Here is a 288,358-nt window from a genome sequence, read left to right on the forward strand (position 1 = left end):
AAGAATGAACATAATAACAACTAAGAGCCTTTTATTTCCATTGTTCCTTACTTTTCCTTAAGGATGTCTTGTCTTAGAATCTTCTAAAAGCTTATTCAAGTCAACACTAGTTGTCAACAAGACCAGCAGCAAAGTTTTCATTCTGAAAGCAACCAACATTGCCATTGATTTTTTTTTTCTATACTCTCCATTGGATTTTCTTTCTTCTTTCCTTTCTATTGGATTTCTTATTTCCTCTATCACCTGTATTTTCTTTTCTTAGGTAACCCCATTGTTTTATTAGAGTATATCACTCATTATTCACTGTTAGTTAGGCTGTAAAAATATTTCAGCAGAAAACACAACACAGGTTTATTTTTCACTCATATTAATGCTGGTGTGGATTAGGTGACTCATCAGGGCAGCAGTGACTTAGTGAATTGGGCTAATTTATTCTTGTGACTGTGTCCTCCCTTGTCACTTTGGAGGTAAAGTGGAAAGTGCAGAAATTCCCCATCAACTCTTCAATTCTTAGTCCACAAAGTGGTCCATGTTATTTCCACTCAGCTCAGAAAACTAGGTTCAGAATCTGTATGTTATCTATGCAACTGCAAGGAGGTAAAAAGTATAGTCCATCTAGGTTCCCAGTAAAAACAAGGGAATCTAACGTTGGTAGACAACTTAAATGTTTACAGCAAAAAAAATTTTGAAATTTTTGTATATCTGAAAACAACTTTATTCTACCATCTGTTTTTATTGGTAGTTGATGTTGATATTAAATTCTATGAAATTAATTTAACCAAAATATTGAATAAGTTTTTCATTGATTTATTTTTTCCAGTTGATGCTCTTGATAAATCTAATATCATCATGATTCTTGGACCCTTGAATTCTATAATTGTGTAGCAACATATCTCATGATAGACATTAAAGATGGCATAAAATATCACCCTGGAGATCAATTTCCTTCCATTCCAGAGATTTTTATTTCTTTGGATATTGTTCACAATTTTGTATTATTTCTGTAAATCTTAGTATTTATATTAGAGCAATAGATTGAGACCCTATACTAATTAATCAAAATATTTTAAATTTCTGAAAGCCTTTACTGTATCCCTGCCCTAAATATTTCATGTCTGACTGCTATTTAAAAAAGAAATGAAAGATAAAATAAATGTCTTAAATATTACTTGTCTCGCAGTTGATCAAACATCCTATCTATTTTTCTCCTCTCTCTGAGGCATAAACATCACTTCTGTCCAAATCTAATTACCTCACTCAACAATTTTGTTTCCATCTTCTAACTCTTTTACATGCTTGTTCCTCCATAAGATGAATTTTGAACTCTACCCCACCTTCCTAAGAAGCTGTATATTTGTTTTTTTTATTGAGGTACAATACACATAACATAAAATTAACCATGTTAATATAAACAATTTGGTAGTGTTTAGTATATTTACAATATTGTACAATCACCATTATCTGTCTAGTTCCAAAACATTTTTATCACATATCCCCCAAATTCATACATATAAATATTCATTCCCCATCCTCCACTCCCCCACTGTCCCTTCAGTCCCTGGAAACAAACTGCATTCTCTCTGTATGTATTTATTTAAATACTTTCTATAAATGTAATCATGTAATGGTAATAATCATGCAACTATAAAAATGACCTTTTATGTTTGGTTTATTTTACGAAGCATGTTTTTGAGGTTTATCTATGTTATAGCAAGCTTCAGTCCTTCATTATTTTATGGCTGAATATTATTATATCATATGGATATACCACATCTTGTTTGCCCATTTGTCGGTTGATAAACTTAGGTTGTTTCCACCTTTTGGCTATTGTGAATAGTGCTGCTGTTAACATCCATGTACAAGTTTTTGCTTGAGTATCTGTTTTTAATTTTTTTGGTAAATACCTACGAGGAGAATCCTGGGTCATATAATACTTTCAGATTTAATTTTTTGAGGTACTGACAAACTTTTTCCCACAATGGCTGAATAAATTACATTCCTTTCAGCAAGGTTTAAGAGTGTCTCCTTGTATCTTCACTAACACTTGTTATTTTCTGTTTTTTTGCTTATTTTTGCTTTGTGTGTAGTTATAGCCATTCTAATGGATATAAGATGGTATCTTATTGTGGTTTTGATTTGCATTAGTTACTATGGTGACTAACGATGTTGAGCAACTTTTCATGTACTTCTTGGGCATTTGTATATCTTTTGCTCATACTTAAATTGGTTTATTTCACTTTTTGTTGTTGCGTGGTGAGAATTATTTATATATTCTGCATATATCACCTTTATCTTATATGTGATTTTCAAATATTCACTCCCATTTTATAGGTTGTATTTTAACTTTCTTGATAATGCCTTTGAAGCAGAAAAGTATTTCATTTTAATGGGGTTTAATTTATCTGCTTGTTTTAGATTTTGTTACTTGCATTTTTGGTGTCATGTCTAAGAATCCATTGTCAAATTCAAGGTAATAAAGTTGTAATCATTTTCTTCTAAAAGCTTTATAGTATTAGCTCTTACATTTAGGTTATTTGATTGAGTTAATTTTTGTAAATAGTGTAAGGTAGGAGTCCAACATCAGTCTTTTACTCGGGGATACCAAGTGATCTCAATAGCATTTGTTGAAGACAATTTCCTTTCCACGTTGTGTATTCTTTCCACTCTTGTCAGGGATCAGGTCAAAACAACTGTCCATCAACAGATGAGTAGATTAAAAATGTGACAAATAAATACAATGGATCATCATTTTGCCTTAGAAAAAGAGAAGAATCCTGCCATTTGTAACATGGATGAAGTTGGAGGACATTATGCTAAGTAAAAGAAACTAGTCATAAACGGACAAATACTTCATAGTTCCACTTATATGAGATATTCATAATAGTCAAACTCATAGAAGCAGAGAATATTGATTGCCATGGGCTGGGAAATACGGGATATGGGAAATTGCCAAGCGTTACGATAGATGAATAACAGATCTTCTGTGCAACATAGTACCTATATTTAATATGGTATTGTGCACTTCAAAATCTGTTTAAAAAGGATATCTTGTGTTGTGTTCATATGCTCTCTACAAAAAAATGGACACAAGGAAACTTTAGGAGATATTGGACATGTCTATTATCTTGTTTGTGGTGATGTTCATATATGTGCAAATTCATGAAAGTGGACACATTAAATATGAGCAGGTTTTCTATATCAATAATACCTCAAAAAGCTGTTAAAATTGTGTGACATATAAGAATAATGAAGATATTAATTTAAATGTCATAGAATACTATCGGTGTATCAGTGTATTAAATAGCTCTAAATGCTCATAGTAACTAGAACAACGCCTACCACACAATCGACACTAAATCATTATCAATTTTCTTCTTTTTCTCTCCTTTTATGTTTTAGTTGGTCAATTTTAAAAACATGCATTAAAGAAGATTGACAGTTATTGTCATAATTATATTTTCTTTCAATTTTGTTGTGAAGTTAAATGTAGAGGATTTATATTTCCTTCCACATTAAGAAGAAGATAATCTATTATTAGTTGTCACTGTCATATAAGTACATATTCTTTATTTTTCACAGAATACTGAATCTTGTTCTAGTTAAGTATTTGAACACTTTTAATTCATGTGACTATATGATTATACTTCATATGTTAACTCATGTGACAGAATGAAAAAAATATTATTTCAACTTTTTAAAAAATTTTTTTCTTACAATAGTTTGCAATTATTGAGAAAAAATGAATATATTATTGTTATATATAAGGACACTGTCCTAGAAACTGACCACCATGCACATTAAAATAAATTATTAAAGAAAATAATCAACCTCATCACTATCACCTAACATTTATATTGTGCTTATTATACATGATACACTGTTCAAGTCCTTAAGATTTATTGTTATTCAATTCTCTCAACATTGTTATATTAAGTATTTTTCTTTTATAGATGCAAAAGCCTGAGGCACAAAAAGCTTTTAAAATCTTGCCCAATATTACAGAACTTGGAAGCGTTAGAACTTACAGCTCAACTCAGACAGTCTTCATTGTTTCTGCTCCTAATCACTTGACTGATAGGTATTTTTCAATTTGTGTCATTATTTAAGTTAATGTATTTTACTGATTCCTGAGTGGAATAAAATTTAAATGAGTACATGATTTTTCTAAACTTGTACTAATTTTATATTAAAATATACGTTCATTTGTTATAAATTCATGCAGTTCTGGATTCTGTGAATTACTAATTGTTTCTGGACAAAATTAACAGAGAGAAAATTGTTCTTATATTTTCTAAGGAACAGTTTTATCAGCAGTTTTTTATTTATTTATTTTTATTTATTTATTTTTTCCTGATTGCTTAAGTGTCATTTTGAGGAATAAACTAGATAATGACTTTAAGGAAAAAGTGAAACATTGAATTTCCTCTTAAATATTAACAAGTTTAATATGTAAATAAAATAGCATAAAATATTATATTCCAGAGGTAATTAAAAACGACAATACCATTAAAAGTGCCGTCTTCAAGTGAGATTTTTATATTTTTATTTTTTGTTGCATTTTATGTTTTATCTTTCCAATAGTGAATGAATAGTAAAATACCGTGACTAGTGATAGTAGTGTTCTGTTTATGTTATGTGGATTTCGACATCAAATATCTAGAGAGTGACAAAAAGTGGTGATTTTTAAGAGTATACTACAAAAACCAAATTTGCTAAAGGTTAAATGGTGCTAACAAAGAAATATTAACTGCAAAGAAAATGACATTTTTAAACCTGTCCTAGAATGCACTTTATATTAATATTTGTAAATTTATACATTATACATTGGTTCCTAAAAGGAGATCAGGGGCTATTTTATTTACATAAAATAAAGCAAACTATTACTATTGATATTACTATTTCTAAGTCCTACTTTGATATAGAAAGTGATCATATAAAGTCTGGAAATTATACTTCTTAAATATCACCAGATATTATCAGCTGGGATAATCTTTACCTGTTCCTTCTTTTGGAGGGCAAATTAGGACATGATTGGGGTTCACATAGTATGCGATTAACGTCTCTGAGTAATCAGGACTTCCAGTACCCTGATTGTGCCTATCTGATTCTTCCTGAAAAAAAATTACCAGGAATGATAAAGAGGTGATCACGTATATGGTTAATTATTTTTAAATGTCCATTTATTTATTTAATCTAATGGAGAAGTCAATATTAAAATTCTTGAAATTGTCCAGTTGGCAATAAGTAATATAAAATGCTTTTCTGTCTTAAACTACAGTTTCCAAATACTTCTGTGATGTGAATTCCACTACCTCTAAGCAGAGAAATTTGAGAAAAATACTTTGCAATATAAAAAATATTAACATTATTCACTAATATTTTCAACTTATAAATTTGAACTACATCTGCAATTATACTGAGTATTTTTATAGTGAATATAATTTCTATATATATGTTTGATCATTTTTGCTCTTATGAAAACACAATATACGTTTAGTTTGTATTGTAGAGACATGGAATTTAGTGAAAAATATGCTTCCTTCTATTCCTAACTAGATATTACCACTTGTGGTTTCAATAGGAACCTCACACTTACTGAAGCCATTTTCCAGAGAAGCCAAACCAATAGGATAAATATAGTTATACAATAAGTCCTCACTTAACTTTGTTGATAGGTTCTTTAAGCAAAACAATGTACAGCAGGTCTTCAAATAAGGTTGTTTCCTGTTTCTTTCAATGTTGGTTGTTTCATTATAATGTTGATGAGAAGAAAAACATTGGCTTTGTTATACATATTTTTGCTTAAGCTCATATTTTCCAAGAATTTACTAATGATATTAAATGAGAATTTACTGTAGATAAGAGAAGATATATTATGATAATTGAGTCATGCAATTATGGGGGCTGAGAAGTCCCACAACGTGCTGTCTGCAAGCTGGAGGCTCAGAAAACTTGATAGTATAATTCAGTCTGAGTCCAAAAGCCTGAGAACCAGGGAAGCTAATGATGCCTCTCCCAGTTTAAGGCCAAAGGCCTGAGAACCAGAAAGTGGGAGCAGGCACTGGTGTCCCCAAGTCTGAAGGCTGAAGGACCAGGTGCTCTGATGTCCAAGAGCAGAAGATGGATGTCCCAGCACAAGAAAACAGATGAAGCACTAGCCCTTTCTCTTTTTGTTCTATCCAAATTATTAGTGGATTGGGTGATGCCCACCAACATTGGTGAGAGCAGATCTTCTTTACTGAGTGTACTGATTCAAATACTAGTTTATTCCAAAACCATACTCACAGACACACCCAGAAATGTTTTTCCAGCTGTCTGGCATCCCTTAACCCAGTCACGTTGATAAAAAAGTCAGATATCACAATTATTATTTATATAATCTTCATCAAATTGTTCTCTCTCAAAATATGTTTTTACTTAGTATTCACAATATCATGGTAATATTCTTTCCTAACTAGTGATGCCAAACATCTGCGAATCAAATTACATGAATCTATTTTCCTAATATCCTCCTTCACATCTTAATATTAATGCAATCTTTTTTCCTTTTTTTTTTTTTTGAGACGGATTCTAGCTCTGTCGTCTAGACCAGAGTGCAGTGGTGCAATCTTGGCTCACTGCAACCTCCGCCTCCTGGGTTCCAGCTATTCTCCTGCCTCAGTCTTTTGAGTAACTGGGATTATAGGTGCACACCACCACCCCCAGCTAATTTTTTGTATTTTTAGTAGAGATAGGATTTCACCAAGTTGGCCAGGCTGGTCTTGAACTCCTGACCTCAAGTGATCCACCCACCTCAGTCTCCCAAAGTGCTGGGATTACAGGAGTGAGCCACCATGCCTGACCTTGTTTCCTTTTTTTGACTTTATTTGCAATAATTTATCTTTAGTGATATACTTTTTAAACACAGATTATCTCCAGCTCTTGTTTTTCAACTTTTATCTCTTTTTCATTTTCACATTAGGACAAGAGTGTTTTCTTTTTCTAAAATGCAAAACCAAAGTCATCTTTCAAGAAAAAAATTTTTCAAAAATTTCCTGTTGCATATAGACAAAAGATCAAAATTTTCTAGCCTAGGATGTAAGACCCACAGGCACAACATTCTGGCCTGGTCTACTAGCCTCTTTCACTTTATGTTAAAAATGTAATGAATTGTATCAGTTTCTTAGTCATGTCAAGTACTTTCATACTTTTTCCTAGGCTAAAGGAGAAGGCCATGTGGCTCTCTAGAAGAGACCTAGATAGATTTTGAAAACAACAACTTTGTGGCCTGGGTTAGGTCCTTGATACTGAAACCTAATTACGGGGACTGACAATCACTTTGTTTCTGGTAATTTCCTAAATACAGTTGGATGATGGGTTTTTATAAGAATCTTAAATCCTACCTCACAACCATTATCACATGAGTTGATCCAACAATTTATCCTATAACAAAAGGAACAGGACAGAACAACTTTAATCTAATCACAGTTAACATTTTCCATTTTCTGATCAATAGAATTCAGCAATAACACAAACCTGAATCACCAGATTGATATACTCTGCCCTTCCATAAAATGGGGCTGATTGCAAAAGAGAAAAAATTAATTAAAATAAATGTCCCTGGGAGCAGTTATTAACTAGGTTATAGTATTCTCTACTGGAAAATGCTCAAGAAAAATTAGACGAGGTCATTTTGTGACTGTGGTGGAACAAGATAAATGAAAGACCATTTTGTAATCATGCCCAAATATTATAGAAAAGAAGGACTCTATACCACCGTAAAATGATCAAACCATTTCTTCTTCTGGCTGAAATGAATTACTGCTTTTTCATTACCAATGAGAAACCTGGCTGCAAGTACTTACACCCACCTCTTAGACATAAATTATTTGGAGATCCAGTCATCAAATTGCCCTCACTTTCTGTCAGCACTGAATTCTTGAACTCTCTTCCAATCAGCTAATTAACACACTGTAATTTTTTCTTACCAAGAAGACCCTTTGTATGTAATTCCTCTTGGTGTAGATAATTAATATAGTTAACTCTGCTTAAACACAGTCAATATATTTGTGGCACTCTTTGCACATTGGAATTAAACAAATCTTCATTCCTTTTTCTTCTTTACTCCTATACCCAATCAATCATAGTTTCTTTCAATTGTTCTTAAATTTCAGATATTTCAGTTTTCCATCTCCATTAACTCATTGTAACCACCTGATTCATCCCATATCCATTTTTTTCTGATTTATTAATCCCTAAAAGATCTCCCTAAACTTGAGGTTTGACCCCTCTGCAATGCAGTGAAAATGAGTGTGATAGCTATTTTTTGTGTGTGTGTCAACTTTACCAGGATACTGAAAGAACTGGTAAAATCATTATTTCTGGCTGTGTCTGTGAGAATATTTCTGGAAAAGATGAATGTTTGAATCAGGAGACTGAGTACAGAACATCTTCCCTCATCAATATGGGCAGGCATCATCCAATCTGTTGAGGACAAAAAAAAAAAAACAAAAAAATTTGGAGGAAGTCTGAATTTGAAGTAGGAGATGGGACTCAACTCCAAAGGTGGGGCTTGAACATGGGACCAAATTGAGGACTAGCTAAAACAGGTCAGGAGTGGAAACAGCTTTCCTAAACACACGCCTACCAGTATGCCATGAGAGTTTACCATTGCCATGGCAACACCCAGAAGTTACCACCCCTTTCCATGACAATGACCCAACAATCTGGAAGTTACCACCCTTTTCCCAGAAATTTCTGTATAAACTGCCCCCTAATTTGCATATAATTAAAATTGGATATAAATACTGCAGAACTGCCTCTGTGCTGCTACTCTGGCCACACTGCCTACGGGGTATCCCTGCTCCACAAGGAGCAGTGCTTCTGCTGCTGCTTCAGTACACTGCTGCTTCAATAAAAGTTGCTTTTTAATACCACTGGCTTGCCCTTGAATTCTTTCCTGGGTTAAACCAAGAACTCTTCTGGGCTTAGCTGTCATTTTGGGGCTTGCCTGTCCTGCAGCAAATTCATTGTCTCTCCTTAAGCTGGAACATTCATCTTCTCTTGCCTTCACCCATGGGCAGTTCTTGATTATTAGGAGTTCAGCCTTAGACAGGGAGTTACGCCACTGACTCCTGTGATTCTCAGACCTTCAGACTTAGACTGAATTATGCCACTAGCTTTCCTGGGTCTCCAGCTTGCAGATGGCATATCATGGGGATTCTCAAGCCTCCATAATCACATGAGCCGATACAATCATGAATGGCTTAACAGCAAGGATACATTGTTAGGGAATTTCATCATTGTGGAAACATTACCAAATGTACTTACATAAACCTAGGTGGTATAGCATACTACACAGCAATAGATTCAGCCTATTGCTCCCAGGCTACAAATCTACACAGCACGTTACTGTACTGAATACTGTAAGCAATTGTAACACAAAGGTATTTGTGTATCTAAACAGACACAAACATAGAAAAGGTACAATAAAAATACAATATAAAAGTGAAAATGGGCCGGGCGCTGTGGCTCACGCTTGTAATCCCAGCACTTTGGGAGGCAGAGGCGGGCGGATCAAGAGGTCAGGAGATCGATACCATCCTGGCTAACACGGTGAAACCCCGTCTCTACTAAAAATACAAAAAATTAGCGGGGCATAGTGGCAGGTGCCTGTAGTCCCAGCTACTCGGGAGTACTCGGGAGGCTGAGGCAGGAGAATGGCGTGAACCCGGGAGGCGGAGCTTGCAGTGAGCCCAGATCGCGCCACTGCACTCCAGCCTGGGCGACAGAGCGAGACTCCGTCTCAAAAAAAAAAAAAAGTTAAAATGGTACACTTGTATAGCGCACTTACCATGAAGGGAGCTTGCAGGAATGCTTCTGAGTAAGGCAGTGAGTGGTGAAATGAATGTGAAGGCCTAGGACATAACTGTACATTATTGACACAACAGTAGACTTTATAAACACTGTATACTTAGTCTACACTAAATTTATTTTAAAAATTTTCTTTCATCTATAATAAGTTAACCTTAGCTTACTGTCATGTTTTTACATTAAAACCTCTTTATGTAACTTTTTTGACTCTTTGGTAGTAACATGTAGCTTAAAACACAAATACATTGTATAGTTGTAGAAAATATTTTCTTTATGTTGTTATTCTATATGCTTTTTTGTTTTTTTTAGTTTTTTTATTCTTTGTAAAATTTTTTGTTGAAACTAAGACACAAACATACACATGAGCCTGGACCTACGCAGGATCAGGGTTATTAACATTACTGCCTTCCATCTCCACATCTTGTCTTACTGAAGGTTTGTAGTGGCAAAACCATGTCTGGCGCTGTTGTCTCCTATGATAACAATGCCTTCTGTAAAACCTCCTGAAGGACCTGCCTAAGGCTCTTCTTAAGGAGGTGTCACACTTTTCAAAAATATGTCCATGGTGGTTTGCTTGGTTTCTTTGTTTCATGATATATTTACTTCTTGGCACAAAATGTACCATTTTTCTCTATTAATTACAACCTTTTGCTGTTGAAGTCCATGTTTTTAAACTTTTCAAGGAGATTGCTGAGGTCTAAGAAAAATTCTGCTAAACCATTCACTATGAATTTGGGGGGACTATCCTTTTACTTTTTCTTTTTCTTCTCTTGCAGTTTTCTTTTCTTTTGTCTATTCTTCAGCTATCCATTCCTGTTCCAGTTCCAACAACTCCTCATTAGTCAGTTTCTCAAGAACCACCTCTAAGAGCTCCTCAATTCATCCTCACCCACACCCAAGTTAAATTTGTCTGCCATCTCAATCATAGCCTTATTTCTTTTTGCAACCTCATCATCCTTGACAAATCCTTTGAAGTCATGAACAAACTTCTTGTGTGTCTTCTTCCACATGCCATTAATGCGATCTTTGGTGACGTCATCCTAAACCCAAGCAAGGTTCTCAGTCATAGATGTCCTTCCACAATTGCATTAGTGTCTTCTCAGTGTCTTCCTTAGTTGCAGCAATAGCCTGGTTAAAAATCTTCCTCAGGTAGTAATCTTTAAAAGCTGCTATAGCTTATTAATTCATTGGTTGGATCAAAGTGGTTTCTGCCTCCAAACACCATTTCGATGTTGGGATGAAGATTACCAATACAAGGAGGATATTCAGGAGCATTATCAACAATAAGCAAAATATTGAAAGCTATGTTATTCTCCAAAGAATACTTTTCCATTTTGCTGGCATAGCAATTCAAGAGGGCATCTTAGAAGAGGAGCTGACTCCCCTATGTCTTCTTATTGCTCCTGTGGTAAACTGGCAGTGAGTGCCTACTGATATGCTGGAAGGCCTGTTTTGTTTTTTTTCTTTTCTTTTCTTTTCTTTTTTTTTTTTTTTTTACTGTGCCAAATCATAAAGGGCTTCAATTTACAGCCAGCATCATTGCTCCCCAAATAAGACGTTATTTTGTCCTTAAAAGCCCTGAAACCTGGCATTGATTTGGTCTTCTTATAAATGAAAGTCTTTTCAGTCATCCACTTCCAGAACAGAGAATTTTCATTCTCATTGAAGATCTGGCAGGTAATTTTCCTCCACAATCAGTTTATCTAGTTTCCAAACATTCCTTACCTGCCTTCACATTTGAACTCACAGACTCACCACTCACTTTCAAATTATGTAATTAATAACAATTCTTGAATTGTTTAAGCCACCCAGAGCTAAGAATAAATTCAATATCATAGGTGGGTTCAGCTTTTTCTTTCAACATCGCAAAGAACCTTTCTGCTTTGGCTGTGATTGTAATCGTGCTGAGAGAGATACACTTCTATGTCTAGTCTTCAATCCAGGTGATTAGAAGTTTCTCCATATCTGATATAGGCCGTTCTCAAATTGTTGTTACTCTCATTGCCTTCAATAAAACAGATCCTTTAACAGCTTCTGTCATTTTGTTCTTGCTCTTCAAGATTATAGCCATTGTGGAAAGGGATGTGCCTGACTTGTGTGTAATAATCATCACTGATTTTTTTCACCTTTGTAGTTCTTAATCACCTTTTATTTTCAGGTCAATCACTCAATTGGGCCTCTTACTGGCAACATTAGCAGTGAGTTTTGCATGCTGGGAGGCCATGATAAACAAAACTACATGAGATTAAATCAAGCACAAGAGGAAATGATGCAATCAAGAGACACAGAAAACAAGATATGTATGAAGCCACTGCCAATGTAACATGGCATACTCTTTCTCAGTGAACTTGTTTTAATAAGAAAAAGGAGTGTACTCTAAAATAACAATAAAAAGTATAGTATAGTAAATATGTAAACCAGTAACATAGCTATTTATTATCCTTATCATTATCAAGCATTATGTATTTTACATAACAATATATGCTTATATTTTCATATAACTGGCAGTACAGTAGATTTATTTACACGAGTATCACCGCAAACACATTAGTAATGCATTGAGCTATGACATTGAACTACCACGTCATCGGAAGATAGGAGTTTTTTTAGCTTCATTATAATCTTATGGGACCACCACTATATATGCAGTATTTTATTGAACAAAATGTTATTATGCAGTGCATGACTGTATATATTCTACTGATTCTAACTCCAGAGAATCCTAATACAGTGCATTTCTATTCAAAATCCTCCTTAAAGCATATTCATGGTTTCCCCCTCCCCTCCAAATCTGATTTACAAAAAATGTTAAGATCTGGGCTGTAATCACTTCTCCAACCTTTTTACTGGGCATCCTACCTTTGCTCTGTATACTCTAATCTTACTGATTATTTATAATTCCCTGTTTTCCTCATGGTGTTGTTTACCTGTGGTCTATCTCTAAACTGTCCTCTCTCCATACCTTTCCTACCTATTTTTTAGATCTCAGTGTGTATATTACTGTCTTTAGAAAGATGTTCCAGAGTATATATGGATCCCTCAAAATAATTGCTATATATCTATACATTATGTTACAAGCTTCTTCCCCAACTCCCCTTTTCCTCAACTCTTGCAATTCTATGAGGGCAAAACTCTTGCTTTTCTTGATCACTTCAATGTTTACATCTGAAAGGATTCTTCTTTTAATGCTTCTAAGTCCTTTGGAAAATGAATTCCACATTTTATTATATGTAATGTTAGTTAAAGTGATTAACAAACCTTTGTGTGAAAATAACTGGGTAAATATCTGGGACGTCACTTACTTATGGTGTAAAATTTCACAAGTCATATAAATGTTGTAGGATTCTATTTACTTATCAAAAGAGATGAAAATATCTATCCCAGAGATATCATTTGAAATATTTAATTTAATATGTTAATTTTTGTACATGTATAATATAAAAATTTACAGTATATGTAAATATATGTATGCAGAAATATAAAAGTGAGCTAGCTTAATCCTTTATTTTTTCTTATTGATATTCACATGCACTTTTTTCCTTTTAGACAATTTGTATATTTTAGATTAATAACTCCTAAATATCTCTTTTCATCCCTGAAATATTTTCAATGAAACTCCTCAATTCTCAAACTTTTTCTTTAAAAGATCCTTCTATTTTCATGAATATTATTGAGGACCGTAAAAGTATTTCGGGGTATGAGGAGAGAAATAACTAATGGGTATTGGGCTTAATACCTAGGTGATGAAATAATCTGTACAACAAACCCCCATGACACAAGTTTACCTATGTAACAAACCTGCATTTGTGCCCCTGCACTTAAAATAAAAGTCAAAGAAGTATTTCATTTGTGTGGCCTATATTTATTAATATGTAGTGCATTGGAAATATATATTAAACAGTTTAAAAGTATTTACTAATAGTTCATTCAAAAACTAGACTTACCCTTGAACCATATGTGTATGTAAATAACATTTTAAGAAAATAACTACCATGTGAAAAATAAAGAGGGGCTTTTTAATATTTTGAAAACTTTTTAAATATCTGGAATTGTGGAACAAAGCTGGAATTTCTATCTGCTCTGCATTCAACCTTTTGCAAATGCATCATTTCATTTAAAATATATCAAGAAAAACAGCCTTTAACAGATAGATAGTAGGGTTAAAGATGAGTATTTTCAATAGACTTTTCAGATTATGTGGATATAATTCTTTGATACTGTTCCAAAATTAACAAGCAGTGACTTCTTTGAGAGGCATGTTAAATATGATATCCATATCCATATTAATATTACATTAAAATCCATTGATCTGTCTTACAATTTGAATGGCCCCTTTTCTCATGCATGGTTTTGAAACATTATGCACTGGTCACTTGGGAAATATTGGTTCACTGAATAATAAAAATTTTCCAATTATTAACATATTTTATTACACAAGGTAAAACATTACATTCATTAATATCACTACTATTCCCTTCAGTAAAGTCTCTTTAAGTACTGGGAAACTGTGAATGCCATAGTAGTGAATATGTTTTCCAAAATTTTAATTTTAGCTTAAAAGCTTACAGTTTATCATTGGCAAAACAGCTTCATTTTTTAAATGACAGTCTCACTTCATGTGTGTTTGAGATCTAAATAACCATGACTTTCCAAGTAAAAATGGTGTTCTTAAAAAAAACTTGTTTAGCTCATAACTCAACAATCAAATACATTCTTCTCCTAGAGAAAACTACCATAGTTCTATATGAAGAAGCTGGCTTCATTTATATCTTTCACTTTGTCTTTTAGACTATTAGAAAGATCTGTACTCAAGGATCAGTATTTAATAAAATCAATTACTTTTATTGCTTTATCTAGAATGTTCTTAAGTAACAGTGACATTTTAAAAATTGCTATGATGTGATAGCAAAAAATACAATAATTATTAACAACTAGGATGTACAGAGCTTTTCACTTAACTGAAATTGTAGTAGGACTACTGCTGAATTTACAGGCAAATTTGAGCCAGTCTACAGTACTGTACTTAACAGCATAATAGTTGGCAAAGTGTGTTAAGTAGAAAGCCCATGGAAGAAGATAAATTAAGAATCAGATAAAATACTTGAAAAAGTGTCAACACAAAGAGAGGCAATAAGACAGAAAAAACCCAAATATTCAAAGCAATTGATCAATAATTATAGGTAGCATACTAATGTTGGAAGGCCATTTGAAAGTAGAACTGAAGAGATTCTCTATGTTACTAGCTAGAAGCAAGCAGCCACTTATGAAGCAGAGAAGGAATCAATGTTAGTTGCATTGGTTCCAGTTTGCTGACACAAAGCAAGTGTGTGGAGATACAAAAGATTTAGAATGTTGAGCATGCTGGCAAGAATGTGTTAACAGTGTTGCACCCTGGAATGTAGACTGCATAAACTAAAAATAAAGCAATAAGAAGACTGGTGGATGGAGTTAGAAGCACTGGTTTAATGAGAAAAAAATCCTATATCAAGGTTTATTAACTTTTATAAATTCAGTAAATAACCACATTAATAGGAGTGGAGGAATGAAGCAACATAAAGGGATAGTCTACAGGAGGTTTGCAGGGTGAATAAATGTTGTGGCTGAGCTGCTGGACAGGTAGGTCACTTACATAAATGTTACACTTTTCCAAAATTAAAACTTTACTTGGATTAGAGAGAAAAGCTATCAACTTAGTTCCAAAGCTATTCAATGCTGGTAAACATGGAGGGCAGAAAGCAAGCAGATAATATTAAAAAAATAAAGACAAAGATATAAACAAACATAAGTATAAAACAAAGAGAAGTTTTTATATTTATATTAGAGGAATGCGAAGAGTTTGAAACCCATAGTGGGAAATAAGGAGTGTGCAGATACTTGTTCTGTAGCCTAGGAACTGGGGTCAGTGAACAAGATCTACATGAGCATATTTATGAGAAAATGCTGTTCTGGGAGAGCCAGGTTCGTTATGGGAAGAAAGACTATATATAAGAGTGTATATATATATATATATATAGAGAGAGAGAGAGAGAGGGAGAGAGAGAGAGAGACTATCGGAATATATATAACAATGAAAGTTGCTTTGTGAAGAAATTATTTATAGAGGTATTAACTTACAGAAGGCACAAAAAATGAAATGTCATCTACAGACGAAGAAAGGGGGCATGTAGGAGAATATAGGAGCATACATAAAATTATGTGATAATATTGACTGGAATTGACTGGAGCAGTTTACATTTTGGAAAGTGGTTGATGTTTACAAGGATGAGTACGATCATGAATTTACCTGGCCCCAAGATGCATGCAGAGCCCAGGAAGGCAGGTGAGAATAATGAGTGTTCCAACTGCAATACTGGTGAAAAATTTTTTGGAAGCTCTTGAAGAAAACAATTATAGTGTGAAGTGACAAGGATAAACCTGTTCTTATATCATTTTTCTAGGTGTTTGTCAGATGAAATATACTAGTTCCAAGGAAACTCACTGTCCAGGGAATTAGTCACTTAAGTTCATAAGCAATAATAAACTCATGATAAAAAATTACTCAGATGCATTCTTGGTTCTGTTTTTAATTTCCTGGTCTCATTTATCTGGCTGTTGAGTATGATTTCATATTCAAGTGATAGTTTGGACTATCACTACAAAGATGGTGTTAAAATGAGACTAGGGCATTAGCACATACATGTTAAAATGTATTGACTAGTGATTAGTAAGCATAAATTACTGATTAATTCACAAATGGGCACACAGTTGGAATACTGGAAGAAGGAATCCATCAAAAGTGAGACAAAATTATCATTTCGGGGCTTAAAAATAATGTACTATTTTTAATCACCTTAATAAAACAAAAAATTCCACTGAGTTAAATAATGAAGTTAAATCTTTGGCCAAGTTAATAAAGTGACCTATAATAGTAGTTATATAATATGACTGTTACCCAATAAATTATTAACTAAATATTTATCTGTAAATTTCAGAAATGCAGTATCAGTATCTAACAGTTTTGTTTTAACACGAGTGCTTTCAGTGCTAAGTATATATTTCCCCCTTGCTTATAGAACTATTGATATATAAAAATTTTTAGATGAATCTCTCCTCCAGGAATTATAAAATAATATTAGCATAGCATATGAAAGGTCTTACAGCATTTTCCTCTATAGTCCTAAAAAATTTCTTGATTTCTTTTCTGTGCACTTCAAGCCTTTGCCTATTGATAAATTAAGAGTTTATAATAAAAATTAAAATATGTATCTGTAAAAAATTCCCATGGAGTTTACATTTTCATTAACTATAACATAACATCATTTCTAAGGGACCTCAATAACACTAAATTTGACCACAAGCTTTCATAAGGAGAAGAAATAATTTTTGATGTAATGTTTCTTTTTATTTGAAACCCATTTAGTTATTGCTCAGAGTGAGAAACTAAGTCCTTATCACTAGGAAATTGGTTTCCATAATCAGAATATGAATCAACAACATGGATTACATATTTATTATATAGTCTGAGAGAATAATTTAGTACTTAATTTATGCCCAGATGTCAGAATACTGTAAAATGTAAGAATGTAAATAATTTTTTAAAGTCAGCCTTTATTGTTATACATTCCACTTATTTCATTGTTCTTATGCCAGTTCCAGAACATGACATTTGACTCCTGGAGGGAGGACACATTATGAAATCAATGTGTTTTCTGAACAGTCACCATTTAACTTTCTCAGAATATATTATTTTTACTATCACTATAGGCAATCAAAATTAAATTTCCCGTGGGTATTTTTAACTGCCATATTAGAATATACAAGAGTAGTTTTCTGACAAGAGAGATTACAATAATGATATCTGAATTTCATTTTGATTATGACAGATGTTTCTGAGACAAAAGAGGAATGCTAAATGAGTCTTTGGATATTATCATTATAATTTCACCTATTGCAATATTTGAAGTGTCTGTAGTGCAGATACAGAAAGAGAGAATACATATTCACTACAAATATCTACATAGCATATTATTGTACTATCTTCCTAAAATGTACTTTACCCCTTGCTGGCTTGATTAAGCTTCCTAGCTGGCAATAACAATAAAATAGCATGGGTAAATACACATTAACATTTTCTTGTCAATTATTTATCAATCAATGTGAACTTATTTATTAATCAATATGGACTTATTAAATCCAATGCAAACAGTTATGCTGTTTTTAATCAAGACATGGCTTTTAATCTATGATTTGGTGCAAATTTAGAAAGGCAACGACTTGGCTTTTACATTTCTCTGAAGTATTATACAGTAACCCCCCCGCCGTTATCTGAGGTTTTGCTTTCCACTGTTTCAGTTACCTGCATTCAACTGTTGTCCAAAAATAGGTAAGTTTAGTACAATAAGATATTTTGAGAGAGACAAAAACCACATTTACATAACTTTTATTACAGTACATTGTATAATTGTTCCATTTTATTAATATTGTTTTTAATATCTTAATGTGTCTAATTTATAATTTAAACTTTATTATAGGTATATATGCACAGGAAAAAAGAAAACATATTATATATATCGTTCAGCACTATCAATGGTTCCAGGCATCCACTGAGAGTCTTGGAACATATCTCTTGTAGATAAGGGGGACTGCTATATTACAAAACTTGGCACTTTCTAAACGAAGTAGGTCTCAGATTTGGTTTAGTGTGAATTGTTTATCTCTCTTTCATCAAGAGTGCCTCTAATATAGTAATGTTCCAAATTTTCAAAGTTATAGTCTATTAAAATACATTTTTAACATGATTCTAATTACATGAATCACCTTTGAAAACAGGTTCCAAGGTGTTTTAGGCCACAATAAAAAAATTGTAGATAAATCTGAAAAACAGCTGAAATTTTTATCCTTTTACCTCTATTACTGCTGTTGCTTTAATTTGATTTTTTTTAGGAGGAATTATTCAGATGTTGCAGCCACAAATAAGACAGATGGCACAAAAATTGGTTTAAACAATAAATACAATGATGACTTAGTTTAAATGTAATACGTGTTGGTTATTCATCAAATTCTATTTAAAAAGTACCTGGGTTACAAAAGCATTATCTTTCTAGAACATGTAATAATAGGTATAGTATGACTAATACATTCATATGCAATTATTATAGAGTACAATTTTTACATTTAAACTGCTCCCAGATATAATAGCATACTTTTGTTACAGGCAAAATACTATTCATTCAAATGGTGTAATTCAACAATTCCCGAGGACCATCTAGACAACATGGCCCTATGCCTTAACAGCTTTCAATTTCCAGTGAAGATCTAAAATATACTGCTAATTTCCATAGATGTAAACCATTAACAACACACATGAAATAAAACAAAGTTAGATTTATTCATTTGCTGCAGGATGAGAGAATACCTAGCCATGAAACTGGATGGTGCCTCTGCAAGGAGCTAAGATGGTCTTGTTACAGGATGTGGCTTTAGCTGAGTGATTCTCGGGAGACATTCTCTGGAGAGATTCGCTGGAGTCTGTTGTGAATTGGGTGCTATTAGGAAGGGGAACAGTCTTCACAGTTTCCCTAAGCAGAAGCATGCTCCTCTTAATAAACCCAAACCTCTAAACTCTCACGATGTAAAAGTGCACAGACAGCATGCATTAAATTTCACACATTGGTGGTGTGGCTAAGGGTGATAGTGAGAGTTCCAATCCTATTTCTATCATCGACTACAAATCCTGTGCATTGTAACTATATGGTGCCTAGCCCTGTTTATATCAACTATAGGTTTAGTACATATACTACATTCTGGAAGACAGTACCCACAGGCTGTCATTCCTGAGCTGGCCACTTAGCCAAGGCCCTATTATTATACTATGTGGCTAGCTGCATCTGAATGATTCACTGTATGGAAATAGCCGTGGGTTGTTTGTTCATATGCCTATTGTCACACCTTCTTTGCAATGAAACCAGACATCTCACTGAAGGATGTCATACTGGTTTAGAGGCCATCTGTTAGCCTTCAGACAGTGGTACTGGCAGAATCACTCTAGGAAGAAGACAAAACTATGTCTGAAATATTTATCAGTTTCAGTAAGGATAAATTGCAGCCCCATTAGGGTGGAAGGAGATCAAATATAGTCAAACTTCCACCCAATGGCTGGCTAGTTCAGAAAATTTCATTGTTCTAACCAATTTTTTAGTGTACAAGTGTTTTTTTAATATCAAATTCAATCTCTAGATAAATCATTATAATTTCCCTTAAATTATAGACAACTTGATTGTATAAAAGTTTTTGCTTGTTTGTTCATTTTATAAATCCTCGTATTATGACTTATACAGACAATGCTTGACATGCTTGGACTTTCTGTTTTGTCCTGAACATCCCTCTTTATTAAATAACGAGTCATTTTATTCAAGGACAAAATTTACCATACAAGATTCTTTCTCATAGAATATTATTTATCTTTAAGCTTTCTTACCAAAAAATACCTCTTTATTTCTATAACTTTCTTTACATCTCTCTTATTTCCTGTTTCCTTTTACCTTGTTTTATGCATAACTTTTAAATAAGCTTTGAATTAGAAAAAAAAAATTCACTTTTTTAAAAGAACACTTTTTTTAGAAAGAATGTTTTCTTACAATATGTTTTTATTAAAAAATACCCAAATAATGAAGTATCAATTATTTAATTTAATATAACTTTAGATTCTAAATATGACAAGTTTCTCTACAAGTATTTATCCCATTATATTTACCTAATTATTTTATTTTAATTGTTTACCTAGATTTATGAAAACTGTGATAGTCATAATTTAAAGTTATGAAGCTGCCATAACAGAGACAGTGAAAAATATCTGACCTAACTGACTCCATCTTGCTTCTAACTTCCAAGCTGCCCTTTTTCATTCCTGGGAGTTGGCCCAACTAACTTTGGGAGGAACTTAGTTTATAGTTTACCTCTGAAACAAAGATGATAACAGTCCTTTCCCAAAACAAACCTCCTTCCTGCCTATGGACTAGACTGCTTAAAGCCACAAGATTAGAAGTTATGGTAATTTTACTAATTCAAGATGTAGCTATTGTCAGTAAACCAGTATCAATGTCTTATATGTTTAAAATTACACAAGCAAATATCATTCTGTTTTGGGCTGGGTTTATAGTTTTATAACCCCTATGCCAGATTTTGACACCTTATAGTATTTGGCGGGGATAAGTGTAAAATTTCTTGATAAATAAATGCAAACTAAAATGTATGTTGGCAATTCTTAAGACATTTCTAATATTACTTTACCAATAATTTTAAAGCTACCTTATTTAATAAAGATTTTACTTAAGACACATAGACTTAAAAAAGCATTTGACTAGTCTCCTTTTTTTCTGATAAAGTATTTAAGTGCTTTTATTTTTCTTTAAGCAAATTAAGTAGAGCTCTTTTATATATTTTTAGTAGTTGTGTATACAACACATAAATACATAGACGTATTAGGCATCCCGATAGAAGTACATCTTATAGATTTCTAAGATCCCCTTGTTTTTATTTTTCCTATCTTAGACTTGCAAACTCTTGATAACCTGTTTCATTACCCTGACAGTTGTCAGCTAAATAGCTCTAAATCTGCATATCGAAGGAAACAACTCTTAGATGAAAAATCAGGTAGCAAAATATACATCTCAAGGTATGGAGAGAAAAAGTCAGGTGGTGCTAGAGGGAGATTAAAGGTGGATACAAAATAAAACATAAAATTATAGAAACCTATTATAAGATTGAATAAGGAGGCCAATTTTATTTAGATAGGGACTACCAATCTTTTAACTGGATCTCTGAGGTCTGGGCAGAGACCACCCTGAATCCTGAGTCTTCAAAAGGGGAGAATTATTATGAGGCTAAATCACATGATGCTTTTACAGTGCACTTAAATTTTTATTTTTAAACAAAGACATTTCTAAATGTCTAAACTATACTCTTCCTTAAAAACCCAAGAGTAGCCTCTTTTGCAATAGCTATTTTAGTCAAAAATTCAGGTAACACAGTACAAAAGGAAGCACTTTAAGAGCTGAGACAAATTTGTCTGTTTACACTGTTGGGATTCCATAAGGAAAGACAGAGGTTTCTCCCCAAAAGGGAGCCTGGCGCCTTCTCCATTTTCTTTAAGGAACCTCAGGCTGTCATAAACTATTTGAGGTCCCTCATGCAGCAGAGGGTGCAAGAGAAAGGAGAGCCAGCAGAAGTAAATGAAGAAAACAGAATTCATTTAACTGGAAGAAAAAAAACTTTTGCTCAAAAAAAGACAAGGTCCTAGGAGAGAAAAAACAACAAACAACAACAAAAACATGAAGGCCTTTTAAATACAAACACACACAGGCATACATACAAACACACACACACACACACACACACACACATCTTGGATGTTAGCTTTTAATTAAGCTGACTTTTAACCATTGATCTCCTTTAACAAAAAATCTTTTAAAATTTCATTACCATATTTAAGCTAGGAAAAATTGCTGCTACTTCAGAAGTGTCAAGTATCAAACCATAAAGGACTTGACTTAGGAACTAAACCCAGGCTGTCATGGTGGAAAAAATGAAGGCAGAACCTTAGCTATGGAACTGCAGCATGGGGAGACTGCCATTGCTCTTTCAGTTTGGCCTGGCTAGCAGAAAGGTAGCCTTGTTATGTAAATAAAATAAAGCCCTTAAGGAGTCAAAATAAAAAAATATTTTCTTTTTTTTTGGCAATTTATCCACTTCAGAGGTCTTGTTTCCATAATTTGGAACTTTCCTTCATAATTGTTCAAATCAGATAAAGTTGGTCAAACCAGATGGGAAAAAGACCAAAAGAACAATAAAAACAGAAACAAAGGAACAACAACAACAAAAAGACCAGTTAAGCAAAACAAACAAATAATCACATAACTTATAGGATTATTGAACTCTCTAATGCTAAGGAGAACTTAATACCAGCTGATTATTAATCTTCACTTTAGCCAAGATAAACTCCAATTCAGTAACTTACCTACGGATGGGTCTCAGGCTGAAGTCTGCTCTCTACCATCCTAGAAGCAGGGAAAAACTTCAAACTGTCTTCCCTGTTGGGAGTGAGTTCAAACTCCTTAAAGAAGTTACCTGCCTTCCATCATCAGGAAAGCAGGAAAAACTTGCCTTCCTTGTGTTGGAAGCAAGTAAAACTCCAAAAAAAACAGAGTTGCACAGCAAAATAAACTTTAGATTTGGGCCAAATTTTGGGAGATCAGGGATTCTCTGGAAGGGTTGTGTCTAGGCCTCAGCAAATTGTCCTATTGGTTTGAGCCATAAAGACAGCTGAAGCTGGTACTAGCACCTATAGAAGATTTGTCAAAGGTTAGCACCTCCACTCAGAATCCCTTCATAGTTACGGAAATGTGAACCCCAAATATCTGAGACGTATCTCAGTTAACTTAGAAAGATTATGTTGCGAAAGCTGAGGACTCATGCCTGTGACACAGCCTTAGGAAGTCCTGACGACATGTGCCAAAGGTGGTTGGGGCCCAGCTTTGTTTTATACATTTTAGGGAGGCATGAGATATCAATCAATATATGTAAGATGTACATTGGTTCTGCCCAGAAAGGTGGGTCAATTTGAAGCAGGGAGGAGGCTTCTAGGTAGGCGAGAGACAAACAGTTGCATTCTTTTGAGTTTCTGATTAGCCCTTCCAAAGGAGACAATCATATATGCATTTATCTCAGTGAGCAGGGGGATAACTTTGAATAGAATGGGAGGCAGGTTTGCCCTAAGCAGTTCCCAGCTTGATTTTCCCGTTATCTTAGTGATTTTGGGTCCCCAAGATGTATTTTCCTTTCAAAGTATTTATCTTACATCTATTTCTCCTTCTCTAACAGGGATGGTAAAGCAAACATATTTTTGTTTTGATAGCATTTGATATCTATTCAACTTTTCCTTATTAGTAGTTTTGCAACTCTATCAACATAATTTAGTTATATATAATTTATTTTTTCTAGGTGTGAATAGATAGAACATATTTAATATAAAGTCTTAATATGAGTTCATATTTAAATGAATTTCTAAATTACCTGATTTAGAAAAATTGTTCAATGGAAACTATCTCCTTTTATTGCATTCTTTCTAATAACTCAGAGTGATAGCAAGTGAAAACGTGCTTTCATTCCTGTTTATTTTCATTCAAAAAAATCACAGGGGTATTATTCACAGATTTGCATTTTATTTTCTGATATAAATCTCAAATATGCACCTGGTATGTTTATATAACTGTGTTTTTTTATGTGGGGCATTAAAATTTACTCTAAACTTGGCATTTACTTCTAGCTTTTTCTCTGGCATGTTGTTTTAAAAATTAATAAATAAGATAGAAAATTTGAGAAATGGTAAAATTTGGGGCTAAGAAACAGAAGGGAGTAGAACAAATGGGATTTTTAAAATCAGAGGGGACGATTTGAACAGCACGCTAAAATGCATAGAAGTAAGCAAAATTTCAGTGCTTGAATAGAGGGACAAAATGGTAATAATTCTAGGGAAATACTATGTTAAGAAGTGGTTACCACTAACTCTCCAAAATGCATAAATAAAAAGGCTGAATATGAAAAACTCAGAAAAGCAAAGAATAAAGTGTAAACTTGCTATGATTGTTTCAAACCATAATGAAGGGATAGCCGATACTGCCATGTTAGCAATACTGTTGCAGAGAAGATGATCAGGCCTGTAGTTTTGAAATATCATCTATATGCTTCAGTCCAGACCCCTTGTCTGAATTTCAATTTCCTGTTGTCAACTTTCTACTCTACATCCTCAGCTGTATGTCTATTAGTATAGTTACAAATCAAACTCAGTATGTCTAAAAGTTAAATATACTCTAAACATTTACCATCTATGTGATGGTGTAATTTCATTTTTTAGTAGCTCTGGCCAGTAGCTAGATATTATTCTTAATTTCTGTATTTCTTTTACATCTTATATGAGATGATCACAAGATGCATTGATTTTAGCTAAACATATACTCAAAGATCCTATTACTTCTTCCCACCTTCAAAACTATCAGCTTGCTCAGCCACCATCACCCCTTACTTGGAATAAAAACATAGCATCTTAACATTCTTCCCTATGCTGTATTTGCTCCTATAGCATTGTATTTTAACAGAAAATAATTTTAAAATATGCCATTTCAATCCCTGCTTCACTTCAGTATAGCCCAAATCATTGCCATCTTCTAGATGATATAACCCCCTCCTCAGTCCCTTGATATAGCACACTCTCACATTCTCTATACTATCCATATTGCTGTTTGAGTACACCAGATATACTACAGCATATGTGATTTAGCTTTAGTGGTTTTCCATTGTCTGCAGCATCCCAGCTTCATATATTTGCACAGAAGTCCTTTACTTTTAATTACAGTTTCTCAATAGTCACCATCTCAAAAAGTTCTATTCTTATCCCAATAGATAATGCTATACCCTGCACTATCTCATTCCACACACTCACAATCCTATTTCCCTGATATCTTGCTTACTTTCTTTCACAAGACTTATCAATCACCTTATAACATGTGAGCTTATTATCTTTACTTTTTATTATATGCCTCTTCTTGTTAACCTTTAAGCTCCAGAAATGCAATAGTTTTTATTTGAATTATTCATTAGTGTATCCTAAGTGACTAAAAGAGTGCCTGGCACATATAGTATGTACTCAACCAATATTTGTTTTTTTCTCTAATAATCCCTTTTTTTTCTTTTTAAATTATTATTATACTTTAAGTTCTAGCATATGTGTGCACAACGTGCAGGTTTGTAACATAGGTATACATGTGCCACGTTGGTTTGCTGCACCCATCACCTCATCATTTACATTACATATTTCTTCTAATGCTACTCCTCCCACAGAGCCCCACCCCTCAACAGGCCCTGGTGTGTGACGTTCCCCTCCCTGTGTCCATGTGTTCTCCTTGTTCAATTCCCACTTATGAGTGAGAACATGCGGTGTTTGGTTTTCTGTCCTTGTGATAGTTTGCTCAGAATGATGGTTTCCAGCTTCATCCATGTCCCTACAAAGGACATGAACTCATCATTTTTTATGGCTGCATAGTATTCCATGGGTATATGTGCCACATTTTCTCAATACAGTCTATCACTGATGGACATTTGGGTTGGTTCAAAGTCTTTGCTATTGTGAATAGTGCTGCAATAAACATACATGTGCATGTATCTTTATAGTAGCATGATTTATAATCTGTTGGGTATATACCTAGTAATGGGATGGCTGGGTCAAATGGTATTTCTAGTTCTAGATCCTTGAGGAATCGCCACACTGCCTTCCACAATGGTTGAACTAGTTTACACTCCCACCAACAATGTAAAAGCGTTCCTATTTCTCCACATCCTCTCCAGCATCTGTTGTTTCCCGACTTTTTAATGATCGCCATTCTAACTGGCATGAGATGGTATCTCCTTGTGGTTTTGATTTGCATTTCTCTGATGACCAGGGATGATGAGCATTTTTTCATATGTCTGTTGGCTGCATAAATGTCCTCTTTTGAAAAGTGTCTGTTCATACCCTTTGCCCAATTTTGATGGGATTGTTTTTTTCCTGTAAATTTGTTTAAGTTATTTGTAGATTCTGGATATTAGCCTTTGTCAGATGGATAGATTGCAAAAATTTTCTCCCATTCTGTAGGTTGCCTGTTCACTCTGATGGTAGTTTCTTTTGCTGTGCAGAAGCTCTTTCGTTTAATTAGATCCCATTTGTCAATTTTGGCTTTTGTTGCCATTGCTTTTGGTGCTTTAGTCATAATGTCTTTGCCCATGCCTGTGTCCTGAAGAGTATTGCCTAGGTTTTCTTCTAGGGTTTTTATTGTTTTAGGTCTTTCATTTAAGTGTTTAATCCATCTTGAGTTAGTTTTTGTATATGGTATATGGAAGGGATCCAGTTTCAGCTTTCTGCATATGGCTAGCCAGTTTTCCCAGCACCATTTATTAAATAGGGAATCCTTTCTCCATTGCTTGTTTTTGTCAGGTTTGTCAAATATTAGATAGTTGTAGATGTGTTCTGAGGCCTCTGTTCTGTTCCATTTATATATCTGTTTTGGTACCAGTACCATGCTGTTTTGGTTACTATAGTCCTGTGGTATAGTTTGAAGTCAGGTAGCATGATGCCTCCAGCTTTGTTCTTTTTGGTTAGGATTGTCTTGGCTATGTGAGCTCTTTTTTGGTTCCATTAGAATTTAAAGTAGTTTTTTTCAATTCTGTGAAGAAAGTCAGTGGTAGCTTGATGGGGGTAGCATTGAATCTATAAATTACCTTGGGCAGTATGGCCATTTTCACGATATTGATTTTTCCTATTCATGAGCACAGAATGTTCTTCCATTTGTTTGTGTCCTCTTTTATTTCATTGAGCAGTGGTTTGTAGTTCTCCTTGAAGAGGTCCTTCGCATCCCTTTTAAGTTGGATTTCTATGTATTTTATTCTCTCTATAGTAATTGTGAATGGGAGTTCACTCATGATTTGGCTCTCTGTCTGTTCTTGATGTATAGGAACGCTTGTGATTTTTGCACATTGATTTTGTATCCTGAGACTGCTGAAGTTGCTTATCAGCGTGAGAAGATTTTGGACTGAGATGATGGGGTTTTCTAAATATAAAATCATGTCATCTGCAAACAGAGACAATTTGAATTCCTGTCTTCCTAATTGAATACTCTTTATTTCTTTATCTTGTCTGATTGCGCTGGCCAGAACTTACAATACTGTGTTGAATAGGAGTTGTGAGAGAGGGCATCCTTGTCTTTTGCCAGTTTTCAATGAGAATGCTTCCAGTTTTTGCCCATTCAGTATGATATTGGCTATGGGTTTGTCATAAATACCTCTTATTATTTTGAGATATATTCCATCAATACCTAGTTTATTGAGAGTTTTTAGCATGAAAGGCTGTTGGATTTTGTTGAAGGTCTTTTCAGCTTCTATCGAGATAATCATGTGGTTTTTGTCATTGGTTCTGTTTATGTGATGGATTACATTTATTGATTTGTGCATGTTGAACCAGCCTTGCATCCCAGGGATGAAGACGTCTTGATCATAGTGAATAAGCTTTTTGATGTGCTGCTGGATTCAGTTTGCCAGTGTTTTATTGAGGATTTTCACATTGATGTTCATCAGGGATATTTGCTTAAAATTCTCTTTTTGTTGTTGTGTCTCTGCTAGTCTTGGTATCAGGATGATGCTGGCCTCACAAAATGAGTTAGGGAGGATTCCCTCTTTTTTTATTGATTGGAATAGTTTCAGAAGGAATGGTACCAGCTCCTCTTTGTACCTCTGGTAGAATTCATCTGTAAATCCATCCGGTCCTGGACTTATTTTGGTTGGTAGGCTATTAATTATTGCCACAATTTCAGAGCGTGTTATTTGTCTATTCAAAGATTCAAATAATTCCTGGTTTAGACTTGGGAGGGTGTATGTGTCTAGGAATTTATCCATTTCTTCTAGATTTTCTAGTTTATTTGTGTAGAGGTGTTTATAGTATTCTCTGATGGTAGTTTGTATTTCAGTGGGATCTGTGGTGATATCCCCTTTATTATTGTTTACTACGTCTATTTGATTCTTCTCTCTTTTTTTCTTTATTAGTCTTGCTAGTGGTCTATCTCTTTTGTTGGTCTTTTAAAAAAAACAACTCCTGGATTCATTGATTTTTTGAAGGGTTTTTTTGTATGTGTGTCTCCTTCAGTTCTGCTCTGATCTTAGTTATTTCTTGTCTTCTGCTAGCTTTTGAATTTGTTTGCTCTTGCTTCTCTAGTTCTTTTAATTGTGATGTTAGGGTGTTGATTTTAGATCTTTCCTGCTTTCTCTTGTGGGCATTTAGTGCTATAAATTTCCCTCTACACATTGCTTTAAATATGTCCCAGAGATTCTTGTACGTTGTGTCTTTGTTCTCATTGGTTTCAAAAACATCTTTATTTCTGCCTTCGTTTCATTACTTACCCAGGTGTCATTCAGGAGCAGGTTGTTCAGTATCCATGTAGTTGTGCAGTTCTGAGCGAGTTTCTTAATCTTGAGTTCTAATTTGATTGCACTGCAGTCTGAGCGACAGTTTGTTGTGATTTCTGTACTTTTACATTTGCTAAGGAGTGTTTTACTTCCAATTATGTGGTCAATTTTAGAATAAGTGCAATGTGGTGCTAAGAAGAATGTATATTCTGTTGATTTGGAATGGAGAGTTCTGTAGATATCTATTAGGCCCGTTTGGTCCAGAGCTGAGTTCAAGTCCTGGATATCCTTGTTAATTTTCTGTCTCATTGACCTGTCTAATATTGACAGTGGGGTGTTAAAGTCTCCCATTATTATTGTGTGGGAGTCTAAGTCTCTTTGTAGGTCTCTAAGAACTTGCTTTATGAATCTGGGTGCTCCTGTATTGGGTACATATGTATTTAGGATGCCTAGCTCTTCTTGTTGAATTGATTCATTTACCACTATTAAATGGCCTTCTTTGTCTCTTTTGATCTTTGTTGGTGTAAAGTCTGTTTTATCAGAGACCAGGATTGCAATCCCTGCTTTTTTTTTTTTGCTTTCCATTTGCTTGGTAGGTCTTCCTCCATCTCTTTATTTTGAACCTATGTGTATCTTTGCACATGAAATGGGTTTCCTGAATACAGCACACCGATGTTTCTAGACTCTTTATCCAATTTGCCAGTCTGTGTCTTTTAATTGGGGCATTTAGCCCATTTACATTTAAGGTTAATATTGTTATGTGTGAATTTGATCCTGTCATTATGATGCTAGCTGGATATTTTGCCCGTTAATTGATGCAGTTTCTTCATAGCATCGATGGTCTTTACCATTTGGAATGTTTTTGCAGTGTCTGGTACTGGCTGTTCCTTTGAATGTTTAGTGCTTCCTTCAGGAGCTCTTGTAAGGTGGGCCTGGTGGTGACAATATCTCTCAGCATTTGCTTTTCTGTAAAGGATTTTATTTCTCCTTCACTCATGAGGCTTACTTTGGCTAGATAAGAAATTCTGGGTTGAAAACTCTTTTTTTAAGAATGCTGAATATTGGCCTCCACTCTCTTCTGGCTTGTAGGGCTTCTTCCGAGAGATCCACTCTTCGTCTGATGGGCTTCCTTTTGTGGGTAACCCGACCTTTCTCTCTGGCTGCCCTTAACATTTTTTCCTTCATTTCAACCTTGGTGAATCTGACAGTTATGTGTCTTGGAGTTGCTCTTCTCAAGGAATATCTGTGTAGTGTTCTCTGTATTTCCTGAATTTGAATGTTGGCCTGCCTTGCTAGATTGGGGAAGGAAGTTCTCCTGGATAGTACCTTGAAGAGTGTGTTCTAACTTGGTTCCATTCTCCTCGTCACTTTCAGGTACACCAATCAAATGTAGATTTGGTCTTTTCACATAGTCCCATATTTCTGGGAGGTTTTGTTCATTTCTTTTCACTCTTTTTTCTCTAATCTTGTCTTCTCGCTTTATTTCATTAATTTGATCATCAATCACTGATATCCTTTCTTCCACTTGATTGAATTGGCTACTGAAGCTTGTGCATGCTTCACAAAGTTGTCATACTGTGGTTTTCAGCTCTATCAGGTAATTTAAGGTCTTCTCTACACTGTTTATTTTACTTAGCCATTCATCTAACCTTTTTTCAAGGTTTTTAGCTTCCTTGCAATGGTTTAGAACATGCTTCTTTAGCTCGGAGAAGTTTGTTATTACCGACCTTCTGAAGGCTACTTCTGTCAACTTGTCAAACTCATTCTCCACCCAGTTTTGTTCACTTGCTGGCAAGGAGTTGTGTTCCTTTGGAGGAAAAGAGGCATTCTGGTTTTTGGAATTTTCAGCATTTCTTCTCTGGTTTCTCCCCATCTTCATGGTTTTATCTACCTTTGGTCTTTGATGTTGGTGACCTACAGATGGAGTTTTGGTGTGGATGTCCTTTTTGTTGATGTTGATGCTATTCTTTTCTGTTTGTTACTTTTCCTTCTAACAGTCAGGCCCCTCAGCTCCAGGTATGTTGGAGTTTGCTGGAGGTCCACTCCAGACCCTGTTTGCCTGGGTATCACCAGTGGAGGCTGCAGAACAGCAAACATTGCTGCCTGATCCTTCCTCTGGAAGCTTTGTCCCAGAGGGGTACCCACCTGTATGAGGTGTCTGTCAGCCCTTACTGGGAGGTGTCTCCCAGTCAGACTACACGGGGGTCAGGGACACACTTGAGGAGGCAGTCTGACCATTATCAGAGCTCGAACACCATGCTGGGAGAACCACTGCTCTCTTAGAGCTGTCAGGCAGGGATGTTTAAGTCTGCAGAAGCTGTCTGCTGCCTTTTGTTCAGATATGCCCTGCCCCCAGAGGTGGAATCTAGAGAGGCAGTAGGCCTTGCTGAGCTGCAGGGTACTCTGCCCAGTTCAAGTTTCCCTACCACTTTGTTTACACCGTGAGCATAGAACTGCCTACTCAAGCCTCAGCAGTGGCAGATGCCTCTCCCCCACCAAGCTCCAGCATCCCAGGTCGATCTCAGACTGCTGTGCTAGCAGCGAGCAAGGCTCCAGGGGCATGGGACCTGCGGAGCCAGCCGTGGGAGGGAATGTCCTGGTCTGCTGGTTGTGAAGACCATGGGAAAAGTGTAGTATTTGGGCAGTAGTGTACCGTTCCTCCAGTTACAGTCTTTCACAGCTTCCCTTGGTTAGGAAAGGGAAATTCACTGACACCTTGCACTTCCTAGGTGAGGCGATGCCCTGCCCTTCTTTGGCTTGCCTCCGGTTGCACCCACTGTCCAACCAGTCCCAATGAGACGCACCAGGTGCCTCAGTTGGAAATGCAGAAATCACCTGTCTTCTGTGTCAGTCTTGGTGGGAGCTGTTTGTTTACCATAAGCAATCAGTCCATAGGCAGTTAGACTAAAAACATTCCCTAAAAAAGAATTCTTCCAATAACAAAAATAATCAATTTTCCAAGTAATTGTTTATCAACATGTATATAAGAATATTAGACTGGGTTATCTGTCTTTTTCCCTTCCAAGGAACACACCCTCCCCTTAGCACAGGAGAGAAATAGTTTGCAAGCCATCTGCTTCATTCCTTCATTTTTAGTCTAATTCTTTAAATTTACATATATTATTTTTTTCACTATCATATGTTGACCACTTACCTTTTCTGTTCATTGAGTTAATATTTTAAGAAATAAATATAAATTACTATTCTATTCATTTTGATACATAAGAGAATTTTTCCACTTTATTTTACAATATTCTCTCAAAGTAAATAAACTTTTTTTTCCTCAGAATTTACTCCAAGAAGTGACAAAATTCTAGGAAACAAATTTGTTTTTTACCTTATGAACACTATTATGCTTTTAAGTTTCTATTTCCATGTTGCTGTGCTTTACATATCTGATAAAGTATTCAGTGTAATAATCCCAACTTGGCTTTAAATTGCCTTCTAACTTTCACTAGATTTTTCCAGATTCTCATAGAACTTATTTTTATTAGTTTAAAAAATTCTCACTGTTTCTAGGTATCCAATAACTATGAACAGTTCTCAACTAAGAGGTAACAAGAAAATAGGAACCTAAATCATATGGTCACAAGGAAATAAATCTTGCCAACAGGAGAGCTTGGAGGGGGATCTTGAGCTTCAGATACATTATAGTCCTGGCTCACATATTTGATTTCAGTCTGGTAAATTCCTAAGCAGAGGAATCAGCAAAATTGTATCTGGAGTGACCCTAAACATGTGTTAAGTGCTAGGTTTGTAGTAAGTTGTTACACAGAAATAAGAAAACTAATGCAAATTTTGGTGCTAAAAGTGGGATGGTGTTCTAGCAAATACCTAAAAATGTTGCAGTGGCTTTGAACTGGCAGTGGGTAGGAGCTGAAAGAATTTTGAGTAGTGTGATAGAAAACACCTAAATTGGCTTTAAAACCCTGTTAAAAATGTTGCTGGTAAGAACTAGAAGGAAGTGAAGAATGTGCTACGGGAAACTGGAGAAAGGGGGATACTTGTCATGTAGTGACAGTAAGCATAGTAAAATTGTGTCCTGCAATTACGTGCAAAGCAGAACTTGTAAGGAACAAATTTGATATATAGTTTAGGAGATTTTCAAGAAAACTGTTGAAGAAGCTGATTTTTTTCTTGCTGCTTATTATAACATGTGAGAGGAGAGAGATACATCGAGGAAAAATTTGTTGAACAAAACAGGGACCAAGACTAGGTGATTTTGAAATATGCAGCCCCTCTAGCTGGTAACAGATGCCAAAAGTCAGAAATGACTCCTGAACATGTGGCAAGGAGAAATGACAGAGAAACAACAAAATATACTATTTTGTTGAAATCCTAGGAAGATCAAAAGGTCATATATTCGGTATAGAAAACATTTTTAAGAAATAATGTGACTCATGGATTGCAACCAAACCAAAGAATTTCTAAAGCTTAAGGAAACTGACTCCCAGTCCTCTCTGCAGAAGGCTGTTATAGTAACGGCATTGCCTTTCAAAGATCTGTGGCTGTAACCTTTGCCTAGTGGAATAAATACCAGTGAAGTCTAAGAAGGTTCCCAAAATTCTTTAGAAAATTGTTTATACGGAGACACTCCCAACTTGTATCAAAGAAACAGGGAATGTATAAAATGGAAAGAGGCTGTCAGACCATCAAAATCTACTGGAGGGAAGTAAGTTGATAAAACTCAACTGCAAACATGTACTGACCTTTATGACAAAGGATGACTCAGAGAGCAAAACCAAGAACAAAGAAAGTAGAATGGAGAGCCAAGGAAAATTATTCTCAGACCTTAGAAGTCTAAAAAATGGAGTCCACACATTTGCCTAGCTTGATTTCAGAACTGCTGTGCACCAGTGACTCTTTTGTGTTTCCATTTGCCTCCCTCTTTGATGTGTTTGAATCAGTGTCTAAAGTTGTTTATTTTATGTCTGTCTTACAATGTACATTGGTAGTGTTGTTAAGTTTCACAGTCCCACAGATGGCTAAGAACTGTGTCTAGGAGTTGAATTTAGTAGCTTACACTTAGAAACCTCACTCACACCTAACTTACATTATTTAAATGATGCGATAGTAGATTTTGAGTTGATGCTATTATATAATAGTGTTAAACTCTTGGGTTTTGGGGAGGGTGTATGCTGCATGTGGGAGAAAGACAAATTTTTTAGGGCCATAAAAAAGGCTGTGCTAGGCAAAATTTTAAGAGATTCGGTTGAATTTTTATTCAATTTTTAAAATCAAATCTAATAATTTGTTCTTGATAAATAATTCTACCTCATTTACATGCATTTTCTAATTAACATTAAATTAAATTTTATTATCTATTGTTTGTTTATTATTACAGGATTCCTATATGAGCTTATAAGCCATGTTATTAAAAAATGCAATGCTCTTACTTATTATTTGTTTCTTTGAGCTAGAGAGTGCTAAGAGTAGTGTGTTAAAATCTCCAGTAATTGCTTATTTTTATATTTCTCCCTGTGGTTTTGTCAATTATTTTTAAGTGTTATATTTTTCACTTCACATATTTTCAAAATCATAACATTTTTAAAATTATGGATTATTTTACCAATATTCTCCACATTTCTTAGGATAATATATAGACAAATACTTTTAGATACTTATTAAGATTGCTACACCAGCTATGTTCTACCTCAGTTTTTATGGTTTTTAACAGCATTGAGGTTTTCTACATAATCATGTCATTCATTTTTTATGTATCTTTTATATAGCATGTATTATTTGATTTTTAAAATTGAATCTAATAATTTGTTCTTGATAAATAATTCTACCTCATTTACATGCATTTTCTAGTTAACATTAAATTGAATTTTATTATCTACTGTTTGTTTATTATTACAATGCCCACTAGAGAATCTTTACAGGCTTAACTAAACATTCAAACTCACAGTATTAAAAAGGTCACATTTGGCATCAGATTTGGTTAAAAGGATGTAGGAAAGAAAGTATCAGGTATTCTTTACCTTAGAAGTGGTCTTTGAGGCTGTTTACATAGCTATTCAGAATCTATTCTCCGATCTCTCAAGTAAGCTCAAGAGAAAAAAGACCAGAATTACACCCATGATGTGAGATTAATTTGGGTTTGGAAAGCCCTTACTATACATGAGCCAATATCTCCTGTGGCAACCAGAAGAATAGTTATTAGAAAGGCACGAGCTGCATCATCAGGAAAACACAAAATTCTGGCTACGTCATGATACTTGTAGTTTTCATAAGTTCAGTTGCAATTTACTAACCAGTGGCCAATTTTACTGTAAGTAATGCTGCCTTCTGATAGAGTTCCTATTCCAATTTTATCACGTTGACTGAGAGTAAAAGGTAGAAACTTAATAAGTTAAATTTCTTCTAAAGAATAGAAAGATTTCTTAAGCTTAACTAAAACCACATTTTCTTTTTCCCCTGCTTTCTCCTTTTCTCCCTCAAGTGCTTATGTCAAAATATTTATATAATATTTTTCTGGTTTGAAAAATTCTATATTATTATTTTGTGCTGATTACTCCTAATATAACCCATATTAAGTTATTTTTGCCTATTTATTTCCTAAGCTTAGCAATATTAACATTTCATCCAGAAACTAGAGAAGCATCCTTTCATTGCTTCTCTCTGCCCATTCTTTAGCACTATATCACTAAAACATTTTAGCTAGGAAAGATGTAGATATTTTATTCTCTTTCTTAATGTCATTGCTTATCTATCAATAAGCTCTGCTTATTGAATTACTTACTTTTTCTTCTCGTAATTCTATTGTTCTCCATGATTTATTTCTTCCTTTGCCATAATACTTACTCCAAGAATGTTTTCCTAGAGGACCTTCATGTAATAAATATTGTGAGGTTGTTTATGCCAGAGACTACTTTCATTTCTTCTGTTCATTTAATTAGCAGTTTACCTGGATGTACACATGATAGTCATATGTTTTCTTGAATAAGTGTTATACAAAGAATTCTAGAATGGTCTCCAATATTCCTGTTCCTTGGAGCACATAACCTGTGTAATTTCCTAACCTTGAGTGTGAGCAGTGCCTGTGAATGTGATAAGACATTACTTCTGTAATTAGGTTATATTACGTGTCAAAAGTAAAGACATGATTAGGTCTCCAGTCAATTCACTTAAGCTAATCAAAAAGAAAATTGTCTTGAGTGGTCCTGAGCTAATGAGGTGGCCATTTTCCAAGATGACTTGAAGGTCAGAAATTGGAAGAAGACAGAAAAATGTTTATGTTGGCCTTGAAGAAATAAGCTGCCATGTTGTAAGAGGGGCCAAATGGTAAAGATGAAGAGTGGCCTCTAGAGCTGCAAGCAATTCCTGGCCAGCAAGGAAATGGAGATCTTAGTTATGCAACTGCAAAGAACTTAATTCTACCAACAGGCTGAATGAGCTTGGAATAGAACTCTGAGCTTCAGGTGAAAAGACAGCCTGAATGACAACTTGATTTTAGCTTTGGGAGATCGTGAGCAGAAGGTCCAACCTACTCCTACACAGACCCCTGATCCATGAAAATTGCAAGATAATAAATTTGTGTTATTTTTTAAAGAAGATAGTCAGTGGTATGGATTGGATTTGGTCTTCCCAAAATATGTATTAAGTCCCACCTGCCAGTAGCTAGTATCTGTGAATATGACCTTATTTGGAAATAGGGCCTTTGCAGATGTAATCAAGTTAAGATAAGGTCACTAGGGTGAACCCTTTACCAATATGACTGGTGTCCTTGTAGGAGGAAAATTTGTACACAGACACTCATGGAAAGGAGGATGTCACGTGAGAAGACACTATGTGATGGTGGAAGCAAAGAACATTGAGGGTTGCTAGTATAGTAAGTCAGCAGAAGCTAGGAAGAGGCAAAGAAGGATTTTCCCCTACAGATTTCAAAGAGATAGCCCTATTAACACCTAGATTTCATATTTCTAGCTTTCAGAACTATGAGAAAATAAACTTATGTTGTTTTAAGCTACCCAGTTTGTGGTACTTTGTTAATCAGTGCTAGAAAACCAATACGGTAAGTTTGTGGCAATTCGACAAACAGCAGTAGAAAACAAGTACAGCAGATTTTGTGGAGTAGTCTGATGTCAAGTTCATTATTTTTTTATTACTTTTCTGAACATTTTAGAGTATCCTCACTTATATGTGGAATCCTTGGTATTTTTAACTTTAAAATATTGTTTCTCATTTGTTAACTTAATCATGTGTGACATTTGCAATTATTTTCAACAAAAGACTTTCTTTAATTCTTGGAAATGTTTGCTCATTATTTCTGTGAAATTGTGTGTATTTATTCTTTCACTGTGTATTTATGAAACATACAGACTTCTATTCATTATATATCACATTTCTGAAATTATATATTTTTATTTTGTTTATTTATTTATTTGAGATGGAATCTCGGTCTGTCACCCAGGCAGGAGTGCAGTGGTGTGTGCGATTTTGGCTCACTGCAACCTCTGTCTCTCAGGTTCTGCCTCAGCCTCCGGAGTAGCTGGGAGTACAGGCACATGCTACCATGCCCCGCTAATTTTTTGTATTTTTAGTAGAGACGGGGTTTCATCGTGTTAACCAGGATGGTCTTGATCTCCTGATCTGGTGATCCACCCACCTCGGCCTCCCAAAGTGCTGGGATTACAGGTGTGAGCCACCATGATACTGTATATCTGTGTGTGACTTGTGTGTGAATTTGTGTGTATGTGCGTAATTTATATCATGACAATAATATTAATAGTAAGATATTTATCTAACACCCAGTTTAAGATTTAGAATGCTAACAGCCTTAAAATAGCCTGTGTGCCCTTCCATAAATATTCATTCTATAGACTATCCAATGTTGATTATTTGAGAGGACACCTTTTGTACAAATACGCCATTTGTCAACAACTAGAGGTCCCCTATTTAATTTCATGGATTAATTTAAGCAATATATTTTCTCATTTAAAGATAGAATCCCTAATTAAATCTTGGCTGCTTCATATTCTAATTACTAGGGCTTCCCTCTAGGGTTGAAATGTTTGACTGGTTGAAATTAAAAAAAAAAGGAGGTACATTTTCTCTTCTCTATTTTTGTTTTTTTCTAATCTATTAAAAATCTTTTTAATGACAGTCTGAAATTATCTAAAGCTCTTACCTCATTGGCTTAAAATATCACCCCAGTACTCCATTTCAATAAAACATTTTCCTCGTTTTGACTGTCAATGGTTGCAAACTATTGACGAGGACCGAATTCAAACAATTAAAACTATAGATGGAATTTGTTTACTATGCATAAGAAGTTTAAAAATTAGGTTTGAATACCTTTATATACACATGAAACACAATCTCTAACAAACCTTGTCTCTTCCAATGCCCACTGTAGTCACTTGAATAATATGCTTTATTCATGAATATAATAAAATATATACTTTTTGGATTAGATAGCAATCTTGGAGGCTCAGTTTAGGATCAGCAAAGGCCTGGGGAAAAGCCAAGGTCTCTTAAGCCTTTATTGTGTATTTTGGTCATTTGATATAAATCATCATTTATATTATTCTCAAACCAATTAAGAATTAGATGGAATAAAAATCAGCAAGTGAACAAAACCTATACTATTCCTTTAAAATTCCATTTTGGTCTATATTTACACTCCCCTTTTTTATCCCTCTATACCTTTCATCCAGTGCAGACCTAGATACAACTAGTATTGTTTCTAATTGTATATAACTTATATATAATTATATATAATACATATAATCTTATGTATAATTTTTTATTTATAAACTATTTGAAAGATTTATCCATGTACTTCTGTGTCCATCGAATCCATTGTTTCTATTTGGGGCGTAGACTCCATGTGGTAGTTATTTCACACTCTCACCCAGTTATAACACTAATATTGTCTCCAGCTCCTTTGCACTAATGCTTAAACATTGTTATGCATGTCCCTTATAGGCCTATGTGAGAAGTTTGGTGCGAGAGAAAGATGGAATATATATACCCAGGAGCATAATAGGGAGGAAACAGAGTACCATTATAATTAATTGCACTGACTAGTGCCAGACTGTTCTCCAGAATGGAAGTGCCATTCTACATTCCCTAAGGGAGAGTATTGTTTTATATATTTTCACATCCCAGAACACTTGGTTAAGTTCTATATAAATGCTCTTATCCTCCTGCACCTGTGTCTCCTGAGTAAAAGGTCTGTGTATCAATAGGAGATAACTGGACAAAAGGTAAAGTTATAATTACTCTAATGCATGCAGATTCTGTGGATATATAGCAAAAGCAACAATCTGACAATGGAGAAGTGAAACCTTAAACCCTGAGATGAATCTAGGAGACAGAAACATCAATGGTTCTTTGCATTTTAGAACTGTCCCTGCAGCCTTCCACATAAAGGGAAATGCTGTGATGTGGCTCTCCTAATCTGCACTTCCAAACTGTTACAAGCATCATAAATTTAACTGACTGCTGGGTCTGCAGTACTTCTTTAGAGAGCTCTGCCGTGAATTGCTTGCAATTTCTTTTAACCTCACTGAGAGGTCTATCAAAAAATGCAAGGGATACCCCCAGTTTCTATGTCTCTCTGGCAAAACATTCCCAGATATCTTCCATATCTCCATTCTCAGTTATTCCACGGGAATGGGAGGAAGGCCATCTAACTGGGGTCATGGGTAGACGGGAAACATTAGATAAATTGTCCTCAAGCAGTCAGCCAAAACCAAAAATTAGACTCAATTATTTAAACTGAACTAGGTACCCTACAGTTTACCAGCCAGCTGCAAGGCTAATAAGAGACAATTTCCAGCAGTGACTCTATTTCATATAAGTCAGAAATCTCATATTAGTTAGATTAATCAGAGTGGCCAATAGAGTGGCTTACACGTGGGAAGACTTGCCAGGGGCCAAAAGAGTGTAGAACAGAAAGGTAGCTGTTATTGAGAGACATTTCTCTAGAAGTGTCTTGCATTTCTATATGGATTGTGAGCAGAGGCACTGACGGTTTTTGTTCAAACTATCTTTTCAATGATGTTTATATAGCAAACTACCTTGAAACATAGAGACTATATTGGTTAATTTTATGTATCAACTTGTCTGGGCTAAGGATATCCAGATAGCTGGTAAAACATTACAGTTGACCCTTGAACAACGAAGGTTAGAATTATATGGGCCCATTTACACACAGGTGTTTTTAAACCAAACCTGCATCAAAAATACAGTATTTGCAGGATGTACAACCTGCTATATGGAGGGACAAATTTTTCTCTATGTAGGTTCTGAGAGGACAAGCTGCAAGACTTGAGTAAGTACAGATTTTGGTGCACACAGGAATCCTAGAACAAATCCCCTTCATATACGGGGGACAACTGTATTTCTGGGTGTGTTACTCTGGTTCAATGGAGTCACCTAAGCTACTACTTTTGAGTGGAGCCCAGAACTAGAGAAGGCTCTGCAACAGGTTTAGGCTTCTCTGCAACAGGTTTAGGCTGCTAATTATTAGGCCATATGCTTTAGCAGATCTATGGTGCTTGAAGTGTCAGTGGCAGATAGGGATGTTGTTTGGGCCTGTGGAAGGTCCCTTCAGGTAAAATGCAATGTAGGCTTTTAGGATTTTGGAGAAAGGCCCTGCCATTATCCACAGATATCTACTGTCCTTTTAAAAGATAGTATTGGCCTGTTACTAGGCCTAAGTAGAAACTGAATGCTTGACCTTAGGCCGCCAAATTACCATGAGACCTGAGCTTCCCATCATTAATTTGTTGGGCATCCACAGCAACATTCCACCATCAAATGGAAGTTGTGCATGGGTGACTGGGCCTAAGCCCGTTGGTCTTTTATATAACTTGTCTTGAAGACACAAGTAAGTTATATAAAAGAGTGGCCTAAATGTCAGTGGAACCCACTTCTGCTACACTGCATTCTGTCTCCCAGCCTACATCTAAGGTCCTATGGGAAGTTACCTATAATCAATTGACAGAGAAAGAGAAGAATTGGGCCTATTTTACAGATGGTTTTATACTATATGCAGGCAGAACTCAAAAGTGGACAGCTCTCTCTGGGATACTTCTAAAGGACAGTAGTGAAAGGTAATTTTTGGTGGGAAAAACTTTAGGTAGTGCACATGATTGTAAACTTTGCTTGGAAAGAGAAATGACCAGATATGTGACTATATACTGATGCATGGTCTATAGCAAATAATTTGGCTAAATTGTCAGAAACTTCAAAGAAACCTGATTAAAAAATTAATGACAGAAACATCGGTGAAAAGATATGTGGATAGACCTGTATAAACGGGCAAAGAATGTGAAAACATTTGTGTCCCATGTGAATGCTCACCAAGAGGTGACCTGAGCAGAAAAGGATTTTAATTATCAAGTGGATAGAACAACCCGTTTTATGGATATTAATCAGCCTATTTTCCCAACCACTCCATCATTGCCCGTGGGGTCATAAATAAAGTGGCCATAGTGGCAACCATGGAGGTTATTCGTAGGTTCAGCAATGTGAAATTTCACTCACTATGGTCAACCTATTGAACTTCAACTCACCACTGCTTAGTGTCCAAAATGCCAGGACCAGAGACCAACATTGATACCTAACACAGCATGACTCCTAGGGGTCATTAGTGAGCTGCCTGGTGTCAGTTTGGTTACACTGGATCTCTACCATCATGGAACAGACCAGTTGTTGTCCTTATAGGAATAGATACTAACCCTGGATACGGATTTTCCTGTTGTACATGCAATACTGCTGCGAAAACTACTATCCATGGGTTTACAGCATGTCTTCTCCAATGTCATGATATTCCACACTGCATTGCTTCTGATCAAGGAACTCACTTCACAGGAAAGGAATTTCAACAACAAGCCCATGTTTATGAAATTAATTGGCCATGCCATGCCCTCCATTATCTTGTAGCAGCTGGCTTAATAGAATGGTGGAATTGCCTTTTGAAAATTCAGTTACAGTGCCAGGTAGATGGAAAACCTTGGGCTGTGGTAAGATTCTGTAGAAGGCTGTATATGCTCTGAATCAGTGTACAATATATGGTGATTTTTCTCCCATAGCCAGGATTCAGAGGTTCAGTGATTAAGGGATGGAAATGGGAGTGCACCACTCACTATTATTCCTAGTGACCCACAAGCAGAAATTTTGCTTCCTGTTTCAGCAACTTTATGCTCTGCTTGCCTAGAGGTCTCTGACCTAGAGGACAGAGGAAGAAGTGTTTCCAGCAGGAGATGCAATGATTATTCCATTGAACTGGAAGTTAAGACCGCCACCAGACCACTTTGGGCTCCTCGTGCCTCTTAATCAACAGGCTAAGAAAGGAGTTAATGTTTTCGCTGGGGCAACTGATCTGGAAGACCAAATGGAAATTGAACTACCACTTCACAATGAAGGCAAGAAAGAATGTGTTTCAACTAGAGATATTTATTGGAGCACCTCTTAGTATTACCATGCTCTGTGATTAAGGTCAATGGAAAACAGAAAGAACACCATCCAGGCAGGACTACTAATGGCCAGACTTTCAGGAATGAAGGTTTGACCAGGTAAAGAATCACAACCAGCTTTGGTTTATGCTGAAGGCAAAAAGAATACAGAATAGAATACAGAATAGGTGACAGTAGAAGGCAGTTACAAATACCAACCACAGAAACAAAGACGTTGTCACAAATATTTATTCCTTATATTTTATGAATACATTTGTGTGTATATATACATATATTAAGCAAATATCCTTGTTTTATCTACTGTCTTATTCCCATATTATAAAATATAAACTGTATTGACTTTATATCAGTACTATTTAAGTATTGTTAATTTTACATCATCATATTTAGGTAATATGATATTAAGAGAAGAGTAAGCAGCACTGAAGAAATTTACTTCCTGTGATGGGAAAGAAAATAGTGTGCTTTTGGTTGTATATAATATAGTCATATCATGATATGTGGAATTATGATTTTGTTATTGTCTTTTAGAGATTAAGTATGGTTTAAGGAGATCCATATGGGTGCCCAGTTGACAAAGGGTGGACTTGTGATGATTAATTTTGATGTGTCAACTTGACCGGGCTAAGGAATGCACAAATAGCTAGTAAAACATTATTTCTGTGTATGTCTATGGGGGCATTTCTGGAAGAAATTATTGTTTGAATCTGTAGACCGAGTAAAGAAGATTGCCCTCACCAGTATGGGTAACCATCATCCAATCTGTTGAGGGCACAATCAAACAAAAAGGTTAAGGAAGAGCAAATTTGCTTTATTTCAGCTGGAACAATCATCTTCTCATGCTCTCAGACATGGATGATCCTGGCTCTCAGGCCTTCAGACACAGACTGAATTATATCACTGCTTTTCCTGGTTTTCCAGCTTGCAGATAGCAGATTATAGGGTGTTGCAGCCCCGATAATTCCATGAGCCAAATCCCATAATAAATCTCCTCATAACCATACATACACATAAATATATAAAATATGTATGTATGTATATATATATATATACACATATATATATTTGTGTTTGTACATTTGAGGTAGGTGTGTGTGTGTGTGTGTCTGTATACATGTATATAATTGGTTCTGTTTCTCTGGAAAACCCTGACAAATATAGAGAGTATCACCTTCTTTAGTAAATGGTAGACTTGTTTCCTCACCAGTATACTGAAGAGAACATCTTTCTCCAAGGTAAAGTTAAGTAGGTTTGCTTGCAAGCCCTTATAGTAAATTTGGGTTTCCTAAGTTCAAGATTACTCAGTTGTAATGAAAACCTGCTGTGTACTCAGCATCTGCTTGTGTCCTCTTCTGCTTCATTTGGGGGATTGGGGGCCTGGGTAAACCAATACAAGCATAAAACTCACTGTCTTCTCTGCTGTGGTAATAAATCCTTTGTTACTGTAGAGACTTAAGCCATGTTTTAGCATCCATAAAGCTAAATTGTTAAGTTGCAAGTAGGGTAAACATTGCTATAGATTTAACAGATGCTCATGAAGAAATAATGCTTCCGTATCTATCCTTCTCACCTCTAGTATAGGATCTAGTTCATTTTTAAGTATAACCTGCATTGACAATCTCACAGAAGTACCTTGTATCTAATAATATCCAATCTAATATCAAATGATGCAACTCTCTGCATCAATATGGCTTTACCCTATTGGAAAGGTACATTCATGTACTACATTACAAAAATTAAAAAAAAGCTCTGATGTTTACGTTTTGCAAAACAGAGTATTATATTTTTACAATTATTTAATTGTATTTATTTCAATCTGCACTATGAATTTTACCAGTTTAATTAAATATTTTAGAAATAAGGTAGATGAAAGTTGATCATATTAATTAGGGCATTCTTGTCATACCCAACTAAAACAGAGTTGAGAGGCCAGTGGGGAAAAAAAACTCAGGATATATAACAGTACTCCAAGAATGTAATTCTCTGCCACCTTGCTGTTGAAACTGCCTGTTGTAACCTGAAACCAGTTTCATCTAATAGCCGCTGAAACAACTGACTGCCACTCAAAGACTGGTTCTACCCACTGCCATCGCTTATCATTCAGAGCCTGCCAGCCCCCCAAAACTTTAATAGTGCCAACGGACTTTCTTTTAAAACAGTATATGTAACTTTTCCCCTTTCTATAAATCCTCGAATCTTCTCTTTGTTTTATGGACATATCAAAGGCTACCTGGTTTGTATGTGTGCCCCAAATTGCAATTCTTGCTTCCCAAATAAAATGTTTTAAATTTAAAGATTAGTCTTTATATTTTATTTGTCGTCAACAGATACAAAAGCTATTGCAGGGATCTTGTAAGAACAGTAGAAAAAATACAACTTGGACTCAACGTTACAAAGTTTTATATTCTATATCAATTTATAGAATTGCTAAATATCCAACACACTCAGAATTATTACAAATATTACATTTTTTAGTCAATAAACAGTGATATCTGAGACAGAAGAGTGTTTTTTTCTGTGCTCATTTGCATATATTTTCTCGATTAATATTAAATTAACACAATATAGCTAATTTAGAGCTGTGCAAATGAACGGTATGTTTAAAGAATGATGATAGCCCACTTTTTAAAAAATCTTGTTATTTCTTACGTTCTTCTTTATGTCATTTTAGAAATTATTTAAAATTATGTTGAATAAGATGGCTGTCACACCACTTTGCTTGGTTGATATCTTGATAGATTGAACAGATTGAAACTAGTTGTCTTAAATACAGACAATGTTTTAGTTTTGAATTACAAATCATTCTATAAATATAGTCACATCATTCATTAGAGATGTCAGCACCCACACTTCAGAATACACAGTTGGAGTAACTTTGACCTTTCTCAAAGTGTAGTGATAGAAAGAAAACCAGTATTACCTTTTCTTATTACTCCAAGTTGATTATTAGCAAGCAATTATGTCTAAGCATAAAAACACTACATATATTCATTCTGGTGGCAGGCGCCTGTAGTCCCAGCTACTTGGGAGGCTGAAGCAGGAGAATCGCTTGAACCTGGGAGGCAGAGGTTGCAGTGAGCTGAGATCATGCCACTGCACTCCAGCCTGGGCGACAGAGCGAGACTCTATCTCGAAAACAAAAATAAAAACACTACATATATTCATTCTATAAATTTTTCATATTTATTTCTCAATTCAATTTTATTTTGTTAGACAAAGCTTAGATCAACCAAAACACAGGAAAAAAGTCTTATATACTATAAATGTGGAAAATGATTTAAGGCCAGTGATCTCTTTCTATCTGCCAATGAATGCAATAATTATTGCTCTCCTGTAAGGCAATGCCTGATGAACTTCTGGGCTAATTAGATCAATTAAAACATGTTTGAGATACACAGTCATGTTTACTAGATTTCATTAATTAGCAAATAGTAAACAGCTATTTTAAGCTTTTTAAGACAAAAACGATTTAATGGAGAAAAAATGAAAGATTAGCTCTGAAAGACAGTACAGCACATATATCTGTATTACTTTAGACTCTCTTCCATATCAAATAAATTATATAGAGCATGACAGTTTTTATATTTTCAATTTAGAATCTCTCTATATAGCTTCTGCTACTATGAGAAATGACTGTAAACAATGTAATAATCTTGAACTTAGAGGTTTAAAATGATTCATTATAAACATAATATGGCGTGCGAAAAATCAGAAAATTGTCTGTGATTTATTTTGCTCAGCTGTGTTCATACCACGTTTTAAAAAGATGGAAAATAGGAATAAAAATATAGTTTAAAATGATCTCACTCTAAATTTTAGGAAGAGTTATTCATTGTGAATTAAGAGAAAGACAACTGAGTCTCATAAACATCAAATTGTTTTAAGAAGGATGGATGGTTACAAACTTATCTATATTTCTAGTGTATTAAAAAAAGTGAAAGCAATGATAAAGGAAGTTTCCTGAATCTAATAATGCCTGCACTGGTAACTATGGGTTCCATCATAATTTTCTTTTTTTTTTCTGTTTGTGCTTGTGTAGAAACTGATGATAATCTTGTAAGAAACAATTTCAAACGTTGAATAGGACTATGAATTAATAGAAGTGTCACATTTAGATATGTATGACATCTTTTCAATTCTGTACAATATTTGTAAGGCCTATAGTAAACACATAACCTTAATTATCATTACAACTTCATCAATACCACTTTATTGATAGTGCTACAGGAACACAGCAAACCAGAGAGCCATTCAAAGGGACATCTACCCTTTAAATCCTATCCCTTAATAAAAAGATGAAGCTAACAAGGCAAAATATTATTTGTTAATTCTGGGTGGCAGATATTTGATGTTTTAATGCTTAAATATGTTAATAACTAAATTTTTTTTGTAAAATATTTAACACGTATTTTATTTTAAAAATCAAACAATATACCAATAAATACAACCTTTGCTTTCATGGAGAAAGCATTGTTCGAGAGTTCTATTTATACATGTAAACATGTATGAAAATTGATAGTAGATGACAGATGAAAAGATAGAATAAAACATTAATGTCAAGTCATATTGTGGGTGGCATTATATTAAATGCATTATATTGAACTTATTAGAATTTAAGAGAATAAAAACTGAAAAGAAAACAAGCTAATGAATTTTAAGTAATTATTTCTTTACAGAAGATATTTATTAAATAGTACTTCAGTGTTACTTTTATGTTTGAAGAATAATTAAGTTTGTAGAGTTTAAGCTTCCTTTTAATTACAGTTTTTATTTCAGAAAGTAAAGCAGATTTCTTCCTTTTTATAAGAAGTAACTATCTCATCTAGATACCTCTTACCTCACACTATATATTTTCTTTGTTGCAATAGTATATTTACTTTTTAAAGTTTTCTTAACAAAGTAACAACCATAATTACTAAATATATTTAGTTAAAATCCACTAGTTAATTGTATTTACATTTCACTAATGTTACCTTTATCAGTTATTTCAATTCCTTAGTTTTATGCTGAAACTTTTCTAACTTGGATAAATTTTTTGAACAAGTTTTTTTTGTCTTCAAGAAGGAATCATAACACTTCCCTGAGTTCCTGTATATTTAAGAATGTCTGCCTTTTGCCATTATCAGAAACGATATTATGACTAGATATAATTATCTTGGTTCACATTTATTTTGCCCCATTCCTTTGTAGACACTGCCTCACTATCTTCTGGTAATTATGGAAATATAGATAATTATTTCTCCCCCAAGTTGTGTATCGGCTATAGTTGCTCTACACCAATTTTTCTTGGAATGTGTTCTCCTTTGTTGTACAGCATAATTTATACCCTAATTTCATGGGAATTCTGTTACATCTTGATATATTCTTCTCCTGTTCAATTTTATTTTTTTGTCAATTTATTTGCTTATCTCTGTAGTATCACTTGGCCTTTGAGTTCTTAATTTATATTCAATTCAAAATCCACAGCAAAGTAATACAGCAAGTCAAGGAAAATATTAATCTATTCTTTTTTTCTCCAAAGTTTATTTTAGATAGTAGGATACATGTGCAGATTTGTTACATGGGTATATTGCACCCAGGTAATGAGCAGAGTCTCCAATAGGTAGTTTTTCATTGAGACTTCCTTCCTTTCCTCTCCACTCCAGTATGCCACAGTGTCTATTGTTCCCATGTTTATATCCATTTGTACTCAATGTTTAGCTTCCACTTATAAGTGAAAATATGTGCTATTTGGCATTGTGTTCCTGCATTAATCTGGTTAAAATAATGGCCTCTAGCTCCATCCATGTTGCTGTGAAAGGCATGATTTCATTCTTTTTATGGCTGCGTAGTATTCCAAGGAATGTATGTAGCAAATATTTTTTATTCAATTCGCCACTGATGGTCACCTAGGTTGAATACATGTCTTTGCTATTGTGAATACCATGGTGATGAGTACGTGTCTTTTTAATATAATGACCTGTTTTCCTATATAGACAGTATATAGACAGTAGTGAGATTGCTGGTCGAATGGTGGTTGTTTTAGTTCTTTGAGAAATCTCCAAACTTCTTTCCACGGTGGTTGAATGAATTTACATTAGTGCTCCCTTTTTGTCTGCAGTCTCACCAGCATCTGTTCTTTATTGACTTTCTAATAATTACCATTCTGACTGGTGTGAGACAGTATCCCATTGCAGGTTTTATTTGTATTTCTCTGATGATTAGTGATGATGACCATTTTTCATATGCTCGTTAGTTGCTTGTATATCTGCTTTTGACAAGTGTCTATTCATGTCCTTTGCCCATTTTATAATGGGGTTATTTGGTTTTTGCTTGTTGATCTGGATATTAGACCATTTTCAGATGCATAGTTTGTGAATATTTTCTTTCATTCTGTAAAATGTCTCTTTACTCTGTTGATACTTTCTTTTGCTGTGCACAAGGTTTTTAGTTTAATTAGGTTCCACTTATCCATTTTTTGGTTTTGTTGCAATTACTTTTGGGAACTTGGCCAGAAATTCTTTGCAATGGTCATTGCCAAGAAGGGTATTTCCTAGGGTTTCTTCTAGAGTTTTTATAGTTTTAGGTGTTACATTTAAGTCTTGAATCCACCTTGAGTTAATTTTTGTATATGGTTAACCAGTTATTGCAGCACCATTTATTGAATAGGAATTCTTTTCCCCATTGCTTGTTTTTGTTGGCCTTGTCAAAAATCAGATTGAAGGTGTGTGACTTTATTTCTTGGCTCTCTATTAAGTTCCATTGGTCTATATGTCTGTTTCTGAACCAACACTATGCTGTTTTGGTTACTGTAGCCTTTTAGTGTACTTTAAAGTTGGATAGTGTGATGCCTATGGTTTTGTTCTTTTTGCTTAAGATTGCCTTGGCTACTTGGGCTCCTTCTTCTTTCCATATGAATTTTTGCATAGTTTTTTTTTCCAGTTCTGTGAACATTATCACTGGTAATTTGACAGAAATAGCATTGTCTCTGTAAATTGCTTTAGGCAGTATGACCATTTTATTGATATTGACTTTTCCAATCTGTGAGCATGGAGTATTTTTCTATATATTTGTGTCATCTCTGATTTCTTTCAGCAGTGTTTTGTAGTTTTCCTTGAAGAGATATTTCACCTCCTTGGTTAGCTGTATTCCTAAGTATTTCATTTTATTTGTGGCTATTGTAAATGAGATTGTGTTCTTGATTTGACTCTCAGCCTAAGTGCAATTGATGTATGGTAATGCTACTGGTTTTTATACATTGATTTTGTATCCTAAAACCTTGCTAAAATCATTTATCAGCTCTAGTAGCCTTTTAGCAAAGTCCCTAGGGTTTTCTAAGTCCAGAATCTTAGTACCAGGGATGAGAGATATTTTGACTTCTTCTTTTTCTATTTGGATGCCTTTTATAGCAACAAAAATTAAAATGGACAATGAAGGGCATTGCATAATGACAAAAATTCCCAACAAACAAGAAGACTTAAGTATCCAAAATATATATGCACCTAGCATTGGAGCATCCAGATTCATAAAACCAGTTCCTCTTGACCTACAAAAAGACTTACACAACTAGACAATAATTGTGGGAGTCTTCAACACCTCACCAACAGCATTAAAGAGATCATCAAGTCAGAAAACTACAAAGAACTCGGGACTTAAACGTAACACTTGACCAGTAAGATCTAATAGACATCTACAAAACACCCCACCCAAAACGCACAACAATATACATTATTCTCATCTGCACATAAAACATGTGCTAAGATTGACCACTTGCTTGGTATAAAGCAAGTCTCAATTAATTAATAAATATTGAAATTATATCAAGTCCACTCGGACCACAGTGTAATAAAAATAGAAACCAACATCAAAAAAATCTCTCAAAACTACACAAATCCATGAATATTAAACAACTTAGTGCTGAATAACTTCTCGAAGAATATCAAAACTAAGGCAGAAATAAAAAAATTCTCTGAATTAATGAAACTAGGGATACCACTGACCAAAATGTTTAGAATGCAGTTAAAGCAGTGTTAAAAGGAGAGTTTATATCCCTTAATGCCTTCTGCAAAAAGTTAGAAATATCTCAAATTAATAATCTAACTTTGCATCTAAAGGAAATAGAAAAAAATTAACAAACCACACCAAAGCTATCAGAATTAAAGAAATAAATTAGAGTGGAACTTGATGAAATTAAGATGCAAAAATTCATACAAAAGATCAATGAAACCAAGAGCTCGTTCTTCAAAAAATAAAAGCAAGATTGGTAGACCACTAGCTAAATCAGCACAGACAAAAGATCCAAGTAAATACAATCAGAAATGACAAAGATGACATTACAACTGATCCATCAGAAATACAAAACATCCTCAGAGAATACTGTGAAAAACTGTATGCTCACCAATTAGAAAATCTAGCGGAAATGGGTGAATTCCTGGAAACGCACAATCTCCCAAGATTGAATAAGAAAGAGGATGAAACACTGAACAGATCAATATTCACCGCTGAAATTGAAACAGTAATAAAAACCCTGCCAACCAACAAAACCCCTGGACCAGAAGGATTCACAGCTAAATTCTATCAGATGTATAAAAAGAACTGATACCAATCCTACTGAAATATTTCACAAAAAATCGAGGAGTTGGGGCCCCTCCCTAATTCATTCTATGAAGCCAGCGTCAGCCTAATACCAAAAATGTGGCAGAGACCTGGTGAAAAAATAAAACTTCAGATCATTATCCTTCGTGAACATAGATGCAAAAATCCTCAACAAAATACTAGCAAACAGAGTCCAGAAGCACATCAAATTAATTCACATGATCAAGTAGGCATTATTCCTGGGATGCAAGATTGGTTCAACATATGCAAATCATAAATGTAATTCACTATATAAACAGAATTAAAAACAAAAGGCATATGATCATCTCAATAGACACAGAGAAAGCTTTTGATAAACTCCATTATCCCTTCATGATAAAACCCCTCAACAAACTAGGCATCAAGGAACATACCTCAAAATGAAAAGAGCTGTCTATAACAAACTGCAGCCAGTATTATGCTGAATGGGCAAGAGTTGTCAAAATTTTCCGTGAAAACTGAAATAAGACAAGGATGCCCACTCTCATCACTCATTCAACCTAGTACTGGAAGTCCTAGCTGAAGCAATCAGGCAAGAGAAAGAAATAACAGGCATCTATTTTCTCAGGATAACTTTTCTTCCACATAGAAGAAAAATGGAGTGAGGTTTTTATCTTTGTGAATAAGTGATTCTGGGGGAATAGAAAAGATCTTTAGAGAGATATTGTTGATTCATTCTGATGAGCTAATAGCTGCAGGCATCAAGATGCAATCCACCAGATGAAAGATCCATCTGAGTCTAAGATATTAACAACTAACAATATTCCCAGCTGATTTTTAGGCACACTAAAGTAGCACTGACTTGAGGATATGATCCAATAAAAACAAAAAAATTCTACCTCAGGTAGGTTATCTTAAACTGACTTCAGGAAGAGAGTGATTATTACACTTGATTCACAATCAGCTCTTAATTATTTCATCTTTAATCCTGAAATAAGAATACATTGAGTATCCTCACTTGTAAAAAGGCAAAAACATATTTTCTTCCACATAAATATTTAATAGAGAAATTGTTTCATAAACTTATTTTATTTCAAAAGTGTTTTTTATTTTACTTTATTTTATTATTTTATTTTGAGAGGGAGTCTCACTCTGTCGCCCAGGCTGGAGTGCAAGTGGTGCGATCTCGGCTCACAGCAAGCTCCACCTCCCCGGTTCACGTGATTCTTCTGCCTCAGCCTCCTGAGTAGCTGGGACTACAGGCGCCCGCCACCACGCCCGGCTAATTTTTTGTATTTTTAGTAGAGACGGGGTTTCACCGTGTTAGCCAGGATGGTCTCGATCTCCTGACCTCTTGATCTGCCAGCCTCGGCCTCCCAAAGTGCTGGGATTACAGGCGTGAGCCACTGCGCTGGGACATTTTATTTTTTAAATAACACAAGTAAGTTGGTTTCATATTTTAAAACATGGTAGTTTCTAAAAATTTAGTATTGAAATAAAATATACTTCATAATCAAATGCAGATATTTTATATCTGTAGACGATGGAAACATTGGTTTTAATGTACTTGCAGATACATTCTTTTCTCCTAGGAACTCTTTAATGGGCCTAAAAATATTGTTGTCCATGAAAGAGGTTTGATTATCAATTGCTTAAATAAGTCAACTTAAGTGATTAGTTACATTCTGAATCTAAGAGATTTTGATAGTTAAATAATTTGTAATAAATACTTATTAATTGCCTTCTACACATAAGTTACTGAATAACACAGACACTCTCTGTGGCTCATTAAATTTATCAGCCAACATGGGATTCTTGGACTTGGTTAAAATGAGGGGTTGGGGAACGAAAATTCACTCTTGTATTCTTTAGTATTAAGGTAGAAAATTATTATTGAAAATTGAATTATTTTGGAGTACATGAACCTATTTATCTTCTGAAGACACTTTGAATTTTGGTCATAGATGCTTAGAGCACATCTGGCATAAAAGATAAGTGAAATGATAAATCATTAGACAAACTGCAAAGGGTCACAATGGAGCATGTGCCCATGGATGAATTTGAGGACTGTACCCTGGGGAGTGTGGAGACATGTTTGGCCTGCTGCTTTAATTTGTCTGTACATGATTTGATAAGAAAACAAAAGGATATGGGAAGCTTGCTTGTCTAAGTGTGCCAAGGCTGCAATCAAGCCCTTCACCCATTCTTTCAAGCTGCCACCTTTGTGACAGCTGCAGATGCAGAAGAGCTGGCTGCTGTGCCAAGGTAAAAAGGGCACAGCAGCCAGAAAAAAAATATGAACTACAAGAATGTAAACCACAGATGCTGGGTTGGAAGAATACACAGAGATGCAAAAAAGAGAAACAAAAAACAAACAAAAGCACAAAATATTCCTAGAAAGCAAAAATTAAAACTCACCCTCTTACATATCTAGATAAGCAATGCTTATGACTTAAAATATACTACTGGTGGTTAATACAAATATTACTGTGAATTGTATGCTAATGATATAGAAACCCAAATATGATGGAAATTGAATTTAGAGGAGAAAAGTCTGTCACTTGTGAGGCAAAATAGTTTCCCAAGGCACATAATAAATTTGAAGCAGGGCTGAAATTATAACCTGCATTTTGTAATTCTTAGTTAATTATATTTTCACTGAAACATGCTGCCTTTCTCCCATCATCATAACATTTGTCTATATCAACAATATGACTCATATTAGTATCATTAAGAAAATGCTGCTGTTAGGTGTGTTGTTTAATAAATTTAAATTTTTACTTGATATTTCTTTTTTTTTAACATCAAAGCATACAAATTTTAATATAAAGAAGATAAGTAACCAATTAGGACATCTGAATTATTCATGAATCACCCCCCAACTCAGCTATAAAGTTTTCTTTTTTTTTTAAATTATACTTTAAGTTCTAGGGTACATGTGCACAACGTGCAGGTTTGTTACATAATATATGAAATAAACATGTAAAACTTTGTTAAATTTCTTATTTTATTGAACAAATAATAATAATATTAAAATATTTAAGTAATAATGTATATTATTATTTTTCCTGGAACAATATTCTTTCTATTTCTCAACCCTTTAGTTGTTTTTGGTCTTGTTTTTTAGTTTCTTAACAATCTGGTTATGATATATTCTTAATCCTTTTAAAGAATATTAATTGCATTTTATTCTTTGCATTATTTCCATATGCTTTAGGATCTGTGCTTTAGTTTTTATAGCCTGTTCTTTCTCTGGCTGCTACTGGTCCTCCTCAAACATCTGTTAGTCCTTGACTAGTATTCCATATTTATAAATGAAGGACTATGTTGGTTAGTATTGGCATTGGCATTGTATTCTTTTGCAATGTTGGGAGATTGTAAAACACTTAGTTTTCTCTGCATTATTGTGAGAGCTTTAGATGGATTATGTGCAGAATTAATCTAGATTTATCCTGAGTGTTTAGAGCGGCAGATAAATTATGTGCAGAATGAAAAAGTGGGCAGGTTCTAAGGAGACGAGGCAGGCTTCTATTTAAGGTATGTGATTAGGGAGATGTTTAAGACTCAAAATCTCTGTAATAATAACGATGCTACCCTGGGATTGGCAGATTAAGTGCAAGTGGCATACTTTCATGTTGAATGGCACTGAATTCTTTTTAAAAATGTCTTGTTAAATTTGGAAATTGAAATTATCTTAACCTCTGCTCTCCAATTTCCACAATAGGACACATCTGTAGAATGGTTATTCAGAAAGTATTTCTTGGGTTTATCTTAGGGAGAAATGCTACAGCCAGTTGCTGTTTGTACACAGAACATATAAATTGTCAGACAGTTCTTTAATTCATTACCATGATCTCTTCTCTAACAGCCTGTCACTGAACTCTATCTTTATTGCTATTTCTTCTGTGCAAAATGAGAGTTACACATTCTTCTTCTTAGGTATCTAAGTCAATACATCATCTGCTCTTTCTTCTCCAGAAATTTGTCAATGTTTCTATTCTGCTGATAGCACTACTTCTTATTATGGACTTATTATTTTGTTATTAATATTTTAATATATTTTGCATATATTAACTTTCTCTTCAGTTCTATTTTGTGAAGGAGAAAGGTAAATTTATGTGCTCTGCCATCTTGAAACAGATGTTTATTTGCTTTTTACAGTTATTTTTGATTGTTTGTTTTGACCACACAATTGTAAAAATTATGTAAATCTGCAACCATCTTTTGTTTTAGTTTCTGTGTTTATATTATTAAGAATATTTTAACCTCTCTAAAGCCATACAGTGTTTTTTTGTTATTAATTTTAGTTATTCCAAGGTTTTATCAAATTTTTGTCTTCCTACATGACAATGAGAAACACAATGGGCAAAAGACATACACAATAATTATGGGCATCAAGTTGTGATTTCATTGGCTCCACTTGGAGGAAGAATTAGGGTGGAGTTCTGGAGGATATTGTGTAAATTAACAAAAGATGAACCAAGATAGTGTGGACTTGGGTTTTAAATAGATTATACTATAAGGGGAATGCAATTAAATTATTTATGGGACATTAGAACCCTATTGTTCTCCTAATTGGTATTCATTATAATCAGTGTAAACAAATTGAATATATTAAAATCTATATGTTTAACATGCTGTATTCGGGAGAACTATTTCCTGGAAGAAACATGAATGGTGCTTATTTCCTGACTTCATCTGTGATCCAGCTTGGGCTATTATCATCTTGCTACCATCTTCCATTTTCTGATTTTTACCAAAATAGATCAAATAAATTCAAAAGGAGAATTACTAAATAGGATATATAGGATTTTTGCCTTACATTCTGACTCTGGACTTTGGGAGTCTGTTTAATATTTTTGTGGAAATATATTAAATATGTTCATTTAAACATATTTGCAACATGAATTTTTATTTGTCCAATACTGTGACTCCTTGAAATTGTCCTTCCATAAGTCTAGTTTTGAAAAATAAATTTTTAGTTTAACATTGTCTATGCATGACACATAAAAATTGCATGTTGTAGTTATTTTTTTAAAGCCTCCCTGAGAATTCTTATCCTTTCTCACCAGGGAATCTTCACTCAATTACATATGTAATGAGTGCTATATTTAGAATTGACATCTTGATTCATTGTTACTGTTTTTGGACTTTCATTCTTTTTGTCTTTATATATATATTTTTTATTACACTTTAAGTTCTAGGGTACATGTGCACAACCTGCAGGTTTGTTACATATGTATACATGTGCCATGTTGGTTTAAGAAAATATGGCAAATATACACCATGGAATACTATGCAGCCATAAAAAATGATGAGTTCATGTCCTTTGTAGGGACATGGATGAAGCTGGAAACCATCATTCTCAGCAAACTATTGCAAGGACAAAAAACCAAACACCGCATGTTCTCACTCATAGGTGGGAATTGAACAATGAGAGCACTTGGACACAGGAAGGGGAACATCACACACTGGGGCCTGTTGTGGGGTGGGGGGAGGGGGGAGGGATAGCATTAGGAGATATACCTAATGTAAATGACGAGTTAATGGGTGCATTCTTTTTGTCTTTATATGTTTCTATTTATAAACTATGTATCATTTTTGCAAAACACAGATTGTCTTTAAAACTTTACTAAATTCAAAAAAGCCTTTAGATTACTTAAGCCTATTTTAAAACTAAATTATACTAATAATTGATATCATAAATAAAACAAAATGTATAGACCAGTCATGCAAATAATCCCCTACTGCTTTCTGGAGTTTTATTATTTAATCTGAAATACTTATTACTAATGAATAGCAGTAAAATACTTCAGCTTACACTGTAAATTTTCTTTATCAAAAACAATAGCTTCTTTTGCTTGCCATTGATAATCTACAGTTGCAGAGACATTTAAATCTTCATTTTCCTTCAACTATTGTCAAAGTACATCATTTATATATTCTTCACTCTTCCCTCATTAACTTCTAACGAATGCTTTATCACAAATACTCTTCCTCTGCAGTCAACTCTTTCATGATCTCACCTACTAATCAGCTGTGTGAGCCAGAAATATGGAAACTATTTTTGAGTCCTTAGTTTTCCTAATTTTCAATATTTAATTAATTAATAGCCAACAGTTTCTATTATCCCCATGTTATCTCCATGTGTACTTGAGGTTTAGATCCCACATATAAGTGAGGAATTGTGATATGTGGTTTTCTTTTCCTGTGTTAATTTGCTTAGCATAATGGTCTCCAGTTACATCCATGTTGCTGCAAAGGACATGATTTCATTTTTTATGGCTGTGTAGTATTCCATGGTGTATGCGTACCACATTTTCTTTATCCAATCCATGAGTGATAGACACCTCGGTTGATTCTGTGTCTTTGCTATTGTAAATAGTGCTCTAATGAACATTCAAGTGCATGTGTCTTTTTGTCATAATGACCTCTTTTTCTTAAGGTATATTCCCAGTGATGGGATTGCTGAGTTGAATGATAGCTCTGTTTTAAGTTCTTTGAGAAATCTCCAAATTTCTTTCTACAGTTGCTGGACTAATTTACACTCCCACCAACAATGTACAAGCATTCCCTTTTCTCTGTACCCTTGAGGGATCTGTTGTTTTGACTTGTTAATAGTAGCCATTTTGACTGGTTTGATGTAGTATCTCATTGTGGTTTTGATTTGCATTTCTCTGATGATTAGTGATGTTGAGCATTTTTTCATATGCTTGTTGGCTACTTGTATGTCTTCTTCATCTTCTTCTTCTTTTTTTTTTTTATTTGGAGACAGAGTCTTGCTCTGTCATCTAGGCTGGAGTGCAGTGGCACGATCTTGGCTCCTCTGCCTCCTGGGTTCAAGCGACCCTCGTGACTAGCTTCCTGAGTAGCTGGGATTACAGGCATGTGTCACCCCACCTGGCTACTTTTTGCATTTTTAGTAGAGACAGGGTTTCATCATATTGGCCAGGCTGGTCTCGAACTCCTGGCCTCAAGTGATCTGTCCACCTTGACTTCCCAAAGCGCTGGGATTACAGACATGAGCCACCACACCTGGCCTTGTATGTCTTCTTTTGAGAAGGGTCTGTTTATGTCTTTTGCCCATTTTTAATGGGGTTATTTGTTGTTCTCTTTTTGATTTGTTTAAATTTCTTACAGATGTTAGATTTCTCTTAGATGCAGTTTGCAAATATTTTCTCCCATTTTGTAAGTTGTTTGTTTATTGATTGTTTCTTTTGCTGTGCAGAAGCTCTGTAATTTAATTAGGTCTTACTTGTCAATTTTTGGTTTTGTTACAGTTGCCTTTGGTGTCTTTGTCTTGAAATCTTTGCCAGGGTTGATGTCGAGAGAGATATTTCTTGGGTTTTCTTCTAGAGTTTTTATAGCTTTAGTGTTTACATTTAAGTCTGGAATCCTTCTTGAGTTAGTTTTCGTGTATAGTGAAAGATAGCAGTCTAGTTTCATTCTCTGCATATGGTTAGCCAGTTATCACTGCACCATTTATTGAATAGAGATGCCTTTACCCATTGCTTATTTTTGTTGATCTTGTTGAAAGTCAGATGGTTGTAAATGTGTAGCTTTATTTCTGAGTTTTCTATTCCTTTCCATTGGTCTATGTGTCTGTTTTTGTACCAGTCCCAAGTTGTTTTGGTTATGGTCGCTTTATAGTATAGTTTGAAGTTGGTTAGTGTGATGCCTCTGGCTTTATTCTTTTTGCTTACAATTGCTGTGGCTATTTGGCGTGTTTTTTGGTTCCATCTAAATTTTATTGGTCTATTCAGGTTTTCAATCTCTTCCTGATTCAATCTCAGTAGATTGTGCATTTCCAGGAATTTATTCATTTCCTCTAGATTTTCTAATTTGTGTACATAGAATTGTTCATAGTATTCTCTGAGGATATTTTCTATTTTTGTGGGATCAGTTGTAAAGTCATCTTTAGCATTTCTGACTATACTTATTTGGACCTTCTTGTTTTTCCTCTGTTAACCTAGCTGGTGGTCTATCAATCTTTTTATATAGTTTCTGAAGAACGAACTCAGTTTCATTGATTTTAAAATTACAGGCATGAGCCACCGTGCCCAGCCCGATTTTTTGTACGGTTTTTGGATTTGAACTTCATTAAGTTCCTCTCTACTTTTAGTTATTTCTTTTATTTTGCTAGCATTGGGGATGGTTTGTTTTTTATTTCTAACTCCTTTAGGTGCAAAGTTAGATTGCTAATTTGAAATCTAACTTCTTGATAAAGGTATTTAGTTCTGTAAACTCTCCTCTTAGCACTGCTTTAACTGCATCCCAGAGGTTTTGGTAAGTTGTGAACCAAGTTTCATTAATTACAAAGAATTTTTAAATTTCTGCCTTATTTTTGATGTTCGCTTAGGAGTTATTCAGCAGCAAGTTGTTTAATTTTCATTAATTTATGTAGTTTTGAGAGATCTTCTTCATATTGGTTTCTATTTTTATTGCACTATTGTCCAAGAGTGTGTTTGGTATAATTTCAATTTGTATTAATTGATCGAGCTTGCTTTATGACCAAGCATGTGGTCAATCTTAGAATGTGCTCCATGCGGAAATAAGAAAGATGTACATTCTGTGGTTGTTGCATGGAGTGTTCTGTTGACGTCTATTAGGTCTATTTGGTCAAGTGTCAAGTTTAATTCCAGAATTTTCTTAGTTTTCTGACTCAATAATCTGGCTAACACCGTCAGTGAGTTGTTGAAGTTTCCCAGAGTTATTGTGGTTCTCTAAGTCCTTTTTTAGACTTAGAAGTTATTTTATGAATATGGTGCACCACTATTGGATGTGTATATATTTAGTAGAGTTAAGACTTCTTGTTGGATTGTACCTTTTATCATTATCTAATGTCTGTCTTTGTCCTTCTTTTCAGTGATTTAAAATCTGTTTTATATGATATAAGAACAGTGACTTCTGCTCTTCTTTGGGTACCATTTGCATGGTAGGTCTCTACTGTATGCCTTTACTTTGAGCCTTGGTTGTTGTTATATGCAAGATGGATCTCTTGAAGACAGCAGATAGTTGAGTCTTATCTTTGTATTCAGAATGGTACTCTATGTCTTTTAAGTGATGTGTTTAGCTTATTTACATTCTGAATTAATTTTGATATGTGAGATTTTGATCCTGACATTGTGTTGTTAGGTGGTTATTATGTAGGCCTGATTATATGATTGCTTTATAGTACCTTGGGCTATGTGCTTAAGTGTGTTCTATGGTAGCAGGTGTCATTCGTTTAGTTCCATGTTTAGCACTCTCTTAAAAACCTCTTATAAATCTGGTCTAGTTGAAATGTATTCCCTCAATGTTCACTTGTCTGAGAATTTTATTTCTTCTTCCCTTAAGAAGCTTAGATTGATGGAATATAAAATTGTTGGTTGGAATTTTTTTTTCTTTAATGACACTGAAAATTGGCCCCCAACCTCTCCTGGCTTCTAAGGTTTCTGCTGAGAGGTCTGTTGCTTCCCTAATGAGGTTTCCTCTGTATGTGGCTTGACCCTTTTCTCTAGCTGCCTTTTAGAGTTTCCTTTTGTTTTGACCTTGGTGAGTGTGATGATTATGTGCCTTGGGGTGGTTGTCTTGCATAGTACCTCACCAGAGTTTTCCCCAGAATCAGACTTCTAAGGATATTTTACGCATCTTCATCCACAACTGTGATAAAATGGCCATAGTAGCTGCAGGAGAGGCTGAGTAGGTGAGTACTACTTCTCTCTACCAATTGCTGGTAGTAAAGAAGAAGGGGGACATCAGAAATTAGGAATGCAATTACAGAGTTTGCCAAAAGTCAAAAGATTCCTTCTATAATTTCTTTCTCTGTTCCTCAGTACAATCGCAACAATAGAATCTCTTTTTATCAATAGCTTATGCTTTCCAAAGTGTACAAAGCAATCAATTTCATATATACTCTGTTCTCTTGGAAAAACTCTTTGAGAGTTTACTCCAATATATCTGTCTTCTATCTGATGACATATGTAAAATCAGTAATCCTAAAACACTCTCCTTCTTCAAGAAATCTAAAGCTGATGTGAAATCAGAATCCAGATAAACTAATTTCCCTGGTTCTTTTTCTCCTCTAGACATATCACATTCTGTCTATTCCAGAGCCCTTCCTTACAGATCTGAGCTGTACAATCCCCTATCTGTATCTGCAATTTTTAAAATCCATTAGTCTGCTACATTATGAGAATTTACAAAACCATAATTTGCTTTCTATATAGACTTTTCTAGTATTCTAAAGTTGTGCCAAATTTAAAAGCCTCATGATATATTTTAGTAAATTATTCAAATTGTGTAATATTTGGTTATTATTTGATTGCTATTTATTATTCTCCATCAATCTGAAAACCTTACTCTTTTTTTTCTGTTCGGAGCTGACATAGCAAGCTTCATTAAGCTTTTGAATTAAATGGTTATACATTTTCCTGTCTATAATTTTTCTTTCTTTGGTTTCTTACTTTAGCCAGCTTTACTATTAATTTATTTTATCGTTTCCTGTAAATGCAAATATCAGTACATAAACCTCTGAATACAGTGATATAGACAGAGTTTAATATTTGTTCAAGTTTTTTGTTTTGTTGGTTAATATAATAGTGACATACAATAAAATGAACAAATTCTAGGTGTACACTGGCTGAGTTTTAACGAATGAATATTCCTAACTCGAATCTTATCAAGATAGAGACAACTATTGTCACCTCAGATATTGCCTTAATCTCACTTCCCACTCAATTGTTATTCACACCCCTTCAAAGGCAATCATTATTATGACTTTTTTTCCGATAAGCATTAGTTTCATCTGTTCCACAAATTCATATAAATGAAATCATGCAGCATGCACTCTGGACAAGGCTTATTTCACCAATAATTTTTTAAAAAATTTATCCATGCTGTTTTGTGTATCACTAATTTGTTCACTTTCATTGCTGAGTAGGAGTACATGGTATGAATTATCACATTTGTTTAACAATTCTCCTTTTGAAGGACACTTGGGCTGTTCACTTTCTTTGACTATTGTTAAAGTTGGTATGAACATCACACTTCTTTTTTGAAAACAAGTTTTCATGTCTTTTGAATAAAGCTGAGGAGGAGAAGGCTATGTCACAGATTGTTCATTTTTACTTAAAAAGGGGAAAACAACTCCCAGATTTTCTTCTAAAGTGGTTTTAACATTTTATCTTCAACCATGTATGATAGGCCATGTTATTCAATGTTTCTGTCAACATTTGTGGTTGACAGTCTTTTTTGCTGCAGCCATTCTGATGGATGTGTAGTAGTAATCTATTGTAGTTTTATTTGTGTTTCCCTGATGACTAATGAGGTTGATCTGTGCTGCCTAGACTTGGCCTCACATGGTTTTAGAGTCAGCTAGAGATTTTATCAGAATTTATACATAGAATTTGGAGTTCCTCATCCCTGTATTTTTTAATCTAACATTTCCTTTAAAATTTCTTTCATATTTTCTCTGAACCAGTATCAAATGTATTGGGGCACTTGCCTTGTATCTGCTGTAGGCAACTATTCCATGAGTCCAACTAGTCCAGCAATCCTATTCATTTCTGCAACTCTTTTACCTCTCAGTCAAGTAAGAAATTTTAAAGGAGGATATCTGACTCAGGTTGGGGGACTGGAGAAAAGAGTATTATGTTTACAATGTACTAAATGTTTGTTGGAGAAATGAACTCCGAACATTTGTTTTGCCTAAGCTTACCACAGTTACTGAATCCTTCCACATGGGTAGGATTAGTGAAATCTTGTATTTTGAATGCTCAAATATGACTTAAACTAGTGTAAGTAAAAAAAGAAAAAAAAATTACTACATGTTTAGAAACTTTTTAAATGTGCATGATAATTTAATATTTTAGATCAAAGTAAGTGGAAACTTTAATTTTAATTTAATTTTAAAATTCAGAATTTAAATAATTCTGGAGAGAGAATGGGGAACAAAATGGGTGCACATAAAATAAGTACAATATGAAAAATGATTTCCATCTGCAAAAAGAAAAGATTTGAGGAGATAAAATATTTTACATTTGTACGTATATGGCAACAAGAATAAATATGTCTTAAATTTTTATTCAAATTAATCTTTTATGAATCTTTGTTTAGCCTATGAATCTTTGTTTAGCCTATGATTAAAATCAATTTCAAAATCATATTTCTTGTTTCCATTTTCATATAAAATGGGCTTTATATCTTATGTATTAATGTTGGCACAGCTAATCCAGGTTTTAGAAATAATATACATTATTAAACTTAAATAATAAATAAATCTTAAATTGTGATTCTTTTACAGGTATATTGATTTTATTATATATGTAATTATTTTACAAGTATATCATTTTGATTATATATTTTACAATAGATTAAATGAAAAGAATGCAATTATATTTTCAACTTACTGCATTAGTATTTTAATACAATGAAAATCATATTAAACTTAATACCACAATGGAAAAAGGTCTTTCTGTTTAACAAAACCGAATCTTCCTTATGGTTCTGACTACTTTCATAAAGCTTTTCCCATATCCTCATCTCTTCTGATGATTTCATGACATGTCATTCACTGAGAATTAATTACATGTTATCTCGTGATCTCTCTTTTGTTTGTAGTATTATTTCTGTTTTTCATATAGATATGTCCTGTTCCCCTAAATGAACTTAATATTCTCAGAGAACTTATGTAGTAATTCAAGCTATTCCCACACAGGAACACATAAGAGACATACACATGTGATCTGTTGACTGCATATAAAAATGAAATATATCTCTGTTTAAAAACATAAAATACCTCTTCTAATATCATTTTAAGTGTTTAAATAAATTTTCAGCATTTAAATTTAAATTCAGCATTTAAATTAAAGTTGAATGTAAAAATGTCAACTTTTACATTGACAACCAAAAATTACGTTTTGTCAATGTAAAAGTTGAATTGATAGTAGGCTAAAACAAAGGTTTTATATGAAAGCCAGCCAATGTCAGATGAGGCATGTCACAGGGAAGAGAGCCAATATGTTATTTCTGGGAGAAAAGATTCAAGGAAGGCAAGAACTTCCATATTTTAAACCCTGAGATAGATGCTAGTGCTGTTCCGAAGTAGTACAGAAAGCTGAAGGCCCAGTAAATATTTCCCTAAAAAAGAACAGAGTATAAGGTGATTTTAAGGCTGTTGCCTTTTGAATATCTTACAACCTCAATTAATATTACTATTATTATTATTATTTCAAATGCGGGTCTTGTCATGTTGCTGAGGCTGGACTAAAACTCCTGGGCTCAAGGGATCCTCCTGTCTCAGCCTCCTGGATTGCTGGGACTACAGGCGCGTGCCACCATGCTCAGCCAAACTCAATTTTTATTTCCTGCTTCAGTGCTCATCACAAAAATTAATGATAATTCACAGCAAGTGGTACATAAAATTATACATAGTCATGCACCACATGATGATGTTTTCACTAATAATAAACTACATATATGATGGTAGCCCTATAAGATTATAATGAAGCTAAAAAAATCCTATCACCTAGTGATGCGGTAACCATCCTAAGTCATATCGCAACTCATTACTCACGTGTTTTTGGTAGTGCCGGTGTAAATGAACCTATTGTACTGCCAATCGAATAAAAGCATAGTACATACAATTATGTACAGTACATAATACTTCTCAATGATAATTAATAACTATGTTACTGGTTTCTGTATTTACTATGCTATAATTTTATCATTATTTAAAAGTGTACTCCTTGAACTATAAAAGAAAGGTGTTAACTGCAAAACATTCTCAAACAGTTCTTTCATGAGGTGTTCTAGAAGAAGGCATTATTATACTAGGAGATGACAGCTTCATGTGTGATTGCCCTTAAAGACCTTCCAGTGGGACAAGATATGGAGGTGGAAGACAGTGATATTGATGATCCTGATCCTGAGCAGTCCTAGGCTAACATGCGTGTTTGTGTCTTGGTTTTTAACACAAAAGTTTTATAAAAAAAAAAAATTAAAATGTTAAATATAGAAAAAAGCTTATAGAATAAGGACATAAAGCAAATGTTTTTGTACAGCTGTACAATGTGTTTGGGTTTTAAGCTGTGTTATTAGAAAAAAGTCAAGAAGTTTAAAAAGTTTTCAGTGATTTAAAATCTGTTTTATATGATATAAGGACTTCTGCTCTTCTTTGTTTCCCATTCAAATATAATTATATAATACATATGGAGAGCTATGCTTTTCCACCCACACAAAAACCTTGTTGATTCTCTAGAATATGTAAAAATAGCACATTAAATTCTGAACTATAAATATATTTAGTGCTAAGTATACATGACTTGCTTGTTTTTGAAAGTGCTGAGATGTTTAAATTCAGATATTATAAAATACAGATGTGTTATAAAAACCCTCACAGACTATAAGTTTTAATAAAAATATTAAATTTTTTCCTCATTATTGCTCATATCTTCTCATCCTCTCAAATTTGTGAGGGGAATCCCAGCATCCTTGAAGAGCTCTGTAGTCACTCTTTGCTGTAGGTCAGAAATTACAATGGTAACTGCTGCAATAAAACAGGAATCTCTAAATGCAATGAGGATAATAGGATCCTAAGTGGCGTGGTGCAAGTGGTGGCACTTAATTACTAAACACAAGGCAAGCATGATTACTGTAACAGACAGGAGATGCAAAACTGTGATCAGAATAGATTGACTCACAGAGATGTATGGTGTTGGCTAGTTAACCATTGGCTTCCCTAGAAAAAAATATAGATGGCAGTCTCTTAAATTCTTTTTTGATCGTGTAAATGAGAAGTTCTGGATCTACCGAACAGAAATATAACCTGTCACCAAAACAGACTCATGGCCCCTTAATTGTTTCCATTCTTGAGCAGTTTACATACCAAGAATCTCTTGATTGAAAAGGAGGCTGGGTCCCCTTGAGGCTGGGTCATATTGAGGAAGGACATAATTTTAGTATATATATTTTTTTATTTAAATAGCTTTTGAGGTACAAGTGGGTCTTAGTTACATGGATGAATTGTATAGTGATGAAGTCTAAGATTTTAGTGCAGTTTTAATGTGGTTTTTTCCAAAACTCCCACCCTCCCTACTTCTAAGTCTCCAATATCCATTGTACCACTCCACATGCCTTTGCATACCCAAAGCTTAGCTCCCACTTATAAGTGAGAACATACAGTATTTGGTTTTCCATTCCCTAGTTACTCCACTTAGGATAATGGCCTCCAGCTCTATCCAAATTGTGCAATAGATATTATTTTATTATTTTTTATGGTTGAGTAGTATCCCGTATTACACACATATATATAATATATATATTATATATATATATATAAAATGTATATATCGCATCTTCTTTATCCATTTATCAGCTGTTGGACACTTAGGTTGGTCCCATATGTTTGCAATTCTGAACTGGGCTGTAATAAATATATGTGTGCAGGTGTTTTTTTGATATAATGATGACTTTTTCTTTGGGTAGATACCCAGTAGTAGGATTGCTGGATCGAATGGTAGATCTACTTTTATTTCTTTATAAATATTCATACTGTTTTTCATAGAAGTTGTACTACTTTACATTCTCAGCATTGTATAAGCAGTCCCTTTTCACCACATCCATGCCAACATCTAATTTTTTTTTACTTTTTAATCATGGCCATTTTGGCTGCGTTAAGGTGGTATCTCATTGTGGTTTTAAGTTGCATTAGAGAAAGACATAATTTAATGAAGAAGATGCTAGATCCCTTAAAGAAGGACGTAATTATTTTCACATAATTAAGTACCTGCAAAAATAATGGTTACAGTGATTATCAAGGTTATGCAAAGTAAAACATGATAAATTTAAAATGAAAGCAAATCTAAAACATGTTCACAATATTAAACCTATTAGAGAATAATAAGATCATATTTGAAATGAGGCACCTTTGTAAATCAGGACAGATGGAATAATTTAATCCGTGAATTACAAACATTATCTGAATTTTCTCACTTAAATAAAACATTATATTTTGTATCTTCAAAATCACAGCAAGAAACAATAGTTCTGATAGTTCTGATGGTCTTTTATATTTGGCTAGAATTTTGAAAAATTACTCTGTTTTCAGTATGCAATTCCTGAGCCAAAATGAAAATATTATGAGCACCTTCTATGAGTCAGTAGCTGAAAATAACTTCACTACTTTTTGTATAAAGATCTGAAATAAATTTAAAAGAAATATTTATAAGTCAACTAAGACCCTTAACACAGTTAACCAAGAGGAGATAGACACCTAGTGAAACTTAGTAAATATGACATAAAATAATTACAGTAAGTAACATACAACATATTTATGTTAAGTGAAAATGGGTTAATTTGTTACATATAAAAAAAAATTTCAAATCACCCACAAAACAAAACCCAACAGTTTTCTGTATGTAAGAAACACATCTAAAACAAAGTGATTAAGAAGGATTTAAAATAGAGAAATAGGGAATAATGTGACAAACATACACAAATATAATATAATAGAAGTCAGTTACTCATATCAGACAAGGGAGAATTCAGAAAGAAAAGCCACAAATAAGGGAGGGAAGAATGGAAAGTTTTTTGTTTGTTTATGAAGTTTTCTTCTGTAGAATGCCTCCAAAGGTCTTTATTATTCCCACCTTCATTACTTTTGAAACCATACTAAAGATAAAGCTTTTCTCAAACTGTTCGCTAATTAGGTGAAAAAATTCAACCAAATAACACCAACAAAAACCGATAACTTGATAAGCAGTTTCCTAAAATAACACTGTGATCCCCTGCAATGTTAATATGAACAACCAGCTGGCAGAAGATGATAAGGATGCAATAATATTTTTAATTGGTGCTTGTTCTGGATACATATTAGAATAGTTATAACACCAACTACATGAACAATTATTCCAACGTTAACAAAAAAAATTATCTTAATTCATTATAATAAGGATAAAAAGTAAAATTATATAACCACAATTAGAGGCATCCTATTTAAATGAATATTTATTCTTTAAAATTGGAGAACAGTTTCTTTTTTGTGGTTATTGCACATAATGTAACAAATGTGTTTGCTTAAAAAATAATCTAAACTCAATGCCAGTTTCAGTTTACTAAATAGAACAGATCCAAAGTTACATGCTTGGACAGTTAGCATTATATTTTCATAGCTGTATGATTTGATGGAAAACTGATAGAAGACTTGAGTTTTAATATTAAATCTCCCACTAATCTAATTTATAATTTTAGAAGATAATTTCATTTTACTGAGCCCCTGTATTATTACTTATAAAATAAAAATGTTCAATTGAGTGATGTTCAATAGTAATTTCTGTTCTAATATTTTGAAGGGTTTTCACATTTTATAATATTTTATTGAAATATAAATACTCGTAATCAATCATCTTGTGTCACTTTCAAACTTTCCCTCCTTAAACTCATAATACACACATGACATATTTATATAAGCAAAGTATGTAAATTATATATCTATAATGAAAATAAATTTGCATAAGTTAATACTCTTACTAAATCTGAAAGACCCTATTCTGTTCTTTTCTCATTTGCTTTACTTTAAAAAATATTACCCTTGGCATAAGCTTCTCTTCTGCTGATCCTGCCCATTGCCTCCTCACAACATATTTCTCTACTTTCTCTAGCAAATCTGCCTTTCTTTATCTAAAAAAAAAAAATTACACTTGACTCACTCAGTTAATATCACAAATTCCTAACAGTTTGAGATCCTCCGTTTAACAAAATAACTTTCTCTTCATGAAGATCTGTAATCCCTATACTATGATTAATTTGTGGATACTGACAGATTTTATAAGCATCTGTGCTTGAAGGCTGAACAATCACAAAATCTTCTGTAAAGTATGTAACAAAGTTATTACTACAAATTTATGATGTACATACCATTAAGTAGATAAATGAATGAGAGAAGTAGATCAATAGCAAGCCTTAACACATTTTTACTATTCTATAGCTCATGTTCTTAACATTGAACATGAAAACAGCAATTTAGAAGCTAAAAATGTGGGATGTTATCTAAAAGAGGGCAGTGTCAATTAGAAGAATCAATGCTCATAAATGAATGCCCTCCTTCCCCCACAAAAAAAGGAAGAAAGGAAGAAAAGAAAACTGGAGATACCCTACTGTAAATACATGGGCAATGTCCATTTAAACAGTGACCCCAAAATAAATAATCAATGTGTTTACTCATTTGCTGAAGTGGCATTTATTGAATACCTACTAATGAGTCCTTTCTACTTAATAGTAATTAGTGGGCACTGTTCTAGTTATTGAAGAATGCACTAACAAGAAAGATTAAAATCTTCTTTAAAGATTTTTCATATTGTTGTGATGAGCCAGATAAAACAAGACAGAGAAGTACAACAATACACCAAATTTCATCTTCAGTTAAAAGGGGCACTGAATGCCTACTGACAATTCATATATGCAGGATTTCACCTAAATAGAGTATTTGTTAGCCAAATAATAAAAGTCTCTAAGTTTCAGAACTATTTATTGAAATATTATATTGGCGGGATCAGTGTTTCTGGAATCTCCAAGACCACCCACACCTCTGGTGATTCCTAGGACACATGGAACTCCATATAAAGTTGTATTCACTTCTAAGATTTATTACAGCATAAGAATACACAACAGGATCAGCAAAGGAAGGAGTCTGGAGAAATCCATACACAGTCTTAGAATGTTCTCCCCCTCCTCTTAGAAGACCACCTAGCATGCTCCTTTCATTGGCGGTGAAAAGTGCAGTAAAATGTATGCAATGTGTCTTCCACAAAGCCCATTAGACACTCAGAGCCTTTATTAGTTTCCTAGGGTTGCCATAACAAATTGCTGCATGGTGGATGGTTTACACATCAAAAACTTATTTTCTCACAATTTTGGAGGCTATCAAACTGAAATTAAGGTGTTGGCAGGTTTTCCCTATGTGTACGTCTGTCCTAATCTCCCCTTGTTGTAACAACACCAGTCATATTGGATTAGAGCCCACCCTCATGACCTCATTTTAACTTAATTGCCATTTAAAAGTCCCTATCTACAAATACTGTCATATCCTGAGGTACTTGGCATTACAATTTCAACATATAAAATTTGGGGGACATAATTCATCCCATAACAGAGTCAAGGGTTTTTATGGGGGCTGATCTTGTAAGCACGTGCTTCTAGCACATATCAAAATACCAAACTCCTAGAAAGAAGGCAGGCATTCAGCATAAACCGCATTGTTTTCACAAACCATACAGGGACAATGAACTAGTGTTATCAGTTTGTGAATGGTTTGATTGCCAAATTCCCAGGTGCCAGCCAAGTGTGAACCCTGCAAGTAGGTTTTTCTTTTTCTTCTTCTTATTATTATACATTAAGTTCTGGGATACATGTGCAGAACGTGCAGGTTTGTTACATAGGTATACATGTGCCATGGTGGTTTGCTGCACATATCAACCTGTCATCTAGGTTTTAAGCCTTGCATGCATTAGGTATTTGTCCTAATGCTCTCCCTCCCCTTGCCCCCAACCTCTGACAAGCCCCAGTGTGTGATGCTCCCCTCCCTGTGTCCATGTGTTCTCATTGTTCAACTCCCGCTTATGAGTGAGAACATGCGGTGTTTGGTTTTCTGTTACTGTGTTAGTTTGCTGAGACACATACACACGTATGTTTGTTGCAGCACTATTTACAATAGCAAAGACTTGCAACCAACCCAAATTCCCATCAATGATAGACTGGATAAGGAAAATGTGGCACATATACACCATGGAATGCTATGCAGCCATAAAAAAGAATGATTTCATGTCCTTTGTAGGGACATGGATGCAGCAAGTAGGTTTTTCTGAAAAATAGTGGTGTCCGGCCTACTGGGTTAAATCTCTTGTGCATAGTTAAGCTGACAAGTACAAACTTGTTTTCAATTTGTGGTACATTTTTATACCAAATATTATATATAATATATATATAATGTGTATTGTGATTTTTAAACTTTGTTTGATTTGTAAAAGATTCAAAAACTATAAAATTTTACAGTTGAGTCCATAATAAGTAACGTGGTCCATTTTACTCACTACTTTTGGCCTTTTTACTCATCACCTAAACCTATATTTTTAAAAATAACTGAGGCCGGGCGCGGCTCACGCCTGTAATCCCAGCACTTTGGGAGGCCAAGGTGGGTGGATCACAAGGTCAGGAGATCGAGACCACCCTGGGTAACACGGTGAAACCCCGTGTCTACTAAAAATACAAAAATTAGCCGGGTGCCGTGGCAGGCGCCTGTAATCTCAGCTACTCGGAAGGCTGAGGCAGGAGAATTGCCAGAAGCCAGGCAGCAGAGGTTGCAGTGAGCCAAGATCGCACCATTGCACTGCAGCCTGGGCAACAGAGCGAGACTCATCTCAAAAACAACAACAACAACAACAAAAACTGAAAATTATCTATGGACTTTGCTTAAAGGTGACAAAGTACAAGTTTCTTTAATAAAAAATGGAGAGTAAAAATTGGGGGAAAGGAGAGAGGAATCTCTGTTATCTCTGAAACAAAAGAAAATTATATATAGAGAAAAAATCGTTTTAGCCATTAGGTGAGACCACAATCTATGAAAAGGGTCTATCTAGTATAGAAAGAGAACACTAATTGCAGGCATATAGCTTCTCAGATGTCCATTTCCGGGAGGATAAATTATTGTAACTGCTTTGAGGAAAGCATGGCAATACCTCTAAGGAAAAAAACCAGTAGAAATGGGTATACCTTTTAATCCAGCAATCTATCTAAAAGGATGCTTATTGTAGAATATTTGTAATGTAAAAAATTGAACATTCATAAATAGAAGACTAGCTGAATAAATTTTGGTAATTACAGCATTAAATACCACATCCATATGGTTAAAAACTAAATTAAATCCTAGTGTGCTTACATGTAATGATCTTCAAAATACATTGCTCAGTTAAAAATGTACCAAGTGGAACTCTGAAAACTTAATATTTTATAAGATATTTTTGCATGTGTAAAATAATACACAAACTAATGTTTTTGCTTCTGGGTTGAGAGTATCAGAATCTAGAATGAAAGAGTGAATTATTTTTCTTTTTACTGTGTAGATTTTTGCCCACATGTGTATTATTTTACTAATATAGAATGTGCCTTTTGTGCCCCCAAGGGCTACTAAAATGATTAAACCAACTGATAGAACGATGAAGTTTAAGAAAAGCTATCATACAAATCAATACTTCTTGGAATTTAAAATAACAGAAAGGATCAGACTGATAATTCAGACTTATGCACTCAGAGATCTTATCCAGTATCAAGTTTTACTAACAATTTCAAAGTCACATGGAATCATGAGGCACAGGTAAGGAAAGGTGAGGTCAGAATGTCTGTGTTTATTTCAGTTCTCTAAGTCCTATCACACAATATCAAAGACATTTCTGGCCCAAGTGAACAGATAAGCTTTCTATGAGGTATGCAGGCACCTCACTTTCATGAAAGGAGACAGATATTTTCTACAGAAAGAGTTACATATATAATATAACATTTTCCAAGGAGCCATTATGCGTAAGTCCATATACTTCTGTTTGCTTACTATAAATAATTCTAGACAATTAAGCACATTCTACTAAAACTTCACATAGGAAAAGACTCTTTTGTTAGCAGAAGACCTTTATTGTTATTGTTGTTGTTTTACTGGGAGATTTATCATTAGTATGTTTATAAGAGGATTAGTTCAACTCACTTGCTTTCTTTATATTCCAGGAGCAGCTCAGGGAAGGGAGAGAATGTATTGCAGAAATGCAACTTAACTTTTTCCTTTCCAGATGGCATGGGTGAGTTTCACAGACATGCTGAAAATATAATTACATGATATAATCAAATATATTTACACTAGAATTTACACTAGAATAAGAAATTAGTAATTAGTATTTCATATACAATGTAGTTTATGTAATTCTTTGTTCATCACAGAAGATTGCTAAAATAGATGAAAATAATGATAAATTTTGATAATAAATTGGCAAATGGAATCAGTGGATTATTGAAGTGCATAAAATAGTTTAATGATTATATCTTTAACATGTGATATAGAATCAAGAAAAGAAATTGTTATATCAACCCTTTCATAACTTGCCCCTCATGCCTCTGCCAGGCTTTGTCAGGGTCATCGTGCAGAGTATGGATGATGAAGCTCTGCCCATGTGATGGTTTTAACGTTGGTTTTCTGTTATTTTTTATAATTATATGCTGGTGAAATCCAACATGAGAAGCAAACATATACATAGTTTTCAAGATTTAAGGTGTAAGAAATAATTTTACTTTAAAAAATCATGAGGAGAAAGGAGAACTGTTTGTTGGTTAAGAACGATCCCTTGTAACACAGCCCATTTCAAAGCTTTATGATAACAGGCAAATTATTTAATTTCTTCCAACCCAAAGTTCCTCTTTGAAAAATAGAGATTGTAATAACTGTCTCACAGTGTTAATGAAAGGATCACATACTTTGTCAGCTGACTGCAACAATGAATGATACATTGTAAAGATAGTTATCCCTTGCTATAAAATGAATTGTTCTAAAACCTAGCCACTCAAAACAGCAAACATTTAGTATCTCACAGTTTTTGCATCTCAGGAGTCTGGGCATAGCCTAGCTGTGTGCATCTGGCTCAAAGTGTCTTACAAGGCTGTGAACAAACTGTTGGCCAGGGCTGAGGTCTCATCTGAAGGCTGAACTAAGAGAGGATTTGATTCCTAGCCCCATCACATGAAGGTAGGCAGAATTCACTTCCTCAAAGGCTGCTGGACAAAGGACTCATGTTCATCCCTGGTTGTAGGCTAGAGGCCTGTCCCAGTTCCTTGCCATATGGACTTCTCCTTAGATAGCTTATAACCTGGCAGCTGGCTTCATTTATAGTAAGTAAATGAGAGAGTAGAATAAGGTGGGCAAGATGAAAGCAACATTTTGAAAGTCATCACCTTTGCCATATTATATTTGTTAGAAGCTAGTCACTAGGTCCAGTTCCCTTTTAAATGTTTGAGGTTACATAAGAGTATAAATATCACAAGGCAGGGATAATTTGAAACCGCTTTAAAGGCTTCTTAACTACAGTAGACTTATTGAGGAATAAGTGGGAGATATTATTATTTGTATTAACATAGTTTTACTGGAAATTGATTATATAACAGTAAATTGCTTACTCTTCACTTATATATAAAGTTAATAAGCAGGAAGACTTGTTTTATAATAATTTTGGATATGTGACAAATTTTAAAAACAAACTGCAGCCATTTGATTAATAAAACAAAAATACTCATTTTGCTGGATAATATTTTCTAGCTATTTTTCAAACTTTTTCCCCCAAACACCTAACATATGTAACAGTGGCTGAGATTGTAAGAGCAATTTATTCCAATAATTAAAATGAAAAAAAGCTATAAAAAACAGAAAGTCCAGCCCCTCAATGTCTTTCTGTGATTTTAAGCTAGATAACATGGTACAATGATCAGGACTACATAGAGATGGGGCAGACTGATCACTATAAATCATTGTCTGTATTGATGCTGCCCAATCAATGATATCATAAGATATGATAATTTTAGAGATGAGAAAAAAAGCAAAGAGTTGAAATAAATAGGGTTTAAACACGGGCAATCTTACACCTGAGTCTGTGCTATTAAAATTGCACTATATATTCTTAATGTCTCTTACTACCAAGAAATTTTCTCCACTTATGATGTGGTATATGTCTCATTACCTTACATTTTAAGCTTAAACTAAAAATGTATTTAGCATGACTTTATTTTATATTTCACTTGTGTGTGTGTGTGTGTATGTGTGTGCATAGAGAGACAGAAGAGACAGAGAGAGAGAGAATAGATGAGTAAGTTTTCCAACCAATATTTAATCTGGGCCCTTTATTTAAGGTCTGAACTATTTAACAGGTCAGAAATCTGTGTTAAGTATCAGTTTTTCAACACCACTAAGATAAATATATTACAAAGCAATGCAAAGTATAATGCAAAGTACTTTAAAGACTGAGATGTTGGCAAAGATATATACCTCATATTATCAAAAGGTACTGTGTGGTTCCTAACTATATTTTTAATGTAAGTTTTCATTTTCTCTTTCTTAACAGTGATAATTATTTGAAAAATACATAAAACATCATCAAAGAAGTTATTTTCCAAAAATAAAAAAAAAATAAGTACTCTTAGTGAATCAATTAAACGAGGCTTGGTGGTTTCATTCCATCTGCTCTTCTGCAGATTCTGGAATCCTTTAGAAACTGACATACATCATGAAGATTCTGATATCTATATTTTTGTTGTTACTAGACAGACTCTTGAGCCCTCTGTCAAATTGATATCCTTAACAAAGTATTTAATGACATGCCAATATACCAGTCTTACCTCATCAGCAAGATGTTCTCTCACCCTTTGTCCTTAGTTAAATGGGTACTCATAAAATTCATGTCCACTCAGAACCTCAAAATGTGAAGTTATTTGGAAATAGACTATTTACATATGTAATCTGGCCAAAATAAGGCCATATTGGATTAATATGAGCTCTAATCCTATGATTGGTATCCCTGTAAGAGATGATAAATGTGGACACATGGACACACACACAGAGAAGCAGCCATGTGAAGACAGAAGCGGAGATTGGAGTGATATAAGAAATGCCAAGGATTGCCAGCAATCACCAAAAGCAGGGAAGAAATAAGAAAAGATTCTTCAAGAGAGCCTTCAGAGAGACCATGGCCTTGTCAATACCTGGATTTTGGACTTCTAATCTCCAGAACTGTGAGGGAATAAATTTCAGTTATTTTCAGATACCCAGCTTGTGGTACTTTGTTACAGGAGCTCTAAGAAACTCATACACTCTTCTAATGTGGTGTTTACCTTTCTGTGTGGAATTTATGTTAATATGCCCTTTACTATATCTGCATATACCAACTTGATAGCATTGAACCTTAATCTAGTTAACATTCAGCCTTAATTACTATAGATTTATATATCTATTCTTCTTTTCCTGTTTATTTCTCAGGCTTTTTTTAGATTTCACATTGTAATCATTACTGTACATTTCTGGAAAAAATCCTTTAAAATCTTTGAAACTTTCTGTCATTTTAGAATGTTAATGTCAATTCCTCAAGTTTCTTAGTTTCAGTCTATTGTATTATGAGTAATTCTATTACATTACAATATACTAGCTACTTTTACTAGCAATTTTAGATATGCTTTATGGGCAGGCTACCTTTTTAACTGTTAAATGAATTATGATCACTGCAATGTATTATCAAAACATTTTATTATGTCTACTTTCTGATGAATTTATTAATATTAATTATTTTAAACTATCAGATTAAATTATTGAAGCTGGACAATATAAGATAAAGTAGACAAGACAAGTAATTTTCAACAAAAGTTTACTTTTTATTTTTAATTTAAAAATACCTTGCTTAGAAAAAAAGAGATAAGGTTATTGTGAGATATCAGTCAACCAAATATTAATTAAAAGGTGGCATTATTAAGAATATATGTCAAATATTAGATGAAAGCAAAAATAATCAAATGAACTCTTACATATTCAAGAAATTAAGGAAGTATATATAACTACATACAAATTAAAATAAATAGAAAAGTTTATGGCTAGATTGAATCCACGTAAGAGTTCATTAATTAACTATTGTGTTTTAAAGAGTATAACTTAAATTGGAATGCTTTTTCTAAACTAAAACGATCATTTCTATTTTTTAGATTCAGAAATTAGCTCAGCTTAATGAAATAGACAAAAAATGGGGATCTGTGATGTTTAATTCTACATATCATTGTGGCTGAGATCCAGCACCCAGATATTTGGTCTAACATTTGGAATGTTTCTACGAGGGTGTTTTCTGGATGAGATTAACGTTTAAAACAGTGGGCATTGAGTCAAGTAGATTGCCCTCCATAATATGAGTGGGTCTCATCCAATCAGTTGCAGGGCTTAACATAACAAGTACTAATTTCCCCCAACCAAGAAATTCTGCCAACAGACTGCCTTTGGATTCAAACAGCAACTCTTTCTCAGCTTGCTGGGCTACTGGCATATGTAGATAGCTCTCTGTATATATATAGAGGAAGATACACACACACACTAACACACATAAACACATATCCCCTGTTGGTTCTGTTTTGCTTGAAAATCCTGACCAACACAGGATCCTAAAGATCTTGTATTTTATTTCTCAATTTGACATAAGGAGGTGGTAAAACCCAAACATTTAAATATTCTGCTTATATAGTTACATTAAGAAATGATAAATAAAAATGAAGAAAACCTGCGAGTATAGTGATTATTATATAAGCTAGGGCTTTGGGTTGCAAATAATAGAAAACCAGCCTGGCTAACCTAGACAGAAAAGATTTGAGAAAGCTCAGAGAATATGTAAGAAAGTCTGAAATAATCCAAGTTGAGGAAAATGGAAACACAATATAAAACCACAGATGTCATTGGATTAAAATATTGTTGCTTGTGCTGTGACCAGACATTAACCCTGACTTCATGGTCCTTAGCCTACAAGAATCTTTGAATTAATTCCTTTTCAGAATACAAAGTCACATGCCCTTGACCCTCCTCCAAGGCATGCCAAATGAAAATATGTGACCCGTCTTAATTTCAGTAAAAAGTGGGATTGAACATCTACCAACATTCATATATGCGGGATTTTCCCCAAATAAAGTAATTGTTGTCTAAAGAATTAAAAACTCTACATCGATTATCACAAGTAAAATTGAGTTGTATTTCCTCTTAAGACAGAGTAACATGGAGAAGATATGCCCTGAAACAGCTAAAAAATAAACAGAATATAGGAAGCAACAATTTTCAAGACACTAGATCAGGGAATGGTCAATGATCTCTGAAAAACAATAAACAAAAGAGGCGAGGCATATTGATAAAACTTGAAAGAACTTTCAAACCACAGCAGAGGGAAGGAGAATCCAGATGGATCCCATCTGACTCCCTGAGTTCAGAAGACAGAACCCAGAGCCCAGGAAGGCAGATAGAGCTAGAGCATGCAAAAGAAAAGTAGAAAGAGGACAGCTGCATGGAACGAGAACTTTCAAGATGTGCAGAGAATTATCTTTGAGTATTTCCTGCATATTTGTCAGAATACTGTGAGAAAACTACCATATGCCATGGAAAATATTCACTCAAAAGAGATAGTGCTGGGCTTTCACAAACAGCTGTAAACATTACCTGTTCCCACCAGCTAGGTTGGAAAAGTTTCTGATGGATGAGTCACTGGGTAGAGTTTGGAGAATAAAGCAATAATTAACCCTAAACTGAGGTGTCTTCTGATCTTCTCTAATAGATCTCAAAAGTAAGACTCAGAAGGAGAAAATTTTATCCTATAACTTTAGAAGGAGCTGATTCCAGCTATTAGTCTTCAAGTCTGCCAGCTGAAGTTCCAAACATCATAGAACAGAGACCAACTGTCTCCTCTGTGCCTCATCTGAATCTCCAAACCCAAAGAGAAACCACTAGACACAATAAGCAATTAATGTTGCTTTAAGCCTAAGGTTTTGGATAAATTGCTTTTTCATACATAGATTATTAACCCAACTTGTTTTTTAGTTCATAGGTCTTTGAATTCATACAGGCAGTATTCAAATAGCTGTACATGGACATAATTATAGATTACAAAACACTAAATTTTTAAGCCTAATCACATTACTGAATGAGACTCTTGGTAGTCTTAGGAGAGGTAAGTGTGTTTTGAATATAGAAGGAATGTGAATCATTTGACTAGAGAGTGATCTTTGGCAGATTTCTGAGGCAATGAGCCCTATGGATGGGAGCCTTAGTGTATCTGTATCTTTATGTAGTTAGTTTCCTTCCATGCCAGACAATAACAAATGTGATGCGAGCAAATACTTGAGAAGCACATGAGCACATTAATGTTTACTCCCTCTTGATGCTGGAAGTCTTGAGACTAAAATGTAAAACCATATTGCCTAACCTCCTGGAGAATGAAAAAGAATACATATAGACAATGATCCAGCCATCTCAATCATTCTAGTTTATTTGTTTGTTTTTGTCTGAGAGCCCAGACATGTGAGTGAAGCCATCCTAGATGATCTAGCCCTAGCTAAGCAAGTGCAAACCAAGACAACACCAGCAAACCCAGAGAACTGTGAGGAGTAATAAATCATTGTTTAAAGTCACTAAATTTTGGAAATGGTTTGTTATGTAGAAAAGGACAATAAATAAAGTCTCCGAAAAGACCCCAATGTTCATAAAACTTCAGACACATACTCCTCTAACTTTTCCGAGAATACAACAAATTCTCCTTTACATATAAATGTCATAGATATTTTATCTACACTGTAGACTTCTTCTTTTCCATTTGCTTTCCTTATAAATAGAACTCACCTATTTGATGTGGATTTTTCTTTTTTTTTTTGAGAATTCATTTTTTCTGGCTTACCTATTTCCTCTGGAAATTCAAGCTTGTCATCCACCACTGTCAGCTTCTCACAGCAATGATTCCCTCCAACTCTGTTCTTTTAAAAGTAGGTGAGATGAGGAAGAGCTCAAAGTTTTGAAAATTTTCTTCTTAAATTTTTCTCAAATCCATTCTCTGCTTGTCTACAAATCATGAAGTTTCCCAGATCTTTATTCTCACCCCCACAAATCCACCTTCCAAATTGTTGCCAGGGTGTTCTTCTAGAATAAGAATTAGCTTAAAATTTTTCAGCGGGTTCTCATTCATGTCTGACTAGATCAGGAAACAAAATTTTACTTAGTGCTCACTAAGTGCTTGCTCAGCACTATGCTAGGTGCTGTGCATACAAGTCGAATAAACCAACCCCTGCTCTAAAAGAATTTACATTCTAGTAAAGGGAGACTGACAGGTAAACAGATATTCTTGCTGTAATGTGAAAAAGTTAAGATGGAGGAAAGCACAAAGGGAGAGAATTTGTCAAAAGCTTAGAAAGACAGAAAGACTTCCCAGAGGTGTAACACTTGAATTGTTTTAAAGGCTGATTGAAATTAGCCAAGCAGTGAATTGAAAGGGGCTGTCAGGCAGAGGGGACAGCATAAACAAAGATGCAGAATCACGCATGAATAAGCAGGCCCCATGTAGAGAACTAACCACAAACAGTTTGGTGTCATTTGAGGTTCAATTCTGAGAGGTGGTACAGGGGAGTTATGTCTCAGAGATGGACAAAAACAGGGCTGTGAGAGGTAGTATAATAGTACCCCAAAGATGTCTATGTCCTCATTTTCAAGACTGAGTATGTGAATATTTCATAGCAAAGAGGAATTAAGATTGCTAATGGAATTAAGGTTGCTAATCAGCTGATCTTAAGATAGATAAATTAGCATGGATAACCTAGATGGGCCCAATGTAATCACAATGATTCTTTAATTGTAGAAGAGAAGGAGCAGAGGTCTGAGTCAGAGAGAGGTTTGAAGATGTTACATTGCCAGATTTAACGTGTGAGGAAGAGGCAACTTCTAGAAGCTGGAAAGGGCAAGAACATAGGTTGTGATCTAGAGCTTCCAGAAAGAACACAGCACTTCCAATACACTGGTTTCTGCCCAGTGAGATTCTCTTTGGATTACTAACCTCCATCACTGTAAGGTAATATATTTGTGGTAATTTAAGCCACTAAGTTTGTGGTGATTTGCTGGCAATAAGAAACTGATACAGAGACCAAGTAACAGAGGCCATTACACACTTTGCGCTGAGGGCAGTTGGGAGTTTAAAGTGAGGAAGAGAAATGGTCAGTTTGCCATCAAAGATCAAATTGATACAAGATGGATTTTTGGGGTAGATGGTGGCAGGGAGATGTTATAAGGCTGTGGCAATGGTGCAAACAAACAAACAAACAAAAAATGATTAGCGGCTTAACCGGGAGAGTAAAGTAGGAGTAGATAGAATCGGGCAAATTAATTTTAGTGATAAAATTAGTGGGACTTGGGGACCAACTAAACATGGGAGATAAGGGGAAAAAGAAGTATCTAGAAGCATTCCTTAGTTTCTGGCTTGGGTAGACTTTGGTATTGTCACTGAGATAGGAAATGCAGGAAGAAGCCTTTGTTTTTTTTTCCTGTTTTGGTGAAAGTTGTGTGTTGAGATTTGAGTAGATTGAATTTAAGACAATTGTGGGATATCCATATGGAAGCTGGCAATAGACTATATCCCAAGCTTAGATTTCAAATTTAAGAGTCCTAAGCACATGTGTGGAATTACAACAAAGAGAGCAGAGTGCACTGATTAAGAAAACAGCCTCAGGAGCCACCATTTAACAGCAATTGTCAGTCTTCCTCAATCTTTGAAAAATAAAGAGTAATTATTGATAAGGCTACTAAAATAAATAAATGTTTAAAAGGGTGTTTGGCACAGTATATGGAAGTTAGTAGATTCTGAAGAAATGGTAACTGTTATTACTAGTCGGGCCAGAAATAAAAGAGAACAGCAGTGGACCAAAGAAAGTATGAAGTTAAGTCTAAACAACAGGTGGGTTAGACACATACTGTCTCTGCCCTCAGAATACTCCCAGTCTAGTTAGCTTCTTACAGTCAGGGGCCATATTTTACTCACGGCTGTGTCCTGCCCAGTGCTTAGCTCAATGACTGGCCCAGAAGCGTCAAGCACTTTATAAATTTCGGCTGGATGGTTGAGGAGAAAGAGGGAAATAGGATCAAGCTGCAGGAGCAGAGAGGAGGCAGTGGGAGAGTGGTAAAGGGCGCTAGAAAGGAGAAGGAAACCTAGGGGACAGAAGAGGCAGGAGGAAGGCAATGAGCCCCTTAGGAAGCCAACGCGTCTGCCTTGTGGACCTGGTGTGGGAAGAAGCTGTGGGAGCCTGGGGATGGGGTGTGGTCTATATGGGGGAAGATGTAGAATGGGCAAAAACAATCACTCGGGAATTTTTATTGAACGGAACAGGGCTCCTTGGAAGCCAGGGGAAATTAACCAGTTACCCACCAACAAAGCTTATACGTTTTCGTTAGGATTGGCTAAGGCGTGATGGTTTCAGAGAAAGATGAAGTTTCAACTGTGGTCCTCTCAGATCAGGCCTCTCGGACCGATTTTCCCAGCTCTGCGGGCGCTCTACGCGCTGGCGCGAGCCGCCCCTCAGGAGGCCACCGCCCTTCTGGGGCCGCTACCATTGGAAGCCTGGAACGCGGGGGGCGGGGCTGAGGTCGTTGGGCTCTGGCCATTCCTGGTCAGGTCCGGACAGAGGGACAACGGGGTGCTAGAGAAGGAGAGCGGGGCGGGTGAGGAAGGGGCTGAGGGGGCTGTGCCGGCCATGGAGCTGTACCTCGGCGCCTGCTCCAAGCCTGCCAAAGTCGCCGTCACCAAGACGGTCGCCAGCGTCCTGGCCGCGGACACCCAGCAGTGCAGAGACGTGAGTGGCCGCAAGCTGGGCGGCGTCGCCCTCTGGCGGCCGCAGGCCTGCTGGGGAGCGGGGCAGGGATCGCCACACACGGGTCGCGAGGCTCCCAACTGTCCCCCGTCAGGAGGCTGCCCTCTTGCGGCGCCCGGGGGCGGTGGCGGTGGCTCGGACTGTACCGGCCGCAACTGGCAGGCGCGGGACGCCAGGAGAGCTGGTGACCAGGGAAAACGGGAGGACTTCAGGATGCCCCGAACCCTGATTGTATAATTCTTCGGAGTCTTTGGTTGCAATGGAAGTAGATTGGTCTAAACTAAACTAATACTGCCTAAAAGGAAAGACAAAACTCTCCAATTGTGTCTGACAGGGCGTGCACAAAACCCACTTTGCAGGGGTTGGACCGGCTCAGCTACTGGACCTACCTCTCGGGGTCAAGCTGCCTGTGATCCCAGGAAGCAATGCTGTATTCTATACTACGAATTTCGGTGAAAAGGTGAACAAGTTTTTATCGTCTTTCTTTCCTTTACCCTTTACTACTTGCTGTTTAACTCAAAGGCTGCATCATACAAAATTCATTAAAGGAATTTGCATCAACATTTACAGGAAAAAGAAAATCCCACATCTGACCGAAGGTATTGTTTAGAATGCATATGAAGCACTTTCATCTTAATGGTTTGGACATAATCATATTCCAGAAAGTTTAGATTCTTAGTCCTTAATTAACAATTCACGGTACCATATTAATATTCCTTATAATAAAACTTCATATATACTTATATAGTAAGATTTGATGTACTTAGAAACATGTTTAGAAGCTGAAAGGTTATTAGTGATAGCTGCCATTTAATGATATGTTACGATTTTAACTGACAGTATCTTGGACCAAACTCTCTTCACGGGAAACATTATTTTGTTTTGAGTTGAATTCTATTTTACACATAAAGAAAAAAAAAAGAACTGAAACAGTGGGACTTAAAATGAGTTAATATGTTTAGTACTTTAACCTTACTTTAATGAAAGAAAGCCCTGCCTCAATGAGGAAGAGACTCCATAATTTGCCCCAGCCTTTCCATCCAGCATTGTCTCCAACCAGAGAGGCTCAGCTTCTTCAAGTTGAGTCTTTCACACCTACCCATAAATACCATGCTAATACTTCAGTATTTTGTCAACTTTGCCCCCAAACCTGGCATACCTTGTCTTCTTCTCCCCAGTCTATGAATCTGAGCTATCAAGATTCTCTGAACTGTGATAGCCCCCCCGTTAGCTTATTTTTGCTTAGAGTTCACGTTGCCCTTGATTTGTGTGATCTCACTTACACAAACCATAGTTAATCATACTGGATTATAGTGTGTACTTCCCTTAAGCCTTTTCATGTTTTTAGTCCTTAACACCACACCTACCCCCAAACCTCCCCAGCCTTTGACTAAGTAGTCAATGCTGAAGGAGGTTTAGTACATTCTTGTTGACTGGTTGCTTTTATCAGTTTTGCAAAAAGTTCTACAAGAAAGAATTCTAAGTGGCCCACTTACCCTTCTAATGTCTATGATGTCATCAGAAATAAATAGAACCCCTTGGTATTTGATACTTGCTTAATGTCTTATACAGTTCAGGCTGTTATAACAATGTACCATAGACTGGGTGGCTTAGAAATAACGTAAATTTATTTATCATTGTTCTGGAGCTGGAAGTCCAAGATCAGGACACCAGCATGGTCAGATTCTCGTGGGGGTCCTTTGAAGTCCTTTCATTATTACCTCCCTGCATGGTAGAAAGAAGGCTGGAGAGTTCCCTGTGGTCTCTATAGGAACATTATCTCCCTTGATGAGGACTCCACCCTCATGACTTAATTATCCCCCAAGGCCCCAGCTCCTAATGCCATCACACTGAAGATTAGGATTGCATATGAATTTTGGGGGCATACAGTCAATCTAACACACTAAATAAACATGATTTCTTAAAACAAGTTTTGTTTCTGAAAAAAAGTATAATTGCTCTTTAAAAAAAACTAATCTGTTCTACTAGATTAGAGCAAGTGAACTACAAATATACCAACTTCACACAACTTGAGTCACATCCACACAAACTAACTTTGCAAAAACGTGCTTGAAATTTATTCCATTACAGGTGATATAATTCCTCTTTAGTGCATAAACTTAGAACTGTGGCTTTTGTCTCCTCCCTTAAATATATTATTTTACTCTATTGCCATTTTCTCTGTCGACCATTAATTCACTTGTCTACTACTTTTCAAAAAGATGTTCTATTTTTTATTACATTAATTCTCCCAAAATTTATTCATTTAATGAAATTAGTCACCATATAATTTCTCAGAAGAATTTTCTCTTTCAGTGTACTCTCCTTCATGAGGTAATGGTTAATAGTCACCTTTTAAGGGCAACCAGTTATTTTAATTGTCAATAGAAAAGTTACTCTGGCTCAAATGGGTGGATTTGTTTAAAAGTGTTCTTAGTTTACAGGTCAGGAGCTCAGGTTTGGTCTTGAGAAACATATGCCTGTCACAGCTAAAAGTTAACATTTTTTAAAAGTTTACAGCTAAATGTCAACATCTGAAAGAAATATTCAATCTACTCCTTGACTTATTATTATTGATCGTTTCCCTTCCAGGAAAGATCTGGGCTTCATATGTGGATTCACTGAATTCAAGACTCTCCCCTTTACGAGTTCTTTCTTTGCCTTCTCAGGAAAGCATTGGTAACCAGGGAATCTAGCTTTCTGATTAGGCTCCTTGGAAGGAATTAAAGTTTAATGTTAAACAAGAGGTCAGAAACTTAAAGAAGCTTTTAAATGCAAAGGAAGAGCTAGTATCTTATTTTGTTCCTCTCATCTACCTTTTACCCATATGCAAAGCATTCTCCTACCTACCTTTCGAGAGTTCTTATTAGGGTCCAACCCAGCCAGACTCCATAGTGTTCAGGAATTGGACTGCAACTGTGGTTACGGCCAGACTGGAAACAGAGGACCCAAATTGGTGCCTCTAGACATGTCGGGATTGGTGCTTAGTGTTGTTGTGGTAGTATAAATTGAATTTCATGCCTGCAAATAGGGCAGGTGCTCTCTGGTTTCCCATATTACCTACATACTCCAATTATCTGTCTCCTGAGCCAGTGCCTGATTTAACATATTTTGAGCTATTATAAAACTTAGTTTTTCTGGCCCAGCAAACTTAAAACAGAAAGAAGAGATGTAAAAACAGCCTTAACACAACTTCCTACTCTTATTCTCTACTTTTTCCATTTCAGAGGTCCCCCAATAAGCCATTATCACCATCTTGCTATTGAAAAACTGAGAACTCACACCAAAAAACTCACTTTGCTAATGTTTTAATTCATGGTGAGATTGAATAACTCAGCTGTTTTCTCTAATGCAGCAGATATAAGAAACATGACTAGAAACTGATTATCTTTTCCTCCTTTTATATGTTAATGGCTGTTGCCTAAAGGTGTATTTGGTCTTCACACAAATAGAAAAACTTCAATTTCTATAAATATTCTTTAAAATTGGTTCTTTAATAAGGTGAACTGCATAATATAGACCTCAGGTATTCTTCTTACTCTAGCACTCAGAGATTGTTGGTTCCTTGCATTAAAAACCTCAAGATGCAATGACTCTTTAACTCAAAATCGTTAACATCTAAGTTTTACTTCTACTATTTGTTAAAGTTATTTTCATAAATTTTGATGAAACATTTTGTTATTTTTGTTCATTTTAAGATGATTGAAATATAATCATAATTACTATTAATCCTTTTATCTTTTGAATAGAATATTTTGATTCGAGAGAGGGAGAAGGAAATGAGAGAATCCTAGCGTTGGCTTTGTACCTTAAAACAAACTATATGCTATTCCCTTTCTTTTCCTCTTCTCTTTTCTTATTTGGCTGAGAGTCAGGGGCTGAAGAGGATTAGAGGAGGAACTGATTGGGTTAAGGTGAGTCTTTGGGATAATTTATGCAGGTGAGGAGAGAGGAAAGGAAAGGCAGGAAAGCATGCCCAACTCCAATTTTTCTGTGGCTGTTTTTCCCCATTTCAGATTCTTTTGGCACATTTTATTTTCAATGAACATTCTAATCATTTTGATAGATTATTTAAAGTGAAAATGCATTAATTTTACATATTTTTGAATCTGTGTTTGCAGCTTTTTCGACCTTCTTATGGTTTTAACCTGACTGATCCCTATTGTCGACTTTTGGAAAACCAATATAAAAGCCTCCATGATCCACATTTAAAAGCATACTATAAGCGCAAAGATATTTTGAAGAGATTAAAGAAAGGTGGCTACATCACCAGCAATAATAAAGTGGGTTGAAAATTACTTCTTTTTTTAATCAATGAAACCCTTTAAAACTTGATATAAACTTGTTTCTGTACCTCACTCGGGGGGCCTGTGTCACTTTTAACTTGGTCATGAGACAATACTTAATAGGCAGTTCTATAAATTTCTCAGTATTTGAATCAAGAGAAATCAGACAACAGTTGTTGCTAAATGAAAGTACTTCTTCCTTCACCTTTTTTCTTTGTAATATAAAAAGATTATTGACAAATAATTTGAGAATACAAAGATATATTATTTTCCCACGTGTATTATAGCCTTCTTTCTCTGTCTTTAATGGCACTGTATACTTGTCAAGAATTATGTTCCATATACTTTTAAAAACTTGAGATGAAACAGAAACTTAGCAAAGTTCAATCTGTCAGAACCTTGATAGAGTATATTCTTATTGGAGTCGAACAATGTTATTACAATTATAATCCAATTACAGCTAATTGAAATTATTACTGTGATAACTAATTGTGTGCACTAAACTCCTTTTATGATATAAGTAATATTAATAAAGTAATATGTATATATTTTTTAGAGACAGGTTCTCACTTTGTTGCCTACACAGGAGTGCAATGGCGCAATCATGGCTCACTGCAGCCTGGACCTCCTGGGCTAAAGCTGTGTTCCTGCATCAGCATCCTGAGTAGCTGGGACTACAGGCACATGCCTCCCAGCTGGTTAATTTTTTTTTTTTAGAGATGGGGTCTTGCTATGTTGCCCAGGCTCATCTCAAACTCCTGGCCTCAAGAGATCCTCCTGCCTCAGCCTAAGTAATGTTTTTGGATAGAAATTTATTGCTGATTAACAAATGCAGAGAGATATTACTTACAAGATTGTTAGCAGTTTATTACTCTTTATGCCAAAATGTCATCAAATTTTATGTCACTGCTATTTTTTATTTTTAAATCAATTTAATGATTTAAAAATATATTTAAAATATTTATATAATATTAACATATCAAACATTTTTAAAATATCCATCTGTTTTCATTTTTGTTTGTAGGTTGTATGTACCTTGAGAGAATTGAATAAGTACAGGCAATATCTTACCAGTTTAAAATTAGACTTTGAGAGAAACTATATAAAAGAACAAGTAAGTTAAATACTTAAATTTGGTTTATTTACATAGAGTTTGGAAGAAATGCTTGATTATATGTAGAGTGTTCTTCTAATAATATTTTGATCCTTTATTATTGACAAAGTAATTGAATATTTTTTCCAAGTGAAAATTTACAGTAGGAATAAACAATATTTTAATTTTGCTATAGTTGGCCAAGAATGGGAAAGGGACTGGGTTATCTATCAACACACCAGTGGTAGCTGGCATAATTCAATAACTAAATTGCTAGTCAGATGTGTTGTTTCCCCCTGAGCTAATGCCAATAACAAACATCTCTTGTGGCAGAAAGATTCTTAAATTGAAACCTAAAACAGTTTGAGCCATAGGAAAAGAACAATAATTATCTGTAGTGTTCTACAGTGATTCAAGAATATGTACACTCTGTGTTTGTACTCATACACGTGCACCTGTAAAAATGTTGTTCTTGAATGTGAACAAAATGTTGTTCTTGAATGTGAAGTAGAATGATTGGGTGTAGAGTGAATGGTTATGGATAGTGACTTCCTTTTGATTTTTGACTTAAAGGTGTGTGTGTGTGGGGTGTGTGTGTGTGTGTGTGTTTGTGTGAATTCAGATTTTAGGGTCAAGAGGTTTGGATCAAAGTGAGAAAGGTATATTTACATGAGTGTTTGCAAATGTATGTCCTAACAATAAAAGGGTTAAATACAAACAAGAAAGACTTTAATATATTTCTAAGTATTCTGTATTTTCCCCACTTCATTCTGTGCCCAGTGTTTCTTCTCTACTTCCTGCATATTTTTATTTAACTTATTTAGAATAGGTAGACAAATAAACTGAAATGTTTACCTTTTATTTTCAGAGATAAATCTTAATTTTGGTTTACTTGTCTGTGTCTTTAATGGATTCAAAATAGATGTAAATGCAATTAAACAGAATTAAGCATTTATAAAATATATAAATTTAAATGGTTTTATTTCTGGGAAATGTAAAAAGCATTATATATATGTAATACACACATTTCTTAAATAGAGAATACTTGCAAAACAACTACATAACATACCGGAAAACAATCAAATCCCTCAACATTGTGATGTTGCACAAGTCCAAAACTGGTTGTTAAAGGAGGGCACTGAATCTATTAAGGACCAGGAGCGGCTGATGAGGCATAGGTAAGATTAAAGTTGAGGCATATTTTATGGGTATGTTGTGGACCCAAATAAGCTGGAAAATACTAGAAAGAATTGAAGACAATTTAAGTACTGGACACCATTCTCCTGGATCCCTCAGAGTGTAGAGGAAGGAAGTGAAACCAAGAGGTGGAAGAATTTTCTACCAGAGGGGTTAGGGTTGCTGGACGCCCAAGGGATAAGCCAAACTGGTTATTGAAAGAAAAATTAGATTCAAAATCTTTCTATATTAGAATATAGAAACAATATATTCAAACAATATATTCAAACAGTAACAGCTTTTTAAGATTCATCTTTAAGAACTGACAGCATTTTTTGAGGAAGTTAGTGCAAAGTCAAAAAAAGTAAGTTTGGAATAACTGATGCCAATATATAAATATGTGCTGTCTATAAAAAAGATTGTAAGCTCATTTAAATATGACTCAGTCATATTCAATCATGGCCATTCCATGGACAAGCCCATTTCTTAGGAAGTAAAGGATGTTATAGTTCTTTTTCCTTCACTAGGGATGCAGTAAGGAATTGGGCTGACTTTTATTACCTGACTTTTATATTCATTCCATGGTTTCATTATATGGTATTATTGCCATAATACATATTGATGTACCAGAGATCCAGACTACAGATGAGAGATTTGTTCAAGGACTTGTAAATTACAAGGAACCCAGTGCCCAGTTTTTCTTAGAGAATTCAAATGGACTGTTTTTTTTTTTCCACATTTGAAGTTACTGTTTCAGTTATTTCAGCCTTTTTTGCAAGGTCATATTCTTAAACCTACTGAGTTATGAATGCTTACTGTGCAAAATGTTTTGAGTAACTTTGCTCTGCTTTTTACCATTATCTTTGCCATTATATCAGATACTTGTGTAGTGGAGAGACCTTATAATAAGTAAAACATGGTGAGCTGGTGGGTTAGGCTGTTTTAAAGGTTTATAAACAGGACTGACAGAAAAACAGTAAAATTCTTGTAGTTCAAGAAATGAAAGGCAAGCAAGGAAGTGGTTTGGGAATGGCATAGCAGATGATGCCATCATAAAAGAAACAGCCAATTCACCTTTAGCAATATTTGCACTCTTACTCAGATATTTGGATATGATAAGTAGAAAACTAGAACAACTTGAACGCACAGCAGAAGAACAACGCCTATTCCTAATGGATAGAGAAGAAAGACGACAGCGGGAACACACAAGAAGAAAACTTACTCTTCGTAGAAAAATAGAAGAGGTGAGAGACAACAACTTTAAAATATTAACAGAAAAATTGTGTACAGTTGTTGCATTTGTAAATAATTTTAACTGTACATTGTGCTGCTTGAAGTCATTTCAGTTCAAAATAATTTGTTACCATTAAATTTTCTTCATAGCTATAATATACAAGTTGTTACATAAAATAATGAGGTGGATACCACAAAGTACGTATATAAGCCAATTTCTGCTCTTAAAGAACAGTTAGAAAGTTAACTAGACACTATTTAACTCTCTTAATGCCCTTATTGTGGAGACAAAATTTTTTTGAAATTTAGCTTTAGTAAAAAGTATCATATTTGCATTCCTAATAAGAGTGTAGTAAGAAAAGTATATTCTAAACCGAACGTATGCCTTTCATTATGCTTAACCTGATTTCTGTTAGGCCCTGACTTGTTTAATATACTTTTTGGTGGGACAAAATACAAAGATATTGTTGTGAAAGGCACACACACCAAGTGCAGTAACATTGTGATTTCTAGGAATGGAAGACAAAAGAGATGTTACTTCTGACAAGGATGGCAGAAGATGTTAAAAGAGAAGAGAGGATAGAAGAACAACAGCATAGAAACAGAGAAGAGAGTGACAGGAAGGTAGGGTGAGCTTTAACCTCTAACTTGAGCTGTTCGAAGAGAAGATTTTGTTTTGGTTTTTTGAAGTACAAATCACTTTGTGAGATGACTGTTGCCCAGTTACTCCAAATGATATGCATGATATAAAACTGCAAGTTATGGACATTTTTAGTATTTTTGACTATCATATAAAAAGTACTGCTCTATTATGTGATATAACTATTTTTGGCTTTATTTTTACACCATAAACCATACTTGTAATTACTATGAAAAAATTAAATGACTGATTAACTTTTTTTAGAACTAGCAGTTCTTTGTCAGATTTCTCAATTTTTCCTCACCAGTTAATTTTATTTAGCTTAACTTTTTATCTTTAATAATATATAAGATTTTGTGATTTAGAGTGTAAATCAATAAAAAGAAAGAGAAAAATCCTACCACCACCACCCTATCAACTTTTTAGTTCTCACATATACACATACACCCCCCAACAATGTTTCCAATAATATTTATTTTTTCCAATTAATAATTAAAAACAAGCATTGCAAGCTGTTCTGTAGGCTGTTTTTTTCATGTAATAAAATGCCATTGTCAACTTAGCATGTTGATAAATGTTGATCTAAAATTCTAAATGGCAATTTTAGGTAGGTTATTGTTAACAAACCTAGGTATGAATGTAAGATTTACACAATTTGGTTTGTATTGACATATACTGTTACATAGCAATTTTGTAAAAATATTGAAAGTTTAAATATGTATGCTTCTCTTTCATTCTGTTTGTTACCTGTACCTTTCAGTACCATCAGAGACTCACTGCTCATTTTGCAGGCTCAGCTTATTCCAATTTACCTGATTATTATTTTTCTTCTTTCTTTTTTGTTTTTCTTTCTTCTTTATTTTTATTTATTTATTTATTTTTTGTAGAGACAGGTTTTTGCTATGTTGCCCAGGCTGGTCTCAAACTCCTGAGCTCAAATGATTCTCCCACCTTGTCCTCCTGAAGGGCTGGGATTACAGGTGTCAGCCACCACGCCCAGCCATAATTATTATTAATATTTTCTAATACTCAGTTTTTCACTATTTTTCAATAAGAAGTCTCACCAAGTTGTCCTCTTCATTTTGCTCTAAAACTGCACATCTCTGGGCGGCAGAGCAAGACTCCATCTCAAAAAAAAAGAGAAAGTATCTTTGTTTTCCAGAAGCAATTGAATGCACTAGATTCTTCTCCTTTTGCCTAATGTCAATTACTACCCAAAGAATGTTGGTCAGTTTTAGTGAAGACTAATGCAACTGATCAAATCAGCCTGGGAGGAGTGCCCATTAGACGTGGTCACTGACTGTAAGCATGATAACACCACAGGCTGCCTAAGCTGTGCTAATGGCAGAGCCATTTGAACACTGATATTTCCAATGGAGTTATTTTACAATTGTCTTTTGTGAATCTTGTTTTACTGTAAGAAATTTTGAATTCCTTTGTGTTTCATTACATTATTATGTCATGATTTTCAGATTTGACATTATATATTTTTTCACTGCAAATTATGTCTTATCATAGTTTAGATTTTGCTCTTAATATCTTTGTCAAAAATTATTTGTATGGATCTATTTTTGGACTCTCTTCTATTCTTTGACCTATTTGTTTGATTGCTGTACCTTTAACAATTCTTTGAATCTGTCATGTCAGTCTTACACATTTTTCTATTTCAGTTGTTTTAGTTAATCCCAAGCCCTTTGTATTTCCATATAAATTATAGCATCAGCTTATTAATTTCTACCAAAACGTCTTGCTGAGTTTTTTTAATTGGATTTGCATTAACTCTATAGGTCAGTTTGGGCACAATTTACCTCTTTATAATATTGAGTTTTTCAACTCATGAACCACATATGTCGCTCCATTTATGTAGGTCTTCTTAATTTCTCTTAACAGTGCTATGTAGTTTGCAGTGTACTGTTCTTATATATCTTTTCATAAATTCATCCCTAGGTATTTCATACATTTTATGCTATTGTAATTTATATTTCTTAAATTTCAAACTTTGAATACTTAATGCTAGCATTTAGAAAAACATCTGATTTATTTATATTCATCTTGTGTCTTGCATTGTTAACAATCAATAATCAGTTCTAGTAGTTCTTTTTTCTAGATGCCAATTAATAGTTTACATAGATGATCATTTCTGTGAATAAAGGGAGTTTTATTTCTTCTGATGAGTTCCTTTAATTTTTTTTTCTTTCTTGATCACACTGCTTGAAACCTTCAGTATAATGCTGAATAGAAGCAGACATACTAGCTATTTTTGACTGGTGATTTGTTTGTTAGTGGCTCTCTTTGCTAGTGATCTCAAGGGGAAAGGATTAAGTCGTCGCCATTAATTTTAGGGTTAGGTATGGGTTTTTTTTACAGGTGTCATTCATTGGGATGAGGAAATTTTCTTATATTTCTAGTTTGCTGAACATTTCTATCAGAAATGGATGTAAGATTTTGTCAAACATTTTCTTCTGTGGTTTTATTGAATTCATATGTAGGTTTTCCTTTGTGGTTCATTGCTTAGTAGATAACATAAATTGATTTTTGAATGTTAAATGAATCCTGAACAAAAGATCATTAAACAAATATACTTGGTCTGATTGTATTATCATTTTACATATTGTTGTATTAAATTTGCCAACATTTTGTTTAGAATTTTGCACTAGAGATGTTAGTGCAAAATGTAGTTTTCTTGCACTACCCTTCTCTGATTTTGGTATCAGGGTAATGCTGGCCTTATACCATAAATCTCTATGTATTCCATCTTCAGATTTTTGAAAAAATTATTTTAGAATTGGTATTGTTTATTTTTTATATATTTTATGGAATTTATCAGTGAAGACATTTGGGTATGAGGTTTCTTTGTGGGGAGATACTTAACTACATACCTATTCAAAACATTCTTTTTAAAAGTTTTGATAGTGTATTCTAGGAATTGTTTCATTTCATCTGATTTGTGGGATTTATTGACAAAGTTGTTTATAACATTCCTTTGTTATCATTTGAGTATTTCTAGACTCTGGTGATGTCACCCACTTTCCTTACTGATATGGTAATTTGTAACTTCTTTTTTCCTTATCAGTCCTGGCTAGAGTTGCTTTTTCTTTTTCTTCTTATTTCTCTTTTTCTGATTTTCTCCAACTGCTAGTTTTTAGTTTTAATGCATTTCTCTGTTTTTTTTTTTTCTATTTTGTTGATTTCTGTTCTGATCTTTTTGTTAAATACCTTTTTTCTTTTTAGGTGGAAGTCATTAATTCAAGACCCTTCCTCTTTTCTAATACAGAAATTTAGTACTCTAAGTTTTTCCCTAACACTGGTCTATCAAGAGTCCCCAGATTTTTTTTGATATACGATGTTTTATATTTATTCAATTCAAAATACTTTAATTTCCCTTTTAATTTTATGTTTGATTCATTGGTTACTTAAAAATGTGTCATTTAGCTTCTAAATATTTGGAGTGTGTCCAAGATCTTTCTGTTATTGATTTCAAATTTGCTTTTATTGTAGTCAGAGAAAAGACTTTTATTTCCCAAATCTTTTTAAATATATTGAGATTATTTTATCATCCCAAACTCTGGTCATTTTGGGTAAATTACGAATGTACACCTGAAAAAAACTTCTTTCTACTGTTGTTGGGTGAAGTATTTTATAACTGTTCTCTAGATATCAAGTTCATTGATAGAATTGTTCAAATCCAAGTCCTAGCTCAATTTCTGTCTACTTGTTCTCTCAATTATTGAGAGAAAGAGTTATTAAAATCTCTGACTATATTTTTGGATTTGTCTAGTATCTCAGTTTTTGTTTTATTTGAAGCTCAGTATTAGGTAAAAAATGGCTAGAATTGTTATGTCTGTTGGTGATTTGATTTGTTTATTGTTATGAAAATATTTTATTTTCCTGTTATTATTCTTTGCTCTAATATTACATGTAATATTAACATTGCCACTTCAGCTTTACTTTGATTACTGTTAGCACGGCATATTATTTTCTTGTGTTTTACTTTTAAGACCAAATTTGGGTCTTTATTTTTCTGTGTGTGTGTGTGTGTGTGTGTGTGTGTGTGTGTGTGGTTACTACTCATATAGATGGGCTTTGGTTTCATATCAAATCTGACAACCGCCTGTAATTGAGGTGTTTGTAGCATTTACATTTAGTGCGATTATTAACATGATTAGTTTTATGTGTGTCATCTCATTATTTTTTTATTTGTCTCATCTATGTTCTTTTCTTCATTTTCTGCCTTTTTCTTTTGATTTTTAATGATCCCTTTGTATCTATTTTGTATATTGCTTCTTTGTTTGAAATTTACCAGTTGCTTTAAGGATTACAGTATATGTCTTTAATTTATTAGGGTAGCTCTTAAAGTGTTATTATACTGTATTATACCATTTCACATATAGTATAAGAGCTTTACAGTATTATGCTTTATTTTTTTCCCTTTGGCCTTTATGCTATTTTGGTCATTCATTTTATTTATATACATACACGTAATAATTCCCACAATACATTGCTAAGTTTGTCTAAACTATCATTTATCTTTTATCCTGATGTAAATAAGTCATATATTTGGCCAGATACTTAAAATTTTTTATGCTCTTCATTCTTTTTTTGTATACCCATATTTTCATCTGCTATCATTTTTTTTTCTGTCTGAAGGGCTTTCTTTAACATTGCTCCTAGTACAACTTACTTTTGTATGTCTGCAAAAGACTTATACTTTATTTTTGAAAACTTTTTTTTGAGTATATGTTGGTTAACATCAACTGGGTGTAGAATTCACCATTGACTTTTTTTTTTCTTTATTTTAGTACTTTAAAGATGCTGTTTAACTTTCTTCTCTACATTGATTCCAAGAAGAATTCTACTGTCTTTAAACTTTATTTTTCTCTATGTAACATGATTTGTTTTTCTGGAAACTTTAAAATTTTTCTTTTTATCCCTAGTTTTGAGAAATTTGATTATTATGACTTGGTGAAATTTTTCTTGTTTTCTACGCATTGGTGTTTTGGGCTTCTTGGACCTGTGGGTTTACGGTTTTCATCAAATTTGAAACATTTTAGGATATTATTATCTAATATTTATTTTATCTTTTCTCTCCTCTCTTCAGGCATATTAGGCTGCTTGAAGTTGTCCCATATCTCACTGAAATCTTTTCATTTATTCACTTCTCTATTAATGGATGTGCCATTAATACATCCATGGTATTGCTCATCTCACATATTTGAAAATTGCTTTTGGACCTTGTTATGTCTCCCATATCTCTTCTTCACTTTGTTTATATACAAATTGCAATCTTATGTTGCTGTATTGTTTCTTGTCTTTAATTCCAACATTTGTGTCATTTTTGAGTCCATTTCAGTTGATAGATCTACTTCTTTTATAAGTCATATTCCCCTGCTTCTTTACATGCCTAGTATTCTTTGATTGGATGCCAGACATGAATTTTACTTTGTATACTGAATATTTTTATCTTCTTATAAATATTATTTAGCTTTTTTGATGTAGATAATTTATTTGGAAACAATTTGATTGTACAGGTCTTGCCTTTTATGATTTGCTGGTGGGGTGAGAGCCATATTTTATCTGGGGCTAGTTGTTTCCTACTACTGAGTTAAGATCCATCTTAGTACTCTACTCAATGCCCTATGACTCATGAGGTTTTTCCAGTGAAATATTTCTAGGGGGAATAGGCATGTTTTCTATCCCTAGATAGGTTGCAGTGACTGTTTTCTCCAGTCCTTTAGGAAGATCTTTACTGTAGTCTTGGGTAGTTTTTTTTACATATGCTAATCCATTTTCTTGCTAAATACTGCAAGAACCCTCTAAGAATCTCTGGGGTTCATTCTGTATGGATTTATCTTGTTTCTAGTGCATTCAATACTAGCCCAGAAATTCACAAAGGGAAGTCACATTTTATGTACTATATTATGTTTACCTCTGGTAGACCTGAGTGATATTTGGTTAAGCCCTCAGGAATCTTCCAATTGAAGATGATTAAGAAATTACTTAAACTCACCAGGACAGGTATGAATAAGATACCCTGTCTGATCAGAAACTGAATTAGTTCTCTGATGGTATGTAGAGAGGTAAATTGCATACATGTTAAATATATTCTTTGTGTTTGATCACAAATGGAAATTTGCCCCTTACTACTCTCTTATTTTTGTACCATTACAAATCAAGACAGGACTGATTATCCATTTTCAAAATATTGTCACATTTTAAATGATTTGTTTTACATTTCTAAATGGCAAGTTAATATTAACCAATATATTTTCTTTAATATTGTAGAAACAAGATCTTCTAGAGAAAAAAATGGCTTATCATTTACAAAAAATGCAAGATACTGGCTTTAACGGAGAAGATATAGGAAAAAATACATTTAAATACAGAGGTCAAGATGGAACACATGGTGAATGTGAGAACATTAAAAGATGATGTAGCTAAGTAGAAAATGATTATCTATGTAAAAATCCTTGTGTAATACTCTGTGTATTTACACTTGTTTCTCCCTTTGTGCCAGACATTGTTCTAGGCATTTCTGTAGTATAGTTCAAGTTGAAAAGTAGGCATATATGTAACAATGATAACAAATTATAACAATCTCATCAATTGGCTCAGGAGACAGTCTTGCCTGTACTGCATTTGTAACCAACCTCCCTATATTTAAAGTAATTACTAAAATGATACAAACTTGTATCTAGGATAACCACTATTATATACCAACATGGTGTTCTATTATGTTGACAACCAGTAAGAAAGGGAGGTAGTACAGAATTAGGAAAAAAAAGAAGGAAGAAATAAATGAAGAAAGAAAAAATGAAGAAAGTTTCAAAGGAGGAATGGCTTTGTTATGCCCGGCCTCTACCAGCTTCCTTTATTTATAACATTATAAAATTACAATGGGTTTTTCGCTTCGATATTAGATAAAATTTCATGGCCAGAATGCAAAAATGTAGACTTGTTTTAACTATCTTTGACTGTGTAGTACCAGGAAAGAAACTGATTATTTTCCATGCAGCTATTGTCATAGTATCTCATCAATCCCATTTCTAGGTCAGAGCTTTCCTGTGTCACTCCAGTAGATTACCAACTAGCCTCTGTTGAGTCTTCTTTTTACCTGCCTCAAATCCATTTTGTACTGTCGCTTGCTACATTTAAAACTCTGTTCTCATGGTTTCTTCCTCCACCCTTAAAGCTATTACCTATTAAATGAAGCTCAGACTGCTTCAGCAAGCATTTATCAGCATCTAGAGTTCAGTCTTCACCTAACTTTTCAACTTTATTTTACACTACATCCTTGAAGATGGCAGCTATGATCTAGTGGTGATATGCACAGGCTCTGGAATTGGACTGTGGAAGTCCAATCCTGTTTCATCATTTTCTAGCGATGTTATGGCTTGGGCAAATTATTTAACCTCCCTAAGCCAGTTTCGTTATCTGCAAATGAAGATAATACTCCTAGATAATTCCTATAAAGAGTGTAAAAATTCTAGCATATAGTAAGAACTTAATTTATTTTGTTGTTTAGTTAAATTAGACTACTGATCATTCCTAAAACACATGTTACCTTTCCGACTTCTCTGCCTCTCTGTATCCAATTTTTCTCAATTTAGAATGACCTGATTACCGTCTCCATTTATCAAAATCCTACAGTTCTTTAAGCCCCACTGTAAATTACATGCCAAAAAGTCATTGTTGATAACCCTAACTGGAAGGTCCCTTTTCTGTGAATCTCTCAAGTAGTTTGCACCACTTTTAATTCACTTATTACATACTTCCCGCTGTCTTAATCATTTATAATAGTAAACTCCCACCTTTGTATTCAATAGAACACCATGCAAAGCATATACACTAAGTACACGTTTGCTAAATTGATTAATTCTATCTGTTTAGTTCATTGAGGCAATGACAGCAATATCATGCCTCAGATATGAAATCACTTCAGTAACTATAAAAATTCCTACATCTTCATTAACTTTCTCATATAGTAGGAATAATTTCTGTAGCTTAAACATTTGTTATTTAGATACACTGTTGAAGAAGAAGTAGTATGAAAATGAGTTTAATTTATATTATCAAAGAGTCAGAATAGAAAGAATATCCATGGCACAAATTAAATTGAATTATACCACTATGGTAATGTTGTTATCTTCCAACAAGTAAACAACTTCTAGTGGGACAGAGAAAGTAAAAGAAAGGAAGTATCAGAAGAATCTGCTCAGTGATCAGTGAATGGGGAAACAGATCACTCTTATAGTTTACATCTCTAATAACAGCCCCTTGAGCACACATGCAGTGAGGACCTTTTGCCACCTTAATAGTTAGAAAAGCAAAACTACAATTACATTTATTACAAAGAAGGGAATATATATGTGCATTTGCTTATGCCAGGCAGCAAGGCATATCCAAGAATTACAGCAGTCACTGTGGACTGCTGAGTCTTCAGCCCAGCCACTATGTTGTTATGCACCCAGATGGAAAATGACATGTTTCAGTTGAGCCAGGTGCAGATTTCCTTTTCTGCTAGAAAAACATTCTATCCCTCCAAATGTATCTTTTAATATTAAGGGATAATATTTCAAGAATTGTCTTTTCTCCCATTTCACATCACTGTATCTTCTCCAATTTTTCTCGCAATCCCACATACAGATTAGCATATAGTTCAGCTCCTCTTGGGCATAAAAGGATAAGTAGTCTATCTTGGGTAATTCTGTCATCATCATAAGTAAAAATAAATGTTTTATTATATTTCTTTAAGCTTCTCCAAAGAATAAAAAGAAGACTTCTGAAGATATAATGTTAGTTTATCCTGCTGGAGACCAGAATACATATAAAGAAACACATGGTAATTGAATATTGTGACAAGAAACACTAGATACTAAACAATAATTTGGGGGAAAGACAGTTTTGTAACAACTTTTTTCACTTAAGTGCAGACAAATCCTGTTTTCTTTTTATCAAATAACTGATTTTGAGTGACGCTTATCAAGAGCTATGTGGCCTTTATTGCTTTTAGAATTTGATAACCAGATAATTGATTTACTGTTTTGAACCTGACATTATATTATTATTTTAGAAAATTAAATGAAGGTTATGTTACTATTAAATATATAATACAGCATGCCTACCAACTTGCAGAAAATATTTTTGCTCAAAATAATCTCAGAAAACTCTGAAATATGTCAGAAATTAAGTATATTTACTCCAGATTCACTGTGGCCTTTAATGTAACATCACTTTATTATCTTTTAACTTATGTTATGTCACTTCATGTTGTTCATTAGAGCTCATTGAAAGATTATAAGCCCAAATTACAATATAAAAATCCTCCAAAAAATATTACCAGAGTATGACTGTTCAAAAACTGAACAGTATAACTAATCTCCCATTATTAAATTTCAAAGAAAAAATTAACATATAAATGTTAAATTTCTTGGCCTTATTGGTTAAAAAATAAAAGAAATACTGTTTAAAATCTTTTCTTCCCGAGTATGCAATTTGCTTAGTTTTCATCAAGAGTCTGAAATGTTGGAAGAGATAGGGTTGCCTTAGCCTAGGATGTCTTTCTGCCTCAGAATCACTGAGGTTCAGTTAATTTAACTCCAGAATTCATGGGTCCCATTTTTAAAGTTCAGCTTTTACAACATACCAAAGGATTATTTACAACTGGCAAATTTATGGCAATACCAGCTCTACATCTTATACTAAATGTAGACAATAAAACTAAGTTATCAATTTCTAAAGCAGTTATCTCAAGCAAACTGATCCTGTAAAAATCTGGTGTTTAATGCATCCCAGGCTGATCTTACTGTTGTCAAAGAACCTCAGTGACATTTCAGGAAAGGATGGTCAATGGAAAATATTGTTTTTAGCCTCACTGCAATACCAGTTTATCGTGACAATTGTCTGGAGAACAGACCTGTAAATTTAATTAAACATGGTTGGGAGAAATATCCTATTGAAAGATGAAATGTAAAGTAATGTGATTCATATCAGAATTGGGTGGAGGGGGTTATGTGTATCTACTCTCTTGTTTCAGTGAAGGGTATGTGAGTCATTGTAGGCTTTTTGTGAATTTTAAAAATACACAGTAGTGACATCACAAGTCATCATATGTTTTTAGAGGTGCTCCTCTTTCCCACTCACCATAATCAGGTCTTCCTGGTTTCCATTTCATCATTGAGTCATGAGTGTGAACTCTGTACAGTGTCACATCCTCTATACTCTTATGAGAAATTTGCCCCATACAGTTTTGCAGCTGGTGATTCTCCAAGCAGAGTTTGAAGTCAATTTCCTGCTCCAGCTTCTTAGCTTGTCTTTGTATTTTTTCATTCCCAGAAAAGATCTCAAGGCATTTATTTTGGTTTTTAGATTACCCTAAAGCAAAATGGAACATTTTGTACAATTACATGTATAAACAGATGTATAGATTTGTGTAACCAATATCACAATCATATGTAGAACAGTCCAGCATTCCAGAAATCTCCCTCATGCTGTTTATTTGCAGTCACACCCTCCTTCCTCCAACTAATAATCCCAGATTACCTCTGGGATTATTAGTTATGTTACCTCTGGGATTATTATCAAATAGTAATATGTTCTCATAACTATAGTTCATTTTCTGTTGGAGAGTGTCATATAAATGGAATCATACATTATGTAACTTTATAAAAATGGCTTCTTTTACTCAGCATAATACCCTGAAATTCATCCAAGTTACAGCATGTGTCAATAGTTTGTTCCTTTCCATTGTATGGATGCACCAGTTTGTTTTTTCATTCTTCAATCAAAAGAAATTTGAAATTTTGGGTTGTTTCCATGTTCGGGTGATTATGTATTGAATGACTAGAAGTACAGTTGATGTTTGAACATCAAGGGGTGATAGTTGAAGTACGGACCCCTTGCACAGTAAAAAAAAACTACATTTAACTTTTGGCTCCCCAGAAACTTACTAACAGCCCACCATTGACCTTACTGAAAACATAAAATGTCGAGTAACACATATTATGTATGTTATATGTATTATATACTATAATCTTACAATAAAGTAAACTATAGAAAAGAAAATGTTATTAAATTGAAAAAGTCATAGGAAGAGAAAATGTAATGTATTTACTATTAAGTGAAAATGGATCATCGTTAAGGTCTTCATCCTCATTGTCTTCATGTTGTAACACCTCTGGCCAGTGGAAGCACCTTTGTTATAGCTCTAGAGGTATTTTTGGCTTAACCCTAGTGGTCTTTGATATCTTCCTTGCTACCTGGGAAGACAGGAAGATCCTAGCTTATCTTGTACAAATCTAGTTGCTTTGGCAACTTTGAAAATATAAAGTGATCATCGATAGCTGGGCCTATTTCTAAACATTCTCTTCCATTCTATTGATGTATTTATCTGTCTTTATGCAAATACCTCAATTTTCTTCATTTTTGTGGCTTTATAATAAGTTTTGAAATTTGGCGGTTTGAGTTATCCAATGTTAGTTGTTATACTAGGTTGACTTGGTTATTCTAGAGCCTTTGCATTTCTATACAAATTTTAAAAACAACTTGCCAATTTTTACAAAATAGCTTGCTGCAATTTTGTTGGGATTCACTTTTCATTTATTTCTCTCTGTCTAGGACCTCCAGTACAATGTTGAACAGCAGTGGTGATTGTGTACATCTTAATATTGTTCCAAAACATAAGGGAAAGTGATACATATGAATTAGGATATCAGCTCTAGATATTTAAATATAGCCTTTGTTAGAAAAAGACATCCCCTTTTTTCTTAGTTCACTAAGAAGTTGTATCATTAATGGGTGTTGAATTGTATCATACTTTTTCTGTGACTTTGACATAATCACACGAATCTGCTCCTTTTTTCTGTTAATATTATAAATTACTTTGATTTTTGAATGAATCAAATTACTTTTGATTTTCTTCATTCCTTGGATAAACTCTACTTATTCATAATGCATAATTTTTATTACATATTATAATATATATTATTAACATATTTTAATATACTTATATTTATTAAAATTATATTATACAGAAATATATATTCACATATATTTATATTATATTATTTACAGTATATAATATATAAGATAATTAACTTTTTTATAATTATAAATAAGTATTAAAATTATAATTTACTATATTTATGATATAATTATGATTACTATATTATTAATATAATGGTCAGTATAATATTAATAATATTGTTATATATTATATATATTATATATTATACATAATATTTATTATTTGTTTTGTTTATAATTCTTGCATGTTTGCTCATGGGGGAATTGAACGAATTTTTAATTTATTATAATGCCTTGTATATTTTGTATAAAAGTGATTCTGATGTCAGTGTATGAGATAGAAAATGTTCACTCTTCTTCAATTTCCTGGAAGAGTTTGTGTAAAATTAGCATAATTTCTTGCTTAAATATTTAGCACAATTCAGAGGTGAGGTCACTTGAGTCTAGAGCTTTTTTGTGGAAAGGTTTAAACCTCATATTCAATTTCTTTGCTACAGGGCTCTTCATATTATCTATTTATTTGTGATGAGACATGATCATTTGGATTTTTCAGAGAATTTGTTCCTTGTATCTATTTTCAAATTTATTGGCATACATTTTTCATGTATTTCTTTATTATTTCATTTATTAATTATCTGTAAATTCTATTTTGCTGATTTGTGGCTTTATTTGTTTTTGGCTTATTACTTACTAAATATCTTAATTAGCCAGTTTTTTATTTCATTCTTTCTCTCTCTTTTTATGTTTTTAAAAAATTTTACTTTGATATTTATTTTTCTGCTAAGTGTTGGCAAGGATGTGAAAGAACTGAAACTCTGATGCACTGCTGATTGATATGTAAAATGGTACAACGACATTGAAAAACTGGTTTGGCTTTTTATTTAAGTTAAACCTATATTTACCATGTGACCAGTCACTCAGCTACTAGGTATTTACCCAGTAAAAATGAAAAAAAAATGTGTTCACACATGACCTGTACATGAAAGTTCAAAGAAATTTATTATTTATAAATTTTATTTATAATAAAATAAAATTTATATTTATTATAATAAAATAATATAAACAAGTAAACTAAATAAATATTTATTTATAAAAACTGGAAACAATCCAAATGTCCATCAACAGGTAAGTGGATAAAAAATTATAGCATAGCCATACAATAGAATTCTTCTCAGAAATGAAAAAGAAAAGCAATACCATTGATACATGCAACAACGTTGTCCTGAGTGAAAGAAGCCAGGGAAATATGAAATTCTAGAAAGCGCAAACTAATCTTGAGTTAGTGGTATAGATCAGTGTTGTTGGAGTATGAGAACAGAGAGATGGATAAATCACAAAGTTGCATTAGAAAACTTCTAGGGATAATAGACATGTTATCTTGAATGCAGTGATGGTTTCACAGTTGGATACATATTTCCAAGTCAATTAAATAATTAAATAGATACAATTTATTGTACTTTGATTGTACTTTCCTAAAGCTGTTAAAAAAAAAAAAAACTATAGAGTTTCTCTCTCGTTTTCTTTTAGGACATACAGCAAATGCTGCTCATCAGCGTCAAAATAGTTCAAATAATTTTACGAAAAAAAACTCAGCTTCTGTTGTTTATCAGGCAGATGTACAGGATAATGGTATAAATCAAAAGGTATACAATTATGCTTTAAAGTTTTGTGTTGTATTTATTAATTTATCTACTTAACTTTTATTTCTATGAACTCTCTCCTTCAGCAGCATAGTACTGATTGTTTAGGGATACTGAGTTTTATTCATGAAACATGATCCATTTTCCTGGCAGAAAAAGTGTTAAGTTAGCTTTGTGCTAAACACACTACGGATTTTAGCAGAAAATAACCCAAACAAACATTTGGCAGTAATAATAATAATGACAGCTTGCATTTATTGAGCATATACTATTGACTAGGTGTTGTACTAAGCTAGAATGAAGGAAAACAATAATTGGGTAATATAAGATAAATTAAATATAAGAAATTGGGTAATATAAGATAAAAAGAATAAGACATAATTGCTCCTCTAAAAGACTCATTGTCTAGTGAGGCAGCAGACACAGAAAGATACTATTCCAATAAAATTATCCTGGAATGATGAATTTTACTTTGGTTCTAAACAGTGTTTTTAATAAGCATTACACTGGTTTGGACTGGGTATGAATGGATTACATTGGATTTCTCTGAGACAAACTGAATGAATCTAAACTTTTTAGAACCAACCACAGCATGTATTACCATGCCTTTAGGCAAAGTAGGAAGACTGGAGAAGAAGTAAGTTTATACATTGCTACATATTGAACTCAGTTTTGGACTAGTTAAACTTGAGATTATATGAAAGGTATCCTAGGAGGTTGATGATATGTATTTTACCTAAACAGTTTTTATGAGTTACTGGTTAAAAGAGGGAAAACATCTGTATTCATTGGTTAATTGATAGAAGGCAGAATCTTTTTTGGAAGTACAGTTACTAATGTAATTTTTTCTCTTCAATGTGGTACCATGTAGAGAGATGGGATGGTATCTAAAAACTCAAGTATTTTCGATGATAGAGGTAAGAAAATAAACAATAGTCATAATTTTTCTGTTATTAGGCATGCAATTATAGTTTTATTATATATTTTAAGTTGTTTTATCTGATTATAAAAATATGCTTATTCTAAAAAATTAAGGCTGATATAAATTTTTTATGAATATAGATATTATAATTAGCCCATATATTTGAGTGATTGCTGGATGAGTGTGCCTTTTGGAATTTGCAAAGTGTGGAAAAGATAGGGTCCTTGCTGTAGCTGTTTGTAGTTACAGATAAAGACGCTGGCATAGTGGCTTCAGGAGATTGGAATACAAAGAACTATCCCCAAGATTGTTTCCATATTTCACTGCCATTAATTTCCAACAAATGATACATTTTGTTTCCCATTTGTCTTTAAATGAAATATTCATTACCCAATATCTGTGTGCCTTGTTATGTTTATGCAAGTCACTAAAAATACTCACATACATATCTGACATATGCATACAGAAAACATGAGACATCTTCCTCCAGTTGCTAAGGATCACCTCAAATTTAATACAAAACTCAATTCATCATCATCTTCCTGACCCTTTTATTTCACCCAGGCACAAAACCTAAGTTGCCTTGGACTCTTCCTTTTATATTTTGTATCTAAAAGTTCACATTTTCTGCCTATTCTACTTCCTTAATTTATTTTGATCTTCACTTTTTTCCATTCCCTTTGCTCCTACCCTTGTTTTCTCCATTCTTCACTATTGCAGTAATCTTCCTCCAATTTCATCTTCCTCTTTTTAACCCACTATACATTTTTCTATGAAACAATCTTCCTAAATCACAGCTTTGTTTATTTCACTATCCAGATGATTTTTCATTGCCTAATTACTCAAATGCAAAAAGTTAATTCTAGCGGTAGGCTGTGGTTATAGCAGAAGATTAAGCTGGCATAAAACATTAAATAAGGATTTCAGGCTTGTCTTTGAAGGCAATGGGAACCACTGGAAATTTGTAGGCAGTAAACATCAAAAAAGACGTGTTATTTTTGGAGATATTTCCTTGACTCAAATAAATCCCTGATTGTGGCAATTCTAGTCACTGTGGCAGCTGAGCAGGGAGAATGTTGGAGTAATGCTGTAAATTAATATTAACCCTTGTCCCAGCAATATCAGCTTCTCATATTTAAAGTTATCTCTTCTTTCTCTAGGAGGTATAAATATTTCAGGCCAAGGTTCAATTATTTCAGCGCAGGTATCACCCACGAGAAATTTTTCCAGAGTTTCACAGGCATTTTTGGATCCTTCAAAAGAAGAGGTATATAACAGTTCTTTTACCCCAAATACAAACACAATAAAAGGGATATGATCTTATGGTCATAATTGGTATAAAATGTCATGATTTATGTAACCATACAAAACAACTTTATTCCCTGAAATTAGTCATACAATAATAACGTTTTAATAGCCCTTGAACAGTCTGCTTAAATGTAAGCTACAAGATGTTAGTTCATGGTACGTATCTACAACTTTTAGAGGAAGTATAAAGTTGGACTTCTTTGACTGGGCTTGTACAGTAATGATTTAGTACTTTTTGACCAGTGATCAGTTACCTGCTGTTCGAGAGATACCAGCAAAGATTCAGGGTATAGCTTTTGGACATGAAATAGATTTTTTTCTGTGGGTTGCCAACTTGTTACAGGAATCAAACATGTATCTTTGGTTTCATCATTAGTATAGTATTAACTAGCTCAACTGCCCTAGGGAGTTAATGTGGTTTGAAATAGATTTCAATAAACTAGAAATGTACTAAATTATTTCCAAAAGAATTCTTCATAACTAGAGTAGAAAGTGGCATCATTTTCCATGTCCTAGAATGCATAATAATTGAGACACTAAATTATGTATAACTCCTAAAATGTAGTATGTTTACCACAATGCGATTTTCTGTAGTGCAGTTTTATAATAAACATTTGACAAATGTACATCAGGTTTAGTTCACTGTTCTACCATATCAATAGCCACATTAAATATGCTAAGAATAAAAAAAAATTTTTTAACAGCTTTGACATTGGGTGTCATATTGGCCAAAATATTATAAAGGCTATGCCCTTAACTTAAAAAAAATTCCTTTAAAAACAGTGTCTAAATTTTATTACTGACCTTTTTAGGGTAATGTGTGCACTATCAGCATTGCCATCCATATTAAATCTTAGATTGCCATCCATATTAAATCTTAGATGTGTTAGATGAAAGTACAACTATATGCTAAATCCCAAAGTCTCAGCAAATTACCAAATGTGTAGGTGGTTTTAAGTACAACTTTTGATACAACTATGAACTTTGAATTCTATAAATAATACCTGTAATATAAACATAATAAAAACGTGCATTTCTTATAAATTGACATTAAAGAGAAATTCTCAAAATCTTAAATTTCTGTACTATAAATATAGAAATAATAGTTGATGTTTGAGTCCTAAAATTTTTTTTTGTGGATCTATTTGTTTTGCTGTTGTGAATTATGTAGAAGGAGACAAATGCTGATTGGGATGGAAGACCAACCAAGAGATCAAGCTATCTCTGCGAATCAGGTAAATATCAGCAGTAATTATTGAGTAAATCTTGCATTCTATTTATTCTTTCAACTGACATTTACTGAGTTTTTGCTTCATGTTAGATATGGTGCTAAGTTTTAATCATTCAAGGAAAAATGGCACAATTTTTGCTCAGGGTTCTTACAGTATACTTGGAAAGATAGTCATGGCCCAATATGATAAGAGCAATAAAGGAAGTGGGTATGTGTAAAAGCTGGGAAAGTTATGGGAAAGAGAATGCATAGACCTATCTAGGGTCATCATAGAAGCCTTTATAATTTAGAAAGAGACTGCGTTGAGACATGAAGGATCAGAAGGAATTTCCTATTTTCTTTTTGTTATTTTTATTGTTTGTACTAATGTTGACAACCAAAATTTGCAAAAAAATTAAAGTTTTTGTACTCATATCCTTATACTTACTGTTTTCTGCTTTTACAGCAGCTTCTCTCCCACACCACAACTTTATTAAGGTATAGTGGATAATTTAAAACTGTATATATTGACGGTACAGATGGTCCCCAACTTGTAATGATTCAATTTAGGGTTTTTCAACTTTACTGTCGGTTTATTGGGGTATTAAATGCATTCTCAGCTTACAATATTTTTGACTTACAATTGGCTAATCAAGATGTAACACCATCATAAGACAAGGAGAATCATATACAACTTGATATGTGTATATACAGTAAAGTGTTCACCACAAGCAAGCCAATTAACATATCCTCACTTCATGTAGTTACTATTTGTGTGTGGTGGCAGAAGAACACTTAAGAGCTACTCTCTTTCTACATATGGCTAGCCAGTTTTCCCAGCACCATTTATTAAATAGGGAATCCTTTCCCCATTGCTTGTTTTTCTCAGGTTTGTCAAAGATCAGATAGTTGTAGATATGCGGCGTTATTTCTGAGGGCTCTGTTCTGTTCCATTGATCTATATCTTTGTTTTGGTACCAGTACCATGCTGTTTTGGTTACTGTAGCCTTGTAGTATAGTTTGAAGTCAGGTAGTGTGATGCCTCCAGCTTTGTTCTTTTGGCTTAGGATTGAATTGGTGATGCGGGCTCTTTTTTGGTTCCATATGAACTTTAAAGTAGTTTTTTCCAATTCTGTGAAGAAAGTCATCGGTAGCTTGATGGGGATGGCATTGAATCTATAAATTACCTTGGGCAGTATGGCCATTTTCACGATATTGATTCTTCCTACCCATGAGCATGGAATGTTCTTCTATTTGTTTGTATCCTCTTTTATTTCCTTGAGCAGCGGTTTGTAGTTCTCCTTGAAGAGGTCCTTCACATCCCTTGTAAGTTGGATTCCTAGGTATTTTATTCTCTTTGAAGCAATTGTGAATGGGAGTTCACTCATGATTTGGCTCTCTGTTTGTCTGTTGTTGGTGTATAAGAATGCTTGTGATTTTTGTACATTGATTTTGTATCCTGAGACTTTGCTGAAGTTGCTTATCAGCTTAAGGAGATTTTGGGCTGAGACAATGGGGTTTTCTAGATATACAGTCATGTCGTCTGCAAACAGGGACAATTTGACTTCCTCTTTTCCTAATTGAATAACCTGGATCCCTTCCTTACACCTTATACAAAAATCAATTCAAGATGGATTAAAGACTTAAACGTTAGACCTAAAACCATAAAAACCCTAGAAGAAAACCTAGGCATTACCATTCGGGACATAGGCATGGGCAAGGACTTCATGTCTAAAACACCAAAAGCAATGGCAACAAAAGCCAAAATTGACAAATGGGATCTAATTAAACTAAAGAGCTTCTGCACAGCAAAAGAAACTACCATCAGAGTGAACAGGCAACCTACAAAATGGGAGAAAATTTTCGCAACCTACTCATCTGACAAAGGGCTAATAACCAGAATCTACAATGAACTCAAACAAATTTACAAGAAAAAAACAAACAACCCCATCAAAAAGTGGGTGAAGGACATGAACAGACACTTCTCAAAAGAAGACATTTATGCAGCCAAAAAACACATGAAAAAATGCTCACCATCACTGGCCATCAGAGAAATGCAAATCAAAACCACAATGAGATACCATCTCACACCAGTTAGAATGGCAAGCATTAAAAAGTCAGGAAACAACAGGTGCTGGAAAGGATGTGGAGAAATAGGAACACTTTTACACTGTTGGTGGGACTGTAAACTAGTTCAACCATTGTGGAAGTCAGTGTGACGATTCCTCAGGGATCTAGAACTGGAAATACCATTTGACCCAGCCATCCCATTACTGGGTATATACCCAAAGGACTATAAATCATGCTGCTATAAAGACACACGCACACGTATGTTTATTGTGGCATTATTCACAATAGCAAAGACTTGGAACCAACCCAAATGTCCAACAATGATAGACTGGATTAAGAAAATGTGGCACATATACACCATGGAATACTATGCAGCCATAAAAAATGATGAGTTCATGTCCTTTGTAGGGACATGGATGAAATTGGAAATCATCATTCTCAGTAAACTATCGCAAGAACAAAAAACCAAACACCGCATATTCTCACTCATAGGTGGGAATTGAACAATGAGATCACATGGACACAGGAAGGGGAATATCACACTCTGGGGACTGTTGTGGGGTGGGGGCAGGGGGGAGGGATAGCATCGGGAGATATACCTAATGCTAGATGACGAGTTAGTGGGTGCAGCGCACCAGCATGGCACATGTATACATATGTAACTAACCTGCACAATGTGCACATGTACCCTAAAACTTAAAGTATAATAAAAAATAAAAATAAAAAAATAAAAAATAAAAAAAAGAGCTACTCTTAGCAGTTTTTAATGACACAATATTGTTAACTACAGTCACACTGTTGTACATTAGATCTTCCACACTTATTCATCTTATATATCCTCCTCCCCATAACTCCTGGTAACCACCATTCTATTCTCTGTTCCTATGAGCTTGACATTTTTATATAACACATATAAATCATGCCGTTTTTAGTCTTTCTGCATTTAGCTTATTACACTTAGCATGATGTTCTCCAAGTTCTTTGATGTTGTCACAAATGGCAGGATTTCCTTTGTTTGAAAGGCTAAATAGTATTGTATTATATCTGTCTGTCTGTCTGTCTGTCTGTGTATCTGTGTTTATTTATACATCTACTTAGACAGATAGATCTATCTCTTGGTATATATCAGATTTTCTTTATGCCCTCATCTGTTGATGTACATTTGTTTCTATATATTAGCTATTGTGAATAATGCTGCAGTAAACATGAGAGTGCAGATATCTCTTCAACATACTGAAAACATAACGAAAACATATGATTTCATTTCCTTTGGATATGTACCCAGAAGTTGAATTGCTAGATCGATCATAAGGTAATTGTTGAGGAACCTTCATACTGTTTTCTACAATGTCTGTACAAATTTACATTTCTACCAACTATGTGCAAGGATTTCTTTTTCTTCACAATCTTGCCAATACTTGTTGTCTTTTACTTTTTTGATAATAGGCATTCTAAGAGATGTGAAGTGGTATATCATTATGGTTTTGATTGTATTTTTATTTTTAATAATTTTTTTTTACTATTGAGTTGTTTCAGATTTTTATATGCTTGGGATAATAACACCTTATCAGATATATGGTTTACAAGTATTTTATACAATTCTGTAGGTTGCTTTCTCACTTTATTGTTTTACAGCAATGCAAAAACTTTTTAACTTGATGCAATCTCATTTTTCTATTTTTGCTTTTATTGCCTGTGCATTTAGTGCCATACCCAAACATTTATTGCCCAGATCAACATCAAGAAGCTTTGTATGTTCTCTCTTACACTTTTATGCCTTAAGGCCTTATGTTTATATCTTTAATTCATTTTTTGTTATTTTTTGTATATGATGTGAGGTAAGGGTCCAATTTAATTCTTCTGCCTGTGGACATACCGTTTTCCCAACAACATTTATTGAAAAAATTATCTTTCCCTATTGTTTCTTTTTTATGTTATTTTTAATTGGCATATAGTTATTTTCCATATTTATGTTGTTTTATTTTATTTTTAATGGGCAAATAGTTATTTTCTTTATTAAGAAAATCTTTATTTTAGGCTGAGTCATACATGTGCGGGTTTGTTTTACAGATAAACTTATGTCATGAGGGTTTGTTGTACAGATTATTTCATCACTCTGGTACTAAGCCTAATACTAGTACTCAATCATTATTTTTTCTGATCCTCTCCCTGCTCCAACCCTCTACCACAGTGTGGCCTCGGTGTCATTCCCCTCTTCGAGTCCATGTTTTCTCATCATTTAGCTCCCACTTATAAGTGAGAACATGCGGATTTGGTTTTCTGTTCCTGTGTTAGTTTGCTAAGGACAATGGCCTCCAGCTCCATCCATGTTCCTGCAAAGGACATGATCTAATTCTTTTCCATGGCTGCATAGTATTCTATGGTATATATGTGCCATATTTTTAAAAATCTAGTCTACCATTGGTGAACATTTAGGTTGATTCCATGTCTTTGCTATTGTGAGTAATGTGCTGCAATGAACATACACATGCGTGTGTCTTTATGATAGAATGGTGTATGGTTCCTTTGGGTATATAGCCAGTAATGGGATCTCAGGGTCAAATGGTAGTTCTGTTTTTAGCTCTTTGAGGAATCATCACACGACTTTCCACAGTGGTTGAATTAATTTACACTCCCACCAACAATGTATAAATGTTCCCTTTTCTCTGCAACCTTGCCAGCATCTATTATTTTCTTTTTAATACTAACCATCCTGACTGGTGCAAGATGGTATCTCATTGTGATTTTGATTTGCATTTATCTAATGATCAGTGATATTGGGCTTTTTTAAATATGCTGCTGACTGCATGTTTATCTTATTTTGAAAAGTGTCTGTTCATATCCTTTGCCCTCTTTTTAATGGAATTTTTTTTCTTATAAATTTAAGTTACTTACAGATGCTGAATATTAGACTCTTGCCAGATGCATAGTTTGCAAATATTTTTTCCCATTTTCTAGGTTGTCTGTTTACTGTATTACTAGTTTCTTTTGCTGTGCAGAAGCTCTTTAGTTTCAGTAGATCCCATTTGTCAATTTTTGCCTTTGTTGCAATTGCTTTTGGCATCTTCTTCATGAAACCTTCGTCAGTTCCTATGTCCTGAATGGTATTGCCTATGTTGTCTTCCAAGGTTTTTATAAATAGAGTTTTACATTTCAGTCTTTAATCCATCTTGTGTTGATTTCTGTATAGGAGGGGCCCAGTTTTGATCTTCCGCATATGGCTAGCCAGTTATTCCAGAACCATTTATTGAATAGGGAATCCTTTCCCCATTGCTTGTTTTTGTCAGCTTTGTCAAAGATCAGATGGTTGCAGGCCTATATATCTATTTTTGTACCAATACCATGCTGTTTGGTTACTGTAGACCTGTAGTATACTTTGAATTCAGGTAGCTTGATGCCTCCTGCTTTGTTCTTTTTGTTTAGGATTGCCTTGGCTATTCAGGCTCTTTCTTTTGGTTCCATACAAATTTTAAAATAATGTTTTCTTGTTGTGTGAAGAATGCCATTGGTAGTTTGATAGGAATGGCATTGAATCTGTAAATTGCTTTGGGCAGCATGGTCATTTTAACAATATTAATTCTTCCTATCTATGAGCATAGTACCTTTTTCTACTTGTTTGTGTCATCTCTGGTTTCTTTGAGCAGTGTTTTGTAATTCTCAGTGCAGAGATCTTGAACCTCCCTGGTTAGTGGTATTTCTTAAGTATTTCATTCATTTTCTGGTTGTTGTGAATCACATTGCAATCCTGATTTGGCTCCCAGTAGGCTATACACGCACGGCACCAGAATTGCTTCTGCTCAGGGCCTCAGGAAGCTTCCACTCATGGCAGAAGGTGAAGGGGAAGCAGGCATATCACATGGTGAGAAAGCAGCAGTGGGTGGGTGCCACGCTCTTAAACAATCAGAACTCAGAGTGAGAACTCACTGTTTACCATGAAGTGGGCACAAAGTCATTTATGGGGGATCCATTCCCATGACCAAAGCACCTCCCACCAGGCCCCACCCCCAACATTGGGAATTATACTTCAACATGAAATATTGAGGAGACAAAACATCCAAACCATATCATTCTGCCACTGGCCACCAAATCTCATGTATTTTTTATATTGCAAAATACAATCATCCCTTCCCAATAGTCCCCCCAAATCTTAACTTATTCCAGCATTAATTCAATAAAAAGTCCAAGGTCCAAAATTTAATTTGAGACTTAATGTATATTGCCTTCACTTATGAGCTTCTGAAATCAAAAACATGTTATTACATCCAAGATACTATGGTGGTACAGGCATTGGGTAGAATTTCCATTCTAAGAGGGAGAAAACAGTCAAAATAAAGGGGCAACATGCCCCATGCAAATCTAAAACCTAGCAGTGCCAACATTAAATCTCAAAGCTCCAAAATAATCTCCCTTGATTCCATGTCTCTCATCCTGGGAACACTAAAAAAAAGGGGTGGTCTCCCAAGGCATTAGGCAGCCCCACCACTGTGGCTTTTCAGGGTGGAACCCCCATGGCTTCTGTCACTGATTTGAGTCTAATGCCTGCTGCTTTCCCATGCTGAGGTGGCAAGCTGCTGGTGGCTGTACCATGCTGGGATCTGGAGTGCATTGGTCCTGTTCCCACAGTTCCACTAGGTAGTGCCCAGTGAGGACTCAGTGTGAGTTCTTCAATCCCACATTTCCCCTTGGCACTGCCCTACTAGAGTCTCTCTGCAGGGGCTTCAGCCCTGCAGCAGGCTTCTGCCTGGACATCCTGCCTTTCTCATACATACTCTGAAATCTATATGGAGCTGCCAGGCCTCCTTCACTTTTGCATTTTGTAAACCTGCAGACTAAACAGCACATAGAACCTGACAAGGCTTATGCCTTGCAATGTCCACAGTGGCATCCCAAATTGTACCTGGGCCCTTTGAGCTGAGGCTGGAGCTGGAGTGGCCAGGATGTGAGCAGCAGTGTCCTGAGGCTGAGCAGAGGATCAGTTTCCTGGGTCTGGCCCCTAAAACCATTCTTTCCTCCTAGGCCTCTGGGCCTGTGATGGGAGGGGCTTTCCCAAAGACTTCTGAAATGCCTTTGAGGGCTTTTTTTCCATTGTCTTGGTTGTTAACACTTGGCCCCCTTTTAGTCATGCTAATCTCTCTAGTAAGTGATTGCTCCACAACCTGCTTGTATTTCTGTCTTGAAAACACCCTTTCCTTTTCTATCACAAAGACAGCTTGTGAACCTTACAAATTTTTACACTTTGCTTCCCTTTTAAATATAAGTTCCAACTTTAAGTCATTTCTTTGCCCCAATATCTGATTATAGGTTGTTAGAAGCAGCCACATCATTTCTCGAATGCTTTGCTGCTTAGAAATTTGTTCTGCCAAATACTGTAAGACATCACTCTTTAAGTTCAACCTTCCACAAATGCCCAGGACATGGACACAATGCAGTCAAGCTCTTTGCTAAGGAATAACAAGTGTGACCTTTGGCTCAGTTCCTAATAACTTTCTCATTTCCATCTGAAATCTTATCAGCCTGGACTTTGCTGTCTATATTTCTATCAGCATTTCAGTCACCACCATTTAACCAGTCCCTAAGAAGTTCCAAACTTTTCCTCATTTTCCTGTGTTCTTCAGAGCCAGAGCCCTCAAACTTTTCTTATCTCTCTCCATTACCCATTTCCAAAGCTGCCTCCATGTTTTCATGTATCTTTATAGCAATGCCTTACTTCTTGGTACCAATTTTCTGTGTTTCATTTGTATTGCTATAAAGGAATACCTGAGGCTGGGTAGTTTATAAAGAAAATAGGTTATTTTTCTCACGGTTCTGCATGGCACCAGCGTTGCTTCTGGTGAGAGCTTCAGAAAGCTTCCACTCATGGCAGAAGGTGAAGTAGGGGAGCAGGCATATCACATGGTAAGAAAGCAGCAGTGGGTGGGTGTCAAACTCTTTTAAACAGCCAGTTCTCATGTGAACTCAGCACAAGAACTCACTCATTACTGCTGTAAGGAGGGCACCAAGTCATCCATGAGGGATCTGCACCTATGATCCAAACACTTCCCATCAGGCCTCACCTCCAACACTGGGAGATTACATTTCAAACTGATATTTGAAGGGGATAAAACATCCAAACCATGTCACTGATTTTGTACTTTTGTGTGTTTTCATAATGGTGAATATCACCTGAGTTTAGAATTTTTTTTAGCTTTTCTTTTCCTCCCCTCCCCTCCTCTCCTCTTCTCTTTTTCTTCTCCTTTCTTTTCTTTTGTTTTTGTTTTTTTCTTTTTCTTTTTTCAGATCTAGCTCTGTCACCCAGGCTGGAGTGCAGTGGCATGATCTCAGCTCACTGTAATCTCCACATCCTAGGCTCAAGCCATCTTCCCACCTCAGCTTCCCAAATAGCTGAGACTACAGACACATGCCACCATACCAGCTAGTTTTGTATTTTTTTAGTACAGATGGGGTTTTGTCATATTGCCCAGGCTGTTCTCAAACTCCTGGGCTCAAAGCAATCTATCTGCCTCAGCCTCCCAAAGTGCTGGGATTACAAGCATGATCCAACACGCCAGGCCCAGAGCATTTCTTATAGGACCAGTTTAGTGGTGATGAACTCCCTCGGTATTTGCTTGTTTGGGAAAAATTTATTTCTCCTGAATTTGTGAAGCTTAATCTTGTTAAACATAGAATTCTTGGTCAGCACTATTTTTCTTTCAAAACTTTGAATATTTTATGTCATTCTCTTCTGGCGTGTAAGGTTTCTGCTGAGAAATCTGCTGTTATTCTAATGAGGTTTTCTTTGTAAGTGACTAGATGCTTTTCTCTAGCTAATTTTATAATTTATTCTTTCACTTTGACTGTAGTCTGGGACCCCAATTCAAACATACATTAGATCACCTGATATTTTCCTGCAGGTTACTGAGCCTTTCTTAACTACTTACAAATCTTTTCAAAATACACGTGCTTCAGTTTGTATAGTTTCTAATGCTGTGTCTTTGAGATTATTTTATTTGTCTGTAGTGTCAAATCACACCAGTAAGTTTTTAATCTCAGATAATGAGTTATTTTACAAGTTCTATTGGCTGTTTTTATATCTTAACCTCTCTCCCCCTCATTAAATGTTTCCAAGGTCTTTCCTGTTAATTGTGTCATCTGTGCTATTTCTAAATCTATTTCTGTTGACTAATATTTTTCCTAGCTATATCTCTTCTTGTTTCTTTCCATGTATTACATATTTTATTGCATATCGGACAGTTTTACTGCTATGCTATTGTTGAGTTTTGTCTGCTTTTAAAGATTGGAGAATTTTGTTTTAACAAGTTTATGTATGATCATGATTTTTTAAGGCTTATATGTAAATGCTGTTATGGGACATATAATGTCAATTTTACTTTATGGATCCTTCAGTTCTCCTAAATGGAGATAAATTTTCTGGGGTCTCTGTAAGATGTGCTAGACATTCAACCAAGTCCCTCCTCTCTTACTAGTCAGTTAGAAAATATTTTCCAGTCTTGTGTGAAATTGAGACTTATTCTTTTCACACCTGCACAGTAATCTTTTTTTCTACAAGAAGTTGTCATTTGCCTGGGTATCACACTAGATTGTACAACTTAATATAGAGCTAAAAACTCAACAGGATGCCATTTTAGAAGCATGGACTTCTTCCTGTATATAATGCCATATTTTCCTGGTATTATTCTCTATAGTTTGTAGCTGCCTTAGCTTTTTAAAATCTTTGTATAATTTCTAACTCCTCAAATTAGTTAAACCACCATAGTATGTTATTGCCTGGAAAGTGTCTTTAGTTAATAATATGTGGTAATTTAAAACTTCACTTTATCTTTATCCCTTTGTGCAGAGAGTACATTATTGTGATTCCTGTTTTCCATAAGTAAAAAGATTATTCATATAGTCTTCTAATTTTCTGATTGATTATGGTAAGAAGGCTTGTCAAGTGTCAGTTATTCTCTTATGACTGCAAACCATCAAGCAGGATTTTTTTTTTTTACTATACTTTAAGTTTTAGGGTACATGTGCACATTGTGCAGGTTAGTTACATACGTATACATGTGCCATGCTGGTGTGCTGCACCCACTAACTCGTCATCTAGCATTAGGTATATCTCCCAATGCTATCCCTCCCCCCTCCCCCCACCCCACAACAGTCCCCAGAGTGTGATGTTCCCCTTCCTGTGTCCATGTGATCTCATTGTTCAATTCCCACCTATGAGTGAGAATATGCAGTGTTTGGTTTTTTGTTCCTGCGATAGTTTACTGAGAATGATGATTTCCAATTTCATCCATGTCCCTACAAAGGACATGAACTCATCATTTTTTATGGCTGCATAGTATTCCATGGTGTATATGTGTCACATTTTCTTAATCCAGTCTATCATTGTTGGACATTTGGGTTGGTTCCAAGTCTTTGCTATTGTGAATAATGCCGCAATAAACATACGTGTGCATGTGTCTTTATAGCAGCATGATTTATAGTCCTTTGGGTATATACCCAGTAATGGGATGGCTGGGTCAAATGGTATTTCTAGTTCTAGATCCCTGAGGAATCGCCACACTGACTTCCACAATGGTTGAACTAGTTTACAGTCCCACCAACAGTGTAAAAGCGTTCCTATTTCTCCACATCCTCTCCAGCACCTGTTGTTTCCTGACTTTTTAATGATTGCCATTCTAACTGGGGTGAGATGGTATCTCATTGTGGTTTTGATTTGCTTTTCTCTGATTGCCAGTGATGGTGAGCATTTTTTCATGTGTTTTTTGGCTGCATAAATGTCTTCTTTTGAGAAGTGTCTGTTCATATCCTTCGCCCACTTTTTGATGGGGTTGTTTTTTTCTTGTAAATTTGTTTGAGTTCATTGTAGATTCTGGATATTAGCCCTTTGTCAGATGAGTAGGTTGCGAAAATTTTCTCCCATTTTGTAGGTTGCCTGTTCACTCTGATGGTAGTTTCTTTTGTCAAGCAGGATTTTTTTATCTAAGCTTCCACAGAATTAAGGATAGAACACTCCCAGACCATCTGTTAACTCTATCTTCCAAAATTGTGGGTTTTTTGTTTTGTTTGTTTGTTTTTGTTTTGCTTTCATGGAGCCTCATTCTCTCACCCAGGCTGAAGTACAGTGGTGCAATCTCGGCTCACTGCAACCCCTGCCTCCTGGGTTCAAGCAGTTCTCCTGCCTCAGCCTCCCGAGTAGCTGAGATTACAGGTGTGCACCACCATACTCAGCTAATTTTTGTATTTTTAGTAGAGATGGAGTTTCTCCATGTTGGCCAGGCTGGTGTTGAATTCCTGACCTCAGGTGATCCACCCACTTTGCCTTCTAAAGTGTTGGGATTACAGGCGTGAGCCATCGCACCTGGCCAGGTTTTTATTTAAAAATTACATTGTGCTGGGTGCAGTGGTTCATGCCTGTAAACCCAGCACTTTGGGAGGCCGAGACGGGTGCATCGCTTGAGCTCAGCAGTTTGAAACCAGACTGGGCAAAATGGTGATACACTGTCTCTACCTAAAGTACAAAAACTTAGCCAGGCATGTTGGCACACAACTGTGGTCCCAGCTACTTGGAAAGCTGAGGTGGGATAATGACTTGACCTGGGAGGCAAAGGTTGCAGTGAGCCAAGATCATGCCAGGGCACTCCAGCCCAGGTGACAAAGTGAGACTCCATCTCAAAAATTAAATAAAATGAGAAAAATTAAAAATTATAATAATAATAGCTTTCATGCTCTATATTTTACTATGGATGTACAACTCAACACTGTACATTTTGATGTCAGTTGTCCTGCTTTTCATTGCTTTATACGTATTTTTTAACTTTCCCTCTTAGAATCCCTTTCAGTGTAATGGTTACCTGGGTGTATATTTCTTCTATTTCTAATTTTGATAACATTATTTATTTTTAATTTACTTGAATTGATATCAGAAAATTAAATCTCTATTGACATTAATTTTGATAACATTCCTATTATTCATTTTTAATTTATTTGAATTAGCATCAAAAAGCATAGGCTTTAAATCTGTTTTCATTGACATTAAATTTTCTTTATAGCAAAATATGTGATATGATATATGACATTTTTAAGTGTTTTATGGATATACAAAATAAGTCTATTTTCTGTCTGAGGGATGCAAGATTTTTATTATTATTATTTTGAGACAGAGTCTCGCTCTGTTGCCCAGGCTGGAGTTGCAATGGTGTGATCTCGGCTCACTGCAACTTCCGCCTCCCGGGTTCAAGTGACTCTCCTGCCTCAGCCTCCCGAGTAGTTGGGATTACACCATACCCAGCTAATTTTTGTATTTTTAGTAGAGACCAGGTTTCGCCATGTTGGTCAGGCTGGTCTCGGACTCCTCACCTCAGGTGATCTGCCCACCTCAGCCTCCCAAAGTGCTGTGATTACAGGCGTGAGCCACCGTGCCTGGCCAGGATGCAAGATTCTAATCCACATGTTGGCCAGGCATATGGTCTCTGTTGCAGCTACTCACTCTATCATAAGGAAATCAGCCAGAGATAATACATAATGAATAGGCATGGCTATACATTTTCCGTCAGTTTTGCTTCTGAGGATGACCATAACCTCCTCCCTGAAAATAACAGAGTGCTGTAAAGTACAGCTGAGGGAGGTTAGGGGTAGAGAGACCTTCTTTTTTTCTCAGCAGAGGGCTTAATATTTACTAATATATTAATCCTGTCCCCATAACACAGAAGTAACTGTGTTTTTATAAAAAAATCAAATTATATCTTCTGCGAATAATAAAATTTAGTTACTTCCTTTGCAATTCTTATAATTGTAGTTTTTTTTTTTTTTTTTTGCACTCTTCCCTTTCCTAAGACCTGAAGTGCAATGATTAATAAAGTGGTAAAAGTGGGCTCCTTGTCTTCTTTCTTAATTAAAAAAAAGTTTAAATAATTTCTCATTAAGTATGATATGTACTGTGATCTTTTGGTAGATAATAATGTCAGGTTAAGAAAGTATCTTTCTATTTCTAATATGCAAAACTTCCTTATTAGTGGTGAATTTTGACTTTTTAAAATATAATTTATGTATCTGTTAAGGCTATCATATTTTTTTGTTAAAATGGCCACACATCCTTGATTAAATCAATTCTATCTATCGTGTGTTTTTCTTCTTATACATGTGTAGATTAAATTTACCAGTAGTTTGTTTAGGATTTTAGCATCTAGGTTCTTGAGAGAGGTTGGGTTGTAATTTTCCTTTCTCATAGTATCCTGATACAGTTTTCGTGTCAAGATTATACTAGCCCCATGAGTTAATTATGTTGCCTGCTTTTACTATTTTATAAACGTTTACAAAGTTGAAATTATATATTCTTTGAATGTTCGGTAGAAGTCACTGTTAAAATAAATAACCTAGTTTTTGTTCTTTTAGTGAGAAAAAACTAAATTATGAATTCAATGACTTTAGTGATTCAAAACTATTTTTCTTCTTTTTGAGTGCTTTTAGCAAGTAACTGCTTTTTTTATAAATGTATTTAATTCATCTAAATTTTCAGATATATTTGCATAAAGTTATAATATATCCTATTTATTTAGATGAGATTGTTGAAAAGCAGTATGGCATAGTTGCTAAGCAGATGTACTCAGGTAACTAGGTTTAATCCATACTCCAGTACTTAAAATGCATGTTAGTTTGGCCAAGTTATTTAATGTCTCTGTTCTTTAGATTTTCCAACTATAAAATAAGTATAATAGTAGTAATACATATGATGATTGTTATGGGAATTCAATGAGCTAATATTTGAAACTTTTTAGAACAGTATGTGAAACTTAATTGGTGATATGTATGAAAATATAAAATGTATCAAAAAACTTGCAATATAATATTTCATTTTTTTCTAAATCATGTTTAATATCCAATTTTGTTTATTAGTTTGTACCCATGAGTTAGTTGTTAAATTTTGTGCTCCTGGCTTAGTTATTCTAATTTTTACTTTATTTTTGTTGGTGGTCATTTATAATTTAATTGCATTGTAGACTGAGAGTATGATCTTTATGATACCAACCATAAAGAGGAATCTAGAGCATGCTTTATGGCTTAGCAAACATGATTACTATTTAATAGTTTCTGTGTGGTTGAAAACAATGAATATTGCTCAATTTGGGATGTAATGTTCTAAATATGTCCATTCAATCAAGACGGTGAATTGTGTATTTCAAATATATAGCTTATTATATATTCAAATACACATATATACTTATTTTTTACTCCTTGTTCTAAAAATTATTGAAAATAATGATAGTGGGCTTGCAAACTCCTTAATGTAGCTCTGCCCATTTTAAAAAATATTTTTGATCTAGTGATTAGACCTATCCAAATTTTAGAATCATCATATCTTCCAGGTGAATTGAATATTCCTATCATCATGCAGTGACCTTTACCATAAGTTATGTTTTTTGCCTTAAATGTGTCTAATATTAATATAGAGATGTCAGCTTCTAATCTTAGTGTTATTTGTTTAGATGCCTCTTGTAGACAATCTACAGCTGGATTTTGCTTTATTTTTATTGTCTTAGCATTTCTGAATTTTAACTGAACCCAATCAATTTGTATTTATGTAAATTACAAATCTTCGGAAGTTTTCTACTGCCTTATTTGTGGTTTCTTTGTCCTACTTTTTAATATATTTTTATTTATTCTTTATTGCATTCTCTTAGAGTGCTAAATTTAGTTTTTATCTAGTTTTTTTTTTACTGTTTTACAAATTGCATAACATATGTATATTTCTTTTAGCATTTACCCTAACATTTTTGTTTAAATTTTTATGGATACATAAAATCAGACATATTTCTGGGGTACATATGTATTTTGATATAAGCATACAATGTATAGTGATAAGTCTGGTTAATTGGGAGATCTATCAATCACTCAAACATTTGTTATTTCTTTGTGTTGAACGCTGTAAATTTACTCTTCTAGTTATGTTGAAGTATATTTAAAATAAAAGTTAAAATTGGATAATTTACTTCTAATCATAACTTTATATCATACTTATTATTGTCCAATAGTTTAAATTTTGACATTTTAAAGGTTTTATCAGTCAAATTGCTTTCTTATTATTGTTTTATACAGATTTTATTTATATTTGCCCACCTGTTTACCAGCTTATTTTGTTCTCCACTCATTCCTTCTTGCATTTAATACTTCTTGGGATTATTGCCATTTGTTCTAAAGTACTGCATTCTTTAGAAAGGTCTTTAGTGAACGTATTTTGGGAGTAAATTCTCAGATTTTATTTGATAAAATTGTCTTTATCCTTGTATTAGAATGTCATTATGTCCAAGGGTATGAGTAAGTTTCAGGGGACAGTTTTTTTTTTTTTCTTAGCACTTTAAAGATAATGGATTTTTAGGCTGAGGCATAAGAATCACTTGAACCTGGGAGGCAGAGGTTGCAGTGAGCCGAGAGCGTGCCACTGCACTCCAGCCTGGGTGACAGAGCAACACTCCATCTCAAAAAAAAAAAAAATTGTTTTGTTTAATTATTTTACTTTTTATTCTATGATGTAATTATTCCTGTGTAAGTGATTCTTCCGTCCCCCACCTCGGGCTGTTTTTAAGATGTTTTCTTTATTTTTTCTTTAGTATTATTATAAGGAGCAGTTCTGTACAAGCTTCAGCCATTTCCTCTTTCTATATTGCCTCTCTTCATTTTCGTTATTATCTTCTTCTGAGTATTAGACTACCTTCTTGTCTCATGTCCTTTAACAACTTTATTTTCCATTTCTCTCACTGCATTCCTGTTGTTAATTTCTTCAAATATGTTCTCTAGTTCGCTAATTCTCTCTTTAGTTATTTAGTTTTTCTATATAGTTTATTATTTCATAAATTAATTGCTTTGTAAAATTGAACTATGGTATATTATATATATAAAATACAATTTCTAAATAGATATTTTTAAATTTGGACTTCTTATAGGCTCTTTTTCTATTCTTATCCTTTCAAAACCCTTCTTTATATATTTAAACATATAAAGTCCTCTTATTTGCTATTTTATGTTTGCTAATTCAAATATTTGAAATCTTTGAGGTCTAATTTTAATATATTGTTTTTGTTTCTGTTAAAAGCCATGGTTTCTTGTTTTTCTTTTTTTATATTTCTGTGGAGAGTGGGAGGTTGTTACTGTTATATGTGAGCTCAGTTTTGACAGAAATTTATTGTTGGGGATTCAATAATATTTGGATAGGTTGTAATTCTCTAAAGAAAATTTACATACGCTGCTGCCAGTTATCTGTAAGAGCTGTGAACACAGATTCATTTTAAATTAAATTCTCATATGTAGTTTTAGGGACAATACAGTTTCTGTGGATTTGAAACTCAAGGTCATAGAAAACATAATCTGTGATTACGAATTCTTAGCATATAATTTTATCTTCTCCTCCTCCTTCTCCACCCACAGCCAAAAGCCAAGACATAATTTCTCTGCTTCCTCTGTGGCATGATTTTTTTTTTTTTGTAGATGACTAATTGAAGATGTAGCTCATTGGGATCCTAAACAGATGGCCCCTGACTTACTTACAGTGGTTGGACTTATGATTTTTCAACTTTAGGATTGTGTAAAAGCAATAAACATTCAATAGACACTGTATTTTAAGTACCTATACAACCATTCCGTTTTTCACTTTCAGTATAAGCAGTCAATAAATTATATAATAAATTCAACACTTTATTATAAAGTAGGCTTTGTGTTAGCTGATTTTGCCCAGCTGTAAGCTAATGTAAATGTTCAGAACAAATTTAAAGCATGCTAAGCTAAGCTATTATGTTCAGCAGGTTAGGTGTATTAAATGCATTTCCAACTTAACATATTTTCAGCTTATGATGGGTTTATTGTGATATGAACCCCACTGTAAGTCAAGAAGCATCTGTATATTTTTAGGAGCTCTTAGTTTTAATTCTCCATCTTTTGGGGGGGCCCAATGTCTTGTTTTAAATGCTCTGACCAGACACTAAATTCCAGATGTGGCCAATGTCCCTAGGGCAGGTATCAGCTTCAGCATTTGTTTACCACTATAGATTTGTGTTCTCACATTTGTCTTACCTTCAGAAAGTTCTCCTATCTCTTTGAAAGTTTAGCTATTTTTAACAGTATGGCTTTAATGCTCTATACTGAATGCTAGGCAAAATTAAAAATATTTGTTTAGCATATTGCTGGAAACCACAGAAGAGATTTTTTGTATTAAAAATAGTGTTGTCTTCACATTTAATTTTCAGGTATGGGCACTCTTTTTTTTTTTTGAGACGGAGTCTTGCTCTGTCACCCAGGCTGGAGTGCAGTGGCGCGATCTCGGCTCACTGCAAGCTCCGCCTCCCAGGTTCACGCCATTCTCCTGCCTCAGCATCCCCCAGCAGCTGGGACTACAGGCGCAGGCCGCGCCCGGCTAATCTTTTTGTATTTTTAATAGAGACGGGGTTTCACCGTGTTAGCCAGGATGGTCTCGATCTCCTGACCTCATGATCCGCCCTCCTGGGCCCCCCAAAGTGCTGGGATTACAGGCAATGTCAGTTCCTTTCTCTCTAAAATTGATCCACACCAAAACATGTTAAGTACTGAGGATATATGTGGGAAGTCATAATCAGGTGTACACAAGAGTAAACATAATTACTGTGTAGCATGATGAGTTTTATAATATAGACATGTTTAGAGTGCTTTGAGAGCACTGGGAAGGGTATTTATTCAGGTACGTATCAAGGAAGGCTTTCAAGAGTTAACATAAGCTGAACGAGACCTAAAATATGAGAAGTTAAAATACAGCACAGGGTGTTCTAGACAAAAGAAATTGCAAAACCACAGTCCAGAGAAGCATGAGAAACATGATATATTTAGGGAAGTGCAAAATATTCTGTCTCTGGACCATAGCATAAGTATGAAAGACTAGTCAGAGAAGACACTGGAGAGGTAGATAAGGACATCAGATCTTACAGTACAGGTCCTTGCTAAGGACTTTGGACTTCACTGTGGAGAGTCCCTGAAAGCCTGTAAACGAGGCAGTGATAACAGAAAATAAATACCTACTGGAGGATTACCATTTAGCAAGTTGCTGAGGATGGATACAAACTATGTAATTTTATTTTTCTGATAAATAGGACCTCAGGCTCATGCTACAGACCCGGGTATATTTTCTTCTCCTGTTTACACAAATATGTAAGTACCTAAGGAATTATATATAATCATAACTAATTTTAATGATTACATAAGAGTGCTGCTCATAAGCAAATGATTCCATGGAATCCTCCATTTTTATAGTTCTACTTGGATTTAGTGAAACTTAGTCTTTTGCAGACTTTCAGCACTAAGCTTAAATTGTAGACAAAGTGAATCATTGTCCTTTCCTTTCTCCTTCTCCTTATCTATAATCCAGCTATAGTCAGGGTCTCCATGCCACTTTCAAGTGTATCCGCATCATAGCCTTCTTCCGGTAGCTTCTCATGATCTGGCTTTATTTCTTTGCTTTTCTCTTCTTTGAAACAGCTACCATTTCTTATGTTTTTTGAGATTATTGGCTGTCTAAGGCTGGTAAAATAGTTTATAGTATAAATGACTTAATCGGTTATTCCCCCACCCCAAAGGCTATTTTGCAGTTTAATAAAAAATAATAATCTCTAGTAGTGGAAATTATGGCACTTAGAAGAGATAGTTGTTAAGCCCAGGGACTTTTCATTCTTCAAACCTTAGTGACCACCTATTTTGTTGATGTTTATATCTGTTTTTCTCAACTCAAGAAAAGAAAGAGAGGAAAACATGAATCTAAGTAATGGCAGTGAGCTTTGTATTATTTTACACCCAATGCCATCATCTTTTTTAAAAATGAACAAGCCAAATGAAGTCTAGGATAGACTTTACAAACCCCAAATTCCTATGAAGATGATTGAGTAAAATAAGTGGTGCATGATGGCAAATGATATTGACATGTTCAGACAAGGCTTCCTGAAATAATAATTTTTACTTTAAGACTGATAAATATCAGTTTGTTTGACTTATTGAGTATTCATATGATACATAACACTGTAAAAGATGCAGAAGGAAGGAAACTGGCTTGTCTAGTTCAAAGCAATAAAACTTGATGACCGTGTGTAGACCATATGTAAAATAACATTGTTTATTTTACTTATTTGATACAAACGTTTTTATTTATTAGAAATATAAATACCTACCTCTTTAAAGAAAAGGTTAGAAGAGGCTCATAATATAGTTGTAATAACTGCATTTTTTATCTTCTCCTACCCAAGAATGTAGAACTACAAAAATCACTTGAATCTTTCATAGCAAGCATTTTGGATATTGTTTCATTAAAAATCTTAGCTTGATGAAAAATAAAGAACTCTATACCTTACCTGGAGCTTCTTCGCCACTGCTCCAAGAGCATACACACAGATCCAAATAAAGAGCAAAGACACATATGTCACATTCCTCTTGCTCAGGTTTAACTGCAGGTTTTACAGGAGTTTGCTGTGGAAGCCTCACATCTATTCCATCATTTCTTTTCTCACTTATTGCTTAGTCTTCTTGTTCCTGATCATTTGTTTAATGTTACAAAAGATTTATAAAATTGAGAGGAAAATTCAGTACCAAGGGAATGAAAATAAAGTAAATATGACAGCAGTGGGAGTAAAGTTGCAGCAATTAAGGGTTGCACTCAGGTGATAAGTAACTTTGTATTACAGGGAAGGTATAAGGAGTAACAGTGAAGAAGGCAATAAATCTACTACCCTGAAGACTGTGGTTAAAACTTGTAGTTTATTTATTGGGTAATAGTCTGATGGTTTTTAGTGGGGGTGTAATGGTCAAATTAGCATACACAATGAATAACTTTGACACCAATATATAGGAAAAATTGAAAGAAAGAAACTCAGAACCAGCTCCCAAAAGCTATTAGTGGCCTGCAAAGGCTTCATTTGGGATTAGAGAGAAGTAGTCACAGATCCGAAAGACTTTAAATAGGAATTTATTTATCAAACATTTATTGAGAACCTACTATGTTCAAACTATAATGCTAGTTTTTAGGCAGATACCAAGATAAAACTATGTTGCTATGATTTCAGGGTATTATTTTTCAAGGATATTATGAAGCTGGAGAAAGTGGATGAAAATAAGACAAGTTAAAACACCAAAACCCACTGCTATTACCTAGATTCACTGTTTTTCCTAAATAAGTGCTCTCTGGAATGTTGCAAGCCTTTAATTAATTAGAGCCCCAGAAACTATAATTCTCATCATTTTTCTTTCGCCAGTTTACTTCTTACTTTTTTGGAGGAATGAATTTCTCAAGATACTTACCCTGCCATTTCTGCTGATGCCATGCTTTATCTGGTTAATAAAATTGTTTTCTAATAGTCATCAATGAAGCTTTTTCAGTTTCCTGACTAATTTTACCTGTAGGCCTTTGCACTTTCGTGCTGTTTGTATGCTTTTGGAGCAAAAAGTCTATTGGGAACTGCTACCAATGAATACATAGAACTCCTTGAGTTAGTTATGTTTTGTGCCAATGATATAACATGAAGAAAACAGAAAAGTGAATCTGAATGCATTAGGTTGCAGAATATCTAAGAGGAAAACCTGTGGAAACTTGAGTTGACCTAAGAAACCAGATCTTAGAAAAACAAATTAGGACAAATGATAGAGAACATGTCACTGACATCAGCTTTCATGCTCCTAGTTGAATACTGCCAAAAGGTACAAATCTAAGGGTAGACTATTGTCATGAAGCCCATTTTATGAACTGAACCCAGTGAAGTTTCTTTTCTTTTCTGCCAAAATACAGGATATAGTTTTCAGTCTGGCTATTTCTCAAAATTGAATTATATCCCTAGGGGGAAATGTAAATTTGATCATGTAGAGTGCAGGCCTAGAAAGGAGTGCCAATTTTCTTAAGAAAGTAGAAAGAAGAAAAGCAGCAGTACAAATCAGCAAAAATATACAAAAATAAATCAGACTTCAGTTTTAGATTTTAATATTTATTTTTCTATTATTTTTATGATTGAGCTATTCTTTTTTGCAATTTAGAAAACTGTGTTTTTATTTCATTAGTGTGTGACGGTAAATCTAACAACACATGATAGAATATTGTCATACACATAAAAGGAATGCATCTAAATTGGTATTAAATATAGCTAGAAACTTATGATTTTAACCCATAGTTACTGAATAAGCATTCACATATTTTCTTCCTACTGTGGAATATGGGGAGAGGACAGTGGAACTATGGCATTTGAACGAGTAAATAAAGGATTATCAGAAAGTCCTGGTCAGATGCCTTGCTACTCCATCAGGGCTTTTAGCAGTCAGAAGGGACTCATCTGCCCACTTCCTGCAAATCCTATATCCATTTTCAGAGAAACACAATGTAGGCATGGCTAAGGTGTGTTGGAAGTATAAGGATCAGAAAGATACACTGTTTATGCAGCAGCTATAATTCTGTACCCCTGGGTAATAAAGCACATTTCCGAAACTAGAGGCCAGTCTAAGGAGGAAGTGAAATAGGGGGGTTGGAAAAAACAGTGTATTCTTCATTTTGAATTTCTAGAGAAAAAATCTTAGATACAACAAAATGATTTCAATAATTAGAAATTTTGGGAAAAGTTTTATAAATTTTTGACTCTATGTAATAACTAAATGATCAACCTTTCTTTACAGGCAACAGAACTTGCTGCAAAATTGCTTGCAAGAAAAAGTATGTATCATAAAATCCACCGAGAAAGCAACATATTAGTCATACTTTCTGATGCATCATAATAGAAAACATTTTGTTAACTAAGTAATAGGAATCATCCATTGATATTTGTTAGGCTTCCTTTTTGCCCCTTTTTCTTCATTGAAGTCTACTTTCAGTTAATTCTTATACTTTTCTGTGGTCCAAAATTGTTATCAAAAGATAATATTGACCCTTCAAGACGAGGTCTCATGGGTATAGAATGGTGAGATATTAACGGATCTATAACCATCATAGGAAGAGAATCAAATACCACAAGCCTATTATATCATGGGAAGCCATTAATCAATAAGGCCTTTCAGATCTTGCTGGTGAACTCAGTAGTAGGTGAGTTGAGATGCTTGGATCTGTCTTCAGTAGTTTTGTGAAAAGGGACCTGGTCACCTATGAGCTGAGACTTGGAACAGGCAAAGATAAGATCGTGTATTTTTATGAGGCCTAACTCTGGATCTAGACCGAAAAGTCAGGAAAGAGAAAGCATTTGAGGAACAACACATGCTCTGAGACGCTATTTAACATGGAAACTTGCTCAATTCATAGAATATGCAGCAAATACAAAAGCTTTGACCCAAGGGAATTTTTTTCAGCTTAATGTTGTAATAGAAAGCAATTAAAAACTAGGATTCTATCTATCATATTTCACTACAAAGAAAACGTTAGAAATATATCCCTCTTTTATATATTGAGGTTGGAATCTCTTCGCCGTAACTAACCTAAGAGTAATAATGTAGGTTTTTGTTTATCATCTCCAGTAATAAGAAAAATGACATATTTTGAATGTCTTAGTTTATAATTTATATGTGTTGTAGTTGATTTAGAATAATTATCTTCCTATAAACATTTAGGTATGATTCTTAAGTATTTGATTTAGACTGTATTTATTTAAGACATGTATTTTACAACATAAGATTGTCATCTCAAAATATGTGTTTAATGCCACTAACCCATTGCTTATACAATAAGTTAAAAATATGTTTGTGTATTTGGGGATTACAGCTGAATAAAATGGCCTTTCCTGGGGTGCTCCTCAAATGCTTTCAAGTGAGTCAGAAGAGAGTGTGCTACATATATGTTAACTTTTCTTTGAATGTTTCTCTGAAATATGGATAATTTCAGACTAATTTAGGCAATATTTTGGGTGTTAGCAGCCTAGTTACAGGAATCATATTTACACTGAGACCTACATATCAGCCTTCTAAGCTTTTCTGCCAATTACTTGTGTTTACAAGCTCTATGTTTTAAGAATTTTAACAACTTAAAAATAGAGTACTACTTTATTATATGTAAGATGAGTTTTGTAAGCACAAAATATATTTGCAGTTGCTAAATAGAGGTTTATAGAATTCTACAGATGCATTTATTTCTACCCATGGTCCAGTTCAAATCTATGACAGCAACATTAGTCACTAAGGAAATGGTTATTCAAATCTGGTTCTTGGCTCCAGCTCAAACAAATTAATAGTCTAACTTTCTTAACCTTGCTCAGCCCTCCCTACTCTTTGATTCCCAAATCTAGCTTGGCTTTTATTTTCTATCTAAATTTTAATTTGTTACCTTACTTTAGTATCTGTTCTCAGCTTTCCTATCTAGGACAATTTGTATTTATTTGTATTATTTTATTTTATTTTTATTTTATTTGTATTATTTGTATTTATTTGTATTATCGCTTTTATTGGATACAAAGCCCGTCAATCTATATAAAGCATTAGCTTTTATTTTTGCCTATCAAATAATTCTTAACAATTAACTTTAGTCATTCCTATATATATAGACCACAGGCTCACCCTTTCAGCAGGGACTGGGAGAGAAAATGCTTTATGTTCCTTCCCCACATCTCAGCTAGGCAGATGTTTCTGAAAGCATCCAAATATTTTGACTGGATCTGTCTTGAGAAATGTTTTGTTAGAAATATTTAATGTATCTTTAAAAATTAGCTGGATCATAAACATCACATATTTTCTTTCCAAAATATTTGCATGTTGTGTGCCTAGACAGCAATTTAGTGATATTTTTAACAAAAAAAAAATCATTTATACTGATAATAAATGCCAGGGGAAAAAGAAACTTCTGAGAGACTGTGAATAAAATAAATCTTACACAAAAAAACACTTCACTGTAGTGCAGAATAAACTAACTAGAAATTCATCTTAAATTCTAAATTTCTAAACTGATATTTCTTTACTATTTTCTTTCATAAACCATAATGGTATTCCACCAATACATTGATATAAAAATTAAATGTTACCTTCTGTCTCCAAAACATAGAGTAAGTTGTTACATGACTTTATTTTCATCTCTGCTTACCTCCTTTCCAGGTAACTTCTGAAGAACTGAATATTATAATTCAGAATGTAATGACCTGGGTTGTGGCTACAGTGACCAGTATATTGTACCCAGCCATCACAAAGTATGAAAAAAGATTGCAAAATAATACATACCCAGTATCTGATGACTCCATCCTCTCTTCAGATAGTTCAAGTTTCTGTAGCACGTGCAGTGAAGACTTTACATATAGAAGCTACACATCTGCAACAACTAAAACATTTCAGGCAGAACCCTGTGCATTTGTAGTTGACACGTCAGTAAGGAGACCAACCACACCTATAAAACCTCCTCCTGCACATGTGGAAAAAACAGTTGTGGGGAAAACATGTCACATAAAAGGACAATCTATAATCTCTAAACATAAATATAATAAAACCAACTTGCTATATTCATACCCTAAGCTCAGAAGTTGTAAATCAGATAGTCACCTTTTAGCATCATTTGAAACAGGCACAAAAAAATCTAAGGATGCTACCACTGAAACAGATAGCTTAGGGAGTTCATTGCATTGTGATAAAACAGCAAAAGCCATGGATGAAATGAAGAATTTAAAAAATGTTTTTGTTAACTTTAAATGTTACTTGAAAGGGGAAACTGAAGTGATTTTAGAAAGCATTTTGCGAGAAATAATGTCTGATTTAACCCAGGCCATTCCCTCTCTCTCTTCTGTTACTGCTGAAGTTTTTGTTGAACAATGTGAACGTGAAAAAGAAATCTTGCTTTCCAATGCTCATATTCCCTCAGTTGCTTCTGAGATTGTGGAAAATATGCTTGAGAAGTTAGAGTCTGCAGTTGAGAAAAAATGTGTTGAGATGTTTTCACAAGATTTGTCAGTCGACATTAAACCAAGTTTAGCAGCCAGTGATGAACTTCTCACATCATCTAATGGAAAACCTTTGAAAAATTCAATGCCTCATACTTTGGACCCAATGTGTGATATTGCAGAGGACATGGTGCATGCCATTTTAGAAAAGCTAATGACTCTTGTTTCTTTTAAGCAAAATGAATTTCTTCATCTTAAAGACACAAATAAGCTTTCCTGCCAGCAACATAAGACAGACCCAATATGTATGTTCCTTCAAAGAGCTGGCAAAAATAAATCTAGTCTTGAATCTGATGAAGCTAGTTTAATTGTCAATGAAGAAGTACAAAATTTAATATCAAATATTTTTTCCCAGTCTTCTTTGGTTGCTTATATAGAGGAAGCAATCAATGCTATACTAGGTTATATACAAACTGAACTAAATAATGAGAGAATTATTGCATCTGAAGAAACCGTAGTACTCCTTCAGCTACTTGAGGACATCCTTTTTCAGCTCCATCAGGAACCAGTAAATGAAAGTTTTCAAAAAAGTAGGCAACCTAGAATAAGTAGTCCTTCTGACACCAAAGAAAAGTACAGACTCACTGGCACTAGATTATCAAATAGTCCTAGGTCTGGAAGACCATTTCCACCTATAAATGTTCCAGGCATGGTTCTTTATTCTGATGATGAAAATGAGGAAATAGACAATATTGTAAAAAATGTGCTTGATTCAACTTTCAAAGATGAAAAAGTAAAATCACAAGAACAGATTCCTAATCATTGGTTTACAAAGGGAAACACTTGTTTTGAATGCAAAAGAAATATCAAACCACCTACAAAGCCTGGTTCTAGAAGCAAAGCTGCATTTCATGATTGGGAATTAAAGACTGAGCCACCATCTACTAATCATGAAGATATTTTAAAGAAAAAACTTTCTTCGAATAAAGACATTTCAACTTTCAGCCAAGATCAAAAGCATCAAATAGAAAAGGCTTCAGAAAACATAGTCACAAGTATTTTAAAGGAAATGCTCAAGGACATATCTTCCGTTCCTTTTGGTCACTTAGACAGCAAAACTGGCAGTGAAGCTTCAGTTCTTGTTTCAGAAAAGCCTCAAGGACTGTCACATCAAGAATGGATAGACCAGATGTTTTCTGTTTCAGAAATCAGTACAGTGGCTCAAGAAATAACAGATTCTGTGTTAAACATACTTCATAAGGCATCAAACTACATTTCCAATACCACTAAAAGTTCCATTTCATCATCAGTTCATCAGATTTCCTTACATAATTCTGACACTGAACACATAGTCAAAGAAGCACCAAATAAATACCCATTAAAAACATGGTTTGACAGTGAAAAGAAAATGAAATATTTATCTTTATTTGACGTTGATCCTGAAAAGCCTCCCTGGTTAAAATCTGGAAAAAGTGAACCTAAACCTGTAGATGACATTAATGATAAGATCATTCGTACAATTTTTAAAAGACTGAAGTCATTTATTTGTCCAAAATTGCATATGGGCTTCAAATCTTCATTACGATCTCAACTTAGTAAGTACACAGCTAAAATAGTAAACATTGTTTTATGTGCTATCCAGAATGAACTGGAACTTCACAAGGAAAACCTAAATCTTAGGGAGATTGACCATACCAAATCCCTTACAGATAAAGGATTTTTTGCTAATACTGATAAAAAATTAGAATCTCTTGTCACGAGTATTGATGATGACATTTTGGCGAGTCCATTATTAACCTGTATTTATGATATGTTGTTATCAAGTGAAAATGCACATCAAAGAAGCATTTCACTCTCTTCTCGTAAGCCAAAGTCTGCAACTGACAGTGTTGATGTACAAAGCATTTTGCCAAATAGGCAAGATAAAAAATCTTTTCACAAATATTTGGCTACTCCTTGTACTCACCACAGTGTCAATGGTGGAAACCATATTAAAGAGAATGCAAAATTGCAAGTGTTAGAAAGAATTGGGGAAACACTACATGAAATGTTAAGCAAGCTCCTGGGGACCCATCTTCATTCTCAGCTATCTTGTAGTCAACAAAGCAGAGAGATGACCAATAAGAATCAGAAAATGGCTGCTGCATTGCAGTCTAATATTCAGTTAATTTCTAAAGCAATTTTGGATTATATCCTTGCAAAATTATGTGGTGTTGACATGGATACCAGTTTTGCAAGTTGTGGATTAAAAGCTATCTCAGAGTCTCTTGACATTGACAACCCATCATTTGCTTCAATTATTGAGAAAATGGCCAAATCCACCAAAATAATCTCCAGCATAGTTTCCAGAAGGGTTCAGGAGGACAATAAAGAAGAGACTAAAAGCAAGGCAAAACCTGTTGCTCCTGTGTCTTCCAAAACACCAAGCACAAAAGAAATGCATCCAAATAAACTAAAAGCTGTAGCTTCAGATATTCTTAATATGGTTTTTGCTAAACTGGAAGGGTTTGCCAACGGACATTTAGAAATTTTGGGTGCTATTAATGATGGAAATAAGAAAAGCAATAAGATAGGCTGGGAATATGAAAGCACCAATATTTCCAGAGACACACATGAAGCATCATTTCTGTCTGCTTTATATATGCATGCAAAGAAGGTATCAAGTGCTATTTTGAAGGTTATTCAAACAGAATTAAATGTGACCTCATCAGATTTGAAGACAAGTGTAGAAAACCCACCACCTGAGACTCAAATACTTAAGTATGTAGTCAAGTTAATTTTAGATGCAGTATCTTCCGATATGTTTAATGAAATGGAATCTGAAGGGGGAGGCATTGAAACTTATCGATACAGGCCAACATATGGAAGTCTTCCTGGAGGAGCTGAATCAGATTCATTTCTAGAAGATGATGCATATACAGCGAAAAAAATTATTGATGAGAGATCCCCACAAAGAGAAGAAGTGAAAACACGTTCTCTTAAACAATGGGCTCTCGAAAAAACCTTAAACAAAATTGAAGTAAAACTCAAAGAACCACATATATCTCCAATTGCTCCCATTATAAGAAATATTTTGAATGAAATTTTTCAAAGTACTTTAATCAATCAATTAAATGTCCTTTCTCTCTCCCACTCTAATTTTAATGGCATGCCTCACAATGTTGATGAGCCAACTCCCCAAACATCTGTTCAATTTATGGATAAAATGATGGATCCTTTACTTTCGGAAGCAGATATAACCATAGTAACAGATAATATTGTTAGGACTGTATTTCACAAACTTTATTCAGCTGCCATGACAGAAAGAAATGTAAGGGAAAATAGGTATAAAACTATCACTTTTTCAGCAAATGTTTCTTCTCATGAACACACCTATAAAGGAAAGTCCTCTGTCACGGCTTTGGATGAAAATCCATGTACTTTTCAGTCTAGATTCAGCGTTGCTGACAAGGAGACAAAGGTAAATCTAGCTGAAGATATTGTACAGGCAATATTAACAAATTTAGAAACTTTTGCTACTTCCAAAGTAAAATCTCTCTTTTATTCTCAAGTCAACTTTACAGTTCCAGTGGCTTTACCTATTCAGCAAGATCACAGTACATTGAGCAAAGCATTATCAGCCAAAGATTCATATTCTGATGAGCAATTTTCCTGTTGCTCAGTAGATCATACCAAGTCAGGAAAGACCAACTTGTGCCAACTGTCTTTGTCTAAATTAAATACTTATGCACTACAAGTGGCTAGAAGAAATTTACAAGGAATCAAACAGGAATTAGATAAAGAAAGGGAAAATCCTTTTTTAACTCATGACATTGGGATTTCTGAAAGTATTGCAAGTCAAATTGTTAACGCATTGTTAGACATTATATCACGTAAAGGCAAATGTGACAAAAACAGTTCTGACAAAGAGATCGATTTAGATCAGCAAAAAGGTGTTATTGAAAAGCTGCTCAATGAGACCAAATATCGAAAAGTACTTCAACTTCAAATACAAGATACCATTGAAGGTATCCTATGTGATATTTATGAAAAAACCCTGTTTCAGAATAATCTCTCATTTGCCACACCCACTCTGAAATGTAGCATAGCTGATAAACATTCAGAAGAAAATTCTGAAATGTTCATGGAGGGTGCAAATAAGATTATTCCTAAGCTTTCAGTTCCTAAATCAGATGTCATTTTGATATCCAATGATATAGTGAATATTGTTCTTCATAATCTCAGTTCTGCTGCCACGCTTGTCATAAATGCAAAGAATCCTACTTCTGCAAGATTGCCCCTGACATTTTGTGATACGTTTCCAAAAATAGACTGTCAACAGCCTCTTAAGGGGTCAAAAACTGAAAGAAAAACAGAGCGTTTTTCATATTCAAGAAATCAGAAATCAGCTTATGCTGATGATAATCAGATAACTGTAGTAGAGAAAGAAGACACTCAGAAATCTGCTACTGACTCATGTGAGGAAAATGCTAACTTCATTACTAAAACTATTTTTAAACGTTTGGAATCTTTTGCCACAGAAAGAATAGATTCATTAATTACCCTTGCTTTCCAAAGTAAAGAAAAGTCATTTGTTATCCCAGAATTGGAAAATTGTAAACAAAATGACAGCATCTTTTATGATTCAAGCCAAGTGGAATCAGATGTAAATGTCCTGAAAATATCAGCAACTGAAACCATTCTCAGCCAAGAGCTTACAGATTTCACTTTTGTTGGTCGCAGAGAAAAACTTGGATCCACAATTCACCTATCGCAAGCTAGGCTTAAGACATATGCTGACGTCATTGCCAGTGCCATTTTGAAGCTTATTAAAAATGACTTAGACTTAGAAATTCAAAAGATATATCCATATCAAAACAATATTTTGTTCCAAGAAAACATCATTGTGAGTGAAATTGTTGACAGTATGTTAAAGATGTTAGATGATAAAAGATCTGTAAAGGAAATTTGTTTTAATTCAAAAGAAAATTCTAACTTTTCACAATTAGCTTTATCAAATGAAATATTGCTGGGTCACAAAGAGAAGGAAAGAAGTACCAAACAATCTCTATTTACAAAGTATCCATTAGAGCAAAACCAAATGATATTGGAAAACAAAAGGCAGATAATTGTTTTGGAAGAAATATTTATGAGAAATGGAGAATCAAAAAACAAAGAAAAAGGTGAACTGCTCATTGCAGTGGAAGAACTTTTGAATAAGTTGTATCAAAGAGTAAGGGAAGTCACAGGCCATTTGCCTCCACTTAATGAAACTGCCAACTTTATATCTAATTCTAAGATTAAAACATCAGACACAACACAGAAAAACAGTTTTCAATCACATATTAACAGTGTAGCAAATGACATAGTTGAAAGTGTTTTGGGGAAAATGTACTTGGTAGTTGTGACATCATTATATGAAAATAATAAAAGTAGGACAGAAGTTGAAATATCTGACCACAATGATTCCTTACTAATGAAACCATTAAGGTTTAGAGAAACTAAACAAGCAGGAAAAATAAGTAATTCCCCTAGATATGCGATATCACAGGCTTATTCTTATGTCGACAGTCAAAATATCTCTGTGATGGAAAACACTCTTTTGCCATATTTACCATTGCAAGTGAAGAAAGACTTAATTCAAATGGTTCTCAATAAGATCACAAATTTTGTCTCACTTCCTTTAAAGGTGAGCCCTAAGGACAACCCTAAGCCATGCTTTAAAGCACATTTAAAAACAAGATCAAAAATTACCACTTTGCCTAAATTTACAAAAAAAACACACTTAGGACTGAGTGCTGCTAAGGCCAAAAGCAAAACCAAGTTAGGTCCTGGAGAGAAGACCCTAAAAGACAGCAGATCCAAGACTGCCATTGGGTTGTCACACATCATGTCAGCTGGAGATGCCAAAAATTTACTGGACACAAAATTGCCCACTTCAGAACTAAAAATATATGCCAAGGATATAATAATTAACATCCTAGAAACAATTGTGAAGGAATTTGGAAAGGTAAAGCAAACCAAAGCTTTACCATCTGATCAAATCATAGCAGCAGGTAAAATAGTTAATACAGTTTTGCAAGAATTATATGTTACCAATAACTGCAATTTGGCTTACCCGATGAAATCCTCACATCTCAGACTTTCACAGGGGAATATAGGCACAGGATCCCTTCCTAAACAACAAGCATGTTTTTACTTGGAGAATGTTTCTTCACAGCTAGAGCACATTTTTCCTAGAGAAGGTATATTTAAAAAATTGTTTGACAAGTGGCAAACAGAATCAAATGACAAGGAAAATGAAAAATGTAAGCTATTGATGATAGCTGAAAATGTTTTGACTGAAATTTCAATAAAAGCAAAAGAATTAGAATATTCTCTTTCACTTTTAAATTTGCCCCCTCTTGAGAATTGTGAAAGCAGGTTTTATAATCATTTTAAAGGAGCTTCTACTAGAGCCGAGGATACTAAAGCACAAATTAATATGTTTGGAAGGGAAATTGTTGAAATGCTACTTGAAAAACTACAGCTATGCTTTCTGTCCCAAATTCCCACTCCAGATAGTGAAGAAACTCTATCAAACAGTAAAGAACACATTACTGCTAAAAGTAAATATGGTTTTCCAAACAAGCATAGCCTCAGCAGTTTACCAATCTATAACACAAAGACAAAAGACCAAATTTCTGTGGGCTCCAGCAACCAAATTGTTCAAGAGATTGTAGAAACGGTTTTAAACATGTTAGAGTCATTTGTGGACTTGCAGTTTAAACATATCTCCAAATATGAGTTTTCTGAAATTGTGAAAATGCCTATAGAAAACCTTTCTTCTATCCAACAGAAACTGTTAAACAAAAAAATGTTGCCAAAATTACAACCACTGAAAATGTTTTCTGATAAATCCGAGTCAAATACTATTAATTTCAAGGAAAACATACAGAATATCCTTCTACGGGTTCATTCATTCCATTCACAATTACTTACATATGCTGTTAATATCATCAGTGACATGCTTGCTGTAATTAAGAACAAGCTAGACAACGAAATAAGCCAAATGGAACCATCTTCAATTAGCATATTGAAAGAGAACATTGTAGCAAGTGAGATCATTGGCACACTAATGGACCAGTGTACTTATTTCAATGAGTCTTTGATACAAAACCTTTCAAGAGAAAGTTTGTTCCAAGGAGCTGAAAATGCCTACACTGTTAATCAGGTTGAATTAGCAACTAATATGAAAATGTTCACATCAAAGTTAAAGGAAGGTAGTTTGGGGATTAATCCTTCACAAGTGAGTAAAACTGGGTTTGTGTTTTGTTCAGATGAAGATATGAAAGAAAAGTACAGGGTTTCATCAGATTTACCCACCTCTGTCAGATCCTCTGTAGAAGACACAGTTAAAAACTCAGAGCCAACGAAAAGGCCTGATTCAGAAACTATGCCATCGTGTTCTACTAGAAACAAAGTACAAGACCACAGACCAAGGGAATCTAACTTTGGTAGTTTTGATCAGACCATGAAAGGAAATAGCTACCTCCCTGAAGGCAGTTTCTTACAAAAGCTGCTTAGGAAAGCAAGTGACTCCACAGAAGCAGCATTAAAGCAAGTCTTGTCATTCATAGAAATGGGAAAAGGTGAAAATCTAAGAGTGTTTCATTATGAGAACCTAAAACCAGTTGTTGAACCAAACCAAATTCAGACAACCATTTCCCCTCTCAAAATATGTTTAGCTGCAGAAAATATTGTCAATACTGTGCTATCCAGCTGTGGCTTTCCAAGTCAACCACACACTAATGAGAACAGGGAAATAATGAAACCATTTTTCATATCAAAACAAAGCTCTTTATCTGAAGTATCTGGAGGGCAAAAGGATAACGAAAAAAGTTTGCTTAGAATGCAGGATAAAAAAATCAACTATATACCTGAGGAAGAAAATGAAAACCTTGAAGCCAGCCGGGAAGATTCTTCTTTTTTGCAAAAATTGAAAAAAAAGGAGTACCCAAAGATAGAGACTGTGAAGGAAGTTGAAGCCTTTACTTTTGCTGATCATGAAATGGGTTCCAATGAAGTTCATCTGATAGCAAGACATGTCACCACATCTGTGGTCACATATTTGAAGAACTTTGAAACTACAGGTAAGCAAGAGAGAACGTACCTAAAAATTTGCATGATTTAGGAAGAAAACCAGTAAAAGACATGTTTAAAAGATCTCCTGTCTAAAAAGCTGTATTCACTATTTTTCTGAAAATACCCTTGGAGGTAGATGACTACTGAGTTGCACTTTAATTTTATTTTAAATGTATTATTTTATTTTATTTAGAAATAGTGTCTCTGTCACTGAGGCTAGAGTACAGTGGCATGATCATTGCTTCCTGCAGCCTTGAACTCCTGGACTGAAGACATCCTCCCATCTCAGCCTTCCCCCAAAATAGCTGGGACCACAGGCATGCCACTGCACTCTAATTTTTAAAAATCTTTTTGTAGAGACAGGGTTTTGCTATGTTGCGCAGGCTGGTCTCAAACTCCTGGCCTCATGTGATCCTTCTTTCTCGGCCCCTCAAAGTGTTGGGATTACTGGCATGAGCCACTGTGCTCAGCCTCAATTGCTTTTTAATTCATCACAATGCAAAAAAATAAAAATAAATAAATGTTTTCAGGATTTGAATTTGAAGGATGTGTTGCTCAGTTTTCTCTATCTACAAATGAGAGAAAATGAGGCCATTTTAAAGCAGGAGATTTTGGTTGAGCATGAGGCATAAATTTGGAAGGGTTTTTAAAATTCTTATGCATAACTTCTTTATAATCATATGGGATGTGCAGTTAACTGATTAAAAGTCATTTAATTTTTGTATTCTTGAAGGCTTTGTTATTATTATTCAAAGTTTAAAAGAACAGTAGAATTGAATATCTTGTTTTATTTGCATTCCAGTATTCTGACTTAAATTCCTTTTAGATATAATACTCCAACTGTATCATTACAGGGATTATATTTGCATTATCTTTCTAAGTATACTCATGTGTATATATTAGGTGAAACAACATGTAATCGTCATTTTGTATATCAAAAACAGTTGATTATTGACAATTAATAAAATTCAGTTTAGTATTACTATAATACCCCAGATCTAGGTCAGTAGTTTCAGTTACCAATAATTACTTGCTACATCACCAGTCCAGATACATCACACATCATTCTAATTGGAGATATTAGCAGTCCTACCCACCTGCACGAGGAGGTTATTTTCCATCCTTAAAACCAGTATTCTCCCAAGATGGACGGTAATGTAGCTACAACTACAAACTCTTAAATAGACTTACTCCAGGCATGACTTAATTGATTTCAGAAAAATAAACAAAAGCAAAACAAGCAAGAGAAGATCCATGATTTCATCACATTGACACTTGGCTCTAACAATTCTATATTCCTATTCTCAGACATCTCCAAGGTCTTCCAGTGACTTCGCTCATGTTCCTTCTTCCACTAGGAATACCTTTTCCTCATTCCCTGTATCTTGACATGGCCAAAACCTGTGTAGCAGTCAAAGCTCAGCTTAAAGTCTTCTATCTGTGTAGAGTCTTGCCTGATAACACATGAAGATATATAATATATAATTAAGTTCTGAGGAAAAAAACTGTGTTGCTCTTGGCTGCCACACCCAGCAGTTGGCCATTGCAAATAGGTAATGATTTGTAACAAATAGAATTTTGGACAAAACAAATATAGAGTTCTTCACCTGGCTGGGCCAACCTTCCTTCTTTGTGACAAACTATAATCTAGGGACTAAAGTACTACTGCTATTGCAATCTATTACTAGCTTTTCTGGAGTTGCCACACTTTTATTTTAGTCAACTTGATATTGCAACACAACTCCTTAATGTCCTAAAAGTAAAACATAGCATAACATTAAATGTTTTGTCTAAAGCTATTTTAAAATAATTATATGGCACCTCTAGGTATCACTGGAGACATGGTAGGATGCATCGCTAAGCCTGGAAATTATTTCTCTGCCCCAAGCTTTCCAGCTTCTTAAGAGTTCATAACCATCCAACCAAGGCAGACATCAGCATTTGACTTAGAGGATTGAATTTTGGGGTGTTATTTTCTCAATTTATTGGCTAAAATTAAGATTTTGCAAGGTGAGAAAATAAATGTTTGAGGAAAATCTAATTTCTTTTTTTGTTTAGATTTTTCTTTAGTGAGTTGCTCAAAGGGTGAAATATATATGTAAATAATAATTTCAAATATATTGAATTTTCTATATTTTCTTTAATCCATGCTAAAATTACAATGTTTCCTTTTTTAAGTTTTTAGTGAGGAAAAGATGTCTGTTTCTACATGGTCAAGGAAAAAATATGAATCAAAACAGTTCCTAAGAAACATATACGATGATTCTTCAATTTATCAATGTTGTGAACATCTCACTGAGTCAGTACTTTACCATTTAACTTCGAGCATTTCTGATGGCACCAAAAAGGGTAGAGAAAAAGAGAAAGCATGGGAAATTCAAGAAGCAACATTTAGCAAGATTATTTCAATTCATTCTCAAGTGTTTGAGAGCAGGTCAATTTCCATTGGAGAACTTGCTTTATGTATTTCTGAAATCATTATTAAAATTCTTTTTAATAATAAAATTATACAGGCTGACATTGCACAGAAAATGGTTGCCATACCTACAAAATACACTTACTGTCCAGGAATAGTTTCTGGTGGCTTTGATGACCTCTTTCAGGATCTCTTAGTAGGAGTGATTCATGTACTGTCCAAAGAAATAGAAGTAGATTATCACTTTGAAAGCAATGTAAGAAACAAATCATTTTCTATGCATAGAAATAATAGTGTACCCCTTTGCAACAAAATCAATAGACAGGCAAGCCCCAGAGACTGGCAATTTTCTACTCAACAAATTGGTCAACTTTTTCAAAAAAATAAGTTAAGTTATCTTGCATGTAAGTTAAACAGCCTGGTTGGTAACCTAAAAACAAGTGAATCCAAAGAAGTAGTCAATAAAGTTTTTAATATTGTTTCAGATTTATTTTCACCAGATGAATGCCTAGATACGGGTATGGATTCTGGTAAAATACAAAGAACATATTTCTACTCCTCGAATAATGAGCAACCTAATAGCATACTTACCAATAACCTACAGCTCTCCTCAAAATCAGTTTTTCTTCTCAATGTTGTATGTGAGAAACTTATCAGAATACTTTTGGAAGAATGCACAAGCACTGCTTTTCCTGATAAAGGGTCTGTTTCAGAGGAAACATCAGCAGAAGAATGTCAACTTTTAAAAATGCTTCAAAGTGTAGAAGATGGAAAATCTGATTATCGTAAGGGAGGAATGGACTGTGAATGCCTTCAAGTAGATTACATGTCAGACCTTTTGGAGAATGTGGCAGAAATTGATCAAGACTTATTGACATCAGACTCTATGCTTACTATTATTTCCCACAGCTTGGTTAAATCATTGATGGACAAATTATCTCACAGCATACAACAAGCTCCGGAAAGTCTACCTTTTGCAAATAAGCATTTGAACTACAGAACAAGAGAAATACAGTCTAGTTTCATAAAAGCAAGAAAGTCAGAATTAATAGAATTAGGACAGAGTAAAAGTTCTTTAGAACTCAGGAGCTATGATAGTAATTCTTTGACAGTATCCCTGAATAATCCCAGTGTGGTTAGCTCCAAAATACAAGCACCATTTAACAAGCATTGTGCAGTAAAATCCTCTTCTGTGTCACCTTTTGAAAGACAGAGAACAAAGGAAATGGATAAGGTAGCCATTCATAATAAGCTACATCAGGAAGGTATATATGCTGGTGTTTATTCAGCCACATTTTTGGAAGGAATAATTTCAGAATTGTTTTTTAATCTCTCTATGTCATTGTGGGGCAAAAATAAAAACATCACTGTGTCCTGGCTCAATGAGATGAATACATTATTTGTCAACAATGTAGTGAATGAATTTAATAATGCTCAAGTCACTGTTCTACGGAATGCTGAAGAAAGGCTGTGTTTTCCACCAGTTCATACAGAAACTGTTAGCAAAATTGTTGACTCAGTTTATTATGATGTTTTACAGCAGTATGAATTAAAAGTGGCCTGTGGTAATAATCCGGTATACGACAATGCCTCAATAGCAGAACAAATAACAAATGGCATATTGTTAGAGATTTTAGACTACAAACTGCCATCTTGCTTCAAGGAACATCTCATACCCCATTCATATTACCCTCTCAAACCTGAAATTATATTGCAAAAGCTTCAAAGTAACCTAACAGAATTTACTTCTCTACCCAGGTCTTCATCAGACTATAGTACCATGTTATCACATTCATTTTTAGAAGATGTCATAAGAAGGCTTTTATCTCAGCTAATTCCTCCACCCATTACATGTTCCTCTTTAGGAAAAAAATATTTAATGAGTTCTGATTTTAATGAAATGTCCACTTGTATAATAAATAAGGTTATGTCAGCCATTTCAAAACATAAAATCTGGTTCACTATATATGATAATCAATATCTATATACTGGAAAAAACCTCCAAAAGATGGTGGATTCTGTATATTGTAATATTTTGCAAATGTCTGACTCTCTTGTTTCAATACAAAAAAGTATAGTAAGCCGAAGCCCAATTATGATTGACCAAATAGCCAGCTTTATCATCCAAGAGATTATCGAAAATCATCTTCAACCATTTTTGAGTGGAGAGGTTTTATGTCATCCAAGGACTCCACTGGATCCAGTGTCTACTATTGTTACACAGGTTCTGAGTGAAGTGATAGAGTCACACAGACCTCAGAAGCAATCACCTTTAGATATTCACCTTGATTCATTTGTAAGGGAGATTGTTGCCAGACTTTTGTCAAAGATTTTCAGCCCAAAGCATAACACTGAAATTGAGTTGAAAAACATGACCCAAAGAATAGTAAACTCCATAAATAGGCATTTCAATAAAGCTAAAATTCACATTCTCTATGATGACAAAGAACAGGCTTTCTTTTCTTTCAATACAGATATTGTGGATGAACTTGCCACCTCAGTTTATAGAAATGCTTTAAAGCAGCATGGGCTAGACCTTGCTGTTGATAAAGAGTCTGAAGACAGTGGCATTTTTGTGGAAAATATTACCAATTTAATTGTAGCAGCTATTTCAGATTACCTTCTTCATCCACTGTTTTCTGGGGATTTTTCAGCTTCTACCTATTCTAATTCAGTGGCTGAGAATATTGTTCAGGACATCCTTAGTAACATCAGTAAATCTACTGAGCCAAGCCAGAGTGTACCTCTATATAACACCTTGCTGCCATACACATTTTTAGAAGATATGATCAGAGTACTATTATCTAAATTATTTTCTTCTGCATCTAGCCTGGTTCTAAACAGAGACACCCAAAAAGATATATCAAGAGTGAATTTCAATGACATTGCTTCAAACCTAGTTAGTGATATTAGGATGAAAGTTTCCCAACATGAAATTCGATTTTCAAAAGAGGAAGAAGAAACCAAGTTTATTTATTCAGAAGATGATATTCAGCACCTTGTTGATTCAGTATTTGCAAATGTTGTGCAAACCTCTGGTTCTCAAGAATCAGCTGTGCAAAATATCACAAGCAGTAATGACATTCTTATAGATAGAATAGCAGGTTTCATCATTAAACATATCTGTCAAAAACATCTTCAGCCATTTGTGAGTGGAAAATCATTATCTTCATCAGACACATATTTTGATGATGAGAGAAGGCAGTTATTTTATACCAGTGTTTACTCTTCAACATTCTTGGAAGATGTAATCTCTGGGGTTTTAAGAAAAATATTCCACAGGGTAGTAGGCATTGTACAAACAAAATCCATAAGAGATTCAGAAGATGAACTGTTTGAGAAAGCTGAAGAACTCATACATTTGATTACAGGGGAATTCTCAAAAGCCCAAGTTAGCATTATAGATAATACTGAGGAAAGACTGTGTTTACCTCCAGTGGAGAGGGATGTAGTCAAAACAATTGTTGACATGGTGTACAGCAAAGTTTTGCAAGAATATGAAATGGAAGTCGTGCCCAATAAAGATTTTCTAAATGACACAAAGACATTGGCTGCAAGAATAACTAATATCATCCTGGCTGAAATTTTTGATTTCCAAATTCATCCAGATCTTATAGCAAATCTGCCTTTTAAATCACATTCCAAACTCAGTGCAAATGTTTTAATACAAAGAGTTCAATATGATATAAGTAAATCAAGATTCCAAAGACAAGCTTCAACAATGTATACCACTATGTTATCACATAGTCATTTGGAAAAAATAGTTACTCAGCTTACATCTCAGATAAGTCCATTGAACACCAGTGCAGAGCAGTCAGATACTACTAAATCAGACTTAAGTAATACAGTGATAAAACTGATAAATGAAATTATGTCAATAATTTCAAAACATGAAATATGTATTATTAAATATGGGAATAAAAAACAGAGTATGATTTCAGCAAAAGATATCCAGTCTATGGTTGATTCCATTTATGCTGATCTTTCTCATTCAAATATATACCAGTCCATTACAAAAGATAAAAAGAGCATAAGTGACATACCTGTTTCAAAAATAGCGAGTTTTATAATAAAAGAAATCTTTAACCATCATATTCAATCATTTTTATCTGAAGATAAAACTCTCCTTTTGGCAGCAGTTGATCAAACTTATAAATTGAAAGCAATAGATCCTAAACAAAGAGAATTATCTTTTATTGTGAACTCATCTGTCTTTTTGGAGGAAGTAATTTCTGAGCTCTTATGCAAAATTCTTTATGCATTTTCACATAACATGTTGGTTACTGAAAATCCAGATAGAGTGAAACTGAAACTTACCAGGATTGTTACAACATTGGTAAATTCAATTGTTCTGGAGTTCACCACATCAGAGATTTTAGTTGCAGATAACTTTGATAAAAATTTGTGTTTCTCAGAAAGATACAAAGAAATGGTTCAAAAAATAGTCAACTCAGTATATGGAAAAGTATTAGATCAATATAAATCTCTGATTCAAATACATAGGGTTATACAAAGTGACACAATATGTTTTGGTAGGAAAATATATTATTTGCTATTGGAAGAAATATATGATTATCAAGTGCAGTCATTAGTTTCAGGAGAATTAGAGTCTTCTTCTTATTCGTATCCCCAAGCTGATAATATCATCAGAAATGTGCTTAACATAATCACAAAGGATAGCCATGCCTTGCCACCATATATTACTGTGTTGCCTCATTCTCTTTTAGAAGATATGGTTTACAGGCTTCTAGGGCATGTCTTCCCTTCAACTCACACTGAAAATGAACTAAAAGAGAAAAAGTTTCCACCGGATGATGAATTTGTGGAGGCAGCTTCAAAATTGACTGATGAAATTATAAAAGAAATTTCTGAACATGAGATTCGACTTTCCATGGCAGAGGATAATGCAGAAAGTATGCAGTTAGAACCTATTGAAAATTTGGTCGACTCCATATGTAATAATATTTTGAAAACATCTGAATTCCAAGCTGAAGTACAAAAAGATGCAGACAAAAAAGGATGCTCATTCCTCAGTAAATTAGCTGGTTTTATTATGAAAGAAATCATGTATCATCATTTACAGCCATTTTTACATGGTGAAGAATCATCTTTCAGTGACTTATCTGATTATGACCATGTCTCTGAACTTGCTAAATCTGGTAAAGAAAAGACACAGCCTTCTCTCTATTCAGCTACATTTTTGGAAGACATAATCATTGACCTTGTTCACAAATTTTGTTCTCTCCTCATTATTACTGAAGATTCTAAGAAAAATGAAATGGCAGAGCTAGATATTATGGGCTTGGCTCTAAAACTTGCAAATTCTCTGATAAGGGAATTTAAGAAAAGTGATATTAAAGTTTTACCAAATGCTGAAAAAATGTTTTCTTTTCCACCAATTGATAAAGAGACAGTTGATAAAATATCCAATTTTGTATATGAACAGTTCATAGAAAAATGCACATCTCATGATATTCAAAAAGGTGATGAAAGTAACATTGCTATAGGGATGATTGCTGCTCTAACCCAGAAGGCAATATCTGCATTCAGGATTCAACCACTTTTTTCAGGAGACTGGTCTTCCACCTTCTTTTCATTTCTAAATCCAGATAATATCACCCAAAGGGTTCAACACCTACCACAAAACACCTTTACACAAATAAGCAGATGTGCAAAAGAGAACCAACTTTCTTTACCAGATCAATCATATAAAGATACTTCTTCCACCCCAGATTGCAAAAACATGATGAGCACTTTGGAAATAAATAGAGGTACAATGAATAGAAAGAAAAGTTTTAAAACCAAGGACACATCAGTGAAAAAAGGTGACATCCAAAATCCAGTACTTAGCTCTATAAATGCAATTATGAAAAGCGGCATGATTAACCTAACATCAGGGTTGGCTACAGGTGTGACAAATAAAAAGGAAGTGGATGAAAATAAAGTGGGAATTTGTACTCAAAAACATAGTGAGAATGTATCAAAAGTTACTTCAACTACCACTGTGAAAAGTAAAGATACTCAGGAGCCAAATTTGAGTGAAACATTTAATAATAATGAAATTGAGAAGAAAAGAAATTTAATTCCAACAGATAAAAAAGGGAAAGATGATGAGATATACACACATTTTTCATTAATAATTGATGATACAGAATATGAGAAGGAAGTACTTGGATCAGATTCTGAAATAGGCTATAAAAAGAAGATTGACAATGCAAGGGAAAGCTCATTTAAAAAAGATGACAAGCTCTTTCAGTTATCCTCCTTGAAGTCCAAGAGAAATCTAGGGACTACAACAGATACTTTGGAAATAAGAATTCGAACATCAAGCAATGAGGGGAGAAGAGACTCTCCAACACAAACGTGTAGGGATGAGGAACACCACTCAGATTATGAACATGTTCAAAATGTCATTGAAAATATTTTTGAAGATGTTTTAGAACTATCTTCTTCTCCAGAACCAGCATATTATTCGAAACTCAGTTATGACCAAAGCCCCCCAGGTGATAATGTATTAAATGTAATTCAAGAGATTAGCAGGGATTCGGCACAGTCTGTTACAACAAAAAAAGTATCCTCCTCAACTAACAAAAATATCTCTGCCAAAGAAAAAGAAGAGGAAGAGAGAGAAAAAGAGAAAGTAAGAGAGGAGATTAAAAGTGAACCCAGTAAACCAGATGATCCTCAAAACCAACGAGAAAGTAAACCTGGAATTTTTCCCGCTAAGTTTTTAGAAGATGTTATTACTGAGATGGTTAAACAATTGATCTTTTCTTCTATACCAGAAACACAAATACAAGATAGATGTCAAAATGTTAGTGATAAGCAAAATCAAGCCAAACTCTATGACACTGCTATGAAACTCATCAATTCACTGTTAAAGGAGTTCTCAGATGCTCAAATTAAGGTTTTCAGGCCAGATAAGGGAAATCAGTTCCCTGGGGGTAAAGTGTCTTCAGTTCCTAAAGTACCTCCAAGGTATAAAGAGCCAACTACAGATGAAGCACCATCCAGCATTAAGATAAAATCTGCAGATAAAATGCCACCTATGCATAAAATGATGAGAAAACCTTCTTCAGATAAGATACCATCAATTGACAAAACATTGGTCAATAAAGTTGTTCACTCCTCTGTTTGTAATATTTTAAATGACTATGGATCTCAAGACTCTATTTGGAAGAATATAAACAGTAATGGAGAAAATTTAGCAAGAAGACTAACTAGTGCAGTGATAAATGAAATTTTCCAACGTCAGGTTAACTTGATATTTTGTGATGAGGTTTCAGTTTCAGCATGTTTGCCTCTGGAATCTAAGGATGTTGTTAAAAAGGTCCAAAAGTTGGCCCAAACAGCCAGCAAAGAATGTCAAACTTCATCACCATATACAATAATATTACCTCATAAATTTTTGGAGAATGTGATTTCTGCTCTTTTCTCCAAAATTTTCTCAACAATATCCAGCACAAAAACAAAAGAACCTGAGGACAATTTGTCCACAGAACTGAATTTCCTTCAAATGAAGTTAGTAAGTGCAGTTGCAACAGAGATCTCCCAAGATAAATATATGACTATACAGTATGTAGAAACCTTACAATCTGATGATGATGAAATTATTCAATTAGTGGTTCAGTCTGTTTATAATAATCTCTTGCCACAGTTTGGATCACAAGAGATTATACAAAATTGTGTAACCAGTGGATGCAAAATCCTTTCAGAAAACATAGTTGACTTGGTTCTACGAGAAGTGGCTAGCAATCAGCTGCAGAGCTATTTTTGTGGAGAGCTAACTCCACATCAGTGTGTGGAAGTTGAAAACATCGTTGAAAAGATCCTTAAAGATGTTTTCCAAACTACTGATGTGCCCCTACCTAAACCTTCACATGCTGATAAGCTGTCTTATAACATAATAGAAGAAATTGCTGTGAAATTTTTATCAAAGCTTTTATCTATATTTCCAAAAGTACATAAAGAAAGAACAAAATCTCTAGAGACTGATATGCAAAAAATAACTTCAAAAGTACTAAATTCAGTCCAAGAATTTATCTCCAAAAGTAAGATTAAACTTGTACCACCCACCAAGGAATCACCTACTGTGCCTGTAGCTGATAATGCAACTATTGAAAACATAGTTAATTCTATTTATACCAGTGTTTTAAAGCACTCTGGCTCTTATACTTCTGTATTTAAAGATTTAATGGGTAAAAGCAATGTCCTCTCTGATACAATAGGCTTTTTAATGGTGAATGCAATTTCGAATTCTGAATTTCAACCTCAAGTAGAGGAAGAAGTATCAAATTCAGAATTAGTTCTGGAAGCTGTCAAAATTATGGAAAAAGTGATCAAAATTATTGATGAACTTAAGTCTAAGGAAAAGTCTTCATCCAGAAAAGGTTTGACATTAGATGCCAAACTTTTAGAAGAGGTGTTGGCCTTGTTCTTGGCTAAACTAATAAGGTTGCCAAGTTCCTCAAGCAAAGATGAAAAAAACTTATCAAAGACTGAGTTAAATAAAATTGCATCTCAACTGTCAAAATTGGTAACAGCTGAAATTTCCAGAAGTAGCATTAGTCTAATAGCTTCTGATCCTGAAGAGCACTGTTTAAATCCAGAAAATACAGAAAGGATTTATCAGGTTGTCGATTCCGTTTATAGTAACATACTGCAACAATCAGGAACCAACAAAGAATTTTATTATGATATAAAAGATACAAATACAGCCTTTCCTAAAAAAGTGGCTAGTTTAATTATTGATGGAGTTTCAAGTTTTCCATTAGATACAATTAACTCAACAATTTCAAATGCTGATCTCTCTGGAGAGCTAGACGTTAATAGAATTGTTCAAAAGGCCCAAGAACATGCTTTTAATGTGATTCCTGAATTAGAGCAAGAAAAGTTAGATCAAAATTTATCTGAAGAGGAATCTCCAATTAAAATAGTTCCACATGTTGGAAAAAAACCAGTCAAAATAGATCCAAAAATTATTTCAGAACACTTAGCAGTTATTTCTATAAAAACTCAACCTCTTGAGAAACTTAAGCAGGAGTGTTTGAAAAGAACTGGACATAGCATAGCAGAACTGAGAAGAGCATCAATAAGTGGGAGAAATTACTCCTTAGGATCACCTGATTTAGAAAAGAGAAAGACAGAAAGACGTACCTCATTGGATAAGACTGGAAGACTGGATGTAAAACCCCTAGAGGTAAGTGCAAAAGCAATGGCATGAAAATGAGTGAATAGTGAGACATGGTTCTTCTGTGATTTCCTTCCTCAAATAAGTATATGGAAATGCATTCATTGTTGTTGGTGTTTCTCAGCCCAATAGGAGAATTAGTTGCATCAGTTCATCCATACAGTCATATTATTTACTAGGATTTGTCATGTTAGTTCTGTGGCTCACTCTAAAAGTCTCAGGCTAGTTTCCTAAGACAATCCTTTTGAAAGTTTTTTTTTAAGAATGAGATTGTAAGCACATACCCTTCACAGTAAAACCAGACTGACAGAAGTTATAATTGTCATTTAAATATTTAAAAGCAGCAAACTTGTATAGTTCCTTAGTTCGTTATGGATATCTAAAGGTGTTCAAACAGGCCAGTTAAAAGAATATCAGGATATGTGGAATAATCTAAAATAGTTTTAATTTTCAAATTTAAAGCACCAGAGTAATACTCATTTCCTTTTAGTAACACTCATCAGCAAACGTTGGACTGCCAACTCTTAGATTACATTTGTTCTATTTTACTTCAATTATATTAGCCTTTCCCATTTGCCCTGGCCTCTCAAGATGTACCCATTTTCTTTCCACTTACACACTTGTTTTTTTTAAAACCAGCTGCAGTATTGCTGCTATTTTTATGAGCCTCTTCCCTATTGCTCTAGACCTAACTCTCCCCTGTAACCCCATACTCAGCTCCCAAATATTTTAACCGGGAATTTAAAATGCCAAAAATAATGTCCTTATTACAAGGAAACTATTACTGAGGACAAAAGATTTGTCTCGCCAACAGATAGGTTGCACTGATCCATCAGACATTTTGATTTTTATTAAAATCCCTTTAACTGATGGCATGCATTTGTGGGAGGGCTGAGTATGCTTAGGCATGTAGTCTGTAGCCCGGACAATTAGCAAAGTTTTATAGAACCATGCCTCCTGGAGCATAAGCTTAGAGTAAATTTTTTCAGCACTCTTCTGCAACCCACTAAACTGAATCTCAAGGCTAGTAAACATGCTAATTAATGCTTTAAGCTTTCACACCCTGATATAGTTTGATATTTATCCCTGCCCAAATCTCATGTTGAATTGTAATCCCCAATGCTGGAGGTGGATCCTGGTGGAAGGTGTCTGGGTCATGGGGACAGACCCTTCATGGCTTGGTGCTGTCTTTGCAATAGTGAATTCTTGCAAGATCTGGTCATTTAAAAGTGTGTGTCACTCCCCTGCACCCTGCCCAACACATACACATTATTTTTCTCCTGCCTTCACTTTGTGATGTGCCTGCACTTATTTTGCTTTCAATCATGATTGGAAGCTTCTTCAGGCCTTCCCAAAAACAGATGCCACTATGCTTCCTGTAAAGTCTGCAGAACCATGAGCCAGTTAAACCTCTTTTTTTTTTTTTTTTTTTTTTTTTTATAAATTACCTACTCTCAGGAATTTCTTTACAGCAGTGGAAGAATGTCCTAACACAGAAAATTGGTACCAAGGAGTGGGGCGTTATACCTGAAAATACGGAAGCACCTTTGGAACTAGTGCTGGAAGACACCAGTTCCACACAGAGGCTGAAGACAGAGCCTCTTTTTTGTGGACAGAGGCTAGAAGAGTTTAGAAGGCTCAGAAGAAGATAGGAAGATTAAGGAGAGTTTGGAACTTCTTAGAGATTGGTTAAATGGTTGTGACTAAAAGGCTGATGGACAATGGTAATATGGACTATGAAGGCCAGGCTGATGAGGTCTCAGATGGAAATGAGGAATTTACTGGGAACTAGAGCAAAGGTCACTTTTGTTATGCCTTACCAAAAACTTGGCTGCATTGTGTCCATGCCCTAGAGTTCTGTGGAGTTTGAACATGTGAGTGATGACCTAGGATAGCTGGCAGAAGAAATTTCTCATAAATGAAACATTCAAGATGTGACATCTTGACAGCCTATTCTCAGATGCTTCTAACAGCCTATTCTCAGATGCAGGAGGAAAGAAATGACTTAAATTTGGAATTTATATTTCAAAGAGAAGCAGAGCATAAAAGTTTGGAAAATTAGCTGAGCATGGTGGCTCACACTTGTAATCCCAGCACTTTGGGAGGCCAAGATGGGTGGGTCACTTGAGGTCAGGAGTTTGAGACCAGTCTGGCCAACATGATCTCCAACTCCATCTCCACTAAAAATACAAAAATTAGCTGGGCATGATGGCACACGCTTGTAGTCCCAGCTACTTCGGAGGCTGAGGCATGAGAATCACTTGAACCTGGGAGGCAGAGGTTGCAGTGAGCCAAGATCATGCCACTGCTCTCCAGCCTGGGTGACAAAGCGAGACTCCACCTCAAAAAAAAAAAAAAAAATCAACCTGGCCATGTGGCAAAGAAAAAAAAAAGGTTGTTTGTTTGTTTGTTTGTTTGTTTTTTGAGAGAAATTCAAGATGGATGTAAAACTACCAGTTCTTAGAGAAAGTTCCAAAACTGAAAGAGATCTAAGAGCTAATGTTCAAGACAATGGAGAAAAGGCTTCAAAAGCATTTCAGAGACCCTCACTGCACTCTGTTTGATTTCAGTTCTAGAGGCCTAGGAGCAAAGAATGGTTTCATGGGCTCCGCAGACTCAGAATAACATTCCTCACATTCCCACCGCAACTTTTCTAGCTGTGGCTCAAAGGGGCCCAGTTACAGCTTGGGCTGCAAAGCATAGCCTTGGTGGTTTCTATGTGGTGTTAAGCCTATAGGCACACAGAGTTAAAGAGCAAATGAGACTTCTCAGCCTCTGCCTAGATTTCAGAGGGTGTATGGAAAAACCTGCATGCCCAGGCAGAAGCCTGCTGCAGGAGTGGAGCCCTTACAGAGAACTTCTACCGGTAAATACAGAGGGGGCATGTTAAGGTTGGAGATCCCACACAGAGTCTCCACTGGGGCACTGCTTAGTGCAGTTGTTGGAAGAAAGTCTGCATTCTGCAGACCTCAGAATGGTAGATCCACTTGCATCCTACACCCTCAGCGTGGAAAAGCCTCAGGCACTCAGCAACCTCTAAGAGTATCCACCAGTGCTGCAAAAACCACAGGGGCAGGACTGCCCAAGGCCTTGAGAGCCCCACCCCTTCCATCACTGTGCCCTAGATGTGGGACATACAGTCTAAGGAAATTATTTTGGAGCTTTAAGATATAATGATTGCACTACTGGGTTTTGGACTTGTTTGAGGCCTGTAGCCCCTTCTGTCAGGCCAATTTCTCCCGTTTCAAACATGAATGTTTGCCCAATGCCTGTACCTCCATTGTATCCTAAAAATAAGCCATCCTAAAAATAAAACAATAAAGAAGCAGACATGTGGAACTCAGTTAAGGCATGTGATTGGCACCAATCGGGCTACCAATATTATCTATCTTCAACAAAAGGACACAGCAGTGAAGAGAAAGAAAGGTTAGGTTAGAAACCCTACACTCTTGTTGGTTCTGCCTCAAGACTTAATTCTCTGTTTTAAGGTACCATAGATTCTTAACACACTAGACATATGCATACTAAAACCACTGGTAGTAACATATCCCAAAATATAAAATGATTTTGGATTTTCTAAACCACTGTTTTCCTCCAATAGCACAGATAATCAAAATTTATTTTTAAAAAATTTTAAAGAGGTTCTTCTGATATTTTGTTATTGCAGATATTCCTTTGAGGCACCATTATCTGAAAAACTGGTTTATGATATTACAAAGGGAGGCTGAGAGCTAAGATTATTAACTTAATTTTGAGATTCTGTGACGTGGTCAAAAGCTAGAGAAATGGGGAAATTCTGTTATTTAATTATAATTGTCTTTTCTTTGATCTGTCTTTAACATTGACATTGGAAACTGAGATTTAACTTAGGAAGTGAGAAGACATGAAGATTTATATTTTGAAGAATCTTTTGGGAAATATGACCAAAAGATCAAAAGTGGAGGAATAGGGAGTAAAGATTTTAAAACCATTATTTGGGGTATTCATTACTTTTGAAAATCAAGATCAGTGAATATGTTGCCCTTTTTTCTTGAAAATATGTGTATTTAGATTTCTCTATAATTCCTTACCTAGGATTTTGGAAAATAGGTTATCCTGTCTACTTCTGTCACAAAACTTTCAAGGTACATGACTAAGAGGAAGTAATTAAATTAATTATGCTAAACCTTGCTCTGACTTTTGGACTAAGTTATATTAGATTAAGGTATGTAATAAATGTAAAAAAATGCATGCCAACAAATTTTTTTTGTTATTTGTCTTTATTTCTTTTAAAAATATTGCTAATATATAATTAAGTGATATTTGAAGATATTACTTAAATCAAAACTAGAAATTATAAGAAAATAGCTACATCATAATTGAACTATAGGAAAGTGATTTAGGCATTTGATTTTAATATTTGCTATACCTTTAATTTCAGGCCGTTGCTAGAAATTCATTTCAGAATATAAGAAAGCCTGATATTACAAAGGTGGAGCTCTTAAAAGATGTTCAAAGTAAAAATGATCTTATTGTTCGATTAGTAGCTCATGATATTGATCAAGTGTATTTGGAAAATTACATAAAAGAGGAACGAGATTCTGATGAAGATGAAGTTGTTTTAACACAGACTTTTGCAAAAGAAGAAGGCATCAAAGTATTTGAAGATCAAGTGAAAGAAGTCAAGAAGCCAATACAAAGCAAACTTTCTCCTAAGTCAACACTAAGCACGAGCAGCCTGAAAAAATTTTTGTCACTAAGTAAATGTTGTCAGACCACAGCCAGTGCAAATATTGAAAGTACTGAAGCAATCTCAAATCAGGTAATAGAATCCAAGGAGACACATGTTAAAAGAGCTGTTGCTGAGCTTGACATGGCCACACCAAAGACGATGCCTGAAACAGCCTCTTCATCTTGGGAGGAAAAGCCCCAGTGTAAGGTAAGTGATAAGCATGACTGTTAGTGACTAGAAAGGGGAGACATCTTCACAAATCTGGCCCAAGAATGTACCTTGATTAGTCAGAAAAGAATGCTAAAATGAATTCAATCTCAAGCCTGGTGATATTTACAGGATAAGGGAAATTATTACCAGGTACAGCTATGAAACTCAACTGTGGGAAAGCAGGTAATAGGGGAAAAACTAGATTAATTAGAATCCCAAAGAAAAGAGAAAATGGAAACCAGTTAAGAAAAATGTAAGCTAATTATTAAAAACAGTTGGTTTCCACCCTTTTGTATTTTGGCTGGTAAACACTCATTGAACATTTTGTGTGGAGAGCCTAATGCTACTAGAATAGCACCAGAAGACTGGCTGAGGTAGGAGGAACAAAATAAGATCCACGGAAATTCAGATTGTTTGGGTTTGAATCCTAACTCTCAGTAGCTAGCTGACCTTTTGGTAAGTTATATAACCAGCTTATCCAACCTTAACAAGTTAATTCATATATTTTAAATATCACCCTTACAATTAGCCCATAAACTCTGCTGTCAGCATGGTAAACATCTCTTGTTGATGGCTCCAAATTCTCAAATGATGGTCTGGGTCTCAATGACCTTTTGAGTTTGGTCCTGCAGTATAATCTACATTTTAATGGAAAAAAGTTTCAGAGATTAGTCAAAAGATGGATGAGCCCTGTAATTCTAATTAATTTTAGAATTAATTTTAATTATTTTCATCTACTGGATACATGAAATTCCATACCATAACATGTTTTTGGAGAATATACAACTTTTAATTTTCTGATGAGGCCATTCTCTTGATTATCCATTTGATGTGATTCCGAGGTTAACACAAAAGCTTAGATGAACCATAGAAAATAGCATAAATATAACTCTGGTCAATTCAGAAGCACACATGAGTTTGCAACAAATAGATCAAAGTATGTGTTAAGATGATTGACCTGGCAAGGTACCTAATTGACCAGAGTTGTATCTGTGTTCTTCCTCTTTTTGCCCTCAGTAATATATGATTTCAAATATTTTTAAAGTTTAGAAGAAAATTCGACTCTTTAAACATTGTTCCAGGTTTATGTTTAAAATTTGTTCAAAATCTAATGTCATAATTTAGGTAATCTTCACTGAACTATTTCAAGTTAATTATATTGGAAGACACCTTTTAATTAGAATTATAGGGCCCACACCCATCTTTTAACTAATCTCTGGAACTTTTTTCCATTAAAATGTAGATTATACTGCAAAAAATGCCATAAGGTAAGAAAATATATCCCAAACTCCATTTAGTGTAATAGCTGATTTGTCCTTTTCCAGAAAGAAGAAAAGAATCTTGTTACTGAACCAACACATTACTTCATACACAGAATTATGAGTTCATCTTCATACAACCAAGAAGATCTCATTTCATCTACTGGGTATATGAAATTAAAGCAGTAGAAATATAGAAATCTGATAAAGTAGAGCTTATGAGTAGAATGGGGCCCCTGGCAAAACTGTAATTGAGCAAGTATTTAGCTTCAGACCTTCCCCAACTTCTTCCCTTCAGTGGCACCCTACTGTGAATAATTCCAAAGCCACTTCTTGCTATCTGTTCCTTTATTTTTAGATACCTGGCCTCTATGTCCTAGTTTTCAAACCAGTTTCTAGTGTATCAGTGTCTTATATAAAGTATTTGCTAATGTATTAGGGTATTTTCTAACCTGAGAGAGAGAGGTAATGGCCCAGAAATGAAATATGCAGTATCAGTACAAAAGTGTTCATGCTTAGCTCTCTTAAGAAAGCTACTGTCATTGCCTATAAGAAGAATCCAAAGGAATGAGAAAGAAATATAAGTTTTAGCATTCAGAGATAAATGGTAGAAAGCAATGGAGTTTGACATGGCTCTTTAAGAATGGATAGGATACACAAGTGAAAGACAATCCAAGTTTGGATGACACTAGGGGCAAAGTATGGGCTATAACAGTTATAGGGGACAAAGAGGAACAAAGTGCACTGTAGACTTGAAATCTGATTCATAACTCTATCAAGAATAGTGAAAACATCTAAATTTGTGCTTGCATTTATAAAATTATACACAACTTGGAAGAGATAACATTTTTTATTTGGGGAGAAGTACTCATGTTATACACAGAAAAATCTAGTGATTTTTTTTTTTTCATTCAGCATGCTGGAATTGCATTTTTTTTTTGACATGGCCTTATTTTGGGATATCTGTTTTTGGCCCACCATTGTCTCTTTTCTCCTACATAATAGGTTATTTTAACATACATAGCTAGTAATGTTGGAACCTCTTTATTGGTTATATTAGTGAAGTAAAAAGCAGGCATAAATAATACTAAATAAAAATGATTTTAGAGCAAGATAATACCAGGAAGCTCAAGGTTCTGATTTCCCCATGGAAACAAAACATAAGCAACTACAATCTGACTAACACAATTTTATAACAGCTCTGGACAACGGTCTGCAGCAACCAAATGAATATTCAATCAAGAAAAAGCTGGCTGCTCATGATGGCTCACGTCTGTAATCCCACCACTTTGGGAGGCAGAGGCATGAAGATTGCTTGAGGCCAGGAGTTTGAAGCCAGCTTGGGCGACATAGCAAGACCCTAACTCTACTAAAATAAAATAAAATAAAATAAAATAATAAAAAATTAGCTGGAATGGTCATGTGCACCTAGTCCTAGCTACTCAGGAGGCTGAGGTGATAGAATTGCTTGAGCTCAGGAGTTCAAAGTTACAGTGAGCTATGATTTTGCCACTGCACTTTAGCCTAGGTAACAGAGCGAAACTCTGAGACAGAGAGAGAGAGAGAGAGAGAGAGAAGACGAAAGAAAGAGAAAGAAAAGAGAGAGAAAGAAAAAAGAGTAAATGAGAAAGAGAGAGAAGAGAGAGAAACAAAAGGAAGAAGGAAAGAAAAAAAGAAAAGGAAGGGAAGAAGGGGAGGGAGAGAGGGGTGAAGAAAGGGAAGGAGCAAGGGAGACAGAAAGGGAAAAAACACATTCAAAATAGTTAAAAAAAATCTGTGAAGTTTAACTTGCTCTTGGATCCAACTTCCTCCCAGCATAGTATAACACAGTTAAGAGAAAGGAGCCCAATTTACAGTTTCCTCCCTTTGGTGGAAAGAGCAGAGTAGATCTTGTTCTGACCTATCTATGGGCTTTCTTAAGAAATTATTTTTGTTTCACCTGACTAGGAACTCAGATAGGCAATGGTGTTATAGTTTGGTTCTAAGCCTGGAAACCACAGAAAGTAGTGGATAGGTGCCATAATGCATGAAAACTACAGAGGGACTGCAGAACCATAAACACCTTCGGCAGAAATTATGGGAAGAGAGAGATACAACAGCAGAATATCTAAGTTCTGAAGAAGGAGCAGGAAGTGACTCTTTGGGAAATTAAATCATTTAAAAAGCAGCTCAGAAAAACTGAGTTTGGGGAAGCACAAACACAGGCTTGAAAACTACATGCTCAGAAAAGATCTGAAAAAAACCTAAATCTTCACTTCGGACTGTTTCCAAGGCTCAAAGTCTCATTAATTAGTAAATATTTTCCACATCAATCAGCAAAAACTGGAAGAGGTGGCTTCTTTATTATTTCAAATACTCACATTTGAACAAAAGATTACTAAGCATACAAAAAATGGGGAAAATGAAATGGAAATAATAAAATACCCAGAAAATGTTCCTGAAGAAGCACATCAGTTGGACCTACATGGCAAAGACTTTAAGACAACTATCTAAAATATGTTCAAGAATTGTAGGTAGACAAAGAACTAAGGAAATTAGTAAAAATACGTATGAACAAAATTAAAATATTAACAGAAAAATTATAAAAAAGAACCAAACAGTAATTCTGCTTTTGGTAGCATATTAGGGCAACTAGAGTTAACAATAATTTATTGTATATGCCGAAATAACTAAAAGAGAAGAATTGGACTATCCTTAACACACAACACAAAAAGTAATAAATGCTTGAGGTGATGGATACCCCAATTACCCTGACTTGATAATCACACTTGCATGCCTGTATCAAAACATCACATGTAACCCATACAAATGTGCAAGTATTATGTGCTCATAAAAATTAAAAATTAATTCTGGAGCTGAAAAATATAACAACTGAATTGAAAAATTCATTGGAGAAGTTCAATAGCAAACTTGGAGAGACAGAAGAAACAATCAGTGAACTTGAATGCAAGTCATTTGAAGTTGCCAAGTCTAAAGACCAAAAGGAAAAAAGATTGAAAAAAAAGTAAGCAATGCCTAAGGGATTTTTGAAACACCATCAGGCAGAACAATATACACCTTATGTAAATTCCAGAAGAAGAAATTGAGAAAGAAACAGATAGATTATTTGAGGAAACAAGGGCTGAAACTTCCTAAATTTGAAGAAATACATACACAAATAAAAGAAGCTTGACAAACTTCAAGCAGAATGAACACAAAAATATCATATCAAGACACATAATAATCAAACTGTCAGAAGACAAAGATAATCTTTAAAGTAGAAGAAGGAAAGTGATTCATCATGTACAAATAACCCTCATAATATTATTAGTGATTTTCTCATTAGTAACCTTACAAGCCAAGAGGCAGTGAGATGATATATTTAAAGGACTGAAAGAAAAACAAATACTGTCAAACAAGAATTCTACATCCAGCAAAAAATGTTCTTCAAAAATGAGGCGAAATTAAGACATTCCAAGACAAGGAAAGGCTGAGGGAGTTCATTAACACTAGATCTACCTGACAAGAAATGCTAAAGAAAGTTCTTCAAGTTAAAAAGAAAAATGAAATGATGCTAGACAGTAACTCAGAGCCATATGAAATTATGTAAATTTTAACAAATGTAAATACATTAACAAATATAAAAAATAGTATTATCATAATTTAGCTCATATATCCACTTTTTATTTTCTAAAGGATTTAAAAGACAAATGCATGAAACAGATAATAAATTTATGCTAATGGATACAGAATGTAAAAAGATATAATTTTGGAACCTCAATAACATAAAATGGGTAGGGGGCAAATGTGTTAAAAAGTAGAGTTTTTGTATGCAGTTAAGTTTACTTGGTATCAGTTAAAAATTAGAGTCACATAATCCTTGTAGTAAGCACAAAGAAAATATTCCTAAAATATGCATAAAGGAAATGAGAACTGAATCAAAATGTGTCACTAAAAAGTTCAACTAAATACAAAGGAAGACAGTAATGGAAGAAATGAAGGACAAAACAACTGTAAGATGCAGAAAACAACAAAATGGCAAAAGAACGTTCTTCTCTATTACTAATTACTTAAAGTATAAATGGGTTAAACACTTTAATCAAAAGAGATAGAATGACAAAATGGATTTTAAAAGCAGAATCCAACTGTATGTTATCCATAAGATATTCACTTTAGATCTAAGAATACATGTAGGTTGAAAGTGAAAGAATGGAAAAATATACCCCATGTAAACAGAAACCAAAAGAGAGGGGAAAAAATGACATTGTATGATGATAACGGCATCAATTTACCAGGAAGAGATAATAATTAAAAACATATACAAATGGTCTGCAGCTTAATGAAAATTTGACTTACAATTTTTTTAACTTTATGACAGTGTGAAAGCAATACACATTCAGTACCATATTCAATATATTATATGATATTTTTAATACTTTGTGTTAGATGATTTTGCCAAACTGTAGGCTAGTGTATGTGTTCTGAGCACATTTAAGGTAGGCTAGGCTAAGTTATGATGTTTGGTAGGTTAGATGTGTTAAATGCATTTTCAATGTATGATATTTTCCATTTAAAATGGGTTTCTTGAGACGTAACCCCATTGTAAATTGAGGAACATCTGCATGCACCAAACATCAGAGCTCCAAAATATATTAAATAAATACTAACAGATTGAAGAGGAAATAAACAGCTCTACAATAATAGTAAATGACTTCAGTATGCCATTTTCAATCATGGAGAGACAACTAAACAAAATTGGGAAATAGAGGATGTTGATATGGTTTGGCTATGTCCCCACCCAAATCTCATCTTCAATTGTTCTTCCCATAATCCCCACATGTCGTGAGAAGGACCAGGTGGAAGGTAATTGAATCATTGGGGTGATTACTCCTATGCTGCTTTTCTCATGATAGTGAGTGAGTTCTCATGAGATCTGATTGTTCTGTAAGGAGCTTTTCCCCCTTTTGCTTGGCACTTCTCCTTCCTGCCACCTGGTGAAGAAGGATATGTTTGCTTTCCCTCCACCATGATTGTAAGTTTCCTGAGGTCTCCCTAGGTATACAGAACTGTGACTCAATTAAACCTCTTTCCTTTATAAATTACCCAGTCTCAGGCAGACCTTTATAGCAGCATGAGAACAGACTAATATAGATGTGAATAAAACTATAGATTTATTTAACCTATCTATCTATAATTTATATACATATATTGTTTTATATATACATATATAAAACAATAGCAAAATACACAGTTTTCTCAAATGCACATAGCACACTCCCCAGGATAAATTATATCTTAGGCCACAAAATGAGTCTTAATAAATTTTAAAAGTCTGAATATATACAAAATATATTTTCAAATTACAATGGGATAAAACTAGAAATCAATAGCAGAAGGAAAAACAAAAACACCCTCAAATATGTGAAAATTAAACAATATACTATCAACTTATGGGTCAAAGAAGAAATAATGAGGGAACTTACCAAACTTCCCAAAACTTAAGGGATACAACAAAAACAATGTTAAGAGTAAAATTTATAGTTGTAAATTATTCATTAATAAATAAGAAAGATCTTATACCAACAACTTAACTTTACACCTTAGGGAACTAGAGAAAGAACAAACTGAAAGGTATTAAGTAGAAGGAAATAATAAAGATTAGACCAGGAATAAAATAGAGAATAAAAACAGTAGAGAAAATCAAGAAAACCAAGAGTTGGTTCGTTAAAAAAAAAAAAAAAAAAAAAAAAAAAAATCAACGAAATTGACAAGTCTTTAGCTAGATTGCCTAAGGAAAGAAAGACTCAGCTAAAATCATAAATGAAAGAGGTAAAATAGCAACTGAGTTTATAGAAATAAAAAGGATTATAAGAGGGTACTATGAATAATTGTATGTCAACAAATTGGATAATCTAGATGAAATGGATAAATTCCTAGAAATACACAGCTTGTCAAGACTGAATTATGCTAAACTATAGTGAACAAATTTAGAAACAGTAAAGAAATTGAACCAATAACTGAAAAACCTCCTAACAAATAAAAGCTTATGACCAGATACTTTCATTGGTGGATGTCACAAATTTCAAAGAATTAACACTAACCCCCCTCAGACTTTTCCAAAAAACTGAAAAGAGGAAACACTTCCAAAGCCATGATGCCAGCATTACATTATTACCAAGACCAAAGACTGCAAGAAAACACTACAGAACAATATTACTGATGAATATTGATGCAAAAACCTTCAACAAGATATTAGCTAACCAAATTCATCAGTATATTAAAAGGTTTATAGATCATGACCAAGTCGGTTTTATCCCGGGAATGCAAGCAAGTTTCAACATACAAAAATCAATCAATAGGCCAGGCACAGTGACTCATGCCTGTAATCCCAGCACTTTGAGAGGTTAAGATGGGCAGACTTCTCAAGCCCGACAATTTGAGACCAGCCTGGGCAACATGGCAAAACCCCATCTCTCCAAAAAAAATACAAAAAATAGCCAGACATGGTGGTGTGCACCTATGGTCCCAGCTACTAAGGAGGCTGAGGCAGGTGGATTTATTGAGCACAGGAAGTTGAGGCTGCAGTGAGCTGTGATCACACCACTTCGCTCCAGCCTGGGTGACAGAATGAGACCCTATCTCAAAAAAAAAAAAAAAAAATCGATGTAATACATCACATTAACAGAATGATCTGTCTCAAATGATGCAGGAAAACCATTTGACGAAAGTTAAATAGTTTACATGGATAAAAGGACTCAGCAGAGCAGGAAGAGAAGGAAATTACCTCAACATTGTTAAGGTCATATATGAAACATCTACAGCTAACATTGTCCTCAGTGGTGAAGAAATGAAGTATTTCCTCTGAGATCAGGGACAAACAAAAAAACAATGACTACTTTTGCCACTTCTATTTAACATAGTACTGAAAATGCTAGTCAGAAAAATTAGGCAAGAAAAAGGGGGAAAGGCATTCTAATTGGATGAGTAGAAAAATTGTTGTTTATAGATGACATGGTCATAATGTAGAAACCCCTGAAGAACACCAAAAAAATTGTTATAACTAATGAATTAATTCAGCAAAGTTGCCAGACATAAAATCAACACAGAAAAATAAGCTGCATTCTGTATAATTACACTGAACAATCTAAAAACAATTAAGGGGAAAATCCACTTACATTAATAACAAACAGAATAAAATACTTAGGAATACATTTAACCAAGGAATTGAAAGACTTGTACTTTGTCAGCTACAAAATATTGCTGTAAGAAATTAAAGAGAATGCAAAAAAGTAGAAAGACACCTCATGTTTATAGATTGGAAGACTTAATATTATTAAAATGTTAATTCTACTCAAAGTAATTCATAGAATCAATGGAATCCTTATCAAAATACCAATAATTTTTTTTTGCAGAAATAGAAAATTTATCCTAAAGTTCATTAGTTTCTCAAGAGACTCTTAATAGGAAAACAATCTTAAAATAGAATAAAAATGCAGATGTCTTATTTACTGATTTCAAATCTTACTACAAAGCTACCGTAATCAAACAGTGTGATACTGATATAAAGACAGACTTATAAAGCAAAGACATGGAATAAAGAGCCCAGAGATAAACTCTTCCATACATGATCAAATGATTTTTACCAAGGGTACCAAGACCATTTAATGAGGGAAGGGATGGCCTTTTCCACAAGTGGTGATGGGAATAGATACTCACATGCAAAAAACAAACAAAAATGAAGGTGAACCCTTACCTTACACCATATACAAAAATTAACTCAAAATGAGTCAGAGATCTAAACATAAGAACTAAAAAAACTTTTGTTGGAAGACATGGGAAAAAGGCTTCTTGACATTGGATTTAAAAATTTTTTTTGTTCTTGTTGTTATGATACCAAAGCACAAGCAAGAAAAGAAAAATAGATATATTGTGCTTCATTATAATTAAAAATTTTGTGCTTCAAAGGACGCCATCAACAAAGTGAAAAGTCAACCCATGGAATGGGAGAAAATATTTGCAAATTATACATCTAGTAAATAATTAATATTCAGAATATGTAAATAATTCTTATGACTCAACAATGATAAAACAACCCAATTAAAAATGTGCAAAGGACTTGAATAGGCAGTTCTCTAAGAAAATATACAAATGGCTAACAGGCACATAAAATGATTTTCAATCATTTCCCTAATCATTAGGGAAATGCAAATCACAATCACAAGATGCCACTTTCAACACATTAAGATAACTAAAGAAGGGAGGGAGGGACAGAAGGAAGGAGGGAAAAAAGAAGTAAAGAAAAAGAAAACAAGTACTGGTAGGGATGTCAAGAATTGAAACCCTTGTGCATCAATGGTGGGAACTTCAATAGTGCAGACATTGTGGAAAACAGTATTGGGGGTTTCTCAAAAATTAAACATAGACTTACCCTATGATCAAGCAATTCTACTTCTGTGTACATATTCAAAATAATTAAAAGCAGGGACTGAAACAGATATTTGTACACCATTATTCACCATAGACAAATGATGGAAGCAATCCCAATGTCCATCGATAGATGAATAAATATAAACAAGCAAAATGTGTTATAAATATTCAATGGAATGTTATTCAGCCTTAAAAAAGGAAGGATATTATGACACATACTACTAGATGTATGAACTTTGAAAGATGTTTTGCTAATTGGTATACGTCAGCAAAAAAGGCCAAATATTTCATGATTCTCATATGAAGTCCCTAGGATAGTCAAAATCATAGAGACAGAAACTAGAATAGTGGTTCCCAGGGGATGGGGAGAGAGGGAAATTAGGCTTTAATGTTTAATTGGTATACAGTTTCAGTTGGGAAAGATGAAAAAAGTTCTGGAGCTGGATGGTAGTGATGGTTGCACAACACTGCAAATGTACTTAATGCTACAGAACTGTACACTTAAAATGGTTAAAATTGTAAATTTAATGTATGTATAACCACAATTTTAAAAGTAGGGGAAAAAGTCAATCAGAAATCATTTTTATGTGATTTGGAATCTCAGTGAATAGTATACTATTTCAGGTTTCTTTCCATATGGAGAATAACTGTTCTTTTGCTTAACCAGTAACTTCTTCATTTATCAAATTCACCCTAAATGATGTTCTTTTTCTTTTGTTTTAGTGAGGCTGAAGATTGTCACTCAGACCCAAGTGCTAAAATATTAGAAGGTTGGACTCCTTTTTCTTAAATTAGAGAGTATTTTTTACTACTTTGATGTGTTTTTTTTTTAGTTATCAAACTTGAAGTTAATACAGGTTTTATGTTTTCTATGAGTTTATCTACTTTTGAAAATGATCCAGTATTACCTCATTCAGGTGTTAAAATGAGTCAAATACTTAGCCTTGCCTAAACTGCCATTAAGATTTCATCACTGATTGTGGTATCAAGTATATGGTTTGATATGAATTCACATTTACCATACTCCTGTGAAATATCTACAAAATAGAGTGTATTGTAACAGCAGTTTATATCTGAGCCAGAACCCATGCTACTAGGATTTAATTATTTCTTTGAAGGATTATGCCTCTTTTTAAAGCTAAATTTATTCCCTCATATTAAAATCGGCCTAGGATGTATCTCACTTTTTTTCATTTTTCTATATATTTTTTGTTTTGTTTATTCAATCTCTAATAGTCCTGGCTCCTTAGAAAATTTGTAATGACTTTTAGGTTCTCTAACTGTCAAGACCTTAGAGGGAGGATCGATGTGGTTCTAACAATGATAGCATATATAAGAGGTAGAGTGTCATGTTTACTATAAAGTCACATTAAAAGTCAAACCACAAGTTTATCATGACTATTTCAAACATGCAACCAATTCAACAAACATATTCTCCCAATTTGAGAGTGAAAATCATTTTTATCAAGATAATCCATAAAATAGCATTAAGTATGCCAGAATTCTGTGAACATATCATAGGTTTCACAAAAACCACTCCTATAATGTCTGAATTGTGGAATTATACTTTGTTAGATGCCAACAGAAACCGTTTCATACAACCATACTCATTTTATAGATGAGGAAACTCAAGCTGAGGGTAAGGCAGTGACCCATCCAACATTCCTCTGAGTCAAAAACAGAGTCCAGTACAGACCAATGTAACAGACATGGGACACCAGAAGGGAGGAGGGAGGTGAGCACTGAAAAATTACCTATTGGGTATAATATTCACTATTTGGGTGATAGGTACACTAGAAGTCCAAACCTCACCATTATGCAATATATCCATGTAATACTCCTGCACATGTACCCTGTGACTCTACATAAAAACAAAAGTTCCATCTGCATCCCACATCTCCTGCCTCTAAATTCAGTGTTTTAATATGCTTTATCCAACTTAATTTTGGTGATCTTGCTTAGTTCTTATATCTTTTAGTAATATCACAGGTGTTCAACTGAATCATTTGCTTACTCATTCATCCAAAGATTTGCTGAGTGTTTTCTTTGTATCCTGAGATCCCATGTCTGAACAAGACTGACAAAGTTTTTGCTCTCACAGAATTTACACTTTAACTCAGAGTAGGAAGTCCCATCCCAAGGGTAAGGACTTAAACAAGATAATTCCAGACATTGATAAGTAAAGTCATGTGTCACATAATGATGTTTTGGTCAATGATGGACCAGTATAAAATAGTGGTCCCATATGATTATAATACTGTATTTCTACTGTACTTTATCTATGTTAAGATACACGAATACTTACCATTGTGTTAGAGTTGCCTCCAGTATACAGTGTCATAACATTCTGTACAGGCTTGTAGCCTAAAAGACATACATAAAACATAACATATAGCTTAGGTGTGTAGTAGGTTATACCATTGAGGTTTGTGTAAGTACATCCTATGATGTTCACACAATGATGGAATCACTTAATGAGGCATTTCTCAGAATGTAACCTTGTTAAGCAAAGCATGGCTGTACTTCCCATCTCATTTAGAACCAAATCTCAAGTCATCACAATGGCTTACAAAACCCTAAATCATCTGGGCATCATCCTAACATCCTACTTCCTCTCTAAGGTACTCCTCTATTTCTTTCTGGCTCAATCCATTCCAATCACACTAACCTCCTTGCTGTTCCTCAAACATTTTATACATTAATGGCCCTTGGATTTGCTGATCCTCCTGTACTCTTTCCCCTATATCTGCATTGTTCATTCCTTACTTTCAGATCTTGGCTCAAATGTCACCTTCTCAGTGAGGTCTTCACTGGCCACACTCTGAAGTTGCAACTTAATTCTGATCAGGACGCTACCTATCCCAGTTCTTTGCTTTACTGGATAAAACTTTCTGTTATACTGTGTATTTTAACTGTTTTTTTGACTGTCTCTCTAGAATGTAAGCTTCATAAAGGTGGAGATTTATGTCTGTTAACAGCTATATCACCAAGAGCCTAAAACACTATTTTGTTTATAGTAGATACAGGGATTAATGAGATAGGAGAGACTATTGGAGCAACCAAAGGTGAAGGAGGAGCACAAGAATTCTTTTTTGGTTATGTTGAGATTGAGGTGTCCTTTAGACATTCAAGTTGAGATGTCACGTAAGCAATTGGATATTTAAGTCTGAAATTCAATGGAAAGATCAAGGCCAGATATATTCATTCCTAGTTCATATATACAATAAAATCTCAAGTAACTTAAATCCAAAAATCTGGGCACCATAAATATCAGGAATTTTTCTGTGCCTCTTCATCAAAACAACTTCCTAGTTTTTCTGGGGAGTTGGATGCACATATACCCTAGAAACTTAAAAACTTGTGTTTGGAATCATTGCCCTTGTAGTAAACCCAAATGTCCTCAATCATTTAAAATAAAGTATGTCAAATTATGTGCAATATAGATTTAGGCGCTTTTTAGGAATATTATCAGCCAACAATGAAATCTTACCAATTTTGTCAGTTACTTTAATCACTTCTCATATTTGAGCTGATTGAGATTTTACTATTACTTTTTTTTAGAACCCATATTGGCCCAAAGGGTACTTTATATAGTTATTGCTTGTGTTGGTTCTTGATGAGTGTAGCTATATAAAATGCATAGTTTTTTCTTATATGATATCTTGAGAAATAGCCAAGGAAGACAGTCTCATTCCTATACTATGCATGAGAAAACAGAGTCAGAGAAGTTAGATGTTCAATGTTCACACAGCTTTAAGCAATGAAGCTAAGATGTAAATACAGGGTTTCTGCCTTCTTAGCAGATTAGCTGCTTCCCTTGCAGTGGGTTCTTGTGAAGCTTCTCTCACAGTGTCATTTCTACCTCCTTGCCTGAATTTATTTCACGAATACACTGACCTCCCCTGGAATTCAGACAACTTTTGGTTCTGTAGACTCCACCAAATATCCTCTGAGCATTGCCTCAAAGCTCTCCTGATTCTCCCAGAAGTTACTATTTAATAATACCAGTACTCTCCTCTTTATTCTAATAAGCTGCTTTTAAGTAGGCATGTAAAGAAAGTGGTAGAGCTGGAAGGGCTATTAAGAATCATCTATAGAGTAATCCCTCATTGTACAGGTAAACAAACAGGCTTATAGGGAATGAATGGTTGTGCATAGATGTATAGCTACTAAGTTACAGAGCTTGCCTCTCCCACTATGTTACATTTCATCTGTCATAATTTCTAAATTTCTAACTGAAGGGCTAAGACGTCCCAATATTCTAGGGCTCTCACTTATTTCAGTGTTGTTCCCAATTGCTTATACATTTAAAATAACAACTTCTTCGACCTGCCTAAACTATATGATTCTTTGGTGAAAAATAAATAATATGATCAGATTTGTGTCAACAAATATACATGCCTCAGAAAGAGACTATTTTACTTTTTTTTTTTTAATCTCTACAGAAAGTTCTCAGGAACAAAAGCCAGAGCATGGAAACAGTGTTAAGGTAAGTATTTTTAACTAGCCTTAGTTGATATATATTAGGAGCTAGTTCAGAACAACTCAGTTTTCATAGTTCAGTCAGGGACTGTGTGGTATGATTTGAAGGATATCAGAAAGCATTCTCCTATTCACAATTTCTTACACCCTGTTCCCTCTTCCTAGCTGAGGCCTGTCCCTGGTATATTAAAATATGTTAACAAAATCCTTTGGGTTAAGTCAGCATTCCTTGTTTAGGGGCACAAAGTAATATACTCGTTCTCCCTAGCATCTAAGTACAATTCTGTTTATTAGCTCTGTTACTACAATCTCCAGAAAAACACTAGAGGGAGTGAATTACTTGGCCCTACCTAGGATGAGTAGACTCAAGTGAGCAACGTGGGGAGGTGGGGAGAAAACAGAAGCTTCAAACATGGGAGGTGCATGGCTTGCAGGATGTGAGTGCTAATTCTGTTTTTCTGTATTCCTAAACATTACTTCTTTACCGGCAGCTTTCCAAAAAGCCCACCTACTCCCCAGTGTGAGCCAAGAAAATTTCCTCTTTATAAATCTTTCTTATAAAGTTTCCAATGAGAAATGAAGCTACACATCTTCGTCTGTGTTTTTTAATCAGATTGTTTCTTTCTTGGTTCAGCTTAAACACCCTTCGAGTGGGTCCTTCCACCCCCACATACAACATAAGCTATCAGTTATGGAGTTACTTCTCAGTATCACAATATAGTACGATTTTCAGAACCAACTTTTAAAATCTTATAACTTACACTTAAGATATATTTTTTAAATGTTCAAAGATAATGGATTTGTCACCCACTCAACCTAATCCTCATTTATGAATATAAGTATTTGTTTAACTACCTCAGGCTCCACTTTGGCCACACTTTACAAACAGTAAAATTATATGGCAACAGAAGGGAAATGCTGAAGCTCTAATCTAAGAACCTATTGACACTCAGTGTGTCAAGTGGAATTTCTGGCTAATCTGGACTCCTTCTGCTTTTGTTCTTTCCCTCTTTGCTACCTTTTCCATGGTAAAATTATGGTTAAAGTTGTTATCTAATCCAGTTTCAAATAAGGTGGAGTAGGCAGGCTCCATCTTATCTCTCTCACTGATTACAACTAAACACTGTGGGTAACTACTGAGGATTCTGAAAAATAAATAACAAGAGTTAGGGCAGGGGAATCAAAACTCAAAGAATGGCCAATGCCATTGTGAGTTTCCTGGGTTTTCTTATTTTATTTGCATATCCTCTGGCTTAGACTCAGGAAAACTCAAATCCTGGCATTACATAGATCAACTGGATAGAACATAGCTCCTAGAGAAACCATTGTTTTCTGACCGGTTAGGAGATTCCTGTGAGATGGAGAATCTGGGGAGAATCCCCACTTTTTCTCCCTCCTTGGCCCTGCCTCAAGGCAAGGTGCCCTCATGAAGCTGCATGGCAGTAGCAGCAGAGTTACCACCTAAAACTCTGAAAGAAAATTCTTCTCTGACCAATAGGGAAAGGGTCCTCAGTAGACTGAGGATTATTGATTGAACTGGTTGTGCTTTTCTCTGCTTTCTTTTGTCACTTTACTCTTAGTGGTAGATGCAGACATAAACTAGAAACAGCACACACACAGAGGCTAAAGCCACAGCATTTTAGCCATAGAACTAGAAAAGGGGGCTAATGAGAGTTAGGCATTGAGGAAAATCACAGAAAGAGGAACCTCAAAAATCTGTTTATACTGTCCCCTCTGAGTTGTACATATTTGGAACTGACCTGAAGTTACATAGACAAAAGTCTTTGAGAACCTGAACTGCATTCTTAATAGTAGTGCACACATAAGGATACTGAACACTACAAAAATTTTAAAAACAGAAATTAAATTGAAACCATAGCCATGAGAGGCAGGGTAGGATGTATGATTTGAACATAATGAGTCAATTACCTACCAAAAACAAACAAACAAACGAAAAAAATCAATGTTCTCTACAGGATTTTGAAAGGACCAAATATCTGACTACCTATATAAAATGTGTAGGATACATTCCAAAATGACTCAACATACAAAGAACAAAGACAATATCTACAGCTTTCAAGGAAAAGGTCAAAAGATGCCAACTCTGACATAGCCAAGGTTTTGACATTTTTAGATAAAAACTTTAAAGTCATGATTTTAACAATGCTCCATTAAGTAAGGGCAAGAACTCTTGTGTCTAACAAACAGATACATGTTTTCACATAACTTAAGTACTGTCATCCCCTGATAGCTGTAGGGGATTGGTTCCAGGAATCCCCAAAGATATCAAAATTCAGGGGTGCTCAAGGTCTTTATATAAAATGGTGTAATATTTGCATATAACCTACACACATCCTCCCATATATTTTAAATTATTTCTAGATTACTTATCATAACTAGCACAATGTAAATATTATGTAAATAGTTCTTATGCTGTATTATTTATGGAATAATGACAAGAACAATAAGTCTATACATGTTCGGTATACATGCAACCATCCATTATTTTTCATATATTTTTGATCTCTGGTTGGTTAAACTTATGGATACACAACCCACAGAGAGAGAAGGCCAACTGTATGTCTACTCATCTCCTTTTAGATGAAGGATTCTCAGTCCTAATTCTCTCACATTAGAGTTTTGTGAGGCATTTAAAAAATATACATTAATGTCTGTCCTACACTTGTTATGGGCCTCAGGGATCCATACTTTTAAAAAAAGTTTCATGGATAACTCTATTGTACAGCTTAAGTTGAGAATCAGTACTTTACATTGTCTCTGCCCTATTTTATTCCTCAGTTATCTTGTTTCCAATAGCTTAATACATGAGCACCCTTAAGTCTTCTTGGAGGAACTATGGTAAAACTCTTGTAATAGTTATCTGTTGCTTTTTACCTGATATAGACACTGCACATTCCTCTTGTGTTACATGTATTTAAGCCTTGTTTTACTGATTTTTAACAGATGACATTTTAGAATAGCTACAGAATTCTGGTACCCTTCAAATCTACCATTTTAGAATAGCTTCAGAATAGCTGAAGCCCCAACACCTGTCCCAGGCTATTTTATGCTTCTCTGGGACAATTGCTGCTCTTGCATTCAAAATTGATAAGGGTCTACAGAGTAAAGCTAGTACCGGAGACACAATCCCAGCACAACCAGGTCTACAGAGCCACTTTATTGCTCCAGACTCTGCAGTGGCTAAGATTTCAATAGAAGAAAATTTGGGGTTACAAAGTAAACATTCTTTTTTCTCCCCTTATTATTACATCTTTTTTCAGAAAAGAATTTTTAACTTTTTTCAATTCAGTCAAAGGATAGAGGGGGCAGACAGAGCTCAGATTTTTCATGAGTTAATATGGCTGAACCATTGACCCTCACTTAGTGCTAGCCAAAGTCTGCATTCATAACAAGGGTCAATCTTAGGCATCTTACTTTGCAAAAATTATCAGCCTCAGTCTTACTGAACAATTCTTTGAGACTGCAGAGCACAGATATATTTTATGTAAGATGCTGTAGTGGTATTTATAGGTATATCTAGTGGATTTGAGGACTTATGGGTATATCTAGTGTTTGTGTCCAGTGAAAGACTCAGTTTGTATTTCAATTTACCTTGGCAGTTTATCACCATCTTTGAAAGATCCAAGGATGTTCTTGGCAGTGCAAATCCCTCAAAGGAAGTCATTTCAGGTACAAAATGTACTATTTTAACAACTGGTGTAATTAAACTGTCAATTGCATCATTTTGAATTTAGAATTTTTTATTACTTTCCTGGAAATGAGTGGCTCTCCCCTTGCATATTATCAAAATAGGAGTGAAATAATATTCTTACTGTTTGCATAAATACCAATTTTCAGTTAATTATGTAGCTCTCTATCTTTACACCAAAGGGACAATGGATCATATAACTAAAATATATCAGGCATTAGCTATTCACATTTTATTTAAAGAAAAAAGTGAGAATCATTAAAGAGAAAAATGACAATAGGTTATCCAAGGTTATCCCACAGCTAACAAGCAGCAGAGCTATGTTTCAAATCCCAATCTCATGCAACATCATCATTGTCTACACACACAAATAGTTATATGAGCAAGGTAGGTACCATAAACAACAGCAGCAGATTGAGCAGGGGTGTGTGGCTTATGGGAGATGGCATGCTGCCTTTGAAGGAGGCAGTTGCTACTCATCTACAATCACTGGCATGCTAGATTGTTCCCAGTTCTTCCAGTTTTTCAAAAGAAGCTGGGTATTAAAGTTTTATATTAAAATGTATAACTTTTGAGTTTCATGTACTACAATCAAGAAAACACAGGATTTTAGTGGCCCTATCGCAACTTATTAAGTATCAGAAAAGTATATAAATATTTCTTTATATATAAAATTATTTCTTTATGTATAAAATAATAATTTTGTTAAACTGAGATGATTATATTCTTTAAAGCCTCATGCTGAATAAGAGGTGCAAAAAAAATGCAAATAGGAACTCTTTTATTACCTACACAGTCCTATTTTCCATGACATAAATAATCACTTGGGGTCAGTCAATGGAAAATTTACTCAAAGTAGGTGAGAATTTATACTATTTTTTAATGTACTTCTACTTTCTCTTGAGCATTCTGAAATAGGTGTCCACACTGTATAGAGTTGAAAGTTAATTTCCCATTTAACTCATTAGACATTTTCAGAGAGTGTTCTGCTGAGAAAAGAGAAATGGACTTTGTATACGTGACTAAAGAAGCCTCATAGTACAGTAGGCATAATGATGCCATGAGAGTCAGAAAGTCTGGACCCTATTACCAGCTGGGCCACCTTTTACTCATATGACCTTAGGCAAGGTATTTTACCTCAGTGTTCAAAAATAAAGATATCATTCTTCTTGTTTACTTTGTCCACAGAAACTCCCAAGCCCGATGTCTCCAAACAAGGATCTAAAATGCTGACAAAAATGTCTTCAACTTTGTCAAAGGTGTTTTCTCAATGTAACACCAATATTTCCAGATCTTCCTCACCAGCTCACCAGGATGAACACTGAAGCTTTTGTACCTGATATAAGTATGCTTACTTCTTTTAGAAAATAAAATGGTTTTTAAAGCATAGTATAGCGTCTTATAAGATGATTCCTATACTACTGAAAATAAAAGCAAAAGGAAGTGTAGAAGGGACCAGGCAAAGAAGGGTTTAACAAATGCTTTGAATAAGCATTTTGATGTAAGAAATGTTAATAATTAGTATTACCTGTGTGCCATGAGAGTAAGTGACTAAACACATAATTATTAAACTAGACAACTCACAGTACCCACCAGAAAATGCACATTGATTGCTCCTGCTAAATTTTAGAGGATGTTGTTACCAGGACAGTTATTAAATTGAGATGAAAACCAAGCTGAAAATGAAACTATGTCACGGATAAGTTTATTGTTAAAGGCATATTTAGATACTCGAATAAAAGGATTTATAACAGATAAATTTTTCCCACCTGAAAGTAAAGTTAATTTAGTTTATGTCTCCCAGGCAAAATGATCCAACTGTAGACAAAGCACCATTTGAAAGTAAATGATAACTATATATAATTCCATATATGCATAAAATGGCCCCTGTGATAAAAAAAATCCTTGCAAGTAACGTACCTCTTATGGATAAAATATCAATCAAGAAATCATTGGTCAATAAAGTTATTAAATAATTTTCAGAAATATTATACACGAATATAGAGATCAAGATCCATTTGTAAAAACAAAAGTAATGGGAAAAATTTAATAATATGGCTAGCTAGTGCAGTGATAAAAGAAATTTTTCAAAATTAGCTGAACTTGCTACTTTGTGATAAAGTTCCAATGTCAGCATGTTTGCCTCTGGAATCCAAGGATGTTTTATAAAGAGATTCAACAGATGGACCAAGAAGCTGGGAAGGAATGTCAAATATCATCACCCAAAAAGGGTGACTCATGAATTTTTAGAGAATGTGTATTCTGTTTTATCTAAAATTTTCTTGACAATTGCCACTAATAAAGCAGAAACTTCTGAAAAAGTTTTGTTTTAAAACAACAAACTTCCTTTAATGAAGTTGATCTGTGCAGTAATGACAGGGAAGAAAAAAGTGATTACCTAGTCAAATTTTTACATATAAATAATAAAATTATTTAACTGGCAATTTAGTCTACTTATAATAATCTCTTAAAAACAGATTAATCCCAAAGATCATACAAAATTGCCGAACTTGTGGATGCAGACCTTTTAAAAAATGATGGTTGGTGAGAAATAGCTGGAAATTCATCTCTGAATTATTTTCAAAAGAGCTGACTCTACATCAGTTTGCATTAGTTGACAGTGTTGTTGAAAGCATTCTTACAGATGTCATCCAAACCAATGATGTTTCCCAAACTTAGATATTACGTGCTTATAAGCTGTCTTTCAACGTAACATTTCACTGTAAAAATTTAAAGCACTGTGATTCACATACTTATCAACTGAAAAATGTAATATATAAACATAAGATACTCTGAATTAAGAGGGTTTTTAATGGTGAAGGAAATTTCCTGTTTTCTCTGACTCAAGTAGAGGAAGCAACATCAAGTTCAGAATTAGTCCTTGAAGTTGACAACATTTTAGTAAGGAATGGTTAATGTTATTGAGAAATTTAAGTCCTAGGAAAAACCATCCAGAAATACTTCTGTGTTAGACATCATGTATGTGAAACATCATCTTTATTTTCAACAAAACTAGTAGGGTAAATGTGCTAAAAGTATCAAACACTGAATTGAAAAAATGTGTATTATTACCTGATAAAACCTGTAGTGGCTAAAATCTCTAAAAGTAACATTAGTCTTCTAGCTAATGACTAATGCTAAAGCAGAAGAAAGTTTTTAAGATTCATAAAATTTAAATTATTCCTTAGGTTGTTGATTCTTTCTATGTTTTACTAAAATGGACTGGAAAACATTTTGTGTGAAAGGCTAGAAAGTAGACATTTTAGGTTTGTAGATTCTCTGTCAAATCTACTCCATTATGCTATTGTAGCACAAAACCAACCATATACAACACATAAACAAATAAATAGATGTGGATGTGATTCAATAAAAATTTCTTTATAAACACTGAAATTTGAATTTCATTTAATGTTACATGTCATAACATAGAATTTTTCTTTTGATTTTTTTCAATAATTTGAAAATATAAAAATTATTCTTAGGTTTATTAAAGACAAGTGACAGGACAGATTTAGCCCATGCTGATTTCTGTACTATAATAATTTGGAACTCATGAATAAGCTTATTTTTATATGAAGGTACTGATTATTGACTTAAAATAATACTAGTAAAGGTTCAAATTCTGTTGCGGGAAGTCAGGGACCCTGAATGGAGGGACAAGCTGGAGCTGCGGCAGAGGAACATAAATTGTGAAGATTTCATTTTAATATGGACATTTATCAATTCCCAAATAATACTTTTATAATTTCTTACACCTGTCTTTAATCTCTTAATCCTGTTATCTTCATAAGCTGAGGATGTATGTCACCTCAGGACCACTGTGATAATTGTGTTAACTGTACAAATTGATTGTAAAATGTGTGTGTTTGAACAATATGAAGTCAGTGCACCTAGAAAAAGAACTAAATAACAGTGATTTTTAGGGAACAAGGGAAGACAACCATAAGGTCTGACTGCCTGCGGGGTTGGGCAAAAAGAGCCATATTTTTCTTCTTGCAGGGAGCCTATAAACAGACGTGCAAGTAGGAGAGATATCACTAAATTCTTTTCCTAGCAAGGAATATTAATATTAACACCCTGGGAAAGGAATGCGTTTCTGGGGGAGGTCTATAAACGGCTGCTCTGGGAGTGTCTCTCTTATGTGGTTGAGATAAGGACTGAGATACGCCCTGGTCTCCTGCAGTACCCTCAGGCTTACCAGGGCAGAGTTTTTCCCCACCCTAGTAAGCCTAGTAAAAGTAGTTCTCCTTTTTGCCCTTTGAAGCATATGATCTACTCCCTGTTCTTACACCTCTTCCCCTTTTGAAACCCATAATAAAAAACTTGTGGGTTTGAGGCTTAGGTGAGCATCACGGTCCTACCGATACGTGATGTCACCCCCGGTGGCCCAGCTGTAACGTTCCTCTCTTTGTACTCTTTCTGTTTATTTCTCAGCTGGCTGACACTTATGGAAAATAGAAAGAACTTATGTTGTAATATTGGGGGCAGGTTCCTCTGATAAAATTCCATTATAAAAATTAGTTTGCATAGTTCAAATGTTGATTTCTTTAGTGATTTACTTATTGAATATATTGTTGAAAAGGTATATGAGCATGCTGCTAAAATATACTTTGAGTTAGAAAAAGAAGAGTTAGGGCTGAGCATGGTGGCTCATGCCTGTAATCCCAGCACTTTGGGAGGCCAAGGAGAGTGGATCACTTGAGGTCAGTAGATCAAGACCAGCCTGGCCAACATGGTGAAACCCTGTCTCTACTAACAATACAAAAAAATTAGCTGCACATGTTGGCAGGTGCCTGTAATCCCAGCTACTCAGAAGGATGAGGCAGGAGAATCACTTGAACCCAGGAGGCAAAGGTTGCAGTGGGCTGAGATCACACCACTGCACTCCAGCCTGGGGACTCCATCTCAAAAAAAAAAAAAAAAAAAGATAAAGAAGAGTTAGATCAAGATTTAATTTGTAGGTAAATTTCTAGTTCAAAATTCTTTCTTACTTTGAGAGTAGCCAATCAAAATGGATGCAGACATAAAATCAGAAGACTTGGAAGTCATTGTTGTAAAAGAAATAAACAAACTAAAACCCCAGTTAATATTGCAGCAAAATGGTGGAGCAGGCAGCTCCAAGCTCTTATCATCCCACAGAAAAATAAGAAAAAATATGTCAGAAGCAACTTCTTCAGAACTCTGAAAAACAGTCAAAAGTTTACAGCTATTAATCAAACACTGAATCAAGAAACATAGGAAAGATTTGTGGTATATTTACTTGCCCTTGCCCAAACCCTTTTCTCAACCCAGTAGCAGTCTTGAACAAAGGAGTCTACATTCCAGTGTGGGGCCTTTTTGAGACAGCACAGCAGATCTTATTCTAAAATTACTGTGTATGTCTGTTCTCAACTTTCTGTGTGCCACATGTACAGCTGAAGCAAGGCACTTGTTTCTGTTTTATCTACCTGGGAACTCAGACTGGAAAAGCAGTGGACATTGCTCAAAAACACTGCAAACCAAATAACAACCTGGAGATGCTTGAGGCAAAAATTAACCAAAGAACCAGAAAAAAAAAACTGGGGAGAAAATCTTCTAAGAAATTAAGATGCCCACAGCTTCTATGTGGGGGAACTTAGAAAGCCATGCACATGTATACAGGAAGATCTATCTTCAGAAAAGAACAAAAATAATGTAAGATTTTTACCTCAGGTTTCTCCTTTGGCTCTGTGCAAGCTTAGTTAAGAATTGAAGGAGTTCCTTAGCACAGATCTGATAAGCACAGACTGGGAGATATATTTTTAGTTGTTTCCTTGTTTGCTTGTTTGTTTTGTTTTTGTTCTTTAAATACTGGAGTTCAAGGAAATCTCTGTGAAAACTCTAACTGAATACCAGGAATGGATACTTCAGTGATCACACAAGGAAGAGTCTTTACAAAAATACACTGTCAAATACACTGTCAAGACACTAAACAAATAAACCACTAAAGCCTTCAGCAGTCGAAAAACAACAACTCCAGGAAAAGAGGAATATCTGATTTCCATAGTTACCACATAGTATTATTATGCCCAATTTTGAAAAACAACTACAAAAATCACAGGAAATACAAAGAAGCAGGAAAGTATGGCTCATTTAAAGGAACAAAATAAATAACTAGAAGCCATGCCTAAGGAAGTTTATACTTTGGATTAATTATATGAAGACTATAAAACAACTATTTAAAAAATACTAAAAGAGCTAAAAAATACATAGACAAAGAATAAAATAAATCAAGAAAATAATACAAATATTAATAAAGAGAGAAAACTATAAAAAGAAAGTAAACATTCACTGTGGAAAAGTTTGGAGGTTCCTCAAAAAACTTAAACATGGAATGACCACATAATCTATTATTTTGTCTTCTCAGTATACACCCAAAATAATTGAATGCAGGGATTTAAACGTATAATAGTACACCAATGTTTACAGCACCATTTTCCACAAAGCTAAATGTGAAAGAAATCCAAATTTTTAATCAGTAGATGAATAGATAAACAAAATATAGTTGTGTGTGTGTGTGTGTGTGTGTGTGTGTGTGTGTGTGTGTAGAGAGAGAGAGAGAAACCCAATGGAGTCTTAAATTCAGTCTTAAAAAGCAATGAAATTCTGATACATTTTACAAAAAGGAAGAAGCTGGAAAACATTATGCTAAGTGAAAAGGAGATACAAAAGATAAAATGTTGTTCCACTTCTATGGAGTACATAGAGTAGACAAATTTATAGAAAAAGAAAGGAGAAATAAAAAGTAGAAAAGAAAGAAGTAGGAAAAAGTAGAAAGTACAGTTGGAGAGAGAGAGGAATGGGAAGTTATTGTGTAATGAGCACAGTGTTTCTGTTTGTAATGATAACTTCCGGTAATGAATAGAAATGATAATCACAAAACAGGTGAATGTACTTAATGTTAGGGAACTATACACTTAAAATCATTAAAATGATAAAAATGGAAAATTTTATGTATTATATATGTTACCACAATAGCAGAAAGGAAATCACATAGAAATTCTGAGGCTGAAAAATACCATAACTAAAAGAAAAAAATTACTAGAGGGATTCAATAGCAGAGTTTGAACACATAGAAGAAATAATCAGTGAACTTGAAGACAGAACAATTGAAATTATTTATTCTGAGAAATAGAAAGAAAAAATAATGAAGAAAAGTAAACAGCCTAAAGGACCTAAGAAAAACCATCAAGAGACCAAAGAATGTAAGGAGGAAAAATAATATAAGACGAAATAATTTTAAAAACTTATAAATTTGGCAAAAGACATAAATCTGTAAATCCAAACAGCTCCAAGAACTCAAAGTAGAATAAACTCAAAGATACTCACACCAAGACACACTATAATCAAAATGTCAAAAGCCAAAGATAAGATTCTGGGAAGGTAGAGTAGAAAGCACAAGAAGTCTCTCACCTTGACTAGACAACAATTTTACTGGCAGAATATGGCTGATGTAACTATTTTGGAACTCTGGCATTGACTGAAAGTTGATATATTTTAGAATAAGGCATGGATGCTAAATTGCAGTTAATTTCAATTTCTTAGCACAGTAGAAGCTACCTATTTGAATTCCCATTCTGGTGGCAGGCAGCTGTGCTCATGTTCTTGGAGGAATCTGCACACAACTTGAGGGAGCACAGGTTGGCAAGGAGGACCACTTCCTCCAAGTTTCATGAGTGTCATCTCTGATCACTGATTGCTGAATCTCATTAAAGAGGTACAGACAGAGGTGGGTGGTAATTGTTGCTGCACTTTCTTGCATTGTGAAAATGATTTCACTTCCAGCTAAAGTGATTTCCAAGATTTGAAGGACTGATGTGTCTTTCATCACCTTAAATTTTTCTCCCTTTTTGGGAGCTAGACATTAAACACTAGACATTAGAAAGCAATGCATATACAAAGAAAATAATAAAGTGATCATACATGCTCAGGAAAAGGTACAGTCTCAGAAAAGACCTGAGAAGACCTTAAGTTTACATCTCAGGCAGATCCTTGGGATACAGAAAGCCACAATTAAAAAAAAATAACTAAAAACAGCAAACTAGGAAGGGGATGATGTGATTTCCACAATTATCACATTTCTTAGATTCAAATGTCCAGTTCCAGTGAAAACTCACAAGGCATACAAAGAAACTTGAAAGTGTGGCTCATTCAAAGGAAAAAAAATAAATCAACAAAAATTGTTATTTAAAAAGGCCTGACAGCAAATATACTAGAAAAACACTTAAAAACAACATTCTTAAAGATGCTCAAAGATATAAAGTTAAAACTGTGTATGAACAAAATCAAAATATTAATGAAAGACATAGAAAACTAAACGGAAAACAAAAAGAAATTCTAGAGGCAAAAATTACAATAACCTAAATAACACATTTACTAGAGAGATTCAAAAGTGGGTTTGATGTTCCCCTTCCTGTGTCCATGTGTTCTCATTGTTCAATTCCCACCTATGAGTAAGAACATGCGGTGTTTGGTTTTTTGTCCTTGCTATAGTTTACTGAGAATGATGATTTCCAATTTCATCCATGTCCCTACAAAGGACATGAACTCATCATTTTTTACGGCTGCATAGTATTCCATGGTGTATATGTGCCACATTTTCTTAATCCAGTCTATCATTGTTGGACATTTGGGTTGGTACCAAGTCTTCGATATTGTGAAAAAAAAAAAAGAAAATGCTATCTGTGTAAAAAAATACTTACCATGGTATTTACTTGTAGTAGTGAAAAAAATTAAATACCTTAAATGTTCAAAGTAATAGTTAATTACAATGTATATGGAATAGTGTATATATATTAAAGATAATGGTTATGCAGATGAACTGTTGGAAATGGATACAATAATTGAGAAAGGATACACATGCCTATGTACAGCATGAGTATGTTAACGAAAAGTAACTATCAATTGATTGCTTTGGTACACATATATGTATATACCCATGTAAAAATCTTTCATCTCAATTCATTAGTGCTTTTGTTTGTAAGCAATACACATAGAAATGTATTTTCCTTTTAATTAACAATAAAGTTTAAGTTATAGAAAAAAAAGTGGGTTTGAGCAGGCAGAAGAAAAAACCACAAACTTGAAGATGGAACAATGAAAATTAATTAGTCTGAGGAATAGATTTAAAAAATTAAAGTGAAGTGAACCTAAGGAACCTGTAGGTCACCATCAAGTGGATCAATGTATGCATTTTGTGAGTCCCAAATGGAAAAGACAGGGAAAGGGGGAGAAGGAATATTTGAAGAATGTCTGAAGACTTCCCACATTTGATGACAGATGTGAATATAAACATCCAAAGTCAATAAACTCCAAGTAAGATGATCTCAAAAAGAACCACATTGAGACATGTTATAATTATATTTTCAAAAGACAATGAGAATTTTGAAACCAGTAAGAAAGTAGTGACATGTCACAGGAATTCTCAATAAGATTGTCAGCAGATTTCTCTTTTTTTAAAAAAAGCATAAGTTCTGAGGTACATGTGCATAACGTGCACGTTTGTTACATAGGTATACACGTGCCATGGTGGTTTGCTGCACCCATCAACACATCATCTACATTAGGTATTTCTCCTAATGCTATCCCTCCCCTATTCCCCCACCCCACGACAGGCCTGGTGTCTGTCCAAGTGTCCCCTCCCTGTGATCCTCTCCCTGTGTCCAAGTGTTTTCATTGTTCAACTCCCACTTATAAGTGAGAACATGCGGTGTTTGGATTTCTGTTCTCATGTTAAGTTTGCTAAGAATGATGGTTTCGAGCTTCATCCATGTCCCTGCAAAGGACATGAACTCATCCTTCTTTTTTTTTTTCATTATACTTTAAGTTTTAGGGTACATGTGCACATTGTGCAGGTTAGTTACATATGTATATATGTATACATGTGCCATGCTGGTGCGCTGCACCCACTAACTCGTCATCTAGCATTAGGTATATCTCCCAATGCTATCCCTGCCCCCTCCCCACACCCCAACACAGTCCCCAGAGTGTGATATTCCCCTTCCAGTGTCCATGTGATCTCATTGTTCAATTCCCACCTATGAGTGAGAATATGCAGTGTTTGGTTTTTTGTTCTTGCGATAGTTTACTGAGAATGATGATTTCCAATTTCATCCATGTCCCTACAAAGGACATGAACTCATCATTTTTTATGGCTGCATAGTATTCCATGGTGTATATGTGCCACATTTTCTTAATCCAGTCTATCATTGTTGGACATTTGGGTTGGTTCCAAGTCTTTGCTATTGTGAATAATGCCGCAATAAACATACGTGTGCATGTGTCTTTATAGCAGCATGATTTATAGTTATTTGGGTATATACCTAGTAATGGGATGGCTGCGTCAAATGGTATTTCTAGTTCTAGATCCCTGAGGAATCACCACACTGATTTCCACAATGGTTGAACTAGTTTACAGTCCCACCAACAGTGTAAAAGTGTTCCTATTTCTCCACATCCTCTCCAGCACCTGTTGTTTCCTGACTTTTTAATGATTGCCATTCTAACTGGTGTGAGATGGTATCTCATTGTGGTTTTGATTTGCATTTCTCTGATGGCCAGTGATGATGAGCATTTTTTCATGTGTTTTTTGGCTGCATAAATGTCTTCTTTTGAGAAATGTCTGTTCATGTCCTTCGCCCACTTTTTGATGGGGTTGTTTGTTTTTTTCTTGTAAATTTGTTTGAGTTCATTGTAGATTCTGGATATTAGCCCTTTGTCAGATGAGTGGGTTGTGAAAATTTTCTCCCATTTTGTAGGTTGCCTGTTCACTCTGATGGTAGTTTCTTTTGCTGTGCAGAAGCTCTTTAGTTTAATTAGATCCCATTTGTCAATTTTGGCTTTTGTTGCCATTGCTTTTGGTGTTTTGGACATGAAGTCCTTGCCCATGCCTGTATCCTGAATGGTAACGCCTAGGTTTTCTTCTAGGGTTTTTATGGTTTTAGGTCTAACGTTTAAATCTTTAATCCATCTTGAACTGATTTTTGTATAAGGTGTAAGGAAGGGATCCAGTTTCAGCTTTCTACATATGGCTAGTCAGTTTTCCCAGCACCATTTATTAAATAGGGAATCCTTTCCCCATTGCTTGTTTTTCTCAGGTTTGTCAAAGATCAGATAGCTGTAGATATGCGACGTTATTTCTGAGGGCTCTGTTATGTTCCATTGATCTATATCTCTGTTTTGGTACCAGTACCATGCTGTTTTGGTTACTGTAGCCTTGTAGTATAGTTTGAGGTCAGGTAGTGTGATGCCTCCAGCTTTGTTCTTTTGGCTTAGGATTGCCTTGGCGATGCGGGCTCTTTTTTGGTTCCATATGAACTTTAAAGTAGTTTTTTCCAGTTCTGTGAAGAAAGTCATTGGTAGCTTGATGAGGATGGCATTGAATCTATAAATTACAGTGGGCAGTATGGCCATTTTCACGATATTGATTCTTCCTACCCATGAGCATGGAATGTTCTTCCATTTGTTTGTATCCTCTTTTATTTCATTGAACAGTGGTTTGTAGTTCTCCTTGAAGAGGTCCTTCACATCCCTTGTAAGTTGGATTCCTAGGTATTTTATTCTCTTTGAAGCAATTGTGAATGGGAGTTCACTCATGATTTGGTTCTCTGTTTGTCTGTTGTTGGTGTATAAGAATGCTTGTGATTTTTTGTACATTGATTTTGTATCCTGAGACTTTGCTGAAGTTGCTTATCAGCTTAAGGAGGTTTTGGGCTGAGACAATGGGGTTTTCTAGATATACAATCATGTCGTCTGCAAACAGGGACAATTTGACTTCCTCTTTTCCTAATTGGATACCCTTTATTTCCTTCTCCTGCCTAATTGCCCTGGCCAGAACTTCCAACACTATGTTGAATTGGAGTGGTGAGAGAGGGCATCCCTGTCTTGTGCCAGTTTTCAAAGGGAATGCTTCCAGTTTTTGCCCATTCAGTATGATATTGGCTGTGGGTTTGTCATAGATAGCTCTTAATATTTTGAAATACGTCCCATCAATACGTAATTTATGGAGAGTTTTTAGCATGAAGGGTTGTTGAATTTTGTCAAAGGCTTTTTCTGCATCTATTGAGATAATCATGTCGTTTTTGTCTTTGGCTCTGTTTATATGCTGGATTACATTTATTGATTTGCGTATATTGAACCTGCCTTGCATCCCAGGGATGAAGTCCACTTGATCATGGTGGATAAGCTTTTTGATGTGCTGCTGGATTCGGTTTGCCAGTATTTTATTGAGGATTTTTGCATCAATGTTCATCAAGGATATTGGTCTAAAATTCTCTTTTTTGGTTGCGTCTCTGCCCGGCTTTGGTATCAGAATGATGCTGGCCTCATAAAATGAGTTAGGGAGGATTCCCTCTTTTTCTATTGATTGGAATAGTTTCAGAAGGAATGGTACCAGTTCCTCCTTGTACCTCTGGTAGAATTCGGCTGTGAATCCATCTGGTCCTGGACTCTTTTTGGTTGGTAAACTATTGATTATTGCCACAATTTCAGCTCCTGTTATTGGTCTATTCAGAGATTCAACTTCTTCCTGGTTTAGTCTTGGGAGAGTGTATGTGTCAAGGAATTTATCCATTTCTTCTAGACTTTCTAGTTTATTTGCATAGAGGTGTTTGTAGTATTCTCTGATGGTAGTTTGTATTTCTGTGAGATCGGTGGTGATATCCCCTTTATCATTTTTTATTGTGTCTATTTGATTCTTCTCTCTTTTTTTCTTTATTAGTCTTGCTAGCGGTCTATCAATTTTGTTGATCCTTTCAAAAAACCAGCTTGTGGATTCATTGATTTTTTGAAGGGTTTTTTGTGTCTCTATTTCCTTCAGTTCTGCTCTGATTTTAGTTATTTCTTGCCTTCTGCTAGCTTTTGAATGTGTTTGCTCTTGCTTCTCTAGTTTTTTAACTGTGATGTTAGGGTGTCAATTTTGGATCTTTCCTGCTTTCTCTTGTGGGCATTTAGTGCTATAAATTTCCCTCTACACACTGCTTTGAATGCATCCCAGAGATTCTGGTATGTTGTGTCTTTGTTCTCGTTGGTTTCAAAGAACATCTTTTTTTCTGCCTTCATTTCGTTATGTATCCAGTAGTCATTCAGGATCAGGTTGTTCAGTTTCCATGTAGTTGAGCGGCTTTGAGTGAGATTCTTACTTCTGAGTTCTAGTTTGATTGCACTGTGGTCTGAGAGATAGTTTGTTATAATTTCTGTTCTTTTACATTTGCTGAGGAGAGCTTTACTTCCAAGTATGTGGTCAATTTTGGAATAGGTGTGGTGTGGTGCTGAAAAAAATGTATATTCTCTTGATTTGGGGTGGAGAGTTCTGTAGATGTCTATTAGGTCCGCTTGGTGCAGAGCTGAGTTGAATTCCTGGGTATCCTTGTTGACTTTCTGTCTCGTTGATCTGTCTAATGTTGACAGTGGGGTGTTAAAGTCTCCAATTATTAATGTGTGGGAGTCTAAGTCTCTTTGTAGGTCACTCAGGACTTGCTTTATGAATCTGGGTGCTCCTGTGTTGGGTGCATATATATTTAGGATAGTTAGCTCTTCTTGTTGAATTGATCCCTTTACCATTATGTAATGGCCTTCTTTGTCTCTTTTGATCTTTGTTGGTTTAAAGTCTGTTTTATCAGAGACGAGAATTGCAACCCCTGCCTTTTTTTGTTTTCCATTGGCTTGGTAGATCTTCCTCCATCCTTTTATTTTGAGCCTATGTGTGTCTCTGCACATGAGATGGGTTTCCTGAATACAGCACACTGATGGGTCTTGACTCTTTATCCAATTTGCCAGTCTGTGTCTTTAAATTGGAGCATTTAGTCCATTTACATTTAAAGTTAATATTGTTATGTGTGAATTTGATCCTGTCATTATGATGTTAGCTGGTTATTTTGCTCGTTAGTTGATGCAGTTTCTTCCTAGTCTTGATGGTCTTTACATTTTGGCATGATTTTGCAGTGGCTGGTACCGGTTGTTCCTTTCCATGTTTAGCGCTTCCTTCAGGAACTCTTTTAGGGCAGGCCTGGTGGTGACAAAATCTCTCAGCATTTGCTTGTCTGTAAAGTATTTTATTTCTCCTTCACTTATGAAGCTTAGTTTGGCTGGATATGAAATTCTGGGTTGAAAATTCTTTTCTTTAAGAATGTTGAATATTGGCCCCCACTCTCTTCTGGCTTGTAGGCTTTCTGCCGAGAGATCCACTGTTAGGCTGATGGGCTTCCCTTTGAGGTTAACCCGACCTTTCTCTCTGGCTGCCCTTAACATTTTTTCCTTCATTTCAACTTTTGGTGAATCTGACAACTATGTGTCTTGGAGTTGCTCTTCTCGAGGAGTATCTTTGTGGCGTTCTCTATATTTCCTGAATCTGAACGTTGGCCTGCCTTGCTAGATTGGGGAAGTTCTCCTGGATAATATCCTGCAGAGTGTTTTCCAACTTGGTTCCATTCTCCCCATCACTTTCAGGTACACCAATCAGACATAGATTTGGTCTTTTCACATAGTCCCCTATTTCTTGGAGGCTTTGCTCATTTCTTTTTATTCTTTTTTCTCTAAACTTCCCTTATGGCTTCATTTCATTCATTTCATCTTCCATTGCTGATACCCTTTCTTCCAGTTGATCGCATCGGCTCCTGAGGCTTCTGCATTCTTCACGTAGTTCTCGAGCCTTGGTTTTCAGCTCCATCAGCTCCTTTAAGCACTTCTCTGTATTGGTTATTCTAGTTATACATTCTTCTAAATTTTTTTCAAAGTTTTCAACTTCTTTGCCTTTGGTTTGAATGTCCTCCCGTAGCTCAGAGTAATTTGATCGTCTGAAGCCTTCTTCTCTCAGCTCGTCAAAGTCATTCTCCATCCAGCTTTGTTCCGTTGCTGGTGAGGAACTGCATTCCTTTGGAGGAGGAGAGGCGCTCTGCGTTTTAGAGTTTCCCGTTTTTCTGTTCTGTTTTTTCCCCATCTTTGTGGTTTCATCTACTTTTGGTCTTTGATGATGGTGATGTACAGATGGGTTTTCGGTGTGGATGTCCTTTCTGTTTGTTAGTTTTCCTTCTAACAGACAGGACCCTCAGCTGCAGGTCTGTTGGAATACCCTGCAGTGTGAGGTGTCAGTGTGCCCCTGCTGGGGGGTGCCTCCCAGTTAGGCTGCTCGGGGGTCAGGGGTCAGGGACCCACTTGAGGAGGCAGTCTGCCGGGTCTCAGATCTCCAGCTGCGTGCTGGGAGAACCACTGCTCTCTTCAAAGCTGTCAGACAGGGACATTTAGGTCTGCAGAGGTTACTGCTGTCTTTTTGTTTGTCTGTGCCCTGCCCCCAGAGGTGGAGCCTACAAAGGCAGGCAGGCCTCCTTGAGCTGTGGTGGGCTCCACCCAGTTGGAGCTTCCCGGCTGCTTTGTTTACCTAAGCAAGCCTGGGCAATGGCGGACGCCCCTCCCCCAGCCTTGCTGCCGCCTTGCAGTTTGATCTCAGACTGCTGTGCTAGCAATCAGCGAGATTCCGTGGGCGTAGGACCCTCCGAGCCAGGTGCCGGATATAATCTCGTGGTGTGCCGTTTTTTAAGCCGGTCTGAAAAGCGCAATATTCGGGTGGGAGTGACCCGATTTTCCAGGTGCGTCTGTCACCCCTTTCTTTGACTCAGAAAGGGAACTCCCTGACCCCTGCACTTCCCAAGTGAGGCAATGCCTGGCCCTGCTTTGGCTCGCGCACGGTGCGCTCACCCACTGGCCTGTGCCCACTGTCTGGCACTCCCTAGTGAGATGAACCCGGTACCTCAGATGGAAATGCAGAAATCACCCGTCTTCTGCGTCGCTCACGCTGGGAGCTGTAGACCGGAGCTGTTCCTATTCGGCCATCTTGGCTCCTCCTGAACTCATCCTTCTTTATGGCTGCTTAGTATTCCATGGTATAGATGTGCCAAATTTTCTTTATCCAGGCTATCATTAATGCGCATTAGGGTTGGTTCCAAGTCTTTGCTATTGTCAACAGTGTCACAATAAACATACATGTGCATGTGTCTTTATATTAGAATGATTTATAATCCTTTGGGTATATACCCAGTATTGGGATTTCTGGGTCAAATTGTATTTCTAGTTCTAGATCCTTGAGGAATCGCCACACTGTCTTCCACAATGGTTGAACTAATTTGCACTCCCAACAGTGTAAAAGTATTCCTATTTCTCCACATCCTCTCCAGCATCTGTTGTTTCCTGACTTCTTAATGACTGCCATTATAACAGGTGTGAGATGGTATCTCAATGTGGTTTTGATTTGCATTTCTCTAATGACCAGTGATGATGAGCCTTTTTTCATGTCTGTTGGCTGCATAAATGTCTTCTTTTGAGGAGTGTCTGTTCATATCCTTCACCCACTTTTTGATAGGGGTGTTTCTTTTTTTCTTATAAATTTGTTTAAGTTCTTTGTAGATTCTAGATATTAGCCCTTTGTCAGATGGATAGACTGCAAAAAATTTCTCCCATTCTGTAAGCTGCATGTTCACTCTGATGATAGTTTCTTTTGCTATACAGAAGCTCTTTGGATTAATTAGATCCCATTTGTCTATCTTGGCATTTGTTGCCATTGCTTTCAGTGTTTTAGTCATGAAGTCTTTTCCCATGCCTATGTCCTGAATGGTATTGCCTAGGTTTTCTTCTAGGGTTTTTTGTGGTTTTAGGTCTTACATTTAAGTCTTTGATCCATCTTGAGTTAATTTTTGTATAAGGTGTAAGGAAGGGATCCAGTTTCAGCTTTCTGTATATGGCTAGCCAGTCTTCCCAACACCATTTATTAAATAGGAAATCCGTTCCCCATTGCTCGTTTTTGTCAGGTTTGTTAAAGATCAAATGGTTGTAGATGTGTGGTGTTATTTCTGAGGTCTCTGTTCTGTTCCATTGGTCTATATCTCTGTTTTGGTACCAGTACCATGCTGTTTTGGTTACTGTAGCCTTGTAGTATAGTTAGAAGTCAGGTAGCGTGATGCCTCCAGTTTTGCTCTTTTTGCTTAGGATTGTCTTGGCTATGCGGGCTCTTTTTTGGCTCTATATGAAATTTGAAGTGTCTTTTTCCAATTCGGTGAAGAAAGTCAATGGTAGCTTGATGGGGATAGCATTGAGTCTATAAATTACTTAGGGCAGTATAGCCATTTTCATGATGTTGCTTCTTCCTATCCATGAGCATGGAATGTTTTTCCATTTGTTTGTGTCCTCTCAAATTTCCTTGAGCAGTGGTTTGTAGTTCTCCTTGAAGAGGTCCTTCACATCCCTTGTAAGTTGTATCTCTAGGTAATTTATTGTCTTTGTGGCAAACATCAGAGCAGAACTGAAGGAGATAGAGACATAAAAAGCCCTTCAAAAAAAAATCAATGAATCCAGGATCTGTTTTTTTTAAAAGATCAACAAATAGACCACTAGCCAGACTAATAGAGATAAAAAGAGAGAAGAATCAAGTAGATACAGTAAAAAATGATAAAGGGGATATCACCCCCGGTCCCACAGAAATACAAACTACCATCAGAGAATACTATAAACACCACTATGCAAATAAACTAGAAAATCTAGAAGAAATGGATGAATTTCTGGACACATACACCCTCCCAAGACTAAACCAGGAAGAAGTTGAATCCCTGAATAGACCAATAACAAGTTCTGAAATTGAGGCAGCAATTAATAGCCTACCAACCAAAAAAAAAAGTCCAGGACCAGACAGATTCACAGCTGAATTCTACCAGAGGTACAAAGTGGAGCTGGTACCATTCCTTCTGAAACTATTCCAAACAATAGAAAAAGAGAGAATCCTCCCTGACTCATTTTATGAGGTCAGCATCATCCTGATACCAAAACCTGGCAGAGACATAACAAAAAAAGAAAATTTCAGTCCAATATCCCTGATGAATATCGATGTGAATATCCTCAATAAAATACTGGCAAACCAAATCCAGCAGCACATCAAAAAGCTTATCCACCATGGTCAAGTCGGCTTCATCCTTGGGATGCAAGGCTGGTTTAACATGCCCAAATCAATAAATATAATCCATCACATAAGCAGAACCAATGACAAACACCACATGATTATCTCAATAGATGCAGAAAAGGCCTTAGATAAAATTCAACAGCGCTTCATGCTAAAAACTCTCAATGAACTAGGTATTGATGGAACATAACTCAAAATAATAAGAGCTATTTAATGACAAACCCACAGCTAATATCATAGTGAATGGGCAAAAACTGGAAGCATTCCCTTTGAAAACCGGCACAAGACAAGGATGCCCTCTCTCACCACTCCTATTCAACATAGTATTGGAAGTTCCGGCCAGGGCAATCAGGCAAGAGAAAGAAATAAAAGGTATTTAATTAGGAAAAGAGGAAGTCAAATTGTCTCTGTTTGCAGATGACATGATTGTACATTTAGAAAACCCCATTGTCTCAGCCCAAAATCTCCTTAAGATTGTCAGCGGATTTTTCATTAAAACTTTGGAGGTCAGAGTGCAAGGGGTCAGTATATTGAAACTGCTAAAGGAGAAAAAAAAAAAAGCCAAGCAAAATTGTCCTTCAAATGTGACAAAGAAAATTAAGACATATTCATATGAACAAAAGCTAAAGAATTTTCTTACCACTAGACCTACTCTGCAAGAAATGCTCAAGGAAGTCCTGCAGGATGAAATGAAAAGACAATAGACAGTAATTCAAAGCCATATGAAGAAATAAAACGTACATAAACATAAATACATTGGAAATTATAAAAGCTAGTATTAATGTAACATTTATAATACCATCTTAGTTTTCTACATGATTTAAGGTACTAACGTATTTTAAAAACAATTGTCTAAAAGCTAGTACTATTGTAACTTTGGTTTATAACTTCACATTTATACTTTAAGAGAAGAATGCATTTAAAATATCACTTTATACTTTTAGACCCACAATGCATAAAGGTGTAACTTTGTGACAATAACTGAAAGTGATAGGGACAAAACAATGACAGAGCAGAGATTTTGTAAATCACTGAAGTTAAAATAGTATAATTCTAATTAAGTTATTGTAATTTTAGAATGTTAAATGTAATCTTTATGGTGACTAGAAAGAAAATACCTTAAAATACAAAAGTAAATGAAAAAGAAAGTTAAATATTTCATAACAAAAAATTAAACATAAAAAACAGGGATGCAGGAAATGAGGGACAAAGAAGTGATAAATCATATAGAAAACAAATAGCAAAATGACAGAAGTATGTCTTTCCTTATCAGTCACTACTTTAAGTGTAAATGAATCAAACTGTTTCAAATCAAAAGACAAAGACTGACAGACTAGATTTAAGAAAACATGATTCAATTTTATACTGTCTACAAGAGACTCCCTTTAGTATCAAAGACACAAATAGATTGAAAGTTGTGACATAGGTGACAACATGGATGAAGCTTGAGCACATTATGCAAAGTGAGGTAAGCCAGTCACACAAACACAAAAACTGTATGAATTCACATAAATGAGATACTTAGAGTCTTAGCTGAAATTATAGAGACAGAACGTAGAATGGTGGTTGGCAAGGGCTGGAGGGCTTAGCATGAAAAGATATTGTTTAATGGGTTAAGTTTCAGTTTTACAAGACAAAAAGTGTTAAGGAGATGGATGGTGGTTGTCTTAGTCCGTTTAGTGTTGCTATAACAGAAAACCTGAAGCTGGGAAATTTATAAAGAAAAGATTGTTTCACTCATGGTTCTTCATGTTGGGAAGTTTAAGCGCATAGTCCTGGCTTCTGGCAAGAGTCTTTCTGCTGCGTTATAACATGAGAAAGAAGATCACCTGGGAAGTGGACACATGCAAAGAGGCAAAATGCAAGGGGCATCCTGGGTTTGTTACAACCCATTCTCACAGGAACCAATCCATTATTGCAAGAACTAGTCCAGCCTCACCAGAATGTGAACATACTACCATAGGAATGGCACCAAGCCATTTATGAGGGATCTTCCCCCATGGCAAAAATACCTCCCAAGTGTCCCTACCTCCCAACACCATCATGTTGGGTATCAAATTTTAACAAAAATTGTGGTGACAACAAACCACATTTAAACCATAGCATTCTACCCCTGGCTGCCCAACACTCATGTTCTTCTCACATACAAAATACCCTCATGTTGCAGGTCTGCAGACAGCACCATGTGGAAATCTCCAAGACTTACCATCTGGGCCTCCAGAGCAGTGATCTGAGCTGTACTTGGGGCCATTTGAGCCACAGATGCTTCAGTCAGAATGGCCAGGATGCAAGGAGCACTGTTTTAGGCAGCACAGGGTGTTGGAACCATGGGCCTGTCCCCCAAAGTCATTCTGTCTTCCCAGACCCCTGTAATGGGGAGGGTAATCTCAAAGGCTTTTGAAATGCCTTTACTCCCTCTTATCTATTGCTTTGACTATTAACATCTGGTTCCCTTTTATTCATGAAATCTCTTAAGAAAGTGATTGCTCAGTTGTATCCTTTGATTTCTCCCCTGCAAATGCTCTTATTCTTTACCACATGGTCAGACTGAATTTCCCAAATCTTTATTTTCTGCTTCCCTTTTAATTATAAATTCTGCCTTTAGGTCATTTCTTTACTGCTGTAGCTGATCATAAGCCATTAAAAGTAGCAACTATATTGCTTATTGAGTACTTTGATATTTAGAAATTTCTTTCACCAGGTATTCTAGTTTGGTCTTTTACAAATCCTTAGGGCATGAACACAATGCAACCATGTTTTTTACAACTGTATAACAAGGATAACCTTTGCTCATTTTACAAATAACTACTTCTCATCTGGTCAAAATTTACCTCATATTTAGCCTTCTTCTGAGCCTGCTCCAGCATCACCCTTAATGCTTTATTCATAACAATACAGTCTTTTTTCTGGCCGGATCCTCCAAACTTTTCTAACCTCTACCCATTACCCAGTTCCTAAGACATTTCCACATTTTCAAGTTATCTGTATAGCAATACCCACTCCTTGGCACCAATTTTATGCTTTTGTCAATTTTGTGTTTCTATAGTAGAATGCTTAAAGCTGGGTAATTTATAAAGAAAACAGAATTATCTATCTCACAGTTCTGCAGGATGGGAAGTTCAAAGACATGGCCCTGGCTTCTGGTAAGAGCTTTTGTGCTATCTCATAACATGGCGGAGAAGATCAAAGGGGAAGTGGACACATGCAAAGAAGCAAAACACAAAAAGTGTCCTGGCTTTATAACAACCCACTCTCACAGAAATTACTCCATTTTTACAAGAACTAATCTAGTCTTGCCAGAGTAAGAATGCACTACCGGCCAGGTGCAGTGGCTCACGCCTGTAATCCCAGCACTGTAATCCCAGGCCGAGGCAGGTAGATCACTTGAGGTCAGGAGTTTGAGATCAGCCTGGGCAACATGGCGAAACCCCATCTCTACTAAAAATACAAAATAAAAAACATTAGCAGGGCATGGTGGCATGCACCTGTAATCCCAGCTACTCAGGAGGCTGAAGCAGGAGAATTCCTTGAACCTGGGAGGCAGAGGTTGCAGTGAGCCGAGATTGCACCACTACACTCCAGCCTGGGTGACAGAGTGAGACTTCATCTCAAAAAAAAAAAAAGAAAAATGCACATGAAAATAATAACAAGTCATTTATGAAGGACCAACTCCCATGACCCAAGCACCTTTTACTTGGCCTCACTTCCCATCACTACAACACTAGGGATAGAATTTTAACATGAATTTTGAGGGGAGAAATTTATTCAAAAACTATAGTAGTGGTGATAGCTGCACAATATTATGAATGTATTTAATACCACCGACATATAAACTTTTAATATGATTCCAATTGTACATTTTATGTTATGTGTATTTTACTACAATTTTATAAATTTGGAAAAAAAGGCAATCATAAAAGCAGTGTCAGAAGAGACTCCTCATGTTCATGTACAAGGATTCTCAATAATATTTAAAGTTGTTAAAAAATTGTCAACTAAGAATTCTATGCCTCATAATTTCTTATAAGATACGCTTAAAAGTTGAGGGAGCTTGTTAGCACTAGACTTCTCCTGTAAGAAATGACAAAGGGAGTCCTGCAAGTTAAAATGAAAGTCACTAGACAGTAAGTCAAAGCCACATGAATAAATAAAATTCTGGCAAAGGCAAATACATAAATAAATACATAAGTAATAAAATACTTTTATTTTATTAAAAATAAAAGATATTATATTTTTGATTTCTAATTACATTTTTCATTTTCTACAGAATTTAAAAGGCAAACTTATGAAAATAATTATAAATCTATGGTGTTGTCCACACAATATATTCAAAAGCCATTTGTGACAATATACAGGGAAATGGGGAAGATTAAGCTGTATAGGAGCAGAAATTCCCCATGCTACTGAAGTTAAATTGAGAGCAATTAAATTGTATGTTATAAATTATAATGTTAAATGTAATCTCCATAGTATACATTAAGACAATATTCAAAATAAATATATGAAAGAAAATGAGAAAGGAATCAAACTACAAAAAAATCAACTAAACACAAAAGAAGATAGTGTTCTTAGTTCATTTGGGCTGCTATAACAAAAATATTTTAGATGGGGTAATCTATAAACAAAAGATTTTTCCACAGTTCTGGAAAGCAGAAAGTCTGTGATCAAGGCACCAGCAGATTAGGTGTCTGGTGAGGGCTTGCTCTCTGCCTCAAAGTGGTACTCTCTTCTTGTATCCTCACATGGCAGAAGGGCCAAATGCTGTACCCTCAGATGGCAAAATGAGCAAAGCAGTCCATGAAATGTCTTTTATAAGAGCACAAATTTCATTCATAAAATTTGCTCTCTCGGGCATCCTTTAAAATTTAGGTGGAAGTAGCCACACCCCTAAAACTCTCCAACTCTGTGTATCTCCAGAATAAGCATTACACTGATGCCAGCATGGATTACTACAATGTGCCTTCCAAAGCGGAAGCCGCTGTGGCCTGCACTGCTCCTTGGTCTACTTGAGCCACATCTGGGACAACTAAGGAGCACTATACCAGAATGTGGGGAGCAGAGACTTACGTAAAGTACCAGGAGTACCCAAGACTCCCCTTTTGTCATTGTTTTGCCCGTAGGCCTTGGCACTCTGAGCCTGCGATGGGAGGGGCAGCATCAATTATCTGCAAAATGCCTTCAGGATCATTTTTTCACTGTCTTGATAAATAACTACTGGCTTCCTTCTGTTTATATTAATGTTATCAAATGTTTGTTCAGTCACACCCTTTAGAAGTCAATAAAAGTCATGCTACACCGTCAACACTATGCTTAGATGTATCTTTCACCAAATATCCTATTTCATCACTCACAAGTTCTACTTTCCATGAAACACCAGGGCATAAACAAAATTTAGCCAAGTTTTTGCCACATTAAAACAAGGATGTCCTTCTAGTTTCGAATGACATGTTTCCCATTGCCATACAAGACTTCATTACCTTCATTGTCCATATTCCTATCAAATTTTCCTCATAACCTTTCAGATAGTCTCTAAGATTCTGGCATTCTCCACAACTCTATTCTCCTGGGCCCTCACCAGAATCAACCTTAACACTCTGTTTTTTGCAAATGTACCACATAACTCTTCCAGAATTATTTATTATCCAGTTCTACGGCTGCTGGAACATTTTTAGGTATTTATTACAGCAGCACGCTGCTTCTTGGTACCCATTTTTGTCTCGGGTGTTGGCTACTGTAAAAAAAATACCTTTGACTAGAAAATTTATGAAAAACAGAAATTTATTGCTCATAGTTCTGGAGACTGGGAAGTCTAAGATAAAGGTGCCAGCAGATTTAGTGTCTGGCGAGGGCTTCATAGATGGAGACTTGTTAGTGTCCTCACATGGTAAAAAGGTCAGAAGGTTCTCTCAAGCCCCTTTTATAAGGGCACTAGACTCATTTATGAGAGCAGAGCATTTATGACTTAATTTTCTCCCAAAGGCCCCAGTTCTTAATGCTACCAAAATGGGGATTAAGTTTCACCATGAATTTTGGAAGGACATAAATATTCAGACAATATCACCAGTGTGTTAGGCCATTTTTGAGTTGCTATAAAAAAATGCCTGAGATTCAGGGTTTAATTTGTCATACATTTCTGCAGGCTGTACAAGTATAGGACCAACATCGGCTCAGCTCCTTGTGAGGGCTCAGGAAGCTGACCATCATGGCTGAAGGCAAAGGGAAGCCAGCATATCATGTGGCAAGAGCAGGAGCAAGAGAGAGAGAGAGAGTAGGAAGATACCACACTCTTTTAAATAACCGGATCTCATGTAACTGCCAGAGTGATAATTCACTGATCACCAAAGGGATAAGGCTAAGCCATTCATGAGAGATCTACCCCCATGACCCAAACACTTCCCACAAGGCCCCAACTGCAACACTGGGAATTACATTTCAACAAGATTTAGAGGTGACAACATCCAAATTATATCAAGCAGTAATGGGAAAAATTAGGGGGGGGAAGCTACCAGACATACAGAAAACAAATAGTAAAATGGTAAAAGTTCTTCTTTATTAGTAATTACTTCAAATGTAAATATATGAAAGTCTTCAATCAAAAGACAGAAATTAGCAGAATAACAAAAGACACACACAAAAAACATGATCCAACTATATGCTGCCTTACTCTGGATCCAAAGAAACAAATTTTTCAAAAAAGAATGGAATAACACATTCCACGAAAATATTAACCCAAAGAAACTTTGGGTGGCTATACTAATATCACACAAAATAGACTTTTGGTCACCTACTGTTCCAAGACCAAAGAATGACACTACATATTGATGAAATGGTCAGAATTCAGTGGATAAATAGTTCTTAAATAAGTTCAATATACCACTTTCAATAATGAATAAACATCTAGACTGACCAATAAGTAATTAGAGGATCTTGAACAAAACTATAAACCAATGAGACCTAGTAGATATATAGAACATTTCCCTCAACAACAGCAGAATACACAAGTGTACCTAGAACATTCTTCAGAATAGACCATATGTTATGTCACAAAACACACCTCCATAAATTTTAAAATGTAGAATTTTACAAAGTAGCATTTCTAAACAAAATGGAATGATGTTAGTTATCAATAAGTATAGGAAAAATGAAAAATTTAACAAATATTTGAAAGTTAAACAACACACTATTAATCAATAGAGTCAAAGAAGAGATCACAATGGGGGTCAGAAAATTCATATAAATTTTTAGAAAAATTATAATAAATAGTAACAAAACATAACAAAGCTTGTGGAATGCAGCAAAGGCAGTGCTCACTGGGAAATTTATAGCAGTAAACGTCTACATTAATTAATAATATATATAAAATCAATAACCTTAACATTACATGTTGAGGTAGAAAAATAAGAGCAAAATAAACTCAAAGCTATTCAAAAGAATGAAATAAGGGATTAGAGTAGAGATAAAGTAGAGAATAGACAAATAATAAAATCAATGAAGTAGAAAATTGTGTTTTTGAAAATATCAACACAATTGACAAACCTTTAGCTAGACTGACGAAATGTTGAGTAAACTTTATCACTAATGTGATGCTAGCTTCGGAATTTTTATAAATCTCCTTTATTATATTGATGAAGTTTCTTTATTTTTCTAGTTTCCTGATGGTTCCTGCCATGAAAGAGTAGTAGTTCTTGTCAAATGTCTTTTCTGCCTCAATTGAGATGACCATGTTGTTTTTCCTCTTAATTGTATTAATGTGGCGTGTATTAGTTTCCTAGGGCTATTATAACAAAGTACCACAAATTAAATGGGTGAAAAAATATAAATCTATTGTCCCAGTTCTAGAGACAAGAATGCTGAGATCAAAGTGCTGGTATGATTGTGCTCACTCTGGAGGCACAGGAAAGTATATGTTCCAGGCTTCTCTCCAAGCTTCTGGTAGCTGCTTGTCTTGACACAAGTATTCACATGGTATTTTCCTTTTGGTGTGTGTCTTTCTCTTCACATCACATTCCTTTTTAATAAGAACATCAGTTACATTGGTTTAGGGACCCACCTATTCCAGTGTGACTTCATCTTAACTAGTAATTACATCAACAAAGACTCCTATTTCCCAATAAAGCCACATTATAAGTTACTGGGGATTGAAACTTTAACTATTTTGAGGGAGTGCTATTAACCCCTACCATGGTGTGTTAAATTGATTGGTTTTCTTAATTTGAACAACCCTTGCATTTCTGGGATAAACCCCACTGAGTTGTAGTTTAAAATCTTTTTAATATGCTGTCAAATTTAGTTTTATAGCATTTTTGTTAGTTTTCTCCCTATCTATATTCACAAGAAATATCAGTGTTTAATTTTGTTTTCTTGTAATGTTTTTATATGGCTTAATATCTAGGTAATGCTGACCTCCTAGAATGAGTTAAGAAGTGTTCTTTCCTCTTTTATTTTCTTAAGATTTTGAGATGAATTGGTGTTAATTTTTTCTTAAATGTTTGGTATAACTCACCAGTGAATTCATCTCTTCCTGGACTTTTCTTTGTTGGAAAGTTTTAATGTTTAACCACAGCTATTCAACAACTTATTACAAATTTCAACCAGAACAATTAGACATTTACAAAAATGAAATGCATCGAAATTGGAGAGGAAGAAGTCAAACTGTGTCTATTTTCAGATGAGAAGAAAAATTCTGTGTATATAGCAAATCCAAAAGAATCCACAAAAAGGCTAAAAGAGCTAACAAACAAATTCAGCAAATGTCCATTATGCAAGATACACACACGCGCACACACACATACACACACACACAAATTATGTTTCTACGGACCTGAAATAAATATTTTTTAATGTAAGAATGTATATTAGTCTATTTTGCATTGTTGTAAAAGATACTGGGTAATTTATAAAGAAGAGAGTTTTATTTGGCTGAAGGTTCTGCAGGCTATACATGCATGGCACTAGCATCTCCTCAGCTTCTGGTGAGTTCTCAGGAAGGTTTGACTCATAGTAGAAGGCAAAGGGAGAGCAGGTGTGCCATATGGCATAAAAGGGAATGAGACATGCCAGCCTCATGTAAACAACAAAATCTCACATAAACTCATTACTGTGGGGAAGGTACCAAGCCATTCGTGAGGAATTCACCTCCATAACCCAAACACCTCCCACCAGGCCCTAGATCAAATGTCAATATGAGGTTTGGAGGGGACAAACATCCAAACTATACTAGAAAGTAATTCCATTTACAATAGCATCTAAAAAAATAAAATACATGGGAATAAATTTAAAGAGATGAAAGGCACTACAAAGAATACATCATTGCTGAAAGAAATTAAAGAAGAGCTAAATAAATGGAAAGACATCCTTAGTTCATGGGTAGGAAGATTCAATATTATTAAGATGTCAATATTACTCAAAGTGATCTACAGATTCAACATAATTCCTAGCAAAATTCCAATAGCTTTTTTATGCAGAAATAAAAAAGCTAATGCTTACATTCATAAGAAACTATACAGGGTCCCAAATAGCCAGACCTTGAAAAAGAAGGACATTGTGAGAGGAATCACACTTCCCAATCTCAAACCTTTTTACAAAGTTACAGTAATCAAAACTGTATAGTAATGGTATATCAAAGAACAATATCAAGAGAGTGAAAAGACAATTTACAGAATGGGTGAAAATATTTTCAAATCATACATCTGATAAAGGTATAAAATCCAAAATATATTGTAAAAACTCCTACAACTCAACAACAAAAAGGAAAAAACAACTGGGCAAAGGAGGTGAATAGACATTTTTCCAGAGGAAATATACAAATGAGCAAAAAGCACATGCTATGATGTTCAACACTATTGGGAAATTCAAATCAAAACCACAATGAGTCACCACTTCATGCAGACTAGAATAACTACTAAAAATAAATAAACAAAATAAAAATAAAAACAGAAAATAAGTTTTGTCAAGTATGTGGAGAAATTGGAACACATATATTGCTAAATGCAGGCTAAATGCAGAATTATTACATGACCTAGCAATTCCACTTCTAGGCATATACCAAAAAGAAGGGAAAATATAAACTCAATCAAATATTTATACATTAATGCTCCTTGGAGTATTATTTGCAATAGCCAAAAGGTGAAAACAACCCAAAAATCTATCATCAAGTGAATGGACAAAAAAAGTCATATATACATACAATGGAATATTATTTAGCCATCAAAAGGAATGAAGCCCTAATACATACTACGACATAGTTGAACCTTCTGAACATTATGCTAAGTAAAATAAGCCAGATGTAAATGATAAATATATAATTTCATTTAAATGAGATATCTAAAATAGCAAACTTGCAGACAGAAAGTTGATGAGAGGTTACCAGGGGCTAAGTTTGAGGGTAAGAACAGAAAGTTACTGCTTAATAGACAGAGTTTCTGTTTGGAATGATGAAAAAGTTTTGGAAGTGTTGATTGCTGCACAACACTATGAACATAATGCTACCGAATTTTACAATTAAATATGGTTAAAATGGCAAGTATTGCCACAATAAAATTAAAAAAAAATCCTCAACTTCTTGGGAAACTGAAGACAGTTGTATTTATTAAGGACAGGACATAACACAATTGAATTGAGAAGAGCATCACTAAATGGAAAGAGTTACTTATTAGGCTGAGTAATGCTGGCTCCTAGAATGAGTTAAGAAGAAAAGAAAACAAAAGACCTATCTCACTGAGTAATCTAGATAATTGGATGTAAAATTCTTAGAGGTAAATGAGAAAAGTAGTGATGAGAATAAATGAGTGTGTAGTGAGACATTATCAACTGCCTTCCTTAAACTGGGCTCTGGTAATGGGAATATAGTAAAACTGACTGACATTTTAATCCTCATTGGCTGTGTAGGAGAAATGTGATCTCTTGGTTTCTATAGCTCTTTGTCATGAAATTTATTATCATAGCACAGTAGGAGCGCAAAGGTGCTAGTAATCAGAATATCAGATAAATGAATCTTTACTATAGTTTTAAATCCTCAAAGTTAATGTTCCACAGTAATACTGTTCATATTTTAACATTAATTAGACTTTAAACTTTAGACTTCTTTCACTTTATCTTATTTTGCTTTTATTATATAAGCCCTACATTTTCACGTCCTCATTATGTACCCTATTTCTTTCCCCTATTACCTTGCCCCAAACTCAGCTGTCCAAATGCCAATTTCTTGCACAAGTTTATCTCATACTCTATTTTTCAAAAGCACAGATTCCATGACCAATTCCAATGTGCAGTTTCTTTCTGCAACATGGTCAGAAATGCTATTATATAAAAATACAAGTAAATTCTATGCTGTTTCCCCTAGATAATACCAGATTCTACTTTGTATAATACTGGACTTGTATTTATTTCCAAAAGAAGAAGACATTACTGAACCAACACATTGCTTTCTACACAGAATTGTGAATTCACCTTCATTTATCCATGAGGATCTGATTTGATCTGCTAGTTACATTCAGTTAAAGTAATTTAAAAATATAAATCTAAGATGTAAGTTATACATATGGCAAGACAGAGGTCTTGATAATACATTGAGGAAGCCAGTGTTCAGTCCCTCAATCTCTGCTGACTACTTTCTCATTTCTCCATTCCCTGACTCCCTACTATGGTCACTATCTATACCTCACCTTTTCATCTCCTCCCCCATTGCTGTTTACCTGAGTTGTACTTATTTTCTTGATACCTGTTTTTCTATGCATCAAATTTCTGCTAATGTGTTAGATTCTTTAATTGGGAGACAAGTGTTTGTTGAGTCAACTATACTAGAGTGCTTGCACTACTGGCCCCCAAATTCCCTGATTTATAGCTTGTATTTTGTCTTTAGTATTCAACTTATTCATTTTATAAATCTAAGTTCCCTCAAACTTGTAAACATAATTTACAATCTGGTATGGTCACTTGTAAATATACTAATTTGTGTTACAAGTGCTTACTTTTACTTGTATTCTTTGTTTCATGCTCAATTACCTTACCATTTGGACAGTGGAAAACTGCCTTAAACATTTACCATGGTTTAAAAATTTTATTAATTCCTTAAAACATTTCAGACTACATGAAAAAAACAGTCCATTTTTCTCAAGAATTCAATACATCTACATCTAAATCTAGTCAACATATGCTTCCTAACATTTACAAAACTCTTAAATCTAATATATCAGACTCTTAAATTTTAAAAATCATATAGTATAAAGTTTCAAAAAAAGCAAAAAATATAATAATTACAAATTAGCAATGCTAGGGATTTTGATAAACCTGCACTCATTTAAATGCACCTACACAAATATTAATATATACACATAAACATTATTATGAGTATAAGACAACTTTAAGCTTTGTGACCAAACCCAAAGATTTGGGTGAAGGATTTCATTGGTGGTTACCATTATGGTGTCTAAAATGATTAAAATTTGCCAGACACAACCCACTGGTCACCACTGTGAGAACCAGACCAATCTAGGAGCTATAATCTTGGAAGACACCCAATTGACTTAATATTTATTTAAATCAATAGGAATGTCTCCAAAAGACTATTTGCCTTCTGATTAGTTTTTTAATTGTCTGAATATATAACCAGAGACTACTTAAACAAGAAGAACCTAAAATGTAGTGAATTAAGAAATTTATTTTCCCATGAGCAGAGTGAGAGCCCATTAGAGGTCAAGGGAAATAATAAAACAACTAGAGAAAGACAAAGAGACCAATGTTTTCTCTATGAGTGCCAGAGTATTGTCTAAGTAAATTTACAAATGCTGTGGATAGATTCTTGACTAGAGCTTTCAGGAGTTTAATGAATCTTCTTCCCCCAAACAAGTATAAAATTGAACAAAATTATCAGAACAAATCTTATCAAGGATCCGGAAATAGACAAAGAGGAAACAAGGAAGTGAGAAGGGATTATTCATGATAACCTGCCAGAGCATCAGGTAAGAACAACGTCTGTTTTGTGTGAAGCTGCTTTCTTCCTTCTCTCTTGATCTTTGTCAGGTGGAAGGACAGTTTTCTCAGGGTATGGCTAACCACCATAACCAGAAGCTTTGCTGTCAAAAAGGGCACACTTTATTTGGGGCAAAATGCAGAAACCCACAGTGATTTTTTCATCAATAATAGCAAACTCAGCAGGAAATAAAGGGGAAAACCTACAACTCTGCTAGGACTAGTTTGCGGTCATAATTGGTGCACAGAAGGGACTAGCCACAAATTTACAAGGAGATCCTGGATATTGGAAACTGAGCTCTTTATCTGCGTTCACATGATACTTTTGTTTAAAAGCGTGTGGCACTTCCCCAATCCCCCAACATTGTCTCTCTCTTGCTCCTAATTTCACCATGCCGTACAGGCTCCCACTTCACCTTCTATCATGAGTCAAAGATCCCTGACACCTCCCCAGAAGCCAAGTAATGTCAGCACCTATAGAATCATCAGCCAATTAAACCTCTTTTCTTTGTAAATTATCCAGTCTCAGGTATTTCTTTATAGCAACGCAAGAATAGCCTAACACATCAGGGACAAATTTCACTTGTTCATAGCATGTAACACGTTTAATGTCCTACTGAATTTGGTTTGCTAGTATTTTATTGAGGACTTTTACATCTATGTTCATTAGCAATATTGGCCTGTAATTTCCAAGCATCTTTGCTGATCACAATGAAATAAAACTAGAATGATAACAACAGTAAGAAATAGGGTAAATTCATAAACACAAAGAAACTAAGTAAAACAATCAATAGGTCCAAAGAGGAAGTCAAAAGGGAATTTCAAAATACCTTCAGACGGATGAAAACAAACACAATATCCCAGAACTAATGAAATGCAGGAAAAGTATCTCTTAATTACTTGGAGGGAAGTGTATAGACATAAATGCCTACATTAAAAATGAAGAAAGGTCTTTTTTTCCTTAGCCTCCTCCCTCCAGGAAAGGTCTTAAATAAACCACCTAACTTTATGCCTTACTCTCTAATTCCTTATACCTCAAGAAATTAGAAAAAAAAAAAAAAAAAACAAATTAAACCCAATGTTAGCAGAAGGAATAAAATAATTAAGATCAGAGTAGAAATAAACCAAATAGAGAATATAAAAAGCTTTAGAAGAACATTAAAAAACTAAGAATTTTTTGAAAAACACAATCAACAAATTCTTCTACTAAGAAAAAAAGAAGATTCAAATAAACAAAATCAGAGATAAAACAGGCAACATTACAACAGATGCCAAAGAAATAAAAATAATCATAAGGAACTATTAGGAACACTTATATACAAACAAATTAGATAACCTATAAAAAAAGAATAAATTCCCAGAAACTTACAACCTACCAAAACTGAATTAAGATGAAATAGAAAGCCAAAACAGATAACAAGTGAATTTTAATTATTAATTAAAGACCTCCCAACAACATAAAAAACTCAGGACTTATGGCTTTATGGATGAATCCTGCAAAACATTCAAAGAATAATTAGCAACAATCATTCTTAAACTCTTTTTAAACTAGAAGAAGAACGAACACTTCCAAGCTCATTTTATGAGGCAGTATCAACCTGCTAGCCAAAGACAAAGTCATCTTTTAAAAACTGTTTCGAAATGTTTACATTGAAATATCATAGAAGTGTTTAACTGTGTCAAAGTCACTAATCTCTTCAAACTTCATAGAGATAACTTCTGAGCCTTTATTTGCATCAAACTAATTTAAATTGGTCATATAAAGTTTTTCGGGGAAGGAGCCAAGATGGCCGAATAGGAACAGCTCCGGTCTACAGCTCCCAGTGTGAGCGACGCAGAAGACGGGTGATTTCTGCATTTCCATCTGAGGTACCGGGTTCATCTCACTAGGGAATGCCAGACAGTGGGCGGAGGCCAGTGGGTGCGCGCACTGTGCGCGACCCGAAGCAGGGCGAGGCATTGCCTCACTTGGGAAGTGCAAGGGGTCAGGGAGTTCCCTTTCCAAGTCAAAGAAAGGGGTGACAGACTCACCTGGAAAATCGGGTCACTCCCACCCGAATATTGCGCTTTTCAGACCGGCTTAAAAAACGGCGCACCACGAGATTATATCCGGCACCTGGCTCGGAGGGTCCTACGCCCACGGAGTCTCACTGATTGCTAGCACAGCAGTCTGAGATCAAACTGCAAGGCGGCAGCAAGGCTGGGGGAGGGGCGTCCGCCATTGCCCAGGCTTGCTTAGGTAAACAAAGCAGCCCGGAAGCTCCAACTGGGTGGAGCCCACCACAGCTCAAGGAGGCCTGCCTGCCTTTGTAGGCTCCACCTCTGGGGGCAGGGCACAGACAAACAAAAAGACAGCAGTAACCTCCGCAGACTTAAATGTCCCTGTCTGACAGCTTTGAAGAGAGCAGTGGTTCTCCCAGCACGCAGCTGGAGATCTGAGACCCGGCAGACTGCCTCCTCAAGTGGGTCCCTGACCCCTGACCCCCGAGCAGCCTAACTGGGAGGCACCCCCCAGCAGGGGCACACTGACATCTCACACTGCAGGGTATTCCAACAGACCTGCAGCTGAGGGTCCTGTCTGTTAGAAGGAAAACTAACAAACAGAAAGGACATCCACACCGAAAACCCATCTGTACATCACCATCATCAAAGACCAAAAGTAGATAAAACCACAAAGATGGGGAAAAAACAGAACAGAAAAACGGGAAACTCTAAAACGCAGAGCGCCTCTCCTCCTCCAAAGGAATGCAGTTCCTCACCAGCAACGGAAAAAAGCTGGATGGAGAATGACTTTGACGAGCTGAGAGAAGAAGGCTTCAGACGATCAAATTACTCTGAGCTACGGGAGGACATTCAAACCAAAGGCAAAGAAGTTGAAAACTTTGAAAAAAATTTAGAAGAATGTATAACTAGAATAACCAATACAGAGAAGTGCTTAAAGGAGCTGATGGAGCTGAAAACCAAGGCTCGAGAACTACGTGAAGAATGCAGAAGCCTCAGGAGCCGATGCGATCAACTGGAAGAAAGGGTATCAGCAATGGAAGATGAAATGAATGAAATGAAGCCATAAGGGAAGTTTAGAGAAAAAAGAATAAAAAGAAATGAGCAAAGCCTCCAAGAAATAGGGGACTATGTGAAAAGACCAAATCTACGTCTGATTGGTGTACCTGAAAGTGATGGGGAGAATGGAACCAAGTTGGAAAACACTCTGCAGGATATTATCCAGGAGAACTTCCCCAATCTAGCAAGGCAGGCCAACGTTCAGATTCAGGAAATATAGAGAACGCCACAAAGATACTCCTCGAGAAGAGCAACTCCAAGACACATAATTGTCAGATTCACCAAAGTTGAAATGAAGGAAAAAATGTTAAGGGCAGCCAGAGAGAAAGGTCGGGTTACCCTCAAAGGGAAGCCCATCAGACTAACAGCGGATCTCTCGGCAGAAACCCTACAAGCCAGAAGAGAGTGGGGGCCAATATTCAACATTCTTAAAGAAAAGAATTTTCAACCCAGAATTTCATATCCAGCCAAACTAAGCTTCATAAGTGAAGGAGAAATAAAATACTTTACAGACAAGCAAATGCTGAGAGATTTTGTCACGACCAGGCCTGCCCTAAAAGAGCTCCTGAAGGAAGCGCTAAACATGGAAAGGAACAACCGGTACCAGCTGCCACAAAATCATGCCAAAATGTAAAGACCATCGAGACTAGGAAGAAACTGCATCAACTAACGAGCAAAATAACCAGCTAACATCATAATGACAGGATCAAATTCACACATAACAATATTAACTTTAAATGTAAATGGACTAAATGCTCCAATTAAAAGACACAGACTGGCAAATTGGATAAAGAGTCAAGATCCATCAGTGTGCTGTATTCAGGAAACCATCTCACGTGCAGAGACACACATAGGCTCAAAATAAAAGGATGGAGGAAGATCTACCAAGCCAATGGAAAACAAAAAAAGGCAGGGGTTGCAATTCTAGTCTCTGATAAAACAGACTTTAAACCAACAAAGATCAAAAGAGACAAAGAAGGCCATTACATAATGGTAAAGGGATCAATTCAACAAGAAGAGCTAACTATCCTAAATATATATGCACCCAATACAGGAGGACCCAGATTCATAAAGCAAGTCCTGAGTGACCTACAAAGAGACTTAGACTCCCACACATTAATAATGGGAGACTTTAACACCCCACTGTCAACATTAGACAGATCAACGAGACAGAAAGTCAACAAGGATACCCAGGAATTGAACTCAGCTCTGCACCAAGCGGACCTAATAGACATCTACAGAACTCTCCACCCCAAATCAAGAGAATATACATTTTTTTCAGCACCACACCACACCTATTCCAAAATTGACCACATACTTGGAAGTAAAGCTCTCCTCAGCAAATGTAAAAGAACAGAGATTATAACAAACTATCTCTCAGACCACAGTGCAATCAAACTAGAACTCAGAATTAAGAATCTCACTCAAAACTGCTCAACTACATGGAAACTGAACAACCTGCTCCTGAATGACTACTGGATACATAACGAAATGAAGGCAGAAATAAAGATGTTCTTTGAAACCAACGAGAACAAAGACACAACATACCAGAATCTCTGGGATGCATTCAAAGCAGTGTGTAGAGGGAATTTTATAGCACTAAATGCCCACAAGAGAAAGCAGGAAAGATCCAAAATTGACACCCTAACATCACAATTAAAAAACTAGAGAAGCAAGAGCAAACACATTCAAAAGCTAGCAGAAGGCAAGAAATAACTAAAATCAAAGCAGAACTGAAGGAAATAGAGACACAAAAAACACTTCACAAAATTAATGAATCCAGGAGCTGGTTTTTTGAAAGAATCAACAAAATTGATAGACCGCTAGCAAGACTAATAAAGAAAAAAAGAGAGAAGAATCAAATAGACACAATAAAAAATGATAAAGGGGATATCACCACCGATCTCACAGAAATACAAACTACCATCAGAGAATACTACAAACACCTCTACGCAAATAAACTAGAAAAACTAGAAGAAATGGATAAATTCCTCGACACATACACTCTCCCAAGACTAAACCAGGAAGAAGTTGAATCTCTGAATAGACCAATAACAGGAGCTGAAATTGTGGCAATAATCAATAGTTTACCAACCAAAAAGAGTCCAGGACCAGATGGATTCACAGCCGAATTCTACCAGAGGTACAAGGAGGAACTGGTACCATTCCTTCTGAAACTATTCCAATCAATAGAAAAAGAGGGAATCCTCCCTAACTCATTTTATGAGGCTAGCATCATTCTGATACCAAAGCCGGGCAGAGACACAACCAAAAAAGAGAATTTTAGACCAATATCCTTGATGAACATTGATGCAAAAATCCTCAATAAAATACTGGCAAAACGAATCCAGCAGCACATCAAAAAGCTTATCCACCATGATCAAGTGGGCTTCATCCCTGGGATGCAAGGCAGGTTCAATATACGCAAATCAATAAATGTAATCCAGCATATAAACAGAGCCAAAGACAAAAACCATATGATTATCTCAATAGATGCAGAAAAGGCCTTTGACAAAATTCAAAAAAGCTTCATGCTAAAAACTCTCAATAAATTAGGTATTGATGGGACGTATTTCAAAGTAATAAGAGCTATCTATGACAAACCCACAGCCAATATCATACTAAATGGGCAAAAACTGGAAGCATTCCCTTTGAAAACTGGCAGAAGACAGGGATGCCCTCTCTCACCACTCCTATTCAACATAGTGTTGGAAGTTCTGGCCAGGGCAATTAGGCAGGAGAAGGAAATAAAGGGTATTCAATTAGGAAAAGAGGAAGTCAAATTGTCCCTGTTTGCAGACGACATGACTGTATATCTAGAAAACCCCATTGTCTCAGCCCAAAATCTCCTTAAGCTGATAAGCAACTTCAGGAAAGTCTCAGGATACAAAATCAATGTACAAAAATCACAAGCATTCTTATACACCAATAACAGACAAACAGAGAGCCAAATCATGAGTGTACTCCCATTCACAATTGCTTCAAAGAGAATAAAATACCTAGGAATCCAACTTACAAGGGATGTGAAGGACCTCTTCAAGGAGAACTACAAACCACTGCTCAAGGAAATAAAAGAGTATAGAAACAAATGGAAGAACATTCTATGCTCATGGGAAGGAAGAATCAATATTGTGAAAATGGCCATACTGCCCAAGGTAATTTACAGATTCAATGCCATCCCCATCAAGCTACCAATGACTTTCTTCACAGAATTGGAAAAAACTACTTTAAAGTTCATATGGAACCAAAAAAGAGCCCGCATCGCCAAGGCAATCCTAAGCCAAAAGATTGAAGCTGGAGGCATCACACTACCTGACTTCAAACTATACTACAAGGCTATAGTAACCAAAACAGCATGGTACTGGTACCAAAACAGAGATATAGATCAATGGAACAGAACAGAGCCCTCAGAAATAACGCTGCTTACCTACAACTATCTGATCTTTGACAAACCTGAGAAAAACAAGAAATGGGGAAAGGATTCCCTATTTAATAAATGGTGCTGGGAAAACTGGCTAGCCATATGTAGAAAGCTGAAACTGGATCCCTTCCTTACACCTTATACAAAAATCAATTCAAGATGGATTAAAGACTTAAATGTTAGACCTAAAACCATAAAAACCCTAGAAGAAAACCTAGGCATCACCATTCAGGACATAGGCATGGACAAGGACTTCATGTCCAAAACACCAAAAGCAATGGCAACAAAAGCCAAAATTGACAAATGGGATCTAATTAAACTAAAGAGCTTCTGCACAGCAAAAGAAACTACCATCAGATTCAACAGGCAACCTACAAAATGGGAGAAAATTTTCGCAACCTACTCATCTGACAAAGGGCTAATATCCAGAATCTACAATGAACTCAAACAAATTTACAAGAAAAAAACAAACAACCCCATCAAAAAGTGGGCGAAGGACATGAACAGACACTTCTCAAAAGAAGACATTTATGCAGCCAAAAAACACATGAAAAAATGCTCATCATCACTGGCCATCAGAGAAATGCAAATCAAAACCACAATGAGATACCATCTCACACCAGTTAGAATGGCAATCATTAAAAAGTCAGGAAACAACAGGTGCTGGAGAGGATGTGGAGAAATAGGAACACTTTTACACTGTTGGTGGGACTGTAAACTAGTTCAACCATTGTGGAAGTCAGTGTGGCAACTCTTCAGGGATCTAGAACTAGAAATACCATTTGACCCAGCCATCCCATTACTGGGTATATACCCAAAGGACTATAAATCATGCTGCTATAAAGACACATGCACACGTATGTTTATTGCGGTATTATTCACAATAGCAAAGACTTGGAACCAACCCAAATGTCCAACAATGATAGACTGGATTAAGAAAATGTGGCACATATACACCATGGAATAGTATGCAGCCATAAAAAATGATGAGTTCATGTCCTTTGTAGGGACATGGATGAAATTGGAAATCATCATTCTCAGTAAACTATCGCAAGAACAAAAAACCAAACACCGCATATTCTCACTCATAGGTGGGAATTGAACAATGAGATCACATGGACATAGGAAGGGGAATATCATACTCTGGGGACAGTGGTGGGGTGGGGAGAGGGGGGAGGGATAGCATTGGGAGATATACCTAATGCTAGATGACGAGTTAGTGGGTGCAGCACACCAGCATGGCACATGTATATATATGTAACTAACCTGCACAATGTGCACATGTACCCTAAAACTTAAAGTATAATAAAAATAAGTAAATAAATAAATAAATAAAATAAATTAAAAAAAGTTTTTCTACATAAATCATAAATTTTCCAATATTATTTTAAAATACTGTTGTCTTAATTACATGTTTTTATGCTGTTGCACTTATAGGAATGCTAATTACGCCCCCAAAAGTTCAAAATTATAGTGAAATCTATTTTTGTGAGGGAGATTGTTTATGATAATACATAAGATAACTATCTTCTTTACTTTGGTGAAATAAAATCAACACATTTGGAATTTCTAAGAGACATCTTATTTCCAAAGTTCTTACTGAAATTTTAAGAAAGTGACAGCAGATAGGTCATTTGGGGAGGATGTAAGAGGTACATTGATAAAATGATTTAACGTGTATAAACCACTTACGAAAACCTGATACAAAGTAATCTTAAATTTGATCAAATAAAAGCATGACCTAAATTTCCATGCAACCTCACATGTCTCACTTCTCCTCTGGAGAATTCAAATAACCCATAATGTCACGTTGAAAGAAAATGAGGGTTCATGCGGGTTCATCTAAGACACCCAGGTCTCTTTAGATCAATAGGAGAATTAACAGATATGCAATTTTACGTTCAAAGGCACTTAATGACAGCTAAGGGAACTACTGCAGAAAAGTCTTATGATCTTTTCATGTGAGGTGAAACCTCAAATTTGGAGACTTGTAAGAGTTCTGGTGATAAAAGAAACAATAAATAAATACACTTAGGGAAGGGTCATATCATTTACACTTCGTTATTCATTTATGTCAGTTTATACGTAGCTAAAAGATTTAACCAGTTCTCTTCACTCCAGAAAACATAGAAAAGGGTTATGTTGATGGGATAAGTTACTCCCAGTGGGAACAGTGGCTTCCTTAAAGAATACTACCATTTGCACCTAGAAGGATCAGATGTGAGAGAGACAAGAGAGTGGTAATGACTTTTTAACTCCAGTACTTAAGAACTACAAGTGCTATGCTTATGATCTCAAAAACTAAGTTAAAAACTAAACAGAATCCCACATAGGATTTTGGACTTACATTTAATGTTATTTAATGTGCTGAAGGAGATTATGTGAAATATTTACTGAGTTTCTACTATGTCTCAGGCACTGTGCACAGTGAGGTGATACAAGAATAAGTAGAACACTTGTAGCTTTGGCTCACTATAATACACAAGAAAGACACATTAACTGATAATCACAATACTTTGTAAAAAGTGATATGACTAATGTAAGCAATGCATAATAGAAAGGTACATTAAAAGCATATCTAATGTACCAAACTAAATAATTTTTAAATATGAAACCAGTTCTGTAGAAATTACAATAACAAATTCTCAGAAAATGAAATATAAATGTTATATCTTTTATAATAAAAATATGGCTAAATACTAATGAAAATTGGAACATAAATGACTATTATATCAACATTGTTGAAACGAATCTGGAGGCCACATATCAAGATATATTAAGAAACATTTATAAATATGCCTGAAGTCTGAAATGAATTATGGGGAATCAAAACAATTATGTTAACTCTGAGTATCACTTATTTTTTTCTTTTGTAAAGTATTCGTGATTCTAAAATTAATAAATAAAATTAAATTTTTAGTAGAATGGAAATCATCATTCCTTATTTATCATTTATTTTCATATGGTTTTTAATGTTAAATAATATTATTTTTAAGGTTAAGTAATATCTTATGTTTTAATGCCAAAACTTTCAAACATCATTAACCACAGAAATGCTTGAAATTATGGTAAATTTAACAATTTTACTAAAAGAATTATATAACAATGCATACTTGCAAGTTGCATTTCTTTCAGTACATCACTTGCATTTGGGTAGGTAAATTCTGAAACAGGAATTTCATTTGTATTTCTAGCTCACACAGCTTTCTAGCTTCTTAGTTGCAATACTCCTTCAAACAATAGGTTATACAACCACATAAAGTGGGAACAATTTAGGAACTTTCTTTATAGATTTCTGGATTTACAGTCACGATTTTATAAATACATTTTCCAAGTGAAATAAACACGACAAAGAGAAAAATGAACAAAAAAACCTTTCATTTTCTGATGAATTTATTGGATAGTCTAAGTGTCTTTCATCGAATTGTCACATTCTAAACTGATGTGTGAATTGCTAAAGGTTATGCTTATATGCTATGTTTTGAATAAGCTGGAAGTCCATCTTTAATTATTAATACAGCATATTAGGTGATAAGTGCATTTCTCTGATGTTTACTACAGCACAATAATCAATATGGTTAACTCATTTACACAAACTAATTAAAATTTAATTGCATTTCACTGAAAGATTATTAATATTTAAACAAACAAAATTCTACATAAGAACAAAAAGACAATGTTAATAATTTATCCTCAGTTTCAAGACTTTCATAGATGCAAATCATGCTTTGAAACTCTCTTCTAATGAATTCATAATAAATATTCAAAGCCAACACATTTAAAAACCCTGTGACAAGTTAGAGTCTAATAAAATGTGAGATATACTAGCAACATATTCTCATTCAAGTTAGTCCACAAGCATTACATGAGGTAAGCACTAAATTAATAAAGGATAAATTCTGTTACTGTTAGCATATGTAGCTGTTACAATTTTCAGTTATTATATCAAGCCAAAAATAGATTAATATAAATGAAAATAGAATTTTGTATGACTAACAGTAGAACCTTTTAAAAATAGTATTTATGAAAGCTTTTTATAATACTGAATATGAAAGACTAGGAAAAGGTGTTAAGGAAGATTTGAAAATTTCCTGAATAATTTATCAGTAAGAGAGTACACACCAAATCGAGAAAAGAAGGCAATTCTAACTTGAATAGAGCTGTGAGTGAGAAAAAGAAACATTTACCACTCTCACACTGTTTTGGAAATGTGTAGAGCAAAGATGAAGTAAAAGAATACAAACACAAGGCTGCCTAACTGAGTTAATTTGGGGAGAATATTTTTTGGGGGGCGGGAGTCAGCCACTACATTATTATTCTGTGGTAATGGGAAGAAAAAAACTCAAAATTTGGAGCTCCTTTATTTGGAGCTACATTTGCCACTACATAGTTCAATACACTTCATAGTTCAATAGCTCATAGTTCAAATATCACAGGCTTTCAATCCCTGAGCAGTTTGCATCCTGGTGCCAGCATAGTTCAATAGTAGTCAGATATTTAATTAAGCCCACAGAAAAGTTGAGATAGTTAGCTAGTCATATATAGAAAACAAATATATCGATACCACAAAATTTACTCTTAAATTTATTCATATAAATATCAATATGGCCAAAAGAAACTGAATACCAACTCTTATCTTACATAATATATAAAACTTTACTCAAAATGGATCACAGATCTGAATGTAAAAGCTAAAACTAGAAAAGTTCTGGAAAAATATTAGAGAAATTCTTTGTCATCTAGTGTAAGAGAAACTTTCTTAGAAGTAGGCAAAATATTTTAACAGGCACTTTGCAAATAAAAGATTCATGAACGGCCAATAAGCATATAATAAAATGTTTAGCAGGAAAATGGGTTTAAAATGATGGTATGTCTATGTGATGATACACGACACAACAATAAAAAGGAAATTAACTACTATTGATAAATGCAACAACATGGATGAATCTCTAAATTATTTTCTTGTGTGAAATGAAATAGACAAAAGTAGTGCATACTCCATGGTTTCACTTATACAAAAATCCAGAAAATTAAAACATACATAGTGACAAGAGGCTTGTGTGCAGCCAGGAGCAGAGAAAGAAACAGGTTGCAAAGGTGTATAAGGAATGTTTGGCATGATAGAGATGTTTGTGGTAATGGTTCCACAGTTACATTATCACTCAGACTTCATAAAATTTTATCTTGTCCATGGTTTAAGTTTATATAAATTACAGCTCTAAAACTTAATAAGACGACTATATAAAGGATTTATACACAAGACTGTGTATCATGTTACAGATTTAAATAGAAAACAATTAATATATAATTTCCAATATGAGTTTAAGTAAATTATAATCCAGTTGCATAAGTCAGTTTCACTAAAAACTAAACCATTAAAATTGTTATATATTGTATATACATAATTAAATTTCTATGGTTAGCCTTTTATACATTTAATAACATATCATGATTCAAATATGAATATTATGAGCATTAGGTTTATGATATGTATGAATATGAAGAGTATTATAATTATTATACAAAAAAGAAACATAAAGATATCATATATTTTAATAACAGATCTGGAGAATTAGTATTGTAAGGGCTCTAGTAACAAAGTTACTTAAGTTTGGAGTAGGCTTCTTCTAAACCTATTTCTTCTAAAACACCTGTTAGTTTTAGTGCATGCTTTTGCAGAAAGCAAGGTTTCTGAGGAAAACATATAATTGGCAAAAATTACACATTCATTATACATTATAATTATAGTCTAATTATATCTTTCCAGGATGCTGTTTTTTAAAAGTCAATGAGGTATTTAAGATAGATGTGTAATTCAGTGTTATGTTTTTGATGTAAAATTGATGTGCATAAAAAGTTCAGAGACAGGAGAAACCAATGAATAAGAAAAAATTGTTCTGGTTCAAGATAGCTGACTGGAACAAGCTAGTGGGTACACTCTCACAGAGAGGAATCAAATTAGCAAGGAAATGTTAACACTTCAAGTTGATTTTCTGAGAGAGAAAACTGGAATTCATCAGAGAAACAACAGAAATCATGGGAAGCAGAGAAGAGTGAAGCCAAGCAGCGCGCTGAGTTGGAAGCAGCATCTAGCTAGGAGAGGCTCCCCAACACAGGGAAGGGCTGAATAAATGAGAGACTCCTGAGGCTCCGCACTCTGGCCAAAGACCTTTACAATTCTAGCTATGGGAGAGCCCCTTCTATCCCCGTGGGCCTCCAGACTAACACAGGAAGCTGCCTAGATACTGTGCAGAGGCATTGTTCAAGCCCACGAGAAATGCCACAGGCTTTGATCACAGCAGTTGCATCCTAGTGCCAGCTGCGCTGCCCTACCAGGAAGAGAGTGGAAAGGTGGGCATTTTCATGCACCCCAAAGATAGACACAACAGCCACTGCTGTGGGATGAACGAGTGGACAAAACACACACCCCACAGCTGTCTGCCTCCACTGCTCCCCTATCTAGTGGGCAGACCACATAAGCCATGGCTGCCTTCCTCAGCAGCTGCCTGGCCCCTACCTGAGTATTTTGGCTATGCCCCAGCATTATTCTGAGATCCCAGCCCCCAAAGGCTGGTAATCTGCCCTGGGGCTCCTAAAACAGTTGCCACCACCATTACCACCACAGTCTCTGCTATCCTTACCCCATTGTGCCAGGGAAGGAGCAACGAGACTGGGCACATTTGTGTGCCTCGAACAGTAAAATCTACCACTGCCTCTACAGGAGAGAAGTGCAAGTGAGCCGTGTGCCTGAAGCTTCCAAACTCCATGGCTCCCACTGAGGTGGACTGCCCTTCCCAATGGCAGGCCTACAGAGTAGCCACTCTGCCTTGGTCTAAGCATTTTGGCTATGGCACAGCACCCTTCTGAAATCCTAGCCCTTGGAGGCCTACATTCTGTTCTGTGGCCCCCACTGCCAATGCTGCTGCCACCACCATACTCACTGCCAGTCCAGGGAGGGAGCGGGAGACTGGGTACCTTCACATGTCCCAGCGAGGGATACCTGTTGCTGCTTCTGTGAGAGGGAGGCATGAGTGAGCCATGTACCCCACAAGTGCCTTCCTCTACTGCTACTGCTGAGGGGGCCCTGCCTTCCCCACTGACAGGCCCACAGAGTAGCCACCCTGCTCCTACCTGATCATTTCAGCTATGGCTCAGAGCTCTTCTGAGAGCCCAGCCGCCAGAGGCCTGTGATCTACCTTGGGGATCCCACCACCTGAGCATTTTGCTGACACCTGAGCATTCTGCCTGCCTCTGCCTGAGAGTTCTGCTGGTGACCTGTGGACCAGGCTGCCTCTCAGTATCACAGCCAGCACCTAGACACAGGAGACCTGAGGACAAGTTCGCTGGCTTGGCCTCAGTCCAGTCCCTCCAGAACTTGTGTATGCCATTCAGTGGGCCATCTAGGTATCTGGATTTTTTTCACTCCCTGCAGAATTTAGGTTGGGCTGAACCAACCAGCCTACCCCACCACAGCTGAAACCCACCTACATGTTCTGAAAGGCAGAGCTCTTCCCACGCTACATGACATGCATTATCTGAGGCTCTCAGCTACATTGTGGCCTTGAGATGGAGGATAGTGTGCATCTAAACTGAGAATCATGAGCTCTGGGATAGCAGTATGATAGAGAAACACATCATGTTCCTGTTTGTCTAGGATGTGGAGCTGGTGCAGTCCCCTCCTCCGCTGCAGACACCGCTACATTTCATCAGGAGTTCCCCGAGTCAGCCTCATCAGGGCTGCTGCCTGCGATTGTCATGGGGTATTCATGGCTGAGATTGTTGGTCTAGCTCTGCCCAGCTTTGTTTCCCATACCATTCAGCTGGACAAGGAACCCAGAGCACCAGGTATTTCACAGACTAGCCCATCACCTGAAACAACAGAGTGCACCTCTCAGTAAAGTGAGATGTTGAACTGCATAACCCAATACAAAACGTACTGACAGAACTGCACAGAGCTATAGAAGCAGAGCCAAAGGACCCTACCCAACATATGCTACATTCACACACTCAAGGAGAGAAAAAAAATCCAATTGAAAGTAAATTAAATAAATAAAAAAAACTCCAGGTAAGAAAGATCCAAATTAAGAATGCTGGCACCATGAAAAAACTGAGTGTTATGACACCACAAAAGGATCATATTAGCTCTCTAGCAATGGATCCTAACCAAAATAAAAGTTCTGAAATAACAAATAAAGTAATAAAAATATGAATTATCAGGAAGCCCAATGTGATCCAAAAGGTTGAAAACCAACACAAAGGAATCAGATAAAAACAATTCCAGTTATGAAAGAAGAGATAGATATTAAACAATAATAATCCAAACAGTACTTGGAAATGAAAAATTCACTTAAGGAATTTCAAACACAATTCAAACATTTAAGATTCAATCAGACCAAGCAAAAACAAACAAACAAAAAAACAAACAAAAAAAAAACACTTTCAGAGCTAAAAGACTGGTCATTTGAATTAACTCAGACAAAAATAAAGGCAGAATTTTATAAATGAACAAAGTCTTAGTGACCAAGCCTATGAGTTACAGGCAATCCTAAAGGAGAAGGAAAAAAGTTAAAAGTTTGAAAACCACCTTAGAAGGAATAATTTAAAAAATTGTCTGATCTTTCTAGAGATTAAGACATCCACATTTAAAAGAGCTCAGAGAATGCCTTGAAAATACTTTGCAAGACAAACTTCACCAAGGCATATAGTTATCAGACTAGCCATAGGCAATGTGGATGCAAAATTCTAAAAGCAGCTAGAGAGAAGCATCTACTTACCTATAAAGGAAATCCCATTGGACTAACAGATGACTTATCAGCAGAAAATGTACAAGTCAGACGAGATTTGGGACATATTTTCAGCCTTCTTCAAGAAAAAAATGCCAGCCAAGAATTTCATATCCTGCCAAATTAAGCTTCATCAATGAAGGAAAAATAGTCTTTCCCAGAGTAGTAAATTCCAAGGAAATTTAGTACCATTAGACTGTTCCTATGAGAAATGCTCAAAGGAGTTCTAAACATGGAATTGAAAGGATACTCACCATGATAAAAGCAAATGCAAATATTATACAAAGCTTACAGATTCTATAAAACAGTTATAAAATTGAGACTAGAAAGCAACTAGCTAACATTATGACTGGAACAAAATCTTACACATCAATATTAACCTTGAACATAAATGACCTAAATGTTCCATTTAAAGATATAGACTGACAAATTTGATAAAAACACAGGATCCAACCATCTGCTGCCTAGAAGAGATCGATGGAATGGGTAAAGACACCCACAGACTCAATGGAAAGGGGTGGAAAATGATATATCATACAAACAGAAAATAAAAATAAGCAGAAGTATCTATACTTATATGAGATATACCAGACTTTATATCAACAACAGTAAAAAGACAAAGATGGTCATTATAAAGGGCTCAATTCGACAAAAAGATATGACCATCCTAAATATATATGTGCCCAATGTCAGAGCTTCTAGAGTCATAAAAGAAATACTACTAGACCTACGAAAAGAGATTGACAGCAGTACAATAATGGTGGGAAACTTTAAAACCCCACTGATGACACAAAACAGATGACTGAGGCAGAAAATTCATAAAGAAACTCTAGACTTAAATTGGGTTCTAGATCAAACAGATCTGATAGACATTTACAAAATATTCTATTTAACAACAGAGAATATATTTTTTTTCATGCATACATGAAACATTTTCCAAAATAGATCACATGCTTGGCCATGAAACAAGTCAATAAATTAAAAAATAATAAAAATCATACCAAGTATTTTCTCAAACAACATTGGAATAAAAGTAGAAATTAATACCAACAGGAACTAGGGAAACGATACAAATACATGGAAACTGAACAACTTGCTCCTGAATGATCTTTTGGTAAACAATGAAATTAAGGCAGAAATCAATAATTTTTTGAAATAAAGGAAAACAGAGACAACTTATCAAAAGTTTTGGGACACAGCAAAAGCACTGCCAAGAGGGAAGTTAATACTATTAAATGTCTATATCGAAAAGATCAAAAGAGCTCAAATTAATAACCTAATATCTCACTGCAAGGAAATGGAAAAAAGAGAACAAACCAAACCCAAAGCTAGCAGAAGAAAGGAAATAACAAAGATCAGAGTTGAACTAAATAATATTAAGACCAAAACAAAATACAAAAAAAATCAATGAAACAAAAACCTGTTCTTTGAAATGATAAACAGAATTGACAGACCACTACATTAGCTAGATTAACCAAGAGAAAAGAGAAGATTGATTCAAATTAGCACAATCAGAAATGATTGTAAAGTTGACTTTACAACTGATACCAGAGAAATACAAAAGATCATCAGAGACTACTATAATATCTCTATGTGCACAAACTAGAAAACCTGGAGGAAAGGGGAAAATTCCTGGAAACATGCAACCTACCAAGATCAAGCCAGGAAAAAACAGAAACCCTGAACAAACCAATAATGACTAATTAGGTTGAATCAGTAATTTAAAATTTCCCATAACAAAAAAGCCCAGGACCAAATGGATTCACAGCTAAATTTTATCAGATGTGCAAATAAGAATTGGTACCAATCTTACTGAAACTATTCCATAAAATTGAGGAGGAGGGATTTTTCTTTAACTCATTCAACAAAAACATTGTCACTCTGATACCGCATCAGATAAGGACACAACAAAGAAATAAAACTATAGGCCAATATCCCTGATTAGCATAGATCCAAAAATCCTCAATAACACTAGCTACCCAAATCCAATAACACATCAAAAAGATACTACATCACTATCAAGTAAACACTATAAACCACTCATTAAAGTAGTTTTGTTGAAATGAATGTAATTGGAGAATACTTAAAAGGGGTAGGTAACGTCAAGGGAGAGCATTTTTTTTTTTTTTCAGAGTAAGGGAGAGATAACATGTTTAAATGCTGATAGAAATAATCTAGTAGATAAAAAGTTCTCGACTAAGTGGACAGAGAGAATTGCTGGAACTAAATTTCTGAAAAAGTAAAAGGGGATAAGACCTAGTACTAATGAGGAATGTTGACTGGGAACCTTGAAAGTCCATTTCAGCAATGAACAAAGGTCAAGATACATGAGTACATGTTTGGGAGGCTTATGGGAATATTATTTTGATTGCTATAGTTTTCTTAGGGCAGTGGTTCTAAGACCAGCAGATGTCAGAATTACGTAGATGGCTTGTTAAGATATAGATTGCTAGGTCTCAACTCCATAGTTTCTAATTTACTATGCCCGGGAATGGGCCAAAGAATTTGCTTTTCTTAAAAGTTCCTAGGTGGTGCTGTCATTCCAGGAACTATATGCTGAGAACTGCCTTAGGGGCAATGGGATCAAAGACCTCTGCCAAGGTTAAGACCAGGAGGATTGCTATATTGGATATTTGAAGAACTATCCAATCCAAATATTTATCCATTATATTTAGATGGAATATTCATCCAAAGGGGATGGTGAAAGGAAAAGGATGACTTCGTGACAGGACTAAGAACTAAAGTTTTGTGATCAGCAATTTAAAATAAAACCAGGCAACATGCTTCTGTGATTTGTTCCATAATATTTAGCTGCATCAATAGAGAATAGAGGCATGGAGTAGAAAGACAGTATTATGATTTAGTCAAGTGAAAGAAATGAAGTAATTGATAAGAAAGAAAAAAGAGGGCATTTTTATAGGGCATGATTACAACTTTTGACCAATAATTTAAACTGTTCAAGGAAAGGAGTGAGACATAGGTAAGAAGGCTGTGGCAGGGAAAAATAGGATAGTACAAAAAATTAAAAGATGTCTGGAGACAGTGTACCAAGGGAATAAAGTGGGAAAGTAGTGGCTTGGTAACAGACTTAGAAGTCTGAAATTAAGATGGTAATATAGGGACACATACATTCACACATAGAATATTGGTTACTCACCTATTGTTGTACAAACTGGCCATAGGGATGTTACTGCTTTGTCTAGTTTCTAGTAGATGACATACTTAAATGAATAAACATTTAAGTAGATAATTGGTGATCAAGATCATTGTGGAAGAAAGAGTCAAGAAACAGAGAGACAAGCGTGGTGACTCATGCCTGTGGTCCCGGTACTTTGGAAGGCAGAGGTGAGAGGTTGCTTGGGCCCAGGAGTTTGAGACCAGCCTGGGCAACATAGGGAGGTTCTATCTGTACGAAAAAAATATGTATTTTTGAAAATAAACTAGCTCTAGTGGCAGGCACCTGTGGTCCCAGATATTTGGGAAGCTGAAGTGGAAGGACTGCTGGAACCCAGGAGGTCGAGGCTGCAGTGAGCTATGCTTGCGCCACTGCACTCCAGCCTGGATGACAGAGTGAGACCTTTTCTGACAAAAAAAAAAAAAAGAGAGAGAGAGAAAGAAGTAAAAAAGGACAAGTGTATTGAAGTTATCATGTAGTTGGATATTGAAATCACCAATAATTACAATAGAAGCTATATTACAGTGAGTTACAATAATTCAGGGACTAAAATATTTATGAAATATTGAGAAATAAACTGAGGAATAGAAGATAATTACAAGAAGGGTAGTGAGGGATATGTTGAGATTACATGAGATTTAAATCTGGATGTTTATAGAGAACAGAGAAAAAGTAAAACTATTCTGGAAGCAACAATAAAGAAAAAAAAGTACCTACTTCTATAAGGCCTACTTTTCACTTTCACATCTTAAACCATATATAAAATAGAAGGCATATATTTTTTAAAACTCTACCGCTTGACAGGACTGAATGAAAACATTTCTTAGGGAATGGCTACATTTCAGAGTAAGAAAACAAACAAAACTCAAAAAATTTAGATTTTAAAAAACAGAGTGAAGAATTTCAGGAGGTAAGTAGGACTGGGAGGTGGGGGTGGGAAAGTATTGTATAGAGCTGTATGAGGATTAGAATTTTAGGAGGAAAGATTTGCCTAGAAGTCATGGGCTTCTTGTGGAGGCTGACATGAATGGCATGGAATCTGACAAAATTAGTATTCATAAACCCAACGCAGCCCAGTAGGTCAAATGTTCGAGGGAAAAAGGAAGAAACACAGCATTCTAGGAGTGCTATTTGATTACTCGTGATGGTCACATGAAAATCTGTAGAAAAGTGAATTTACCTGCTGTGGGCTCTTTATTTATTCCAGTGGAATTTTTTGAAAAAAAAATATTGCCTGGTTTTGGTTGGAAAGGGAGATGCAAGACATGAGATTTCACTCTCATAAATATCTCCACATTCTTTCCCAAAATTGATTACACCATCTTGATTCATTTTTCTTCCAGTTGGGGGATAATAGTGAAATTTTTTGCAGAATATGTTTCATTCATTTCTTTTACATATGTTTCTTTTTTTTGGCATTTTTATTTATTTATTTATTTTTATTATACATTAAGTTCTAGGGTACATATGCACAACATGCAGGTTACATATGTATACATGTGCCATGTTGGTGTGCTGCACCCATTAACTCATCATTTACATTAGGTATATTTCCTAATGCTATCCCTCCCCCTCCTCCCACCCCACGACAGGCCCCAGTGTGTGATGGTCCCCACCCTGTGTCCAAATGTTCTCTTTGTTCAATTCCCACCTGTGAGTGAGAACATGTGAGGTTTGGTGTTCTGTCCTTGTGATAGTTTGCTCAGAATGATGGTTTCCAGCTTCATCCATGTCCCTACAAAGGACATGAACTCATCCTTTTTTATGGCTGCATAGTATTCCATGGTGTATATGTGCCACATTTTCTTAATCCAGTCTATCATTGATGGACATTTGGGTTGGTTCCAAGTCTTTGCTATTGTGAGTAGTGCTGCAGTACAAAAAGGAGCTGGTATCATTCCTTCTGAAACTATTCTAATCAATAGAAAAAGAGGGAATACTCCCCAACTCATTTTGTGAGGCCAGCAACATCCTGATACCAAAGCCTGGCAGAGACACAACAAAAAAAGAAAATTTTAGACCAATATCCCTGATGAACATTGATGCAAAAATCCTCAGTAAAAAGCTGGCAAACCAAATCCAGCAGCACATCAAAAAGCTTATCCACCATGATTCAGTTGACTTCATCCCTGGGATGCAAGGCCGGTTCAATATATGCAAATCAATAAACGTAATCCATCATATAAACAGAACCAAAGACAAAAACCACATGATTATCTCAATAGATGCAGAAAAGGCCTTTGACAAAATTCAACAGCCCTTCATGCTAAAAACTCTCAATAATGAGAGTATTGAGGGAACGTATGTAAAAATAAGAGCTATTTATGACAAACCCACAGCCAATATACTGAATGGGCAAGAAATGGAAGTATTCCCTTTGAAAACTGGCATAAGACAGGGATGCCCTCTCTCACCACTCCTATTCAACATAGTATTGGAAGTTCTGGCCAGGGCAATCAGGCAGGAGAAAGAAATAAAGGGTATTCAATTAGGAAAAGAGGAAGTCAAATTGTCCCTGTTTGCAGATGACATGATTGTATATTTAGAAAACCCCATTGTCTCAGCCCAAAATCTCCTTAAGCTGATAAGCAACTTCAGCAAAGTCTCAGGATACAAAATCAATGCGCAAAAATCACAAGCATTCCTATACACCAATAACAGACAAACAGAGAGCCAAATCATGAGTGAACTCCTATTCACAATTGCTTCAAAGAGACTAAAACACCTAGGAATCCAACTTACAAGGGAAGTGAAGGACCTCTTCAAGGAGAACTACCAACCACTGCTCAATGAAATAAAAGAGGACACAAACAAATGGAAGAACATTCCATGCTCATGGGTAGGAAGAATCAATATTGTGAAAATGGCCATACTGCCCAACTTAATTTATAGATTCAATGCCATCCCCATCAAGCTACCAATGACTTTCTTCACAGAATTGGAAAAAACTACTTTGAAGTTCATACGGAACGAAAAAAGAGCCTGCATTGCCAAGACAATCCTAAGCCAAAAGAACAAAGCTGGAGGCATCACGCTACCTGACTTCTAACTATACTACAAGGCTACAGTAACCAAAACAGCATGGTACTGGTACCAAAACAGAGATATAGACCAATGGAACAGAACAGAGCCCTCAGAAATAATACCACACATCTATAACCATCTGATCTTTGACAAACCTGAGAAAAACAAGAAATGGGGAAAGGATTCCCTATTTAATAAATGGTGCTGGGAAAACTGGCTAGCCATAAGTAGAAAGCTGAAACTGGATCCCTTCCTTACACCTTACACAAAAATTAATTCAACATGGATTAAAGACTTAAATGTTAGACCTAAAACCATAAAAACCCTAGAAGAAAACCTAGGCAATACCATTCAGGCCATAGGCATGGGCAAGGACTTCATGTCTAAAACACCAAAAGCAATGGCAACAGAAGCCAAAATTGACAAATGGGATCTAACTAAACTAAAGAGCTTCTGCACAGCAGAGAAACTACCATCAGAGTGAAGAGGCAACCTACAGAATGGGAGAAAATTTTTACAATCTACCCATCTGACAAAGGGCTAATATCCAGAATCTACAAAAGAACTTAAACAAATTTACAAGAAAAAAATCAAACAACTCCATCAAAAAGTGGGCGAAGGACATGAACAGACACTTCTCAAAAGAAGACATTTATGCAGCCAACAGACACATGAAAAAACGCTCATCATCACTGGCCATCAGAGAAATGCAAATCAAAACCACAGTGAGATACCATCTCACACCAGTTAGAATGGCAATCATTAAAAAGTCAGGAAACAACAGGTGCTGGAGAGGATGTGGAGAAATAGGAACACTTTTACACTGTTGGTGGGACTGTAAACTAGTTCAACCATTGTGGAAGACAGTGTGGCGATTCCTCAAGGATCTAGAACTAGAAATACCATTTGACCCAGCCATCCCGTTACTGGGTATATACTCAAAGGATTATAAATCTTTTACATATGCTTCAATGGGCGCGGGATGTGCAATGGTGAACTGTAGCTAGCCAGTCAGTCATGGAAATCTCCATCGTACTTATTTTCTAATGTTTGTGACTGAGAGTGTGTCCTTCTTTTGTTGCTTTACTACTAATGTACTTAATTTCTTCATCTATTTTAAAGCATTTGTGGGATTTATACTATATTATAATCCATACATTTCTAGAATTGTTTTCTTAAAATTCACTTTTTGAATTATCAATTTTTCTTAATGATCAGCTTGACAATTCAGATGCTTATACAAATGTGCACATATACATGCACACAGAGTATTGGTTACTCACCTATTGTCATACAAACTGACCATAGGGATGTTACTGCTTTCTCTGGTTTTTAATAGGTGAGATACTTCAGAAACCTCTATTTGCTATTTCAGCTCTTCAAACCTTTATTGAATCCTTCTTTTTGAACTTAATGTCATTTTTATTTTCCTGACTGAAACTGCATGTTTTTAAAAGAAGTTGATTGTGCTAAAACATTTATAAAGTAAAACACCAGTACCTTTATATCTCCTCCACCAATAGAGAAAATTTACAACCATTTTAAACATTTAAGGTAAGTATACGTTTTGAGATTTGAGAGGTGGGCCAAAATAATTACTGCCCATTTCTTCAAAGTAAAGAAAATTTCACTTGGTGAAAATTGCCTTCATTGATTTTCATCATTATTGAGATCCTTATTCAAAATAACAACCAGAGGTTAAGAGTTACACAGATATCTACTGAATATTACAGAACTAGTAGACAGGTATATGAAGTAAGAATGAGGTGAATGGGAATAAGGTGAAAGACAAGCTTTTTAACTCTCCAGTAGAAACCTTTTTATTTTTCTTGGCAAAAACTTTCATAATGCATAAAACTAATCTTCTCTACCATTACCTAGACTATTTTAGATGTCCTAATGAGTAATTATATTGGAGAAAATACTTCGGAATTGATTGAATTAGAAAGAAAATGAATCACAATGTCAATTATTGACTAGAAAGAGTGAATGCCATTTTTGATAATTTTGATAATTTAATTCTGTAATTTTCCAAGACGCATTATATTTCTCCATATTCTTTGGGTTTGTAGGAGATTATTATCCTTTGTTAATATGGACCCCATTAAGTCTCCTTTTAACATTAGTAGAAAGTGAACTGTTTGAAGTTCATAAAAATTGTGTTTCACTCTCATAACTAATTAGAATATTAAGAAGATACTTTAGAAACTATATCTCTAGTACCTAACCAAATGCAAAAATTCAAGGTAAATATCTTTTTTAATCTTCATTTGTACTTGCATAACAATTTATAAATTAGAGTTCTGAATTTCTAGATAAGAAATATCTTTACAATAAATACTGGTAAATTTGTTTTTAATGGGTAAAGTTTAATAAGTAACATCACAAAAACTAAAGATAGTTTACTATCAAAATATCTTGGCCCAAGAAATTGAACTTCTTACTTTTTCTTTCTAGCATTTGGCTTTGTAAATACTTAAATTGGTCCCTAGGAGCAATACTGAGGTTGATCACAAATCATTTTTCTATTTTTTGTTTTATATTCATCATCTGTAACTATGTATTTTTCCTATTACTGAAATGTATGCCAAAAATACATGGTTTGTGGTTAATTCCTGTCTAAGCATTATAATGTGGCATGTAATAATAACATAGAGTTAGGAAACAAAATTTTCCCTCTCTGTTACCTACTAACTATTTACCTTGAACAAGTATGAATGGTTTGACATTTTCCCATGGTAATGAGTGAGATTTTACTGTAATAATTCATATGAGAGCTGGTTGTTTCACAGAGCCTGGCACCCCTACTCTCTCTTGATTCTTTCCTCTTACCCTCTAATGCCTACTCCCTTTCTTTCCCACTATGATTGAAAACTTCCTGAGATCCACCAGAAGCAGATTCTGGAACTATGCTTCTTGTACAGCCTGCAGAACTATAAGTCAAATAAACTTATTTTCTTTATAAATTACCTAGCCTCAGGTGTTCCTTCATACTAATGCAAAATAGACTAAGACACATATTAAGGTTAGGTAGTGATAAATGTGGACCAAAAGAGATGACAGGTGAATCGTGACTTTTAATATTTGTCCCTGTTTACTTAAACCTAAAAAAAGTTATATGAAATTTTTTGTTGTATCTTTTTTAAACTGGCATTTTCTAATTTAAGCAAAATTTAAACATGTTATAAGAATTAAATGCATTTTTTAGTTTTTTACAGAGATAAACTGTTAAAGAACATTTTTCTTTTAATCATGCAGAATTATATATTGTTCTTTCTTGATAATTGTGTGATCAAACTCATTAAATTATACAGCTGAGAAGAATGAGTGCTAATTATGTTTACAAGAAAATAATAATATGTCAATAAAATATGCTATCATGTTAATGAAAATTAAGAACATTAATAAGGGTGTATGCTATGCTTATTATAGCAAGTCCTGTTAATTTGGACCAACATTTTAATTTTCACCTGTAATCTAGTGAGAAATATATTTTAATGTAAATTTAGGTTGATACCAAAAAGGAATGAGAGAATATTGTATTTCTTATATTTAGGAATAATTACTGCTGGATTTATATATTTTAATGAAGAAAAATATTGATTAAAAACAATTGGCCAAATGTTTCTACATATTATTGTGTAAGGAATAATTTACATTTTCCTAGTTTAAACATCTTTGAAAGCTAAGATATTTTTGTATGTACACTATTAATATTTTGCAAACTGTTTGCAAACCTTACAAATACCAGATTCCAATCAAAATCTCAGTGGGAGCTTTCCTCAGAAGTTGACAAGCTGATTCAAAAATTAATAAAGAAATGTGAAAGACCTAGAAAAGGCAAAATAATTTCAAAAAACAAGAGTAAAACTGAAGGATTTACCCTACTTGCAAAGATGTATATAGTTTCATTTTAAAAATCTCCTTTTGTACAATTTAATATAGCTTAATTGTTTTCTCTGTAAAAGATTCCTGCTTTCTTTGTTAGGTTGATTATTAGATACTGTTGTTATTGTGCATGGTATTGTATTTTCCATTATATTTGCTGTTACTGGTATAGCATAATGCCATTACTAATACTTTTTAGTAAATTACCCATGTAGAGTAATACTATTCATTTTTCACAGATTTAAGAACTTTGCTGAACCTTCTTACTTGTTCTAATGTGCTATTGATTTATTTTAGTGTCGTACAGTTAGGATTATTGTATATTATATATTTATCTGAAAACATACCCCCAAATATACAAAGTGATAACTTTGGAATTACATGGAGAAATGTATAAGTCAACATAAATAGTTGGATATTTTAACATGCTACTCTCAGAAACTGTTAAACCAAGCAGACAAAGATAGTTATAGGAAAAATAATAATAACAACATTTATTATGTAGCATTTATACCAGATACTGTTCTAAGCAATTTGATTATATTAATTTATTTAAATTGCATAGGAAACATATGAGGTAGGTTTATTAGTCTGTTCTTACATGGCTATAAAGACATACCCGAAACTGAGTAATTTATAAAGGAAAGAGGCTTAATTGAATCACAGTTCTGCATGGCTGGGGAGGCCTCAGGAAACTTACGATCAAGGCAGAAGGTGAGAGAGAAGCAAAGGCAGGTCTTACGTGGCAGCAGGTGACAGACAGCAAATGAGTAAAGGGGAAAGAGCCCCTTTTAAAACCATCAGATCTCAGGAGAACCCATTCATTATCACGAGAATAGCATGGAGGAAACTGCCCCCTTGATCCAATCACCTCCAATCAGATCCCTCCCTCCACACATGGGGATTATAGGGATTACAATTCAAGATGAGTTGTGGGTGGGGACACAGAGCCAAACCCATATCAGCAGGTAATATTATTACTTCTGTTTTAAAGATAAGAAATATGTAATGCAGAGATAACATAATTTTATATAATATGCCCAAATATCAGCTCTTGAGTGTTAGAGCTGTGATTTAAATCCTGAGGATAGCCCCAATTTCCATGGTCTTTGTCTACTATTTTTCTTATCAATTTTAGTAACAAAAGCATAAAGTTTAAACTTATAATTTATACCTCACAAGTGGAATACATACATTCTGAGGCATAATAAGAGATTCCCAAAATTCATTCAATCATTTATTCCACTAAAGAAGCCTCAATGCACACACACAAAAAATTAAAATCAAACAGACTGTATTCTATGACCAGAAGGATTAAAATTAGAACTCACTAGCAAAAAGTAAAATAGGCCAGGTGTGGTGGCTCACACCTGTAATCCCAGCACTTTGGGGGTCCAAGTTGGGAGGATGGTTTCAGTCCAGGAGTTAGAGATCAGCCTGGGCAAAATGTGAGACCCTGTCTCTACAAAAAAACAGAAAAAAAATCAAAAAATTTGCCAGGCGTGGTGGCATATGCCTGTGGTCTCAGCTCCATACATGGGAGGCTAAGGTGGGAGGTTTGCTTGAGCCCAGAAGATTGAGGCTGTGCAGTGAGCCGTGTTCATGCCACTGCTCTCCAGCCTACGTGACAAAGCAAGACTCTATCCCAAAAAGAAGGAGAAGAAAAATGTGTCTATAAAATAAAAACAAATGTAATAGCTGCATATCCAAGGCACTATGCATACATACATACATCTAATTACTTTTAAAATAACTTTCAAAAATATTAATATTTTATTGTTACATTGACCACTTACTCTCGCCATCCTACATGTATCTGCAAATTCCATATGCTAAATTAATAACTTGGAATAAATAATCCAACATAATTGCCTAACTTATATACTGCTGTTCAATAAATCACCCCAAGACTTAGCTGCTGAACAAGAAACACTTATAATCTATAGTGCCTGTAAGTCAAGAATCTGGGAGCAGTTAGGTAGATTTTTCTACTTGAGTCTCTCATAAGACTGAATAAAAGCACAGACCAGTGTTGCAGTCATGCTACAGCTCAAATTGGAATGGATTAGCTTCCAAATTCACTTGCTGGTTGTTGGAAAGCCTCAGAAGATTAACTTGTAGACTCAATCACAAGGACCTCTCTTCATAGGGCTGCCTCGAGATATAGAAGATGAGTGACCACAGCAGAAACTTTCTCATAACTTAATCTCAGAATGACATTCCATCACCTCTGTCTTATTCTATTCATTAGAAGTAAGTCAGTATTTTCAGTCTTCACACAAAGTGAGGGTATTACACAAAGGTGTGAATACCAAGAGGCAAAGAATATTAGGGGCCAGCATACAGATACCTATCACAACAGTACTCAGTCTGGTTCCTGACAATTTATGTCTCACTCAGATGCAAAATACACAAGGCCCCAAAAAGTTTTATTCCATAACTGCATCAGCAAGTATTATCATCTCAATCAAGCCCATACATGAATGAAGCTTTGCAGGTAGTTTCCTGAGTACAGCGCCTCAAGTATAGTTGCTCTCAATCTGTAGAACAAGAAAACTCAAAATTCAGGTTGTCTTCTTTCAATGTACACAGCATGCAATGGTGAGACAGGCATAGGATAACTGCTATAGGCATTTCCATTTTAAAAGGGGGACATGATAGGCAGAAAGTAGTCACTTATCCATAATAATTCTAAAATCTAGCTAAAGGTTGGAAGCTGCTTGAGTCTCAAGGACCAACAATAATTCTACCCTTTTGGTGCCACCCTATGAATCTTTTTCCTTTTTCATGAAAGGTAGCACTCTTTTTGGAGGTAAGAAGATGTTATTAACCTGATTTGGCAAATAGAATTTTGGAGGTCCAAAGGCCTCTCTTCGGCTAATGCATTCTTAATTTTAGCATCATTTGCAGTCTAGAGAGGCTGAGGTATTTTTTTTACCCCCCATAGAGACAGGGTCTCACTCTGTTGCCCAAGCTGGAGTGCAGTGGCACAATCATAGTTTACTGCAGGTTTGAACTCAGGGGCTCAAGTGATCCTCCTGATTTGGCCTCCTAAAGTACTGGGATTACAGGCATGAGCTACTCCTCCTGGCTGAAGCTGAGGATTTTAAAACCATCATTTTCTGGTTCTTTAAAAGAAGCTTTATTTGGATTTATTTGTTTTCTCATGCATTTCACTATTAGCAGCATGAAGAACCTAGGCAGCATCTTCAAAACTTTTCTCAGACATCTCCTTAGGGAGATTACTCAGTCCATTGGGCACATGTTTCATTTTCTACACAACCCAGTTTAGTATCACTGATCTTTCTATCACTAAATAGCAAAGATCCTCCTTGTTCTAGTTTTCAAAGAGATTTTCTTCATCTTCCTGTAGGCTGTCACCCACAGTACATTCAAAGTCCAAAATTCCACAAACAGAATGTTCAAGGCACTTTAAATTTTCATTAACACTCTTCTCAAAGTCCATACTGCTCAATTTCAAAGCCACTCTCACATTTTAGGTTTGTATAATGGCAATGCTCACATTTAGGCACCAAAATCTGTATTAATAATCTATTTCTGCTTGATAAATTACCCCACATCTTAGTGATAAAAAATACAAACATTTATTATGTCACAGTTTCTGTGGGTCGGCAAGTCAGAAGCAGCTGTGCTGGGTATTTCTGCCTAATGTTTTGTCATGTGTCTGGAATCAAGGTGTCAGCTGAAATGGCAATCATCTCAATTTTAACTAGGGTAGGGTCTACTCCCAAGCTTATTCTCATGGCCCTGGCACCCCTCAGAAGGTCTGCTTCTAGGACAGCTATGTGAATTGCCTCATAACATGCCAGCTACTTCATGACATGCCAGCTCATCTCCCTCAGACTGGGTAATCCAAGACAGAGCAAGAAAGAGTGCCAAAGACAAAGCTACAATCTTTTTATGACCTAATGTCAGAGGTGACATTTCTTTATGTCTGCCATATTTTATTCACTGGAAATGAATCAATAAGTCCAGTGCATATTCCAGGGTAAACTATTACAAAAAAGCAAATAACAGCAGACAAAGATTACTGGTGTTGGAAGCTATGCGAGTGGAAGTTCATCTGCAAGGCTGTGCATTGTAGCAGTTTTTTATAAATATATACAAACTAGTTTGGAAGTGTCTGTAATATTGAGTTAATATGGTCTGCTATTTCAAGGCTGTGTTTTTTTTAAAAATATATATATATATTCTTTATCTTAAAATGGAAACCACAAACAAGTGAAGTCTGAAAGAGAATAAAACAGACACTGCGGGAACTAGGATTCATAGCTGTATAATCACTCACCACACTTTGAGTGGGAAATCCAAAGGGAAGAGATGGTATTATCTGAACCTAGAAGAGGGAACATCCTGCAGCAGCTACTTAGAACTTTGATGAGGAGCTACAGTTTGAATGTGCTCAAAGGGCAGAAGAGAAGTGGACACAGCTTTGTGCTTCTGAAACTCCTGACTTCTAAGTGCATATTTCTGGGCTGTTATTTATATCCCAGAAGCAGTGACACATGTCTGCTGCTGGATTCTGGACATAGCTCTCCTGACCAGACAGAGGTCACCAGACCAAAAAGATGGGAGTTTTTCTCACTTCCAGCCATCTAATCTTCCAATCTTCCACCAGTGACTACCATTAGGAGAGATGACTCTTCACTAGCAAGAAAGTTGGCTAGAAGACGAAAGGTAAGTGCCTCCTAACAGAACATTATAATGCTTTTAGGTTACTACAGACCTGACCACATAGAAAGTTCTGTGAAATCTTTAAAATGTCATACATATTTATTTTCAGGTTGACATTAAGAGCCTTGATTCAAACAGGTTCCCAATAAACAGGTGCTGAAAAAGAGTTGGGATACAAGATATTTACTAGGGGTGAACATCTGTAAAGGGAAGAGAGAAGAAAAAAAAATTGAGTAGATCAATGATTCTCAAACTTCAGCATCTATCAGAATCACCTAGAGAATTTGTTAAAACAGAAATTGCTGATACCCACTCCCAAAATATCTGATTCAGTAGCCTGGGATGAGCTCAATAATTTGCATATTTAAAAGTATCCTAGATGTTGTTGATGCTGCTAGTACAGGCTTTGTGTAGAGCAAGACTCAAACTGTAATGCAGGATCAAGAAAGTATCGGTCAACTTGGCAGGGAGCTCTCAGGAGAGCACTACTCATCAGACAATATCCTGTTGGGCCAAAAGTATCAAGTTCTTCTGTTATATCTTCATCTCTCTCAGTCACTGGACTCTGGTGGCCCTGTGAATGGCATTAAGTTGGGTGAAGCCAGCTCTCTGCAGCTGAGACCAGCTCTGAAGAAGTTAAAAGCTGAAGACTGTCTGCTCACCTCCCCCGCTGCTGTTGCATAGTAAGGCCTTCCCTGATGAGGAGAATCTGGGGTACATCTCCATATTTACCAAGAAGGTTGAAGTAGTTTCTTTACATGGACTGCTATGAATTTTTAAAAATCAATTAAATTAATGTGGCACCCAATATTCAAATAAAATATAATATACAGAATTACCATTCCCTATAAAATTATAAAACACAATGGAAAGAAAAATGTGCATACAAAACAAATGTGATATCTCTATGTTTTCATATTGTTCTGAAATAATTATGCCATAAACGTATAAAACAAAGCTATTTTACAAAAATAATGCAGGATGCAATTAAGGATGTTAGAGCTCTTCTGAAGGATAAAGATGTAAAGTTCAGGTACAATGGGAAAAATTAATGATTCAGTTATGTAAAATACTCACTTTCTTGGTTGCAAACATAAACTACATTCAAGCCAAGGTTGATCTAATTATGAATTTATACTGGAAACAAAATATAAATTTGTGGCTAAATTATAATTTATTTTAATGTTAATCTTAAAGTGTATTTAAATACTCTGTATCCTCAGATAAATTTCTGAAATATACATATATATAAAGCATTTAAACTTTATTTATATATATTATTATTATATTTATGCTGCAATTTATATGCATATGTTTTAATGCTTTAAAGCTAATTATATGTGTGTGTGTATATATATATATATATAAAATCTCCTTAACCACAAAAATTTTTTTATTCAAATGATAACTAGCAGGAGGTTTTTATTTTGAGAAATGAATCAGTAATTTATTACATAAAAAGATCTCTTCTATTTTAAAATATAATCCTGTTAATAGAATGAATTAACTTTTTCCTTCATTTTGCAAATCCCAATATTGCTGAGTATACAACTTGGGTGCTATTTCACTGGCCATCCTCAGCTAGCATTCCTGAGTCCATGACTTAGTAATAAGTTGCTTCAAAAATTGCAGCATAAATTCTGATGGCCAGATTAAAAGATATAAGCTTAAAATAATCATAGAAGTGTCTGAAACATATTCTATCCTTCACGATGTACACTTTGAGAATTATTCTTTGTATTTTAATTCGTTAAAAATTTGGAGCAAATATTCACTTAAAAAATGACACATTTTAAACAAAAGCTAATCAATAGAGTTGCCAATCCCACAAAAATTCTTACGTATTTTATATTGCAGCATTGAATTAAGCAGTTCAATTGTTATGAATATTTGGATATTATATATTATATTATTGTATTATATTATATGTGTATTTAAAGCTTCAGAATATATTAATATGGCAATATTGTTTTAGGATTAATATTATTCCAGTCATTTTTACAAGATAATTTAAGTTATATTAATATATGTATATGTAAATTTAAGTGTATATGTGCTTTTTAATATATAAGTCTATCTAGTCACATACAGATGGTTTGAATATGATGTAAGAGTGAGTGGTTATGGGAATGAGAGGAAATGGGGGTGTGTATAATTGGGGCTGGATCAGTGTTTAAGTAGACATATTTATATTCAATGGTGTCTCCTATACCTATAATTATCTAATATGTCTTTATGTGTGGGGAAACATGCATGTAAGCATGTTTATCAAAATCTCTAACGTAAATATTTTGGTTTAAATTGTATTTAACAGGTGTAGTGACAAGTTTTATAATTACTGGGCTTGTGCATGTTTATTTAAAATCCTCAGGGATTTAAAGAAAATTTGTCAGATTTAATAGATGTAAAGATTTCAAACATTAAGAAGCTGACTACATTTGGAAGTAGATATTTCAAATGATTCAGAGAAACAGACTAAATTTTCAGTTGTAGTTTGAAATGTCTTATGGAATTGACAAAGTAAGTTTGTAAACATTGCTAGATGTTTAGGAAAACTTACTCATCAAAATGAAAATTTATTGATTACTAAAGAAATCATAAATGAAAGTATTTAGTGGTAACATATTACTATATAATTGAATATATTTGATTGTAAGTTGTGTGGGAACTTCAAAGGAAAGCAAGTTTTAAAATTTCTAAACTGAAAAAATAGAGCAAAAGAAAATATTAGCAATCATAGATTTGTTTTTTAACAAACACAGAGGGCATGCCTCCCTCATAACAAAATCCAAAATAACAAATATGTACAAGGTCTGCCAAAATCCTCAACCACACCTGTGATGATGAAAGGTAATTTCTCTGTCTATAAATGATTTATTTTTGATTACAGGCCCTCTCCAACCTGTTTACAGAGTAGAAAGTAAAAGAAAATCAACAGAAAAACTAGATTTAGTGCATATAATAAATGATTTCAAGAATGTCTTAAGAAAATGTTGTCTCTCTAGATAAAAATGCCTACCCTATCACACTACTCAGAATTTATCTACAAATGATAATAAGTGTACAGAAGCCTGGCTATGAGATCTCTTGTTGAGAAGAGAAGAGGGTTCTATTTCCAGTTCCCTGGTCACTCTTTGCCAAATAGCTTTTGCAGGCAAAGTCCATGCCATGGTAACAAATAATCTTCTCCTTGTGTCTTTAGCATGGCTCAGTATTAGTCCTCGGCATGCTCAATTTTCCTTCGATCCTGTGTGGCAGAGTACACTTCTCTGCTTCTCTGTCAGATCTTCCTTCTGGCATCTGCTTTTAGGAATCTTGCTAGCTTAGGGTCCACAATTACCCAACTGGCTATAAACTAACTTTCTCCATATCACATGGTAAATACGGGAGTCTCCATTATAAAAATGCTACAATGATGACCTCGGCATATATGTTGTTTATTTCTATGCAGCAGGCTGAGATCCATTAGCTTATAAGCCCTTCAGAGCCAAATACAAAATTTTCCATATCCAATTGTTTTAAATATAGCCTACATTTTTAGCCACTTATAGCTTGTTTGCTTTGTGAAATTGCACTCAACAACTCTTGGCCATAGGTCAGGTAATCCTTGGATCTATAAAGACCTCAAACTGCTGCTGCCCTTCAGAGCTCTCTGAACTAGAGACTCCCTGCTGTATTGCTGAGCTAGGTTGCCTACACTAACAAAATTCTACGTGTAAAATTCAGAATTTAAAATATTTGTTTAAAGCCACATTGATATTTGACCAATTACACTACTTTTTCTTTCTTTTCTTTTTTCTTTCCTTCAATTATAGGAAGGAGAAGGAGGAGGAGGAGGAAGAAGAGGAAGAGGAGGAGGGGAAGAAGAAGAGGAAGAGGAAGAGAAGAGGAAGAAGACGGAGAAGGTGAAGAAGGAGAAGGAGAAGAAGAAGAAGAACAAGAAGAAGAAAAGGGAGGGGGAGGGGGAGGGGAAGGAAAAGGAGAGGAGGAAGAGAAGGAGAAGGAGGAAAAGGAGGAGAAGGAAGAAGAGGAGGGAGGGAGGGGGAGAGGAAGAGAGAGAGGGAGAGGAAGAAGGAGAAGGAGGAGAACAGGAAGAGGACATTATTCCACGTTTATTATACAGCAGGTATTTTCCTAAGCATTTACATATATTAATTCTCACCAAAAACCCCACAAAGTTTTTGCTGTAGGTACTAGCATTATTTTCACTTAAAGATGAAAAAAAAAATGAATTACAGGGACATTAAGTAATTTGCCAAAGGCCATAGAGGCAAGATGCAAACTCAGGCATACTTATCTTAGATTATTATACTTGCCTTCACTGAATTTCACTTTTCTGGGCCCTTAATTTGTATTAAAGTTATTTCAAGACCAAAAAACGTCTCTCAATACACTTTTTTTTTTTTTTTTTGAGGCAGGGTCTCACTCTGTTATCCTGGCCATAGTGAAGTGGCTCCAGCAGCTCACTACAGCCTCAACCTGCTGGGCTCAAGTGATCCTTCTTTTGAGTAGCTGGGACTACAGGTACATGCATCACACCTGGATAATTTTTTACTTTTTGTAGAGATAAGTTTCCAACTCCTGGGCTCAAGTAATCCTCCTGCATTGGCCTCCCAAAGTGTTGGGATTACTGGTGTAAGCCACTGTGCCCTCCATTTACTTTCATTTTTAAAAAGTATTCCAGGCCGGTGTGGTGGCTCACTCCTGTAACCCCAGAACTTTGGGAAGCTGAGGCGGGCAGATTACCTGAGGTCGGCAATCTGAGATCAGCCTGACCAACATGGAGAAACCCCGTCTCTACTAAAAATACAAAATTAGCTGGGCGTGGTGGCACGCACCTGTAATCCCAGCTACTCAGGAGGCTGAGGCAGTAGAATGGCTTGAACCTGGGAGGAGGAGGTTGCGATGAGCAGAGATCGCGCCATTGCACTCCAGCCTGGGCAACAAGAGTGAAACTTCGTCTCAGAAAAAAAAAAAAAAAAAAAGTCTTCCAAAGTTAGTCCTTGTAATATAACCTTAGATAGATAAGAGAAATGTAATAGTTTTTCTGCTGTTATCCATAATATATATACTTACATATGCTCTAGATAGCTATTGACAGAGATATATAAATAATAGATGAATAGATAGGTAGATAGATAGATAGATAGACAGATAGATAGATAGATAGATAGATAGAAAGAAAGATAGATAGATAGATACATAGATAGAAACAGGTAGACAGAGACAACGGTAATGGTCTTTTTTCTTCCATCTTTGTCCCTCTATAGTCCATACTTCAAAAAGCAGCCAGTGTAATCTTTCAAAATAAAATCAGGTCATTGCTTGGTTTAAAATACCTCGTAATTTCCCATCTTACTCTGAGTAAATTCCAAAGTTCTCACTGTGTCTCATAAGGCTGTATGTGTTCTTGCCCATCTATCTCTATGTCTCCTATCAGTCATCTCTTTCCTTGTTCTTTCCACCAAACTGGACTTGCTGTTTCTGGAGCATATTAAAAATGCATTGAAATGTAATGGATACTCCAAACTCCTTCTATCAAATACACTGTCTGCCTCTTCATGGGACTTTTTCCTCATTTACTTCATGTCTCTGCTCCAAGGTTGCTCTGTCAAAGAGATCCTTTTGGACCATTCTGTATAGAATGCACTTCTTTCCACTATCACTCTCTAGCTGTTATTTTGACCTAATCTTCTTTAAAACATTTATATTCTTCCAGAATGCAACCTCAATAAAACCAAGAACTCTGTTTATTTGGTTTACTATTGTATCCCCAATGTTTTAAATGGTGATTGTAAAGCATTAGGCACTCGGTACCTATTTCTCATGTAAATAACACGTTTATAGAAAACATTGAAGAGGTATTAACAACCTAGGTGATAGGTTTTATGTTAAGTGTTTCAAATGTATGATACATAATCATGACAAGAATCCCATGTCACAAAGAGAAAGTGCTAGCTTGTAAGTGGCAAAGATAGGATTTGACCTTGGGTAGTCTGATTTCAGAGACTATGCAATTAATCATAATACCAAACTATCAAACCATGAGAAATGTGCTTTAATGTTTAAAGTAAAACGTTACTATCTCTTCTCTGAGGTTTTGACATTTTTCATTCTTTCACATAAAAAGAGCAATGCAATTTACCTTTACTTTTACCCTAGCTGAGAGACAGCTGAAAGTTTGTTTGTTCTCTGATTGCTAATTTTATCAATACCTTGGAATATATGCCTTCTCTGACATGTTAAAACTTGCTATTCCACATATCTTTTCCCTGAAAACAGTATGATGAATTAAAAATTATAACTTATTAGGATCTCAGACTTGTCGATCTTGTATTTTGCCTTATTTATGATTTGCATTGCTATTCACTGTACTCCATGGAATTCCAGGCTCAGATTTTTCTTCCTTAGTATTTTTATGGTGTATTCATGCATATTGTACTTAATTTTGTGCTTTTTGAACATTTTTCTACTTTACAATGTAATTTTAATTCTAATTTTATAAGGCATGTTTCTATTGCTTTTCATTTCATGTATAAACTCTAGTTTCCAGGAAGAAAATGCAAAAGAATATTCATTAGCTGGGCTGTATTCAGCAACCGACAGTATAATTTGGTCATAAAGTCCTGAGCTAATATTGTACTGCTTTCTCTTTGAGAGACTGGATATACAAACAGACAATAGTCACACCATATATAAAAAGAGAACTCTGACTCTTATCCTGTAGCAACCAGTTCAGGAAGTGGAACAACAATCCCAGTAGCCACTGGCCCAAAGCAGCCAAGACATGATCAATAACTGACATCATCTCTAATTTTTGCCCCTACTTCCAACTTAGACCCAATGGGAGAAAGCCAAATATGCCTCCATAACTAATCATAGAGCATGCCCTTGATTGTAGTTAGCCTGCCTACAGCTTTTCCATGGCAACAGACTCCAATCAGAGCATACTTTTAGCCTTCCTTTTTTTCCATATAAAACTTAGCCACTTGTCTGCCTGCCTTTGAGTCTCTGCCAAACACAAGGAATGGTGTCTCACTCCATTGCTATATGGGAAGCTCTGAATCAATAGCCTCTGCTTGTTCTCATTTAGGTGGATTTTGTTTATTTCTACAGTTCCTTTATTAGTACACTGATAATTTAATTTTAATTACTTTTAGATTATTCATCCAGAATGTATTAAAAATGTGGACTTTCATTTATACATTGTATTTTTGATAGTTTAAATATAGAGGAAGTGTAGTCAAGGATGCAGCCCCCTAGTCCTGGGCCAGGCATGCTCATGCGCTTTTCAGCATTCCTAGCACAGGTGCCTCCATTCAGAGGCCTCATTATGAGGGGACAGAGGCTGGATATATTTTAGGTGCCCCTGCTGAAACCTTATCAGGGAACCTTGACTAAGATATTTTCTCCACTCTGACTTAATAGTTTCTACTCCTGGCACATTCCCCTCACCTTCCTCCTGGCTACCTGGGTCTATAAAAAGACAGAAAGGTTTTCGTTGTTGTTTTCAGGATTGTCAGCCATGAGATTATTCCTCCACCTGCCCTGCATATTAGCTGACTGACCCTTGCCCAACGCCATTTTGTAGAAGAAAATGGAACACTGGGAGCTGGCACTTTTTTTTCTCTCTTTGCCCCTCACCTTCACTGTTGAAGTATTATGGGCTGAATTGCATCTCCTCCCTCACCAATTTATATGTTGAAGTCCTAACCACCAGTAGCTCAGAATGTGATTGTCTTTAGAGACAGGGTCTTTAAAAAGGTAATTAAAGATAAATGAGATCATTGGGATGGGCCCTAATCTAATATGACTGGTATTCCTATAGGAAGAGGAAATTAGGGCAAAACACCCACAGAGGGAGGAGCATGAAAGACATAGGGAAAGACCATCTACAAGGCAAGGAGGCAGCCCTCAGAAGAAACAATCCTGCCAACACATTAATCTCAGAGGTATAGCTTCCATAACTGTGAAAAACCAAATTTCTGTTATTTAAGCCACTCAGTCTGTGGTGCTTTGTTATGACAGACCAAGCAAATGAATACATGTGGTAAGTGAATAAAGGTTTGATTGTGACTTTTGGTTTGGCTCACCCTAATTACCACCTCAACACCTGGCAGCTAAACTGCTTTTGTCTTAATTGTGTAAATGGTATCTTTGGAAGAGCATTTTTTGTGAAGTCATAATTTATGTTTTTACTTTTATATTTCAGGTTTTATTTAGCCTATCTAAAATTTCTTTGCAAGATCACAAATTTTTCCTGTCTTTTTCTTTTAGAAACTTTATAGTTCCTAGTTGCACATCTAGGAAAACTTTTCATTTGAAGTTAAACGTGTGCATGGTGTGAGATAGGGAGAATGCTAATTTTTTTTTTTTTTGTAAGACAGGATGTCACTCTTGCTCAGACTAGAGTACAGTGGTGGCATATGGCTTACTGCTTACTGCAGCCTCAACCTCCCAGGCTCAGGTGATTCTTCCATCCCAGCCTCCCATGTAGCTGGGACTACAGGTGGACACCCCCCATGCCCAGCTAATATTCGTATGTTTTGTAGAGACAGGGTTTCACCCTGTTGCCCAGGCTGGTCTTGAAATCCTGGGCAAGCAATCCGCCAGCCTCGACCTCCCAAAGTGCTGGGATTACACGCATGAGTCACTGTGCCCAGCCCTCAGTCTTTATCCATGCAAATTAAATTGAATAACTTTCGCACCTTTGTCAAAAATAAATTAACTTTACATGAGCAGGCCTATTTCTGTATGCTTCATTCTATTACATTGATCTACACATCTGCCTTTTTGCTAATAACAAATAGTTTTAATTTTTGTAGATTTATTCTTGAAATCAGGCAGAATGACGCTTTCAACTTTTTCTTCTTATTTAGTATCATTTTCAGAATCAACTAATCAATTTGTGTAAGTGGAATTACATTTACTATATAGTTCAGTTGAGATGGTTATCTTAACACTTGAGTGATTTAGTCCATGAATATTCTATATTACTCCGTTTACTTAGGTCATCTTTATTTTCTCTCATTTATGATTTGTAGTTTTCATTGTAGAGATCCTATACATTTTTCGTTAGGTTTCTTCCTGTTTAATTTATATTTTGTGTTGAAACAGTAAATAAACTTTTAAATACTTTATTTTACAATAGTTTGACACTAGTCAATAAAAATACAACTTTTTTTTGTATTTGACATTCTACCCTTGGACTTTGACACATTCCTTTATAAGTTCTAGCAGTTTTTTATTTGCTTATTTGTTTTTAGATTCCATATAATTTTTCTACTTAAATAATTATACCATCTATAAAAGGTTTACCTCTTCCTTTCCTGTTTCTATGTCTTTAATTTATTTTGCACTTTATTGTGAAAATTACAATCCTCACCCCAGAAACAATTTGAATAGGAGTGGTAAAAGTAGGCATCATTTCCATTTTCCTTATTTCCAAAGGAAATGAGTCAGGGTATCCCCACTAAAAAAATAAAGTCTGTAGGTGTTTCTCAGATTCATTTTATTAGGTTGAGGAAGAAGGTATCTATTATTGCTAATTTGTTGAGTGTGTATTGTAAATGAGTGTTGCCCTTTTTCTCAAATTTTATATATGTATTTATCTAACTGAACAAAGATTTTTATTCTTTATTTCATTAATATTGGTAATTAAATCAATTATATTTATTATTATTTCATTATTATAACAATATTATATTGTTACGATAACTATATACACAATATAATAATATAATAACAGTATATCATTAATATGTTAATTAAATCTATTAATTTGTTAATTAAATCAATTTTGAATATTAAGCTGATCTTGTATTCCAGAGATAAACTCTATATGGTCATGGTATATTATCCTTTTAAGCAGTGGTAATTTTTAATTTTGGTTTTCACGTGTTCATTGCTAATACAGTCATCCCTCAGTATCCATAGAGGACTGGTTCCAGGACCCCTTCAAAATCCACGGATGTTTTAAATCATCTCTAGATGGTACAATGTAAATGCTATGTAAGTAGTTGTTATACTGGATAGTTTAGACCAGTGTAAAGTACATTTCTGGCACCAGGAACTGGTTTCAGTTTCATGGAAGACAATTTTTCCATGGATGTGGGTCGGGGGTGGGGGTGGATGGTTTCTGGATGAAACTGTTCCACCTCAGATAATCAGATCATCAGGCATACTCTCATAGTTGTGACCTAACTGACATTTTGTAGGTTTTATAAAATCAAGAAGGAGCCTTTTAAGTTACCTTTTAAGTTATTTTAACTTTAAATTAAGCTTAAGTTTTACTTTGTTATAATCATTTATTGTACCACTTGGCAATTTTGGAAACATTCTTTAGTTTGCTCTCAAGTCTCAAACCTCTGGGGATATAAAACTTGTGGCAAATATGTATCTGCCAAGCATTTAGCAGCTCAGTCAAGTTGACAAGAATGCTGACACACCCATAATACAGAATTTCTCCAAATATAGGATAGTAAACATGTTTAAATTAACATAAATCAATTTTAGTTCATATTATAAAAAGATATGGGATGCAATATTGATGAGAACATGTAGGTTAATTGGGAAGTCCTATGTAATCATCTTCTTTCTCTATTAATTCTATTTATATGCTTTTCTTTTTTATTCTTTTTCCCTCTCCTTTCATTAACTCACTTCCCAAACATGGTGTATTAAGATAATAATAATGACTTTATTCTGACAGTTTTTCGTGTGCTTTACCCTTTTTCACAGTCTAGCAAAACAGAAAGATTCCAATTGATTAGATATATAGTATTAAACTATTATTATTATTCTGAAATTAATGGTGTCACATCTCATGGAATACTATTTTCTTTCCTATGTATCTTATATGGTTATTAAATATAGTGATATATATAATTATATATATAATATAATATAAACTGTTGAGTGGCACACAAATATAAGCTATAAGTATTTCAATGAAATATGGACACAATACTACTTAGGCCTTGATATATGTAAATTTAAGATACATGCCTCAATTCATAAATAAATGATGCCTTGATTTTTAATATCCAAATATTAGTGAAAGGATGTGATTCCAGGTTTGTAGTTAACATATCACTGTGGAATAACTGTGTAGTTTCTCCAGTATCACTTTTTTGCATCAACAGTATGAACTTATTACATTTCTTTCTCTATATCATTAAAGAATACCCTGGAATCTCTGCCTACCTTGGGAAGCAGAAATTAATTCCCTGCGGTAGCGGAAATGGACTGCATTTTGTCACTCACCTGCTGTCAGTGCTCTAAGTGAAATGAGATAGTTTCTTGGTAGTGAATTCAAAAGGAAAGCTCTTAAATGTTTTCCACAGAAATCTTAGTACACCCTTCTCAGTATAATATAGCTAATACGGTGGCAACCTAATTTCCCAGAGAGTATTCACTTTAGCCATACCAGCTGCTAGGCTCTACCAATAGCTACAGTTTTGATTTTAAATAGAGATAGTCATTTTTGTAAAGAAGTAAATTGCTTTATTTATTACTGATGTTGCTTTTCTCATTTATTGAAACACTTTATCACAGCTGGAGAATGCAGCTGCTTTTTTTTTTTCTTATATCACAATCAAACATAAATCATAGGAGAAACACATTAGAGAATAAATAGTTTATCAACTGTTTAAAATTGGCTGACAGCAAGTCAGAAATATATAATTTTCAAGAAATAAATATATAATTTAAATCAAGATATGCTGATAATGATTAATTATCCTAACTGTGTTATATTACTTTAAAACTTTTGTTATTTTGGTTAAAGACAAACAAAATACTCATATTTCAAACTTTTAAAGAAAGATGAAGATTGTCAATCTTGGAACTTTATTTGTAGTCATCTACAAAAGATGATCTGATGTAAAATTTATTTAAGCATACATAATTGTATCAAGCCTGGCACATAGTAGTGATTGGAAACTTGAAAACATAAAATACATTTGTTGTTGATTATATGATGAACCAGTTAGGAACATCAAAAAGTGATTTATCTAAACCTCACTTCTCAAGTCATTAAAAAACTAAACTCATATTATTTTGTTTTGTTTGTTTATTTATACATGTCATTTCAGTTGTTTTCTAAGGTCTGATATGTTTAGGTTTAGTGGGCTCCAGCTCAAAGGGAATTTATGCACAGAAGAAAAGTATACAATACCTCTTCCTCTTCTATCCATGACAGAGTAATGGGTTAAATTTACCTTCTCTCCTTATGCAAAAATAAGATCAAAAGACAGAAAAATATATATGAAATAATTATCTTCAGACATTGAACAGAATGCAGTTTAGGCCGATGATTCTTTGAGAAGAGTAAAACAAAGGTAAGTCCCGTAAATTTTTTCGAATTATTACCTGAAAATGGTTTTCTCACTGCAGTGCAAGAAAGGGAATGCAAATAAAGCCTGACACATCACTGAGTTAAGGAAACAGAGCTTGGTATTTTGAGTAGTAGAGTGCCAGAGAGCTGGGATTGGGAGAGATTGAGAGAGAGAATTCTAAGGATCTTCAAAGAGATCCCCTTGATGCTTTGACTGGCTGGATACTGATCTGTACAGATCTATGTATGCATGAAAGGATACCACCGAACACCAGGGAAAGAATCATTAGAAAACAGTAAGCCAAACAATTCCTGAATTCCACACACAAAGAATAGTTTTGGACCAGCCCAGCCAGAATGCAACGAATACACAAAGCACTGGGAATTCTCAGAAAGATACTGCTTTAGTATAGGGCAAATAAGTTCTACACAAGCAAGCCTAAAATAAAGAAAACTGACTCTAAGTAACCTAACTGTGTACCAGCACAGAGCCTAATACTATTTAAAAGCATAACAAAATCTAGCAACCATCAATATGAGGTTTATAATATCTGGCATCCAATCAAAATATGCCCAAAAAAAACCAAACAGGAAAATATAACGCACAGTCCATAGGTAATGCAATAAGTCAAAAGAAAACTAACAACACAGATGATAAAATCAGTATACAAGAGTTTTTAAAAAGCTGTTAAAATATGCTAAATATATTTGAAAAGACAGTAAAAATGTGATTATCATGAGAAGAATTAGAAAAAATATATTTCATAGATAAAAAAATACAACACCATAAAAAAATTCAGTAGACTTGAAGACATAGTAATAGAAACTATTCCAATGAAACATAAAAGAAAATTGAAAAAAATTATCATTGTATACCAGTGTCCTATGAGAATGCATCAACGGTATAACGGAAGTAAAATTAGACCCCTTGAAGAAAAGAGAATAGTTACAAAAATAAAATTAATAAAAATTAAAAGTTTGTCAAAGTTTTAAAAATAGTAAACTCCCAATATTAGAAAGGAGCTTCATGAATTCCAAAGAAAGAAAAATCACAAAAGACACATTATAATCAAATTCCTGGGCCAGTGGTAAGTAAAAAATTCCAAAAAGAGCCAGAGAAAAATAATATATTACATACAAAATAAACTGACAGCATGTTTCTTGTTAAAAATAATCCATAGAAGAGTAGCTTACAGTTATTGAGAGAAAAAAGTCTTCAAATTAATTCTGTATTCATCAAATATTTTTTGAAATAAAATATATTCTGCTTTTATCTGTATCTTCTCTAGTTTTGGAACTCTCCACTTCTTCCATTTTTCAATTTTTTCTTGAATATTTTCCCTCTAACTCTAATAATTTTTTTCATTTACAGTGTAAGTCTACTGGAAATAAATTCATATTTTGAATAAAATAAATTTTTACAATCTTCATTTTTGAAATGCATATTTAGTAGATATGGAAGTATACATAGATAAATAAGAACTCTTCTTTTAGAGCTTGAAAATTTGGTTTATTTTCTTCTACCTTGCATTGCTTTTGTGAGAATACTGTAGAAACTCTTGTATTTGTTCCCCAATATATGTCTTTTTTTTCTCGTTACTTTGAAAATGTTTGCTTTATCACTTCTGTTTTAAAATTTATGTTGTGCATGTGTGTGTCGGGGGGTCGGTGTTTATCTTGCTTGGGGATTATTGAGATCCTTAACTGTGTTTTTCTTTTTAAACATATTTTTTAAAAATTGGAAAAACTTTGGCTACTATTTCTTCAAATGTTTTTCTGTTTCACTATCTTCTCCTAGAACTCCAAATTCACTTACATCTAACCATTTGATATGGGCCACAGCTCAGTATGCATATATTCATTTTTTTCAGTCTTTCTTTTTTTAACTCTATGCTTCTGTTTAAATAGCTTCTGTTACCATGTCAAGTTCACCTATCTTTTCGAATAAGTCTAATCTGTTGTTAAGCATACCTAGCCAATTTTTTACTTCAAATATATTTTCCATTGATTCTTTTTTATATAATGCTCATTTTCATCTCATTTTTCCATTAAAAAAATCTACTTAATTACATTAGTTTCTTGCTTGTCTTTGCTAATTTAATCCTTGCTGTTATTTCTAGGTTTGTTTCTACTTCCATTTCTTCTCTTTATTATGTATTGAATTTCCTTGTTCTTTCACATGTCTGTTAATTTTTTATTGTATGCCCATCTATAAGATTGGCACATTGTTGAGTGTCTTTTTTTTTACTTCAAAAACGGTCAGAATTTTATTTCACAAGAAGGTACATTAATAGCTCTTCAATTGTTCTTGTTTTTCTGTAGGCATGTTTGTAATAATAGAAACTATTCCCATGAAGCATAGAAAAAAATTGAAAAAACTGTCATAGAATATCACTGCTCTATGAAAATACATCAAGTAGTGTAATGGAAATGTAATTAGAGCCACTGAAGGAGAGGAAAGAGAAGAGTTACAAAAATAATAACCGAAAATTTTTCAAAGTTGTTGAAAATAATAAACACCCAATATAAGAAAGGAGCTTAATAAATCTCAAGCATAGTAAATGCAAATAAAGTCAAAAAAAGACAGGTCTAGATCATCTTTTCCTCTGATTATGTTGAGAGTTGCCTCACTCTGGAAGTAGGAACTGAAATATCTCCTTGTCTTGGTTCTATTTGAGCTGTAGACAATTTATAAAATTATTGCTCCCCAATCATTGTTTACTTGTCTGGCATTATGTAGTTTTATCCTACACATGTACAGATTAGTATTTAGCCAGACTAAAGGACACTTCTAGGCAGATTTGTGAAGCTGGTTATTTTTATACGTTCTTCCTGTTTGATATTCAACCATGGTTACTTTGATGATAAAACAAGTAGGAAAATAAAATTAAATCATATCAAGATCAGTCTATTGATGATTGTGTCGTGAAACAAAGATTTAAATCATTTCCATTTTCTGCACTGAGACCAAGTATAGAATGCAATGCCCATTCATTATCAGCCAGATACTTTTGTGACTTGTGGCAGATTTTGTTTTCAAAATATGGCAGGAACAATTATTCTTGTCTTGCACACTCTTCTTACCATGTAACTTTTACATACTTTCTTTTGAGAGGTGGGAACTGTCTTCACGCCTATGGAATTTGAATAGACTCATGACTATGAATTCTAAGACTAGGTCTTGGAGATAACAGGCTTCTTTCTGGTTCTCCTGGGAACCTCATTCCTGACACTCAACCAACATGTTATGAGGAAGCCATGTATAGGCCCATCTACAGAAGAATCAAGACCCCTGGCTCAGAGCAGTAACTGTGCTCCCAATGGCACCAGTCATGAGTAAGCCCATCCCAACTAATACAACATGAATCTGAGGCAAGATGCCTTCTGAGCTTCACCCAAATAGAACATAAGTAATTATTGCTTTATACCACTATGGTTTTCCAGCTTGTGAGTTATTTTTACAAATGACTATTAGATGTCATTTAAACGGTATAGGAAACTTTGTGAAGGTACTACCGGGAACTTCCCAATTATCTACAATATCATTGGCCATTGAACACTTTCATATGGACTTCAAAGGCAAGAAAGCTTACCACTCTACTCAAGAATGCTAATGTGTCTCTGGCTATGTTCTTCCTTGTATGTTATAAATACATCATTTATCTCCATGTATCCTTTGCCAATGTCTATTGTTAAACTTCTGTCTAGCCCATAAACACAGATTCATGACAACTGTGTAAGGAAAATGATTTTACATAGAATGCTTGACAATAGATGTCACATTGAGGGGACTAAAGGTCACATTAGAAAATAGTCAAGTATCAGTCAAGTAGTCAGGGTACACTCCCATAAAACCTATCCAGAAATTATTATGGCTTAAGAGAAATTTATTTATTAGCCATACATATGCAAGGTAGGTCAGGAATGAGAACTTTTTTTCATAGTGTTCATTCAGGTATCTGGTTAAAGGAAATTCCATCTCAATATTTACTTTCAGAATTGCTGTAAGAAGAGCAAGGAGGCATAGTAAATCATATAATGGATTCCAAATAATCTGCCATAAAATGACAAACGTCATTTCTGCTCACATTTCATTGACCAAAGTAAGCCACATGGCCATAGTTAACTTCAAAAAGGAGGGCAAGGTGCCATTCTAACATGTTTCCCAGACTGAAAAATATAATATTGATAGCTAATCATTATCAAAGGTATTTACATTTGTATAATTTTTAAAGCTTTATTAGCTTGTAAACTATCAGTCAAGTCGTTTTTAAAAAGTTAGTTTCGGATTTCTTACATTAGTAGTACATATTTTGGTTTCTCTCTCAATGATTGATAAACTGCATTATTTTATTCATTAATTTGATATTTCTTTCAATTTATTTTAAAAAGTTTTAGCTATCAGTCTATATGACTTTAAGAGCTAGCAAATACAAGATTTGGAAGAGACAAATACCTAAACTATATCTATGTATTTAATCACGGGACATTTGCATCATTGTTGGCTTGAATAACAACAGGAAATTATGTAGAGTAGAACTTGGAGAAATATATTTAAGTATTCTGTCTTCTGGGGAGCAAAGTCTGTGAAATATCTCAGTCTACCACTGCTCCCACTGAATGAGCTGAAAAGCACAGGCAAAAGTCCCCTGGGAACTGGAAGGGTTCAATTGTTTATAGGTATGTTAGGTTATCTGTTGGTCTTTCCAGATGATCAGTGATATGGTTTAGCTCTGTGTCCCCACCCAAATCTCACCTCTAATTGTAATAATCCCCACATATTGTGGGAGGTACTCAGTGGGAGGTAATTGAATCATTGGGCAGTTGTTTTTTTTGTTTGTTTTCTTTTGTTTTGTTTTGTTTTTCAGACGGAGTCTCGCTGTGTCGCCCAGGCTGGAGTGCAGTGGGGCCATCTCGGCTCACTGTAAGCTCCGCCTCCTGGGTTCATGCCATTCTCCTGCCTCAGCCTCCCGAGTAGCTGGGACTACAGGCGCCAGCCACCGTGCCCGGCTAATTTTTTGTATTTTTTAGTAGAGACAGGGTTTCACCATGTTAGCCAAGGACGGTCTCCATCTCCTGACCTCATGATCCGCCCACCTCGGCCTCCCAAAGTGCTGGGATTACAGGCGTGAGCCACTGCGCCCTGCCATTGGGCAGGTTTTTACCATGCTGTTCTCATGACAGTGAATAAGTTTCACAAGAATTGATGGTTTTATAAAGGGGAGTTTCCCAGCATACCCCCTCTTGCCTGCCACCATGTAAGATGTGTCTTTGCTCCTCTTTCACCTTCCACCATGATTGTGAGGCCTCCTCAGCCAGGTGGAACTGTGAGTCCATTAAACCTCTTTTCCTTTACAAATTACTCAATCTCGGGTATATCTTTATTAGCAGTGTGAGAACAGACCAATACACACAGTCTGAGATAGCTAACTGGCTAATCATCTTATGTAGTTGCAGTGTGTCTAGACTGACCCATGTATCTAAAACTGCAACCACTTCTTACTGTATTCACTACAACTGACCTTTACTGCGATCATTTCTTAGCTACATCATCATAATAAATTTCTAAGTGGTCTTTCCTTGCATTTCTGCTGTTTGTTCTCTATGAAAAAAAAGTGAGCCTTTAAAATCATTATTCAGATCATCTCATTCTACTGTTCAAAACCATTCAATGTTTTAATCACAGCAATTTGGGAGGCCTAAGCAGGCAGATCACTTGAGGCCAGGCATTCAAGATCAGCCTGGCCAACACGGTGAAACCCCGTCTTTACTAAAAATACAAAAATTAGCCAGGTGTGGTGGCTCACACCTGTTATCCCAACTACATGGGTGGCTGAGGCACGATAATTCCTTGAACTCTGGAGACAGAGGTTGCAGTGAGACGAGATTGCGCCACTGCACTCCAACCTCGGCGACAGAGCAAAAGTCTGTCTCAAAAAAAGAAAATAAAATCTTCAATGGCTTTCCATTTCACTCAAAGCAAAAGCTAAAACTTCCCATAATGGCCTGCATTACTCCCTAAAATCTGTAATTCTTGATAATGCTGTGTCCTTGTTTCTTTTAAGACAGTATTAAAGGCCATAAAAATGGGTCAACACAACTGTAGATTCTGACACTTTTCTACTTAGTTCTTGAAACCTCCAACCCCTGTAGGTGTGTGATATGTGATCTTCTCCCACACACATACCCAAAGAGATTGTTTAACCAGCTGCTTCACTATCAAATATGGATTGTCCCCACTTGTTAGTGGAAGAGTATTCATATCCACCTAATGACACACAAAAAAGTCATACTTTAAAACCTGTGAGATATAATACCCTGCTTCCAAGTAACAGAATAAGCATTAAGTACTGCAGATGATATCAATGCATCTCAAACTAGTTCTAAGAAAAGAAAATATAGTGCTTATCAAAAAAGAACCTTAAGAGGGGACATGAATTCAGGGCTGTCTCCTTTTCTTTTGACTTTATGCTTCTTCCTATGTGAAGCTCCTTTTATGAGCTTTACAGATGAGGTTCCAACATTCAAACAGCTGAGAGGATCCAATGTCATGTCTTCACAGTATAGAGGTTTAGAGATTTTTTTTTCTTTTCCCCCTTTTCCTTATTCCTTAAAAATCAATATTAGAGAGTATACATCATTGGCACTCTAGTTTAAATGCCCAATTTTTGACAGACACTGTTGAAGAGGGAGAGAAAAACAATAACTGACCTGATCTGGGTCATTGTTCCCCTGAAACTTCTAAGTCAGGGCTCTTGGAGTGCCTTACCAGGGTGGCTCAGTATGTAAAAGTGACTCCTCAAAGGGAGAGATGCTGTAAACTACAACCAAGAGTGACTGAAAAGAGGAAAATTATCTGATTTTCTTGCTGTGATGTAGTATGTCTGCACTGCAAAGATAAGATATGGAAGAAAGTAACATTTGTCACCTAGCAAATTCTGCATCTTTGACTATAAAAAGGTTTTCACCCTGTACAAGAATGTGACATTTTCATAGAGAAAATTAGCAACAGACTCAGAATTGATGTTTTCTCTCAAGAAACTTGAGTAACCCATATCAATGAGAAACCCAGGGGTTAATGTTGTATGTCTGCAAATATGGTAATATGATAAGCTATACATGGGTAAGGCTTCAAAAAGGTTAAATTCTATGAAAAAAGTGGAAAAAAACTGTTATAATTAGAAGGAGGAATGTTGGATCTAAGAACATGTAAATTAATACTAGTTTTCAACATAAAAAACAACCAATTATAACATAGTAGCAAGAACTACCACAAAAATATATGGATTCCCCTAACAAAAAATATATGTCTTTTATAATTTCAAAACTTTGTTACAGAACATATTATAAAAGAATACCTATACAAATACAGCCATATATCATATTTATAGAGTGATAAAAAAGATCAGTATTGTAAAGATGCTCTTCTTTCCACATTATAAATAAGTTTAAATCAATACAAATCAAAATATAAAGTTATATATAAAGGTCCAAAATGTGCATAGGAAAATAGGTGCCTACAATGAGTAAAAAAAAAAAAGTTTAAAAGAACAGACATAAGAGAAGCCAAGGAAAGTTCACCCTAACAGATATTAAGCTATCTGAAGCCACTGCAATCAAAATAGCACGGAACTTGCAAAGACAAATAGACCTAATAGAGTCCAGAAATCCGTGTGAATTTATGTAGAGATATCATCATAAATAAAAGTGAAAATAATATAATAAATGACTTTGGAAAATTGTCTCAATTTATTAAAAATCATTTTATTATTATCACAAACTCACATCACATATGAAAATAAGCCCCAGATGGATTAAATATCTAGACATGAGAAGCAAAACTACAAAGCTAAAGAAGATGAAGCTAAAGAAGATTTTAAGGAATAGGAAAAATTTGTTATACAGGGCCTCAAAAACACAAACTCTAAAATAAAATGTGATGAATCAACTACAAAATATAATGATAAATGCATACTCATTTAGCTACTCTAACTTGTTCTAAACAATCTTCATAGTCAATATAAATTTACCAGTAATTATTAAGCATTATGTTAAAATCTAAAAAGTACTACTGAGAATGCAAAAAAAATCCCTGTTTTCAAGAAGTTGACATGCATGTTAAAAATAATTTCGATTCCAATTAGAATATAATACATATCTCAAAATAATTGCAAATCAGTGGTCATTTTTTCCACATTGTATATTTTAAAGAATAATATTCTGTATATATGTTAATTTGTCATAATTTCAGAGAAGCATAAAAGATAAATTCAATAATTTTATGTTTTCATTTATGATGCTATCAAGTAAGATTACTAATGTATTTTCAAAAAATGCTTTAAAACATCTATTCATTTCAAATTAACCTTAATCTAAATAGGAAAATGTATTAAATGTTGCAATAGACTGTTGGCTGACAAATCTGTTGCTTTAAACATCATTGATAAAAATGTATAGGCTTTTCCCCACACCATGATTATATTCTACAAAGTTCTACATAAGCCACACACCGTATGTGTCACACCAGAGGAAATTCATTTAACATGTTACAAAAGACTATTCTCTTCCCTTTTAATTAAGACTCTAATGCCAACAAATTAAATCACATTAACCACTGCATCCTAAGTTAGCCACAGAAATTATTAACATTATGCTTAGATTTAATTTAATATTTTATTATCCCTTTTAACCTAGTAAATGCTAAAAAGCTAACAAATTAGAATAAGATTTATAAGATTTATAATTTTTTTGAGATAGTGTCTTGCTCTCTTACCCAGGCTGGAATACAATGATGTGATCACTGCTCGCTGCAGCCTCGACCTCCTGGGCTCAAGTAATCCTCCCACTTCAGCCACCTAAGTAGCTGGGACTACAGGTGCATGCCACCATGCCCGACTAATTTTTGTATTATGTGTAGAAATGGGGTTTCTCCATGTTGCCCAGGCTGGACTCGAACTCCTGGGATCAAGCAATCCACTCACCTCAGCCTCCCAAAATGCTAGGATTACAGGCGTGAGCCACCATACCAGGCAAGACATAATAAAGATATATGTTTTATATTCAAAATATTAGATGTTTTGAATACACACTTTAACTTATTTGGAAATAACCTAAAAGTGATGTCAAGATCTAACGAGGTAATATTGTGGCCTCCATTCTATGTTTTATTCAAATGCAAACTGGTACTGATTTCTAAGTGACCAAAAGGTTCTAAAAACACCCTACATAATGTATCACATCCAGTAAATGTTTAATAAATATCTACTTATTTTTCTGTTGTCTTTTCTCCTAAGGCAAAGACAATATATACTCATATATATATATGAGTATATATATGTGTTGTGTTTTCTATTTTCTCATATTATTTAATATTTTATACATCTGTTTGCTTTACTGTAATTCATATGTATGTGTTCTGCCACAAAAGATATTCCCTTCAGCACAAAGACAAAATATGGAAATATGAATGTTATTGTTCCTGCTTTCTAAAGCTTATAAAACCAAAATAGCAGACCACCACTCCAATACCTTGTTCTACTACATGCCTCAATAGGCATCCAGTCTATCAATCAATCAATCCAGCTAGCTATCATCTACTTACCTATTTATCTATCTGTACACACATAATTTATGAAGTTCTTCTTCTTAATTTATTTACATATTCCTCTTTCATTCACTCTCCAACTGTTTTCAACTACTTTCCTACTCTTTGTTTTCTTTTAAAACCTTTAATATCTTTTTCTTCTTACTCGCTCTCTGCTTATGACCTTGGTTCCTATTTCATTGATTAAAACGCACACACACACGCACCACCACCACCACCTGGTCTACTAATCGACTCAGATTTGTTCCTATATAATCTGCCTTTCCTCCTTTTACTACGATTAACCTACTTTGGGTCTTATCTAAGGCCAAACACTCCACATGTGCCCTGTATCTAAGGTTATTATACATTCTCAATTTTTCAAGTATAGTCCTGATTTACAGAAGTATTTTGTGTGTATTTATGATAAAAATCTTTCACTAATGTGATTATATATATGAAGTTCAATAAAAGAAAATTTCATTGTTAATGTTTCTTTTCAGGCTATTATCAGTATTTGGGTTTTATTTTCATGGTAATAACTAAAAATGATTTTGTTGTATACAGGAGGGAAATGTCAAGAAATAATCTGCTCTTGGTGTCAAATCCATTAGATACGCCAGTATCTCCTTGTAGAAAAGTCCAGCAATCAATATCCTCTTTTCCATCTATCAGCATGTTTGGACATAGTTGATGTCTTCCTCCTCCTTGCACATTCTTTCCCTCAGAACATCAGTCCCTTAGTATTCTTCCCCATCACCAACCACTGCTGTTTAGTCCATTTTTCTGATGCCTTTTCATCAATCTGATGCCTAACTGCTAAAATGTTTATCTCAGATCTTATCTCTTTTATGTTAATATTTACTCCCAAAGTTATCTCAGGCAGAATCATAACCCTTATTAAGGTATAACTTTTAAAATGTTAAATTTATCACTCTGAATCATTATTAAAATAGACAAACTCCTAGTCAGACTGATCAAGGAAAAAAGGGACCAGACACAAATAGCAATGTTATCAATACAAACAACAGTTGAGAGAATCTTACTACAGATACTTATAGAAATTAAAGGATGATAGTTAAATATTATGAAGAAATGATTCCAGTAAATTTTATAATGTAAATGAAATGGACAGATTACTTGAAATATACAACCTATCAAAAGTCTGGGAAAGAATGCAATAATTTGTGCTTGCCTCAAGCAGCTCCTCTCGTATTCCAGCGCCAACCACTGAGCAAGGCTCCCTATTCTTTCTTATGAGCCCCCAGTGACAACACTGAAAAGAATTTGCCAAGTGATTATGAACTTTTCCTATGTCTGGAGCCCCAAGTCAGACTGAAATACTAACCCACACATAACATTTAAGAATCTGTTAAAATTATAATTTGAGGACTAAATTCTGACTTTTTTCTTTTTCTCTTGCCCAAATTCCTATATAAGGGGCCTGGGAGTCACACCCTACAAACCATAAAATCTCATTAGACAGATTTTCACTAACCTTTTATGATGTGTCTTATTTTCCAGCCTCACTCTTATTTAGTATCACGTGACAGCAGACCCTGAAGGAAATAAAAATAATTTCCCCAAAATATATTTTTGACATGTTTGAAAATGGCTGCCACAGGGCCAACAGATTGAAATGGTCCTGCAAAGCTGTCTTTTGTCGGGGGAATGTGCATCTGTAGAGCATCTATATTAATGTAGCTACATCTTTTCTCTCCTGGGCCTTTCCTGGATCTAAGAGAGATTAACTGAGAGCCTGATACCTTCAAAATCTTAAAAGAAACATTTACCATCTATTCTTTCGGAGGGCTGCTACCTATGAAGCCCCACCTACATAACAAGAACCTTGAGCTCCAAAATTCCCTTAACTCAGGCAATCTTTTTTTTTTTTTTTTGAGACAGGGTCTTGCTCTGTTGCCCAGGGTGGAGTCCAGTAGCATAATCGTGGCTAACTGCAGCTTCAACCTCTCAGGCTCAAGTAATCCTCCCACTTCAGCCTCCCAAGTAGTGGCATGTACCACAGGCATGTACCACCATGACTAATTTTTTAAATTTTCTGTAGAGATAGGGTCTCCCTATGTTGCCCAGGCTGGTCTGAAACTCCTGGGTTCAAGTGGTCCTCTCACACTGGCCTCCCAAAGTGCTGGGATTACAGGCATGAACCACCAGGCCCAGCCTCAGGTACTTCTTTCTACTGATTTCGTCTTTAGACAGTAGCTTAACACTCAACCAACTGTCAGCTAAAGAATTCCTAAAACCCACTTATGACTTGTAAGCCCCCACTTTTAGTTGTCCCACCTTTTCAGGCCAAACCAATGTATACTTTCCATGTATTGATTTATGGTTGTACCTGCAATTCCTATTTCTTTGAAATGTATAAAACCAAATTATAACACAAACACTTCAGGCACACTTTCTAAGGACCTCTTGAGATTGTGTAAGCCAGCCTCAGTCACTCATATTGATTCGTAATAAACCTCTTTAAATATATTTTGACAGAATTTGGTTTTTCCATTATCAAAAGAATTTTTCTCACCTGTTTTTATGACAGCCCAGTCTTTTTCACATGTTCTAACAAAGTTGAAATAATATGTTTGTCTTGTCTTTCTTTGGAGGGGCCTGCCATTCTGTGAAACTCAGATTACCTAGTGACATCAGATCTCTGATGGTTTTTAAAAACAAACAAACAACAACAACAACAAAAAAAAAAACAGAAAAAAACAAAACCCTCATCTCACTCTGTCACTCAGGCTGGAGTGCAGTGGCAGGATCACAGCTCACTGCAGCCTCAACCTTCCAGGCTCAAGGGTTCCTCACACATCAGCCTCCTGCATAGCTGGGACTACAGACACGTGCCACCACACCCAACTATTTTTCGTTTGTTTGTTTTTTGTAGAGATGGGGCTTAATGATATGATTTTTTACATTGTTTGGATATTTTTTCTCTTTGTTTAGGATGACAATGATGTTCTCTCACAGTTTTCTGTTATTGCAGCTCAGAAACTGATACCCAAAAATAGGGTGTTTTGACATATGGAACTACAGAAGCCTCAAGGTCCTTCTGAAGTTCTCACCCTAGTCTTTCCCAAAGCACAGAATAAAGTTGCTCTCTGAAGTTCTTTTATCTGCCTGAAATACAGACTCACCAAGAAAAACAATTATTTTTTTCTTCCCCTTTCTGTTATCTCATTATCTTTTGCAGAAAAGAAGACCAAGAATGTAACTACACCTTAACAGATCCTTTCTCAAGATAAGCCTGTCTCTCATATTCATTCAAATTCCCAAAGAATTATTTACCAATTAATCTCTGCTTCCCAATTCATTCATTCTTCCTAGTAATCACTTATTGCCCCCCAAAAGAATTCCTCTTCTTCCCCTTTCCATAACCTGTTAGCCAGGATGGTATATAAGCTTCTGAACTCCTTTGTGGAGGTAAGTAATCATTCTGTGATTCTTCCCCTGTAAACACATTAAATAAATTAACATGCCTTTTCTCCTATTAATCAATCTGCCTCACACCAGTAATTTTCAAACCTCCAGGGAACCAAGGGCCTTGGTTCCTACGCTATATTTAAGCACAAGTCAAAATCCTTCCAGAGTCTTTTTAAAATTATATAAATTTTATAAATGCTTGAATTGCTTAACATTTACATTTGCTCTTGTTTTAAAATTTGATTCTTTTTTCTTAAAGAATTTTCAAATAGAAATAGAAATACAGATTTGGTAGTCTCAAGTCGTTTCACTCTCTTGCATAAAACTTTTCAAAATACAAACTTCTCAACATATGTGTTGTCCCTGCACTGCCTATTGCTCTGTTGTTTCCCTCAAGACTCAGTAGATGCTGTTTCCTATACCTAAGTTCCTCCCTTGCATTCACACCAGCTAATTTTTTAATTGTTTTTTTTTCCTTTTCAAGTTTAATTTTAGATTGCAGAGGTACATGTGCAGGATTGTTTCAGAGGTATATTGCATGATGCTAAGTTTTGCAGTACAATCAAACCCATCACCCAGGAAGTGAGCATAGTACCCAATAGGTAGTTTTTCAACCCTTCATCCCCTCCCTCGTGCCCACTTCTTATATTCCCCAGCATCCATGTTCCACATGTTCATATGTACTCAGTGTTAAGCTCCCACTTGTAAGTAAAAACATGCCATATCCGATTTTCTGTTTCTGTGTTAGTTCACTTAGCATAATGACCTCCAGCTGCACCCATGTTGCTGCAAAGGACATGATTTTATTCTTTTTTATGGTTGCATAGTATTCCATGGTGTATATGTACCACATTTTCTTTACCCAGTCCACCACTGGTGGACACCTGGGTTGATTCTGTGCCTTCGCTATTGTGAATAGTACTGAAATCAACACATGGGTACCTGTGTATTTTTGGTAAAATGATTTATTTTCCTCTTGGTATACACCCAGTAATGGGATTGCTGGGTTAAATAGTAGTTAAACTCTTAGTTCTTTGAGAACTCCAAACTGCTCTCCATGGTGGCAGAACTAATTTACCTTCTTACCAACAGTGTAGAAGCATTCTATTTTCTCTGCAGCTCTGCCAACATCTGTTATTTTTGACTTTCTAACTACAGCCATTCTGACTCATATGAGATGGTATCTCATTGCAGTTTTGATCTGCATTTCTCTGAGGATTAGTGATGATGAGCGTTTTTTTCATATGTTTGTTGACTACTTGTATTTCTTCTTGTGAGAAGTATCTATTCATGTCCTTTGCCCACTTTTTAAGAGGGTCATTTGTTTTTTGTTGTTGATTTGTTTAAGTTTCTTATAGATTCTGGATATTAGGTCTTTGATAGATGCACAGTTTGCAAGTATACCTCAGATTAATTCTAATTATTTTAGGGTGCTTTCTCTGGCTATACTATCAAAATGATCACCCCACTCCCACTTTTGCTACTCATTCACCAAACATCTCCACTCTTCCATAAAAGCACCTATATAATTTTCTACTCCCTGGAATTTCTTTTATTGTCTACAGAAAGTCTACTGGTGATAGATTTATTTAAGAAAGTCTTTATTTTACCTTTCCTTCTGAACAATAATTTCACTGGACATGGAATCCTAGATAGGCATAATATTTTCTTTCAACACTTTATTTCACTTTCTTCATGTTTGCATGGTTTCTGATGAGAAATCTGTAATTCTTATCCTTATTCATCTGTACATAAGATCTCTTTTAAAAATTTTCAATTTTTAATTTTTGTGGATACATAATATTCATATATATATATTTATGGGGTATATGGGGTATTTTGATATAGGCATAAAATGTATAATAATCACATCAGGGTAAATGAGGTATCTATTACCTCAAGCATTTATCCTTTGTGTTACAAACAGTACCCTCTGACTTCTTTGAAAAGTTTGTCTTGTGTTTTCTGTATTATGAATATGCTATACCTAGGTGTAGAATTTCTGGTATTTATTCTGCTTAATTTATTCTGAGCTTCATGGAACTGTGCTTTGGTGTCTGTCATAAATTTTGGGAAATTCTCAGCCATTATTATTTCAAAATTTCTTCTATATTGTCTCATTCTCCTTTTTATATGTTATACCTTTTGTCATTTTCCACAGTTCTAAGACATTCTGGCTTGTGTTCGTTTTCATTCTTTTTTTTCTCTTTACTTTTCAGTTTGGGAAGTTTCTGTTGACCTATTCTCAAGCTCACTGACTCTTTCCTCATTCATGGTTAGTCTAATAATGAGTCCATTAAAGGCATTTTTAAATTTCTGCTACACTGTTTTTGAGTTCCAGCATTTTCTCTTTCTTTTCTTACAGTTTTCACTTCTCCACATAAAATAATAATTGTTCTTCAATGTTTTCTACTTTTCCCATTTGAGCCTTTAACATATTAATTATAGTTATTTTAAAGTCCATGTCTACTAATTCCAACATCCGTGTCATAGCTAAACTCAGTTCTTATATTTGCTTTATATTTTCAGATTACATTTTTTCTTGCCTTTAATATGCCTTGTAAATTTTTTGTTGAAGTCAGTCATGATATATTTGAGCAATATGAAGTATAGTAACTAAATGTTTAGTATGAGGTTTCCTGTTAATCTGGGACTTTGGCTTTGTTTAATGTGTTTGCTGTGATTACAATTTCAACTTCCTCTACTGTCCTCGTTTTTGTTTTCTTCCTTGGCTTTGGGCTTCCGTACATGTTCCTCTATCTTTCAGCTTTTTCAGCTGAAAGCCAATGTTGTAATACTGGAGCTCCGTTGGTGTGGTAGCAAGGTACGTGAGAGGAGATGTATTGTATAACTTATAAATCACTTTTGGTTTTTTAGTGGGTCCTTGAATCTAGTCTGTGATGCCCCCTCAAATGTTTGTTACTTCCTCCACTTTTTGGCAATGGGAAGGCTAGAAGGGGCTGAGTGGGAGAAATACGCTGTGAGATACCACTCTGGTAAGATCCTCTCCCCTGGAGAGTAGGTATTTGCTCCTCTCCCCTGGAGAATGCTCCAGGCACATTTCTCAATTGTTAATCTTCCCCAACCTCTATAAGAGTTAAGATGAGATCTTTCCTGGCTCTTCAGTGTAAAAACCTAGTGCAGTAGGAGAAGCCACACAAAAGTGTGGGCCACCTTGGAGACTATAGCTTCCAGGAGCTTCTCATTCTCACAGTAATCCACATTAAGCGTCAAGAAGTTTGTCAAAATTACTTAAGTGTTCCTACCAGTTTATGGCTCCAGCAGCTTCTCCCCCAGGTAAGGAGATCTCAGCTGTGACTCACTAGATTTGTGCATGTCTCCAGATTATGGGGTGGCAGTTTGCCATGAAATTTCAGTTCTCTCATAGGCCTTAGAAAAGCATTGGTATTCTGTTTGTTTAGCTTGTTTCTTGTTATAAGGATAAAAGTGACAACTTCCAAACTTTTTATTATTATTTTTATTATTATACTTTAAGTTTTAGGGTACATGTGCACAATGTGCAGGTTAGTTACATATGTATACATGTGCCATGCTGGTGTGCTGCACCCATTAACTCGTCATTTAGCATTAGGTGTATCTCCCAATGCTATCCCTCCCCCCTCCCCCCACCCCACAACAGTCCCCAGAGTGTGATGTTCCCCTTCCTGTGTCCATGTGTTCTCATTGTTCAATTCCAACCTATGTGTGAGAACATGCGGTGTTTGGTTTTTTGTCCTTGCGATAGTTTACTGAGAATGATGATTTCCAATTTCATCCATGTCCCTACAAAGGACATGAACTCATCATTTTTTATGGCTGCATAGCATTCCATGGTGTATATGTGCCACATTTTCTTAATCCAGTCTATCATTGTTGGACATTTGGGTTGGTTCCAAGTCTTTGCTATTGTGAATAGTGCCGCAATAAACATACGTGTGCACGTGTCTTTATAGCAGCATGATTTATAGTCCTTTGGGTATATACCCAACTTCCAAACTTTTAATGTTAGAGCTGAAACCAGAAGTCCTTATTATTTATTTGTACATTTATCATTTTTATATTTTCCCCTCCCCAAAGTATAAATTTCATGACCACAAATATTATTTGTCTTCAAATTAAACCTAAGTAGTAGCACAGTTTCTGGAATATGGTAGATAATTAATATTTTTGAATTAATAAAAATTTACTATTGCATTTTAAAAAAGCATTTCAGGAAGACAGTATATTCTCTATTGTTGTTATAACTTTGTAAAAAAATAAATATTTGGTCAAAATTACATTTATTGATTTAAAAAAACCCTAATTTCTTTCACTGCTGCCACAGTGATGATTCTTTTATATGTGTGTGCAGCAAACAATCTTGTAATTGGATATTATAAAGTAAAATGTAAAGCTTTAGAAAAAGGCATTATCTTATAAAAGTAACAATATTTGAAAATCAGCAATTAATATACAAGGAAATTAAAAATTAAATTGTTAATCTACTCCTTCAAAAATCAGAGTAAGCAACTATTATGGAAAAACCCCTCATGTTCTTTAATCATCTCTCATAGGATATTAAATGAAACAATTATAAAGGCTTTATTATAACAAATTATAAATGGTTTCAAAATGAACCAAAAAATGAAAGTTACAGGATTTTCCATATAAATCAAGGTCTTTTTATTTCTGAAGTAAATAGCTGGATCCACTCTAAATTTTAAACTATGTTTAATTCTACTTCACCGAACAATTATCTACTTTTGAGAGACAGTAAACCTCTATTTGTGGAATAAATTTTAAAGTGTATAATCCTAATTTCATACCTGATGTTCACTTCAGCTGACTGATTTACACAGATATTCTAATATCTTGAAGCTAAATTTTCTAAGTACAGTGAAATAAAATTCTACTCATCATTGGTGCCTTATGATGAACACTGCACTTCTACACTTTGCTTTCAATGTAAAAAAAAATCAAAAGATATTAAAGTGCTTCCTTTTATGACACAAATACAAAGAAAAATAAAGTACTATAAACTTCAATTACAAAATCAATTTTAAAAAGAAAACTCCCTTTTAATAAAGTTAAATACACATAACTACCTTGACATTTTTAAAATATATGGTTGTGATATTTTATAAGTCATCTCCATAAAGCCTATAGCTCTCAACAATCCTTTCATATCTCTGAAGAGTGCTGCAGGCAAGTATGCTCTGTGGGAGTCAAAAATGCCTTAATAGATATTATAATAGGTTATCTGAATATAATCTCAGTCAGGATGCTGACTCCAGTGTACCATTCTTTAGTACTTCAGTAAGGTACTGCACTAGAGGTATCAACATAACCTGGGAACTTGTTAGAAAGGTAAATGCTCTAGCCCCACTGAGACTTACTGGGTTAAAAATTCTGGTATGTGTTTTAATAAGCAAGCCCTCTATGCCTGTAATCCCAGCACTTTGGAAGGCCAAGGCGGGCAGACTGCCCAAGCCCAGGTGTTTGAGACCAACCTGGGCAACAAGGTAAAACCTCATCTCTACAAAAAATACATGGTGACACACATCTGTAGTCCCAGCTACTTGGGAGGCTGAGGTGGGAGGATCTCTTGAGCCTCATTGGGGCTGAGGCTGCAGTGAGCTGTGCTCATGCCTCAGCACTTCCAGGCTCGATGACAGAGTGAATAAATAAAATAAAATAAAAATAAGCAAGCCCTCCATGTGTCTCTGAAAAATGCTATCCTGTGAGAACCACTGCTCTAGACATCTGGCTTGCCCCATTAGCTGATTATCTCAACTAAAAGGATGAGAATCCTCCAACTTCAAAGCCAGCAACAGCAGGCCCCATCTTCTCATGCTTTAAGTCTGCCCCATACTCTCTCTCCCTGTTCTGTCTCTAGACACACCCTGGAAAGATTTTTCACTTTGGAGGACTCATGTTATCAGATGAGGCCTACCTAGATAGTCCAGAATAATCTCCCCATCTCAAGATATTTAACCTTAAGCATATCTACAAGATGTCTTTTGTCATGTGAGGTAACATATTCACAGGTTCTAGGGGTTAGAAGGTGAACATCTTTGGGCACAGAGGGCATTATTCTGCCTAATTAGGACTCTGAACCCTATAACCCAAGAACTGGGTTAGTTTTTCCAAGAGGATTTTATAAGCATGGGCTTCATAAAGTCAAATTTAGGAAAAACTGAAGTTTCCAATTATGCCTTGGTAACAAGGAATATAGATTCCTATTGAACCTATGCACATAATTACAAGGCTATGAGAATAAGAAAATGAGGGCTTTCAAAACCTGGAGAAGCCAAGCAGAGAATATAAGATATATTATGTTATTTCTCTTTACAAAAGCATGGTCTATTAGACTGTTATGAGTTATAGATATCTTAAGAGGAAAAATGTATTCCCTATATGTACAAAAAAGAGAACATTAAAACCCCAGCAATACTCCAAATAAAAACCAAGGTCATCCCTTGTCAACTCATTCATTTCATGTAATTAATTCTTTTTTGCTCTATTTTGAATTTAGTGGTCTCAGGAACCCATCTGCTTCTCAACTAGAAATCTGGAATTTGTGACTCAGTTTGAACGTAGAGTTTCAAATTTATTTAAATGATACCATCAGAAGCTGGTACCTAAAAATACCTGACATAGTCCTTTTCCACTGAACTCTGAGATAGTCCTTCTTTGTTTAAGACAAAGCACCATAGCTGGTAGCCGATGGCAATTGCTTTCAGGGAAACAGTGTAAAACAAAAGCTACTGGTAGATTACAAAAGACTTAAAATGGATGTTGTTAACTTATACCTGATAATTTTCAAAAGTGAAAGAACTGATAAGAGTTCATATGAAGACTAGTGCAACTTAAACAAAATCTGACTGTTCCTATTGCATGCAAAAATATATTAAAATCAATCCCAAATATTTTATTAAAAAATCTATATTTTTTATATATCTTCTTTTTTTTTTGAGACGGAGTCTCGCTCTGCCGCCCAGGCTGGAGTGCAGTGGCGCGATCTCGGCTCACTGCAAGCTCCACCTCCCGGGTTCACGCCATTCTCCTGCCTCAGCCTCCCGAGTAGCTGGGACTACAAGCGCCCACCGCTGCGCCCGGCTAATTTTTTTTTTGCATTTTTAGTAGAGACGGGGTTTCACCGTGTTAGCCAGGATGGTCTCGATCTCCTGACCTCGTGATCCGCCCGCCTTGGCCTCCCAAAGTGCTGGGATTACAGGCGTGAGCCACTACGCACGGGCTATTTTTTATATATCTATAAAAATAATGATAACTGTATTTTTAAAGAAAAGTATATATTACATCTAATTTATAAAAAAATGGATGAACAAAAAATTTTCAGGTATAATATTCCCAAGACATAATATGCCATGAATATACCATGCATATAGTTAGAATATACCAAGAATACATCAAGGATATCAGTTAACAAGATTCAGTGAGTCTAGAGTAAGTCCTAAATATCTGTATATTAATAAATCTAAACAGGTAAGTGACGTAAACTGGAGAATTGTGGAACACTGACCCAGAAGATGCAAAATTCAAATTAAAGAAGTAAAGTAGCATCCACGATAACATTAAAATAAACAGCTAAAATGACCAATAATATTATATTATTGATGTCTGATATCAGGTAATACATCCATCAGGAGTCCTATAAGTAGAAACATATCCTGGACAGCTAGAGTATTGACAAATATTTAGGCACTATTCATATAGCACAGTTTCTAAAATATTTATATTAGTAACATGTTACCCATAGAAATTTAACCTAAAGGATGTTAACCATGTCTTCTGATGTGATATTTCTTCCTATGCAACTCTTCAATAATAACATATCAAATAAACTTAATTATTTTCAGCATCTCCTTTTTGGTAAGATGAAAGCATACATATTTGTGATCTCTGGGGCATCTCAAAGATAGTTTCTGGTGTAAAGTGTATCCTGCAAGTTTTATATCATTTTACATTTAGAATTTAATTTCAGAAAAAAAGTAGGATGCAGGACGAAATAAAGTCATATGCCTAGGGAGAAAATCATATTAAATACTTGAAATTTATTTTCATTATTTATTTAACATTTAAAGAGAAATGTCGTATCTTTAGATTTACACTCTCTGTCTTCTGACATATCCTGATTAGAAAAAGTATTAAAAAATGAAATGAAACAAAACACTATAAATGCTCAGAAACCATAAGCACTTTGTGTCCACTTAAAGGTAAATAAGAAAATTAGTTAGGAACCATAAGTTTGACATCCACCTATAACTGAGTCACATGAAGAAAGTAAGATGGCAACCAGGAAATAAACTCTTTAGAGGAATAATCATATGTAGTCCAGGAGCAAAAATTATGATGATATTCAAGTGAAAAAAACAGGCTCAGAAGTTGCCTTTTGGCTCACAAATTTGTCTGTAGCGCTATGTCCCCAGTACTTAACATGGACTGTACTGTTTTATACTGGTAACAGATGGGGTTAATGAGGAGACCAAGTGCATGCCATCTCCTTCTTGACATAGTTAAGGATTCAGAAACATTGAAGCAGAGTTAAAAGCAACATACGTTGAGACCAATGGGACCTTTTTGGCCCTAATTCCCGACAGATGTGAAGCTGCTGGCAATGCTGTTCAAACATAAATGGGTCCAGCCAGATTTGAAAAGTTGGTAATTCATATCCCTAAGAAAGATTTCTTTCCCTCTGCAATACCACACTTGAATTTCAATCAATTAAATTGTGTTTCAATCATTCATTATAAAATCAATAACATTTTTAAGCATCTACCAACACTAGGCTGGGTACAAACAGTGATGATCAAAATAGATGTGTCTCCTGCCCTCATGACCCTTATATTTTGATGTTATCAGAAAGGAATAATAGTTGAGCACACATATTAGGTCCCATAGTGCTCAAAATAAATTTTGGAGGTGAGACTTGATGATTAAATGCTAATGGTTAGTGCATATTCAGTAGGAGTCATAGTTCTTTAAGACAATATCACAGATAGTCTTCATATTTTATTCTTAATGAGAATCGAGAAAATATTGCTGGCTAAAATGGTAACATGAACAAAGAAAAGAGCAACTGGCTGAAAAAAATCTTACATTGCTTTATTCTTTAAAAATATTTCGCATATCCACATAATGTAATTTCTAGAAATCACTGTAATTTAGTTCTTATTTTTCATCTTTTCTATCTAGGATAGGTGAGATATAAAAAGGTAATTGATGTGTTCAAGTTTAGTTAAGCTAAAAACTGCCTGAACTAGGACTAAACTATACATTTTCTTATTTTTAGTCCAGTGCTTTTATACCATAATGTTGTATAAATTACCACTCAGATACCACTTTCTGAAGCAAACAGTCACAGTAGATGCTATGCATAGTTTGTATGACAGAAATCAGATCTGGTAATAAGAATACTAATTCATAATTTTTCAAAATACATGCTAAATTAGTTTAAAGAAATGGATGGTTGCTTTTTTCCCCAAATTGTCAACAATATTGTACTTTTACCTCTTTACATTGAACATTTGCTGTAATAAATATTTTGAAATTTTTCAACATATTTAAATTATTATTATTTTCTTTTTTTCTTAAAAAAATAAGAGACGAGGCCTCACTATGTTGCCCACTCTGGTCTGGAACTCCTGGGCTCAAGTGATCCTCCTGTCTCAGTCTCCAAAGTGCTGGGATTTCAGGCATAGGTCATGATGCCCAGCCTCAAATTATGTAGCTGAAAGCTATATAAGATCTTATCTACATTTTTCTATTAAATAAGCACTTATTCACTAGGATAATGTAAGAAGGAATATATTTAAAGATGAGAAATAATCATAATTATAGAATATAGGAAAATTAGACTGTTATTATATAGAGTATCCTACACTGTTTAGTTTCTAATTCCTGTATTTAAGAAAAAAGGAACAGATAACATTATCTAATAAAAAATAAATGTATAAATAGGCAATATTGACACAAATTATAGTGTTATACAATAAATGGTAGAATTAATCAATTTTCCCTTTTTCATACTTATAGGTATGTACATTTAAGTATTCATATTTCCACTTATAGATCATCCATATATAATACCAGTAATTGAAAGCAAAATATATTCACTCTTTTCCTCTACTGAAAGGTGTGTAATGTTTTTATATATACCAGTAGCTAGTGAGTAGATAATGAAAATAAAAGAGAGGAGGTGAAAGCAAGAAAGGAAGGAAGGAGGAAGAGAAGAAGGGAGGAAGGGAGGAAGGGAAGAAGGGAGGGAGGAAGGGAAGAAGGGAGGGAGTGAGGAAGGCAGGAAGGTGAATGGGCAAGCATCACATTAACTTTAATTGTGAATTGGACTTATGGCCTTTTAAGTTTGAATTCTTTGATACTAAGTTACTAGTGTTTAGAATGTGCAAATGCAGAAAGCAGCAGAAATGTAGGGTTATTATTACATAATTGACATTCACAGCCCTATATTACTAAAATCCTTATATAAAGAGAGCCTGTACGTAACTAGTACATGTACAAAGCAAGAAGTAGTAGCTAATTTTTGTCCACTTTTATTATCAAGCTAATGGAGTACTTTATTGAAGCATTAACTAACATTTTTACTGCTGTATATTTATAATGTAATCTTAGAGCTTATAATTTATGTTTATAGAGTACCTTTTTATCATATGGACAGGTCCATTAGTAGATAAACATTTAGAGTTCTATTTTATAGATGAAATGAAGGTTTGGGTAGCTAAATGATTTTCTAAAGGCCGCTCAACTAATAAGCGGTAAACTCCAGACTTAACCATGTCTTATGAATTTAAAGGCTGTGTACTTTCCACTGCTAAACAATCCCTCTTGTAATGAGTTTTATTATCTAGTGGTCATAATCAAGGCACATGCTCATTAACAGCCATATGAATAGAAGTCAGAGCAACCAGATGACCATTGAATTAGCTCCTTTTCCTTTCATGCTAAAGATAATAACTTGAGCATGCTTAGAAAATTTAAACTTTCATCTTATTCTAGATATCAAAACACTACCTACTGGATAAATAGCTCTGTTTCCTCTGTAAAATTTTGCTTCTCATCTCAATTAGAATTCAAATTTCGTGCTACGGTGCATAAGGAGTTTATGTCCCCTTAAAATTCGTGTGTTGAAATTCTTAACTCCAAAGTTATATATAAGAAGGTGGAGCCTTTATAAAATGATTAGGTCATGGGGGCATTCGTCTCCCAAAGGGGATTAGCGCCCTTATAAAAGACATCCAAGAGAATCTCCTGGTCCCTCTGCCATGTGAGGTGGCAGTAAAAGAGGGTGATTTATGAGAAAGCAGGCCCTCACCAGATGTCAAATCTATTGGTGCCTTTATCTTTGACTTCAAGTCTTCCAGAACTGTGAGGAATAAATTTTATTTATTTATTTTTTTATTTTTTGAGATGGAGTCTCGCTCTGTTGCCTTGGCTGGAGTGCAGCAACAGGATCTTGGCTCACTGCAAGCTCCGCCTCCCGGGTTCACGCCATTCTCCTGCCTCAGCCTCCCCGGTAGCTGGGACCACAGGCGCCCGCCACCACGCCCAGCTAGTTTTTTGTATTTTTAGTAGAGATGGGGTTTCACCGTGTTAGCCAAGATGGTCTCGATCTCCTGACCTCGTGATCCGCCCGCCTCGCACTCCCAAAGTGCTGGGATTACAGGCGTGAGCCACCGCGCCGGGCCTAATTTTTTTTTTATAAGCTCCTAGTCTATAGCATTTTGTTATAGCAACTCAAACAGACTAAGATACCTAATGAGGAGAAGAAGCACTCACCATTTATTTATCTCATTGAAAATTTCTATTTTTTGCAGAGAGGAAAAACTCAAAGTGGAACGTTCCCTGAAATGACCCTCAGATTACAATAAGACATGATGTGCCACAGATGCCTGGCAAAGGTCGCTTAGACCCATTTGTTTTCACAAAGTGTGCCTTCTGATCTTAGGTCTGTACTACTTTATCACAAATTATGCTCCACTCCTGGTAGAATGAGTTTCTTTCCAGGTGTCCTAAATCCCTAACCCATTCTTGAAAATGGTTACTTTTTCTCCCAGGGCTAAATAAATACTTAACCTGAATGTAAAATGCTTTGTCACAAATAAATAAAAAATAACCCTCTTACTGAGGTCCTCAAGTTCTCTTCTGCATGTACCCACTGGGCCATCAATTTCCCAATGATCTAAACCACTTTGTAATTCAAATTGTTATATTTTCTCCCTTCCCCAAGCGTTCTCAGGTTATGTAAGTCTCAGAAACTTGTGAATATTTATTAGAGAAATCTTATTGGAGTTAACTAGAGTAATTTCTTCTAGGCCATTCCTTGATGCCTGCCACAACTGTGAGAAAAAAATATTTCCAAATTTAAACATTTATTTATCTTTATAGCCAACACTTCAGAAGAAGCCTTGAAAAATTATTGAGATTATATCAGATATAGACATTGGCATCAGTTTATGGATCTTTTTTCTTATTAATTCAATCTTTTTATTGACTACATACAATATGCTAAGTAAGATATTGAGATATAATGCTGTGAAAAATAAAACATGGCTCATTTATTCATGGATTTTAGGGTCTACTGTGATTGACAGTCAACCAATTACACAAATAAAAATAACCAAGCATTATAATTGCTATGAAATAATGGTCTAAGAAAAGATTAGCACATAAAACAGGAGAACTCCCCAAAGAATTTTCCTTAAGGATGTGATATTGAGTTGAGCTTTGAAGAGTAAGATTAAAAGAATGATAAAAATGCTTTGGGTAGAGAAAACAATGTAGACAAGGGCCCTCTGACTGAAAAAATATGACACATTCAAAAGAATAAAAAGAGTCTGCATGACTGGCACAGAGAAGGAGAACATGATGTATGCTGTGATAAACTTTTGACAGCCCTTCTCAATTCGGTTTCTCTGTTGCCTATCATATCTGCTTTTTGTAGCTTTTCTTTTCTATCCTTTTTATTTTCTTTCTTCTTTTTCTACTATCCCAGTCCTTTTCGTCTTTTTATTTTCCCTACAAAATGGTGAATGCTTATAACCCATCATCAGATAATAAGTAAATTTACTAGGCTTTCAAGATATGTGCTAACAAGTAAAAACTATATATAAAATAAAGCAGTTTCACATACTTTCTTTTGTTTTTGTATTAAGTACTGCAACATTTTAACCAACATACATATTTAGGCTATTACAAACTCTTTTAAAATTATGATTCTGAAAATGTAACAAGAACCTTTTATGTAGTAATTTTTCATAGTCCATAATTAGTACATATGCATTGAGTATAGACTAAATGGATTAGAAAATTAAAAATAGCTAGATAGTCATGTTTTTACCCCATGCTTCTCACTGAAATCAATTAGGAAGACAGAGAGAGTTAATATGTGAATAAGTGTCACATAGAAAATATTTTGATACCAATGATTGGAAAATAACAAAACTCGACATATAAATGCATTACAGATCTCAGGTACAGTGCAGAATTGTCTAAAAGAAATCAGCATGTCCCTAATCCATTCAAACAACAAAATCGTTTTGAAAATATAAGTTCTAGATGTTCAGGCTTGCTGCAGAAGAAAGTTGAGTGATTCTCACAGATTTCTCTTTTTATACTGCATTATAGCTAGGAAGGAAGTATAAAGTGGGATATATGCTTCTTAGCTTTTTGATACCTAGTTGTATAAACTAGAAATGTGGATGGAAATGTAATGGACAGGAAATAAAAGGTTGAGCAGAAAGCAGCTCTGTAGCCACTAACTCAAGTCTGTCGAGCCTAAAATAAAGTTCTACTCAAAAAAACTATGAGAGCAATGAAAACTACTTACACACGTAAAAATGGGGCATCAAATACCTAGGGGCAAATAGGGCACCCAGGGAAAAGGACCCAATAGATGAAGAGAGAAAGTATCTTATAAAGTATAAACCTAATCAAAACTTTCAGATGATTCACACCATTTTCCCCAGCTTTTCCCAACAACTTGTGATATAAAAATAGACAAAATTTTAAAAAGTTGTCAGTGGTATGAGCAACATAGCAGGTTAGATGTTCGATTTCCTATTCAATATATTGATGTGTGCACATAAAACAACAGTTAACAACAATCACACATTCACACACAAAAGAAATGTTTCTTTCTCAGGAAAAAAACACACTTGCACCTACGACCTGCTTAAAGGAAATCCTAAAATTCTCTCTGCCAGCAGCTACGATAGAGAACTTTGGAATTATTAAGAAGTGGTAATGACAGTGACAGAATAGAATGGGGAAAGACAATGAGGCACTGAATAGTAGATGTCTGAAATCAAAAGGAAACATGGGTTTGAGCCTTGTGTGGCATTTGCACAGCATCTAAGCACATATGAAGGTGTAGAAAGAAGGTATAAAATTAGCCCAGTAACACAAAGGCAACAGATCACAGGAAGTATGAGGACTAAATGTCTTCTAAAAGAGAGAGGGGCCAGCTGTGGTGACTCATGCCTATAATCCTTACACTTTTTGAGAGGCTGTGGAGGGAGGATTGCTTGAGCCCAGAGTTCAAGACCAGCCTGGGCAACATGGCAAAACCACATGTCTTTAAAAAAATGCAAAATTAATTATGTGTGCTGGCATGCACCTGTAGTCTCAGCTACTCAGGAGCCTGAGGTGGGAGGACCACTTGAGCCCTGGGAGGTTAAGGCTTCAGTGAGCAGTGATTACACCATTGTAGTCCAGCCTGGGTGACAGAGTGTATTAGTCTGTTCTTGCATTGCTATAAAGACATACCTGAGCCTGGATAATTTATAAAGAAATGAGGTTTAATTGGCTCATAGTTCCACAAGCTGTACAGGAAACATGACTGGAGAGACCTAAGGAAGCTTTCAATCATGGCAGAAGGCAAAGGGGGAGTGAGCATTTCACATGGCTGAAGCAGGGGGAAGGGAGGGAGTGGGGAGGTGCCACACACCTTTAAACAACGGGATGTCATGAGAACTCTTATCACTAGCACAGCACCGAAGGGATGGTGCTACACTGTTCATAGAAGATCCACCCCCATGATCAAATCACCTCCTACCAGACCCCACCTCCAACATTGGGGATTACAATTAAACATAAGATTTGGGTGGGGACACCCATATCACAGAATGATACTCTGTCTCAATAAATAAATAAATAAATAAATAAATAAATAAATAAATAAATAAATAAGCAAGAGATCTTACAAGGCAGGGGCTAGGAATTTTGGTGACAGCAGTCAGTGGAGGAACTAGAGAGTACTGGAAGCTCCCTGGAACATAACTGGGTTCAGACAGTCAAGCTTGGCTGTCTAGATGAACCATATTTAAAGAGAATAGTAGCCTCCACAAAGTTTCTGGGAGAGATTTACTTGCCTTCTCCCCTTATGCAAAAAGAAGCTGGTACAGGAAAATTGAACTTAGAAGCAGATAATACCAGTGAGTAAACTGTTAAGTGAGAAATAGGCAAAACTGTGTTTCTTAGAAAAATAAAACCTTCACAAAAATAAAGATAAATTTTTAAAGAACACAGGATATATAGACCTGGTAAATAGCAATATAGGGAACATAAAGGATAGAAATACTAAATTAGTAAACTGAAACAAAAATACAGATTAAAAACTACTGGTAAGAAATAAAACACCTCCTTTCATCATGATAACTGCATATATTTGTTTACAATCTTATGGAAATAAAAACATAAAAAATCAATGTATTTGCTCAATGTTTCCAGAGTCATCTTCAAAAAGACAACCTCTTGTTTTATGTATCAGGATCTAATCATGCAGCTCAGTGGCCTGCATCTACGCCTTCACTGCTTGAGAGTGAATTTTGCCCATAACTGTAACCAAAGGCCAAATTGGAGCACAAGTCAATCCATCATCTGTTTAAATTTTTTTCACTCATGATGACATTAATATTACTAGGTAGATAACATCTAACTCCTCTAAGACACCCATACTAATTCCCCTTCCTTCTAATAAAACATTTTTCTGATTTCTCTAAATTTTTTATTATATTCACATTTTAGGGAGAAAGGCAGAAATAGACTCCAACATAAATTGGAAAACCGTTGCTTGTCTCCCAAAAAGTGTGCACTAGGCCAGATGTCTGTGAGTCCTGTCTCTCCTTTGTGTTCCTTATCAATTGTATTACACAATTTTAGAGTCTTTGTTGTTAACCAGTCTACTTTCAACGCTCTCTAATTTGTTCCAGCACCCACTCCAGTGTTCATGTAATCTGATTAACATCCAGAAACTTACACTGTCTATTTGTAGTTGTAACACCAAGATAGAATTCACTAAATATGTGGTTTTTAATAATTTCTGGGCTCACAAATGCTTTTGAGAGTGTAACAAAAGTATGAACTAACTCTCCTGAGTAGATTGTATAGGTTTTTTTCTGGACACCAGATTGAGAGATCTTTCTACAAGCAGACCTCCACATTTGATTGTACCTACTTTGAACACTAGTGTTTTGGCAGCTTCAGATATCTCTATATATCATTATCTGAAATAGACTTTTATGCAAATTTTATAAGATTGGCAGGATTTTAAAATTGATTTTAATTAGACACATAATAATTGTACATGTTTACGAGGTACAATGTAATTTTAAAAATCTGAATACAATTTGTAATAAATTAAGGTAATTAGCATATCTATTATTTCAGGCATTTGTCATTTTTTGTGGTAAGAAGGTTCAAAATCATTTGTTCCAGTTATTTTGAAATATACAGTATAGTATTGTTAACTATGGTCAACCTACTGTGCAATGCAACACTGGAACTTATCCTATCTAACTAGAACTCTATAATTGTGTATACTTTGACCACCTTTGTACTTCTTCCCTTCATGCCTAACCTTCCCAGCCTCTGGTAACCATTATTTTTCTCTCTGTTTCTATCCGATCAACTTTTTAAGATTCCATATATGAGCGAGAACACACAATATTTGTCTTTCTGTTCCTGGTTTATTTAACTTGACATAATGTCCTCCAGGTTCATCCATGTTACTACAAATGGTAGAATTTTATTCTTTTTTGTGGACAAATGATATTCTGTTGTGAAAATACACCATTTTTTTTCTCCATTCACCCATCAGTGGATACTTCATTTGATTCCATATCTTGGTTATTGCAAATAATGCTGCAATAAACACAGAAGTGCAGATATCTATCTGACATATTGATTTCATTTCCTTTGGATATATACCCAGTAGTGGGATTGCTGAATTGTATTATAGTTCTATTTTTAATTTTTGAGGAACCATCATATTGTTTTCAAAAGTGGCTGTACTCACTTGTATTCCGAGAAACAGTGTATAAGAGTTACCCTTTTTCCACATCTCCAACAGTATTTATTACTTTTTGCCTTTTATATAGTAGCCATTCCAATTAGGGTGTGATGCTATCTCAATGTGGTTTTGACTTGCATTTCCCTGATTAGTGATGTTGAGCATTTTTTTAATATACGTGTTTGCCATTTGTATGTCTTCTTTTAAAAAGTGTCTATTCAGACCTTTTGTCAATTTTTAATCAAATTATGTGTGGGGTTTTTTTGCTATTGAGTTGTATAAGTTATTCACATATTTTAGATATTAACTCCTTGTCAGATGAATAGTTTGAAAATATTTTCTGCCATTATGTAGATTGTAGTTTCACTCCATTTATTGTTTCCTTTGCTGTGGATAAGCTTTTTAGTTTGATATAATCTCATTTATCTGTTTTTGCTATGGTTACTTGTGCTTTTGAGGCCTTATCCAACAAAAATCTTTATCCAGACCTACATCATGATGCATTACCCCTATATTTTCTTCCAGTACTTTCATAGTTTTGGGTCTTAATTTTAACTCTTGAATACATTTCAAGTTAACTTTTAAGTAGTGAGGGGTAGGAGTCTAGTCTCATTTTTCTGTATGTGGTTATCAAGTTTTTCCAACACCGCTTATTCCCTTTACTGGTACATAATATTCTTACATATTTATAGGATACATACGTTTTATATGAATAGAATGTGTAATGATCAAGTCAGGGTATTTGAGGTTATCCATCACCTTGAGCATTTAGCAATTCTGTGTTGGTAACATTTTAAGTTCTTCTTGCTACATTGAAGTATACAATGCATTGTTGCTAACTACAGTCAATTCATTTCGCTACTGAACATGAGAGCTTACTTCTAAATTACTGTAAATTTATACCCATTCACCAACCTCTCTTCCTCTCTCCCTCCCATCTGCACACCCTTCCTAGTCTATAGTATCTATCATTCTATTCACTGTCTTCATGGGACCAAGTTTTTTAGCTCCCAAATGTGAGTGAGAACCTGTGGAATTTTTTTGTGCCTGGATTGTTTCACCTAACATAATAACCTCCAATTGGCATCCATTTTGTTGTAAATGACATGATTTCATTCTTTTTATTGTTGAATAGTATTCTTTTGTGTGTGTGTATATATATATATATATATATATATATATATATACACACATATACACAAAAACTTCTATATATAAAGTTCTATATATAAAAAAATTCTATTTTTACTTTTTTGGGAAATCTCTATGCCGTTTTTCATTTCCATTTCCATTTTTCATAGTGGTTGTATTGACTTACATTCCCATCAACAATGTACAAGGGTTCCCCTTTCTCCACATCCTTGTCCACATCTGTTTATTTTTGTATTTTTAATAATAGTTCAGCAAGTTAATACTAGTTAAATAAGTTAAAGACAATAATAATTTTTGTCTTTTTATTTCTACCTGGAATAAATTGATATCTCATTATGGTTTTGATTTGCATTTCTCTGATGCTTTGATATTGATCATTTTTTCATATACCGTTAAATATTTGTAATCCTCTTTTGAAAATTATCTATTCATTTTTTTGCCCACTTTTTAATGCAATTGTTTGCTTCTATACTGTCGAGTTGTTTGAGTTTCTTGTATATTCTGGATGTTAGTCTTTTGTCAGGATGAATAGTTTGCAGATATTTTCTCCTATTCAACAGGTTGCCTCTTCGCTCTGTTGGTTGTTTCATCTGCTATGTAGAAGCCTTTTAGTTTAATATAGAACTGTTTGTTTACTTTTGTTTTAGTTGTCTGTGCTTTTGAGGTCTTAACCATAAAATCGTTGCCCAGACCATCAGTTTTATTCTTCCGCATATGGATATCCAATGTTCCCAGCACCACTTGTTGGAGAAATGTGCTTTCCCCAGTGTATGTTCTTGGTGCCTTGCTGAAAAACAATTAACTATAACTATGTGGATTTATTCCTGGGTACTCTATTCTGTTCCCTCGGTCTGTGTTTCTATTTTCATACCAATACCATGCTGTTCTGGTTACTATAGCCTTGATATAGATAGATAGATAGATAGATAGATAGATAGATAGATAGATAGATAGATAGATAGATAGATATAGATATAGATATATATGTGTGTGTGTGTGTGTGTGCGCACTTGTGTGTGTGCTTGTGTGTGTTTGAGACAGGATCTCACTCTATCACAGAGGCTAGAGTACAGTGGCACAGTCTCAGCTCACTGTATCCTGGAGCTCCCAGGCTCAAGTGATCCACTTCAGCTTCTCAAGTAGCTGGGACTAAATGTGCATGCCACCACAAATGGCTAATTATTTTAAATTTTTTTGTAAAGAAGAGTTCCTACCATATTGCTTGATCACAAGCTCCCGGGCTCAAGCAATCCTGCCACTTCGGCCTCTCAAAGTGATAGGATTACAGGCATGGGCCACCATGCCCAGACCCTTGTAATATATATTGAAGTCAAGTAGTGTGATGCCTCCAGCTTTGTTCACTTTGCTTAGGATTAGATTGACTATTCTGACTCTTTTTTGGTTTCATATGAATTTTATGGTTTTTCTATTTTTGTGAAAAATAACACTGAAACTATGTAGAGATTTCATTCTATATATATTTATATTGCTTTCGGTAGTATGGTCATTATAATGATATTAATTCTTCTGATCTATGAGCATGAGATTTTTTTTCATTTGTTTGTGTCCTCTCCAATTTCTTTCATCAATGTTTTGTGGTTTTTCTTGTAGTGAGCTTTTACTCCCTTGGTTAAATGATTTCCTAAGTGTTTTTCTGTAGCTATTGTAAATTGAATTCCTTCTTAATTTCTTTATTGATACATAGAAATGTTATTGATTTTTGTATGTTGATTTCATATTCTGAAATTTTACCAAATTTGCTTATCAGCTCTAAGAGATTTTGGTGGGATCCTTTTCTAAATTTCAAATCATGTCATCTACAAAAGGGCACAATTCGACTTTCCTCTTTCCAATTTGGTTGTCTTTTATTTTTTTTCTTGCATGATTATTCTGGATAGGACTTCCAGTACTATGTTGAACAGGAGTGGTGAAAGTAGGCACCTTGTCTTGTTCCAGTTCTTAGAAGAAAAGCTTTCAACTTCTCCCCATTCAGTATAATGCTGTTTGGTTTGTCATATATGGCTTTTAATATGTTGACTATGATTAGTTTGTGGAGAGTATTTATCATGAAGGGACGTTAAATTTTATCTTTTTTCTGCATCTGTTGAGATAATCATATGGTGTTTGACCTTATTTTATTTATGTGATGTATCATGTTTATTGATTTGCATATGGTAAACCATTCTTGCATCCCTGGGATAAGTGCCACTTTATCATGGTGTACAGTCTTTTTGATGCGCTGCTAAATTCAGATTGCTAGTATTTCATTGAGAATTTTTGCATCTATGTGTATCAGGGATAGTCACCTGTAGTTTTTGTTGTTGTCATTGTTGCGTGCTTATCTGCTTTTGTTATTAAGGTTATGCTAGACTTGTAGAATGAGTTAGGAAGTATTTCCTCCTCTTCAATTTTATTGGAATAGTTTGCAGAAGATTTGTAATGGTTCTTTCTTATATATTTTGTAGGATTATGCAGTGAATTCATCAGATCCTACACTTTTCTTTGTTGGGAGACTTTTTTTTACAGATTCAGTCTTGTTACTTATTATTGGTATGTTTATGTTTCCTATTTCTTTTTCATTCAATCTTGGTAGGTTGTACATTTCCAGAAATTATTGCCTCTGGATTTTCAGTTTGTTAGCATATAGTTTTTCATATAGCATATAGCCTCTGATTCATAGCCTCATACCTACATTTAGTCTCTGATAATCTTTTGTAATTCTGTGGTATCAGTTGTAACGTCTTTTTAAAGTCTGATTTTGCTTATTTGGGTGCTCTCTCTTCTTTTCTTTGTTAATCTAGGAGGGAATTTATCAGTTTTGCTTATATTTTCAAAGAACCAACTTCTCATTTCCTTGATGCTTTGTACTGTTTTCTAGTCTATATTTCATTTAGGTCTGTTCTGATCTTTACAGTTTCTTTCCTTTTGATAATTTTAGGTTTTATGTATTCTCACTCTTCTAGTTCTTTTAGGGACATCATAAAATTGTTTATTTGAAATACTTCTACTTTTTTTGCTGTAGGTATTTGTTGCTATAAACTTCCACTTTAGTATTGCTTTTGTTGTATTCTACAGGTTTTGATCTGTTATGGTTTAATCTCATTTGTGTCAAGACTTATTTTTTTCCAAATTTTTATCTTAATTTCTCCATTGACCCAATGGTCATTCAGGAACACATTGTTTAATTTCTATGTATTTGTAAAGTTTTTGTGAGTTATTATTAGTATTTATTTCCAGTTCATCTTATTGTGGTTTGAGAAAATACTTAAGATACTTGATATGATTTTGATTTCTAACAATTTGTTGAGACTTGTTTTGTGGCCTAATATATGGTTTATCCTTGAGAATGTTCCATGTGCTGACAAGAAGAATGTGTATTCTGCAGCTGCTGAATATAATGCTCTATACATTTCTGTTAGGTTCACTTGGTCTAAAGTCCAGTTTAAATCCAATGTTTCTGTGTTTTGTATCTAGGTGATCTGTCTAGTGCTATGAGTGGGGTATTGAAATCCCCCATTATTATTGTATTGGAATCTCTCTATCTTTAAATTTAATAATATTTGCTTTATGAATCTCCATGCTCCATGTTGAGTGCATATACATCATATATATTTAGAATTCTCATATCCTCTTGCTAGATTAATCCCTTTAACATTATATAACAACCTTCTTTGTCTTTTTTTTTAACTGTTTTTGGATTAAATATGTTTTATCAGATATAAGCATCTCTACTTATGCTCATTTGTGTTTTCTGCTTGTGTGGAATATCTTTTTACATCCCTTTACTTTCTTTCTTTCTTTTTTTTTTTTTTTTTTTTTTTTTTTGAGACAGAGTCTCGCTTTGTCACCCAGGCTGAAGTGGAGTGGTGCGATCTCGGCTCACTGCAATTTCCGCCTCCTGGGTTCATGCCATTCTCCTGCCTCAGCCTCCCAAGTAGCTGGGACTACAGGCACCCACCACCATGCCTGACTAATTTTTTGCATTTTCTTTAGTAGAGACGGGGTTTCACCGTTAGCCAGGATGGTCTCGATCTCCTGACCTCCTGATCCACCCGCCTCGGCCTCCCAAAGTGCTGGGATTACAGGCATGAGCCACCGTGCCTGGCCTACATTCCTTTACTTTCAATCTATATGTATCTTTACGGGTAAAGTGCATTTCTTGTATGCAGCATATACTTGAATCATGTTTTTAAATTCATTCAGTCTCTATCTTTTAAATGGAGAATTTAATCCATGTACATTCAAAGTTATTACTGATATTATTGATATAACAGGTTTTGTTCCTGTCATATTGTTAATTGTTTTTTGGTTGTTTGGTGTATTCTTTGTTCCTTTTTCTGCCATTGTTTGTCATTGTGCTTTGGTAGTTTTCTCTGTAGTACCATTTGAATCCTCTCTTTCTCCTTTGTGTGTATGCTTTACCATTGAGTTTTATACCTTTGTGTGGTTTCATGATCATATTGCCGTCCTTTCACTTCTGGGTTTCTTGAGTATTTCTCATAGGACTGACCTAGTGTTGATGAATTCTCTCAGCTTTTGCATGTCTGGGAAAGAATTTATTTCTTTATTTATGAAGGCTAATTTTGATGCCTTCAAAAACCTGGGCTAGCAGGTTTTTATTTTCTTTCAGCACTTTGAATGTATTATTCCATTTCTACTGGCCTGTAAGATTTCTGCTGAGTAATTTTCCATTAGTCTAATGCAAGTTTCTTTATAGACATTATACTGTTCCAGTTTTTAAAATTCTCCCTTTGCCTTAGACTTTAGACAGTTTGACTGTAATGTGCCATGGAGAAGACCTTTTTGCATTATATCTGCTTGGTGATCTCAGAGCCTTCTGTATCTTGATGTCTAAATATTTGGCTCGACTTAGGAAGTTTCCACCTATTATTTGTTAAATGGGTTTTCTAAACTTTTCCTTTTCTTTTTGCTCTTTGGAACTGCAATAGTGCAAAAATTTGGTTGCTTTATGGTGTCCCATATATTACAAAGGCTTTATTCATTTTTTAAATTCTTTTATATTTGTCTGTCTTCAAGTTATGAGATTCTTAATTCTACTTGGTCTAGTCTATTCGTGAAGCCTTTAAATGTATTTATTTGCATTTATTCAATAAATTCTTTAGTTCCAGAAATTTTGTTTGGTTCTTTTTCTATGATATCTATCTTATTAATTTATTATTATATCCTGAATTGTTTTTTCAATTTATTTGAATTGCTTTTCAAAATTCTCTTGAATCTCCCTGAACTTCTTTAGAATCAATACTTTAAATTACTTTTCCCAGAATGTGTTAATTTCTTTTTGATTGGGATCTATTGCTGGATAATTATTGTATCCCTTAGGATGTGTCATATTTTCTTGCTTTTTTGTATTTCCTGTGTCCTTGCATTAATATCTGTACATCTGGTGTGTCAGTCACTTCTTCCAATATTTTGAATTTGTTTTCATAAAAGCTGTTGAGAAACTGTGAGAGAGATTTTGATAATATTAAGACCAGGGAAGCAGGAATATTTCTTCTTCTCCTTCACCAAACACAATAAAGAACTTTGGTCTTTCTCAATTTGAAGAAGCTTCTAGCCACTTCTCTACATAGACAGAAAGAGATCACCTTGTAGAAATATATCTTTGGTTTTTTGAGACTTTAGAGAAACTCAGTTTATACAAATTAAATATAGTAATAAACACTTTTAGAGAAAAAATTGTTTCAACATGGCATGACTGCACTATACCTTGTTTTTAATATTCAGAGATCTGGAAAGTATGGACCAATTTATTTAACTAGAGGTCTCTTTGGTGGTAGAGACCCAACTTTCTCTTCCTAAAGTTCAAAATTCTGGAAATTTGTCAGCTGAATCTGCGTATCCCTGATCAAGGGACATTACAAGCTAAATGATATTAATTGGCTGACCATGAGAGGAGAGTCAGGATCGATTACCTGAGCCTAACAAAAGGACACAAAGTTTCTTCCACAATTGATATTTCACGAAAATGACATGTGGACCTTGGAGTTTTGGGTTAGGGAATTAATAATGGTGTAAGTAGCAATCTCTATTATCCACTATTGGTTCCACTTCTCTGATTGAACCCTAAGTGACATGTAATTCAGCATTGGGAATGATTCCAGAAAAAGACTCTTAAGGATGAGTTCTCTAAATTGATTCTATGATTTATGAGATGATGTCTTAGTCCACTTTGTGCTAATGTAACAAAAAATATCATAAATTGGGTAGTTTATAAAGAAAAGAAATTGCTTTCTCACAGTTCTGGATCCTGAAAAGTCCGAGACAAAGGTGCTGACAGGTTCAGTTATTTGGTGAGGGCTTTACTCTCTGGATGGGGGGACACTGTGTCCTCACGTGGAAAGTGGAAGGGCAAGAGACTGAACACCGTGTGAAGCTTCTTTAGTAGAGGCTTTAATCACATATGTGAGGGAGGAGCTCTTACGGCTCAATTACCTCTTAAAGGTTCCACCTCAATACTATCTCACTAGCAACACATTAATTTTGGAGGGGACATATTCAAACCATAGAACATGAGTTCTCTAATCTGATTTGATATAAAAACATTGACTTTGCTTCCAATGGTAAAGAAAGCACTGAAAGTACATGGCATGCAGTGGCAAAACAGTTACTCAAATTATCATGCTAAGATGCTTCTAATATAGGCAAGGCTCTGGGTGATGATGCATTTGCCCTGACAGAATATTACAGTTAAAATAAGAGAATTATATGGTTGTTTGTTTAGTTGCATCTAACTGCACTGGAATGCTTAAGGAAAGACAATGATAAGCTTGTTACTTAAAATTCCTAGCTCAAGGCCTTACATAAGAGACATGAAAGCCTTTATGAATGACCTGGAGAAAAAGAGCTCTCTTCCTGAAGCCACAGGACCAATATTTCTAAAAATTAAAGTTTAATCTTTTGGGTGGCTGACCACAAGCACGATGAACTCTTAAACATGTTAGGCTCTCTTTTATTAAAGTTAGGACATTGATTAGGAAGAAATGAGATTCTAACAATTAGAATGGAAACAAATTCCAATGAATATTGGAAATGCGAAGCAGGCTGAGAGGACTGCTCAGCTGTGAATATGTGCCACATTTCATACAAAAGTAAACATGACTTAAAAGAGCCTAAAAGGTAGATTTCAGAGCCATGGAGATTTATTCCCAGGCCTTGAAACTATTTAAGAAACTCTCAACAGTAGTCCACTTGAATTTCAGGAATTCTACAGACCAGTGACTCACTTGAGCTTCCTAGTTTTAGGGTTTTTAATAGGAGTGTCTATAGTGGTTATCCTGTGTCTATCCCACCATTGTATGGCAGGTGTGTGGCAGGGAAACAGATAGTTTATATCTTCAATTTCACAGGTCAAGATAAACTGTGTTCAAATAGTTGTACTTAAGACATTACACCTGAGAAGCCTTATCAACACCTGGACCTCATTTAAAGAATAAGATTTTGGAGTTTGTGCTGATGCTATAGTAAAATGAGACTTTGAGTGGCCTTGGAAATGAGACAGTGTATCTCAAATGTCAGAGGGGTGTGAATCATTGGGAGTTACAGGGGACCCTGTAGAAGGCAGCCTCTGAGATGAACCCCAATCATCTCTACCTCTTGCTATCCAGGCCTGTATATAATTACCTTGTCTTGTGTGTGGGCTGGATTCAGTGACTCATTTCCAATGAAAATGATAAGTGTTAGTAAAGATGTAAAGAAATTGTAATTCTTTAGACACTATTAGGTGTAATGTAAACTGGTTTAGATAACATAGAAAATGGTATAGATATTTTCCAAAAAAAATTAAAAATAGAACTACCTTGTGATCCCAAAATTCTACTTCTGATTGTATATATATGAAATAATTGAAATCAGAATCTTGGAGAGATATCTGTACCCCCTTGTTAACTGCAGCATCATTCACAATAGCCAAGATATGGAAACAATTCAAATATCCATTGAAAGATAAATAAAGAAAATGTTGTATACATACAGTGGAATATTATTCAGCCTTAAAAAAGTAAATTCTATTTGAGACAACATGAATGGACCTAGAGGATATACCACTAAGTTAAATAAGCCAGTCATAGAAGGGCAAATGCTGCATAATCCCACGTATATGAGGTATCTAAAGTAGTCAAATTCATACAAGCAGAAATAGAATACTGGTTGTTAGTAGATGGGGGAGGAGGAAATGGGAAATTGTTGCTAAATGGATGTAAAGTTTCAGTTATGCAAGACAAATAAGGTATAGAAATATGTTGTACAGCATGGTAACTATAATTAACAATACAGTATTGTGCACTTTGAAATATGTTAAGGGGATAGGTCTCGTGTTAAGGTATTCTTATCACACACACACATATACACACACACAGAGACACATACAAGAAAACACAACAGAACACAAAGAAATTTCTGGAAGTAATGGGTATTTTTAGTACCTTGATTGTGGGGATGATATCAGTGGTGTATAC

At 34.9% G+C, this 288,358-nt stretch overlaps 1 protein-coding gene, 2 long non-coding RNA genes, 1 other non-coding gene and 1 pseudogene across 13 annotated transcripts, besides 7 other annotated features; 3 read left to right on the forward strand and 2 right to left on the reverse strand.

Moving 5' to 3' along the window:
- Positions 1-4,973: 4,973 nt before the first annotated feature.
- Positions 4,974-5,106, forward strand: LOC124900518 (U8 small nucleolar RNA). The gene has a single exon (XR_007088709.1). It is a non-coding gene; the product is annotated as a U8 small nucleolar RNA (small nucleolar RNA).
- A 57,967-nt stretch (positions 5,107-63,073) lies between these two features.
- FSIP2-AS2 (FSIP2 antisense RNA 2) lies at positions 63,074-83,677 on the reverse strand. Of its 4 annotated transcripts, none has more exons than NR_110214.1 (4): positions 82,107-82,293; positions 79,262-79,337; positions 72,529-72,637; positions 63,074-63,920 (listed from the first exon to the last, which is right to left on the reverse strand). It is a non-coding gene; the product is annotated as an FSIP2 antisense RNA 2 (long non-coding RNA). The 4 variants fall into 4 exon arrangements; NR_110215.1 differs by lacking the exon at positions 82,107-82,293 and adding an exon at positions 81,770-81,919 and having other exon boundaries at positions 79,262-79,332; NR_110216.1 differs by lacking the exon at positions 82,107-82,293 and adding an exon at positions 81,770-81,919.
- On the forward strand, positions 80,334-176,490 carry FSIP2 (fibrous sheath interacting protein 2). 6 transcript variants are annotated; one of them, XM_047444333.1, is made up of 23 exons: positions 80,334-80,422; positions 82,546-82,671; positions 86,333-86,494; positions 87,522-87,611; positions 88,629-88,768; positions 89,869-90,010; positions 90,513-90,623; positions 96,922-97,048; positions 99,392-99,478; positions 104,188-104,303; positions 105,172-105,217; positions 106,383-106,489; positions 107,702-107,765; positions 125,905-125,962; positions 129,452-129,488; positions 131,843-140,726; positions 142,897-152,333; positions 156,745-157,242; positions 158,571-158,671; positions 167,634-167,680; positions 171,356-171,399; positions 175,013-175,082; positions 176,290-176,490. In XM_047444333.1, the coding sequence occupies exons 5-23, from the start codon at positions 88,758-88,760 to the stop codon at positions 176,424-176,426; spliced, it is 20,124 nt and encodes a 6,707-aa protein (XP_047300289.1). In that variant the 5' UTR covers positions 80,334-80,422; positions 82,546-82,671; positions 86,333-86,494; positions 87,522-87,611; positions 88,629-88,757; the 3' UTR covers positions 176,427-176,490. The 6 variants fall into 6 exon arrangements, with proteins under 6 accessions (XP_047300289.1, XP_047300285.1, XP_047300287.1 ...); XM_047444329.1 differs by lacking the exon at positions 80,334-80,422 and adding an exon at positions 82,004-82,193; XM_047444331.1 differs by lacking the exon at positions 80,334-80,422 and adding an exon at positions 82,004-82,193 and having other exon boundaries at positions 143,620-152,333.
- Positions 82,136-82,405: a silencer, noted in NCBI's record as "silent region_12166". NCBI's record gives its function as "represses an Ori minimal core promoter by ATAC-STARR-seq in GM12878 lymphoblastoid cells {active_cell/tissue: GM12878}" and the evidence as "EXISTENCE:reporter gene assay evidence [ECO:0000049][PMID:35858748]".
- Positions 126,891-143,351, reverse strand: FSIP2-AS1 (FSIP2 antisense RNA 1). 2 transcript variants are annotated; one of them, NR_144453.1, is made up of 3 exons: positions 143,280-143,350; positions 131,966-132,143; positions 126,891-127,330 (listed from the first exon to the last, which is right to left on the reverse strand). It is a non-coding gene; the product is annotated as an FSIP2 antisense RNA 1 (long non-coding RNA). The 2 variants fall into 2 exon arrangements; NR_144454.1 differs by lacking the exon at positions 126,891-127,330 and adding an exon at positions 131,220-131,409 and having other exon boundaries at positions 143,280-143,351.
- Positions 176,789-178,316, forward strand: LOC100420895 (fibrous sheath interacting protein 2 pseudogene; annotated as a pseudogene).
- Positions 190,187-190,696: an enhancer, noted in NCBI's record as "H3K27ac-H3K4me1 hESC enhancer chr2:186711714-186712223 (GRCh37/hg19 assembly coordinates)". NCBI's record gives its function as "activates a minimal SCP1, AML or CMV promoter by ChIP-STARR-seq in naive H9 embryonic stem cells {active_cell/tissue: H9 hESC(naive)}" and the evidence as "EXISTENCE:reporter gene assay evidence [ECO:0000049][PMID:30033119]".
- Positions 207,502-208,211: an enhancer, noted in NCBI's record as "NANOG-H3K27ac-H3K4me1 hESC enhancer chr2:186729029-186729738 (GRCh37/hg19 assembly coordinates)". NCBI's record gives its function as "activates a minimal SCP1, AML or CMV promoter by ChIP-STARR-seq in primed H9 embryonic stem cells {active_cell/tissue: H9 hESC(primed)}" and the evidence as "EXISTENCE:reporter gene assay evidence [ECO:0000049][PMID:30033119]".
- Positions 208,212-208,920: an enhancer, noted in NCBI's record as "NANOG-H3K27ac-H3K4me1 hESC enhancer chr2:186729739-186730447 (GRCh37/hg19 assembly coordinates)". NCBI's record gives its function as "activates a minimal SCP1, AML or CMV promoter by ChIP-STARR-seq in primed H9 embryonic stem cells {active_cell/tissue: H9 hESC(primed)}" and the evidence as "EXISTENCE:reporter gene assay evidence [ECO:0000049][PMID:30033119]".
- Positions 218,408-219,353: an enhancer, noted in NCBI's record as "H3K27ac hESC enhancer chr2:186739935-186740880 (GRCh37/hg19 assembly coordinates)". NCBI's record gives its function as "activates a minimal SCP1, AML or CMV promoter by ChIP-STARR-seq in naive and primed H9 embryonic stem cells {active_cell/tissue: H9 hESC(naive and primed)}" and the evidence as "EXISTENCE:reporter gene assay evidence [ECO:0000049][PMID:30033119]".
- Positions 219,354-220,297: an enhancer, noted in NCBI's record as "H3K27ac hESC enhancer chr2:186740881-186741824 (GRCh37/hg19 assembly coordinates)". NCBI's record gives its function as "activates a minimal SCP1, AML or CMV promoter by ChIP-STARR-seq in naive and primed H9 embryonic stem cells {active_cell/tissue: H9 hESC(naive and primed)}" and the evidence as "EXISTENCE:reporter gene assay evidence [ECO:0000049][PMID:30033119]".
- Positions 259,953-260,054: a silencer, noted in NCBI's record as "fragment chr2:186781480-186781581 (GRCh37/hg19 assembly coordinates)". NCBI's record gives its function as "represses an EF-1alpha promoter that drives an FKBP-Casp9 reporter gene in an ReSE screen in phorbol 12-myristate 13-acetate-treated (for megakaryocytic differentiation) K562 erythroleukemia cells {active_cell/tissue: K562(+PMA)}" and the evidence as "EXISTENCE:reporter gene assay evidence [ECO:0000049][PMID:32094911]".

This window comes from Homo sapiens, chromosome 2, assembly GCF_000001405.40.
Source record: "Homo sapiens chromosome 2, GRCh38.p14 Primary Assembly".
Taxonomy (NCBI): domain Eukaryota; kingdom Metazoa; phylum Chordata; class Mammalia; order Primates; family Hominidae; genus Homo; species Homo sapiens.

Excerpts from the sequence above, each read along its gene's own strand:
- FSIP2 (XM_047444329.1), top strand. The coding sequence starts at position 82,095 with ATGGAGCTGTACCTCGGCGCCTGCTCCAAGCCTGCCAAAGTCGCCGTC. Across the intron at positions 88,769-89,868 it reads GAGCGGCTGATGAGGCATAG|ATATTTGGATATGATAAGTA; the intron begins GTAAGATTAAAG and ends ACTCTTACTCAG. Across the intron at positions 125,963-129,451 it reads TCTCCTGTTTACACAAATAT|GCAACAGAACTTGCTGCAAA; the intron begins GTAAGTACCTAA and ends CTTTCTTTACAG.